This window comes from Larus michahellis, chromosome 12 (genome assembly GCF_964199755.1).
Source record: "Larus michahellis chromosome 12, bLarMic1.1, whole genome shotgun sequence".
Taxonomy (NCBI): domain Eukaryota; kingdom Metazoa; phylum Chordata; class Aves; order Charadriiformes; family Laridae; genus Larus; species Larus michahellis.
In genome coordinates, this window is record NC_133907.1 from 5,075,707 (window position 1) to 5,291,877 (window position 216,171).

General features: G+C 59.0%; 20 protein-coding genes across 52 annotated transcripts in view; 14 read left to right on the forward strand and 6 right to left on the reverse strand.

Annotated features, from left to right (window-relative positions):
- LOC141750434 (sodium-dependent lysophosphatidylcholine symporter 1-A-like) overlaps positions 1-4,619 on the forward strand; it is a 15,270-nt gene extending 10,651 nt beyond the window's left edge. For 3 of the 4 annotated variants that reach the window (XR_012589666.1, XR_012589668.1, XR_012589667.1), the window contains 8 exons: positions 1-58; positions 173-256; positions 425-508; positions 1,448-1,560; positions 2,029-2,172; positions 2,453-2,629; positions 2,866-3,151; positions 4,201-4,619. The exon at positions 1-58 is cut by the window's left edge and continues 64 nt beyond it. Coding sequence is in view for 1 of the 4 variants with exons in the window: in XM_074605482.1 (XP_074461583.1) it covers positions 1-58; positions 173-256; positions 425-508; positions 1,448-1,560; positions 2,029-2,172; positions 2,453-2,629; positions 2,866-2,896 (691 nt within the window). In the remaining 3 variants the exon portion in view is untranslated. The remainder of the gene's footprint in view (positions 59-172; positions 257-424; positions 509-1,447; positions 1,561-2,028; positions 2,173-2,452; positions 2,630-2,865; positions 3,152-4,200) is intronic. The other variant, XM_074605482.1, reaches the window with a different exon arrangement.
- Positions 4,620-6,169: 1,550 nt separating this feature from the next.
- On the forward strand, positions 6,170-15,589 carry FKBP1A (FKBP prolyl isomerase 1A). Its single transcript, XM_074604804.1, has 5 exons — positions 6,170-6,362; positions 6,485-6,532; positions 13,033-13,145; positions 13,886-14,038; positions 14,485-15,589. Exons 1-4 carry the CDS (start codon positions 6,326-6,328, stop codon positions 14,012-14,014), a joined length of 327 nt encoding a protein of 108 aa, XP_074460905.1. The 5' UTR covers positions 6,170-6,325; the 3' UTR covers positions 14,015-14,038; positions 14,485-15,589.
- A 2,815-nt stretch (positions 15,590-18,404) lies between these two features.
- SDCBP2 (syndecan binding protein 2) lies at positions 18,405-21,836 on the forward strand. Of its 3 annotated transcripts, XM_074605057.1 has the most exons (8): positions 18,405-18,595; positions 18,724-18,808; positions 19,061-19,164; positions 19,368-19,529; positions 20,810-20,985; positions 21,052-21,223; positions 21,358-21,449; positions 21,579-21,836. In XM_074605057.1, the coding sequence occupies exons 1-8, from the start codon at positions 18,542-18,544 to the stop codon at positions 21,631-21,633; spliced, it is 900 nt and encodes a 299-aa protein (XP_074461158.1). In that variant the 5' UTR covers positions 18,405-18,541; the 3' UTR covers positions 21,634-21,836. The 3 variants fall into 3 exon arrangements, with proteins under 3 accessions (XP_074461158.1, XP_074461155.1, XP_074461156.1); XM_074605054.1 differs by lacking the exons at positions 20,810-20,985; positions 21,052-21,223; positions 21,358-21,449; positions 21,579-21,836 and having other exon boundaries at positions 19,368-20,794; XM_074605055.1 differs by lacking the exons at positions 18,405-18,595; positions 18,724-18,808; positions 19,061-19,164; positions 19,368-19,529 and having other exon boundaries at positions 20,275-20,985.
- Positions 21,837-23,774: 1,938 nt separating this feature from the next.
- Positions 23,775-36,266, reverse strand: SNPH (syntaphilin). Of its 6 annotated transcripts, none has more exons than XM_074605050.1 (6): positions 36,199-36,266; positions 36,014-36,081; positions 28,226-28,303; positions 27,239-27,340; positions 25,583-25,732; positions 23,775-24,914 (listed from the first exon to the last, which is right to left on the reverse strand). In XM_074605050.1, the coding sequence occupies exons 3-6, from the start codon at positions 28,267-28,269 to the stop codon at positions 23,783-23,785; spliced, it is 1,428 nt and encodes a 475-aa protein (XP_074461151.1). In that variant the 5' UTR covers positions 28,270-28,303; positions 36,014-36,081; positions 36,199-36,266; the 3' UTR covers positions 23,775-23,782. The 6 variants fall into 6 exon arrangements, with proteins under 6 accessions (XP_074461151.1, XP_074461149.1, XP_074461150.1 ...); XM_074605048.1 differs by having other exon boundaries at positions 27,239-27,439; XM_074605049.1 differs by lacking the exon at positions 36,199-36,266 and adding an exon at positions 35,290-35,367 and having other exon boundaries at positions 27,239-27,439; positions 36,014-36,062.
- A 2,226-nt stretch (positions 36,267-38,492) lies between these two features.
- On the reverse strand, positions 38,493-55,275 carry RAD21L1 (RAD21 cohesin complex component like 1). The gene is made up of 14 exons (XM_074605345.1): positions 55,235-55,275; positions 53,275-53,495; positions 51,602-51,731; positions 50,169-50,268; positions 48,579-48,685; positions 48,020-48,205; positions 47,320-47,415; positions 46,272-46,385; positions 45,002-45,231; positions 43,559-43,661; positions 42,636-42,775; positions 41,824-41,913; positions 41,026-41,103; positions 38,493-39,564 (listed from the first exon to the last, which is right to left on the reverse strand). Exons 2-14 carry the CDS (start codon positions 53,416-53,418, stop codon positions 39,355-39,357), a joined length of 1,728 nt encoding a protein of 575 aa, XP_074461446.1. The 5' UTR covers positions 53,419-53,495; positions 55,235-55,275; the 3' UTR covers positions 38,493-39,354.
- Positions 55,276-59,510: 4,235 nt separating this feature from the next.
- TMEM74B (transmembrane protein 74B) lies at positions 59,511-63,170 on the forward strand. Its single transcript, XM_074605344.1, has 2 exons — positions 59,511-59,755; positions 60,488-63,170. The coding sequence occupies exon 2, from the start codon at positions 60,503-60,505 to the stop codon at positions 60,983-60,985; it is 483 nt and encodes a 160-aa protein (XP_074461445.1). The 5' UTR covers positions 59,511-59,755; positions 60,488-60,502; the 3' UTR covers positions 60,986-63,170.
- A 2,715-nt stretch (positions 63,171-65,885) lies between these two features.
- PSMF1 (proteasome inhibitor subunit 1) lies at positions 65,886-73,985 on the reverse strand. 2 transcript variants are annotated; one of them, XR_012589641.1, is made up of 8 exons: positions 73,662-73,953; positions 72,569-72,721; positions 71,902-71,984; positions 71,053-71,238; positions 69,489-69,542; positions 67,271-67,429; positions 66,890-67,139; positions 65,886-66,399 (listed from the first exon to the last, which is right to left on the reverse strand). XR_012589641.1 is itself a non-coding variant. In XM_074605263.1 (7 exons), the coding sequence occupies exons 1-7, from the start codon at positions 73,788-73,790 to the stop codon at positions 67,088-67,090; spliced, it is 816 nt and encodes a 271-aa protein (XP_074461364.1). In that variant the 5' UTR covers positions 73,791-73,985; the 3' UTR covers positions 65,886-67,087. The 2 variants fall into 2 exon arrangements, 1 of the variants encoding a protein (XP_074461364.1); XM_074605263.1 differs by having other exon boundaries at positions 65,886-67,139; positions 73,662-73,985.
- Positions 73,986-91,376: 17,391 nt separating this feature from the next.
- On the forward strand, positions 91,377-99,236 carry RSPO4 (R-spondin 4). 4 transcript variants are annotated; one of them, XM_074605368.1, is made up of 5 exons: positions 91,377-92,116; positions 95,522-95,710; positions 96,029-96,172; positions 96,267-96,452; positions 99,137-99,236. In XM_074605368.1, the coding sequence occupies exons 1-5, from the start codon at positions 92,038-92,040 to the stop codon at positions 99,208-99,210; spliced, it is 672 nt and encodes a 223-aa protein (XP_074461469.1). In that variant the 5' UTR covers positions 91,377-92,037; the 3' UTR covers positions 99,211-99,236. The 4 variants fall into 4 exon arrangements, with proteins under 4 accessions (XP_074461469.1, XP_074461467.1, XP_074461468.1 ...); XM_074605366.1 differs by lacking the exon at positions 99,137-99,236 and having other exon boundaries at positions 96,267-96,617; XM_074605367.1 differs by lacking the exon at positions 91,377-92,116 and having other exon boundaries at positions 95,428-95,710.
- A 2,495-nt stretch (positions 99,237-101,731) lies between these two features.
- ANGPT4 (angiopoietin 4) lies at positions 101,732-112,970 on the forward strand. Of its 2 annotated transcripts, XM_074605361.1 has the most exons (9): positions 101,732-102,568; positions 107,223-107,378; positions 107,610-107,731; positions 108,065-108,297; positions 108,901-109,016; positions 109,515-109,616; positions 109,697-109,863; positions 110,767-110,897; positions 110,984-112,970. In XM_074605361.1, exons 1-9 carry the CDS (start codon positions 102,254-102,256, stop codon positions 111,142-111,144), a joined length of 1,503 nt encoding a protein of 500 aa, XP_074461462.1. In that variant the 5' UTR covers positions 101,732-102,253; the 3' UTR covers positions 111,145-112,970. The 2 variants fall into 2 exon arrangements, with proteins under 2 accessions (XP_074461462.1, XP_074461463.1); XM_074605362.1 differs by lacking the exons at positions 110,767-110,897; positions 110,984-112,970 and adding an exon at positions 110,482-110,745.
- A 2,471-nt stretch (positions 112,971-115,441) lies between these two features.
- On the reverse strand, positions 115,442-118,166 carry FAM110A (family with sequence similarity 110 member A). The gene is made up of 2 exons (XM_074605363.1): positions 118,128-118,166; positions 115,442-117,136 (listed from the first exon to the last, which is right to left on the reverse strand). The coding sequence occupies exons 1-2, from the start codon at positions 118,164-118,166 to the stop codon at positions 116,051-116,053; spliced, it is 1,125 nt and encodes a 374-aa protein (XP_074461464.1). The 3' UTR covers positions 115,442-116,050.
- Positions 118,167-122,860: 4,694 nt separating this feature from the next.
- SLC52A3 (solute carrier family 52 member 3) lies at positions 122,861-126,885 on the forward strand. 6 transcript variants are annotated; one of them, XM_074604926.1, is made up of 6 exons: positions 122,958-123,041; positions 123,614-123,916; positions 124,253-124,437; positions 124,856-125,926; positions 126,190-126,313; positions 126,449-126,884. In XM_074604926.1, exons 4-6 carry the CDS (start codon positions 124,899-124,901, stop codon positions 126,659-126,661), a joined length of 1,365 nt encoding a protein of 454 aa, XP_074461027.1. In that variant the 5' UTR covers positions 122,958-123,041; positions 123,614-123,916; positions 124,253-124,437; positions 124,856-124,898; the 3' UTR covers positions 126,662-126,884. The 6 variants fall into 6 exon arrangements, with proteins under 6 accessions (XP_074461028.1, XP_074461029.1, XP_074461027.1 ...); XM_074604924.1 differs by lacking the exon at positions 124,253-124,437 and having other exon boundaries at positions 122,992-123,041; positions 126,449-126,885; XM_074604927.1 differs by lacking the exons at positions 123,614-123,916; positions 124,253-124,437 and having other exon boundaries at positions 122,861-123,041.
- Positions 126,886-131,013: 4,128 nt separating this feature from the next.
- SCRT2 (scratch family transcriptional repressor 2) lies at positions 131,014-136,738 on the forward strand. Its single transcript, XM_074605464.1, has 2 exons — positions 131,014-131,297; positions 133,605-136,738. The coding sequence occupies exons 1-2, from the start codon at positions 131,174-131,176 to the stop codon at positions 134,309-134,311; spliced, it is 831 nt and encodes a 276-aa protein (XP_074461565.1). The 5' UTR covers positions 131,014-131,173; the 3' UTR covers positions 134,312-136,738.
- Positions 136,739-137,533: 795 nt separating this feature from the next.
- On the forward strand, positions 137,534-139,337 carry SRXN1 (sulfiredoxin 1). Its single transcript, XM_074604967.1, has 2 exons — positions 137,534-137,809; positions 137,954-139,337. Exons 1-2 carry the CDS (start codon positions 137,549-137,551, stop codon positions 138,155-138,157), a joined length of 465 nt encoding a protein of 154 aa, XP_074461068.1. The 5' UTR covers positions 137,534-137,548; the 3' UTR covers positions 138,158-139,337.
- Positions 139,338-145,373: 6,036 nt separating this feature from the next.
- Positions 145,374-148,299, forward strand: TCF15 (transcription factor 15). Its single transcript, XM_074605425.1, has 2 exons — positions 145,374-145,983; positions 147,852-148,299. The coding sequence occupies exons 1-2, from the start codon at positions 145,507-145,509 to the stop codon at positions 147,924-147,926; spliced, it is 552 nt and encodes a 183-aa protein (XP_074461526.1). The 5' UTR covers positions 145,374-145,506; the 3' UTR covers positions 147,927-148,299.
- A 5,984-nt stretch (positions 148,300-154,283) lies between these two features.
- CSNK2A1 (casein kinase 2 alpha 1) lies at positions 154,284-178,207 on the forward strand. Of its 4 annotated transcripts, none has more exons than XM_074605134.1 (13): positions 154,284-154,499; positions 167,704-167,903; positions 168,939-169,050; positions 169,524-169,625; positions 170,052-170,102; positions 170,918-170,977; positions 171,643-171,726; positions 172,131-172,241; positions 173,040-173,141; positions 174,054-174,154; positions 174,852-175,000; positions 176,292-176,378; positions 176,871-178,207. In XM_074605134.1, exons 2-13 carry the CDS (start codon positions 167,803-167,805, stop codon positions 176,984-176,986), a joined length of 1,176 nt encoding a protein of 391 aa, XP_074461235.1. In that variant the 5' UTR covers positions 154,284-154,499; positions 167,704-167,802; the 3' UTR covers positions 176,987-178,207. The 4 variants fall into 4 exon arrangements, with proteins under 4 accessions (XP_074461235.1, XP_074461236.1, XP_074461233.1 ...); XM_074605135.1 differs by lacking the exon at positions 154,284-154,499 and adding an exon at positions 154,669-154,757; XM_074605132.1 differs by lacking the exon at positions 154,284-154,499 and adding an exon at positions 154,960-155,092.
- Positions 178,208-179,367: 1,160 nt separating this feature from the next.
- TBC1D20 (TBC1 domain family member 20) lies at positions 179,368-190,550 on the forward strand. 2 transcript variants are annotated; one of them, XM_074605271.1, is made up of 8 exons: positions 179,368-179,546; positions 181,995-182,180; positions 183,411-183,494; positions 184,961-185,147; positions 185,951-186,052; positions 186,950-187,091; positions 187,760-187,944; positions 188,090-190,550. In XM_074605271.1, exons 1-8 carry the CDS (start codon positions 179,504-179,506, stop codon positions 188,343-188,345), a joined length of 1,185 nt encoding a protein of 394 aa, XP_074461372.1. In that variant the 5' UTR covers positions 179,368-179,503; the 3' UTR covers positions 188,346-190,550. The 2 variants fall into 2 exon arrangements, with proteins under 2 accessions (XP_074461372.1, XP_074461373.1); XM_074605272.1 differs by having other exon boundaries at positions 179,489-179,546; positions 183,414-183,494.
- A 937-nt stretch (positions 190,551-191,487) lies between these two features.
- NRSN2 (neurensin 2) lies at positions 191,488-194,891 on the reverse strand. Of its 2 annotated transcripts, none has more exons than XM_074605045.1 (3): positions 193,864-194,891; positions 192,626-192,807; positions 191,488-192,503 (listed from the first exon to the last, which is right to left on the reverse strand). In XM_074605045.1, the coding sequence occupies exons 2-3, from the start codon at positions 192,800-192,802 to the stop codon at positions 192,120-192,122; spliced, it is 561 nt and encodes a 186-aa protein (XP_074461146.1). In that variant the 5' UTR covers positions 192,803-192,807; positions 193,864-194,891; the 3' UTR covers positions 191,488-192,119. The 2 variants fall into 2 exon arrangements, with proteins under 2 accessions (XP_074461146.1, XP_074461148.1); XM_074605047.1 differs by having other exon boundaries at positions 192,626-192,835; positions 193,864-194,167.
- Positions 194,892-195,209: 318 nt separating this feature from the next.
- On the forward strand, positions 195,210-210,190 carry C12H20orf96 (chromosome 12 C20orf96 homolog). 8 transcript variants are annotated; one of them, XM_074605313.1, is made up of 11 exons: positions 195,210-195,537; positions 202,244-202,307; positions 202,541-202,658; positions 203,010-203,152; positions 203,766-203,924; positions 204,407-204,506; positions 204,936-205,093; positions 205,221-205,322; positions 206,219-206,302; positions 206,599-206,717; positions 209,581-210,190. In XM_074605313.1, the coding sequence occupies exons 2-11, from the start codon at positions 202,287-202,289 to the stop codon at positions 209,639-209,641; spliced, it is 1,065 nt and encodes a 354-aa protein (XP_074461414.1). In that variant the 5' UTR covers positions 195,210-195,537; positions 202,244-202,286; the 3' UTR covers positions 209,642-210,190. The 8 variants fall into 8 exon arrangements, 4 of the variants coding, with proteins under 4 accessions (XP_074461414.1, XP_074461412.1, XP_074461416.1 ...); XR_012589650.1 differs by having other exon boundaries at positions 195,234-195,537; positions 206,219-206,393; positions 209,581-209,809; XM_074605311.1 differs by lacking the exon at positions 195,210-195,537 and adding an exon at positions 201,015-201,368.
- SOX12 (SRY-box transcription factor 12) lies at positions 198,470-200,085 on the reverse strand. The gene has a single exon (XM_074605316.1). The coding sequence runs from the start codon at positions 199,495-199,497 to the stop codon at positions 198,607-198,609; it is 891 nt and encodes a 296-aa protein (XP_074461417.1). The 5' UTR covers positions 199,498-200,085; the 3' UTR covers positions 198,470-198,606.
- A 496-nt stretch (positions 210,191-210,686) lies between the features above and the next one.
- On the forward strand, positions 210,687-213,992 carry REM1 (RRAD and GEM like GTPase 1). Its single transcript, XM_074604752.1, has 4 exons — positions 210,687-211,171; positions 211,397-211,479; positions 212,689-212,893; positions 213,089-213,992. The coding sequence occupies exons 1-4, from the start codon at positions 210,856-210,858 to the stop codon at positions 213,364-213,366; spliced, it is 882 nt and encodes a 293-aa protein (XP_074460853.1). The 5' UTR covers positions 210,687-210,855; the 3' UTR covers positions 213,367-213,992.
- The last annotated feature ends 2,179 nt before the right edge of the window (positions 213,993-216,171 follow it).

Here is a 216,171-nt window from a genome sequence, read left to right on the forward strand (position 1 = left end):
ACACAAGCCCTACACCCAGCTGCTGTGTGGCTTCCTCTTTGCATCCTTGGCCTTCCAGGTGCGCGACCTGCCACAACAGGAGGAGAACTTGGGGGATGAGATGCCTGGGCAAGTTATCCAGACAATGAACTTGGGACGCCCAGCCATGAACATCTCTGCATTGCTTTCCTAGATCACACAGGGGATCTTTGCCTTCTTCTGTACTCATGCCGCGGGGCTGGCTGGGAAGTTCCAGCACTTAGTACTTATTATGTTGGTAAGTGAGCCCCAGGCAGACCTTCCTGGTGCAGGGGTTGATCCCTGGGTCACCCCAGCCCTGGAGCCCATGTGCTGCTGCTTCTGCCCATAAGCAAGGATGTCACCCAGGCAGAGACTGGCAGTCTTGGGGGGCATTGCTAATACTCCCCTTTGGTTCTCTCCTCAGGTCACAGCTTCCCTCTCTATTCCCTTTTGGCAGTGGTTTTTGGGGAGATTTGGAAAGAAAACAGCAGCGTCACTGGGTCTGGCGGTGAGTTTGCCCATGGTTGTGGCTGTGGACTTAGAAGTCCTGCGAAGGGACAGCCTTGCCCCCAGCTGCTTGTGGCGTCTAGGGAAAAGAATTGGCTGGTGGCTAAGGGTGGCCCTGAGCATGGTGTCGTCTGCACTGCAGGTGACCAGGAGTTAAGCCAGTAGTTGATGGCAGCTCTGCACTTCCTTTTGTCTGGCCACTGCTGGTATCAGTAGCCATGGCTTTGCAGAGCTATGCAGTAAGGTGCAGGGAGGCCAAGGGGACTGTCCCTGGGACAGTGGGGAAATGATTTTTTGCAGCATCACCCAAACAAGGGCTCAGGCTTTGAGACTCCGTGGCTGCAGATCTAGCGAGCAACATGTAATCAGATGCTGTACCAACGCACCAGTCTCATGTGCACATGCAAACATCGTCCTGTGGCCTCTCTTCTGCTCCAGGATCTTGCATGCTTGATGCAAGTGATCAGAGTTCTGCCATCCAGCTCCGTGAGAGGCACGGGGAAGGAAGGAAGAGCTGTGCACCCTGCTTGTCAGTGGCTGGGAAACAGCCTGCTCATCAGACACATGTCACGGCTGCTGCCTTGCTCTGCATGTCAACAAGGAAATCCCATTTGGCCTTTTTGCAGAATGAGGTCCTCAAATCCCATTGAGGATCTATCTCCAGCTGCCTTCCTCACAGACACAACAGATCCAGCTTTCCAGTTTAACCACTCAGCTCTATTGCCCTCCATAACCATCCCTTCTTTACCCGTGAGGAAGGTTTTGCTGTCAGTGTCAGCCTGTCCGGGGCGCCATGCTGCACCGCACAGGGGACAGGAGTTGATAAAATGTGTGGGGAAGGGTGGAGCGTGGCCTTTGGTTGGGGCAGACCAGTGCAAGCTGTCTGTCAACAGCAGAAAGGCCCCATGTGCTTTTGTTTCTCTTCCTCTCGCTGCTGCAGCTGATCATCCCAGCCCTGGTGGCCGTCACCCAGGTGATGCACAGCTTCCTGGCCTTCATCTTCCTCGTGATCATGGCAGGCTGCAGCATGGCTGTGCTCTACCTTTTACCATGGTGAGCAGAGGCACCTCTGAGCCGCTTGTCAGGTGGAGAGGAGGGGAAGGTTATCGGGAAAGCACCACCCATGACGTGCCAAGGCTGCTCATTTGCTCAATACAGCAGCTTCTGGGCTGCAGAGGGACCTGTGGAATTGGGACCGGGAAGGGATGTGGATGCGATCCATGGTCCCCCAGCGGCATCATTCAGTCTGTGTTTGGTTTCAGCAGCAAGACGCCAGTCACTGCACAAGGCGCTGTTTTTCTTCTCTTTTTCTGGAGCAGCTGCCGCACCCTCTCTGTAAGACGTTCTCTGCCCTGTTTGCCTAAGGCAGAGGACAGGCACAAAACGGTCTCCAGAGTGGGGTTCTGCAAGGCGTTTCTGTCTCTCTCTGCTACGTGGGGAGGCCTGGGAGCTGCTGCAGCTGAGTTCAGCTGGTGCTGCCGTGGGTGTCACTGACACACCTGTGGGGCTGTCTGTCCCCAGGTCCATGCTGCCAGATACGGTGGATGACTTCATGCTGAGGAACCCCAGCTGCTTCAACCTGGAGGCGCTCTTCTACTCATTTTACGTCTTCTTCAACAAGTTTGCAGGTGGCCTTGCTGTGGGGATATCAACACTGAGTTTACAGTAAGCCCCAAACACTACCTCCCCTATTTTGCTAGCCCAGCACAGGCGCTTCCCGCTGCTGTTTTCTGGAGTGTTGATAGGAGATGCTGGAATGAGTCATGGGGATATCCAAATGTGTCTTCCCAACATCTACTGGGAGCAAGAGGAGCAGAAAGAAGTGGGAATTCCCCAAAACGGGGCCTCTGATACTGGACTCTAGAGGAGAGCAATGGAGGTGCCTGCTTGTCTTTCTGCAGTGGTCCAGTGGGGCTGGGGGAAGGAAAACCATTCTTCTCTTTAGTTTTGCAGGTTACCGTGCTGGAGACTGCGAATACAACCCCTCCGTCATCCTCACCCTGCAGCTTCTCATGGCCCCAGTCCCAATAAGCCTGCTGCTCATTGCCATAGTTATCTTCTGCCTCCATCCCATCAATGAGGAGAGAAGGAAGCAGATAAGGATGGAGATGGAGGCAATGGGGTAAATTCTATCTCCGTGAAGGAGCTGTGTCACCTAGCACTAGTCTGGGTGTCTGTCTCGACCCTAGCCCAACACAGAAACGTTGTACAGGGGAGGGACAGCGTGTGTCCAGTCCAGCTCCCCATCCCCAGGCTATGATCCTCTCTAGGGGTGCATTTCCCGAAGGGCTTTGGGGATATTCTGGAGGACGTTGCCTTCACACCAGATTTCATGAGTGTTCGTGTTCCTTTTAACAGGCATCAGGTACAGCGCGGCAGCCGAGAATAAACCCAGGGCTGAAGTGGGTGAGTTCATCGGGAAGGACACGGCTTTGCTGCGCTGTCAGGATGTGCTGCTGTCAGGGAAAATCGTCGCTTCCTGTTGCTTCCTGTTCCCTGTCCCAATGGCTTGTTTTGTATCCTGACCCCCTCCCTCTGCCGGCTGGCAGGCGCAGGACGGGGAAGGGGTCCTGCTGCACCCCCAGCCCTGCCACCTCACCAGAGCTGCTTTCTCCAGGGCTTGGCCTCACTGGTCCTTTGGCAGGTACTGACAGATCTGGGCAAAGCAGATCCGCGCTCTCCTTCCGGGGAAAGACTGCAGTGCTGGGGAGGAAGGGCCCCCGCCAGCCCCGGAGCAGTGCTCTCACACACTGGGGTGCGGAGGTGTCACTTAACCTTGTGGGAAAGCACGCACAAAGAACACAGGGATTGTTTTTGAGAGGAAACTGCTTTTGACCAGTATTTAGGGAAAATACTGCGGAGATAGTGCATGTCTTTGTGCTTAGACTGCCCTTTCACAGGGAAGGGTTTAGAATTTCTTTGAACAACGGTGAAGTTCAAGCCAGTGGTGGTTTAAAGCATGTGCAGAAACAATGACACCTGGCAGCAGGGTGGTGGAAGCCAGTTCTGTCCATCTGCCTGGGCCCTGTCAGCTGAGACACTTCTGGGAAACCAGGAGCTTCTCGGTGCAAAAGGTTGCGGGAATGGGCTGTGTTGCCTCCGGTCAGGCAGCTGGGGGGGTTTCTGGCAGCTTGTCCTGGTTTTTGCCAGGTTGGCATGTTACAGCAGAAGTGTCAAATGGACGTCAAGAAGAGCTGAGTTGCTTTTAAATCCTAGCCCATAGCTCGATCTCCCACAGCAGCATCTTGCGAGAGCTGCTCAGCACCCCCACGTCTCTCCTGGCAACAGTGAGGGGGCAGCAGGGGAAAGAGAGGAGAAACCAGCCATCTCGTGGCTGGTAGCGCTGAGCTGTGTTCAGCCTTGTGCAGCGGCAGAGCGTGAGGCTGGTTATTTTTAGGGCTAGAGCTGTATCTGACCGTTGGTTGACCTTGCAGCTCTCCAGTCTGGTGCACACTGGCAGGATCTGAGCAAATTACTCCCCAGTTGTGCGCTGAATTAATTTGAAGCCTTAAGTCTTGTGGTGCAACTTCGCGATCAATGGGGGAGATCGTGTTTTAGAGCTGCGTCAGGGCATCTGCAGGATTGTCACAGCAGTCAGAACAATTTCAGTCCAGATTCAGAACAATTTCTCAGAAGCACAAAAAGCCTCCTTTTTTTCCTCTTTTTTCTTTTCTTTTCTTTTTTTTTCTGTAGTTTTGGTTTCTGGAGTGTGAAGGATGTTCCTTGGGATCGCCTGACTACACCTGCGGTCAGGTGTTGGGATGCACTGCCCTCTGCCACTGCACTGCTTTCAGCCTTGCTGCCTGCGGATTTAAGAAAAAGCAAGTGCCTTTGAGTATCAAGGAAGAGAGTTTCAAATCCTGCAGAAAGCGTGAATTATGTCCAAAGGCACTCACCCTTTGGGACAGAGGAGTGGGCTTGATCTGGAGCTCCCAAACTGCAGCACAGTCCACGGGCCACCGCAGGGCAGGACCTGACCCAGCGCAGGGCAGGGAGCTGCTGGTGGTGTGCGTGGTGCCTGCCAGCCCCGCTGCTGCCTGGGGTGGTGCTTCTGTATATCAAATAATGTCCCATTTATTTTTTACACTATTAAATCTGAGCGGTCACGCTTTTCCCTCTTGGTATTTCTTATTTTGTGAGTTCTGCCAGCAGACGATACAGAGGGCAGGGAGTGGCTTAGGCAGAATTCACTTGTTTTCAAGCTTTTGTGATTTCTCCACAGTTTACATACCAGAATCTGACCTGAACCTTCCCTGGGTCTCGACCAGCTGGCCCCTGAGCAGTTGAGGGGTGGTCAAATCTGGCCGAGCTCCTCGTACCTGTCAAAGTACTGGTTGCAGTAGCCTTGCTTGCTGGTAAGATGAGCAGGTTATGCCAGGGAGTAAAAAAAAAAAACACAAAACACCCCAAAACACCCCACCCAGGGTGAGAGCTGCAGTGCCTGACGTGTGCAAGCGTGCCTGCGCCAGCATGGCAAGGGCTCTATCGTGGGCACACAGCGAGCAGCATTTTCCCTTTGCAGATCCTTGTTTATCGCTGTCCCTCGTAGGGAGAGTAGGTCCAGCCCTTCACCGAGATAGCACGAATCAGGAGGGATGAGAGCATGGCCCTTTTTTCCCCCCTGTTATTTTTCACCTTGACTCTGGGCCTCACACATCTGCCCTGCTGAGGGGCTTGTTTGTGGAAAGCCAGGGACCACAGGCAACACCTGTGCGTTGCAGCTCTAACATAAAAATGCTATGGCATCAAAGCAACAAAAAACCACCCCCTTGGTATTTCAGTATTTAAAAGATGCAAGTAAGGAACAGAAGCAATTAAAACTTGCTTCATCCCATTATCTGTTATTTTAAGAGTCTCCTCCTCTTGTGTCCCATTTTATTGCACTTGCTGAAAATACTGGCTTTTTATTAGTCTCTTGGCTGTCCTTGGAACTTCTCTGTTCCCTTGTGGACACTCAAGTTCATCTCCTTGAAGTAAGGAAATAGGACGCTTTGAGGCAAAAATCCTGCGCCTGGAGCGATTCTCTTTTTTTTGACCAAAAAAAGAAAGTAGTTGCTGTTGTTCCCGGAAGAAAGTTCTTTTGAACGTGGGATTGTTCAAACCTGCGTGTCTTTTATTGAACCTGCCCCAGTAACACGGGGCCGGTGCTGACCTCCACCAGCGCTGTGAGGAGCCGTGTGGGGAGCAGTGTGAATATAGATCTATAAAACAGCCACCCTACCTGGTGGCTGGCATTGCATGTGCCCCACGCTCTCAATTTAGGCACAGCCTAGCTTTGGGAATTGTGGAAATAATTATAAATTAGAGTTAGGAACCTCGCGGTTCCCGGGGAGCCCCACTTTGGCAGCCCGGGGCCTCCACAGCGGCCTGTGCTGGGCCACACACACCCGGGGCCGGGCGGGCTCGCTGCTGCCAGGCCCTGCGCTTCTGGGGCCTATAAATGGCGGAGAAATGGGCAAAACCTGCAAGGACCCGAGCCCTGGGGGTTCCCCGGGCGATCCTGCGGAGGGCTAGCCTGGCCCCGGCGGCGGCTCGCCCGGGCCCGCCGCTCCCTCACGGCGGGGGCCCCCGCGTTTCCCCGGCAACCGCGCGGTGCCAAGATGGCGGCCGGGGCCGGGCAGGAAGGAGGCTGGGGCGGTGGGGAGGGGGGAAGAGCGCGGAAGATGGCGGCGGGCGGGGGCGGGGCCGCTCTAGGCGGCGGGCGGGCGGGCTCTATGGCGGCGCGGCGGCCGAGGCTGCGCACACGTGGCCCCTCCTCCCTCGGGCTGCGGGCGCTGCGGGTGCGCGAGCGGCACCGGGCACCGGCACCGGCACCGGCATGGGCGTGCATGTGGAGACCATCGCCCCCGGCGACGGTGAGACGCTGCCTGCCCTCCCCTCTCTCTCTCCTTTCCCCACCGGATCGGTCCCGGTGCCGGTCCCGGTTCCGATGCCGGTCGCGGTTCCGGTGGGCTGACGGTGCGTGTCTCCCCTGCAGGGCGGACGTTCCCCAAACGCGGCCAGACCTGCGTGGTGCACTACACGGGTGAGTGCCGCCCGCCGCGGGGCCTGCAGGGCGGGGCTGCCCCGCCGGCACCGGGGGCGGGGGGGGGGGTTCCCCTCGGCCCGGTCCGAAGGAGGCCGCGGGGGAGCGGGGTCTGTCTGTGTCCCCCCGCGCTCCCCGCACCGGTAGCCTGCGGCGAGCCGGGGCCCGGCCTGTGTGGGCGGCCCGCCTGGGCCGCGGCGCTCCCTGCGGGAACCGGGTGGGGGGGGGGATCCGGACCGCCCGGGGGGGCAGGAGAGGCTTTACCGGGGGTGGGGGGTGCTGAGCCCCGGGGCGGGGGTCTGGCCGTGCCCGGGCGGAGAAGGGGGGTGCTGGCTGTGCCCCGAGGCCGTGGGGAGGTCCCGGGGGTCCCATCGATGGGGGGCGGCTTGGCCACCCGCCTCCAGCCCTCTTTTGGGGGTGCCCCGAGAAACGGCCCGGGGGGTGCTCGGGGTGGGGGGCAGGCAGGGCTCCCCCCCCCGCCCCAGTCAGAGACCAGTGGGTCTCTGGGGGGGTCCCAGACCCCCCCACGCTGGGTGCTCCCGTGAAACACCGGCGTCTCCCCGGCTGGTAGAGAGTTATACAGCCCCCCCCCCCTCTCCGGGAGTTTTGGGGTTCGCTGTGTGGGAGCGGGGTCCCTGCACCCCCGCTGCCCCCAGCCCCTTCTCCCTCGTGGGGGGGACACCCGTGGGGCAGACCTAGACCCACAGCCCACCCCGGGCTGTTTTTAGGGCTGGGAAGTGTGGGGCACCGGTCCTACGGGCGGGGGGGGGGGCATTATGGATAATACAGGGCGCTTTTTGGGGTTCGGGTGTAATATTTCGAGGAGGGGTTGCCCCGACAGCTGGGGAGGGTCACACTCTGCAGGGTCTTCTCCAGCAGCCTTCTGTGAGCTTGGGGGTGGGGTGGGGGGGAAGGAAATCAACCTTGGGACCCCCCCCAAAATGCTTTGGGGGGGCACCCCGGGGGTTCTCCTCTGCCCCTCGGCCGCCCTTCGAACAGCTCCGGCGCATCGGGGTGGAAACGAGTCGACCCTTTCGCGGCCGTTTCTGCTAATAACCGAGTCCCCTTCCCGCCCCAGCACTTTCCGCCCTCCCCTCGCCCACGGTGGCGGTGGGGGGGCCCGAGGGTGCCCCTCTCTGCAGAGAGATTCCCCGGGAGGGTTCGGCGAGCATCCAGCCCATCTGCTTCATCTTCTTCCCTCCGGTTCTTCCCGTTCCCTCCTCAGGAGGGAGAGGAAGCGGCTCTACTCCCCCCCCCCCCGGCCGCCCCGTTTCCTCCGGTGGAAGAACAAAGGGAGGCTGGCAGGCAGTCAAGTGGCTCCCGGTGGGCCAGCCCTTGCCGCCTGCCAGCCCTCCCAGGCTCCCGGCGCCGGCTCTCTTCTCCCGCAGCGCTGCCGGAGCTCCTGCAGGCTCTTCCCGGCTCCGGGGCACCCCCTCGCACCCTGGGCAGAGCTGCTGGTGGGTCACCGGTTTCCCGTCCCCAACGTCCTGACACTTCGGGTAAAGTGCTGCGTGGTGGCTTGCTCCCGACGGACCCTCCCCAGCAGCGCTCATCCGCCGCGCGTGGGAGCGGTTCTCTAATTTCCTCTTTTGTTTTTTTTTTTTGTTTTTTTTTTTTTGTTGTTGTTTGTTTGTTTGTTATTATTGTCTCCCTTTTGGCCTTTATTCCCCCAGTTCCCTCTACAGGCAGCTTCTCCCCCCTCACCCCCCCCCCGCCTCGTCAGGCAGCAGAAATCAAACACCTTCAGGGCCCTGATGCCATTTTTGTTGCTGAACGCTGCCCCTGTGAGAGGCCGGAGCGGGGCTTGGCTCTCGGAAAACCTTAGAAACCTTTGATTCCCTGGCCCCGTTACGGTGCTTGCAGAGCCTGGAGCAGCATCGGGGATGGCAGGAGGTGCCGTGCTCCGAGGCTCCTTCTACACCGCCGCGACAGCTCCGTCCCCGGCTGCCCTTTGCTCCCATCGGAAACCTGCCGGCGCTGGGGAGATCCAGCCCGTGGTGCACCGTGATGGGTGTGCGGCCATTCAGCTCTTGCTCCGCTGGGTTATGGATGTATGGTCGCTTGGTTAAAAAATGTTTTGGAAAACAAACCCCGTAGCCCAAGGGTGAGGGAGCATGGGGAGCCGGCTCGGTTGGCCATCCGGCAGCTGCCGCTGCTTCTGCCAGAGCCCAAGCCCGTGTTCCATAGGGCCTGGCCCCACTGAGAGCAGCCGTTGTGTCCCAGGGGTGAGAGATAGACAGACAGATGGCCCCGGTGTGGGAGGGCTGCGCTGGGGAAGGAGGTGGCCAGCCGAGCATCCTCCAGGCCTCTGATTCGGAGATGCCGGTCGCTTGCGCTGGGGTTGCAGAAGGGGGGGAGCCGGGCAGATTGAACCCTTTTACCCCTCCTTCAGTCCCGGGTCCCCACTCTTTGCGGGGGGTTGTGCCTGCTGCTGGAGAGCTCGCGCAATGGGGCATCCGAGACGGCCTTTGATGTGAAATCTGCTACAAAGGGCTGTTAAAGAAACTAAATCAAGGATAAAGTTCCCTGATATGTTGGGGACTGCTCGCAGCAACTGGCGTGCGGCAGGAGGGCTGGGTAGAAGCGCATCGGTGACAGCGGGGGGTGTGGGTTGGGGTCCAGCAGCCTTGAGCCCCCCTGGGTCTGGCTGCTGGGACGGGAGCCAGGGCAGAGCGGGATGCTGTGCTGGTGCAGTTGGGGCTCCTGTGGTTCCCCAGAGCCCTACTGGGGCTGGGTATCGGGCTCCCCGGGAGTGGGATGGGGGGTGTCGAGAGCTGGTATAACGGGGAGCTGGTGTTTGAGAGCGTGGGGAGACCGTGGCCTCCCCCCCACACGCACACACCATGCTTCTGGAGGGAAAATGGGGGCTCGTGGCCATGCTGGGGAGCACCAGGACAGGAGCAAGTCTGACTTGGCCAAACGGCCTTGCCCGAGCAGCAAAGCGCACCCAGCTTGGTGTGTCTTAGAGGGAGGTGGGCTTGGAGTAGACTGATGGAAATGGGGAGGGCCACTGAAAAAAAAAGAGGCTTTCTCTGGCAGGGTAGCGCAGAGAGGACCACCATCCTTCCCCAGCACCCGTGCATGGCTGCGCAGGCTGGCCACAGCCTCGGCTCCTGGCTCTTTCTGTGGTTTGCACGGCGCCTGACACGGTGATGCTCTCCCCGCTGCGTCTGGGTGCTGCCACGCTCGGGTGGCAGCAGCAAACGCTCTGTGGTTGCGAGACGTTTCCTACCGAGGCGTGTGAGTGCCGATCGGTGGGTTGTGGGAGCTCAGCTCCTTCTTCCGAGGCAGCACATCCCTGGCTGCGCTCGGGTCCTCTCTCCTGCCAGGCCACGGCGAATGATGCGCAGAGCCCTCCGCTGCGTCCAGCTGCGGATGGTGATTGATGGGAAGCGCTGGTGCAGGCAGCTCAGGCCCTGGGATCTGGCAGAGGCTGCTGGTGGAGGTAGGATTTAACCTCAGCTGGGCAGCCCTGTCCTGACGCAGGGCGTTGGAGCGTGCCCTGGTCACTGCCTGGGTATCCCAGGGCGTTCAGGAAGGGTTTTCCATCCTGTCCCTTCCTCCGTCGGGAGCAGAGGTGCCTGCCCCTCTGGTCTCTCCCTGCTTCTTCTTGGGAAGCTGGTTCTGCACAGGGAGCCCCTGGGCAACAGTTGTGCCAGGATCGGCACCCCAGCCCAGCGAGGATGGAGGGATGCGGGTGAGGCTCCGTGCCCCACCGGCAAAACCCGAACCTGCAGGTTTATCTCGGGGGCTGCCTCTGCCTGCTCCAGCGCCGCTCTGCACCGCCTCTGCCCGCCCAGGGGGGACCGGAGCCAAGTCGCACGTTGCAGCCGCCGTCTCCCGGCTGCTGCCTGCCAAGTGTGGCAGAGACCTGGCAGGGCCACGCTGCCTCCCCCTCCAGAGCTGGGGCTGCTCTCCAGAGCCCCCCCACCTGGCTCTGTCCCATGATGGGTGCACCCCTGGCCGCAGGGCTCCGTGCTCTTCCTCGCTCTGGTTCCCCTGAGACCCCCCAGTGTCCGTATCACCCAGCTGAGACCTCCAAGGGAGTCAAATCTTTCACTCGGGGTAGGAGCTGGGGCAAGTGGGTCTCTGCCCTCCTTGTGGGGCCAGTGTTGGTGGTGTGTGAGGGACCTAGCTGGGGGCTACGGCGAGCTGGGATGTGCCGGGGGCTGGCTGCTGCTCCTGGGGCTCTGGCAGGGCAACTGCTTTTGCCAGAGGATGCTTTGCCTCTGTAATAGCTTTAAGATCTCGTTATCTCCTTGCTCAGGGATGGCGGGGATGAGGAAATGGTTGCTCATACTTGTCCAGGGCTGGAGAAATCTCCTGGGAGCCTCGCGGGCAGAGGAAGTGGCTGAGATGTGGATGCTGTCTCCAAAGCATCGGAGCCTCTTTGTTTTCCCCGGTGGTGTGATGGGGAGAGTGTGGCAGCCCCGTGCCGGGGAGCAGCGACAAGCTCCTGTGTGTGATCTTTGCTGTCCTGAGCCAGGGGAAGCCCAAGTGATCGATCTCCCTGGGCTGCTGCAACCAGCTTAATCCATTAATCCCCCTCTCCTGCGGCCAGGGTGCTGCTGGCTCCAGAATGCTTCCTGAGGCTGGATTCGGATAGATGAGCTCGGTGGCGGGGGCAGGCAGTGCCGACTGTCCTGCACGAGGTCTGTAGCATCCCCTGTGCCGCTGATGGCGCCTTTACATTCCCCTGGCTGGGGCATTAAACAGGATGTCCCCCCCCTTTTGCAAGCAGTGGCTGCCCCACAGGCATCCCACAGGTCCCTGTTTGCCGTGACAGGCCTGGGGGGGTTGTGCTGCGTGATGCCCAGGGAGAAGGGCAGCATGCACGAGCTGTCCCCTCTGTCCTTCCGCAGCCACCCCAGCTCGTTGCGACGCCTGAGGGCTGAGAGCTGAGCTCAGGGTCAGCTCGTGTCGCGGCCAAGCGGCGCTGCCTGTGCCAGCCGGCATGGCCTGCCCCGTGTTCCTGCCGCCAGCGTCCCTGCCGGGCGGGAGGAAGGCCAGCGGACGGGCGCGGGGAGCGGTGCCAGACGGGGCTGGAAGCAGGTTCAGCGACAAGAGGTTTATCCTGGAAGGAGGAAATGAGAAAACTCCAGACTTAACTATTCCAAAGTCCAGCGCTGCGGCATGACCGGCTGAGCTGGTGCTGATGCTCAGAGCCCTGGAGGGGAGCGATTTTTCCCTTCTGTGAAATTAGAAGCTTAATTCCGCTCCCTGACTGAAACGTGGGGCTGCTGGCCCCTACCCCCTGCGTCGCCATGCAGCCCAGGGGGTTTGGTGCTCATTGCCCCTGCAAAGGTGATGTATTTTTTCACATTCCCTTCTTTCTGTTCAGTGCCTCCCGTCCCCGTGTCTGCGTGCCATTTGCTCAGGCTGCCGTCGCGGTGCGAGCTGGAGCTGAGATGCCCTGACTCATCTTTAGCACAAATGCATTTTCTCTTGCCCATGGGCAGTGCCCTGGTGAAGGGAAATCACTCTGCCCTGTGTGTTGCTGGATGAGTTTGGTTTTGCAAGGCTATAGAGCTGTTTCCAGCCAAGAAAGCAGGTGTTTGGGCAGCGAAGAAGTGAGGAGCGTTTGCAGGAGGGTTTACTATCACTCTTATTGCATGGGGTGCTGGTTCTGTTAATGTGGAGCCGGGGCTGCCTTATAGGAGCAGCAAATCCACTGGCCAGCAGAGTTGCTGCTCCTATAAGGCAGCTCCAGCTCTGAGATTCCCCAAGAAGGTCAGGCAGGGAGCAAGGGAGGGGAGGAAATTCCTCCTTTGCTCGTGTTGGGGAGTTATATTTAGCCCTGGGGATATCAGCTTCGCTCAGTCCTCCCCGCGCAGCGTGTGCCGGGGGAGCGAGCGCTGCCCTGGGCACGTGTGGCCAGTGCTTGGTGCTGCCTCTCCCTGCCGTCCTCGTTCCTGGGTACAGGAGTGATTTGGCTGAAGACCAGCAGGATGCAGCTGGGCACGGGGAGAGCTGGAGGCCGGCAGCAGCCGAGATGGGGCAGAGAACCCTGACTCTGTTTTGGGTGCCCGAGGATGGAAGCCTGTCCATGGCGAGGAGCGGGAGGTGTGTTCGCTGGTGGGATGGGAAGCGCCGTGGCTGGTCCTGCTGCCTGCAAAACATCTGGCAGCGATGCTGCGAGGTGGGGAAGGTTCCCCCCCACTCTCTCCATCCGTTCCCCTCGTCTGTCCTCGGTCCCAGCCCAGAGGAGCGCTTCTCTCTGGGTCAAAGCAGCCAGGAGCAGAAACAATCCAGGGCTGCTCCTGCCGGGCTGGATGCTGGCCTGGGGGGTGCTGGTGAGGGGTTTCCCCCCGAGGCCGCCCCGTGCAGGTGTTTCTCGAGGGGAAAGGAGGCTGAGCTGAGAAACATCTTTGACTCAAGGCCATGTGAGCTCTCCCAGGGGTGACTGTCACCCTCTCAGGCTGCCAGGTCACAGCCTGTTTCACGCAGGCGTGCGTGGCTCTGTCCCTGTGTCACCATCGTCTCCCTCCATCTCTCCCCAGGTATGCTGGAGGATGGGAAGAAGTTTGATTCCTCCCGCGACAGGAACAAGCCGTTCAAGTTCGTGATGGGCAAGCAGGAGGTGATCCGCGGCTGGGAGGAAGGAGTCGCTCAGGTGCCCGGCCTTTCTCCATCTCGTGGTGTCCCTTGCACTGCCGCGCAGAGCCATGCGCCTGGGGAGCCGCAGCGTGGGCAGAAATCACTGTGTGCCGCTCGTTCTCTATTTTATTTTATTTCTTTTTTATTCCCCTGTGTTTTCCGCCCCTCCGCCCCCTCGGCGCTGGGAGGTGTGGGTGTGAATATCACCTTCTGCATTGCCACCTGCCAGATGGCAGGAATGGAGCAGGGCCGGGTCCCAGGAACACCTACGGCACGTCAGTGACTCAGCGGTGACATTTCTCTACTGAGTCAGCTCTGAACGAACGCGGCGGGGAGTACTTGGGCCTCCCGCTCCGAGCGGAGACGGCTCCCGGGCTGCGAAGCCCACGCGGAGGGAGGGCTGGTGGGCACGGCGCGGCTTCGGCTCCTGCTTCTGTGACTGCAGCCAGCTCCACGTGCTGCTGGGGACGCAGCACAAGGGTGCCGGTGGCTTTAGGGAATGGCCTGGCATTCTCTGCCTTCACTTGTGTGAAGGACATCTCAAGCCCTGCTCCTTTCCCAGCCTGTGCTGCCTGCATTTCCCTCCTGATGTTCTTCCCATGCCTCTTCTGTCCCCTCCCGTTTGTCCAACTTGGGTCGTTGCTCCTGCCCCGTGTAGGGAAAGGTGTGGGGACAGGTCTGTGTCCCCGTTACTGTCACTCCCACGGTGTTTATGCACATCTCCTGACATCCCTGTGTTTCTTTCCCTGCCCTCAGATGAGCGTTGGTCAGCGGGCAAAGATGACCATCTCCCCAGATTACGCCTACGGCTCTACTGGCCACCCAGGGATCATCCCACCAAACGCCACTCTAATTTTTGACGTGGAGCTCATGAAATTGGAATGACCTACCCCAGCACCCTGTCCTCGGGTAAGGAGGGGCAGCTGCTCTCGGGGGGATGTCGTGGCTTGGGGGCAACTCAGAGCCCCCATCTCTTGCCCCGGGATAGCGTGGGGAGGTGGGATGGAGGTGACGGAAGCGGTGGGCTATGAGAGGGAGGGGGCGGGTTTCTGGCTGTGAGTAGAAGTTGCTTTCAGGAGGCTGGTGATCTGGGATCACTACGGTGGTATGAGCGGGTTTGTCCCAGGGAGGCATTGCAGTGCGGGCAGGATGGGGCTGGGCTTGGGGGCACGTGGGCCCTGCGGTGTAGGCAGGATGGGGCTGGGCTCCCCCTCCGTAATCGGGGCTGACTTCTGCTTTGAGGAAAGCGTGCGGTTTGCGATGAGACCGCCGTTTCATGAGCACGTTCCCTCCTCTGCCCGGTTTCCTCCGCGGGCGGGCGGCTTTGTCACGCTGCCTCTCCTCTCTCCCGGCAGGTTTGGCACATGGAGGAATCCAGAATCTCAGCTTCAAGAAGAGTGCACATGACTTTGTACGGAGCTTTTCCTGATAGTCCACTACACTCATTGTATAACCTTACACCTTGATTGAATGCCTTTGGTCACTAAGCTTTGCGTCTGACTCTTCCTCCTTGTATCGTGTTTTTATGTCTTTTTAAACTATACGCCGTAAACCTCAACTCTTTTTGGGTCAAGTTCTTAATCTTATTTTCGTTCCAGGTGTAGACTACGTTTTACCAGTAGCACGCAGATGGGCTGACCTTAGAATAGGAGTCATTTGAACAAAAGGAAACCTGTTAGTTACTGGTTTTGGTGCAGATCTCTATGAAGTTTTCAAACCAGAAATTGCTGCTGCTGCAAAAGCCATAGCAGAGTGAGGCTGTCGAGGCTGAATGGATGCGGAGAGCAAAGTAGCGCTAGGATTGTGTGTAGGTACCCTGCCTGGAACCGGGGCAGCGGGGGAGCAGCGCGTCCTTTCCCCGCACCCTGGGGAGGGCACGGCATCGCTGCAGCCACCGTGGGTTTGCTTCTGGGGAGGGGGGGGCGCTGCTCTGCCCCCGCTTCACTCTGCCATCTCACGGTGGACCTTCCTTCCCCACCTCCTCCCCTCCCCTCCCCTCCAGCCCGCTTTCGGATTTACGGAGATGGGTTTCCATCAGTGCTCCACCACACCCTGAAAATTCAGTAGCTTACATTGAGCTTTCTTTAAAGAAAAAGGCAAACAGCAGACAAACGGAAAGGTGCTGTCTACAGGGGAGGTGGCGGGGCTGGTGGGGAGTCAGCTCAAAGAAAAAGTCTCCCTGTCCCCTCTCTCCCTCCCTGGAAAGGAAACATCAGACCCCCGTTGTCCCTGGTCTGAGCACACCTGACCGTTCTCTCCTGACACCTGATGCTGGTCATCGCCGCTTGTCTGGTCTCATACGATGCATAGCTTCCCCCGCTGCTGTCCCACCTGCCCCCTCCCTCCGCCCTGCCTAGTGATTTGGTAAGAGAAATTGCCGCCGTTCACTTCCTTCTCCACCGCATAAAGGTATCAAGTTTTATTATTGCAATAAAAACGCTTTATGCTGGCTTTTCTCAACCCTGTGTCTTGGAGGTTTTTCCCTCGCCTGCCTGGCGCTCAGCACAGCGGGTGCTGTGATGGGCTCTCGGGGTGCTGCGGGTGCCATGCCGGGCTCTTGGGGTGCTGTGTGGGGCTTGTGGGGTGCTGTGGGTGCCACGCTGGGGTGCTACGGGGTGCTGTGGCAGCAGTAAGGGCCAATCTCTGGCTGTGCTGGCTTGCTTGAGCGTGGAGCTCGGGTGCTTGGCTCTGGGTTCTGTGGGAAGGTGATGGTGGCCGGCTGGAATTCGTTTAATTAATTGCTTTACTATAACCTATTAAGCATCTTGCCATTGTGGCTGTGACTCAGGCTCGACGGGGAATGTGAAGGGCAGATGGCCGTGTGCTCCCAGGGTCCCTCCGGCTCTGGAGAAGCATATTGAGATGGCTGTATGTATTTTATAGAATGGTTTGGGTTGGAAGGGACCTTAAAGATCATCTCGTTCCAACCCCCTTGCCCTGGGCTGGGACACCTCCCAGCAGACCAGGTTGCTCAAAGCCTGGTCTGGATGGGGCTTTTTATTTCGGTCCTCTTTGGAGGCTGGACGTTGCACCATGGCACGTCCAGCAGCTGGCATTTGCAGGCCAGACCACCGTGGACCTGAAAAACCTCTCGGGTTTTTTTTTCCGTGCCTTTCTCAGTGATTCTCCCTGAGCCCTCTGCTTCTGGTCCTTGCGGCGGCACCTCGGCTGTTTGCTGGCGGCGGCCGGTGACGGTTGTGCGGCTCATGGTGTCGGGGCTGCTGGGGCACCGCTGTGTGCCAGCACCCGGCTCCTCCTCAGGCAGCCTTTGCTCCATTTGCCGCGATCCATAATGTGGCTGCGATCGATAACGCAGCGAGTCCCGGCTCCCGAGTGGCTTTGTTGGGAGCAAAGTTTGTGTTTAATGGGAACGCACTGGAGGGAACAGCGGGCACAGGGCAGGAGCAGCGCTGCCACCCGGGCAGCATTCGGGAGCACCGGTGCTCGCACAGGGTCACGGGGAATGGGGGCCACGCTGTGCAGATATTAGCACTACCCTTAATTGCTACTCAATTAAGCGGAACAGGGAGCTGCCGGGGGGGGCCAGCATCATGCTCTGCCCTTTGCTGTGACCACTTCTAGGCGGAAACTGGAGGCGAGCTTGGGTTTTTCCTCTTGCAAAGCTTTTTGTTTTAATTATTAACCGGTGCCAGGCAGTCCTGTGGTTTCTGGCTGGAGATCAGCCAGGGCTGGCGGGGCACTGGGGAGAGCCTGGTGGCCTCTGGGCCGGCGGCTTCTCCCCCTGCCCTGGCCACACAGCCCCCCCACCCCCCGTGGCTCCCGCAGCAGCCACACGTGCAGATGGGGTGCAGGTCCTTCCAGCTCCGGTTTGGTGGGGATAAGAGGCTTGGAACAGGCACGGACTCCCTGGGAACCATCCTTCTCTGGCTGCTGTAGGATGTCTCCTTGCTCCCGGCCGTGTTTATCAGCAGCCGGGCTGGTCTCATCCCGGGCTGGCTGAGGCAGACGGGCACTGTCGGGCTAAAAATAACACCAGTAAATAAAACGCTTCCTCCTGGCCCGGCACACAGGAGCGGAGGCGCGGGGAGCTGGGACGTGCCTGGCTGCTGCTCCATGGCAGGGCTGGCCCCGTGCCTGCGAGGTCCTGGGCTGGTGCCACCATCTCACTGGGTGCCCGCTGGACCCTGCTGCCTGAGAACACGTTGGCCCGTGGCATCCCCGGTGCGGGCAGCGGGATGTCATAGGTGGGTGCTGGAAGGCTGGCTCCCAGGGTGACGTGGCGATGTCCCACGACAGCCCTGTGCCCTGACTCAGTGAGCTCCACGCTCGCTCAGCTCCTCCACCTGCGGCGCGGGACTCCCACGGGGCCATCACGCCTGGCGCGTGCCCCGGGGCCACTGGTGACGGCTGGAAGGGTGCGGGACACAGCATCCCGGTCACGGCCGCGTCAGCCCCACGCGCCCGGGCAACGAGGTGTCAGCCGCCCACGCAGGGCTGCTGACGGTGGGGCACCCCACTTCACCCCCCCGCTCTGGGGCACCGAGCTGCCGTGGGGCCAAGCCGGGTGCTGGTGCCGACAGGAGTCGTGATGGGAAGGGGGGACACCACGGTGGCTGTGGGGGATGCCCGAACCCACAAAAAAACATCCCAATCCCTGTCCCCATCCCTGCAGTGCCAAGGCCCCATGCAGCTTTAGCTTCATCTTCCTCTTCCTCACCTGTGCCCTACCTGGCGGGGGTGGCGTCAGCTGGGGCTGCCTGGCCCCTCCCTGGGTCGGGCACGGCTATAAAAGCCCGGTGCCGGGCAGAGGGTGGCACAGGGAGCCGGGAGCTGTTGGCAGGTGAGTCCAGGGGTGCCAGGGTTGGGCTCTGGGGGTCTCACCCGCCTGGGGATGCTGCTGTGGTCCCCGGGCTGTGTGGGGGATCCTGCCTGGTTCCCGCAGGGCTCGGAGCTGGGTCTGGGTTTGGCCCCTTCGCCCTGAGCTTTGGACGATGCGTTTTGGGGCGCGCAATGTTGTGGGGCAGAGTTGGGTGGCACAACTTTGCCGTGGGCAGGGCACATTGAGGGGCAGTGGGAGCTGATGGGGGGCAGAGGGGACTGCGAGGAGCACTTGGAAGGGCTGTTTCCATGGGACATCCTGCTCCCGTGTCTGAGTGATGTTGGAATGGCCCCTCTGGGCAGATGGACATGGGGAGTGGGACCTGCTGCCAGCTGAGCGGTGCCCGGAGTGCTTGTGCCCGGCACATGGCCGCCCGTGTCCCAGCTGTTGGGAAATGGTGGAGGTGGTGGCAGCCCTGGTGACACGGCCCTGAGTCATGCCAGAGGCCCCAGGTGACAGCCCATCTCCGTCACACGGAGCCAGGCACGTGGGCCGGGAGGGATGCTCTGGGAGAGGCACCCTGTCCCTGAACCGCCCCGTCCCTGTCCCCAGGCACAGTCACGGCAGCAGCGATGGCAACACTCTACCCTTCCCTGGAGGACATGAAGGGCCACCAGATCTTGCAGGTCAGTGTCAGCGCCAGAGCAGCGTTATGGGAGATGAGCAGACCCCAATGGGTCCCTGTGGTGTCCCACCCTCAGAGTGTCCCCAGGGCTGGAGGGCACAGCCTCGAGCAAACCCCATCTCTTGGCAGGCGCAGGCAGCTGCCGGGGTGAGGACCCCTGCCACGACGGTGGTCACGGAGAAGCCAAAGCTCACGTCAGACACCGGCAATGCAGGTTGCGATCGGTTCTGTCTGCGGAGGGGCTGTCTGGGGTTAGGGGAGCGATGCTTACCACGGAGGGGGATCATCTGAGACCCCCCACAGCTCGGTGCATGAGTAGGGGATGGGATTTGGGGATTTCTTTCCCCTGGCCCATCCCCTGCCATGTCCCTTGTGCCAGTCACTGGCCCATGGTCCTGTGGGGGGGGAGGTGATGGCTGTGGGGTGGGACCCCGTGAGCTGAGGCCAGTCTTGGTGTGTCCCGCAGCGCCGCCCATGCTGTACCCCAACCTGGCCGAGCTGGAGAACTACATGGGGCTCGCTCTCTCCAGCGAAGAGATCCAGAAGAACCTGCTCCCGGAAGGCAGCACTGTAGGTGTCTGGGCTGGTGGCTCTCGCCTGCCCTGCGCGGGGCTCCCCCACCCGGTGCCACAGCATCGCTGAGAGGCGGGGGTCCCTCTGGGGCCCCATCCTGCTCGAGGAAGGGATGCAGCATCTGCAGCATCCCCCACAGGGCTGATCTGTGCGGGGTCCTATGCCCCCACTGACCCTGCTGACCCCCAGCTCCATTGCAGGCACTGACCCCCGCTGGGCCCCCCCCGGGCCAGCTGGTCGCCCCCTTGAGCGGGAACAACGCGGGGCTGCGCCGGGCAGAGATCAAGCCGGGCGTGCGGGAGATCCACCTCTGCAAGGACGAGCGGGGCAAGACGGGGCTGCAGCTGAAAAATGTCGACCAGGTGAGGGGGCCGGGCTGGCGTGGGGCCGTGCACGGCGTGGCATGGCACAGCACGGCGTGGTGCACCATGGCATGGCACGTCATGCCATGCTCCCCCCTGCCATGCTATGGTGCACCACACCATGGCGTGGTGCAGCATGGCATGGCACAGGACGGCATGGTGGACGGCCAGCTTAACATGAGCCAGCAGTGTGCCCGGGTGGCCAAGAAGGCCAACAGCATTCTGGCTTGTGTCAGGAATAGCATGGCCAGCAGGAGCAGGGAAGTGATGGTGCCTCTGTACTCGGCACTGGTGAGGCCTCACCTCGAGTGCTGTGTTCAGTTCTGGGCCCCTCTGTACAAGGGGGACATTGAGGTGCTGGAGCGTGTCCAGAGGAGAGCTACCAGGCTGGTGAGGGGTCTGGAGACCAGGGCATATGAGGAGAGGCTGAGGGAGCTGGGCATGTTTAGCTTGGAGAAGAGGAGGCTGAGGGGAGACCTCATTGCCCTCCACAACTACCTGAAAGGAGGGTGTAGAGAGGTGGGTGTTGGCCTCTTCTCCCAGGTGAATAATGACAGGACCAGAGGAAATGGTCTGAAGTTGCGGCAGGGGAGGTTTAGATTAGATATTAGGAAGAATTACTTTACTGAAAGGGTGGTCAGGCACTGAACAGCCTGCCCAGGGAGGGGGTTGAGTCACCATCCCTGGAGGTATTTAAGAAACGTCTAGATTTGGCACTTCAGGGCATGCTCTAGTGGCAGAGATTGTAGGGGTGTGGGGTTCTGTTGGTGTTTTGTTTTTTTTTTGGTGTGTGTATGGTTGGACTCGATGATCTCAAAGGTCCTTTCCAACCATGAGGATTCTATGATTCCATGATTCTATGGCATGGCACAGCACAGGGCGGTGCACCATGGCACGGTACAGTGCGGCATGGTATGGCACGTCATGCCATGCTATTGTGCACCACAGCATGGGGTGGTGCACCATGGCATGGCACGGTGTGGCATGGCATGGCATGGCACGGCATGGCGTGGTGCACCACGGCATGGCACAGCATGGCGCGGGGCACCATGGCGCGGCACGGGGGTGAATGGCATGACGTTACATGGCGAGGCAGGACACAGCACGGCGCAAGCATGACAGTACAACACAGGGTGATGTCACGGTGCGTCACGGCATGGCAATGGGTGGCATTAAGTGGCACAGCATGCCATGGCACAGCACAGCAGGGCGCAGCGTGGCACACTGCGGCATGGCACGGCTGCCCAGGCCCCGTGCCATCGCTCTCCCCGTGTCCCCAGGGCATCTTCGTGCAGCTGGTGAAGGCCAACTCGCCAGCTGCGCTGGTGGGGCTGCGCTTCGGTGACCAGATCCTGCAGATCAACGGCAAGAACTGCACGGGCTGGAGCAGCGACAAGGCACAGCGGGCGCTGAAGAAGGCGTCCCCGGAGAAAATCATCATGGTGGTGCGGGACAGGTCAGTGGGCGGGCGGGCGGGCGATGCCTCTGGTGGTGCCATGGCTGACCCGCCTTTTCCCCACAGGCCTTTCCAGCGCACTGTCACCGTGCACAAGGACAGCACCGGCCACGTTGGCATCGTGGTCAAGAAGGGGAAGATCGTGTCATTGGCCAAGGACAGCTCTGCCGCCCGCAATGGCCTCCTCACCCACCACTACATCTGCGAGGTGAACGGCCAGAATGTCATCGGCATGAAGGTAGGGGCTGTGCACAGCCGGCGGTGCAGAACGTGCCCAGCAGTGCCTAGGATCCAGCCAGGGCAGCCGTATGGAGCTGCCATGGGATGCTGGGATGTTGGCACCCCACGGGACCCACACCCTCTCTCCCGCAGGATAAGCAGCTCATGGAGGTGCTGGCGGGGGCCGGGAATGTGGTGACACTGACCATCATCCCCACCGTGATCTACGAGCACATGGTCAAACGGTGAGACCACGGGGCTGCGGTGCCATCCCCACCCCACCGGGACCCCACGAGGCTCCCTGAGGAACCCCACGGGGCTCCCTGAGGTACCCCCCGGGCTCCCCAACACTGAGCCCCTGTCCCTGTCCCCAGGCTCTCCCCGGGGCTGGTGAAGTCATCCATGGACCACTCCATCCCTGACCTCTGATGTGATCGCTGCCGTCCCAGGGGACCGACGCCGGCATGGGCAGCCCCCGTGGCCAAGCCTGCGCATGCTCCTGGAAGCTTGGAGGGGGCCGCTGAAGGTTCCCCCGCGGTGTCCCCCAAAGAAGCTGTTTTAGCACAAAATCCTTCATCCCTACAGAGGCTGGTGGCTGCAGGGAGGCGCAGGGGGACCGCCAGCCCGTGATGTCCCCCAGGCCCTCTCCTCCCTCTCAGCAGGGATGGGGCACGGGCCCATCCTGGGGTCCCCGTGTCCCCCTGTGTCCCCCCTGGCTCAGGCCAGCCCCCCCTCGGGGCAGACGCCAAAGGCTGGCTCCAGCCAAAGCAGAGACAGACCCAGCGACGTTTATTACATCCACCACAGACAGCGAGTACAGGACAGGGGAAACAAGAAAAGGGGGGTTACAGCTTTTTCAGTTCTGTATTTAAAAAATATATTATATAGATTTGTCTTTCAAATATAATCGTTACATTTATTTCTTGGCAAAGCTTTGGATAGTCTAACAGACGTGTACACAGATCCACAAATACATTGCACAAGAGGCGTATATCCTAGCTCCGCTTACATCCACCGCCCCGGCTGCCTTGCCACCGTTTCTCCCCAAATCCTTCACCCGGCACCCAGTGCTGCGCCAGCGGCTGCCGCTGCCTCTGCCACCCCCCCCAGCGCGGGCACAGCCGCCGGAGGGGGGCTGCGGGGAAGCACGGAGGATGTGGGATGCACCCACATGGGGACCGGTGGATGCCGGCGCGTGGAGCATCACCAGCTCCCAGGGGCGCCCCGCCGGCAGCACCCATGGGTGGTGGAGTGGGGTGGTGGAGGGGGGAAACACCGTTAGTTCAAGTCACGAAGAAGCCACAGACATTCATGGGGGGGCGGGAGCACTGCGCGCCCGGGGAGCCCCAAGTCTCGCGCCTCGCCAGCCCCCGCCGAGCAATCGTTGCTGTCTTTGCTTTTCATTTAAAAAAGGCATTTTTTTTTTTTTTTTATTTTTTTTTTCCGGAGGCCACCAGCAAAATGGGGATTTGGCTGGGCCGGGGCAGGCGATGGCGCTCAGCTCCGCCTGCACAGCCCTGCCCGCCCCCCCGCGCTGCCTCCCAGCAAAGGCATCCTCAAGCTCCAGTACAGGATGGGATCACCGGCATCACCAGCATTGCCGCTGCCAAAAACCACAAACGCCCCCCCCGATCCCACTCCGTCGTAGGCAGAACCAGGGTTGGGGGCTTCTCCCCTGGGCTCGCCGCTGCCTCAGCCCCCCCCCCCAACAACAGGGCTTCAGTCTGTACCGAAAAAAAAAGTGAATATAGTGCAAAGCAAAGGGAGGGAGGGACCGAGGCTTCCCCTGGGGCCGCTCGGCTGTGCAGGAGCCACTGCTCGGTTCTGTCCCAGTTGTGGGGGGGCATCTCCCAAGCGATGGGCGGCTCGAAGAGGGGGTGAGCGGGACCTGGCCAGGGCATCGTCCCACCGGAGGGAGGAGGACAGACACCAAAGCGGCTCAGGAGGCCGGGATGAAGGTGCCCTGTGGGCTCCCACCGCCTCCCGAACTGGTCCAGAGCTGGTCCCTGTGTCCGGGCGGGTTCCCCCCGGTCCTCCCACCGGCAGCCAGACGTTGCTGTCGCGGTGCAACCTGCACCTGGACCAAGACACGCACCCGGGGGGGGTCCCCGCTGTGGCCCCTTGACTCTCCCCGCCATCGCCCACCCGTGGGAGGGCTGGCCCTGGAGCAGGGCAAGGACAACCAAAAAGCAAGTGCAATGAAGGGAGAGCCCACACGGTGGGGTGCAGCAGCCCCCCCCCGCCTCCCACAACCACAGGCACCACGGGCAGGTGGAGTCCATCGGGTGGGGGGGTCGCAGTGTGATGCCCGGTGCCACGTCCCGCATCTTCTCTTCCAGCAACGATCCTGTCCCTCCTCCAGGACAAAGGAGCTGGGGCTGGGAGGGGGGGCAGCATGTCCCCACACACCCACAGACCCCCCTGTCTCCTTCCCACCCCCTGGGGCTGCATAACGAGCCGGAGCTGACGAAGGACCCCAGGAGAGTGGGGACATGCCGGGGCTTTACAATCAGCGGTCGGGTCCGTGGGGGCGAGGAGGGGGGGTGTCGGGTGTTGGGGGGGGGTGGGGGGGGTGGTTTCAGGGCTGGGTGCTGCCCCCGGGGCTGGCGACGGGGCGACAGCCCATCCTGCGGATGGAGTGGAGGGCCACGGTGCAGCAGCCCCGCAGCAGCGAGCTGATGTTGTAGATGGGCTGGCCCTGCCGGCGCTGCGAGCGGCACAGCCAGGCCACCGTGGGCACCGCCGGCACCACCACCGCCAGCAGATCCACAATGAAGTGGCGGCTCCAGTAGCTCTTGGAGGTGGCAGCCTCGCAGCCGGTCGCCTCCGTTGTCTCCTCCTCCGCCACGCAGGCGATGGTCACCGAGGGGCTGGCACTGGGGGGCTGTCGCACCGCCGGGTTGCAGGGGGCACCCCCCTCAGCACTGGCACCGGCCGTTGCGGCATCGGGCTCGGCCGCCAGCAGGTCCGTGGCCCCGGTGGGGTTAGAGGGCTCGGGGCCGGGCATCACGTCTTCCATTTCGGAGACCCAGGCGGAGGTGGGGCTGCCTAAGCTGCAAGCCTGGGACTTCATGACCTTCTCCAGGATGGTGTCCAGGTCGGGCTGGCAGGGCATGAAGTCCGTCTGGATGGCCCGCTCCTGCATGCAGCTGGCCTGCACCCCGGCCTCCACGCTGCCCCGCAGCCCCAGCAGCTTCTCGTAGGTGGAGCTGGGGGGCAGGCGGGTGACAGGTTCGCCCCCCACCTCCAGCGGGTCCGTGTGGCCGGGAGCCTCCTCCGCCCCCGCGAAGCCGCTGTCAGCCCCCTCGTCCAGCGAGATGGTCTGCGAGCCCCCCACGTTGCGGTCCCCGGCCCCCTGGTCGCTCAGCTTGGTGTAAGTGGAGCTGCGGGTGAGGGATCGGGCTGGGGACCCCCCCGCCGACTCGCCGGCCCCCTCCTCCTTCAGCGCCCCGTTCTGCGCCACCTCCATGCTGTGCAGCAGCGTCTCCAGCTTCTTGTTCTGGATGTTGATGTCCACGAAATACTTCTGGAGCCCCTTGTCCTTCTCCAGCAGGTTGTTCTTCACCGTGTCGATGACCTGCTTCAGCTGCTTGATCTCCTTGCGGGCCTCCTTCAGTGCCAGCTGGGCTTCCACGCGGTGGCACTCCTCCTCGATCCAGTCCTCCTGCATCCGCGACAGCTGCGTCTTCAGGTCCTCGATCTCAGCATCCCTGTGAGAGACGGGGAGGGCACCGCCATGGCGCTGAGGGGGCTGCGGGGACAGCCCTGTCCTCACATGCCCGGCACCGAGTTGGAGCCAGATCACCCAGTACCATTCATGGCTGGGACTCAGGGATGGATCCAGGGGTTCGGGGACCCTCGGGAGTGATGCTCAGGGACCCTCTGGAGGGATGCTCAGCCCTCTCCCGGAGGGGACACAGAGCCCAGGGCTCCCCAGGGCTGCGTGGGGACGGGCAGGTGCCCCGGGCGGGTGCGTGGCAGCTGGCACGCCGGCGAGGACGTGCCTAAGCCCGAGAGGAGCAGATGGGGATTAGCCACTCTCTGACGCTGAAATTCAGAAAAAGCGTGGCAGGGACTTAACCGAGGGCACAGGGAAGAGCACAGCCACCGCAGGTGGGACGCACGGGCTCCGCAGCCCCCAAATCCGCGGCTGGATGGGCAGCAATGCTAGATGCCCACGTGCCTGCAACGCCGCTGCAAAGCTGGGAACCGGGTGTCTGGGCACGAGCCCGAGGACAAGATGCAGTGCCGGGAACCGAAAGCCCCCAGAAGTCCCATACGGGAGTTGCTGCTGCGGGTGGCAGTTCCTGGTGCCGGGACCCTTCCCGGTGGCTCCCATGCCAGGGGGGGGGTCTGTGCCCGCGGCCCCCGTGCTCACCTATCCTGCAGCCGCTCCTGCGTGTCCTTCAGGCGAGCTTTCAGGTGCCTGATGCAGACCTCCTTCTGCTGCAGGGGGGTCAGGTATTGCTCCGGCGTCGGCGGCTTTATCCCATGGTTGTCGCTGCAGAGGTTGTACTTGGCCGAGCGCCTGCAGGGACACAGACGTCACCCACCTGCCGGTGCTGGTGCCGGCACGGGCTCAGCAGAGGGGCCCCAGGGGAGATGCCTCCTCTTGGGGCGCAGCCTCATAGTGCACCCCAAAGGAGCCCCGCGGGCAGGAGGGGCAGGGTGGGTGTCTCAGGGTGCTGTGCTGCTGGCAGGAGGGTGGGTGCAGCTCCCAGACCCGCTGGTGCTGCCCATGGCCGCTGAGCCCTCTGCAGAGCTGCAGGCTTCGCCGGAGCAGCGGGTGCAGGAGCGGAGGTGGGAGCAGGCAGGCACCGAGGTCTCTGCATGCCTAGAGAGAGCTTTACGGGGAATGAGAGATGCAGATGGGGAACCCGGGGTGGGATCAGCCCCGTCAGAGATGGAGCTGGAAGATGGGTAATGGGAAGGTTCAGGATGGAGAATGTCTGGAGCTGGCGGCTGTCTTGCCCATGGAGACCAAGCTGGGACGTCCGGCATCTGCTCCGGGATGGGACAGTGGCGTGGCACCACTGTGGCAGATGAGGGGATGTCTCCGGCTCAAAGCCCGGGGCAGAAGGGAGAGCAGGGGCTGGCCAGGGACGGGGCTGCATGTCAGGGCTGGGAAGCACCCGGAGAGCTGTGCGCAGCACGAGACGCTCCTGCATTGCAGCAGGGTGTCCCAAACCCCCTGCGCATCGCAGCAGGGTAGTGGGTAACCCTCTGTGCATGGCAGGGCAGCCCCAAACCCCTCTGCGTGGTGGCAGGCAGCCCAGCAGCCTTCGGCCAGAGACATTAAGCATCACGTTAGGAGCAGCCAGGTGGGACCGTGGCCTTGCAACACCCCGCGGCAGCGGGATGGCCACCTGCTCCCTGCTGTGGTGGGCTCCCTGCACAGGCTCTGGTCCCATGTCACCCTCGGGCCGTCATATCCTTCCAGATTTGATGCCACCTCTGGGAGCTGGAAGGCGGTTGGGGACAGGTGGGATGAGCTCAGCCCAGGGACAGCCCAAAATGCCGGCACAGGGCTGGGGCCGATGCCTGACCCACAGCTCAATGCCCGGGAGCTCCCCGCTGAGAAGCCAGGCTGCCACCCGCTGCCACCGGACCTCCGCAGGGCAGCAATGAGGGGATGGAAATGAAGCTCTCGTCCACTGTGCCCTTGGTCCCGCAGGACGCGGGGTGCCCTTCGGGGTGCAGGAGCGGAGGGAGGGAGACGTGCAGCGCGCAAGCCACAGCCACGGCAGGAGGGAGGGAAGGGGACAGGGTGCCAGGCTGGCAGGCGGGGGGACGGGGAGGGAGAAGACACGACAACAGCGGCGGAGAGGTTTGGCGGCAGATGGTGGGGGGGTCTTCGGGAGACACAGCAGCGTCTCCGCCGGCTCCGGCTTCCCCAGCCGCCAAGCGCACAGCCTCGCTCCACCGGCCCCTCTGCTCCTGTCCCCGCCGGGCACCGGCACCGGCAGCACGGGTGCTGCTCCCCCCTGCCCGGGGGCACCCAGCAGCCGCCCTGGGGCCATGGGTGATGGGTTACCTTGGGGTGGGGCTGCTGTCGCTGCCCTTGCAGGAGCCAGAATTGCTGCTGCTGCTCAGCGAGGAGGTGCCGTAGGTGTCCCTCCCGGGGGGCGAGGGGCGCCTGGAGGCAGGGAGAAGAGGCTGTGTCTCAGGCCGAGTGGCTGAGGGCGCTGAAGACTTAAAGAAGGAGGCAAAGCCACTCCGTCCATAAACCCCGCGACTGCCAACCACCACACCGAAGAACACACAAGACAAAAGGACAAAACAAACAGCAGGGATCAAAATGGCACGGACACGGCGACAGGCGCAAAGGCAGGGCTGGGGCAGGGGGGGCTGCCCACCCGCTCCCCTTCCCCAGCGTGGCATCCCCCGGACGCCGGCACGGCATCCCTGCACCCCGAGGACCAGGAGCCCCTTGGGAGCCCCCGGGGAGCATGGCCCCAGCAGAGCTCGAGTCACCCCGCTGCTGCCACCGGGTTGGCACCTACACGTGGGCAGATCTGCCTTTTCTCTCTGCCCGTGCTGCTGGTGGCAGCCAGTCCCTAAATAACGGCAGCCCAGGTCATGGAGACATGTGGAGGGGAATAAACGCTTTTTTTCCCCTCTTGCTCTTTACCACTGCAGCTCAGGGAGAGGTTTCTCAAGGGCTAACGCACCTCCCAGCTTCACCGCCCCAACCCAGGGGCCCTTGCACCGCTGCCGGGGCCCTCCACCACCACCTGCCTTTGCCCGGACGGACAGAGGGGTTGGTGCCGGCTGTGGCAGAGACGGACAGAGAGGGACGGAGGGTTGTGCAGCGCTCAGGGGGCTGCATGCACGGACGGGGAAGTGCTGTGCGGTGGGCAGCGACATGCAACCCCCCCCAAAGCCGGGCTGGGGGGTTGGTGCTGCAAAGTGGCAGCTCGTGGTGTAGGTGGGGAGCGTTCCCTGCCTGCTGCCAGCCGGGAGAAGTGCTGGGCAGGCGCCGGTGCCCGGTGCCAGGGGCCAGAGGCCAAAGCATATTCACCTTCGCGATCCGGTGGACGAGCGTCTGCTCCCCGGCAGAGACATTGCCGCGGTGCCACGGGTCCTGGGCGCGGGGGAACTGCGGGTTAAACGCAACAGAGAGAGGAGGTGAAGGCAAGGAAACGGCCCCGGTGAGATGGGACCCACGCAAAGTGCCGGCACAGGGATGAGCCCCTGCAGCAGGGCAGCAGTTTAACCCCCAGGGCCACCTGTACAGGGACAGATGTGGGCTGTGCTCCCTGCCTGACCCCATGGCCCAGGAATGCCGGGATGTTGCGGATGAACGCCCAGGGTCTTGCCCCGGCAGGGCATGCTGCAGGCACAGGGCAAGGGCTTTCTTCATTTATAAGGCAAACCAGAAGCACAGCAGGTACCTGCCCATGGTCTAAAGCCCCTTTCCCACCAGTCTCCGGGCATGGGACAAGGTTTCCCCTGCGTTACCCCAGGTCCCCATCCCTGCTGGGGAAGGGATGTCTGCCACAGGGACACAGGGTGCCTGCAGTGGTGGCATTACTCGGAGCAGAGATGGGACGAGGGCTCTGACACCCAGCCCTGGACCTCCTGCATTTCCACCCGGGCAGGCGGCTGTCCCCACAGCAGGCTGGGCGCCTGCTTGTCCTTAATTAAGTCAGAATCACCCGTTCACCAGTGAAATCGGGTAAGGAAGCACAGATCCCTGCATGATGCAGAAGCAGCAGCAGCTAATCCCTTGGGAAACGCAGTGCCTGTTTTCCTGTAAATAAATAGGCCAGATCCAGAGGCTTGTAGCAACCAACAGGAGCTGCTCGAGGAGGCAGCAGCTCGGGCAGGCACAGGGATGTGAACTGCTATGGAAAGCATCCACTCAGCACATCCACCCCGGCAAGCATCCCATGGCACCGCTGTGATGCCCCACTGCGCTCCCGGGGCCAAGGACAGCTGGGCCGGGGACACCGTGTGGGCTCCGCCGCGCTCCCCCCATCCCCAATCCCATTCACAATACTTGTATTTGTCCCAGATTTTGGCAGCTCCAGCCCAGAGCAACGCGAGTGATGGGTCTGGCCAGCTGATAATCGATGGGCGATTGGAAACGCTAAGTGCTGCTCGGCCCCAATCCAGGGGAGCGAGGAGCGAGAACAGAGGGGGAGGCAGGAGAGGAGGAGAGAGCGTGACCAGCCCATCCCAATGCAGCCTTTTCCATTTGCCACCCTATGGCTGTTTTTTCCAGGCTGCCTCCTGCCTAATGCTGAAAGCCCACAATGGCCAGCCCAAGTCTGTCCTCCGCCCAGGATGCGCCGCTCCCTGATCCCCAACCCAGGGCACCGCAGAGCGGAGAAGCTGGCGACATGCAGCTGCGGTGAGCCCCCAAGCCCCAGCAGGCATGGTGACCCATGCCAGGAGGGTGCCAGCACCCCTGGGACATGGTGACCAGGATTCAGGGGTCCTGCTGGGGATGGACACACTGGGGAGGACCTGGGCAGGGGGAGGCAGCGCTGGATAACTGGCGGATAACTGCTCCTGGCTTGACAGCGTGCGCGGCCGGGCGGCTGCGGGCTTTGCTAATGCAGCAGCAGCGTGAATCAGCATCCAGCGCCAGAGCCGAGCGCGGCCCCAGCACCAGTGGGAGCATCCTCCGGCAGCGCCATGCGGGGCTGCGGCACAGCCCAGGCTCCAGCCATGAGACCCCCCAGGGGTGGGCAGCGAGGACAGCCCATCCCTTGCTTTTCACCTCCCCGAGCAGCCCTCCGGCAGGGCTTCAGGGAGATTTGCGGCCACAGGGATTAACTCCTCGCCCTCTCGCAGCCCCAAGCCCCGTGCCCTGGCCCAACGCAGCCCAGCATCCCCGCTCTTCCCCGTTCACAGCCGATTTACCCGCACGCAAAGCTGCTCTGCTGGGGGGGGTCCCTCTGCTCTCCCCGCCAGCGCTGGGGGTTTAATGAAGCCACCAGGCGAGTGCCAGCACCGCAGATGGCATGCCTGCGCCCTGCACACAGGCTGGTACCGCGTCGGGCGCTCCTGCGAGCACCCCATGCTGCACCCTGGGTGCCTGCCCCAGCATCCGCAGTCAGGAAGGGCTCTGTGGGGAAGCTGGGATTCGGCCCTCATGCCTGGCGAGCTCAGTTCCTCCTCCTCCTCCTCCTTCCACTGCTGCAGACTCGCCTGGCGCCCACGCCAAGGCTCGACGCCTCTCGCGGCGCCGGCAGCTTTAGGGGGGTGAGAAACTCAAGAGCAGCCCCGTGGTGCTGCCGCAGGGAGCCCGGCCAAGGTCTGCCAGCGGGCACCGAAACCCCGCGGAGCCGGGGGAAGCACCATCCTGCTCCCTGCCCGGGTCCCCGTCTCACGAACACGAGGGGCTGCGCATCCCCTCCCGGCTGGGTACCAGCTCTGCCTCGCCAGCCTGCCCCAGGGCGGCTTGGGCAAGCCAGCTTGAATTTAATCGCTGGTAATAAATTGGCACCGTCTTTATTCCCACGGAATCAATGGGATGTTTCAGGCTCCCCAAGAGCCTCACCGTGCCCACGGGCTGGGCAGAGTTAGCACCAGAGCTGAAAACACACCTTTGCACATGGTCCATGGCTACTTCGCCTCTAAAGGTGGAGGGAAAGACTTAATTGCACTGAGAGTTACCACCACGGCAGGGAGCAGGACGAGCAGCTCTAGCGCCAAGGGAGCCTCGCCAGGAAAGCGAGAGGAAATCCAAGATTATCTTATCACATTCAAAATGCAAGGCAGGGGGAGGCAGTGAAGCCCCCTGCTTTAGCAGTGATGCGCAGAGGGGTCTGCTCCCCCCGAGGGGATGCCCCTGCCCCCCCGAGGGAGCCGCGCCAGCCCGGCCCCCCCCTCCCTGCAATGCCTGGCACTTCTGCCAGCTCCGGCTCGCTGCCGTGGCCCCTCATCGATTAGGCATTAGGAAAAACACACGGGAGAGGAAATGGCAAACATTCCAAGATGAATAACCATGTCCCCGAGCACACCGCACGCTCCCCAGCGAGGAAGACGACGGCAGCCGCAAGGGCCGGGAAACACAAGGAAGTAACCAAGAGCAGGTCACTAAAATCTAAAAACCATCTAAAAGATGGGGCTCGGGGCAGGACTCAGAGCAAAGCTGCCAGGGCAAGCGGAAAAGAAGAAATCCCATAAAAACATGGGGGTGGAAAGCAGCCCAAGGCCAGGGTGGAGGACAGGCAGGTTCGTTGCTCCATGTCAGAAGCATCGGAAGGCAGCTCCCGCTCAGCACGGGGGCAAAACCCCCAAAAATGAACATCGGGAGCCTCGGCAGCGGGAGAGGAACCCCGGGAGCCTGGAGGGCAGCGTGCCAGTGCCAGCCACGCCGGGTCTGCAAACCCCACGTCAGCTGGATGAGAGAAAGCCAGGTCTGAGACACCCAACTGAAAGCCAGTATGGGGAATGGATTTATTCCACCTTATTTTCATCTTCGCAGAATGAGGAACATGGGGAACGGCTTGCAGGACACAGAATGAATGCGGCGGCACCCCTTAGTTTGTGGGTTGATCCTTACAGAGCTGAGGAAAACAGCTCGTGCCCCAGGAGTGGGGATGTGTCTGTGGCACAGGCTCCGGAGAGACCCCGAGCAGCTCTGACCCGGCATCGGACACCGGCGCTGAGCCCAGTGACACCAACCGCAAATGCTGATCCCCGCAGCCAAAGAGTGCGTCTCCGCGCACACAGCCCCGGCTCCACAGCGCAGGCCAGGCTTGTAATCATACACCGGGGCAAGGTTAGGGCGATTCGGGGAGTGCCAGCTTGTCCCCGTGCTGAGGTTGGGGGACCAGCAGGACCCTGCTCAGTGCAGCACCTCTGCAGATGCTCCTGCTCCCCGGAGATGGCGGGGTCCAGGGTCTGGTGGTCCAACTTAACGTCGCGTCATGCTGCAAACCACCCATATTTGTTCCAGCATCTTGCGAATCACCCCCAAAATGCGGTTCGGGGGAAGGGCAGGACGAACGCTGCCCATTGCAAGGTCTAACGCTCTCTCCTGGAGCCACCGACAGCAAAACTTCCCAGGAATCTGCCGGCCCATAGCGGAACAGAAAGGCGCTCTTTCAAAAGCAACAGCACGAAATAGTGCTTACCCTCTGCAACAGAATTAGCCTGGGGAATTCATGCGAAATAACGGCAGTGATCCTTGATAAGGAAACAGCCGGAGTTCCAGCACGAAAAGCTGACACCCCACGCAGGGTGGGATGGAGCACGGCTGGGCACAGGAGCCTCTCGCTGCCGGGAATGGGAGAACCCCCTCGCCGGCAGGTTTTGCCGTAACCGCTGAGCGCTTTCTGTGGGTGCTGCACTCGGCAGCACCCAGCCCCGGGCAGGGCTCAGGCTGCCCCCCACGCTGGCACCGGTGTCCAGCACCGGCACCCCCAGGCACGGCACGTGCCCCATCCCCACCACGACAGGTCGCTCAGCCAGGTCCCTGCAAGCACCTTGGCATGTCCCCTGCAGCTGAGAGTCCCACATGCCACCACCATCCTGGGGTGGCTGACACCCCACGATGCTCCCGAGCTGCATCCCCTGGTGGGTCCCCAAGCGCCCGCCAGCCGCAGAGGGGATCCGGAGCACCGCTGCCCCCCAGATCACCCCACCATGGCAACGCAAAGCCAGATGGGTGGCAGAGCAGTGACAGAGAGCCAGCAGAGCACCTGGAAACTCAACCTGGCGCCCTAGAGAAGGACGTCCCCAAGAATTGTGGCTCAGCCATCACTTTGGGATTGCTGCCCCGCGGAGATGCCTCTGTGGCTTGAATGCAGCTGCTTCCCCACCCCACGCTGGATCCCCCGGCCGTGCCAGCGACAGACAGACAGGGCTGGGCAACCATCGCTCCTCCTAGGAGCTTCCTACATGGGACGGGGCCACGGGACACCCGGAAAGACCCTCACCATCAGCTCGGTGAAGCCTCAGCCTGTTCCTCCGGAGGTTTTGCCACCATGTGCTCTTTGCTGCTGAGGCGTCTCACTTCGCCCGACTTCTGCAGGGTTCGGTAGCAACCAGCTGCTGCGCTGGCCCGAGCTGCCCCACCAGCTCCTCCCGTCCCCGCGGGGAACGCTCCGAGGAGGTGCAAGAGCAGGCGGGCCCGTCTGGCAGCCCCAGCCCTCGGCACGCAGCCGCCCGGGGCCCAGCCGCCGCTGCGTTTCCACGGATTTCTCCCTCACCGCTCCTTTTGTCAGGGCTCCTGTCGCCCTGCCCGCTTGCCGGATTCCCTCGTTTCCCTTGACGCCATCCTGCCTTAAGAGCGTTTTGCGACGGTGGCACCAAGCCCAAGCGTCTCAGAGCAGCTTTAGCGATTCTGCAGAAACCTTGGGAGAAAAAGCCATGCCCGGCACACGCCGGCGGGCGCCTTCCCTGCGGGTCCCTCCCTGTGGGTCCCTCCCTGTATCTTCAGCCTTCCAGTACTAATGAAGATTAAAAGCAGAGAGCAACAGGGGGAGGGAAATCACAGCTTTGTTTTTTTCGGGGAAGAAAAAGGGCTCACGAGGAGGAGACCTCCCTGCCTTTCCAGCACGGGCTCTGCTTTTCCTTTGCACTCAAAAATAAGCAAAGCGCTGAAGGTGGCAAACAACCAGCAACCTGGTTTGGGACAGAGCGCTGCGTCCCCGCAATCAGCGGCGGCGCCAGGATCGGTTTGGTGCTTGAAGAGGGACTGGGAGGCATTGAGGGGTGGTGGGAAGGAGCAGGATCTGGCAGCCGGGGCCAAGGCTGGCAGAAGTCCGGCCAAGGAGAGGATCAGCATTGCGGGCACCATCCCAGCTGCCGGAGGCAAACACGGGCTGCCTGGTGCACAGCGGTGACCGTGTCTGTGCTCCTCCTTCTGCCATGGGGGATTTTTTGAGAGAGAGGGGCTACTTTGCTCCTGTTTGGGAGTTTCCAAGGGAGCCGCGATATCTCCAGGGGCTGGGAGACTCTTCTCCAGCAGAAACGGGCTCATCCCAAAGCAGGCAGAGCTTCACCTGGGTCCCACACAGAAGGAGATGCTCCAGGTCAGGCCAGAGCACAGGGCTCGGGGCAAAAGCAGCAACAAAACGCACAGGATGTTTATGCAACACCACCAGAAAAAAAAAATCAATTTTGCTAAGAGTTGTCGTATGGCGTAACGAAGCACAGGAGCATCTCCTTTTATTCTCTTATTTGTTATAAAATGCTGAGTCGACACCCAGAGATTACAGGAAAACAGAGAGCTTTTGAAAAGATGGGGTTATGCGGCTCATCACTTTTCCAGCTGACCTGGCCGCAGCGCCCAGTGGGGAGGTGGCAATTCCTGGCCCTCATTAGCTAAAAATCAGGTGCCTGACCAGAGGGACCAGGCTGGTCTCTTACTGGGGCCTCTGGAGGTAGAGAGCTCTGTGCCAAATGCTGTAGTAGCAGCCATTGCCATGAGAATAGGAGTAGGTTACCTGGGATGAATGCAGGGTATCTGGAAGGGATGCAGGATACCCGGGATGGATGTAGGATACCCAGGATGGATGCAGGGCCTACAGTCTTGCCCAGGGCTGGGAAGGTTGGCAGGTTGGGAATAGACATGAGGTTACACCCCACAGCCCATCCTGCGCCAGGGTTCTGCTGGGGAGCCCAGCTGAGGACGGCTAAGCAGAAGGGAGAGCCCACTCCTGCGGAATATGCAGGCAAAAAGATGGGAGAGAAATCCAGCTTCCAGTGCGAACAGCTACTCCTCCCCTCCGCACCCCCGCGCAGCATCAGTGCGGTGGAAGCAGGTCTCCCCTGAACCACCATCCGCCTTGAACCGGGGCCAGGAAAGACGGTGGTCACGGAGGATTCGCCCCGGGTTCCCGCACCTCTGGAATGGCCTACTTTAACAACACGCCCCGTCTCCCGTCTCAGCCTGCTGCAACGCTGCCGAGGCACTAGCACAGACATTACCCCCCTCCGGACCCCCCCCCAGCTCCCCTGGCCAGGGACCTCTGCAGCCCTGGAAACCAGGATTGGCACCTTCTTGCACAAAGTCAGGGCACCACGCGCCCATCGCCCAGGGAGGGTGGGGACGCCAGTAATTTTATAAGCACCGCAAACGCGCAGCGGCGGGTTCCTGTGTGACAACCAGGCGGCACTGACCTTGCGGGGAGGAGAGAAAAGGAGCACCCGGCTCATCAGTCAGCTCCTGTATTTGCCGTATCCCTTCGGAGATGGAGCCTTAAGCCATTAAATAATAAAAATCTCAATTGCACAGCAGCTCCTGCAGTCCCCCATGGTGCCTTTGGATGCTGTACGAGCAGACGTGGGTCTGGTGCATGGAGGGAGGATGTGGGTCTGGTGCATGTGATGTGGGTCTGGTGCGTGCAGGGAGGGTCTGGTGCATGCAGCGAGTGCACTGCAGGTCTGGTGAGAATGATGCATGTCCGATGCATGCCCTGTGGGTGCAGTGCATGCAATATGGGTCCGGTGCTTGTGAAGCAGGTCTGCTGTGGGTCCAGGTGTGTGTAACGTGGGTCTGACAGACAAGGTGTGGGTCTGGTGAGCGTGACATGGGCCCGGCGCATGCCGTGGGGGTCTGGTGCATGCAATGCAGGTCCAGCGCCTGCGCTGCGGGGCCGGCGGGTGCGATGCGGGTCCGGTGCGTGCATTGCGGGTGTGCTGCGGGCCCGACGCGTGACCTGCCCCAAGCACCCTCTTGCCCGCGGACAACCCCCCCCCCCCCCGCCATCGCCCCCCAGTGCGGAGCGGCGCTGCCAGCCCCGTGTTGCGGGCCCCCCCCACCCCGAGTCTGCAGCCAGAAAGGGATGAGTCACGGCGGCCGCCGGGCCCCGCCGCCCCCCGCCCCGCACCGCGCCCCGCTCACCTGCGCGGGGCCCCGCCGATGTCCGGGGCGGGGGGAGGGCCGGGGGAGGGGGGGCCGGAATCAGCGACCTGGCGGGGAAGGGAGAGAGCGGGCGGTGAGCGGCCGCTGCGCGGGGCGCGGTGAGGGACCATCCGCCCCCCCCCACCCCGCAACACACCCCCCACCCCCCCCGCGCCCTCCATCACCTGCGCCGGCTTCCATGGGTGCGGCGGGGCGGCCGGGGAGCGCGGGATGGAGGGATGGAGGGAGGGAGGGATGGAGGCAGGGACGGGGATGGAGGGAGGGAGGGAGGGAGGGATGAGCTTCGCAGCTGCGTAATTTGCCTCCCTCCCCTGCGCTCTTAAAGCGACGGCGGCGCCGGTCCCCCCCCCACCTCACACCCCCCGCCGGGTTTTCCCCCGTTTCTATGGCAACTCCTCTCCGCCGGGGCGCAGCGCCTCACAAAATAACAAAAAAAAAAAAAAAAAAAGAAAAGCCGGTTTTTGAGGTCCTTCCCCGGCGGCGGAGCCCCCGCGGGCAGGGTGCTCCCGGCGCCCCGGGGCCGGCAGGTCGCGCTCGGCTCCTCTCCCCGCGTAACCCCGGCGGAGGAGGAGGAGGATGGGGGGGAGCGGGAGCACCCCCGTGCTGCAGCCACCCGGCCCTTGGAGTTCCCCCCGCCCCAGCATCGTAATTTTCATCTAACTAGTCCAATTCCAAGGACGTCTGTACACCTAATTAATGACGCACTTCCATCAGCACCTGCCCTGCTCCTTTGGTGGGCAATGGATGGATTTTGGTGGATGCCAGTCATCGCCGGCACAGCACGGCTCATCTCTCAACCACGGTCTGGATAGTTATGGTTCTCCCTACACGTTTCCTACTGTAGCGATTGAGCTTAATCTTTCCACGTTATTTAATGAACAAACGTCTAGGGCAAGGCTGCTCGGCCCTTACTGGGAGCCACCAAGCGGCTGGTTGTGGCCCACGTGGCAAGCAGAGGGGCTTCGGCTCCAGCTCTGCTCTGGCAACGACGGCCGAGGCCGGCTGCAGAGACTGGGAGAATGGTGAGACGCACATACAGATATACCTGCATTACATACGTACACCTAACATCCTACGTGTGTGCATCCACATTTGGAGTTATGGAGGGAAACCCTTCACCCCACGGCAATATCGGCCCAGACCCTGCTCCCAGTTTGGATCTAGATCCCAGTCCAACAGCTGGTTGGGATTAAAACCCCATCTGATGCCACGCACCGGGACACGGTGCTCACCAACGCAGGGCCCTTCCCCGGCCCTCGCTGGCTCCCTTTGCAACTCCCCCGTCATTTCGGAGTTCTGACAAACCTGTTCTGTAAATCCGCACGACTCTTTCCTCCAGGACTATTTCCTGCAAGATTTGTGCCTCATTTATTCCGACACACAGACTGTTTTCAGTGTATATCTATCCCGCCTCTCATTTATTCCTGCCTGCCGCCTGCTCGCCTCCAGCTTCCTTTTGTTTCCCTCTTTCCTGGTGAATCCAATGCACAGCGTCTCTCCTTGAAAGGCAAATTAATGAGTTATCGCGTCTGCTGCCACTGGAGCTGCTCCTACCATGTGGCAGTGGCAGATGTGGTGCAGGCAGGAGCTCTGGTGCAGGATGCAGAGTCATTTCGGATTGCTTTTCGGGGAGAAAAATGGTTTCTCCTTCTCTCCTGAGCCTGCTCAGTTTCCTTGGAAGCCCTGGTCCACAGAGCAGGTGGCTCATCGGGAGACGTACGGTGCTGGCGGGGATTGGGTCTGCCGCAGGGAATGGGGGAGAGGTTCTCACTCCTCCTGTCATGGGCTCACTCCCAGGACACTGAGCGTGAGATTTGGAGAATCAAACCCTTTCCTCACCCCGGGTCGGCATTGACTCCTGAACAAAACTGCCCGGCCTCTAACAGCAACGAGCCGCTGTCGATTGCAGTCTCGGCCTGGGCTATGCCTGGACAGCGCTGCTCCTGTTCGCATCGGAAAAAGAAAATAATGTTTCTTTTGCAGAGAACAAAAAGGCTTTTACCAAACAGGATCACTTTTCCCTCTGTTATACCCAGAAATGGAACCCCTCAGAGAACAGCAGCAAAGGTTTCCTATTGCTTATTTTATCAAATATTCCTACATGGGAAAAAGAAAACCAACTGGAACAACCCGCAGCCCACCCCTTCCCGCCCAGCACAGGGCTGTCAGCCGTTTTAAAGCCTTTTTACTCCTCTAACAGAGCTCTCGCCATCGATTCCTCACCTTCCCTAAACTCCGCGCACACACAAATAAATCAGCGTGTGACAGAACAGCATGTGTTAGCAGGACCCAGAAAGCCAGGATGACAATATCATCCACCCTTTCAATTTTTAAGAAAATCACCCAAAACACTGACTCTGAGAAGGCGAACCCAAGGGACAGCTTAGGCAGCTGCCAGTTTTGATCCTTCAGAACAAACGCTGACGAGCGAAGGAAACATCTTCTTCTGATTTTTATTGATTTCGTATTAAGAGACGTCAGCACCCCCACAGCACTGTAACACTCTGGAGCGCTGAACACACAGAGCCATCCCCTGCATCGCAGGTTTGATGCGACTGAAAAACACCGCCTTTACAAAATGACAGTAAAAGTGTTAAAACATATCCTAAACTAGGTCAAAATGCAAAGAAGCAGCAATGTTTCAGTTTAACATCCATTTTTAAATAGGTCTCCACATAAATAAAAGTGTTAGTCTTTAAGTAAACGTACTCCATGAAATCTAAAACTGCAGGATTTCTAGGAAAAAGGATTTCTTCCTGAAGCTTAGGTGACTCTTCTAGAGGTAGTGTAACTTCTCTCTGCCTGAACGCACGAAAGTGATGCTGGAAACAGTAACTTGCTAGACCTTAAAATACCAAATACTGAACATTTTTTGAAAGGAGTAATTTCAAATAGACTAAAGTTTTTTATAAAGAGAGCTGAACAGACTTCTCTTACTGATGGTGTTAGATAATAGACACATACAAGTCCCATTAAAAAGAATTTTACATCCAAAGCTGGTCTCCGAGAAAGGTTTTTAAGGATTTTCATTAAATCCCTCACAATGTAAATCTCTTATGTAAAATATGTATTTTAGTGGTATTAATTTATTAACAGAATAAGGAACTGCTCATCGTACAAACATATATATTAAAAATAAACATCCCAGCAAAGACCTTGGTAACCAATACCGAGGCAGCACACCTGCACGAGGCAGCTACTTGGCAGGTGAGAAAACGAAACAGGAGAGAGCTCTGCACACTTACCACGGTTTGACAAGATTTTCAACCATTTTCCAGGAATTTTCTGGAAAATTTAGAGTAAGACTGATTTTTATCAGCTTATCCGAATAGGACATGATTGCAGTGAGCGTTGAACATTGGGCCGAGGGTGGCTGTAATGTCAGCGAAGGGCGTGCTCTGACTGAGCTCAATAACCCACTGTTTCTTTAGAGCAAGAAAGATGTAAAACTTGGCCGCAGCTTCTTTCCGGTTGTTTTTCCGACAGAGCTCCCGAAAACTGAAAGCACGCACGCCTGATCGCTTCAGGTGCTGTGTAAGGGGGGAAAAAAAAAGAATCAGTCAGGTCAGCTTCACCGCCAGTAAAACCAGATGCCATCAAGTCTGAACTGGAGAGTGCTGCACAGAGTGAATATTTTCTGCTTGAACGCCTTGAATAGGTTCCCGTCTTGGCATTTGCATTTATATAAGTGGCTCTTGACATTTTATTGCCACAACATTGCAAGCACCTACATATGTTACTAAAAATCTACATAGGCCCGCAGTTCCAGCGAATTCCATGAAATTGTACTGAGGCATGTGGTGAAGCGCATCTGTAATGGTTTTCATGATTCAAAACAGTAAAAATCATTGTGTACCCTGTTCTTTGGATGCAGAGCCCCAGCTATATCATACTTAATTTCACTCACAGCGAACTTAGTGTTATTATTGCTTGTTTCTTAATGGCTACACTTATATCTAAGTATTTATTTATGGGTGTTGTGCAGAACCTTTGAAATACGTTCACATAAAATAATTTTTAAAAACAACAAGACGACTGTGAAGTCAGACTCCATCCCTAAGGAACAGCCTGGCTTGGAACAAAGTTTGGTGTGTTTTGCAGACAAAACCCTCTCCCCACGCCCTCTTGCCCACGCTCGGATTTCTCCATCGCCTCCATTCTCTGTTCAGCCATGTGGCCCTTTGGATTAGAGAGGTGACCTAAAGAAAATTAACTTTTTACCATGTTTTTTCCACTCCCCCCAACCAGACCAATGCTGGAGCACCAAAACCCTCGTCCAAGCAAAAAGGAAGAACAGCACCGAGCTGTTAGGCCAAGAGTTTGGACATTCAGCATCAGGGCAGCCCGTGCTGGCTCCTGTTACAGTCCTGTCGATACAACATACGATATCGGATGTTACAGCTTCATCAGTTTTACAAGGATTTCTGCAAGAAAAGCAGAATAAGCCTTCCCGATGCAAAGGCTAAATCAGGAAATTTAGCTCCCTGATAAATTTCAAGCACCCTGAAAACACTGGAGCATTAAAAACCTCTTAAAGAAGGGGTTTCCAGCTTTCTTGTTAACATCACCCTTGCTCATTTCCCTCGCCTTCATCTCAGAAACAGCTCAAGCAGATGAATAGCTAAATGATGGCACCCTGCAGTGCTCAGCTGAGATCTGGCAACCTGTAAGCAGCTAGGAATCAGGTTTTGTAGAGATACGCCAGAGCATACTCATAGAAGGAAGAGAGCAAGGCCTTAGCGTTACAGCAAACACTGCTGTGGGAGCAAACGTTAAGAAAATTGTAGCAATTCTAGCAGCTGTGGGAGAGGACACCATGTCAGGCACTGAGAATCCTGATTTCCTACATAAATACCCAATAAAACGCAGTTGAACACTGCATATGAGAGGCAGCAATATGATCATCAGTGTAAGGAGGAGATTTTCTGACGTGGTTCAACTGAAATCAACACCTGGTTTTGGCATCTAATTACAAAATCCAGCACTGGTACCTGTAAAGTTTTTAATAACTGAAGAGTTCTTTTGCTCCATCTTATTTCTTCACTGTCGTTGCCATTCCTCATTAGCTCCTTGAGAGGAAACAGAACAGAAGGTTAGACAGCATGTGTAAAAAGTCATACCCCATGATGATAAAAAGGACAGGAGTTCCAACCCAATTGAAAATCCAACTGTAGCTGGGCATTTTGATGGCCATACTCAGGGACTTCTGACACCTCTGTGTTCATACTAGGCTTTGTGAAGCAGAGAAAAGAATGCTAACTACGTTCTTTTTGCCACAAAGAGACGGATCAGGTGTAACAGCATGTTAGGTACTATGGAAGTGGTCCTGGTGAGCCTTGGGGAGGCATCTTCACAAGAAGATACTGTTCTGCATGACTAGGATTCTGACAGCGGTTGTACTGGTCAGGGGCCAAAAAGCATGTTCAAAGATCTGGTTTTAGATTTTGGGCTCAACCTCTGCAGTCGACAGGAGAAGGCTGCCCTTGTTTCAGAGTGTCTGAGTATCCTCGTAGCCAGTAAGTTCAGAAACTTTTTCCTTCTTACAGGACGCACGATCCCTAAATATGGAGCTTTTTCCCTCACAGACTGTAACCTTTGAATGTTGGAATACACGTATCCCTGATGATCAAGCTATAAAGGTTTTGACTGGGAAAACATGTACTAAGGATGATGTTAGTACACCAAAATTCACTGTAAGTTCATGCTGCCGTCACTTTTTTTCTTTAATATTTCTGAGAAAGAACACAGTTCTGAAATAAGTCAGAGCTGTCAGCTTTGAGTAGACATACATTTGCTAACTCAGCTTGCTGTGTTTCAGCTTCTTGGCCCAGTGAATTGTTCACCAGCGAGGAGCTCTCTGAGAAAGCCGTGCCATCCTGCTGTTAGAACAGAAAGGACGATCAATAGGCATTAAAATTATGCATACTATGTAATTCTCAATTACATAACTCTGCTGAAATAATTTATTATAATAAATGTTTTCCAAAATTTTTTTCATAGTTGCTATTTCCACTGTGTTTTTTCTCACACAGGAAAGGACCTTGCTGTGGTATTTATCCCACAGCGGGATGAATAGCCAAATGATGGCACCCTGGGCTCAGTTCAGACACAGACCCTACTTTTCCTGCTGCCATTAGGTCTAATTTTGTCATTATTTTTCAACTTTAATAAGCCTCATATTCTCTAAAGAATGCCCTTTCATGTTAGCCTAAATAAAGAATGGCAGAAACAAATAATTTGTTATTAAGTATTTCCTTGATATGAGACACAAAAGGTAAGTTTTATCCTTTATAAAGGTTATTATATTTGTCTCTTCAGTACAAAGAGGCTATATTTCATGTTAAGGTTTCCTTTATGCTTAGTGATTAGACTGTAATCTATACTGATTAATAGATATTTTAATTAATCATTCATTCATTGTGAGAGTCTACCAATGTGTTTATAAATAAACTTTCACGACACAAGCTACTTAATGCTGTATCGCCTGTCTCTAGCATCCTTTTCTATTAGGTAATTTCTCAACATGTTCCAAATGGAACCCTTGCATAAAATGAAAGCAACAAATACGATTCGGTTTCTATAATTTATGGAAACTGCTCACTATAGTTTCACCACAGTTATCATCAGTTTCATTTCTGTTATTCTGTGATGTCAACATAAACGAATCATTTCTAATTTTTCTCTCAGTCTCTGAATGAGCTGACTCCTGCAGGTAACTTGGCTCTTCTACTGTCAGCATCTCTGTATTAATAAAAAAACAAGGTTTAAGAGGAAGTTACCGTGAATCTCTGTTCTTAAAAAAAAAAAGAAAAAAACTGAAAAAGAAAAATCACACTCTAGTCTAGCACTCTTTGAGAGTAAGAGCCAGAATGAGTAAATACAGAATAAATATCATTCCTAATAGGACCGTGGAAGAATGTTTCAAGCGAGTTTTTCCTGGAAGCATCTAAAAGTTGACCTTTATGGACTTGCAGGAGGTGGTTTTGTTGATTAACTTCTGAAGCAGATGTACAGATTATATTTCTAGCAGAGCAAAGGAGTGAAAGCGGATACATCACCTCCTCAGCAGATCTATAACGTAACATTTCTTCTGGTTTGATATTAACCACAACACAATCTTCAAGATGCAAAGAGAAGTTATTTATATGAATTAGGAAATTCAGAGAGTGGTTTGATTAAACTCAGAATACATGGAAAGCTTTTTTTAAAAAAAAAAAAAATAAATCTGCAGTTTGGTAGCCAATTAGAGAAACCAAAGGTGAAACTAAAAATACCTCCTTATGCCACAAGGAAGAAAAAGACTTGCATTTCATTTCTGATCTAAGGAACAAAAGGACAGCAAAGTACTTATAAAAACAAAAAAATATATTTTTTTAATAATTAACAGTAAATTTCCTTAACATTTAACTTTCTTGGCCTTTGATTTGTGGAATACTGCACACAAACACTATACACATGTATCTCAAACATAATGTAAAATATTTTCTAACTGCTAATTCTGCCACAACAGAATTAAAATATTACCTGTGGTATCTTGCTTTTTTATTGTTCCTTCCATTTCAGACTTCGTCTGCATTCCATTTCTTCTCATCTTAAATCCGTGACTCTTGAAGCATTTTGCAAACAACTGAAAATAATTATTTTTATTTGTTTGCTTTCAGAATATCACGTCTGATTACTTGCAAACATCAATTACAAAGGTATGATTATGAGCTGTATATTAATTACTGCAACCTAGATTTTAGAGATTTGAATTAGGTCATTTTGAAAACCTGCAATTTTTTAAAAAAGTAATTTCCTTCTGCAGCTGCAATTTTGGCATTGAACTCCGTGAAGAAACGTCTTAGGAACAGCTTGGATCGTTTTTCCTTGAAGCCAGCCAGTAAGGAGGGATGAAAGAAAAAAACCCATCTGCAGTTATCTCTGTGTGGATTTCTCTCCCCATGTACCAGTGTGTGGGTATTTTTCATCCTCATAAAGAGCAAGTTGTAATTCTGCATGTCGACTCTAAGTGGTGAAGCTGTGCTGCTGTAACGAACCTGCAGAGCTGTTTGCCTGCAGACCCTGCGTCCCAGATCTCTCAAAGCTACACGACAGAAGAAATACAGTGCAATTAACATAAGGCTGCTGCACAGAGTTTACACCGTATCTTTCCATATCACCTTGTAGACACGTTGATCTCTTCCTTATCACCAGCTCTAAAATTACAGCTTCTTTGAATGATCTGTCAGATACTACATGGGGACACAAGAGGCTTTGCTAGATCATATTTCCATGAAACAAGTACATCTTTCTTATGCAAAAAGAGCAGCAAGGTCCACAGCCACAGGAAAGGGTGGTCTGGCCCACCCTTCTAGCCAAAGTGAGAGAGTGATCAAAAACCTCTTGGTCCTCTGTAAGGCAACTCCCTGACTGCTTTCCAGCTGGAAGCTTAATATCCAATTGAGAAAGTACAAATGCCATTAGCATACCTTGTTTCCAAAACCATTAACCATATAATAATAATAATAAAAAACCCCAATGTTTAAGCCTCATGTACCTTTGAAGTAAATACAGAAGAAAGATGTGGTCTCATATCGCTTACAGAACAGAAACAAAACAGAAAAGAAAAAAAAAAGGCAAAGTAGAAAAGAAATCATCAGAAATCTAAAAAGTTGTGTATTAGTGTACCATCAGTCAGGCGACAGTATGTGAACTGAAACATCAGCTCTCAAGTTTCTTTGTCATTTTTTACTTGTTGGAGTGCTGGAGATTAAAGCTGCGAGCTCTAGAGATGGTCTTTCTGATGAAGCAATTAGTAGTGAGTACGCAAATAATCATCAGGTATCCACCTGAACTGTACTGCAAAACAATGCTGCTACAGGAGTTCACATAAAACCAAGTCTGCAAAATCTCTCTCAGTCAGATTCTAGATGTGCAACAGTCCTATAATCTATACATAAAAACCTACAAGGAATTGATCTTTACCATTTGCAGCTCGGCATGAAACACAGGCAGTGTAGCGCTGGACAGGAGTTTATCCACACCTCCCGATTTCTTCCACATCATTGTTTTTTTCGTTGGGGGTGCGAGGTCTAACGTAGCAAGGGTGTCTGTGCAGTTGTTAAGTTGGTTATATATAGCGTTGCAGTCAAGTTCCTTGTTTACATCCACAAGCAACTTCCTCTTTCTTTTATTTTTTTTCCTCTGGGTGACAGCTATTTAGAGCAAGCATTAATAAAAAAAAAAGTCAGTCTAATAAGCTCGATTCACAGAACACTTAAACACACAAAAAAAGCACTGTGAATCAAACGGACAGGCTGCTGACCTCCTGAAACACTGCACAGAGTTGAAAATCAAAGTACAAGCACACGGGCCACTTCTCCAAAAGTTTTCATAAAGTATACTCTTTGTATTCTTGTACAGGAAATTGACGTGTGTTTAAGTACGGAAGACATATGACTATTGTACTAAAGAACCAGGAAAATGAAGACTTAATGAGGACCCATGATACACCAACAAGGCTGAATAAGCTAATCAGGAATAATCCATCAGGAAGTTAATTGTTCCAAGAATTGCTGATGTACTCAACAAGTTGCATTACCTCATAATTAATATCTGTATTTGTCAGTTTAATCCTTTAGCAATTTAATTAAGAAGTACACAGTAAATGCAGAAGAGACACATAGTTTGGTTATATAGCCATAACTTCCTGAATATTATTTTGTCAGGCTGGAAAATTCCAGTGTTTTGTATTAGCGTCAACATGAACTTATCTATTTGCTAACAGCCATCAACATGATAGATGTCATTTAGATTTATTCATAGAAGAAATGTAACATTTTTCTTTTTGGATCTTATTAAAGTTAAAAGTTCAAAAAACAAACTTTCACAAAGGCCTGAAAGTTTTAAGATTGTTATTTTACACATAAAAATCACTGACGTGTCACTAGCAATAAAAGTTCTTCAGCTGAAATTTCAGTAACACTCATGAACAGGCCGGGCTTGCAGTGCTCACAGAACTGCAGAGCAACAAAACTTGATTTGGTACGTGGAAAAAACTGTAAGCAGAGATTTGGGCAGATCAGATGAACGACCTGATACCGCTTTTGTATAATAGTTACCATAAAATAGAACTCTGACAGCAGGAGCAGATGAAATCTAAAGTGGGAATATTCTGTTTTGCAAATATTTTCACTAACAAGAAGAAAAACAAACGTAGTTAACACAAACAGCAAGAAACTGGTCAAGTTCTGACCTGTATCATCAACTGGCTCAAGCACAAATCCTTCTTCTTCTTTTGACACCAGCGTTGTTTCATTCATTAGATGACTTACTTTCTTAACAGGGCTGTCTGTGCCTTTGGACTCAACTATAAAAAAACCCAGCAAATAACCCAAAGAAAAAAAAGTTTACAAGATGGAATAATGTCTCAATCTCATGACACGGAACGATATCAGACAAAAAAGATCAGAATTAGAAAACTATGATTTTGTCTACAATCTCACAATCTCTTAAACCAGTAATAACTGGCACTGCTGCTGCTCACATTCTGCACTGCACACTTCCCTTTGCTGACATCGGAATCCATATGACCGGGTGGCGGAACAGACTGAAGAACTGATGTGGAGGAAAACCCACCTGATGAAAAGTGTTTAGGGGAAAAAGCATTTCTTTTCAATACCTATCTGTCTCCAGTTCCAGGCAACTGCATGGCAGTGTGGATATTTCTGTCAATGTAAAAGGAACAGGCAGTACCAGCACTAGCACAAGGAGGGGCAAGTGCCATTGTTTCCCTTTAAAGCTGTTCCATAATTCTCAGTTTTAAAGTAACAGTGTGCTGGGGGTATAAGGGTTTAAGATATAAAAAAATTTCCAAATTTAAAAATTAATTTCATCTATATAAAATCAAAAAAGGCTAACAACACCTTTATGAACTACTAAGGTGTCATTTGGTGACGAAATATGAAGCCAGAAATACTCATAGGTAAAGTTCAAAGTTACAGCATACCCTTTTTCAGCTTCCTTTCCCTTACAAAATTGATATACTGTCTAAGCAGGGTGGATCAACAGCATATCCAACGGGATGTCATATAAAAGCATTTCAAAGCAATGTCAAGTTACAAATCTGGAATCCCTAGGTCAAATGAAATTATACCTGAAATGGTGGATGAAGCATATTAGAAAAAAAAGCAAAAGACATGAACAAAGGAAAAAGGCACGGGATATTATAGAAAGCTGAATGTGAGTAACTTTAGGCAGGCACAGAGGGTTTGTGTGAGATGGAGCAGACGCTGCAAACTCACTGGCTGTGCTGTTCTCTGGCAGATCTTGTGACAAAGGACGTTCTTCCTCCATATCAAGAACATCTGGGCCATTTTGCTCATCCCTCAACAGGATTTCTTAAATATAAAGTGCATAGTTTTAATCATTCTAATCCTTAGTAGTCATGAAGTAGCTCGATACAGCCTGACGTTACTTATATAAAGGTTAATTCTGTGCAAACAAAAAAGCTCAGCTTCCACAGATGGTGTAAATGATACGGCTGTCTTCAGCAGTATAAAAAGAACATCAGTCTTAATTTTGAGATTTCCACCTTTTCTTTGAAAAGTATGATATTGGTACCGTTTAAAAGGTATAATTTATAAAGGGTTACATAAATACTCTAAATCATGTAGAAGCTATTTTGCTGCCTTTGTTATTACAACAATAAAGGTAAAAGTGTTGCATGATTTCACCTTTGAAAATATAAATTAAATTGGTAAACATAAAGTATAAATGAATGCCTTTAATTCTAAAAAACTGAAATATGTTCTTTAATGCAATTCTATTTGGCAGTGTCTAAGCAATTGTAGATTTTAGTGACAAGAAGGAAAAAAAAGGAAGTATGAAAACAAAAAAAAAGATAGAATTTATGTTGGAAAACAATCCATTTCATGCTTTTTTACTGTAAAAATAAAAATATTTGGAAAGAAACTAATTCTGTTTATCTGTGGCAAACCCTACCAATCATATCTACAGCTTCCTCCTCATCTCCAAAACAGTCATTCTCAAAAGAGTAAGTATCTTTATGCAGGGCAAAGTTGTCTCCATTCATGCTCGCGGAGTTGTGATCAGCCACAAAACTGTTACTGCTCGTTAAGATGCTGCCGTCAGAGAAGCTCTGTTTTCTTACTGCATCTGGTTCTTCATCTGAATAAACACAGAATTTCTGATGTTTCCTCTGCATGAATTTTTGAAACGTGCATTTATCCATTTCCTAATTTTTCAAATATTTTTTAAAAGATTGTAAGACAGCCCATACCTCAAACAGAGTAAACAGTTTTAGCTAATTCAGTAAAAAGCAGAAAATGTTGGGTTTGATTCTCAGTCTCCAATATGAGATTACTTAGGCAGAGTACTTACACAAAAATTTAAGCATAAGACACTATGACAGCACAAATATGAAACAAATGCACTTTTAATGACAGCTTTTTCACATGTGGAATGGACTCAGACTGTACAAAATGTTGCATAAACCACACTTTTCTTTATGTAATATTTCTAATTTCTCAACTTCTCTCACCAAAGTTTCTATCACAGAGAAGTATATTGCTTTCGTAATCCTCTCTAAGTGTGATGTCTTCAGCTCTGCTCTGATTCAAGGTAAAGTGTTCAGCAACATCAATGGCACTGATAAAAAAAAAAGTTATACAAAATATAGTGTGAACTGAAACCCATTTAGCTGGAATGTGAAAACTTGTTTCTAAAGAGTCTTCAATCCTGACATTTTATTGTAAACCCCCGAAAGATAGCTTCTGCTTTGTACAGCTTTGGAAGTACCCGGGCTGATCCTCACTTCTGTGGAGAGAGAACAACTGTTTCCCAAAGCTATTTGCATTCAAGCCATTTAAAGTTTTATTGATAAAATTCACTGCTTTGGATTTCCTCTAAAAGCTAAAAATAAGCCTATGGAAAACAGGTGCTATGTGTTTATTAAAACGGATACCTCTAAGTAAGTAGGCAGCTGCCTTCTTTGCTACCCAAAGCTCCTAGGCAATCCCCAATATACACTGTACAGTGAAGACTGAATCTGCAATAGCCATAACAGAACATAGCTGGGGAGAGGCCCACGAGGAAGGGAAAACATTTAATTAACTCAGCTTTGAAATACCCACACACACACCTGCAACTCCATGAACAAATGATCCAGACGTATGCTCAGAAACAACCCCCTCTAGAAAGAGCAGGCATATTTATAAGGACAAAGGAAGCACCCATACTCCTCTCCATATTTCTCGTTTCTCCACTCTCTTCTGCCAGTAAACTTGGGCTTGTGTAAGCCCTGTTATCTACCGGACACTTGTCACATAGAAGGCATCTAATTAGTGTAACACCATCATCTGCAAATCAAACCACACGGACTCTTCGGGTAGGTAGAAAAGGCACGCTTTCACGCTTTACAGAGTTAGCACACTGAGGTGCTTGAATAAATAGTAGTATACCACAGCTGTGCTTACTAAATACTAAACACTTAAAGATCCCATCAAACTGTATTTATGACGAGGTACAGAGGAAGCCTCAGTGGAAGTCTGTTATCCTGGACCTTTGGGGGCATCAGAGCCACCAGAAACACGTCTTGGCCTCCTGCTTTTTATCAGTTTTTCTACATTAATGCTGATTTGTGTCAGAAAAGCCAAAGAAATATGCTGGCTTTTCATCAGGAGCCAAGCTGACTACTGCTGATAAAATACCCAGACGCAAAGAGCAATGGAGCAGAAATTAAATGCAATTGCACAATGGAGCAGTACAACATTGCGAGGTTACTAGCCAAAGCTTCCTTGGTCTTACAACAGGATTTATGCTAACTTTTATATCTGCTCTTGATGTCAGAAAGTTGTTTACAGGCTTCACTCAGACAATTTAAAATTAGAAAACCCTGAAGTTTAAGTTCAATACGTTGTCTCATTGTAAAGGTCTGTTAATTAAAAGGATTTCAAGGAACTCTACAATAGCACAACTCCCATGACTACCCTTGTAAAGCTGACTTGGAATTTAGGAGAATTCAGTTACCAAATCCAAACAATTCCATCTGAGTTTTGATCAGATAACAGCAAGGATATATTTTACTTCTGAAAATACTAAAATAATGAAAAAAAACGAGGGAAGCATTTACTTCAAATCAGGTAGTGGTGTTTCAAAATCATGAAATTCTTCAGGTAATGTAATGGACTGATAAGCAGCCTCAAAGGTCTCTTCTGGAAGGTCAAGAAGTCCTAAAAGAAACAGACAACATAACAAAATAAGCATCAATAAAATAAAAGTAATGTTCTCCCAAGCACGTATAATAAGACTATAAACCTGTCAGGAAGGTCTGCTGCAATTCTAAATAGCAAAAAGCTTAGGCACTTTGTCAACAGGAGTCCAAAGTGGAATTAAAATCCTTAATTTACATGTACTGTAGAAGCCATATTTTTAGAGACAGATACAGAAGAGTATGCTGCTACAGGACCTGAAATACTGTAAATACATCGGGTTTATGAACAGCTGCTTTAAGTCCCTGAAAGATTCTCACAGCTGACATTTAGCCTAGAGTCTTTCACACCACTTCAAATGAATTATTGCATCTTCTCTTTCTCTCCAGTGTCTGTATAAGGCTATTCCCTAGCATCAAATAATTATGAAGTCAGACTGCAAATACTTGGTAAACAGAGAATCCTGGAACAATTCAAGTGCGAAGGGATTTCTGAAGGTCATCTAATCCAACCTTTTGCTCAAAACAGGGTTAATTTCTAAGTCAGATCACTTTTGACTATTTCTGATGATGGAGATTCCACAGCATCCCTGAACAGCCTGTTTCAGCGTTTTATCATTTCCACTGTGAATTTTTCCCCCTTTATAGCTAGCTGGAATTTCCCTTGCTGCAGTTGTGACCATTGTCTCTTGTTCTTGTGCTGTGCAGCAGCTACTATAGTATCTATTAAAAACAGATAGTACAATGCACTTATCTTAAGTGTTTCTTCTGGAGCTTTCCAAATGTTTACAAATACTAACTAGCTAATCGCAATCACATCCTTGAGAATAATGTGGAGTAGGTATTCACTATTCTGCAAACAGACCAGGTCACAAAGCACGTTAAGGCTGGCAATAGATCCTGGTGTCCTGTTCTTTGCCCTTTTTTTAGACAACAGTGCCTCCTCGTTTGGTGCCTAAGTACGACAAACATTCAGGCGTCGGAAAAGGATCCAGCCATCTCTGCTCCCTTCTTGCTGGCTACATGGCTAGAGCTCAAAACACGCTGTCAGATCTGGCACTAACACACTGTTAGACATGTTGTTGGTGTCATCAGAAATTAAAATTAATTATCTAGCAATGGAGGCTAAATTCAAGCTTCTTCTCATAAGACCACTTAAGATACTGCTTCTTTTAAAGGAGTTAAAGACCTGAAATGGCATTAAATTAAGCCAGACTAAACATCAGCAGTAGGCACTAGCATGTTCAATTTCCTTTGGGATCAATAATGTATATTTAACAGAAATATCCAAAATTAACTTTTAAAATGAGAGATGTAAAAGACACAGATGGAAAAATGCAGAATTCTGTACATACCTGGGCGAAAGGCTGTCTTCATTTTTGTCAAAGCTTCACTACAGTCTGCCAAGAGGTACTTTGCTTTCCTGTGGTAAATTCGCACAACTCCCAGGAGTAAGTGTCCAGAGGTTCGCAGAGCTATTGTAAACTTTGATGATTTAAGAAAGTTGTGCAGGAGTTAATATTTTTTGCAAAAATATTAAAATGAAAATATTACACAGTAGTGACAGAGTGCCAGTAACATACACCAGTACAGAGCCCTACAAAATTCAACAGGGCTTTGTACTGATACAGAGGATTGGAAACAGAAATAAATTTTCAGAGCCAGGAACTTCTGGTTGCTTCTGTTCCTAAACGTTGCCATGCCAAAGTACGAGTCCTGAACTGATGCTCATTCTTTATCTAAAACATCTCAGTTGACTGCCAACAGTGTAACACATCTGAAACAGAAAGTAGCTGTGCATATCCGAGTATTTGACACTTTGGTTATTTAAGTGAGCAGACACCATAACTATGCCCTTATTTATGCAAAGTCTTCCTGCACCAAGCACATTCAACGTGGTCATGGCGATGCTAGGCAGGACAGCATGCAAGGGGAAGTAGGAGGTACTTAGCTAGTACCTTTTGGAAGACACTTCCAAATAATATCAGGATCATTTTAACAACGTTATTAATCACAACCCATGCGAGACAGACAATGAAATTCAGGCTAACAAATATCAAGCAGGTATTTTTATGGAGAAAATAAAAAAATCTGCTTGCACCAGCTGAAAGCCTTGGATCTCCTGAGCCATCAATTAGTGACAGTGCAAAGCGTTCCTCGCTGTTCCCTTGGATGCAATTGCAATGGCGAGGCCAAGGACTGACTCACAGGTACTTGACTGCCTGCATCTGCGCTTGCTTGAGTCATACCTTCTCTGCGATACGCAGAGGACTCCAGCCTCCGGGATTGTTCATACAGAGTCTCTCATAAGCACTATGTATGCTTAATTATATATTTAATGGTTTATAATGAGGGACCTGGAAGAATTCCACTGAAAGTGGAAGTATGGTTACAATCTATCAAAAGTTATTTATTATAACATCAGCAAATGCATTCTCCTCAAATGGTCTGTGTACAATTCCACAGCAGTTTTCTTAGTCCCTTGACTTCAGTTAAGCAGCTGAATTTTCAATCTTTTTGAGACAATTTCCTCAAATACCAGCATTTCCCAAATTATGTTGAACAATACCCACAGTTGTTACTCAAAAAGTCTCCAAAGAAAGTCCAGTACTACCACACCACTCTGCACTAATGGGCTCCTGTTGCCTCATGAGCAGCTCAAACCCATGTCCCATGATCCCTCGGCCAGCGATGCCCACACAATGCTCCCTGGAGCTCTATCAGCATGCGGAAAAATACATTTGAATATATTGTGGTCACATTTTCTTATGCTGCACATAAATGTATCTCCAGGAGTAAAATAGCAAGTGAAATATTTATATAACTGCCATTTAACGGGATGGAGATTTTATCCGAGTGAGAAGTGAATAAAATCAGAGTAGGAGTTTACCTCACACTGGTTTTGAAATAGCCACGAATTTGTCCTACTAATTCAATATCCACGATAGCAATAGTCCCATTCCCTACAGAAGATATACACCTCTACCCCAGGACTCACCAGAAGACACCTCATCGTTTAATAGCGTACCTTCGGCGAGATGATCTTTTCAACGGTAGTCTCTAAATTGCACTCAAATATATGAGCTTTGGTGAGCTTCTTCTCCCAGTGGGCAGCAAGCCATATTTTGGCCAACGGCCCACGCTTGTTGATGAGAAAATGCATGTAGAACATGGTGCTGGGGCCAAGGCTCACAGGCCAACCCTGCTGCCACCTCCTTGGGACGTTCCCCTTCCAACAGGAGAGGGATCCTGGGGCACAAAGCGGGAAGGGAGATTTAGCGGGACCTGAGGGGATGGAGAGACCCTGCTGGGTGCTGAGGGGACGGGGGGATTTAGCAGGGTCTGAGGGGATGAGGGGACCCAGCTGGGCACTGAGGGGACAGGGGAGATTTGGCGGGACCCTGAGGGGACGGGGGGATCCAGCCAGGCCCTGAGAGGATGGGAGGATTTATCAGGACCTGAGGGGACACGGGGGATTTAGCGGGATCTGAGGGGACAAGAGGGATCCAGGCGGGTGCTGAGGCAATGGCGGGGAGGGGGAATTTAGCAGGATTCTGAGGGGATGAGGGGAGCCAGCCAGGCACTCAGGGGATTAGAGGATTTAACAAGACCCTGAGGGGACAGGGCAGGGGGGGGTGTGTGGATTTGGCAGGACCCTGAAGGGATGGGGCAAGAGGATTTAGTGGGGCCTGAGAGGATGGGAGGATCCAGCCAGGCCCTGAGGGGACAGGGGGGATTTATTGGGACCTGAGGGGACGGGGTGACACAGCTGGGTGCTGAGAGGACAAGGGGGAATTTAGTGGGATCTGACGGGATGGGGGACCCAGGCGGGTGCTGAGGCAATGCCGGGGGAGATTTAATGGGATGCTGAAGGGATGGAGGGACCTAGCCAGGCGCTGAGGGAACAGAGGGAGCTTTAGTGGGGCCCTGAGAGGATGAGGGGACCCAGCGAGGCACTGAGGGGATTGGAGGGGGATTTAGCGGGGCCTCAGGGATGGGGGGGGGGGGGGGGGGAACCAGCCGGGCGCTGAGGGGACGGGGCGGGCGGATTTAGCGGGCCCCGAGGGTCAGTCACCGCCGGGCTCCCCTCAGGCTCGGCGGCGGCGCGCGTCTGGCGGCGGCTCCCTGCGCGCTCCCGACGTGGGGGGGGGGACGGGGGCGCGCGGCGGCGGGAGCGCGCGGCGGCCCCCTCTCTGCAGCCGTCCCGGTGCTCCGGGGGGCTCCCGGCCCCGCTCCGGGCGGGCTCCCTGCTCTCAGAACCTCGGGGTCCGCCGGAGAAGCCCCCCACTGCCTTTGCGGGGGGGCAGCCATGGCCTCTGGCTTCTGCACTGGTCCGCAGAGCCCGGCCTGTGTGCAGCTGCGCAGGTGACTCACAGACTGGTTCGAGTTGGAAAGGACCTTAAAGACCATCCCGTCGCACCCCCCTGCCCTGGGCAGGGACACCTCCCACCAGCCCAGGTTGCTCCAAGTCCCATCCAACCTGGCCTTGAACCCCTCCAGGGATGGGGCAGCCACAGCTTCTCTGGGCAACCTGGGCCAGGGGCTCACCACCCTCACAGCAAAGAATTTCTTCCTCAGATCTCATCTAAATCTCCCCTCTTCCAGTTTAAAACCATTACCCCTCGTCCTATGGCTCCCCTCCCTGATCCAGAGTCCCTCCCCATCTCTCCTGGAGCCCCTTTAGGGACTGGAAGGGGCTCTAAGGTCTCCCCGGAGCCTTCTCTTCTCCAGGCTGAACCCCCCCGGCTCTCCCAGCCTGTCCTCACAGCAGAGGGGCTCCAGCCCTTGGAGCATCTCTGTGGCCTCCTCTGGCCCTGCTCCAACAGCTCCTTGTCTTTCTTGTGCTGGGGGCTCCAGAGGTGGATGCAGCACCGCAGATTCCCAGAGGCCTCCCAGGCAGGGACCTACTGGTATAACTAAACCCCCATTGCCTTCCAGGGGGGTAACAGGGAGCACACACGCATCTCCAGGAGCGCAACGCCACTCACCTCATTTTCGGTTCCTGTGAATGGAGAGCCCCTCCCTGGCACTCTCCTCCTCCCAACCTCTTTCCCCCTTGACATTTTAAAAGCCCGCTTGGGAGGCACCACCCCATCTCTTTCTCCGCAGGTCCTGCGTAGCTCCAGGTGCGTTTGATAAAACTGTGTTGGAGAAGGAAATTTGCAGAGGGGGGCGGGAAAAGAGCTTCAGATCTGATCTCTGTGCAGAGGGATAAGGCTAAAGGTGTGTGCAGCCACCCACCTGCATCACCCGCAGCCACCACCGAGGAAAGGGCAGCGTGTTTGCACACTTATATGTCACCAGCCACACAAAAATTAGTTTGTCAGCCCTCTGTTTCATGCTTTCCCTGCTTTGCTTTATATTCAGGCAGAGCACAGTGTGTCTGCTGGTGCTCCTGAGCCACAGCCCAGCGCATCAGCTGTTGCCATATCACAAGGCACCTGTGGTTCCCCCTCCTCCCCTCCCCCATCTCCCCTGCGGCCTGGTGTTAGCTAAAGATAATTAGATCTCAATTATCACCAGGAAAGTTTTGAGCCTCTTCCCAGTGCGGCTCTGCAGCTGGTCTTAGTGGAAGGCAGGGCTCTGTCCCTCCAGCTGCTTTTGGGCAGAGCTGGTTCCCTGGGCTGGGATGTCGCAGTTTGGGGAGGGAGAGGAGGTTTTGCTATAGAACACCCTTGGTTGCTATAGAACACCCTTGGAGCGATGCATCCCCAATGGGGACCTGGAGGAGCCCCCCCGTGAGCCCTGAAGCAGGCGTCCGCTGCCCTTGCAAGGGCACCAAGCCTGCCCTGGCACCCAGCACCCTGCGAGAGGGAAATGACCCATGCCGGTGCCCAGCTGTGCCAGATCCAGCCCTCCACGGTGCCAAGGCCGGTTTCCAGCCCTGGGATACAGAGCCAGCCCTGCCTGCCTTGCTGGTGGCAGCAGCTCCCGGGGGTAGCTTGCAGGATCAGAAACCCCACGGGCACCTGGCACTGTGCGTGTGTCCTCATGTGCATGGGGAGCACGGGGGTGCCGCATCAGTGTCCTGCAGGGACCGGCGCGCCAGGAGGGGAGGCCACGATGTTCCAGGCACCTCCGGTTCTCACAAACCACTGGATCTCCCCGCCGGTGCGGAGCCAGCGGTTGCCTCCCAAATTGCCTGGCTGCTTTTTCCCTGACCTCCCAGTCACCTTGAGCTGTGCCGGCAGCGGGCGTTTGCTCTGCCACGGGCGCTGTGAATACTAAGGAGGCAAGAATGAAACTTCCCCTCCGCGGTGGGGCTGGATGGGGGTCAGCACGGCCAGCGGGCACCGGGCGGCTGCAGCCACCGTGCACACCGCAAAACTGGGCTGTGCTGCACCAGGGTGTGCTGGAGGGGTCCATGGGGACAGGGACGTGTCCATAGCCCTCCCAGCTCCCTCCTGTTCCTCCTCCCTCCTCTTCTGGCTTGGGGCTGCTCCCATTTGCTGTCCCTCTCATCCCCATTTTGGCCAAGCAGCAGCATGTCCCCTTTCCCAGCAGCCCCGTCCCGCTCCCTCACCCTGCTCTGTCTCCCAGGCTCCCTCCTTCCCTCCCTCCCTTCTCTTTCCATTTCTTTCCAAGCCCTCAGTCTCTCTCCTCCAGTGCTCCTGCAGATTCATTGTGAATTTTGGCAGCACTGTCTCTGACCTTGGCTGTCTCCCTCCTCTCTTCGCCCCTGCGCTGGCAGCATAAATTGTGGCTGTCTCCATCTCTCCTCCCCTTCCCTCAGTGCCAGCACCCTGGGGACGGAGTGGCCCTTGCCAGCCCCCAGCCCCACACTCGGCCGGCTTGGGATCAGGCTGGGGAAGGCTTTTGGGCTGCCCACCCCACACCCTCCAGCCCTTCAAGGACCTGAGGCCATCTCCCAGCTCCCACCCAGCAAAGGCAGTGGGACGCAGGGGCAGCCCGGGGAAAGCAGCGACGCGTGCAGGATGCCTCCCTCCACCCCATCCATTCCAGGTGTCCTCTCGAGCATCTCTGCGGGTTTGGGGTGCAGGAGCAGCTCCCCTGGGTGGCACAGAACCCTGACCCCATGGCAGAGCATGGCAAGGACCCAACCACCCCATCGGCTGCCTCCACGGGCTCATCCCTGTCCGTGTATGAAGGCAGGCAGGAGCCACGGCACAGGCAGCTCTGCTTCCCCCCCCAACCCCCCAGCCCCGCGGGGGTCCCAGCCTCCACACCCTGAGCATCTCTGGGTGCATCATCACCCAGCAGGGATTGGGTGCTCCGAAACAGAGGGCTGGACCATGGCTCTGCTCAGGAGCAGACCAGCAGCGTTTCTGTTTTTCCCAGGAAATTTGGCCATGCGACAGGCAGCGGTCCCTGGTGCTGGTGTGTTTTCCTCCCAGCCCCGCTCCTGCCTGCCCGTCTGTTTGCAGGGATGTGCCCGCCTGCTCCAGATCCATCTTTTCCTGCTGATTCGGGACAATCTGTGTCCCGTGACCTACTTGTCTCCAAGCATCTTCTGCCTTCCCGCGGAGTGGGTTGGTACTAAAGCCTCTCTAAATGTGGTTAACATGTCAGGATGCACTTACATTTATTTTTAATTCTGCTTCTTTTTCGGCCCACTTCTGGATGCGTCCCCGGGGATGCTGTGCTGGGAAGCCTCTGTGTTTCGACACAGCGCAACGAAAGGAGACAGGAGCAGCGAGCGGGTGGGTCGCAGCACGCGCAACCTCCACTGCAAACTTAAAAAATAATAACATCACGTGCATTCCCACCCCTGACGCGGCAAAAGGTGGTGGGAGACCCCAGCCCACCCTGCGACCTTCAGCCCTGCTGCAGTTCGGGGACCGGAGGTGTGGTGGGTCAGTCCCTTTTCGAGTAGTGCCACATGACCCACGAGGGTCCCGGTCAGCATCGGCCGCAACGTGAGTGCATCGCAGTGGGCAACCTGCAAACCCATTTTGCTGAGCTAAACGAGTAATTAAAATAGACAGAAAACCTTCCCAGGGCACCTTGGAGGAAAATTTTCTTTAAAAAGTGAGAAAATGGCTAAAAAATATGCAGAGGTGAATTTTTAGTAGAAACTGGAGAGTTTAATGAGAGAGAGGTCCAAGGAAGGATAATGTCACCCATCATTAACCTGCTGAGCAGCAGTGGCACGAGCCAAGCTGTCCCTGCCGGGACGCTGCCAGTGCCTGGGTGGGTGCTGAGCCTGCCCAGCCCTCAGCCTGCCTCCCTCCGAAAATACAAATGCACCTTCCGATCAGTTTTGACACTTTCTGCTCAGTTTTAGCTGTATTTGACAAAGACTTCAAAGAACGTCCCTGCCTGTGTCATGAAACGGGTGGTAGGAGACGCCCATCTGCTGTCCCCACGCAGGAAAATGCCCTGGCACCGTGGGTCGCGTGGAGCCCAGCGCAGCTGCAGAAGGACTTTGCTGGGGCAGGGGGACAAGGATGCAGGGTAGTGGGGGGGCTCAGGGCACCGGCCACGCATCCCTGCAGCCCTGGGGCTGCGGGCTCAGCCAGCACCGGCATCGGCGCATCATCTAGCACAATCACGGGTGAGGCTTGTGAAGATGCTGGAGGCATGTGAATGTGCTGAAGGGAATGTCAATGTGACGGACAAATCTTCCCGGCAGCTTTCAGCAGCCCACCCGCTATCGCTCAGGATTTACGTCCGCAACCCCATCTCCAGGCACCGCTCCAAATGCGGAAATAGCACACGTCTCATTAACAAACGAGCTAAAAGCGTGCTGCTGCCAGCAGGTCACTGCTGGGGCTCAGGCCTGGATCCAGTTTCAGGTCAGCGAGAAGCGGAGCGCGGGCACTAACACAAGTGCTCTGTGAAAAATGGAATAAATAGCACGGCGAGAGGCGGGGGTGCAGGGGGGGAGCTCTGTGGGACCGTGGTGGGACTGTGGGGACCAGCTCAGCTGGGGGAATGGCAGCAGGCAGCGAGCACTGCCATGGGCTCTTCTGTCCCAGGCTGGAGCATCTCGTGTCTGACCCAAACCCAGGTCAAGCCCGGAATGTTTCCCTGGGGATCTGGGGGCAGGATTGGCCCTCGCAGGGCTCTCGGCAGGCAGCCGGCGGGGATGGAGCTCTCCCTGCTGCCTTCAGGGCTGGGGGGGTGCAGGGATGTCCCCAGCCCCCAATGGGGACAGCCGGTCGTGGGGTGCCCAGCCACCCGGCCATGACCCACGCTCTCCCCTCTGCAAAACCCACCGTGCCGCTCTGTCCTCTCCACCTGCGCCCCTCCCCACGCAGCCCCCCCCCGGGGTCCCCACAGAGGGTCCCGGTGCTCCCGGGGGATGCACGGGGCGGGGGTCCCTATTGCAGGCGGGGCGTGCACAGACGGTGCCGGTGTGCAACCGGGCGCGCGTGTGTGTGTGTGTGTGTGCCCCCCGGGACAGCCCGGTGTGTGTGTGTACGTGTGTACGTGTGCGTGCAGCGGCTGTGTGCGCCCGCGGGGCCGGCAGCTCGGGGCACCCACCGCCCGCCCCGCCCGCCGCACCGGCACCGGCCCCGGCCCGGGGAGCCGGGGACGCGGCGCGGGTAGGCATCCCGGCGCGGGGGGCACCTCGGTGGGGCGGGCACCGGCGGGGCGGGCAGACAGAGGAGAGAGCGGAGAAGCGGGAGCAGAACCCGGTGTGGGGACCGGGGCCCCAGCCCGGTGCGGAGACCGGGGGCAGCGGGCGGGGAGCGGCTGGGTGCGGGAAACGGGGAGGCGGGGTGCGCCCCGGGGGGGGGACGGGAGCGCAGAGCCCGGCGGGGGAAGCGGGTCCGGGAGGGACAGTCCGGCGGGGTCACAGGGACACGGGACCCCGGGGCGGGGGGGGGCGGGTTCAGCCCGGTTCGGGGAGGTAGGTCGCACGGTGGGAGCCCGGTTCGGGGAGGGGGAGAGCCGCGGGCGGGGGGGTCAGCGCGGTTCGGGGAGGCAGGTGCCGGGTGCAGGGAAGGGAAGCAGCCCGGTGCGGCCACCCGGGTCCGGAGGCCAGCCCGGTTCTGGGACCCGGCTCCGGGGAGGTGGGGGACAGCCCGGTGCGGGAACCCGGTTCCGGGGGCAGCCCGGTTCGGGTAAGCGGGATCCCGGGGGGAGGAGCAATCCGGTTCGGGGACCTGGGGAGTGGGCTTGGCATCCCGGTGCGGGGGGTCGGCTGCGGGGAGGGGGAGCATCCCGGTGCGGGGGGTCTGATCCGTGGAGGGGGAGCATCCCGGTGCGGGGGGTCGGCTGCGGGGGAAGGTAGCATCCCGGTGCGGTTCCGCCGCTCACCTCTGGCCGCGCAGGGCGGCGGCGGCTCCATGGCGTCCCCGCGGGCGGCGGAGCTGCGGAGCCCGGACGAGGCGGCGGCGGCGGCGGCGGGCGGGGGCGGCCCGGCGGGTCCCGGCGCTGGCCCGGGGCTGGCGCTGGCGCTGGGCTGTGCTCTGAGCGGCGCGGCGCTGGTGGTGCTGGCGGGGGCCGTGCCGCGGGCGGCGCGTCCCGACCCGGCGGTACCGGCGCGGCAGATGGAGCGGCTGGAGGCTCGGGCGGCTCGGCTCCGCGCCCGCCTCGACCGCTGCACCGTGGCCGGGTTGGCGTTGCTGGCCCTGGGGGGGCTGCTTCTCGCCGCCCTGTTGCTGGCCGCCGCCGCCGCCCGTCGCCGCGCCCGGGCCGCCCGCCGCACCGGCGGCACCTACGGCTCGGTGAGGCTGAGGATGAGGAGGGTGTCGGCCGAGGGGACGCGGGCGCTGCTGGAGAGCCAGCTCAGCCCCCCGCCCCAGCCCCCCGAGGCGTCAGGCTCCTAGCCCCGCATGCCCCGAGGACCCCGTGCTGCCTTGGGGACCCCTCACCGCCGGCAGAAGCGGGGCTCCTCTCACCACACCCCGACACCGATGCCATCTGGTGAGGCTTCACCCGCACCAACCCAATAGACTTCAGCCACCTTCTTCGTCTCCCGGGACCTTTCTTGGATGGGGGTCCGTCCAGCACCGCAGCAATGTGGTTTAGGGATGCCCTGCTGGACTGCATGGGCTCTGCCAGGCTGTTTCCCACCACCAGCACCAGGGCTGGGTGGCCTTCGGATGCTCCGTTCGCCTCCCTGGCTCCTTCCTGGACGGGGTCCTGCCTGCCAGCATCACGGCAACAGCTCCTGCGGGACACCCATGGGATTTCCATGCCATGGCCTGTTGCAGCCTGGGTTGGACACAAGGCCAAGGTCCCCACTGCATCCGGCTCCTTCCCGGCAGCTGGGACCGGCTGCTCCTCTTTGGGATAGAGCTTCTCATTTTCTGCCATCAGTGACCTTTTTTAGCAATAGTTTCTTGTAGAACTCTGTGGCGTAGAGTTGGCGCTTGCACTGCTCTGGGCAGAAGAGGAGACAGCGACCACGACCACCGTCTGTACGGCGGGGTCCAGCCCCCCGCCACCCCCCAGCCCTTGCACCCCACCAGCCCCACTCTGGAGAGCGGGATGAAGGCTGGGACACACACCCACACCGTGCCAAGCATCCCGCTCCCACCAGCAACCCTGGAACCGCCTCCTCAAAAATCATGGTGCTCTGTCCGGAGGAAAGAGGACAATTCCCAATGCCATGGAATGATGTGGTTCTTCTGTTCCCGTGTTAGACAAGCAGCTCTGCCTGCCAGGGTGCCCGCGCGTGAGCCTCTGTGCCGATCGCGAGGGCCATTGTCTGCGGCGTGAAGGTAAAATTGCATCTTGGGAATTAAACATGAAGCATCATTAAAGCACAATGTTCTGTGGAAAGAAAAATTGGTCTGAGCAGGATGCTGAGAAAGGGAAATAATTATCCCATAGGAAAATACAGACCCACAAAAGGTGGTGTTTGTCATAAACTGCCACCAGTTTTTAATCCATCCCATAAACTACTCACTTCAAATGTTTGCAAGTGGAGGCAAATCTCTCCAGACAGCCTGAAACAAGAGGAAAGTAATTTTTACACACGATGTGGTTGCCTGGGTCGGGTTTTATTTCAGGGCTTCCAGTGTCCCCCTTGGATGCTGGGGACGGCATCCTCCACCCAGCGTTTTCTAACGCTTCGGAGCTGATTCCTTCTGTTGCTGCAAAGGGCCACGTGTCTCTCCCTCTGTCACCGCATCATCCATCCGCACTCCGTATTTATTGTAGGGTCCTGGGAAATAACCTCAAATGGCCTCACAGACACAGCCCAGGCATCTTTCCCTGGGATGAAAACACACTTGGGGCGAAATGGGTGTCTGTGCTCCGCTGTACCCCGAACAGGCATCGTCTCTCCCCACGGCCCTGGGGCAAACGGCCGTGAGCAGAACCTGTGGGGCCAAATGAAGGGCCCAAGCAGGGCAGGGGGGGCAAGTGCCATCGCGGCTGTCACTGAGGGGCTTATCCCAGGGGCAGGGGCAGCCCCAGCGTGGGAGGAAGGGGAGGAAGGCTCTCTGCCAGAGGAGCTGTAGGTGTTCACAAGACAACCGCCCTGGGGAAGGCAGAAGTCCCTCCTGCAACTCTCAGTGCTGGCCCTGCAAGCCTGAATTAGAAAATAGGCCCATTAGAGGGAGAAATCATCCTCATTCATTTTTTTTTTTTTGCTAAATACGGTGGAAGGGGTCTTTCTAGGATGAAAGGCTGAGCCTGTTGGGAGGTTACTGCTGCTGAGCACCTGCTTTGTGTGAGCATGAGAAATGCTCCCATGGATTAGAGCATGCGGATGCTCGAGAGGCTCTACGAGAAGGGGCCATCATTGCTATGTCAGCGTGTTGCTGGGCTGTCCCTTGAGGACCTGCAGGACTGGGGGGAAAGCCTCTCAATTGAAATATATATATATTTAAGGTGAATGAATTGCATCAAGGAAGCCATTAAAGAAGGTTCCCCACCAAGAGCTCCAGGACTGGGAAGTGATTTCATACAGAGACCCCTTGGGCTGAGGTGGAGGGGGGCTGCAGCGGGGGGACATGGAGCTACCAGTAGCCCCAGAGCCATGCTGCCCCCTGCCACAGCCAGCTGCCCCACGCTTCCTCCCTGCATTGGCCTGGCCGTTCATCGCTGACGATGGTGTATTTAGGAAGGAATCGAAAATATTCCAGGCTGGTGAGAAAAATCTGGCTGGGAAAGGGGGGGCTGATGCTGTGCAGCCTGGGCAGGATGACGGTCGATGCCCACCCATGGCAATTAGGTGCTGGTGGGTGGGCCAGAGGCGGCTTTGAGGTACCCCAGAAGAAGTTCCCCCTGTCCCCTGGAGGTGCAGAAAAAACAGCTGGATGGGAGAGCATTTCACCCCTACGTGCCATTTCTGGCTCCTTTACAGAGTCTGTGGGAGAAGCCAGTTGTGCTGGAGGAGGTGGGAGGTGCGGGATGGGCACTGGGAGGAGCGGGTGATGCCATGCGCAGCGACGAGGGGAGGGGTCCTGCCGCAGGGGCCACCGAGGGCCGCTCAGCAGGCAGCAGACACCAGCCCTGGCCTCGCTGCCTTCCTGCAAAGCCAAGGACAACGGCAGCTGCCTCGTGCTTTGCATGGCTGCACCCCAGGCAGGTCGCCCCGACACCACGGGGATGGGCAGTGCGGCTGCAGCAAGAGTCACTGGGCAGGGCACGAGGCTGGTTCCCCTCCGGCAATGCCACCACACCAGGCGATGGAGTAGGGTGCAAGGGCAGGCAGGTGGCAGGCAGCACATCCTTGTCTCCTCGCTCAGCACAGACACCTCCGCTCCCCCAGCTCCAGGGCTTTGGGGGTGTCTCCGTTTGTGCCAGGGGTGAGCAAAGGGAACAGCCCAGCACGCCTTTCCCAGTCCCATATAACAGGAGCTGCTTTGTTTTCCCGTCTGTGCCATATACACCGGTTCCTCCCTCGCGCCGTGCACGGGACACGTGGGATCCCAGGGACGGAGCATCGTCTGCAGGGTAATTAGCTGCCTTTGGGAGCGCGTGGGGCAGGTGCCGCTGGGCTGGGCGGGCTGGCAGATGGCCTGAAGGACTCTCCGGGGATCTCAAGCCATTACCAATAATCCAACGTCTTTCTTCAAACGTGATGTGGATGCGCCTCACTATTGCTGCGGGAGGAGGGAGGGCCGTGCCTGTGCCAAGACCGCACACGCCAGCCCCAGCCGCTCTTCACGGCTTCCCCATAAAATTAACTCGAGGTGCGTGGCTTGATGTGCTCCCTTGCATGGTAATGCTTTCCATCACCTACATTAGCAGCAGCCGTGCCAGGGATGGGGACACGCAGATGGGGACCTGGACTGTCCCTCCTGCTGGTGGGAGACCCGGCCCTTGCAGCCACGATGCTCAGCATAGTATGAGACCACAGCAGGGACGGGCTCGGGGAATGGGGTCTGTGCCCGGCCCCCAGCCCTGCGGATGGAGTGAAGAATGCGCTCAGGATCGCTGGTCCCCGGAGCCACCTCTGCCACACTCTGGGCAGCTCCACAGCCGCCCTTTGGAGAGAGCTGAGCCAGTCACCGGGACGGTTTCCTGCCCTCCCGGAGAGGAGCATCCTCACCTCCTTTTACCCATCCTCTCCGCAGAGCAGACGGCACATCCCCAGGAGCCCCCAGGCTCAGGCACGGGCCTGCAGTGAGCAAGGCTCAATGCCGGCCACTTGCCCTCTTTGAAACCCCTCTCCTTTCCCACCTGCTCCCCCAGCTGCACAGCACGATGGACTCGCTGGGGTTGAATGCTGCAGACAAAAGATTGTTTATCAGGACCCGCCGCAGCCTCTCCCGGCGCTGGCTTGCTTTAATTAGCCCCATCAAAGCCGGCTGCGTCTCTCCCTCCTGAAAGGTTGCAGAACATGATTAATTCAGGCACAGAAAGCAGCCGCCTCCCGCAGAGAGGGGCCTCTCTGATAAGGGCAAAGCTGTTTCCTCTCCCCATGGCACCCTCAACCCCACGCAGCGAGGTCTGGGGCTCCTTTCTCCTGCAGCAAAGCTGTGGATGGGCTCAGGCTGCCCCAGGAGCCGGAGGGGACAAGCGGGAGCGATGGCCTCATGGAGCGCTTGGTCTCTCCCCATCCCACCCATGCTGCAAGCACAGCCGCTGCCTGCTCCGGCCACTGCATGGCCCACTGCCCTTCTGTGCGCCTGCGGGTGGGACTGCCCACCAAAGGCCTCAGGGACGTGCAGCAGGCACATTCCCACCAGGTCCGGGCTCACATCAGCTCTTGCCAACACGCGAGTCCACACAAGAGCCCTGCGGAGATGCCAGGGATGCTCCAGCTACCCCCAGTGTTGAATTTCTATGGCCGGTCCTCCCCGCTCCCACCTCCGTGCAGCCCTGGGGTTGCACATGCTGTAACTCAGCTTTATTAGCTGCGTTTGTAGGCAAAGGGGTTTTAAAAGGAAAAAGCCTTTGGGGAAAGGAGATAGACAGGGGGGATCACTTCCCCCTTTTTATTTATGCCAGCAAGGCTGCATGCAGCGTACCGACAGCATTCAATACCCCGGAGAGCCAATTACCACAAGGAGCGCAGCCAGAGCCAAGGCCAGGCTGTTCTCCACTTAATTTTCTTAATACAGTCACATCATCTCGTAAAAGCGCTGCTGCTCAAGGCAAGGTACAAAGCGGGTTCCCAGCGTGAATCCTCTGCCCCTGGGAGCCCAGGCAGAGCTCCCGTCAAGGGAGCCCAAGGGCACCTTTGGGGCTTCCCTTCTCATGGTGGGGAGAAGGGGGCTGCGGCTGCGGAGCAGCGGGGGCCACCCCCAGCAAGAACCAACGCAACACTGTTGTCAGGTTTTTATTTCAATCTCATGAACGTCCTTCCAAGAAATCAAACCATGAGAAGAAAAAATAGTATGAACCCCTGAGAGGACAGCCCAAAAATTAACTGACATGGGGGGAGCTGCAGGGAAGGGAGGGGGTTTCCAGAAAGCTCCGGAGGCTGAGCCACACAGACCTCACGCGTCCTCCCCGAGCCATTTGGCAGCGTTCAGCCAGGCAGAGCCACACCAGCCTTGTGCAAGAGGACTGACAGTAGGGAAACATGTTCCTATAAACCCCTTCTGCAAAGCAAATCCCACACCCGAGCAAGCCCCCCATGCACATCTCCAGAAGGCTCCCAGTTCAGTGCTGGACTCAGCTCCGTCGTGCCTGGAGAGCCAACGCTAGACTTGGCTGGTCCAGGAGGTCCAGGAGGAGCACCCTCCCTCCTACCCCAGCCCCGCGTGGTGCCCAGTGGGCAGCCTTCGCCATGCTGCCTGTGGCGCTTCACGTGTACCCCAGGAATGAAGGACAACAGCTGTGGGGAAGAGAGGGGGCAAGGTGAGGCCAGGAATTCAATATATTTCTCTTCTCATGCACGCTAAAAGGCATTGCTGTTAGTGCTCTTGGAAGCCAGTGGGCACGGCCATGCGGAAGCCCATCTCAACCACTGCCGGGGGGTCTGCCCATGGACACCCCGTGGGATGGGCCTTCTAGCCCTTCACGTTGATCAACTCTTCACTTGGATAAAGAGCAAGAGCATCTCTCCATGGGGAGCCTGCTCCGGCTGCTGCCTTCGGCCAGGCTATTGCAGCTCCCCAGCACAGGAGTGGCAAGAAGCCAGCTCCCTCCTCAGCATCGACTGCTTGTGTAACCCCAGCAGTGAAAGCGGTGCCACCCCAGAGAAGCAGAGGAAACCCCACGGCACCTGGGCTTTTCTTGGAGCACCAGGACGCACCCCGGACAGGACCACTTCAGCTGGGTCCAAATGGCCAGGCACCCTCAGAGGAGCACGGAAAGAAACGGACCTACTGCCTCCTCTTCTGTTCTGCACACAGGGAAACCTTTATAGCTGGTCTGACACAGGAAGGTGGCCCCGAGCGAGGAGAAAAAAAACACTGCTGAAAAGATCGAAGTCCACCGAATGGGGTGTGAAGAGGGGAAAGCGCCCCTCCTTCCCAGGAGACTGCTCTGGCCTCAGCCGTGAGAAGCCATGTGGTGACTCCTCACATGAACATGTCATCATAGCCTGGAGGGGGAAGGTGGTCAGGATCTGGCCTGGAAAGAAATTCAGAGCAGAGTCAAAACCAGGAGTGAGAGATCAGTCCCACAGCAACAGGGACCAGCCAGGAGATTCAAGGGCAGCCCGGAGAGCAGGGTGGGGATACCAGGCACAGCCAAATACCTACCCAGGTCTGCCAGCCCCTAATGGGCCAAAGGGGTCGAATCTAGCGCCTGGTGGAACTGCTCCTGGGGGAAGCCGGCCTGGGATACCTGACGACGGGTCAATGCCAGGCTGTGGGAAGCCAGACCGGAGAGGATCCACGATCATTCCCCCACTCCGACCTCTGGGGAGTGGAAAGACAGAGAAGGAGATGAGACTGGCACTGGTGAGAGAGGAGTAAAGCGCGTCCCTGTGCCAGACCTCTGCTGCAGGAATGCTGAGCACGGGAATGTGGGATTAAGTTGTCACACAGCCTGTGGGAGGGCAAGCACCCCTAACCCAACCCTAACCTAACCTATCTGCAACACTGGCCTTGACAAGCCAGGGAGGTGAGCCCATGGCAGTAAGAGAGTGCTTCATGCGTGTACGTGTGCATGTATAAGAGTGCTGAGGCGCATCTGATTCTCGTCCCATGGAGGCTGCTGTCTGCAACAGGAGGGAACCCGAATGCATCACACCCTGCTCCTGCCCGGGGTTATCACGGCCTGCAGACCTGCCTGCACTACGCCACAACACAAGGTCAGGAGCAGGATGCGAATCACGGCTCATCATCATGCTAAGGTGGGAGTCTCACTGCTGCAAAGCACATGCCCAAGCCAGGGCACCAGCAAACACCTAGGCACGGGGCACCATCATGCCAGTGTACCCCAAAGCCTATCTGGAGACATGCACAGGGAAGAAACAGCCCTCGCCCGCCTGCCTTCCCCAGAGGCAATGCCAAAAGAGACACAGAATAACGGAGAGGCAGCTTCCCTCTTCCCCCAGTTCCTGCAAGGAGCCATTTAGGGCATCAGCAATGGCTGCTAAGTCCCGGTGGGCCGCTGACTGTCCCTGGGGGAAGCGATGGACCCGCTAGCCCTCGCTGACGGTTTGTATTCCCACCCCTGCTCTCTGCTCTCCTGGGCGAGCAGCACATCCTGCCCTGCACAGTGTTGCAAGAGCTCACGGATGCAGCCGGGGCTCCCGCCAGCCTTTCCAAAGAACTGCCTGGAAGTCATTTGCTGACCACGGCGGCTCCTCGGAGCTGCCCCACGCTGTGAGTGCCATTCCTCATGGTCGGCTTTGTGCAAACTCGGCTGGAGCCTCTGGACACCGCTGCCATCATACAAGTCATTAACAACAGCGCTAATGAGTTCCATTACGCCAGGCCGGCTGCCCAAAGTGCCCCAGGACAGCCAGGCCCCACGAGCATATGCCTGGGAGTCTGGGTCTCCAGCCCCAGCACTGGCAGGTGTCAGCATACAAATATGCTTCCATTTACAATCTTCTTTTTTTCGTTTACAGAGAAACTTCTGATGAAGGACTGGAGGTAGCAAGAGAAACGGGGTCCCCCCACCAAATGAACCCCCTCTCCTCGTGATATCAAGTTTCCTTCCAGCCACCCAGGCTCCAGGCCTCTCCTTCCAGCCAGGCAGGATGTTTTTAGTGGGCCCTTTTCTAGCCAAACCCATGGAGAACTAAGTCTTGCAAGAGGGGAAAAAATGTGATCCCCACAGGAGAGTGGTTCCAAAGAGGACTCCCATGGGCCACAGGACGCTCTGCAATGACTCCAAGAGCTGTCTTTTGTCTGACTATGTGCTTTTAACTGGAATGTAAAATGACAGGTTCTCCTTGCCCAACCAAACCAAAGACTCAGAGACATATCTGTGAAGATCAGTCCCCCAGACAGCCCTGCTTTTACCCAGGCTTTCTCTCAAGTCCTTCAGACAGCCGGGAGGCTCACAACTGGGCCTCCAGAATCTGTGGACTCGGCTTTAAGCCTTCCCTTCTCCAGACTGCTAGGCTGTAGACACGGCAGCTGGTAACATTTTAAATTAGAGGCTTACATTCACTTAACGATGTATTCAGCTTTGATTTACTGAAGGAATTACTGCATGTTAAATGAATACAAGCTGATTATTAAACAGACGCAGATTGCAACCTATCATCTATGCAAGAGACGGGATCTTATTACGATATTAGAACCATATTGAGGATTAGCAACTGTCAATGGGTCCCTTGCAATTTGCACTGCGCAACTGTCCCATTGCCGTCCGCACTTAGAGACACTTTGCTGGACGCCTGAGCCAGGCGGACTCCAGCTGTTCCAGAGAAGGTCCCCAGCCACCCTCCACACATCCCAAGGGCAGAGCAGGGGATGGTCCCCGGGCAAGCAAAGCACAACCTCTCACAGCCATACTCACCCAAACGGGTCCAGGTCTTCCCCACCAACAGCGAAGGGACTCAAGGGGGAAGGCCTGAAACACAGAGTACAGAGAGACATTCAGTGAAGCGGAGCGTGGCTGTGTGGAGTGAACAGAAGCAAGCAAGCAGGCAGGACAGTGCCGACAGCCGTGCTCATGGGTGCTGTCCCACAGCAAGCCCTGCAGCACCCAAAGGGCCCTGGAGCCTGCAGGACCCTGTGTGAGCAGGCTGGTGTCGGGAATCACCCCATGCCCAGGATGCAGCATTCCCTGCTTCAGGGTGCAGCTGGTTGTGGACGCACCGGTGTGCGTGGCAGGCTTGCGGGAAGCTCGCTGAGATGAAGGGGTCCCCGCTGTTCCCGCTGCTCCAGGCTGGAGCTGTCTGTGGACACTGGGAGTTCCATGCCAGGGGCTCCCTGAACAGTGTCAGGTAATGCCAGGCTCTTCAGTGTGTCTCAGTTGGAGACACAATGACAGTCTTGCTTCCAGGAGTGCGAGGACAGTCGGGCAGTGAGCCTGCAGCCAGCCGTCACATCTCCTTGCCAATAGTATGTGCCAATAACATGGTTTCAAAGCTGTGCCCAGCTCCAGCCTGTCTGACCAGGCCTCCCCGAGGAGCATCGCGCACCCTGAGCACCAGCAGACAGCAGTGAGGTTAAAGAAGCAAGAGGTGACACGCAAGGCAGAAGCCACGGCCAGTTCCCAAGAGAAGGCAGAGCCACTATAGCGTCTCTGACTTCCAGTCAAAGGGGATTACAACTTGTGTGGGGACAGAGGGGGGAGCCCACCCGCCGCATATAAGGGATGGCTGAGCGCGAGGGGGCCAGGGAGGGACAGTGAAGTGGGTGCCATGTGTCCTCTCTCCCCTGCTTTGCCAGCAAAGGGTTTCAAAGGGAAAGCAGGGTCAGTAGAGCAAGGAGAAGAGGTCTCTGTTCCCCTCCACCAAGCCTGCACCTCCTGGGCTGGCCCCAAGCCCTGGCTGGGTGCACCGTCCTGGGAGGGCAGCTCTACTGGCCACAGCAGGCAGGAGGTTTAGAGGCAGCCACAGCTCTGTGCCAAGGTGCACCCACCACACGCTCTCTCCCCTGAACACAGACCCCACAGCTCAATCTGACACCCAGCGCTCTGACGTCCCTCCCGGAGGCTGCTTGGTCCCACACCGGCACCATCCTTCCCACTGCTGTCCCTGCTCTGCCAGACACGGAGCCCTGATGGTCCTTCAACCAGCACAGAGCAGGGTCTCCCTCCTTCCACCCTTCACCCTTCCCCCAGCCCTGCATGCTTGCCCTCTCCCTCCTGGCTCTGCAGGTCTCCAGCTACACCCCCAGGCAATGCCAAAGGAGGGTCATACCAACACACAGCTCCAGAACAGGCCATCCCTCAGCAGGCAACTTAAATCAAACCCAAGCACGTGGCCAACGAGGCTGAGACTGGCTGAGAAGGGTTTGGATGCCCTTTGCTCCCCATAGCACAGACAGGGACCAGAGGTGAAGTTGAGAGAGCTGTGCCAGGACCACATTCCTTCTAACGGACGACCGTCAGCAGCCACCCACTCTTTACTCACCAGGATGGTGCTCTTGTGCCTGCTGGCTGCCGGGGAGGGACCCTGAGGGGGTCGTAATCCCGGGGCAAGTCAGCATCCTTCTTCTCAGCCTCGGGCTCCTTTTTGGCCTTTTCTGTGGGGCCACCGAGTGGAGCGATGATGCCTGAAGCAATCCTTGTCCTCAGCTCCTCAGTGTTCTTGTACACCCTGCAGGGAGGAGAGGCAAGGTGGTGGGCTGGGGAGGCCAGAACATCTGAGTGCGAGTGCTGGACAGGCTGCGAGAGGAGTGGTGAGGGGACGGACAAGTCCAAAGCATCCCTGGCACAAAACATGCCCCCAGAAGGCAGCACAGAGGGGACAGGAAAGGGTAACAGCACTCAGTGGCACCAAAGCCTTGACCCTGTTTGAGAGGGCAGAGGTGCCACCCAACCCAGGGAAATCCCTTGTGCCGTGGCCACAACCCGACCAGTTTGCAATGGAGGAAACCACAGCACATGGCACTGGTCTTTAGCAAGGCTACAGGGTGTCCAGTCCACAGCTGAAGCTGTAGCACCGCTGGGTGGTGTCCACCCAACAGAGACAGGCAAGCAGTGCTCTGGAAAGAAAAGTGCTGGGCTGCCCCAGCCCGTTCCCAGGTGGGTGGCTCTCCCTTGGGCTCTGACCCATGGTCCCACTATCCCTTAAATCTCTCTTGCCTGCCAGCAGTGCAGAGGAAGGAGCTCTGGCTGCATTTCAGGGCTGGCTGGCTGCCCTTGGGGTTTGTACTGGGGAGGAAAGTCCCCCAGTCTCCTCCTAACTTGGTCTCTGCCCCACTTCCCCATGCCAGTGGGACATTTTCTCCCACAGAAAGTGCCAGGAGACTGAGATTACATGTGGAAATCGTCCAGGTGCTCCGGGTTGATATAGTCGGCCACCGCCAAGGTCACATCTGCCACCTTCTTAGAACTGCGATCCTGGCAAAAGACAGGTGAGACACAGAGTGAGTAGCCTGGCAGCGCAGGGAATGAGAGAAGGAGCAAGTGCAATCACAGCCAGGGGCCTGGAGGCTTGGGACACAAGAAACGGGATCACTTGTCCCTCTGCTGTGCCCGAATCCCCAGGAAAAACAAACTCCAGTGTACAGCGAGGTTCTCCCTGCCCATTCTCCCAATCCAGGCTGCAAAGGTTGAGAGACTGAGCAAAACCAGTCTGGCCAGGTGCTTGTGGAGAACAGAAGAGATCTACAGATAAATCCTAAGCTGGGAAGGGCACACAAAAGAGGCAGCTCCTGGGCCAGAGTGTGCAAGGCAAACTGCATCGCTGCTCCAATGCAGCTGGTGTTTGACGAGCTTCACGCTGGGTCATATCTGTTGCGCAGGCAGGTCTGCAGCCCCTAACACCCCCTGCCCCATCCCAAGGGACAAACATCCCTGCAAGGTAGAACAAGTAACAGCAAAAATTTAAGAAATGGGCCCTGCTGTTCTCTGCACATTTTGTGTGGCAGCAGCCGCCGCACCTGAAGGACCCCAAACTCGCAGGGACCAGCCTGGGTGCTCACCATGACGTTGAGGATCATACTGTCTTCCACCATGATGGCCTTCAGCAGCAGCTCACGGGCATCATCTGTGGACTTGTAGCGCAGCGTATACACCTCCTTGTTGGCTTCCCAGCCGGTGGGCAGCAGCTCCGACTTCCTTTCATCAGGACCTGGCTACAGTAGGACAGAGATGCTGCTGAGACCTGCCCATGAACCCAGCATGCCACAGAATATGTCTGCGCAGAGACCTGGGAGGGGATCTAGGTCTCCTAGTGAGGATCTCTCAGTGCCTTCCACGTTTCAACTGCAGGAGGAGGGGGTTATTTTCTACGGGCAGGCCCTGCCTGCCTGACAGTCTCTCACAAGGTCCCTGCGCTGGAACAGGAGGAACGCAACCACCCTTTACTTAGATGGAGAAGGCAACAAAGACCCAGACTGAGGGATGATGCTCTTCCCTGCCTGGCACCTCAGCTCCCCAGCACAGGACAGAGCTGTCTGCGGCAGGACGGAAGGCTATCGTCCTGTTTCTCCCAGCCCCACAGTGGTGCTGCCAGGGGGGACTGTCCCACACTGTCCCCTCCTCTAGTACTGGGGGGTTTCTCTCCCAAGACAGTGCCCTGGCACCCCCACCATTGCCCCCCAGCCCCACACCAGGCATCCTCACAACAGACCCCAGCACCACACCAGGCTCCCAGCACGGGGACTCCCTGGCACCACATTTCCCCCCAACACTACACTGGACACCCACCTTTTGGGAAGGTATCCCCCCTCCCCAGCACCAGGATCCCCCCAGCACTGCACCGGCCCCATTCCTGCTATCACACTGACCCCAAGCACTGACACCCCCCCAACCCCAGCACCGGGTCCCCTGCAGACCCACCACCGCAGATCCCTGCTCCGGACCCCCCCAGCAGCACTGAGACTCCTCAGACACCGCACTGCCCCGGGTGCCTCCGAAACCCCTGGCGCCACATGGCTCCCCCACCCCACGGCAGCGGGCCTCGGGCTCGGCCGAGCGGCGGCGGCGAGCGGCGCTAGGAAAGGCCGGGGCTTGGCCGCGGCCTATACGGCCTCCGCGGCGGCGGAGCCCAGCGGGGCCCAGCCCGGCCCGTACCTGGTCGCCAGCGCCGAGGCAGCGGTAGCCGTGCCGGACCAGCTCCCAGTGGACGCCGCAGATCAGCGCGTCCTGCGGGCGGGAGATGGCTGCTCGCGCCCAGGCGTAGAGCGGCTCCAGCCCCGCCATGGCCGCCGCAGCACCGAGCAGGCGCGGCCGGGCCGGGCCTGGCCCACGGAGGTGCCGCCCCGGGCAAGGCCCCAAAGGCCGGGCCGGGCCCGCTGTGCGGAGCTGGGCGCCGTGCTGGGCAGGCTGGGGCGGGATCGGGCCGCCCCTCACTAGAGGGCCCCCGATCCCCGCGCTGGGCCTGGGCCCGCCTCCTTCGAGGGCCTGGCCGGGGGCTCAGGCCGCCGCGGGGGGTGAATGGGGGGGTTCCTCCACGGAGGAATTTAATGTTTATTCACACAGCGGGAGGGACCGGCCTCGCCGAGGGGTCTCTGCCCGCCGACACCGTGCGGCAGACTGCGGGTTGGGATCTGCCCGACCCTCCCTTCTTCATCCCCTTCTTTTTCTTTTTCCCCTTCTCCTTCCCGTTCTCCATCCCCCTCTCCTTCATCCCCTTCCCCATCCCCATGTCCTCCTTCATCCCCATCCCCTTCCCTTGCCTTTCCCCTGCCCCTGGTTCTTCCTCAATGCTTGTTAGAAAAGCATTAAGCTCCGTGTCCACTGCCATAGCAAGCCTTTTCCCTGTGACCAAAGGGACGGAAGCACCCAGTGGCCATCAGCAGGGTTATTTCATTCCTCCCGCAGCTCCTTTTCTCTGGGCCACAGTATTTGTAACACCTAAATTCTGTTAAAGTTGCCACTGAAAGGTATTCAGGGGCTTTTTTTTCCTGCTGGTGTCCTCGGTGCAGCTGGCAGGAGGCTGTGGCTTGGGGTGAAGCAGCCCCATGTCGGGGAACACCATTGTGTGCTGCTTTCCCAACCCAAGCTCCAGCTCCTTGGGGACGCTCATCTTGACTTCATTATGCATCAATTAATTAACTCGCACTGTCCGCTCTTTCCGTTTCCCCCTCAAGAAGTCACTGAAGCTGAACAATTGACTGCAGACTGGGGGGCCTGCCATTTCCACGAATCATTGCCGCGCTGGCCGGGGAGCACCTCTCCCCGTTTCCCCCGCCAGTCCCGGCTCCGTGTAAGATGGCCACGGCTTGAAAACCGAGTGAGCCGCGCTGGTGTGCTGGACTCAGCAGGAAAGCTACCGCTGATTTTCCACAGGGCCAGGATTTCAGCGCTGGAGCCTCGCAAGGGAGGGAGGCATCGGATGGGGATGCGATGAGAACAGCAGGAAATGTCTCAGCCGGAGCTTTTCCAGCGCTGGGCTTGTGATTCACAGCAGCAGGCAGTGTTTCCGCCCCACGGGCAGCAGCCGCGGTTGCAGGCTTTGACGGCATCCACATTTCACTTTCCCGGCACAGCCCGTCCCTGGGTGGGTGAGGCGGGTACCCCGGTAGCTTCATTCGAATGCTCCCTCCTGAGGCAGAATTTGAAATCCTGGGTCTCCTTCTAGAAACCCGATCCCAAATCCTGTATCCCAGCGTCACTGATGAGCTTCCCGCCCTGCCTGTGGACCTGCTGCAGGTGCAGGAGCGTGTGGGTGTTTGGGAGCGGCGATGGCGGGAGCTGGCGGTGCGTCAGTGGGGCGAGAGGCGGCAGGAATGGCACAGAAGCCATGTCGAGTGCTTACCAAGCTTTTGTTTTTCCATCCAACTTGCTGCCACCTCCGTTCACCCACTGTCTGCTGCCCACCCTCTCACCCATCACTGCGCGCTCCTGTCCAGCCATCAGCTTGTCCTCCTGTGGGATCACCTCCGTATCCATCCTTAATTTATTTTCCCCTCCCCATGTTGTGCTGGCTGCCCCGGACCACACACGAGGGGTGACTTTTGGTGCTGAGACCCACCGCCTGGCCTGAGCAGCCCCTCCGTGGGCACAGCATGGGGTACAGCGGCATGTCTCCATGCGTCCCCTCACCACGGGACCCTCCTCGTAGCCGGGCCCCCGCCATACCTGAGCCCCGGGGCTGGTGGCCACTACATCAAAGCTGCCTTTCCAGTGCCCACGGTGCCTCGCCACGCCGGCCCGCGCCGCCTGGCTCCCCATCAGCTCCTTCCTCCGCTCCATCGTCTCACTCGTTCTGTGGCTCGTTGATGATGAAAACCACTGGCCACATGAAAGCAGCTCCCCTAATGCGAGTTAGGGGCCTGCAAGCTATGTGGGAGGTAGCGGACAGCACAGCCCTGGCTGGGACGCAGCAGCCAAGTCATTAATGAGGTGACGAGGATTGCAGAGCCGGCTCGTTAGTGCTGCAAGGCAAGTGCGTCACGTTGGCAGACGGGCCATGCCGGTGCCGTCATCAGAGCAGTCAGAGCAAAGCTGGGAATGGGAGCGATGCTGCGAGAGCTGAGCGAAGCCCCTGGAGCAGCTGATGCCCCAAACGCCTGCATGCGTTCGTGAGGATCCGTGCCTGGCTCTTGTACCACCCTCCTGCCCGTGGAAATGCAGGGCAAGCTGCATGTGGCCCTTTTCCTTCCCCTTTTACCTGGGAATTGGATCCATGGGGCCCTGTGGCTCATGGAGAGCTGGCTCCTGGCAGGAGTGGGGCCGGAGGTGATGTCCCGGGGGAGGCGGTGGCTGGAGCCGCCCCGGCAGAGCGGTGGTGCTCGGAGCAGGTAGAGGGATGCATCAGCCGGGGTCACCTCCGTCACACAAACCACAGCCTCCCCTGACCTTCATACTTTTCCACTGCCTCACTGCTCCCGGTGGATGCGCTCACTGCGGTGTCGTAACGAGCAGAAGAAGAAACAGATTTCCCAATCGCCCGCCCCGTTGGCAGTTCTTGAGCCCTCCATGCTGGGAACGTCAGCCGGCACAGCCGGGGCAACTGGCTCACCCCCGTGCCATGCTGTGTGTACCAGGTATGGCTCGGCGCCCCGTGGGAGAAGGCAGAGAGGGGCTGTGGATAATCCCTGGCTGATGTTCAGGTGTCACGGGCTGCCGTTGTTTGAGGGCATCATCCCTCCCTCAGGATCATCTCACTGTTGCTCCTTTTCCATGGATGGGAAAGCCCGTGTGCATCACATCAGCTGGGGCGAGCAGTGCTGGGCACCGGGGGACAACACCGCCGTGTTTCCTACCGGGCTGCCCACACTGCGCTGTACTGGCAGCAGTTCCCAGCTCACAGCCAGAGGGAAGGAAAGAAGGAAGGGATCCCCCTCTGCAGAGCAGGGCGAGCCAGCAGTGCTGGGGCCGCCTCCTCCATGCTCTGCTCAACCACCCGAGGTTTACTGGCATATGAGGAGCCACCTGAAGATGACCAAAATCTCCGTGCCAAGGGATATCAGGAAGGACCAGGCATTGGTGGCTCCTGGGACAAGGTTCACCCCTCGCTTTCGTGGGGATCCCCTCATCGCCTTGAAAGGGGAGGTAGTCACTCCGTGAAAATTTGGCCTCCTCTTCCTTTCCCCCAAACTCAATTCCAGGGAAAGATGACACTGAGGCAGGAGAAAGGGGGTTTTTCTCCGGGGAAGAAATTCAAACCACATGCGGGCAGGCTCGCCGCAGTAGCAGGAGGAGGCACCGGGGCTGCGAGAGAGCAGGCTCTCAGCAGCGAGGCCAAACGTAAAGTCAATTAGCACTTTCAGGACTCCGAACATGCTGGAGTGCTGTGCTTCGAGCAGGCATAATCCCCATCGGAGGGATGCTGCCAATAGGGTTTGAAAATAATTAGGAAGCCCAGAGCCCCACTGCTTCCCAGAAAAGCCTGTTAGCTCTGCGGTGGAAACCTTGCTTGCAGGGAGCGCGATGCACAAACACAGTTGTGACTCATCAACTGGATGGAGCTAAACTCAATTTTTTGGAGGTCAACACGCTCGAGTCCTAATGAGCTTTACCCTTGGTGGGGCTCCTGCTGCTCTCTTTGCCTGCCTTAATCCAGGGGATGCCTGACACGCCTGGGAGTAACAGGGACGGTTTCATGGGACGTGCGTCATTCAGAGACACCAACACCTTCCAAAGGGACAATGGTGATGGGGAAACTGAGGCACAGACGGCTCAAAACACCTGAGCAAGCAGCCCAGAGGGCAGCAGCAACCCCGGTCCCCCAACCCGCTGCCCTCGGCCGGAGCCTGCACCCCACCATCCCCATCCCTGCAGCCCGGGTGGACGCTGCCATCCCCCCTCTGCTCTCGAGGGACCTCGGACGTGAATCCGAATGGCCCGGGACAGCCTTGGAGGAACAAAACAAGACCATCAATCACCCTTGCTTCACTCCCGCCCCAGTCTGCAGGCTGAGCCGGGTTGCATTGTGAGGAGCCGGAGGGACCCCACATCAAAGCGGGGACCAGCTGGCTGCCGGGCCCCCCCAGCGCCCAGACGGGCAGCGCCCTGCCCACGAGCTGCCTGTCTGCGCTGCCTGCGCGGGCTCTGCCTCCGCTCGCTGCCCGGGGCCCGGCGGCAAAGCCGGGATGCAAAACTGCTCCCTGCTCCGGGTACGGCGGGGGAATGCCCCAGGCCACGTCGGCTGCGGAGAGCATCAAAGGCTGGAGCGAGCAGATGCCGCCCCGAGGCTGGGACCCCATCCCAGAGCCGGCAACACCTTCCCTCCACAGCGGGGGCGAGGAGGAGGAGGAGGCACCGCATGCGGAGGAAGAGCTGGTCCCATCCTGAGCTCGTCCCGGAGCACTTCAGAGGCTGCACGAAGCCCACGGAGCCGCAGGGACGGCACAGCCTGCTCCCGCGGTGCAGCTCCCGCTATCCTCACAAGACCCTTTCCTTTGCAGTTCCTTCCATGACACATGGCGGTCGCTTCCCCCCAGGCTGCTGCCCCGGCGCTGCTGCAGACAGTACATTCATTTTTGGATGTCGTTCGCAGCTCCCCGGCGTTTCTCCCCATCCCAGGCACGCACGGATGGTATGAGGCAATGTTCTCGGGGAGTATCAGCTTCCCGGCGCAGTGCTGTTGGGTAAGCGCTCGCCTTTCTTCTGAGGAGCTGGTGGCGAATATCCCCCTGACGAAACCGGCCTGACGTGCTGCCCGGTGGGGCTGGGGACGGCGAGGGGGGAGCAGGGCGGCTGGTCACGATGGTCTGGGCTGGCCCATGGTGAGCCAGCAAGGGTAGCCATTTGGGATGGGGGCTCTGAGCCAGGGAGAGCACCCAGATCCCCCCAGAGCAGCGCCCGTGTGCGAGTGCAGCAGTGCAACAGCAATTTGGGTGCAAACCCCCAAACATCCCCTATTTCCCCACTGGCAAAGGGTCGGGGTGGCTCTGCCCTGTGACCCACAGTGCAGGACAGAGCGGGGAGGACCACGTCTCTGCATGCAGGGTGAGCCCCAGCTCCTGCATCAACCGGCCCCACCATGCACAGCCCCCTCCTACACCCCAAAATGGGTCTGTGCCCTGCTCCAGCCCTGCCGCGGTGCTGGCTGCCAGGCTACTGATGCCACAGCATCACGGATGCAGCTGGGAAAGAGCCACCTGGGCACCTGGAGAGCAGCGACCTGCCAGTAGTACTGGCAGCCTGGAGACCCTGAGCACTGTCGGGGAGGGGATGGAGGCAGCAAAATTCCATCACGGGGTGGGTTTCGTTGTCTGGCTTGAGGGCAGGGTGATGGTGCAGCCTGTGCCACTGGCATTCACCCTCCCCGAGGGCACGCAGAGTTGTGTGCGCAGCGCCGGGGGAGCACCTCCTGCCGTTGCAGCCTGCGGTACCTGTGTGCCCATGGTAGGTAACAATTGATGTTTTTTCCAGTACTCTAATTAAGACATGGAATAAAAGTCACTAAAATGCGAGGCTGGGTGTTTAAAGGGAAAATTCTACTCCAGATGCCAGGTTTATTAAAAAGAAGGGGGAAAAAATGAAGGGGGAGAAGCAGGGCCACAAGCTGGACAAAGAACGTGCGGGGAAGGAGGTGCCTTTGTGGGGTTGGATGGTGTTGGGTGCGCGTGGGGGAGCGGTGAGGGTGGGGGCTGCAGTAAGCCCCCATGTCCTCGTGCCACCGAGACACCAAGGTGCCGGGTGGCCCCCGGGAAGCCATGCCCTGAGCATCGCTGTGAGGTGGGAGGTCCCCGGCTCACCCCGTGTGCCCAGAGCATCCTCCAGCGGGTCTGACACCCTGGCAGGGCTGATCTGGATCCTTCAAAGGTTTCCCCATTAACTGGTAGGAAACTGCCCCAAACTGGGCTGCTACAGTGGGATGCGCTCTCAGCGCTGCTGCTGGAGCTGCCAGGCCAGGAGGAGGACGTGCTTAGCCAAGGGCCATGGTTTGATGTGATGTTTGGGGCAGCAAAACCCCCCTGGCTCCTGCCAGCCACCCGCGGGGGGACAGGGACCCCCGGCAGTGCCGTCCGGCCAGGCTGGGGGTGGCAGAGCCGTGGCCCCCGGCCACCGTGCCACCCACCTCCGCCGGGTGCCTGCGCACAGGCGTGGCATTTGCACTTACACATGTAAAGCATTAGGATTTGTTTAGAAGCCCTTTATTGTCATATTTTGTTCTTTATTTCCTACAAATTAAATTTGCTGAGGGATATGTGCGGATTGTGAAATTATTTTGAGAATAGTTCCTCTGGGTTTTTTAATTTCCTTTGTATTAAATTTTTACAGGGTTTAAAAGACTATGAAAAATCTTAAATAAAAAAAAAAAAAGTAGGACAAAATCCCAGGGAAGAAAGGAAAAGAGCCCGAGAAGGTGACCAGCCACGGGCTGGCGCTGGGACCAGCCACTGCTGCCTCTGTTATCGCGGGAGCTGGGGACAGTCTGGCACAGATGCCACCCTCCTGCTCCCCCCCGTCCTGGCGCTGCCATGCACCGGGCGCTGGGATAGATGTGTCCGGCTCCCCTGAAGCTGGCCGGAGCAGGATCTGCCATTTGCCAAGTACTGGGTGGCTGTGGCTGTTCCCACCAGACGCGTGGCTCACCCTTTCCCTTTCCTTCGCTCCCGGTGCCGGATCGGGGCAGGGATCCCTCGCACGAGGCCACGGGGCTCCACCGACCCCCCGCCTGCGGTTCCAACCCAGAACAATTGTTTGCTGCAGACATGAAAGCCCGCGGCCGGGCTATCTGAATCCACCCTCCCCTGCGAGCGATTTCCAACGCGATAATCTTCCCAATTATTCCCCTGAGCTGCGACTGCTGCAGAAAGCCGAGCTGCCCCCCGTGAAGGGCTCCACATCTTGGAAGCATTAGGGACCCCTTTCGCTGCCGGGGCATGCAGCGTCGTGGCGATGGCCGGCCGGGAGCCGCCCTCCCGCCCCTCCGTCCCCTGTGCTGGGTGTTTCCAGCTCATTAAAATCGCAGACACATTTTTCATCTCTTTATTTCTACCACTGTCATCGTCATTGTTTCAGGCTGGTGCAAACTGGGAACTGGCCGTGCACTGACGCTGCTGCTCCGCTCCACCCGGCAGCCACCCTTGCCCCCAGGATGCGCAGGAGGGCCCCGCTCCGGGGATGGGGACAGGGACCAGGATGGCACCGGCCTCCTGGCACCATCTCCCTGGAGGCTTTTGCACCCATGTGGAAAATAATTATGCAACAGGATTTCTCCATTAATAACAAGGAAAAGGAAGAATTCAGTGAATGCCTAACTTTGAATGAGAGCAAGAAGATGCCAGGGCTGCGTACTGGGATGCCCAGTGCAGTAGGATGCTGCTGGAGAACCAACAGCATCATCCAACTGGGAAGAATGACAGAGGGTGTTTGAATAAAATGGGAACAGCACAGCCTTCAAGGGAGGCAGGGATGTGGGGATGCAGGGATGCCAGAGATGTGGGGGTGCAAGGGTTTTTGGGATGCAGGGATGCAAGGATGCAGGGAGGCAGAGATGCAGAGACGCAGGGATGTGGGGATGCAGAGATGCAGGGATGCAGAGCTGTGGAGTTGCAAGGGTTTTGGGATGCAGGGAGGCAGGGGTGCGGGGATGCAGAGATGCAAGTGCCAACCCGATGGTCCCTCTGTGCACCACATCCCTCTGCCCATGCAGAACCTCTCCCAAGCCCCAGGATGCTGAAGCCTCCTCAGCACAGCTCCGCTCCTCCGGCCCCGCTGGGGAACTTGGCAAAAAGAAGCGAGAGGATTTCTGAGCAGAGCAGAGCCCAGCTCTTGATCTGTTCTAGGAAAATAGAGGCCACACCAAGAACTTTCTGAAATTCCTTCCCGAAGCCTTGGCTGAAAGCTGCTGCCTCTTTGCCGAGCATTTACACCCTGGCAGCGCTGGGGCTTGAGCCCCGGCCGTGCCGTGCTGTCCTGCCCCTTCCCAATATCCTGGTTTAGGGAGCTGCAGCCTTTACAAGGGCTCGGTCTCCCCGGCCTGTACACCTCGGCAGGTGTCCAGGTATGAAGATGCCCCCGCCAGGCACCTTCCGGCCCCTCTTTGTCACCGGAGACACAGGGTGGTGGCTTCTCCGGGCCAAGGGACCCTCAGCATCGCTTTCTCCCCCGCGCACTGGCAAATTCCTTTCACATGAATGGGAAATATGAGTTTTCCTCTTCTCTTTGTTTTTTTGGGTTTTTTTTTCAGGAAAAAAATACGCTTTAAAAAAAAAATCAAATCAAATCCTATTTGTTTGTGGTCTCACTGGCCTCCAGTTGTTTGGATGAGTCTGGAACTCAATGCGATGCTGTTGGGACGGCCACGGACCCGGCACACCCCAAACCCGCTGCAAACCTGGGCGCACCCAGCCCCGCCATCAGCTACACAGACCGGGGCTCGTCCCCACGTGGGGACAGAGGGATGTCCCCGTGTCCCCAGTGAAACTGGGAGTGGATTGGGCTCAGGGAGTGGCTGCTGGCCCCGCTGCGGACGGTTTGGCCGGGAGAGGCTCGGGGGGAGGCAGGAGGTGCGGTGGGCATCTGCTGGGAGCTCAGGGTTTGCTGTGTGGTCTTCCAGGGAGGCGGGGGGGGGGCTCAAATTAGCAAACCAGCATTGTTAAAGATCCGAGAACATCAGTAACCTCTAATTATCCCCTTTCCCCACGGGAGGAGGCATTTTGCACCCGGGGGAGGCCGTGCCACACATCACTCTTTCATCACAATATTTTGGTATTTTTCCCCAATGCTGATGATTGGAACCAGCCGAGCTCCCGCGGTGCGGTCCTGCTCCTGGCCCTCAGTGGGCAAGCGCCGCCAGGCCGGGACCCCGGAGACCCCCACCCACGGGGAGCACCTCCACCACCCTCACAGGACCCCCCATTCTTGGGGAGGTCTGTGAAAGTCATACCAAAGGAGAGGCCTGGGCATAGAAGCATCTCTCCTTCTGCAAAGAGGTGACCTGGGTTTAGTCCCCGTCCCCGAGGGGCTGTGCCTGCCCTGAGCAGCATCAGGTCCCTTGGTTCACCCTCTGCATCCCGGAGCACCCCCGGGCCAGGACTGGGGGCACGGCAGGAGGTTCCTTCTGCCTGCAGGAAGGTGCTGGAGCTTCACCATCGCGATGGGTGGCCAACTCTGCGCTGTAGGACAAACAGCCAGGGAAGAGCGAGGATGGATGGATGGATGGATGGATGGATGGATGGATGGATGGATGGAGTGGTCGAGATGAGGGCACCGGGTCACAGCCTCCCTCCCTGCTGCGGTTCCCTCTGAGCTGGGACAGAGCTGTCCCCCCGGGTGGGGAGCTGTAAATACCGGAGCCTTGGGGAGGAGAGATGGCACGCTGAGAGCTCCCGGAGTGCGTGCAGGGCTGGGAGGAGGCTTGGGATATTTGGAAATGTATTTTTTTCCTGCTTTCACAGCATACATTTTGCCTTCATTTAATCTTTTTTTTTTTTTTTTTTGCTCAAATTCCCAAGTGAAGAATTCTTTCCATGAGCCGGAGCCCGCCACAGCGGCTCTCTGCGCCCGGCGGTGGGCATTGGGAACCGGCCGGGGACCATGCCCCCCACATCCCTCCTCCAGCCCCAGCAGTGACGATGCTCAGGGGACCAGTGTGAGAGTCGGGGCAACCTCGGCCCCTCTGGCACCCTTCCTGGCCATGCTTCAGCTCCACTCGCCCACCCAGACCCCCTTTTCCTCCCGCTCCTGCGGTTCGGTGCTTTTCGGGATGATGGCGAAGCTGAACCTCCTCTGTGTGCGTCGAGAGGGAGGAAGCCGCCTGCAACCCAACAGCGTTTTAAACAGCTCAGGCTTTGTCTTTATTCCAGCTCCTGAAAATTTAATTTGTTAGTGGCATAAACAGGATATAAAAGGCTGAAAAAAAAAACCAGAAAAAGGAGAGAGGAACGTTTTTCTCCATGGCTTTGCCTGTAGTGGAGGAAGTGACCTGTGGGGACCACATCCCCTGGCACTCCTGTCCATTAGCAAAAGTCCCCTCCTAATGGCAAACAGACCTCAGGGACCAGCTTTGTCCAGCATCCCGGGATGGCTCCTGACCCTCGGGGTTTTGTTAACACAAAGGTCTGCCCTTCACAATTTCTGCTTTTTCCCTTCTGTTTTTTTTTTTCTTTTCATGGTGTTCTCCAAAATTCACGGTGGTTTATGCTGCTCTTTGACACCGCCCGCCTGCCAGGTGGTAATAATTTTCCTGAATGTTGGCTAAATACAATTATCACTCTATTTTCACTTCAGAATATTAAAATTTTTTGCTCCTCCTGTTATGAATTCTGAGAAAAACCTTTATAAGTTACAGTGACACATGGCTGCCAGACCCTTGGCGGTGATGGGCTCGTGTCCCCGTGTCCCTGGAGCACTGGCCACCACTGCAGGGCCAGTGACCATGGTCTGGGCTGGCCTCGGGTGTGCCACATCCCCAGGCTGTGCCGGAGGGATGGGATGGGATGGAATGGGATGGGATGGGATGGGAGGCTTTGCCCAGGGGACGTGGGGACCATGGCCAGGAGGTGGGATGTGAGCGGGGTGAGGATGGAGCCTTGGGCTGGGGGGACGAGGAGGGACACGTGTCCTCATAGGAGACCCAAAGCCCCGGTTCCCATGGATGGAGCAGGATGCACTGGGAATACGCAGGGCGGTTCTGTTGCTGATGAAGAATCCAAGGGCTGGGGCTTCATTTACGGTGATAGTGGAGAAGGTGCTGGTCACTTTTTCACTTGGCTGCCTGAAATCAAGCTTTACCCACAGCTTTCTGTGCCTGGGGACATTCGCCCGGCTGTTTCCCATCCCTGCACCAGTGCAGCGCGGTCCATCAAAGGACTAACTTGTAGACAGCCCTTAGGACACGCTGTTTCCTGCTGGCTTGCTGTCCAAAGCCTGAGCACATCCGTGCAGTTTTGGCCAGGGCAGGCAGGAGCAGAGGAGCCATCGGCTTCGGTCACGGTACAAATCCTATCCTGCCGCCAGCGGGACTGCGAGGGTCAGGTTTGCTGTGAAGGGTCCAATTTCAGCTGCAGCCAGCCAGCAGGACCCGCGGCGGTGACCAGAGCTGACACAAAGAGGTTGGATTTCAAGCAAACTGGCTTAAAACTAAGCTCTGGCACAGACACATGCCGTCACAGCCTTCAGCAGCCCAGTCCCAGCCGGGCAGCGGGGCAGTGCTAACAGCGGGTTCTCAGCCCTGGCGTGTGTTGGCGTGCAGGTCCAGCCGCACGCCAGGTGTTTCCCTTCCCTGTGGCCACCCGGGTGGGCACCCCACTTGCCCCTGGCTGCCCAAGGGCAACCTCTGCACCGGGAGCCGCAGCTGCGGTGGGGCATGTGCAGGGCTGGCCTGGTGAGGGCAAGCGATAGCCGTGGGCACCAGAGCCACGAGCGCGGCAGCTGCCTCCCCAGCCCTCCCCAGGTCGTGCGGCTGCCAGGGGGAATTTCCCCATCCAGGACCAGGAGCCTGCCCAAAGCCTTTGTCTTCTGCTGAATTCCAACTGGTGAGAGTCATCCACTGGAGTCAGAGGTTTTACCCTCCTGGGGGATTATGTGCAAGAGGGAACCATGTAGTCACATTAAAATTATTTGAGAAAGGATGGGACTTCTGAGTGCTGTCTCACGTGGAGCCAGGAACATCCATCTGACTGATGCTTCCATCTGTCTTTCTCAATAGTTTCCTTAAATAGCACAAATATTAGAAGAAATACAATCGGAATTTGGCATAAATGATTCTTAGGAGAATAGAAAAGGGCCAGCTACTAAAATACCACTGGCTTGCACCCTTCCAGTAACAGACACATGGTTTTCACTGCTAGTTAAGCCAGAGGCAGCTGATAGCTGTGCCCGGTGGAGAGGAGGATGCTCTGTGGTCACCGATGCTTTGGCTTCGCTGGGAGAGCGGTGCCAGCTGTGCCCGGGGCGAGGGACACAGTGGGCATGGCCACCGCATCCATCTCCCCTGGGGAATACCGGACCCCCAGCAGTAAAATAATCTGCAGAAATGCTGCAATTTCAGATTTCCAGGCTCTCCGACAGCCCTGTTCCACTGCTCCAAGCCCCACATTCCCGACCCTGCACCATGCAGCCCAACTCCCTCCCTATTCTCGGAGAAAACTTCCCTGAGCCCCCGCCATGCACAGCCCGGGGGGGGATCACTGCAATGGCAGGAAGAGATTTCCAAGCAATTTTTACGCTGTGTCTCAGTTCCCCAAAGACCTCCCCTGCCTTTTGCTTTTAGTTTCACCTCCCGCCAGCTCTCCCCGGGACACCCATGGTGCTGCGGAGCGGGAAGTTGAGTTTATGGCCTGGTTCAACATGGGGGACTTCTCACCATCGTGCTTGCTCTTGTTTTGTCTGTCCGGCTCAGCTGCTCCTCAGTGGACAAATAAAGTGGACAAATAAGATTTCAGTGGCATATAGAATCACAGAATGGTTTGGGTTGGAAGGGACCTTAAAGACCATCGAGTCCCACTCCCCTGCCCTGGGCAGGGACACCTCCCACCAGACCAGGTTGCTCCCAGCCCCGTCCAGCCTGGCCTTGAACCCCTCCAGGGATGGGGCAGCCACAGCTTCTCTGGGCAACCTGGGCCAGGGGCTCACCACCCTCACAGCAAAGAATTTCTTCCTAAATATGAAGGATGGAGATTGATGTTGGCTGTGAGGACAGCACTCGGTGCGAGCCCTGGCCCACAGGGATGCTGGGGCTGGGGGGACTTTCTGCAGAGACCCTGCCCCAATGCCAGGCCGCTGCTGGGAAGAAGTTGAGTAAAACCTTCAACAACCCCCAACCTTCATGTCCATCTCCTCCTTTCACCTTCTCTGGCCAATACCGAGGTCTAGGCATGATGGTTCACACAACGAGCGAGAGCATCCTCCCTCCTCCCAGGGCTCTCCCTGTTCCACCATCCCCATCTCCCAGCTACCTGCGAGCGGTGCCCAAATGCCACCTCTCCTTGTGAAATCCCAGCTCAGCCATAACCACTGGCCCTGTTACAGCAGATGAGCCCCCGTGCCAGGGCGATGCCCTTCCCGCAGCCCATCAACGAGCCCATCGGTGCGGGCCGGCGCCGAGCCCGTCCCGTGCGAGCCGCCGTGGCGTTTTTCCCGCCCTGACAGCTGTACGGAAATTGGAAGGCGATGCTGACATGTGTCAACAATAACCAGCGAACAAGCGCCGACGGCGGCGGCTGTCCCCACCACCTAGAGGAGGCTGGCCACTCTTGGCTGAAATCACGACAAATTGCGGCTGGGAAGCAGGAGTATTGTTTCAATTATTTTCATTATATAAAGTCAAGCCATTTAATATATTCTGCCTCAAAGGGGCTCAACTAAAGAGATAAAATAAACACTGGAAATCTGCTCCACTGGCACGGACCAGGAATTCGGTTTCGACACCAAACCTTCCCTCCCACCTCCCACCTCGCCGCTCGCCTTCCCTTTCCTCCTTCCGGCTCCCTCTCCTCCTCCCGCCGTCCCTCGGCCTTCGGCGCTGCTCAACACCAATTCCGTCTTTGGGATTTGCTTCTGTTTTGGCAGCCGGAGCTCTCGGAGGCTGCGCAGCCGCAACGGTGGCTGGGGCCGGAGTGGAGTCGGAGGAGCCATGCTGATGGGAGGGGAGCGGGAGCTCCGCACTCTCTCTGGGATGAAGGATTTGATTTAAGGCAAACGTTACACCTCTCGGGGTGTTGCACCCCCTCGAGAGGAGGGGGACCGATGGGCAGCGCAGACCCAGGAGGAGGAGGAGAGCAAGCATGCCGCAGGCAGCTCCGCGTGCTTGGCTGATGCCAGCGCTGAAGTCAGCCACCTTCACACCGTCCACCCTGCCTGGGAGAGCCGACAGTGTCCCGGCATCACCGTCTCTGTGTGCCAGTACGGGAGGCCGCCAGAGGGGCTGCTGGGCAGGATGGAGCTGCCTCCCACCACGCACAGCCCAGTTGCTCCCACCAGCTCCAGCCAAGAGGGAGCTGCTTCCCATTACGGCTCCCGGTGGCACTGGCCTCGCCGGGGCTCTCCTCCCTTGCAGGGCTGTGCTGGGTCAGGTGTTCCCAATATGCTGGCGCAGGGAGCAGTGCCCGACTGCACCAGGCTCCTGCCCAGACAGTAAATCTGCGGTTTGGCCTTTCCCAGTGAGTTTCCCTGTGCATCTGCTGAGCTCTGAGCCCTGCCTCCCCCGGAGCGGGGCGTCACAGGCAGTGTCACCGCTGGGGACCTGGGTGATGGAGGCGGCCGTGCTGCGGGATGCCCTGTGAGGGCCACGGTGCGCTGTTAGGTGGAGCCGGCATTTCGTAAACGCGGGGGAAAGGGCCTCTGCCGAGCTGGCGCGGGGAGCGGCTGTGACTTTCCATTCCTGTGGGAAGTGGGCTGCCACCGTCCAAGCATCTGGGCTTGTTATGATGGGAGAGGAATGCCAAATATTTTTCTTCCTTATCCACTACCATCCGCTCAAACCCTCCCCTGATCAAACCCACATTCATCGCCTGGGATGCACAAGGCCCCCTGCTCTGGAGAAGATATCCCTCCCGGCGGCCACTCCAGCCCTCGCGGCTGTAGGGAGCTCATTGCACCTGGGGAGAAACCCCTGCCTTCATCCTGGGGTTCCCTCGATCCCGCTGCCCCTGCTGTCTCCTTCCCCCCGCTGCCAGCCAGCTCCAACTCGTCCATTTTCACTTTGTTGCCTTGGCCAGGAGCATCCCTGGTGCCAGCATCCCTGGTGCCTGCATCCCTGTGCCAGCATCCTTTGTGCCAGCATTCCTGGCTGACCTGCGACCCCCGCAGGACCACGCTATCCCCAAAACAGGCACCCAAAAAACCCCAGGCACCCCAAAAACAGCCCCTGGGGTGGTGCCACGGCCGCGTGCCCCGGGGCGCTGGCCGTGCTGGGAAGCAGGCGGTGCTGCCTTGGAGAGTCACCAAGATATTTCCAAAGATGAAAGCGTGCTCAAGTGTCAAGCAAACTTTCCAAATTATCTTCCTGGAGACTTTCTCCCTGGTGCTTTGGAAGGCGGAGGAGGAACATTTCATTCCCTCTGCGCTGGCGTGGAGCGGGGCTGCGTGAGGGAGCCGGGAGCTGCCAGCAGCGCCCGCGGGCTCAGCCCTGCTTCCCCCCGCCATCCCCCGTGAGTCACCGCTGGCCGAGCTCCCCGCCCCCCGCAGCCCCCCAAAACAGAGAGGTAACAGACGCCTGATTAATCAGTGGACAACACATCATCCCTTCCCACTGCAATTTTCAGAGGACTAGTCATAAATAGCCAAATTAAGGCAAATGGGAGGATTTCTCTGCTCCTTCAGGGACACCCGGCACCCACCGGGACCGGTAGCTCTGCTGGCCTTGGCAAAGCCTCCGCACTATTGCACAGCCCAGCGATGAGCTGAGCAAATTGCCACGTGCCTTCCCCGAGGACCCAGTGCTAATGAGAGCCACCTAATTAGCACGCTCCTCCTGCGAGGGGGCTCACCCTGGCAGGGCTTGCTCTGACATCCGCTCGCTCGCGCCAGCAGCCGGAGAGCGTGACCGGGGACGAGGAGCTTCCCTGGCCCTTGCACAGCATTTTCCTTCCAGGTCCAGACAATGAAAATTCCCAACCAGCTCCTGGGGAGCTGGGCTGGCCCCGCCATGGGGCGAGGAGCTGCCACCAGCCCTGCCAGGGTGACAGCCCAGCTGGTCACCCATGGCCGTGACCATCCATCGTCGGCAGCGCCCATGAGCACCGGTGCAGCCGTCTGCAGCCGTGCTTCGGAGATACTCAAGGATCTCCACTACCATTGCCATATCCATATTTTTCTCAGCTCCCGTGCCGGGATGGCACCCCCATGCCTGTGCCCACACGGTCCCCCCCAGCCCACAGAGACCTGCCATGGGGTGGGGTTGCCGTGTTGCGGGTTTGGTTGTTTATGGAAAGTAAAGGCTGAAGCCAGATGCTGAAAACCTGCATTTTATGGGTAATTTTTCAATTTATTTCACACTGGCATTAGAAAAAAAACCACTAAAGCAGCCCCAACCATTATTACTCCTGGTGGCGAGGGGAGTCTGAAATGGCTCCTTTGTTGTCTGAATCATTAACTCTTCAGGAATGAAACATGGTGATGGGAGCAGCGGGGAGAGGTGTTCAGGGAGGCTCAGGGGGGAGAAGGAGCAGGAGGTGGAAATCTGGGGGGGCAGAGGGGACAGTAACCCCCATGTGCTTTCCCTGGGCAGGGTTGGATGCCCAAGGACACTGATGGACGCATCCACTGCAGCTCCGTGGGTGGCCCTCCCCAGTGCAATGAGTTTGCCCGTGCTCGGTGGTCCCCCAACCCATTCCCGGGTAAAGCAGACCCAAAGCATCCCAGGTGGGAACAATCCTGCTCCGGCTGGCCTCAGCCTTGCCTGCAGGAGCATTTCCCAGGAAAATCAGCACACCCTGCAAGAGCGAAGCAGACAGAAACTATCCCTGGGTTGACTGGAAGCCATCAGGACTGAGGTCTGAAGCCAGACCTCACCGTGGAGCGAGCGGGATGCAGTGTGCTGGCAGAGTCACCTGAGAGCAGCTCAAGAAACGCTGGGTTTTCCCCAAAAAGGTAGGAGCAAACTCTTGGCCCTTTTCCTTCCCTGTGCCTGACGCTGCCTGGGGTGTGGGACGAGCAGGCGGGTCAGCATCCATGCCCAGGGTGCTTGGGGGGCATGGGGAGTATCCTCTGTGCCCAAGAAGCCCCCTCTGTGCCCTCTGTCAGGGGGAGGAGAGTGGCACAATGTGCTGGTTTGCACTTGCCGATGCCGGGGGGGGGTGTGCTGCTGGGGACAAACCATCAGGGCTGTCACCGGTGGCCAGTGGACTGGAAGCCCCGGCCAGGGACACCCCAGCCAGGGACACCCCCAGGCTGCTCCAGGGCATGGGCGTGGGACGAGCACATGCCAGCACCATGGGGAGCATGGAGCTCCAGCGTTCATGGAGCTCCCAGAACGGGGACCTGCAGCGCTGGCACCCATGGCTCACCCGCGGGTACCTGGCGAGCGAGGTTTCGCAGCGGAGCCCCTTTGCCTTCCTGTCCAGCACCCCCCTCCTGACCCTCTGGGCACGCCGAGAGCCACCGGGGTGCGTTTTGGGGAGCACCGTATGGGGCGAGGGGTGTGGATGGCTGCGTGGGAGAGCCGTGAACTCCTCAGCTCAGCTCAGCTCAGCTCGGCTTGGCACAGTTCACCTTGGCACAGCACGGCACAGCTCAGCTTGGCACAGCGTGACACAGCTCGGCTCAGCTCAGCACAGCTCAGCTCGGCACAGCTCGGCTCGGCTCAGCGTAGCTCCCGCAGCTTGGAGGGAAGCGAGTTACAAAGCGCTTGGAAAAATCAGAGTCAGATGCAATCCTGGGAACAGCACAGGCAGATTCGCAGCCACCGCTGGAGCTGCCGGAGACCCACCACGGCTCCCAGCCGGCCGGCCTGCCCCAGGGCTCGGTCCCGCACAGGGGCTGCCATAGCCCCCCAGCCCTGCCAGGGCTACCCGGGCTGCTGGGGCCGGGAGCAGGGGGCTGAGCCGGGGGGGGGCTGGCGGAGGCAGCGTCACCAGCCTGGCTCCACCCCTCCCCCCAAATCACAGGGGGCTTCGCCGTGACCCCGGCGCTAGGATGGCAGTGGGACAGTCGGACCGCGGCGGGACAGCGGGACGGTTCCCAGCCGAGGTGGCGGCTGGAGCGCTCCGGCTGGGGGGACTCCAGCCAATTTGTTTGCGAGTCGCTTTGTTGCTGCTAGGGGATTTTTTTTTTTTTTATTATTATTATTTTGAAGAGGGGCGGTGAGGAGAGAGGAGGGGGGGGCTGGCACCGGCTATAAAGGCAGAGCTCCCCGGAGCAGTCGGCACTTCCCAGCCACCATGAGCGGTCCCCTGGCCTGACAGCCCCTGCGTCCCCAGGGCTCCCCGGCTTATGCCACCTTAAAGCTCGGCTGCGTGCCTGCGGCAGCGCCGGGGTGGGATGGTGTGAGCCCAGAGCCGCTCTCCTCCCTCCCGCCGCCCCTCGGCTGGCTCTGGCAGGAGGCGAGCCCGCCAGCCGCTTGGATGATTTGATTTCTTCCTTGCCCGAAATTACTCCTGCCCAGATGCTGTGGATAATATTCATGTTGCTGTTATTCATCAGCTCCATGGAAATGCTCACGCAGAACCGATGGAAGAAGCAAGGTATGGTGTGTGCGGCCGGCTTGTCCCGCTCAGGTACCGTGGGGACACGGGGCTGACGGCTCCTGCCTCCCCTGCCAGCACCAGAGCCACTGGGGCCGCTTGCGTGGCGTGGGCAGGAGGTGTGAAACGCGGCTGATCTATGCCCGGGGCTGGAAGGAGACGGGAACCAGCATCCTCCCAACCCGGTCCCTCGGGCCCCATTGGAGACCGTCTGCGTTCCCCTCTCAGCGCATGGCACGGGGCTGGCTCGGGGTGGGTGCGTGGAGAAGGCAATGCCCGGCTCTGTGGCATTACCTGCCCAATGCCAGCCCTGCCCTCGGGGCTGGCAGGGGACAGGAGTATGTTGGCTGGCACGGGAACCAGCTTTGCAAACCCCAGAAGAGCCAGGCGCAGTGGGGATAGTGCAGAATGGGCTGATTTTCCAATATTTCCCTTCCCTGCTTAACTCATTAAGTGCAGGGGGAGTAAAACCTCCTGGAAGGATGCTCAAGAGCCGCTGCGGGCACTGTCTGTCCCCCTGCCCCGTCCTTCCCCCGAGCAGAGGCACCAGCCGAGCCACTGCCTGGGACAGGGCACAGGGCAGGGTGTGTGCCGGGGCTGTGACGAGGTACGTGCACCCCTTCATTGGGCACCAGCTCGTGTCCCCTTGCCAGGCAGTGCTGGGCAGTGCCACCCGGCCGCGGGGGGTGGGACCACGGCTGCTGCTCAGGTCTGCACTGGAAGCAGGTCGGTTTTGGAACCCGTGTGTGATGGGGTAGGGACAGGACCTGGCAGGACCAGGGCTCTTGGGGGTCCAGGCTGGAGCCAGGACAGCTTTCCCTGCAGCTTTTGGATGGTAAAGATGTACGGAATCAGAGGGTGCATGTGATTATGTGGGTGGCCAGGTTGGAAACAGCCTGGCACCGAGAGGGGCTTGGGGTGCCATGGGGTCAGTGCTCGGGCTGCTGGTGTTTGATGTGGAGCAGCCCCATGCTACGGGATGCACGGGGGCCTCAGGTCCTGGCAGAAGGGCCAACCATGGTCTCTGGAGGGCAGGAGCCGAGAGGGATGCTGCAGCACCCCACAGCCACCCCGCTGCCGCCGGGAGTTGCCTCCAGCCGTGCTCTGCTGCTGTGGAGGGACGGTCTGGGCAGCCCAGTGCCCAGGAGCCTCCTGGTGCCTGCAGAGCCCACAGCGGCAGAACTGGGCTCGGGGAGGGCAGCGGTGGGTGATGCTGCACTGCTGTCAGCACAGCCCAAGCAGGGAGTACCCATAAGGTACCCTGTGTGCCCCCTGCCCAGTGCCCTGCTCAGCCCTGCACCCCGGCTCTGCAGTCACCGCTGGGCTGGGGGGATGTGAACACACCAGGTGTCTCTGATTTCCCCACAGTCCCACGGTTTCGGCATGAGCCACGTCCCGTCGTGCGGCACAGCCCTCTGCCGGCTCCCCGGCGGCTCCCCGGCATTGCTCCCGGCAGCAGAGGTGCGTGCCATTCCGGTAGCCCCGAGGCTCACGGGGCAGAGGAGCGGGATCCAGACAGCCGAGCCTTCCCCTGGCTCCGCACCACGGGGCTGTTTTTAAAGCCGGTGCCGGTAACGAGGCCCCGGAGCCTGTGCCGGGCTCCCCACCTCTCCTGCCCCAGCTGGGGGTTGGAGGGAAAGCGGCAAAACCAAAAAAAAAAGTCATCAAAAGAATTAGGGAAGGGAAAGAGGCTCGTAAATCCCCGGGTCTCCAGGGAAGCCGCTCCAGCTGCAGCCAGGAACACAAATGTTGTCAGCATTTGGTAAATATGTAACGGAGACCATAACAACTTAATGGATCCAAGGTGCTTCGTTAGCGTGCTCCCAGCAGACGCAGCCCTAACGAAGCCTCCCATCCGCGCCGTACCACGCTGCCGTCCAAGCCCCCGTGCCCCGCCAAGGGGACCGGGATGAGCCAGCCTGGGGTCAGCTACATGGCACCGCTGCGCCAGGGACTGGCTTGTAGCGGGGAAAGTTGTGCCAGGGACCGGCACACATGCTGCAAGGCACCGTCTGCCAGCATCTCCCCCGGCTTCCCCAGCATCGACCTCTGCTTTCCACCAGCCCCTCTGCCCTGGCCACCACACCCATGGGGACCTTCTGCTGTCAGCTCCTGGGGGTCAGAGAGGACCAGTGCCAGGCATCGCCCCCCGGGGCTGAAACCTGTGTCCCTGCTGGGCAGCACCCAGCGCAGAGGCTCGTCTGGCTCGCCCTCGCCCACTCAGCTCCGCGGGGGGCCGGAGCTGCTCTGGGGCAGGTCCTTCCCGGTGCCTGCCAGGGCTCGGATCCGGGGGTTCCGCATCAGCCCCCACCTGTCCCAACCGCAGGCGCTGGGCTCTGTCCAGGTCAGCTGCCTCCTTAGGCCTTCGCTACATGCTAAAAAAGCATCTTAATGCTCTAAGATCTGCTGGCAGATGGAGTTCGGGCCCCGAGCATGTAGCGCGGGTGCTGCCGGCACTGTCACCGCTGCACAACACGAGCCTTTGCTCAGGAAAGTTCAGGGGAGCCTGCGGTGCCAGAGCCGAGCAAGGGCTTCCCGACGCAGCCGGGCACAGCAGAGGCATCGGCTGCCTGCTCCCAGGAGCTTGGTGGCCCCTTATGGAGATGCCCAGCCAGTCTGGGGGTGCAAAAAGACACCATGCGCGGGTACCCCCTCAGCGACCTGGCTTCTGAAGCACCCTGACGCTGGGAGCATCTCTTTGGGCTGCATTTCTTCTCTGGGCACAAGGAGCCGGCTCGGGGAGGAGGAGCGGTTGGCAGGGTCCTGCTGGGGGCTGAGGGGTGGTGGGGGCTGGCAACCTGTCCTTGTCCCTGGGAGCAGAGCCCGCCTTGGGGCTGGTCACCATCACACAGGTCAGAAGCACAGCAGACAGGGAGGTGACAGAGGCTCTTAAGCAACCAGACCGATCCTTGTCTCTGCTCCTCTTAGTCGTTTCCAAAATGCTCTTTGTGCCCTGACACTTAACAGGCATCAACTAATTAATCCAGGTCAGAGCGTATTTCTACCTGTTGACCAAGCCGTTGTTTAGCTCACGTTAGGACGCTTCCCACAGGATGGGCACCGCTGGCGCAGGGACAGGGATCAGGCTGGCACCCTCGGGCAGAGCTGGGTGTGGGGCAAACCCTCAGCCCTGGACCGTGGGGTGATGGAGGTGGTGATGCCTGAGCCGACTGCAGCGGGGAGTGAGGGCTCTGTGTGTCCCCGTGCTGCCAGCCGGGGGAGAGGGGGGGATTTGGGGAGCGGAGGGAGGTGGGGAGGCGTTTGCAGGGAGACAGGACAGTGCTGTGACCCCGGAGGCTCAGAGAGGGGCTGTCACAGGGATGGGACCCTCCCCAGCACCTCAGCCGTGCCGTGCACATGTGCCGCAGCCGTGCCTCAGCCCCTGTCCTCCATTTGTCCCCGCAGCGAGCGCCGGCCTGCTGGAGAACTGCACGGGCTGCGTCCTGTGCTCGGAGGACAATGGCTGCATCACTTGCCACCACCGGCTCTTCCTGCTCATCTGGAGGGACGGCATCCGCCAGTACGGGATGTGCGTCCACACCTGTCCCCCCGGCTACTTCGGCGTGCGGGGGCTGGAGGTCAACAGATGCACAAGTACGTCCCGCACCAGCCGGGATCCGCCCAATCCTCCCAGTGCCCCCGTGTCCCCTTGACGTCCTGTGGGTCCCAGCATCCTGGGGAGGGCGACGGCTGCGTTTCTTGCAGCATCCCCGGCATCACAGAGCCAGGGGCAGCGGCGAGAGCCGGGGGCAGCCAGGCCGTGGGGCTTCCTCCCCTTTTCCCCCGCCCAGAGCTGCAGCCCAGACCCCGCAGGTTTGCAAAGGGCTTTGGGTCCCCGGTGGATTCCGGGGCTGACGGCTCCGGGCTCGCCGTATGCCAGCCCTCGGGCTGACCAGCCCTCCTTCCCGGCAGAGTGCAGGTCGCCCAGCTGCGAGAGCTGCTTCAGCAGGGACTTCTGCATGAAGTGCAAAGACAAGTTTTACTTGCACAAGGGCCAGTGCTTTCGGCAGTGCCCCCCCAGCACCACGGCGCAGCCCGGCACCCGCGAGTGCCAAGGTAAGTGTCACCCGCACCCCATGCCCCCGGTCCCTGGGGACGTGCCCGGTGCTGCGTGGTCACTGTCCCCATTCTGCACCCCTGTCCCCTGCAGAGACGTGCGAGCCGGGGCCGTGGAGCGAGTGGAGCGCCTGCACCCACGAGGGCCGGACCTGCGGCTGCAAGTGGGGCTTGGAGACGCGGGTCCGGGAGGTGGCGGGGGCTGCCAAGGAGGAGGGGGCCGTCTGCCCCGCGCTGCTGGAGACGAGGAGGTGCCGCATGAGGAAGCACTGCCCGGGAGGTGAGCATCGCACCGCCTGCCGCCCTTCGCACCCCTCCAAAGCGAGCCCCGAGGTACACTGCGGGAGGGGGGCGGTGGCCACGGTCTGGCGGTGGCCGGCAAGCCTGGCTGTCATCTCCCAAGCATTTTGAGGCCAGTGGCTGTAACCGTGCAGTTCTGGAGAAAGCCGCCGTCTCAGGCACATGTGCTGAGCAGCTCCGGCGCTGGCACTGACTGCAGGGCTGGCGGGGACCCCCATGGGCAGCGTGCCGGGCTGGCTGCTCCTACACGGCAGCCCCTGAGACTGCCTGGGACCAGCCGTTGTCCCCTTCCACCACTGGGCTGGGACAGGCGCTGGCATGAGCCGCCGTGGTGGGATGAGGCTGCCGAGTTCCAGTTGCCGTCCTGCCGCACTTGCGAAGGGAAAGGCACGGCCGGGGCTCTCTCCACTCCAGTTGTGAATAAGGAGGGTCGAGACCCACAGGGGAGGTTCCTGCAAAAACCTCTGAGCTCCCAAAATACCCAGAGCACCGGTGGAGCTGGAGGGCATCACCCAGGGGATTTCTGGTGGCCAAAGCTTTAGGAAACCCCCCAGAGCAGGGTCCTCCTCCATGACTCACCTGCTCAGATGTTTGCCCCTGCTCCTGCACCTCCTCCCACAATGGCAGCACCGTGTCCTTCGGGCTCGGGGGTCCCCGGCATGGGGCTCCCCACCACCCCTCCCAGCGCCCAGATCTGGCACAGGGTCCGACCGGGCAGGGCAGGCGCGTGGCCGGTGATGGGAACCAGGAGGCGGCTGATGTCATTTTTGGATGCAACCGGCTGGACCGAAGCTGTTCTAATAAATCTCCACTTAATAACTGGCAGAAAGGGGGATTGCATGAGATACAGATCTGTAGGGCCTGGAAGGGGATCTGAGCCGCCGGCCCCAGCGGTGCAGAGGTTTGCGGTTCGGAGCTGCAGGCTTGCTGTGTGCCATGGGACGTGCCAGCCAGCACCGCCAGCGCGGCAGGGGCCAAAGGCAGTGGAGAAAAGGACTGCGAGGGAAGAGAAAAAGGATGGAGGAAGGGGGGCAATAACAGAAGATGTGCGTGCTGGGGCTGTAGCCATGGAGCCAGGAGAGTGGCTTCATCTCAGCGCCATCAATCATAAATAATGTTTTCCTGCTGACAGCAAGGAGGAGCCGATTTCCTTCCCCGCCCGGGCCCCGACTCACAGCTTCGGGGCTCCAGGTGGCATCGATTTTGGGGATGTTCCCCTCCCTGCCAGGCTGCGCCGGCTCTGGACCCGGAGAGCTGGTGACAGTTTGATGTGGCAAGTTTGGCGTGGGAGGACAGGCTGCTCCGGAGCACGGTGTCCTGCGGCGTGGTGCCGAGCGGGTGCCTGCGGCGCCGTGCCCGTGCCCAGCCCTGCCTGGCACACAGCGGGTCCCAGCAGCGGGGACTGCAGTGCCGGCACTTTGGAGGTGTCCCGTCTCTCGGGGTGACCAGGAAGGCAATGACACCCCAGAAAAGCGCTTGGCCTCCCATGATACCCCAGAAAAGCGCTTGGCCTCCCTGCTCTGCCTGGGCAGCCGGGAGCCCTGAGGCCATGCTGATGGACTCAAGGAATGGTGGAGCTCCTGGAGCTCCTCTCTCCATGTCGCTATATGGGATCGGCTCCGGAGACAGGTCTGGCCCCAAGAAGGCAAAAGGGAAATCCCTTCAGTGCCCCACGAGCAGCCCCCACTGCCTGCTGCCCCGGCCAGGTGGGCAGGAGAGGGCAGCCCCTCCGTGTCTGGCAGCCTGTCCCAGCCGCCAGCTCCCAGGCCGGCTGCTCGGCGTCCCCACCGCGGCGAAGCGTGCGTCTGCCCTCGCTCCCAGGCTCCTGCCCGCCAGGCCATGCACTGGGTTATGGGATCCAGATGCTGGAGGAGGACGGCGAGTTCACTTGATGCAGCTGAGACATCCCCAGCCCGGCCGAGCCAGGGAAGGCAGCGAGACCCGACCGTGTGATGAGAGATTTGTGCCACCACTTCTGAGCCCTCCCCGGGCAGCTGGAAGGGAGAAGCATCCACGCTTGGCCGAGGCACAAAACCCCCTCACGCCGCTGTAAATCTGCCTTGTGTGTCTGCCGCGCTCTCCAGACGCTTGGTGTTCGTGCTGTGCCCTCTCCTTTGTGGGTGGCAACTGTCTGGGAGATCAGAGCCGAAAAACAGGGAAGGAAAAGAGCTGGAGCCTTCGGAAAGCATCGGCGACAACAGCACTGGTGCACGCAGCACCGGCTGGTCGTGGTCCCCGTGCCCCTCGCGTAGGGAAGCAACACCAGAACCCCCCCCATGTCGGCCAGCTCGGGGTCAGGAGAGCACATGGTGGGTGCAGGAGGGGAAGGGGAGATGAAGCTGCCTGGTTTTGGGCATCTCTTTCGCTGCCCAGCATGGACTCCCCTTCCCGTCGGAGCCCGTGACACGGCGGGGCTTATCCTGCATCCCTGTTGGCTTTGGTGTCTCGGCACCGACTCCTTATCCGGCTGGAGGGTGCTTGGGGCGGCTCCTCGGGACACACGGAAATTTGGGTCCCAACAACCTGCCCGCTGCTCTTTGGCGTCTTGGAAGAGGGATCCCTCAGATCGGGAAGAGGGTGCTAACACCCGAGGGAGGATGCGGGATCCCGCTGCCTGGCCGCCAGGCAAGCCTTCCTTTTCTCCTCCTTCTTTTTCTCTTCCAGACAAAACCGAACCCAAAAATAAAGGCAAAAAGCGACAGAAGAAGCCGAAGACAGAACCGCACGCGGGTACCTAGCGGCACCCGGCATGGGAACCGGGGTGACACGGCGGGAGCCGGTTGGGAGCTCTCCGTGCCGCCGGCCGGCGGCACGGAGAGCTCCCAACCGGCTCCCGCCGTGCCGCCCCGGCCACGTTGCCCCTATTTTTCCATCCACAAAAAAATTGCACAATTTTCTTCTTTCCCCCCCCACCCCCCCGCCCCGGCCCTCCCACCTCCTCCCATTTTCTTTTGAGACAATTTATGGCCTGTAAAACATTTCCTTTTCAGAAAAAAAATCTAATTTGCAGTGTCCAAAGCGATGCCCTGGGGCTCGGGGAAGGGGGTGGCTCCTTTATTTTTTCTGTGTTTTTTTCCCTCTCCCCCTCATCCCCCCCACCCCCTCCCAGCCTGCTCGGTCCTTTCCCTTGCTCCACGCCGGGTGGGATGGGGTTGATCCCGGGGTTGGACCCCCCACCTGCCTGGGTACCGTTCCCCGGGGCTGGGAGATGCTCTGTCCCCACGGTGTCCCCATTGCACAGGGGTTTTGGGGTCCACAGCATGCCACCGAGCTGCTCCGGGTGCCGGAGAGGGTTTCCCATCCTCAGCCACCACCACAGAAGGCAGCAGGACCCCTGCTGAGGACCGTATCATCGCTGACAGCAGCCTCAGCATCCCCAGCGGCACAACCAAGGGCCAAATCCTGCCGTCCTCGGGCTCAGAAGGCAACGGGTGCCCCAGGCTGGGAACGCTGCTGGGGAAAATGCCAGCCCGGTGCTCAGCATCCCCACCAGGCACAACCTTTGGCTAAATCCTGCCGTCCTCAGGCTCACAGAAAGGCTGGAGGAGCATCTTTCCCCAGATGGATGTGGGGGCAGGAATTTGGGGTGGCTCTGGCCACATTCGGTCCAGGACAGAGGGTGCACACCCTGCAACTGCGGCTGCCGGAGCGAGTCCAGGCAGGGGATGCTGCTGCCTCCTGCATCCCTCAGCTGGGATGTGCTGGGAGCCACCACCGCAGCCCCCTCCCAAATGTCACCTGGGGTATGACCTGGGGGCGCTGAGCCCGGCCGTGCCAGTCTATCCTGCCGAGCTGGCTGCCTGCAGAAATAAATGGTGGACGTCCAGGAGGCAGAGAGGGCTGTATCAGCATATTTTACGCGTGTTTTGCTCAAAATTGCTGCCCCAGCCACAGGCGTCTCTGTATTTGGGGGTTTCCTGGGGTCAGAGCCCCCCGTCCCTGCTCCAAGCATTGGCAGGGGGAGGCCAGGTCTGTCAGCGGGGTGTCGGGGCTGCGGGGGCTACACAGACCCTTCAGGGCGAGAGCGCTGGGTGTCAGCATCGAGCCGGCCCCAGGAGCTGGCACGAAGCTGCCGCAGCAGCTCCTCCGTTTGCTTAATGTCAAATAAACGTATTAAACCTCCGGCATCTCTCTCGCCTCCTTGTTTTCCTCATTTCCACGAGGCGCTGCCGGGGAGGGACAGGGATGATGGCCGTGGCGTTACCCCTGCATCGCCCAGCCCCGCCGCGGGAAATGCAGCCACCGGCATCAGACACCTCGGTCCTGCAGGCTGTGTCCCCAGCGTGGCACCCTGCCCTGGCCCCCAGGCACCAGAGGGATCTGGGGCAAGATTTTATTTTAAAATTTTCATTTAAAGCATCACCGGCACCAGCCAATGCCCAGGCCAGCAGCAAGCAGCATCACCGGGACTGCTGCCCTGCGGGTATCTCGGGCTCAGCTCAGCCCCTTGGGAAGCACCGAGGGGCTCGTCCGGCCAGTTGCTGATTGAGTGGGAGCACCCGGGGGGCCCCACTCACAACGTAATCCCAGCCCGGCCGCATAATCCGGTTACTGTGAAGGCACAACCGCAGCACGCCGTCCCCATGGCGGCTCTGGCCTTTTTCTCGGGGGGCCGGGAGCGCCCCGCTCAGCAGGCAGCACAGCTCCGTGCTGCAGACGGTGATCCCTCCAGCTGCTCCAGCATCCCCAGCCATCCCAGGGTGACCGGGACAGCAGCAGGGTCCCTTCCCCAGCCCCACGGCTGTGTGAGAGCAGCCCGGCATGTGGGGACACCCGTGTGCCCCCTGTGCTGGGATAAAATCACCCTCCCCTGAGACGTGTGGGCATTCCCATGCCCAGGGAAGCCCGCTGTCCCATGCCATCCTGTCCCCACCGCTGTGATTGTCCCCTCCTGGGGGACCCAGCCTAGATCCAGCCCAGCATGTCGGCTGGCAGCTGCCATGACCCCCAGCTGCTGGCACGCTCTTCCAAGCCCCCAGCAGACCCCCAGCCCAGGAACTGGGCACCCCGAGCCCTGTGCAGGGTCCAGCTGGGTCCTGCCAAGCTCCGCCTGGGACACAGCCCTCGTCCTGGTCCCCACGGGCTCGTCCCATGGCCGGAGCAGCCAAATCCAGGCCTGGCTCCCTCCAGCGTTATAAATAGCCGGGACATGGGGAGGGAGTTCTGCTCCCCGGGATGGGGGTGTCCTGGGGGCGGTGGGTCGCAGCGGGTGCTGTCTGGGGGGGGACTTGCTGGGTGCTGGGGTTGGAGGGTGGGAGGGCTGGGTGCTGGCACGGTGCTGGCAGTGCTGCCGCGGCGCTGCCTGCCCTGGGAGGTGCAATGAGCTGCGCAGAGACCAGCCCGGGGGGGGCTGGCGGGTGCGTGTAACCGGGGGAGGGATGGGGGCTGCTTGTACGAGTGTGTGCGTGTGTGTGTGTGTGTGCGCGAGACATTTATAGATCACGTGTGAAACTTGATCTCCCCACAGTGGGCTAGAAGGAGAGAAAAAAGATAGAAGTATTGTTTTTAAACAGATTTTTTCCTTTGTTTTTCTTTTTCTTTTTTTTTTTTCCCCTCTCCCCCTGCGAGGGCTGCGGCCGCCTGGCGATAAAAGGCCGGGGCGGCCAGAGCCGGCTCAGAGGGAGGAAATGCCGAAATCACAGCGTTTCGCCTCAGCGGCGAGCGCCCACTGACCCATCCCGGCAAAGAGCGGCGTCGCATCCACTCGGGAAGTGCCGGCGCGTCCCTGGCCACGGCACCCCGCCCTCACTGTCTCCCCGGCACCGTGGGGACCCCCGTGCCATGCGGGTGCTCAGCCTTGGCCTCGTGGCCCTGACCTGCGCCACGACGGCGTTGTGCGCGGCCGGAGCCCAGCCCCGGGCGCTGGAGGGGGGTGGCCGCCGGCGTTACCACCGGGTGCAGCACGGCCACTGCAGCTACACCTTCGTGCTGCCCGAGGCCGACCCGCCGCCGTGCCCGCTTGCCCCTGCTGTCCCTGCCAACGTGCTGCTGCAGCGGGACTCGCCGGCCGGCACCGCGCACGCCGGCCACGGGGCCGCCCAGCGCCTGCGGCACCTCGAGAGGATCCTGGAGAACAGCACCCAGTGGCTGCTGAAGGTAGGGTGCGGGGCAGCGGGGTGGTGGGCAGCGGGGTGTTGCGGGCAGGGGTCTGCCTCCAGCACCCAAACGTGCAGCATCCCCGTACCGGCTGCCCGCTCCAGCTCCCTGCTGGCCCCCCACAGAGCTGGGTGCAGGGGGGGGTTCATGCCCCGCCAAGCAGCGGCGCTGCGGCCAGGTCAGCATCTCCCCTGCGGGTTTGCAACCTGGGATGGATCCTGGCACTGCCTCCTCAGAGGGGATGGGTGCTGCGGGTGCTGCAGCTCGTGGGTGCTGCAGGTCACCGGTGCTTGCCGCTGCGGCTGCATCCCCCTGGCATCCTTGCCGCAACTCCTCGTGGTCCCAGCTGGGCTGGCTGTGCCAGGCATCTCTCGGGGCTCCGCGCTCCCCATTCCGGGTCAGGATGCAGCCCTGCTGGAAAGCTCTTGGGAATGGTTTTGGTAGGCAGCGGAGTGAGGCCACCAAAACCTCTCCAGCTCCACTGTTTTGCTGCTTATGGGACTTGCAAAAGCTTCTGGCGCTTGGTGAGGTTTTGAGTGGGACCCACAGCTCCCGGGCAGTCCCACGGCACAAAGGCGAGTGGGGGGGTGCAGGGCAGGGGGCAGTGGGGTGCTGCACCAGGAGGGCTGCGTGCCCATGGGGGTGCCCCCCACCCTGGCTCACCCCATTCCCGCCGCCCACGGCAGGAAGCAGCATTTCCTTCCCAAGGGCTCGCAAAGATGGAGCCCCCATCTGTGGTCCAGCGCAGCCGCCTGCGTCAGACCCAGGAATAGCTCCTGGCCGGCTCGTCCCGGGGGATACCTCCCTAGGGGGCCATAAACCCCGGGTGCCTTTGCTGATAAGAGGGTGACCGGCTTGTCCCCGGCCATCACTGGCCCTCCAGCTGCGCGGCATCGCCACAACAGCATCCAGGTCCTGGTGGTGTCCCCACTGGGGTCCAATGGGATCTGCGTCCCTCTGCACCCTGATTTCCCGCATGATGCCCCCAGCCGAGCAGGGACAGCAGCGCTGCGAGATGGTACGTGCCGAGCCCCAACAGCGCTTGGGGCTGGAGCTGGGGCCAAATGCTCCGAGTGGGGTTCCCAGGGGTGACCTGTGCCAGCCACGCTGCTCAGGGAGCCTCTCCTGGCCGTGGGGAACAGGGCGGGCAGCAGGGATGTGCAGGGCTGTCCCCTGTCCCCTCAGCCATCCTAGATGACAAATTCCTCAAAAGCTGGGAAAATGCTGAGCCATGGCTCTGCTGAAAGCCAGCCCGGTGTGGTGCAGAGGGACCGGCAGAGCCAGCCGCCACCTGGCTGGTGGCAGAGAATCTCCATCACTGGGTGACCTGCTGCGTCTGCTGTGCATGCACAGCCCTGGGGTCCCTGCATCCTGGGGTCCCTTCATCCTGGGGTCCCTGCATCCTGGGGTCCCTGTGCCCTGAGGTCCCCACGCCCTGAGTTGTCTGCCTTGGGGGTCCCTGCATCCTGGGGTCCCTGTGCCCCGGGGTCCCTGCCTTGGAGTCCCTGCATCCTGGGGTCTCCGCACCCTCGTATCCCTGTGCCCTTGGAGTCCCTGTGCTCTGGGGTCCCTGCCTTGACATTCCTGCACGCTGGGGTCCCTGTCCTGGGGTCCCTGTGCCCTGAGGTCCCTGTGCCCTGGGTGCCCAGGCCAGCTCTAAGCTGCTCTCGGGGTTGAGGGCAGCCTTTGGGCATGGCCGAGCAAGGCGGGGGGCCGGGGGTCCCACCGCAGGTGCACGTCTCTGTCCCGGAACAGGCAGCCGTGGGCAAACTGTGGCTGCACATCTGGGCAGCTGTGGGCAGCAATGCCCCACACCGCAGCCCCAAGGAGCACGAGGCAGTGGGGCACTGGGCATCTGGTACCCCATCCCATCCTGCAGCACGGCCCCTCTGGTGAAGGCAGCTTTTAGCTTTTCTTTTTTTTTTTTTTCCTTTCTTTTTTTTTTCCCTGTTGTTCCTTGCCTTTCCTAATTTAACCAGAGCTGCCCAGGGAGGCTTGTTTTGGTCGGACTCCAGGCCTGAACAAACAAACCGGGGCTCGAAGGAGGCATCGGGTTCAGGGACGGATTGTAAACAACATCACATCCCCGTCTGCTCTGCTCTGGCCTGGGGAGCCCGGCCGGGTGCCAGGGGGTAGGGGCCCTGCTGGCAGGTTCCTCAGCACCCAGCAGGCTCGCCGTGCCCCCTGGGGTGCCCCCAGCACCCACCTTCCCCCAGGGACCCAATCTGGAGCTCTGGGTTGCCCCCATGTGCAGACCCCATGGCCAGGAGAGACAGGGACACGGCAAGGACCTGGCGCATGGGGACAGATGGATTCTGCTCACCATCCTGTTGGCTGTTCCTGTCTCAGGAGGAATTAATTTTAGTTCAAACACAGACATTTGATGGTCGGAGGGGGGTCTCAGGGCGGGATGGGGTACCCAGCTTGGCAGTGGCAGGTTGGCAGCTCTGGGGCTCCCATGGCACAGGGGCTGGTGCTGCTCATCCTGGCAGGGGTGCAGGGGTGCAGGCAGGGGGTGGGGGGCTTCCCCCCACCTTTGGCCCATGAACCCCCCCAGCCAGTGCTTGCAGGATGCTTAGAAATGCCAGGGCAGGATAGGGACAGGGACAGGGGAGGGTTGCGGCTGCAAGGAGGCAGCACAGGATCATCCAGCCATGGGCAACGGGTCCCCAGCACTGGGACAGCAGGGTGGCCAGGGTTTCTCCTGCTCCAGGGCAGCATTTTGGGGCGACCTGCAGCACCATGGTCCCCTGCCTTGTCTCGGGGAGCAACAAGGTTTGTGGGACCCCTCCGAGAACAGGAACGCCCGGCTCACCTCAGCACTCATGGGGTGAAGGGACGGTGACTCCAGTTTCCCTGTCCCACTTGGGTCCCCTCTGCCACCCAAGGCTGGGGACACTGTGCCCCTCTCCAGCCCCAGCTGCTCCCAGGGCGCTGCTGGGGCCGGGAGCTGGGGGTCCATCTCCGGCTGTGCTCAGCCCTCCCCGTGCCAGCCTGACCTTTTCCACGGGTATGTACTGCCCTCGGGCTCGGAGATGTGTTTATTTAAAAAAAAAAAAAAAAAAAAAAAAAAAAAAAAAGAAGCAAGAAAGCAAGATTGAGAGGGAGAAAAGGCCTCCCCGAGCCCTGTGAAGCAACAAGATTAACGACGTGGTTAAAGGGAAACTCTCCAGCAATCACTCAGCTCAGGGAAATGTTTTCCAGACGCCGCTCTCCGACCTTTCCCCGCTTCCTCCCCGTGAGCACGTTCCTGCGAGGGAAAATCCCTGGGGAAGCGGGCTGCAGGCAACCGGGGTGCCCAGCCCTGGGACCCTCCTGCCCTCCATGGGTGCACCATATGGTGGGGTGATGGTTTCACCGCTGCCCGGTTCTGGGGAGGAGGGAACAGGGACCCGCCGCTGCCAGCGAGATTTCATCATGCGCAAACAAGTGCAGAGCCCTGCGCCCTGGCCTGCTGCCGGCCCCACTCCCGTGCTGAGCATGCCCGTACTGCTGCCTGCCCGCCATGGGGCTGAGCACCTTGGTACCACCACCTGCCCACCACGGTGCTGAGCATCCTGGTACCACCGCCTGCCCATCACGGCGCTGAGCATCCTGGTACCACTGCCTGCCCACCTTGGTACCAAGCATCCCGATGCCACTGCCTCACCACCACGGTGCTGAGCATCCCAGCACCACTGCCTGCCCATCACAGTGCTGAGCATCCTGGTACCGATGCCTGCCCACCACGGTGCCGAGCACCCTGGCACCGCTGCCTGCCCACAATGCCTCCCGGAGAGCACCACTCAGCCCCTGCCAGTCCGGCCGGGTCCACAACCCCACGAGATGCCCGAGGATGTGGGGCTCTCCCTGCACCATCTGGGAGGCCATCCTGCCATCCGGGTGCTGTGGGGACAGTGGGATCTGTGGGGTGGAAGGAGCTGGGCAGCCCCCGTCCCTTCTTGCTTCCCAGCGTGGGCGGCAGCACGGCCCCTTCCGCTCCCCGCGGCCCCTGCTGAGGGAACGTGCCCCCGACGAGGCCGTCGCCCCGGGGAGGGGCCGAATGGGAACCTCATGGCGAGGCCGCCAGAAATAGAAAAGCCTTTGGGAAAGGCGGCTCCCCCGCGGGCTGGGAAAGCGGAAGCGACAGCTCGGCGGTGTCCGCAGCCGGCTTCTTCCCAGCCCCAAGCACTTCCCTGTGGTGGGGCAGCACTAGGCGCCGGACACCCACCATCCCCAGCCGATGGTGGCCCCCCACCCTCCATGTCCCCAACCATGGGAAACTGATGGCTGGAGGCTGGCGGCTGATGCCGATGCCGGACGCTCCCTGCCCGGCTGGTCGGCACAGACCACCCCGGATGGGCAGCAGCCCCAGTTTGCCAGCAGACCTGGGCACACACAAGCCCGTGCCAGGTCCCAGCTGGCATCGCAGCCCAAGAATCTTGGCCACCGCTGCCCGAGGCGGGGGCTCCCCTGCTGCAGCGCAGCCCGCGGGCAGCTCGCTCTGTCCTCCCGATAAGCTTCAAAGGGCCCCGAGATGGGTCGTGCCATGCTGAAATGCTCCCAGGGATGCGCCTGGGGGCTGTGCCGAGCAGTGCCAGGCTCGGCTGGGGTGCTGAGGGAGGATGCAGCGAGCTCCCCGAATGACCCACCACATCCCCGCTCCCCTCCGCAGCTGGAGAGCTACATCCAGACCAGCGTGAAGCCGGAGATGGCGCAGCTGCGGCAGACCGCGGTGCAGAACCAGACAGCCACCATGCTGGAGATCGGCAGCACCCTCCTCAACCAGAGCGCTGAGCAGAGCCGCAAGCTCACCGACGTGGAGGCCCAGGTAGTGTCCCCGCATGTGTCCCCACGTCCCCACCACCCCCAGGACTGTGACGGGTGACATAGCTTCTCTGTTGCTAGAAGTGAGGTGATTCCCTGCGGTGATGCATGGTTTAATGTGCTGGTGGGCAGAGGCACCAGGGTTGTGCCCCGGGCAGCCACGAGCCTGGTGACACCGAGGACACGGTGTAGCCCCGGCTGCTCACGCCAACGCTCCCCTCCGCTCCCGGGGCAGGTGCTGAACCAGACGTCGCGCATCGAGATGCAGCTGCAGGAGAACTCCCTGTCCACCACCAAGCTGGAGAAGCAGCTGCTGCTGCAGACGAACGAGATCCACAAGCTGCAGAACAGGAACAAGTAGGACCTGGGGTGACCTGGGGACCCCCACAACCCCCCAGACGCTGGGGGGAGGCTGGTGTCTCCCACCCCAGGAGTGCGGATGCACTTTGAGGGGGCTTGAACCCCTCCAGGGGCTGGCTGGGGTCCCTGGGGGATCGCACAGCCCCAGTACAGCCCCTTGGGCCTTGATTGCCCCTGGCTAAGCACGTCCCAGGGTGCGATTCAGTGGGTACAGCAGGGGATGGAGACAGCTCTGGGTCTCTCTGGATGTTCCGGGACACCGCAGCCAGGGCCTGCCCGGCTGCTCGGCAAAAGTACAGCCCCCCCATCACCACCGCCTCCCCCTTTCAGCATCCTGGAGGTGCGGGTGCTGGAGATGGAGACGAAGCACCAGGCGGAGCTGGCGGGGGCCCGCTCGGAGAAGGAGAAGCTGCAGCGCCTGGTGAGCCGGCAGAGCGGCACCATCGAGGAGCTGGAGAAGTCGCTGCTGGCCGCCAGCGCCAACACCAGCCTGCTCCAGCGTCAGCAGCTCCAGCTCCTGGAGTCGGTGCAGAGCCTGGTGCGCCTCGTCTCGCAGGGCAGAGGTGAGCCGGGACCCCGCGCAGGCAGGGTGCAGGCAGCGGGATCACTCCGGGACCCCGCGCAGGCAGGGTGCAGGCAGCGGGATCACTCCGGGACCCCGTGCAGGCACAGTGCAGGTAGCGGGATTGCGCCGGGGCCCCTGCGCAGGAAGGGTGCAGGCAGCGGGATCTCTCTGGGACCCCGTGCAGGCAGGGTGCACGCAGCGGGATCACTCCAAGGCCCCCGAGCAGGCAGGGTGCAGGCAGCGGGATCGCTCCGAGCCCCCCCGAGAGGGTGCCAGGGCGCTGCGCCAGCCCCTGTGCTCAGCTCAGGCATGGGTGACTTCACCCCAAAAATGAGCCCTGCATTGCATCCGAGGAGCGGCTCCGAGTCCCCAGGGCAGGGTCTGTGACCCCAGCCACAGCCACAGCAAATCCCCAGGCTTAGGCTGGCGGCAGCTCTGGTGCATCGCAACCGCCTCACCCAGCCCCAGGGACGCGCTTTAGAAGAAAGAAAAATAATCCGTGGGCACAAAAGCATCCAAATGAGAGGGGAAGAGCAACAAAACCAGGCAGGGCTGCGGGACCGGCAGGGTTTCTGCCGTCTCACCGTCCCCTCTGCCACAGCCCCGCTGCCCGGGCAGGAGCAGCTCTTCCAGGACTGCGCCGAGGTGCGCCGGGCGGGCATCCACGCCAGCGGGGTCTACACCCTCCACATCGCCAACCTCAGCGAGCCCAAAAAGGTGAGCAGGACCCCGAGAGGGCTCCCACCTCAGCACCCTGGGGTGCTGCCCACCCCAGTGCCACCCAGTGCACACCAGACCCATCCCACAGTGGGCATCCCCATGGGACGGGCACATCCCAACCCCTCTTGCTGGGGCAGTGCCCCCCACCCCATGTGGCCGTGGGGGCTGAGGCGCCTTGGGGTGCAGAGGGGGCAAAGGCAGCAGTTGGCGGGTGAAGGGGCTTGCACAGCCTTGCAGATGGGGCGATAAAATTGATTTTAAAGGCATCCCCACAAGCTCACCCATGAGAACATGCCCCAGCCCCTGCCCATGGCCACGGAGGGAGGAGAGACCCCCTAGCCAGGCACTGGGAATGGCACATGCTCGCCAGCCCCCTGGCAAGCTCTAGCACCTATGCAGAGCTGCCCAGCCATGGGGGGGACGCAGCCGGCTGCCCACCCCGAGCCAGCCCTCGTCACCCCGCTCTGCAGCTCGTCCCGGCTCTCCCTGCTGCAGGCGTACTGCGACATGGAGACGGACCGAGGGGGCTGGACCGTCATCCAGCTCCGCACCAACGGCAGCCTCAGCTTCCAGAGGAACTGGAGGGAGTACAAGCAGGTCTGCACCCACCTGGGGAGCGGGGAGACCCTGGGGGCACCCAGGGCACCCCATGCTAACCCACCCCACTGCTTCCCCAGGGCTTCGGGGACGCGGCGGGCGAGTACTGGCTGGGTAACGAGGCCGTGCACCTCCTGACGAGCCAGGCACCCTACGCCCTGCGCATCGAGCTGCGGGACTGGGAGGGCGGCCAGGTCTATGCCCACTATGGGAAATTCCAACTGGGGAGCGAGCGGCAGCTTTACAGGTAGGAGAGAGGCACTGCAGGGGTGGCAACCCAGCCCTCCCCATCTCTAGCTGTCCCCGAGCCCCGCTGGCAGCGGTGGCCACGGGCAAGGGCTGGCTGCGGTGCCCCGAGGAGGCACATGGCCCCAGGGGGGTGCAGGATCACCCCGGGCTTTGCTGGGATTTCCCAGCGGGATTACATCTCGGCAGAGCTCCTCCCCAGGTGCCGGGGGACATTGCTGTGCTACCCACTCCTTCCTCTCTCCGCGGGTTCCTGAGAACCCAAAGCAGATTTTAATGCATGAAGTTGCATCAAGGCAGTGGGATTTCCCACCCCAGCCGGCAGCCGGGCACGGTGCCAGCAGGCAGCTGGGGCACTCACGCCACAGCTTGACGCTCGGGCAAATGGGGGTGACACAGCCGCAGCCAGCGGGCATTCCGGGGGGTGCTGGGCATCCCCAGGCTGCTACACCCGTGTCCGGGCAGGGATGCTGGTCTCCTGCCACCGGACTTATGGGGATGGCACATGCTCCCAGGAAGCTCAGCAGGAGGAGTGGTGGGCAGTGGGGTGCCTTGGTGCTGGGCTGGAGATGGGACCAGACCCTGGAGATCACCTGCACCATACATCCCGTGCCTGCAGAGAGCCAGTCCCCGGCAAAGAGGACCAGAGGAACCTTGGGGGGGATCAACCTCCACCTTTGGGGACCCCCAGGACAGGTGCTCCAAGCTGGCAGACCCAAGTCAAGCTGGCGCTGCAGTATCTCTACCTGCATCCCTCCGTGCCAGCCCTTGCTCAGCTCATGGGCATCCCATGTTTGACAGCCCCGAGTAGGGCTGCGGGGCTTTGTGATCCCCCCTCCCGCCCGGCAGCAGCCAGCCAGCACTGATGGTGGCGGTGGCCGTGCCGTGCTGGGCCGGGCGGCAGGCTCTCGCTGCAGGACTACAGCGGCACGGCCGGGCAGCAGAGCGGCATGGCGCTGCAGGGCACCCGTTTCAGCACCCGCGACGCCGACAATGACAACTGCCTCTGCAAGTGCGCCCAGATGCTGTCGGGAGGTGAGCGAGCCGGGGGGGGACACCCGCGCAGCACCCATGGGTGCCCACCCAGGATGCCACCCTCCCGCCCTGCTCCCTCCTCGCAGGTTGGTGGTTCGACGCCTGCGGCCTCTCCAACCTGAACGGCATCTACTACCCGGCCCGGCACAACATCCGCAAGCTCAACGGCATCCGCTGGCACCACTTCCAGGGGCCCAGCTACTCCCTGAAGGGCACCCGCATGCTGATACGACCCGCCAGCTTCTAGCACGCCGGCGGCCAGCGCGGCACCACAACCGGTGCCAGCCTGGCATGGAGGGAGGGGGGCAGGAGCGGGCCCGGAGAAGGGATGGCTGGGGGAGACTGAGCCCTCCCGGCTGCTGCAGGGAAGTTTTTCCCCCAGTTGCTATTTTTTTTACTACTTTTTATCCCACCCTCCAAGATCCTGCAGAGAAGGGCTGTGCCTCCAACTCCTCATGTCACCTTCTTCACCCAGAGGTCCAAGACCCCCCCAGGACCACCTGCATGCCCAGCCTGGCTCCGAGTGGGGGCTTTGCCTTTTCTGTGTGTTTTAGGGCATTGCAAATCCCCCACCATCCTGCTTTCCCCGCAGGATTAGGGGAGCTGGCGGGGACGGGGGTCCCTGTGAGTGCGAGGGGCCGGTGCCATCCTTCCATCCCATCCTGCCTGGGCACGGCCATGCAGGGGGACACGGGCTGTCCCCTCCCACTTGCAGGGTCCAGGCCACCGTCCCCATGCATGGCAGCAGAGGCACTGCTCCTTGCAGGACCAGGCTGGGCATTTCCAGCCCCTGGCGGGGGGAGGCAGGTGGGAGGAGCCCGAGGGGAGTCTTTGGGGACTTTGGGGGGCCGTCCCCAGGCTGGGATGGCCAGCGGCCCCATGCCGGGGGGACAGTGCTGGGAGGCGGCTGTCAGAGCCCCAGGATGGGCTGGACGGGGCTGAGGGGTTGCGGGTGGGGAGGGGGCTGTGGTTTGAGATGGGGCTGGGAGGTGGGAGGTGGTGGGAAGGGTCCTGCGGCGGGGGGTGTGTGTGTGTGGTTCAGGGGGTGTCTGAGCTGGGGCTGTGGAGGGAGGAGATGGGGGTGCAGGAGGGGAGAGTGGGGCACAGGGCTGAGACCCCTCACCCACGGTTGCATTGAGACAGCAAACCCCCAGTGAGGGCACTGTTGGGAGCAGCCTGGGATGAGCAGGGCACGGAGCAGCTGGGTCCCCAGCCGGCAGCTCTGGGCTCTGTGGCCACCCCCCCTGGAGCTGCCACAGTTTGAGCCGGAGGCGCTTTTATTTTTGTATTAAGAGGTATTTATTTTCCAAGCATCAATGGGGCGGGAGCGGGTGTGGGGGTCTCTGCACTCCACCACCCCAGGGCAGGCACCCGTCCCCCGCTTCAGCAACTGGGACAAAAGGAAGGGCAGGACAGGGCAGGACAGAAGGACACCAGGCATTCCCAGGGGACCCTGAGCCCCGGGCAGCTCAGTGCACGGGTGAGCTCACAGGACTCGCAGGGACTCACTGCCTGTCCCTGTCACCCTTCTGCAGGTGTCCCTGTCCCCCTCTAGTCTCTGTCCCCGTCCCCCTCAGTCCCACTGCCACGTGTGGTCCTCTGCAGCCTGGTAGCCCCACGCAGCACCCTCACCCCTGGGGGACAGGGGTGTCCCACTGGGTCCCCAGGTCACCTGTCCCACTCATACCCAAGCCCTGGGGACCGGTGACAGCGGTGGCAGCTGCCAGGGACCCACTGCCTCCATGACACCCAAGCACCCCCATGCCTCCCTCCCCAAAACACGTCCCTCACCCCAAGCAGTGGTTCATGGGGTGGGTGACAGCAGAGACCCTGCAGAGCAGAGGCGCTGGGGGACCCTCTGCTGCCACCCAATGCCAGCCCCCGCTGCAGCTCCCAGGGGACAGAGACAGTACCCCAGAGCGGGGCAAGGGACAGAGGGACAGTGGGACCCACTGGCAGGATGCTGGCACCGGCACCGACTGCGCACGCGGCAGCGAGGGGGCTCCCGGCACCCTGCCCTCAACGCTGTCCTGAGGCATTCGCTAATTAACAGTGATTAAAGCACGTGACGTAGTTGGCACTTCCAGAAGATGCTCATTAGTGGGGCTGCGCGGAATAATTAAGAAAATGGAAAATACAGGGTGTGGGGGCCGCCCGGGAGCCTCACCCCGCTCCCAGCGAGCGGCACTCCAGGCAGCAACCGTGCCGGCGCGGCCGCGGGCCCCGGGCCCCCCTGGTCCCCCCCCAGCCGCCCGCGTCCTGCCGGCGGCTGGCACAGCACGGCTGCACCTGGGCCGGGGGCTGTGTGCCAAGCCGGGGGGGGTGGCCCCCACCCCGGCGTGCTGGGCCTGGCTCCCCAGACTGGGGTGCTGCTGGTTTTCTTTCTCTGCCGGCTGCCTGTCTGCAGCTCCTGGCTGCGCATGGGGCACCCATGGGAGGCCCCGGCATGATGGGGGGTTGCGAGGGCAATGGACACCCTCCGCGGCTGTCCCTCCTCCCTAGGAATAACAGACGGGGTCAGCTGTGGCTCCCCGCCGAAACCGGAGCCACCAAGAGGCAGCTGCCAGGGAAAATGATAGGGAGCGCTGGGGCCGTCCTGCTGTCCCCAGCAGGGACATGCAAAGCGGGGGCATTCCCGGGGGGGACACGCATCACCTCGCCGCGGCTCTACGAGGGTTTCATGCAGGCAGTCCCACGGGTGCAGGGTCAGATGAAGACTCCTGCCTCGGGAACACGGCTGCTCCTGTGACACGCGTGCACACGGATGGACACACACACACACGCGCACATGGACACGTGTGCACATGGGCACGCATGCACACACGGACATGCATGCACACGATCACGCAGGGGTTTGGATGGCTGCGCAGCCCTGGCAGGTGTCAGCCACGCAGGCCGCGGGATGCCAGGCTCAAGCCGAGGGCCAGCAGTGCCTGGAGGGGCACGCCGCTGCTCAGCCCCATGCCTGGCGGGGGGGGGAAGGTGGGGCCCCCTCTCTCCTTGGCAATAGCAGCAAATTTAGACCAAGCCTTGGACACGCCAGGCTGAGGAATCTGGCGGCACAGCCGGTCCCAGCCACAGGCAGGGATCCTGTTCCCGCAGAGCTTTCCCCGAGGGCGAAGCCTGTCCCCTCTCGGGGTCCCCATCGCTCCGGGGTTTCCGGCTCCTCCGGGAGTCACCCAGCACCCCACGTGCTGTCATTACAGATCCCTTGGGTGTGTGCTTCCTCCCCAGCCCTCTTTGTCAGCTTGACTCATAGGCCAGAAGCCATCCCCGTGTCCTGCCCACCACGTCCTGCCTGCCGCAACCCAGACAGCCGGACCTGCCTGTACCCCAGCAGGAGCTGGACGGATCCTGCACCCTGGGCAGTGGCTCTGGGCGGACACACACAGTGCAAGAGCCAGGCTGGGGTGGGAAATACATCATCCCCAAGGGCTTTTTTGGGGACCCCAACTGCTGGATGGAAGCCCTGGTCTAGGTGGTGGATGTTGAACAGGGGCTGAGCCAGGGGGAAGCGCTGGCTGGCGCGGGATGGGGCGGCAGCCGCTCTGGGCCCTTCAAAAATGAAACCTGCAGCCCTGGGGTGTGTGGCCGGACCTTGTCCCCTGCCCTGTCACCACCGCCACGCACATGGCGTTTGCAGACCAGGGCTCGTGCCAGGCAGGATGGCTCCCTGCACGTGTGGAGCCATTTGCAGCCACGGCTTCACCACCTCGGCTGGAGCCAGAGGGAGGCAGCGACGGGGCCGGTGTCCAGGTAGGGTTCCCCGGCTCCAGGTGCTGGTGGCCTTGGTTCCACCATGCCCAGCAGCCACCTGCCTGTGTGGGACACACCAGCATCGCAAGGAGCAGGGGGACCTCACTGGCGCAGGCAGCGCCCACGGTGCCGGGGGCCATGGTGCTGTGCAAGGCTGCCTGCGGATAACATACAGGTGTTTTTCATCTTCAAAGCGCTCCTCGCCCTGACTTTCATCCTTGCGCCTCCCCAGCCCGCCTGGGAGGTCTCTGCTATCACCGCCCCATCTCACAGCCCCGGAGGAGCCGGGACTCGGCCAAGCTCAGCGGCGCGTTGCCGGAGCTGGGCGAGGAGGGAAGGGAGGGCTGCATGGCTGGCATGGTGCTGGCTGCGGCACAGAGGGGAATCCCGCCGGCCGGGGCTCTGCCGGGACCTGCCGGACCCGAGCGCCGCCCCCGCTGTGCCCGCCGGGCCCCGCGCTGACACGCCACGGCACGGCACCCATGGCTCCCACTGGCACCCAGTCGCTTGGCACCACCAGCGCCTGCTGAGCTGCCGGCACCCAAGGGTCCCTGCCCCATCCCGACCTCCACCGCCTCGAGAGACAGCAACGCACACAGCCTCCAAAGCACAGAGATTTAATAAAACTGGCTGCGTTACTGTTATTATTTACAGATCCAACATCAAAAAAAACAGTAAAAATGAGGAAAAGACCAACAACTGTCGTCTTCATAAATACCAGGGCCCAGCGTGCCCGGGGCTTTGCGCCTACTGGCACCCAGGAGGGGACACAAGCGCTCGCAGACACTCGCACACACACGCAGCCCTGGGCTGCTCAAAGCAGGGGGTCGGGTTCGCCCCCCCTTGCCACAAACTAGCCAGCGTCTCCCAGACCGTCAGCATTAAGACAGGGGACACCAGGATACGCCCCCGCCCTGGGCAGCGTGGCCCCCTCGGTGGCGGCTGCAGGGGGACAGCTGTCTCTTTCCCTGGGGCTGTGTCCCTGCTCCCTGCAGGGGGGAACCAGCCCCTTCCCCCCCCACCCATGGGTGCTGGCGAGGAGCAGGGCAGGCAGGCTGATTACACACAGGGTCCTGCAGGAGCAGGTAAGGGGAGGGTGTTGGGGACCAGTCACACACCCGGAGACACAAGTGTCCTCTGCCCTCCTGCAGGCTCACGGTGACCTGGCTCTCCAGTGCTGATGGAGCCAGTGGGAAGGATGCCCAGCCGCTGCACTGGGCTCTGCCAGTGCCGCTGTGGCACAGGGGGCAAGGAAGCAAGGGCTGGGGGGGCTCAGTTCAAGGGTTCTGTCACCGCCGAGAGGTCCCCACGCCTCCCAGGGCACAGCCAGCGCTCCCTCCCCATCTGGCATCACCCGCTCATGAGCAACACGTCCCTGGCGCCCACCACCACCGCTGCTACACGTCGGAGACCTGCTGGGGCTCCCTGGCCTGGCGCAGCCCGTACAGCCACTTGATGACGCGGGCGTTGCGCTCGATGACGGAGATGCCATAGGGGACGCGCTCGGCCGGCCGCCCCTCTGGCGTGGCGACGCTGGGCGGCGAGCGGCCGCCCTCCGAGCTGGCCGTGCTCACGCTGTGAAACTTGAGGGACACGATGTCGGAGCTGGCGCGGGCAAAGCGCTCGGCGCCCATGTCCTGCACCTCCTCGGGGTCGAGGCCGCAGTAGTTGAAGAAGCGTTCCAGGTCAGCGGTGGCCCGCGAGAGCCGGTCGCTCAGGTCCGACTTGGAGCGGTGCAGCAGGGGCTGCCGGCGGGCGCTGTCGGGGCGGGAGGGAGAGATCCGCGCCGGGGTCGCGGGCAGCCCTCCTGGGATGGGGGACGCAGGCACCGGTGTCACCTGGCCCTGCGGAGCCCCGCAGGGATGGACATCCACCCTCCGCACGGCCACGCTGCCGGGGAGCTTGGTGGCAGCGGGGCTCTCTGGTGGCTTGCTGGCACCCTCCGTCCCACCGCCCAGTGCCACGGGTGTCTCCACCCTCCACTTGCACTCCCGGCCCAGCGGGCTCTCCGCCTTGGGGAACGGGCTGTCGCAGAGGTTGATGAGGTTGTTGAGGATCTCCAGGTCGAGGGAGGTCTTTGGGCCACCAGCCTCGGTGCGTCGTGGCCCCGGGGGTGCCCTGCGGCTGGGGGTGAGCGCAGCCCGGCGCACCCCTGGGGTGAAGAGGGGCTGCTTGAGTAGCGGCGGCTTCACCGGCTCCTGCCTGGTGCTGGCAACCTGCTGGCTCTTCACGTACTTGGCCTTGTCAGCCTCCAACCTTTCCACAGCGCTGGGCTTCCCGGCGCCCGGCTCGACGTGCCGGCGGAAATACGCGGGACCCTTGCGGAGGATGCGGATGGGCATGGCCGAGGTGAAGGGTGCCGTCACTGTCACCCCCTTCATGGCGTCGCCGGCTTGCAGAGCCTCGATGGGCATCCTCCGCGCCGGCAGCGGGGCGCGGGGTGGGCGACGGCCACGGGCAGCGAGGGGCTCACAGGCTGTCGGCTGCAAAGAGGGGCCGGAGTGAGGGGTGGTGGCGGGGGCTGGCGGGCAGACAAAGGCTGCGCAGGAGCTGTGCGGTGCCGCACTGTCTGCACCGCCTGAGCCGGGCTCCCTATTTGAAGGCAAACACCACGCCTCCGCCTGCCGCCGAGGCCTCCCCGAACTCTTCCCCGGCCAATCCGCGGAGCAAGCCTGCTTCAAACCGCTCCCGGGCCAATGGGACCAGCGGGGAGGGCGCCCCGGCCCTGGCGAGGGGCACCCCAGGGAGCGAGGCCGGGGAGGAGAGGGGCGGCGGGGGTCTGGCAGCCCCTCACCGATGCTCTGCCCACATCGCCCGTGCCCCGGGGTGCATACCCTGCACCCAGGGGTGCATCACCTGCTCCCAGGGGAGCGTTGCCCCCATCCAGGACTGCGTTGCCCACACCAGGGGGTGCATCCCCTGTGCATCCCCTGCATCACCCGCCCCACTCACCCACCACCCCACAGGCTGGGGGATTTGGGGCTCCGTTCCCTTGGCTCTCCGCACCCTCTCAGGTTCTGGGGTTGCTCCCGGGCTCCCCACTCCCACCTTTGAGCCCCTTGGAAAGCGCCGGCGGGGGTTTCCACCCGTGCTTCCCCATCCGAGGTGTGCCGGGAGCCAGGCTGGGGCCCCGCGCACCCCGTGTCCTTGGGCCCCCGCCAACCCCAACAAGCACCGCCGCCCGCCCCAACGGTCGCGCAGAGGCACCGGCCCGCCCACGGCGAGGAGAAGGCGGGGGGGCAAACCAGCCCTGCACCCTTCTGCAGCCCCCTGCCGGGGGGTGGGCACAGTCAGAGGGACCCTAACACACAGAGGGGCTCAGGCAGTGAAGGGGCACAGGGGGGGACACACAGGGTGGGACCTGCCTATTCCTCCCCCTTCCGCCCCACCGCCCTTCCCGAGCCGCTCTGAAAACCCCCCTGGGGGTCCCAATTTGGGGGCAAAGAAGAGGTAATAGCAAACCCCAGCACTCACCAGGTGCGGCAGTGGGCATGGCGGGGACCAGCGTGCCATGGCCCTGCTCCCTCCTGCGGTGGCCCGGAGCTGGCTGCCGGTTCCGTCAGCCACTCACCTGCGGGCAACTTCCTGGGTGCAACCCAGGGCCCATCCCAGCGTCAGCCGCCGGCAGCAGGAGCCAGCCCCGGCACCCACAGCACCACGCCATGGCCACGTCGAGCCACGGCTGCACCCCCTGCATGCGCTCATGTGCCAGTGTGTCCGCCCTGGCCCCCCCAGGGTCTGCACCCCAACGCAGTCCCCATGCAGCAGCCGCCCCACGGCACACGGTGCGTCTGTCTGATGCGCTGTGACGGGCAAGTGGCCTGGGGGAGGCTGGCTGTCCTTGTCCCCTGCCCCGGGGGGATACGCTGCCTTCTGACCTGGAAAGTGTCTGCAGGGGGCCAGCCAAGCGTGGGGACAGCTGGGGAGGGTCCCAGTGCCAACACAGACCTTCCTGCCTCCTCCCCGGGGGCAGCTTTCTGCACCCCCCCATGGGGAGCCCAGCGCAGGGGCGACCTAGGGACAGAGCCAGCAGTGCAGGGCACCAATGTCCTTGCTGGGCAGGGACAGGGACAGGCAGGGCAGGCAGGGCCCCCCCACCAGAGCCCTGCTTACCGCCCCCACGGGACGCAGGGTCGGGATGTGCTCAGTGCTGTACAGATGCACAGACAGAGCTGGGTCCCACAGCCCAGCGGATCAGCAGAGACCTGGGGTGGTGGGGAGCACAGGCTGCTAGCCGGGTGCCCCCCAGCACCACCCTGCCGATGGCTGGCCCCACTGCCCTGGTACCCTGTGCCAGGCTCAGGGGGGGCTCCGCAGCTCGTCACAGGGGTGCAAACATGCCCCCCCAGCCCTGGGCAAGGAGAAGTGGGGACACATCGCAGCATCGGGCTCTGGAGCTCAGCACAGTAACAGAGGCTCAGCCCCGGAGCCAAGCCATGGAGGGGATGGCTGTTGGGGTGCAGGGAGGGGAACACATGGCCCCCCAGCATGGCCACCTGTGGCCAGTGTGGGCTCCCTGGCAAGGACAGCCCAGCCGGGCACAACCTGCTGCTCCACATTCCTGCGGTGCTGAGCCGTCTGCCCTGGCATGGCTTCGCTGAGCTGGGCTACACCGAGCCGAGCTGAGCCACCCTCCGAACAGCCCCAAAAACAGAGCGATATTATCCCATGCCCAAAGCCTGGCCGGAGCATGGGGATCCGAGTGCCAGGGCTGACATCCGCACTCATGGTGGGCAATGGCTGACCGTGCTCATGGCTCCTCTCCCTCCTGGTGTGGGTAGCCCAGCCAGGCTCGCTTGGCACCCTGGATCACCTCCTGCCTGGAGGCACCCCCTCCCCAGCTGACCCAGCCCCACGCTGCTGGCACAGGACCGGCACAGGACCGGCACCATCTCTGCCACTCACCTGGATCGGCCCAGCGACGTGGGAGCCTCCTCGGCACGGCTCAGCCGCCACGCTGCTTCTGCCAGGGGTGTCCCGGTGTCCCCACGCCTCCTCCTGCCCAGCCACGTCCTCCCCTGCTCCTCGCGGAACGATGGCTGGCGGGGTGGGCTGCGTGCCCCGTGGCCACCGAGCCCGCGTGGGGTGCAGGCAGCCGGCTGCAAGCAGCTGCCCGGGCACGTCTGGGCAGCCGGGTGTTTTTGGAGCGGGGCGTTGGAGCCAGGCAGCGCCCCGGAGCCTCGCCCTCCCTGGGAGCATCCCAGGACAGGTTTCAGGAGGGCAATCCGCCACGGGAGCACTCCCCCAGCACCCGGCTCAGAACCTCTGCCACTACCCCGGGGACACAGGGACAGGACGGAGGAATGGGATTTGGGAACAGAGGGACAGTGGGGTGTTGGCACTGGCTCCACTCCCACCTCCCACAGAAGCTCAGGGCTGGGCCCCTCCTTGCGCTGCTTCAAGGACCCCCCAGGAGCTAAATGCAGCCGTCAATGAGCGAAAAACAAGCTCAGAGGCTAAATCCTCCCTGGAAGAGCTGGGTGGAGGCGGTTGCAGGTGCCCTGCAGCGCCCGAGGAGCAGTGGGGCTGGGGCTCGGCACGGCTCAGGCAGCCCCAGGCAGAGCCCCCCCCAACACCCTCATCTTGGTAGGTGCTAATTCCTGGCATTTAATTACAGCCCCTTGCCATGCCAAGGCTGTGCCCAGCTTTGCAACGGGGGAATTGACCCAGCACTGACCCCGCGCTACCCTGCAGTCACCGCCTGCTCCTGCCTCAGTTTCCCCAGCTGCGGGCTCTGCAGAGCAGCTCTGCTGGGTGGGGACACCTTTCCAAGGGACCTGGGGGCTCGGGGACTCGATGGGGAAGCTCTCGCTGGGCCAGGCATCACCTTGCTCCCCGCTGCCCATGGGCAGAGGGAAGGATGCTGCCCACACCCGGCTCTCCCCACAAGTCTCCGCAGGCGGCAGCTCGGGGCCAGGAGCCGGGGAGGTGACAGATGGGGACATGCCGAGTGCGAGGCCTTTGTCTGCACGGTGGCGGACGGACCCGCAGATGGCGGCTGCCAGCAGGGCCAGGGCCACAGCCCGTGGCCAGGCAAGCACCGGGCCCTGGGGATCCGGCCCTTTTGTCGGGGTCTCACCTCCGGCAGCGGCCCCTTCCCTGGCCGCCCCCCACCAGCCTTTCAACTTTCAACTTGACCTGCTCCTTTCACATGGAAATGGGATGCAAATGGAGCCGGGGGGGCTGCCAGGGGCCATCGGCTGCAACCTGCCAGCAGGTCCCCCCACTGAAATCTGGGGTATCATAACCACTGACGTGGGGCGGACAGTGGTCCCTGGGGTGAGGGGTCCCCCTTGTCCCCCAGCAATGGAGCAGCAGACCAAGAAGACCGTCCCCACTGCTCTCAGCTGAAAGCAGATATTAGGGGATGGCTCTTGCCGGGGCTGAGCTGGAGAATGGACCCCTGCTCTCCTGGGATGCTGATCCCCCCCTGTGCCCTTCCACCACCTGGCCATCCCCACAGCACAGGCAGCGCACCCACCCCAGGGACCCCCGCTGCCCCCCCTGCCCTGTGCTGGCTGCGGTTGGAGGTAGGTCCCCAGCCCTGGCCAGGTGGGGAGGGGGCTTCCCGGGCGGCCGGTCGCCGGACCCTGGCGAAGTCCCGCAGCCGGGGACCGCTCAGCTACCAAATGTTGCCATCTGCCTCTGGGACCTTCGCTCGCATCTGCCGGGGGTGCGGAGGGCCGAGGGGCCAGGGGGGCCGGGGGCTCAGCTGCAGCACGGGGAGGGGGCAGAGGAGGCACAGCCATCTCACACCGCGCAGGCAGCACATGTCGGGCGGATTTGGGTGAGGAGCGTGAAGGGGCGGCGTGGGGGTCCCGCACCCAGCACCCCCTCGGGATCCCCTGCACCGCAGCCATTCGTGCTTGGGAAGGGTCTCACCGCCGGCTGCGCTGCTCCTTTGTGCTGCCAAATTAAACACGGGGAAATCGCCATCTCCTCCCCATCCTCTCCCTGTCCCCAACCCCATAGACCCACAAGGACCTCAGCTGCCCCAGAGCCAGCCCAAGCCCCCCACAACTGGTTTCTCCCAGCCTCTTGGACCTGCTCCCCACCTCCCAGGTACCCTTGAGTACCTGTACTGGTTTGAGCTGGGATAGAGTCAATTTTCTCCATAGGAACTGGTATGGGATTTGTGGATTTGTGCTGAAAACAGTGTTGGTAACCCAGGGATGTTTTAGTTATCGCCGAGTAGTGCTTACACAGTGTCAAGGCCTTTTCTGCTCCTCACACCACCGTCCCCCAGTGAGTGGGCTGAGGGGGCACAAGGAGATAGGAGGGGACACGAATGGGACCCCACTGACCAAGGGATATCCCATCCATAGGGCGTCCTGCTCAGCGATAAAGGCTGGGGAAGAAGAAGGAAGGGGGAACATTCAGAGTGGTGGCATTTGCCTTCCCGAGTCACCGTTACGCGTGGTGGAGCCCTGCTGCCCTAGGGATGGCACAATTCCTGCCTGCCATGGGCAGCACTGAAGGAATGCCCAGTTTTGCTCTGCTCACGCAGACAGCTTTTGCTTTCCCTATGAAACTGTCTTTATCTCAACCCACCAGTTTTCTCCCTTTTACTCTTCCCATTCTCTCCCTCATTCCAGGAGTGGGATGTCTGGGGGGTGGTGTCCCTGCCCATGGCCAGGGGGTTGGAACTAGATGATCTTTAAGATCCCTTCCAACTCTGATATTCTATGATTTTGTGATAGTCCCCGCTGCAACTCCGTGGGGGCAAGGTGCAGGGGCCGGCTGTAGCCCCCGGAGGTGTGGGGCACAGGCAGGCAGGGCAGGCAGGGCAGGCAGGCAGGCCACTGGAGAAGGCAGCCCCAGGTTTTGCACAGCCGCAGCTTGCTCTCCCAGCGACACCCTCTGGGTGCTGTGGGAAGAGCCGCTGTGAGGCTTCCTGGGGCGGTGGGTGCTGGGACGGGACGGGGGTGTGGGGGGGTGTGCTGCTGGGGGTGACCTGGCCTCTGTCCCCTCACCCGCGTCACCTCCCAGCCAGTGCAAGGGGCTCATGCGCTGGCTCATGGCTTGGCTGATCGCCCAGTCCCGTCTCACTTGGGCGTCAGAGGTTCCCGGGCAGTGCACCCGAGGTGGGACAGCCACCACAGTCAGGGGCCCCTGAGGTCCCTGTCCCAGACCGTGACCCTGCAGAGATTCCCCGGTGGGGACAGGCACTGTCACCGCGTGACATTCACATCTGCAAGCAGCAGCCTGAAATAGGTGGGATGCAGTTCAGCTGCATCAGGGGACAAGTGCAAAGCACAGGACACTGCTAAGAATAATCCCCGGCATCCAGCCAAGCCGGGGTGCACCGGGATAGCGGTGAGACTGCGGCCAGCACCCCGTGCCTCCGCCGTGCAGGCAGCAGGCATGGGGCTGTCCCTGGCGCCAGCGGTAAGCGGGGACGAAGGGCAGCGGTGGCCCCTGGGGTAGGGCAGGGACCGGGCTGTCCCCGGGCTGGCAGGGATAGGACAGGAGGGGGTCGGAAACTGGAGATGGCACAGTTGGACTTTGGCCACTGACACAGAGTGTGGAGCTGAAGGACCTCACCCGGCGCCCAGGGTCAGGCTGCACGGGATGAGCTGGGCTCGGTGGCAGGGAGAGGGGAGCGGGACCCCACGGCCGGTCCTGCACCCACCCGGGGATGGGGTCTGCGCTGGCGAAAACCGGGGACCCACTGGGAGGGGAAGCACGAGTGGGGGGTGGTCCTGAGCCTCTGCCCCCTCTGGCCATGCCCCCGTGCCCTAGCTGACCCCAGCCCTCAACCTGCCCTGTGACGGGGGGGGGACAGCTGGGACCGGAGCTGGTCCCTCTGACCCCCAAGCACTTGTCCCTCTGGCCACAAGGGTCCCCTTGGGAGTGAGACACACACCCTCCCCCCCCACCCGGCTCATCCCTCCAAGGACTTCAAAGCTTTTCACTATGCTTTCTTATCGCTTTTATCTCATCATACCCTGTGCCGGCAGCCAACCATCCCTGCAGCTCATGTGTCCCCCCCGGGACCTGCTGGGACCCGCCCACCCAGGACAGGAGCCCTGAAACGCAGCCTTGGACCCCACTGCTGAGCACGTGGCAGGAGGGTGCAGGGTCCCCCCCCGGCCACCCCCCGACCCGGGGACTCTGCCAGCTGGGACCAGGACCCGGAGCAGAGCAGGGCCAGGCCGTCTCCCGTCTGCATCCGGAGGTGGTGACGTGCCTGCCTCACGTCACTGCCCGGGCAGCCAGGACTCGCTCCCGCCCGCGTGCTGCTGCCGGTTCCCCAAAGCGCAGTGAGTTCCCCCTTGGGAGATTGCCGAGGAACCGGTCAGACCGGGAGCCCGCTTCCTTCCTGGCTCCTGCTCCCTACCGGAGTGCCCAACGCCTCCCTACGGGGCCGGAGCCATGGGTGGGTTGTTGCACCCGCCAGGCTCAGCCCCGGGAGACGTGGGTTTCCTCCGCCGGGCTCCATGCTGCGGCAGAGGGCCGGAGCCGGTCTCTGCGGGGACACGGGGATGCGGGGATACGGGCCGTGGGGGTCCTCCTTCCCAGGAGCGGGAAGGGAGCAGGTGCCCGGGGTGGGCAGGGGATGTGGCCGGATCCCAGCTGACTCATCTCGCTGGTACGAGCCGAGGCTCGTTTGCAGGTGGGGCTGCTGGGGCCCTTCTCCCAGTGGCCACCGGCGCCTGCTGGGATCGCACTGGACCCGGCTGGGAGGAAACGGGGAGCTGCTTTGCCCTGTCTTGCGGACGTGGCGGGGGGTCCGGGGCCTGCATTCCCAGCAGAGCAGCTGCCCAAGCCTGTCAGCCCCCAGGTGAGAGCCATCTTCACCCCGTGCCTGGCTGCGCCGTGCCAGGCCGCGCCATGGCGCTGGGGCAGGTTCAATGACCTGCCGGGTCCCGTCCCGGCTCCGTGCCTGGAGCCGCCGAGCCCCGGCTCTGCGGGGACAGGGCCCAGGTGGAGACGAGCAGGTCCCGCACCCAGTGCAAGGAGGGCACAGCGTTATTGCCCGTGGGGAGCAGGGGGCAAAGGAGGGGCCGGGCTGGGCTGGGCCGTGGGGAAGACATGCTGCTCCGCGAGTCCCGCACTGCTGTGACGTGTGGGAGAGGAGCCGCTCCGCCTGCCCACCTGCCTTCAAGAGGGGGAACGCAGGCGGCAGTCACGGGACACCGGAGTCGGGGTTCGAGGGAGTCAGGTCCCACCCCGCCGCTAATCGAAGCCTCTCCCCACAGCGCAGCGGAGTCGCCGCCGGGCCCAGGCACTGCAGCCTGAGCCATGGGGCTGCTCACCCATCTCCTCGCCTGCACCTTCGGCATGGGCTCCTGGGTGGCCATCAACGGGCTGTGGGTCGAGCTGCCGCTGCTGGTGACGGTGCTGCCGGAGCAGTGGGACCTGCCCTCCTACATCACCATCATCATCCAGATGGCCAACGTGGGGCCGCTCTTCGTCACCCTCATGCACCACTTTCGGCCCGGCTTGCTGAAGGAGGTGGCTGTTATCTACGTGGTCGTGTCCATCGGTGTCGTGGCCTGCGGGCTCCTGGCTTTCCTTTGGAGCCACACGTCCCACATCGCCGGGAGGTCTCACAGCACTGCCTTCCTGGTCCTCACCTTCTTCCTGGCCCTGGTGGACTGCACCTCCTCCGTCACCTTCCTGCCCTTCATGATGCAGCTGCAGCCCCAGTACCTGACCACCTTCTTCATAGGCGAAGGGCTCAGTGGGCTGATCCCCGCTCTCATCACCCTGGGCCAGGGCTCTGGCATCTCCAGCTGCTTCAACGTCTCCCACATCGTCAACATCACCACTGGCAATGAGACTGTGGAGACCACCATCTACCAGCTGGAGACACGTTACCTCCCAGCCAACTTCTCCACCCTTGTCTTCTTCCTCCTCATGACTCTGATGATGCTGGCCTGCTTGCTGTCCTTCTTCTTCCTCGCCAGGAAGCCCAAGGTGTGGGAGCTTTCCCAGCGGCAGCTGTTTCCCAGCAGCATCGTGTTAAGCTCATTTGACCAGCTCCCTGATGAGGGAGCTGGCTCGCGGCTGAGCAGAGGATGCCCATGCCCAAAGGATGCTAAGGAGCCTGGGGATATCCTGCCGAAGAAGGTCTCCTACCCCCTGGCCAAGCTCATCTTCATCTACTTCCTCATCACTTGGGTGAGCGCTCTGACGAATGGGGTCCTGCCATCTGTGCAGTCCTACTCCTGTCTGCCCTATGGCAACACCGCCTACCACCTCGCGGCCACGCTCAGCTCCATGGCCAACCCCCTCGCCTGCATCGTGGCCATGGTCCTGCCCAACAGGTGGGTAGCGGGGCGCTGGGGGCTGTGGCGGGGTGTGCCCCGGGGACTTCTGTTCCAGGAACGGCCCCTGCTTTGCAATTGGGTGGGGGTAGAAGGCACCGGGTGGGAGAGGGGCTGCAGGGTGCCAGTGCCCTGGCAGCAGAACACCCCAGGAAAGGATGATGGGGTCAGCACAGAGCCCATCAGCCTGTGTCACAGGTCTGTGCTGCATGCCGCGGCTGGGCTGGCAGCATTCTCTGGTGTCACTTGCATGTCCCTTGCAGGTCCCTGACCCTCCTGGGCATCCTCACCATAGTGGGGACAGGCTTTGGTGCCTACAACATGGCCATCGCGGTGATGAGCCCCTGCCCGCTCCTCCAGCAGTCCGAGTGGGGCGATGCCACCATTGTAAGTCATGGGGTCCCTCTTGCCTGGGGAGGTCTCCAGGGCCACCCCTGGCTCCATCCTTGACATAATGTCCCCTGTCCCCACGGTGGGGAACCCCCAAACCCTGCTGACCGCTCTCCCACCCTGTGCCACCAGGTCCTCTCCTGGGTGCTCTTCACCGGGACGCTCTCCTACGTGAAGGTGATGGCCGGGGTGATCCTGCGGGGCCGCAGCCACAGCGCGCTGGTGTTGTACGGGGTGGTGGAGCAGCTGGGCTCCCTCCTCGGAGCCCTGATCATGTTCCCCCTTGTCAACATCTACGGGTTCTTCAAATCCGCCGACTACTGCAGCCTTCAGTGCCCAGCATGAGGGGGACAGGTACCCCTGGACAGACCCTCTTGCCAGCACGCACCCCCAAAACCAGTGAGAGCTGGGGGGGCTGGGAAGCAGCACTGGGACCGGGGCGGCTGCAGGCACGTCTCCCCACTGGGCTCTGCCAGGTCCCTGGGCGGGTGCAGCTCCATGGCTTTGTCCCCAGCGCGGGCACGGAGCGTCCCTGTTGTGTTCAAAGGAATAGAAAGTCTTTGCTCAGCCCTCGGCTTCCTGCTGCCTGCGCTTCCACCTCCAGGGAGGGGCTGCCTGTGCCGGTGCCCCCCGCCTGGGTACTGCTCGGCTGGGGCCACGTCCCATCCTGTTTCCCTGGGGGGTCTGGCGCCATTTGGCATCATGCCCCAAGACCCCCTCCAGGACCCCACGGATGTGCCCAACAGCACCGGCGGTGTTCCCGGCAGCTGCCCCCCGGACGGTGGGTTTGCAGCCAGCTGCAGGGAGTGGGGACAAAGGTTGCTCAGGCAGGGCTGTGCCGGAGCCTGCCGTGCCCTGGCCACAGGGAGAGGGACCACGGGGGGGGGACACGGACAGGGGGCTTTCACAAGGGCCCCAGTAGCAGATGGGGAAACTGAGGCACGGTGGTACTGGGGGGACCTGCCTGGCATTTGCCATCCCCTGCGGTGGCCCCATGCACTCTTTCTGCTCCCTCCCCATAGCCCTGTGCCCCCCTGCAGCCCATCCCAGTCCTGCTGCACCCCAAGACAGGCAGCACTGGGGGTGCAGAGCCGGAGAGGGGCCACAGAACAGCCCCACACCCCGAGCGGTGCTGGGCACAGCGCTGGTTTGCGGGGGTGGCATGGGACTGGTGCCAGGGCTGTGCCACTTGGTACCCAACTGCACCTTGGCCGTGCCAGCCAGGGTGGGGGCCAGGTGGGGACTGGGGCATGGTGGGGACAGGGGGTTGGGGGACAGCCACAGCCCCCAGGAACCCGCGCCCTGCACGCGCCTGCGCCCCTTCCCCGGGGCACGAGGCAGCCGGGCCTTTGTCCCCGGCCCTTTGTCTGGCAATCTGCTCCCCGAGCCGGCGGCAGCGCCAGCCCCGCGCCTGGCGTGCCTCAAAGCCACGGATTGGAGCCACTTCGGGGCTCCGGCTGCGGCCCGGCTGCCTCCGGGAAGGACGCGGCTGGAATAGCTAATGGCCGGCAGCCCCCCGAGCCGGCGGCACTGATGGGGGTCCCGCGGCAGCAGAGAGGGCAGGAGTGAGGGCAGTGGGCTTTGCCCCCCAGCACCACCGGGCATCGCCCCCTGGCAGCTCCTGGCTGGCCCCACAGCAGCACATGTCCACCATTGGGCCCTGGGGGGGGACACAAGGGGCAGGAGGGGGTTGCTGAGGACCAGTGGGAGATGTGGGGGCACCGCGGGACAGCTTGTCTCGCCCCAGGAGCAGGATGTGTCCCATGGCCCTTGCCGGGATTCGGGGAGCTGAAGCGGGGACACAGCCCCTCTCGCCCTGCACCCCGAGAGGATGCTCGTGCCCTTGGAAGCCCCCAGAGACCCTCGCTCACCAGAGACCCGCCGCCCCCTCCCTCTCGCCGGGCAAACAATCACTTCCAATGGGAATTATTTCCATACAGCTGCTCAGGAAGGCACGAATTCAGCCTTCGCCCGGCCGCAGCGGAGGAGAAAGGCTGAGCCTTTCTTCTGGCGCTCCCCTCCCTCCCCACCGCGGCGGGGGCAGGTTTTGGAAGGGGGGGGGGGTGGGGGGGTGGTGCCCAGCCGCTGCAGTCAGCAGTATTAGCACAGCTCGGCAGGACTGATTGCAGGTTATTAACATACATTATCTCAGTCCCCTGCCTCTGAAAGGGGCCGGGTTCCTATCCCCCCTCTCCCAGCCCTCCCTCCCCCTGTCTTTTACACTTAATTACCTCCCTTATTACACCACAGCCTGGAGAGAGACAAAATCCCCGGGCAGCGGGCAGGCAGGCAGGCAGGCAGGCCCGGCCCAACTAGGGCGTAAGTAATCGCCCGTTTCTGCAAACGTGCCTTCAAGGAGAGAAACAGCACACGCGCGGATAAATAAATCAGGGAGCGGAGGCCGGGAGTCCAGTGCGTGGGGTCGGAGCGGGGGACACACGCTGGGAGCAGCCCAGCAGGCGACGTTCCCCCCTCCCTGTCTCCCGGGGCCGCGGCCCTCCGGGAGAGGTGACCTTGAACTTGGCAAAGCCCTGACGTCAGGGCCGCGCTGCGGGGCCAGATGGGACTCGTGTCGCTGCTTGGGAGCCCCAGCCAAGGGCTGCAGGAGAGGGGAGGAGAGACCCCAGCCCACGTGGGGAGCAGCCCCGGGACCCCCAGCCCCGGGAGCGGGCCTGGAGGGGTGGGGGGGTGGGCTGTGGGGTGCCATGGGCTGTGGGATGCCGTGGGATGTGGGATGCCCTGGGGTCTAGGATGCTGTGGGATGGGGGATGCTGTGGGAGGTGGGATGCGGTGTGCTGCGGGGTGCTGTGGGATGTTGGACGCTGTGAGTTATGCGGTACTCAGGGCTGTGGGATACTGTGGGCTGTGGGATGTCCTGGGGTCTGGGGTGCTGTGGGATGTGGGATGCCATGGGATGTGGGATACTGTGTGTTGTGGGATGCTGTGGGATGTCAGATGCTGTGGGATGTGGGATACAGGGAGCTATGGGGTACTCAGGGCTGTGGGATACTGTGGGCTGTGGGATGCCCTGGGGTCTGGGATGCTGTGGGATGACGTGGGATGTGGGATGCCCTAGACTATGGGTTGCTGTGGGGCGTGGGATGCTGTGCGATGTGGGATGCTGTGCGATGTGGGGTGTGGGATTCTGTGGGATGTTGTGGGCTGTGGGATGTCCTGCACTGTGGGATTCTTGGGATGTGGGATTCTGTGGGATGTGGAATATCCTAGGCTGTGGGCTGTGGGAAGCTGTGGGCTGTGGGATGTCCTGGGCTGTGGGATGTGGGGTGCTGCGGGCTGTGGGATGTCCTGGGCTGTGGGATGCCCTGGGCTATGGGGTACCACATAAAGCAGTGAGTCAGGGCACACTGGCCTGATGCGATGCAGGGATGGCCCCAGCCCTGGCTCCGCGCACGACTGAAGAAGCAGACATCGCTGTGAGCAGGCAGGCCCAGGGTGCTGGTTGCAGGGGTGCTGTATTTGACCCCCAGGCCCAATGCCACATGCCCGGCCAAAGGGGCTGGTGCCTCCCGAGACCAGGGATGCCCAGGGCTGCCCTGTGCCGGTTGTGACAGCGCTCTGCCTGCAGTGACAGATGAGGGACTGTCCTTATTTAAGTGCTGCAACACTCTTGGCATAGCACAGGGCTCTGGGAGAGCAGGGCCCGCTGCCAGCCAAGTCCTGCTGTCACCCACCAGCCCCCGGCCAGCACAGCCCCGGGAGAGCCAGCCCCGTGGCCACTGCCTGCCTACAGGACCAGGGCCTCATCCTGCTCCGGGGAGGGCAGCAGCAGAGTGCCGGCGATGGGAGGCGGGGGAGTGGGGGCTCCAGGAGGGAACAATGCACCGCCACGAGCCCAGCTATTGTTGTGGGCTGCGAAGGTCACAGAGCTCCCCTGGGGACAGGGATGGGGACAGGGACATGGGAAAAAGGGAGAAGGTGGGAAAAGAGACAAGGAAGAGGAAGCGGGGGGTGGGGGCAGGAAGGGACAGTGGGCAGGAATGGGGACAGGACAGAGGTGGGACAGGGATGACGGCAGGGAAGAGGGGACAGAGATGGAGACAGAGAACAAGGGACTGGCGAAGGGACAAGGGAAAGGGGTCAGTGGGAAGGGACAGGGGACAGAGATGAAGACAGGGAAAAGGGACAGGTATGGGGAGAGGGAACAAGGATAGGAACAGGGAGCAAAGACAGGGACAGGAGAAAGGGGCAAGAAACAGGGACAGGGACAGGGATGGAGACAGGGACACAGGGGCGAGGGATGGGGACAGGAACAGGGACAGAGAAGGGGACCCTCGCCCCTCAGCCCCATCCTTCGCAGGCCCTGGGGGCTGGTGGAGGGAGACAAAGGCGGTGGGAGGCAACAGCGTGTCCCACCCCCACCCCCTCGTCCCCGCATGTCCCCATTGTCCGTGGCCGGGGGGGCGGGGGGGGACACGGTGGGAGGGACCGAGGACCCCACACTGCCGTGATGCCCGGGGCGCCCGGCGCTGCCGGCGGCTCGGGGGGCTCCGGGGGGGCTCCGGGCGCGGCCGGGTGGAGCGGCCCCCTCCCCCCCGCAACCGCCTGCCTTCCTCCCCCTCCTCCTCCTCCTCCTCCTCCTCCTCCTCCTCCCCCCCCTCCCCTCCTTCTTCCACCACCTCCTCCTCCTCCTCCTCCTCGCCGCCCTGCTGCCTGCCTGCCTCCCCGCCCCTTGCACTCGGCTCCCCGCTCCTCGCCGCCCGCACAGCCGGGGCCGGAGCGCCGGGAGCAGCGCGGGGCCGGGGCGGGGCGGGGCGGGGGGGGGGGGCCGGTGCCGGGGCCGGTGGCGGTGCCGGTACCGGAGCTGTCCAGTGCTGAGGGCGCCGGCCCGGCCCCGCCATGCCCCGCTCCTTCCTGGTGAAGAAGCTGAAGGCGGAGGCGTTCCCGGCCACCGGGGCCCCCGCGCCCCCCTACGCCCCCCTGGAACCCCCCTACGCGCTGCCTGGCCCCGCCGCCGGCGATGGTGAGTGCGGGGCCGGGGGCTCCGGGGGCGGGGGAGGGGGGGCGCCCTCCGCCGCTATTGTCTGTGTGCGCCCGGGCCGGGCACCGGGGGAGACCGGGGGGAGGGGGACGACGGGGGATGCGGGGCAGGGGTCCCGCAGCCGGGCGTCGTGCGGAGGGTGCAGCGGGTGGGGGGGTCATCCCTCCTCGCCTTGTCCCCCTGCTCCGAAGCCTGCCGAAGTTGGTCCTTGGGGAAACATCCCCTGCGTGACAGCGGCAGCCCCCGTGGGCAGCCCACTCTGCCCCGGCCCCGCTCCCCTCACGACCGGGCTGCAGGGGGGCCGGCTCCTTCCCTCGACAAGTTTTGGGGGGGGGGGGGATGCGAAGCAGCCGGGCTGCGGGGGCAGGCAGGGGGACGGCGGGGGGGGTGGGAGCCTCGCCGTGCCTGCGGGTTTCATTGTTCGCAGCGGTGCCCCGAGCCCCCCCCTCCCCCGGGAGCGCGGCGAGGGCTGTCGCCTGCCCGGGGCACAGGGAGTAGGGGGGGCAGCCCCCTCCCCTCAATGCTGGGAGAGGTGGGAAGAGCTGGACTGGGGGGTGGCCGGGATCTCTGGAGCCCCGTCCTGCCAGGGGACACTGGGGGGGAATCTGGGAGTCACCCGGCTCAGCAGAGACCCCCGATGGGGTAGCCCAAGGATCTGCCAGGGAAGAGGGGGGTTGGAAGCACTGGGTGGGGGGTCTGTCCCGGGCTGTGGGATGGCCAGTCCTGGCTGCTCGGGGACCGGGAGGCTGAGCTGGGTGCAGGGATGGGCCTGATCCAGCCACGCACAAGCCAAGATTGCCCGACCACTGCATTGCTTGTCCCCCCCTTTTCTACTGCTCGCTGCTCCCCAGCCTTTGGTGGGCTTTCTTTTCTTGGGGCAGGGGTACGAAGCCTGGGGGATCCTCTGCTTTCCCACCCCGCCATTGAGAGCCAAGAGCTGGTGGGGGAGGGATGTGCTGCAGCTGGGCAGAAGCTGCCGACGCTGCTCTCCTGGAAATAACCTTGCTGCATGCTCGGAGGCAGCGTGAGAAATTGCTGAGCAGAGCGCTTTCTGCACAGCCCGTGCGACCGCGCTGTCAGCACAGTGCGGGGGGACGGGGGGGGCCGAGCTCTGCCCCCACCACACAGCCCCCTCCCCACCACAGTCACCCCCAGCCTCCACGGGACAAACAGCAGCAACTGCTCCCCCTGGGCAGGGGGTCCCATGGGGCAGGGGGGGCACCCTGGATTTAGGGGATGCTCAGCTGCAGCTAGGGTGGGGTGTCCACGCTGCTCCACTGGCATGCACAGGTCACACTGGCCATGCACTGACACCGGGCCCCTGATAGCCCCCACTGTCACCAACAGCAGGGACGTATCCTCTGAAGCAGCTGGCAAGGGTCAGCGTGCACGAGGTAGGAGACCACTGGGACCAGTATGGGGGACCTGGGGTGGCAGCGTGTCCCACAGGGTCTCTGACCTGGCAAGGAGAGGGCTGCGCTGCTCCTCCCGTGGTGAGCTTTGTGTGTCAGCACGGGGGGATGGGGATGCTCACATGGTGCCCACTGTGCCATGGGTCAGGAGTCCCTTACCCGCAGCCAGGCCATGAGCAGACCTGCACCAATGTCACACGGGGGTGACACCACTGCAGTGGCACCCAAGCCCCACTCCCTGCCTGGGGGGCTGTGGGTCTCTCTCCTTGGCAGGAGCACAGGGCCCCAGTGCTGCTGGCCTCCAGGTGCTGCCCCATGCCCGGGGAATAGCCCCTGCGGGGGACGGGGGGAAGATGGGGGGGCCTTTCCCAGCCCTTTTGCTGGAGAAGGGAGACCCGGGGCAGCCCCTTCCCCTCGCCCTGTCTGCCCCAGGTTTCGAGAGGCGAGGAGGTGGATGGAGCAGAGCTCATTACCAGCGCCTGCCCCGGTGAACAATGAGACTCTCGGCACCGACAGCTGTCTGGCGGCTAATGGCCCCCGGGGGCTGCCTGCAGCCAGGGCAGTGAGGCGGCACCCGGACAGGCACAGCTGGATGTCCCACAGCCCCATCCCCGGCTCCCACCCAGGGCAGCCCTGTGGGATGAGACCCATCCTGCTGGCAGATGCAGACAGGAGCCGGGGCAGACTCGGCCCCTGTACAGACTCAGCAGCACCAGTGCTCAGGGGCAGACCCCGGGGCTGAGTGGGGACAGGGATCGGTGTCGGGGGGACAGCCCTGGTTCTGCACCCCCAGTGGGTATTTTTGGCTTGTGGCTTTCCCTCGTCCCCAGTGGGGCTGGCCCGGAGGGATGGTGACCCTGCTGTGTCGTCCCTGCAGGGTACCTCCAGCACTGCCTGGCACCCGGTGGCTACGACACCGAGAAGAAGCAGGGTCTGCCACCGCCGCCACCGGACCCAGCCTATGCCCCCGGCCACGAGGAGTACAGTGACCCTGAGAGTCCCCAGTCCAGCTTTTCTGCCCACTACTTCAACGGGGAGGCGGCGGTGACGGACAGCTACTCCATGGACGCCTTCTTCATCACAGACGGGCGGTCACGCCGGCGCAGCGAGAGCCAGCGCCGTGGCAGCCACCGTCACTCCTGTCCCGAGTGTGGCAAGACCTATGCCACCTCCTCCAACCTCAGCCGGCACAAGCAGACCCACCGCAGCCTGGACAGCAAGATGGCGAGGAAATGCCCCACCTGCGGCAAGGCTTACGTCTCCATGCCCGCCCTGGCCATGCACGTCCTCACCCACAACCTCAAGCACAAGTGCGACGTGTGCGGCAAAGCCTTCAGCCGTCCCTGGCTGCTGCAGGGCCACATGCGGTCGCACACCGGGGAGAAGCCCTTCGGCTGCTCCCACTGCGGGAAAGCTTTCGCTGACCGCTCCAACCTGCGTGCCCACATGCAGACCCACTCCGCCTTCAAGCACTACAAGTGCAAGCAGTGCGAGAAGACCTTCGCTCTCAAGTCGTACCTCAACAAGCACTATGAGTCCGCCTGCTTCAAGGGCTCCGAACACAGCTGTGCAATAGGGAACTAGCCCGCCAGCCCCCTGTGGCGCATCCCCCCCTCGGTCCCTGTCCACATCCCTGTTGCCATCCATGTCCTCATTCCCATCCTCATCCCTGTCCCCATCACCATTCCCATCCCTATTGCCATGCCTGTCCCCATTCCCATCCCCATCCCTATTGCCCTCCCTGTCCCCATCCCTGTCCCTGTCCCCATCCCAGTCCTGGTCCCCGCGCCAGCTCTCCTGCAGCTGCAGCCAGCCGGTTTGTGGCTGCGCCGTGGCTGGAGGACACATCCCCACAGACTCACTCCCCACCCGGGAGGAGGGTGCCCCAGCGCTCCCTGGGAAGGGCTGGATCCAGCCGGACCCACAGCAGGACCCGGTTCCTTGCCCGCGGGTCCCCGAGCCCCCCCGCAGCCAGGCAGGTCTCTCTGCGGGGGACTCACCCGGGGACCTCTTCCAGACCCAGGAGAGACTTTCCCCCCCCACCTCGTGATGTTCACCTCTATTTATTTAATTTATTACTATTATTTATTTAGAGCTGCTGCTTCTCCTCCCGGGGGATCCCGGGAGAGAAAAGACACTTTTCTGCTCCCCCCAGGAGCAAAACCTCACCTTGACCCTGACACTGATGGGACCATGGGCTGGTGCTACTGATGGCTCAGCAGGACTGACAGACGGTGCGGCTGATGGGAGGGCAGGGCTGTCAGTCACCCTTGGAGGCTGGGGTCCCTGCAGCCCACCGCCCAGGCCCTGGGGCACCCTGATGCCCCCCTGCCCAGCACGGTCCCATGGGACATGGCCTCATGGCACGGTGCTCACCCTGGCACTGCGGCTGCACAGCCCCGGAGTCAGGGGAAGAGTGAGGGGCTCCCAGCAGAGACCCGCGGGACACGTCCCCCGCCAGCTCCGGGCTCTGCCGGGCGTGACTGGCCCCTGCCATGGTGATGGGCTGGGGAACAGCCCCCCCCGGGCAGGTGCAGCCCCCTTCACCCTGCAAACGGCCAGGCTGGTGGCTGGGCTGGAGACCCAGCCCTGGGGCAGCACCGAGACCCCAACCACCCGCCACGCACCCCCAGCCTCTGCCCAGCCCCCTCCCCAGCCGGCTCCCGGCCCCCTCGCCATCGTCCTCCGCCTGCGGTCAGGATGAGGGGGGTCAGTGTAGCCGTATAGTTTGGGTGAGTCTATTTAAATGTTCTTATTTATATTATTTATAACTTATGCTTTTCACTATTTATTTGCCAAGACTGGCAGGGCCGTGCCAGTGCCGGCTTGCAGGAGGTGGCAGAGCTGCAGCAGAGCCACCGTGCCCAGGACACAGCCGCGGTGACAAGGATGGGGACAGGACCCCGAGAGCGGGCCGGGCACAGAGGCAGGAGGGGACGAGCTGGCCCAGCAGCCCAGGCTCTGCACCCTGCAAGCCTCCCCCAAAGGCAAAGCCCTTCTCCTTCGTCTTCCTCGCTGCCACAGGCTCCTGCTCTGCTCCCTGCCCCACACCAGCCCGGTGGGGACAAACCAGCCATTCTATGCAACCTCCCGGCAGAGCATCCCCGCACCGGCCCCGGCGCGAGCGCCGTGCGCACGGCATCCCGGAGCGGGGCCCGACCCACGCCTCCGCTTCCTACCTCGGGCCGCGAGCTGCCACGGCCCCATCACCCAGTGCCGGTCCCTGACACCTTCGGGGTTCAGCCCGGCACCCCACGGGGATGCATTCGCGTACCCCCACACTGTCTTCCTGCGCCGTCTTCCTCCCTGCACCGTCTTCCTCCCGCCACCTCGGTGCCTGCATTGCCACGGTCGCGGCTCACGGGCTCAACGCTCCCAGGGACATCCTTGTCACGGTCCTCGCTGCCGTGGCATGGTGGTCACGCACCCGCACCCCGGCCACGCAGGCACTCCACCAGCGAGGACGCAGCGGTTCAGGCTCTCCCCGCGATGCCAGCGCCTTTCCGTGGCAGCACCGCGTCCCTTGGCCGGGCAGGCATGGAGCGCCGCGCCTCTGCCCCTGTCTATACTGTAAATAGCAGATACTACAGCAATAATTTTCCGTGCATGATAGATTTTTTCTGCCAGGTTTTGTACTCGCCAGCCCCCAGTAAGATAAGTCTACTGAGAACCGGCCGCCCGCAGTATTACTTGTAATGCAATTCAGGGATATAAAAGGGATTTCTGCCACTAACTGTGTGTCTCGGGGGATTTGTACAGGCGGTGGTGGGTGGTGGCACGCGAGCTGCTGGCTTGCCCATTTCTCAGTGCCCTGTGCCCACACCCAAGGGCAGCCCTGGGCAAGACTATCGTGGAGAAAACATCTGCCCCAAAACTCACCCCCTCCTGCCTCGGCTCCTGCCACCCACCCCTCTCACTGCCTCCTTTCCCCACAAATGGGTGCCAAAGGGGGAGGAGGGCAAATTATTTTCAACCTCCAGCTCATCGGCAAAGCCTTCGCTGAGCCCTGCGCTCCCGGTGACATCGGTGCTGCCCTGCAGGCGGGAGCACAATAATTCACCTGCAAAGTCATCACCAGATTTATCCTGCAAAAAGCTCTTCCTGGAGCCTCATGAGCCCATCCCCGACCATCACTGTCACCAACCCTCGCACAGGGCGGTGAGTCACCCGGCATATTTCTGAGTCAGCGCTGGGGGTGGGGACCCTCCGTACCCCCCGGGAGCCAGGGCAAGGGGGCTGGGAGCAGCCGTCTGCCAGTGCCACGGCCCTGCTATGGATCCAGGCTTTCCTGGTTCCAGCAGGCGGTGAGGTGGGAGACCCAGTTCTCCCTGGAAGCCTCTCCACCGTTTGGGACACTGGTGTGGAGAAATGACCTAGAAAGATTCAGGGCTGGAGCACTGCGGTGTCTGCCCGACTGCAGAGCATCCCTGCTCAGCTCTGGGGCTGTTTCATGCCACCTCTTCCTCGCCAAGGACCTGGCACAGCCGGGCAAGCGGGGGACACATCCCAGCTCCCAGCTGAAATGCCACAGGCTGATCCTTAGTGCCCTGGCATGGCCAGGCGGGAGCAGAGACCCCCCTGCAGCCCCAGGATGGGGACCCCCAGCACACCGAGCAGCCTTGGTGGGGAGCTCAGCCCCTGCGTGCCAAGGGGTGCCCCACTCGGACAGGGAGCCAAAGGCAGCCCCGACCGCAGCCTCGCCAGAGCGAGGAGGAGTAGGCAACAGGCCAGCCGGCATTGGCATCAGTCCCAGCGGCAAGGCCCTGCCTGTCCTGCCCCTTCACTGTGACTCTGCAAAACAGCGGGGCGGTGGCGGTGACGATGGCGATGGCCAGGACAGGAGGAAGCAGAGGGGCTCGGCTGGGCGCTGTGCTGCTCGGGGCGGAGCGGCAGGCTCAGCCGTCCGGGCAGGAGGAAGGACGAGGCCAGCTCCTGGTAGCAGCAATGGCGGAGGACGGAGACCAGAGCATCCACACGCAGCACATCTTGGCTGTGCACAACGTGCCCATGAGTGTCCTCATCCGGCCCATTCCCGCGGAGCTGGAGCCGGGCAAGGTGCAGAGCCTGATGGAGACCCTGCAGGTGAGCGCAGCCCCGATCCCCCCAGGGTGTTGGGGACACTGACCCCTGCCACCCCGGGGGGCACTGCCAGGGAATCTCGCAGCACTGGGGCATGCCGGGGGTGCCGGGGTGTGCGTTGCTCTCGGGGGTGTCTCCCTTTTCCAGAAGGATCCCGAGCGGGTGCCCCCCATTGATGTGCTCTGGATCAAGGGCAGACAGGGCGGGGATTACTTCTATTCCTTCGGGGGCTGCCACCGCTTCGCCGCCCACCGGGCGCTCAACCGGGAGACCATCCCTGCCAAGATCATCCCGTCCACCCTCAGCGACCTCCGCACATACCTGGGCTCCTCCACGCCCCACCTGCGCTAGCCCGGTGCCCCGTGGGCTGAGCCGGGCCTGATCCTGGCTCCCCGTGACCCTCCGGTGGGGTCATGGTCCCCCCGGTCCTGGGTGGGGTCCCTGCTGGGATGGGGTCCCCCCCGCGCCCCTCCAGCCGGGATGGGATAAGATCTCGCCGGCGCCGGGAGGCTCCCGGGGCGGTGCTGCGCGGCGGGGCCGGCAGGTGGCGCCATTGTGCCGCGCTGCGCCGCCCCGAGCGGCCGCGGGGACCGGGACGGGACGGAGCGGAGCGGGTCAACCGGGGCGGGACGGGACGAACCGGGGCGGGATGGGACGAAGCGGGACGGGATGGATCGGGACGGGACGAACCGGGATGGGACGAAGCGGGACGGGATGGGACAAACCGGGACGGGATAGACCGGGACGGGATGAACCAGGGCGGGACAGGACGAACCGGGACAGGATGGACCGGGACGGAGCAGGGTGAACCGGGGCGGGATGGGACGAACCAGAACACGATGGACCGGGATGGGACGAACCTGGACGGGATGAACCGGGATGGGACGGGATGGACTGCATGGGATGGGAGGGGACGCAACAGGACGAACCGGGACAGGATGAACTGGGACGGAATGAGAGGGGACGGGACGAACCTGGACAGAACGAACCGGAATGGGCTGGGATGGGATGAACCGGGACATGGTTCAACCGGGACGGGATGGGCTCAACCAGGTCACAGCTCAGCCGGAACAGGCTGAACCGGGACTTGAGGGGCTGAACTGGGACACGACTCAATCGGAACAGACTGAATCGGGACGGGATGGGCTGAACCGGGGCATGGCTCAACCGGGACTGGCTGAATTGGAACGGGCTGGAGCGGGGCACGCCGGAACTGGGCCAGGTCACAGCCCATGCAGGGCACAGCCGAACCGGGAAGGGATACAGGCAAACCGGGACACAGTGGAATCGGGACACAGCCATACCAGGAGGAGGCACAGCCGAACCAGGCACAGCGAGTCCCCAGACCCCACCAGTGACTCTGGGCTCCCCCTGTGCCTGGGCTGGGAGGACCCTGAGCTGTGCCTGCACTGAATCCGCCTGGCCCCATCCCTAGACACATCCTGTGGTTCCCTTGTCCATGGGGGAGGTCTCTGGAATGGGGTGGGGGGGCATTGATTACTGCAGCTGGAATAAAGGCAATGAGACCCCCGCGGCTATGGGGCCTGGTACCGGGGGAGGATGGGGTCAGGAGCAGAATGCAGTGGCACAGCCTGGCACGGTGTGGAGGCCTGGCACCTGCGACAACGGGTGGCTGTGGGCACAAGGGACAGGGATGGATGCTATGTTGGGGACCATGCTCTGCAAGGGGACAGCTGCTTTGCTGGGGGATGGAGGGTCTCTGGGGGGATGGAAGATCTCTGAGGGCATGGATGCTGTATTCGGGATGGATGCTGTGCTGGGGCACAGATGCTGTGCTGGGGCACGGATGCTGTGCTGGGGACGGATGGTCTACCAGACCACACTGGCATGCAGCTGAAGCCAGAGTCAGCTCTGGCCTGGCTGTGGGAGCACATGCATGCTGGGATGCTCTCATTTCTGCAAACGCCACGTCTTCACCCTATGTGCGGGCTGCAAAAACCACCCGGAGCATCCCATGGGCGTCTCGGCATCCCTTCTGAGCCAGGAAGCTCAGTCCAGGGAGGGGAAAGGCCACTGACTCACCCCACCGTGCTGTGAGTCAGCAGCAGGACTGGGACAGGAACCGTGGCTGGACACTTCTGTCCTCGCTCTGCCCCCTCGGCCACGCTCCTCCCCAGATGGATCCTGTCCTCCCAGGGCAGAAACGGGCTGGGGAGAGGGGTTGGGAGGAGGCCATGCAGCTCTGCGGGGCAGCGTGCACGGTGGGAGCTGGCAACACCGCCCGCTGGACGGGGCACGCTTTGCCACCGCCTGCCAGCACGGCGTTTCCGCAGGAACCACTTGGGGAGGAAAAGCAGGGTGGGCTGGGGGCTGCTGTTGTGCCAGAGCCTCCCTCCGGCCCCTTCCCTCACCTCCACGAAGGAAGGGGCCGGAGGGAGACTCCGGCGCGGCAGAGCTGCATGTGCCGCATCAAAGCCGCTCTCCGCCGGGAGGAAGCCCTGCAAGCATTCACCGAGAGAGCAGCCCTGGCCCGCGGCTCCCTGATGGGCCATAAATTTCTCGGAAGAATTGTGGCGTGCTAAAAAGTTTCCTCTTGTTAGAGAGCTGGGGCGGCGGGGGAGGGAGGAGGTGGCAGCTCCTGTAGCAGAACGGGACATCCCCTTCAAATGGGTGGCCCATGGCAGGGACTTGTTTTTGCCCAGGCCCCAGGCTGTGCCCCAAGTGCTGGGCATCTCCTGTGGGCTCTGCTTGCCCCCTTCTCCCGGGGTTTGTGCCCCTTACAAAGGGAGCTGGGTGTGAGGCAACTCAGCAGAGCTGGCACCACACGAGGGGGGATGAACCGAGGCTGCCTGAATCCTACAACCCCCTCTCCCACGTGCCTGCACCTCACGGAGGCTTCTTCCAGCTGGGAGACTCGCTGCAGGGTCCACTCTTCCAGCTTCCATCCCCTGCGAAAGTGTGCCAGGCCATCCCTGCCAGCCCAGCCCCGCGGGTGCCCCGTGACACTGCTCCTGGGGCTTGGTGGCACCGGCACATCCCGGGGATGGCACGGTGCAGGCAGTGTGACCTGACTCCCAGCCTGTGCTGCCGGTGCCGCAAACCCCTGGCTGGCACAGGAGCGGGTCTTGCCAGAGCTGGCGATATCTGCATCGGCTCTGTCCGTCCGTCCCTCCATCCCTCCACCTGTCCCCCTTCCCTCTGCCTGACCCGTGGGGTCTCCGGTGTCGCCGGCTGACAGCCGATCCTGGCTGCCTCCAATCCATTCGTTCCAGGGCAGGAACAAAGGCGCTTTGTGGGCTCCCCCCCGGCCTGGGGCAGGGGTGGGGGGGGGTCCCGGCTCCGGAACTGGGACAGACTTCCCCGCGCGACAGGCGTGTAATGCCTTCCAGACCAGCAGCCCCGGCCCGCAGGTACAGCCCTGCAGGCAGAGGGGGCCTGGGGCTCCCACGCTGCCCCGGGGACACACTGGGACACCCTGACGCAGCCCCGACCCCGGGGGGGGTGGTGTCAGGCAGGGACCTCTCCCAGGTCAGGGGCTGCTCTCGTAGAGAAATGCGCCTGCTCCCCAAAAGGTTTCACGACACCCCATCCCCTTGAGCCCGTTTCGCTGCTCCTCCCCACCCAAGGGGGCTCCCAGGTTTGGCGGCTCTGGTCTCCCTGACTGGGCAAGCAGGGACAGCCACCCTTTGGATGAGACCCCGTCCCAGTGGGAAGCAGCTGGACTCGGATGCTGCATGAGCCCGGCCGGCCAGGGCAGAGCTGCCCGAGCTCATCTGCAACAGGGCAGCACCGCGGGGCTCACCTGAACTGCCCCAAATCCGGGGAGCTGCAGGTAGAAGGGCAAGTTCTGGCCATCCCCCTGTGCTGGGGGGCTGACTGGGGGCTGTGGGTGAGCAGGGCCAGGCAGCGCCCTCAGGGGTCTTGCTGGGATGGGATGGGATTGGATATGATGGGATGGGATGGGTCAGGTCAGTCCAGCACTGCTTCACCAGGGCCCGGCAGGGTCAGGTCCGGCGTCCTGGCAGCCACATGTGCCGGCGTTGCCGTGGGTCTGGAATCCATTTGCCTCGCCGGCAGCAGTGTTTTCCCAGCAGGGCCGGAGCGGCCCCGTGGGGCTGGGGGCAGCCCTGGCCTCCTGGCCCATCTGCTCCCTGTTTATTTTCTTACACTTAAGTATCACCTCGCAGATAAACACTCCCCGGAGCGGGGGGCAGGGGACATTTCCCCAGCAGCGGAGGCAGGACCCGGCCCTCGGGGCATCCAGCACCCCAACGCCAGGGATGCCCTCCTGCAGTGGCCAGCCTGCACCTGGGGGGTGCCTGTTGGGTTGGGCTGGGGCCATGGCTGCGATCCCATGCTCAAGCCATGTCCCTTCCGTGCCACGTGTCCCATGCAGGGTCCCATCCAGCCCCTGCCCACCGCACATGCCCGACCCACGTCCTGCTCCACGCCCAGGGCTGTCAGCCCTCAGCCCGGTGGCCAGTTTGTTTGGCCGGATCATCTGGGAGAGCCATGATGCCAAACACAACCGCATCTTGGCACCCGCTCAATCCGGCTGCGCGGCGCAGCGACTGGCGGGATGTTTGCGATGCTGCGGCCCCCGGCTGCGCCTCGTGCCGCCCGGCTGAGTCAGACCCGAGGTGCTCAGGGCCGGGGGATGGACTGGGAGGGGGGTGTCCAGGCACCGGGACGCACGTCCTGTCCCGCGCGCCTGCCGGGCAGCACAGGAAAACCCGGCTGCTGCCGCCGCGCGTCCTCCCGTCCCAGCGGCAGCAGCATCCGCAGGCAGCTGCCAGCTGGACAGGCAGCGTTTGCTGCTTCCCCTGGCTCCCGTTCCTCTCCTGGCCAGGACTGCCGGCTCCTTCTGTCCGTCTGTCCTGCCGTCTGCAGGACCCGGTGGGGCAGTGGTGACACACACACACGTGTGTGCCGGGCTGGGGAGGTCTCTGCGGCAGGAAGCGGTGGCAGTCGGGGTGTACACGGACACGCTGCGCGCACCAGCGCACACATGCATGCACACGCGTGCACAGGCACATACTCACACGCGTGTGTAACTGCATCCACACGTGCACGCCCCCCCGTACTCACATATATCCAGGCACAGACATGCATGGATACGCACGTCGGTGCCCACACGCCCACACATACATGTGTACAGCTGCACCTCCATGCCAACGCACGCAGATCCATGCACACACCTTCTTCATGCACACGCATGCACATGTATGCACTGCTGCCCCCACCCCACACCGAGCCGTCTCCAAAACCTGCTGCTCCTTCCCTGCCCATGTCCCCAAGTGCCCCGTCCTCCACCACAACAGCACAAGCCACCAGCACCCCACGCGTGCCCGTACCCCCCAGAAACACCCCAGGGCAGCTCGGCTGGGCCCCGGGCCCAGGCTCTCCCCCCCCAGCCTGCCCCCGTCAGCTGGTGGCCATGTGTGGGGCGGCCACAGCTGAGTACACAGCCCCTGCCATCAGTCTTGCCGCCTGTCAGGGCCGGGGGCTGCTGTGGCCCCCCAGCCACAGCCCAGCGGGACGCCGGGACGAGAATGGGGCGAGAGCAGGGGCTCCCCTCTCCGTGCAGGCACCTGCCTGCTCCCTGCCTGCTGCGCCAAGGGCTTCCCCATCCCCATCCCTGCCTCGGGCATCTCTGCAGGGGGAGAAACAGCCCCTGGGCAGGGGCTGTTGCCAGGGTCAGGAGAGGGCCGGGTTCCCTCGAAGGCATGGATGCACAGCGAGGGGTGGCAGGGGATGGAGCCAGCAAGGGCCACATCCCCATGGCAGTGCGGACACCTGGCACAGACATGCACACCCCCAGCCCCAGCAGGACCTCCGGCCCCCGGCGCGGCCCTCTGCCCCCCGCCGTGTGATTTACGGGCTCTGAGCACGCAGACAAATGGCGAAGGAAAACAGGGCAGGGGGTCCCGCAGGCAAGGGGCTGCCTGCGCCCCACGGAGGGGAGAGGGGCCGTTTGCTCACAGCTGGGCTGGCAGGCAGCGACCCAGTGGTGGTGCCAGCGCCAGGGAGCATGGCTGCCCCTGCCACAGTCCCAACAGTGACAAGCTTAGGCACACGTGAGGCGAGACCCAGGGGGACCCACCGACCCAGGAACCACCTCGCAAGCTCCGGTTCCACAGCCATGGGGGCCACGGGGCATAGTGGGACGTGAAGCCACCCTGTCCTGTTGCCCCCAGACCCCCCCCACCAGCCACCTCCCTCTGGGGGTTGCAACATGCCCACTGCATTCCACCACTGCCATCCCAGCCCCTGGCAAGCCCCCCAGCTGGCCCTTTTTGCCTCATTAGCTGGAGATTTCCCCCAGCATCCCCCTCTGGCTGTGGGACTGCCAGCCAGATGGGGACCACAGCCAGAATGGGTTGTCACCTTGGCCACCACCAGGCCTTGAGGCCATGTCCCCACCAGCCCCAGGACCATCCGCTGGGAGCCGGGTCCTGCCCTCCATTTGCCTTTGCCGCTTGACCTGCCTTGCCCGGAGCATCCTCGAGCTGCCGACCTCTGCTCAGCCACAGGCTGGGGAGGAAGGCAGGCAGGAAGCCTCCTGCCTGCTCCGCTCAGCTGGCCATCCCCCTGCCTGCTCTCAGCGGTGCCGGGCTTGGGCCGGGGGGGTGAAGTCAGAGTAGGACCACAAAGACCTCCCCAGTGAGGAGGAGCAGGGGGTGGCCATCGCCTGCGGTAGCGGGTGCCCAGGAAGGACCGAAAGCTGACTGCAGGCTGGGGGGCACTTCCAGCCCTCCCCAGGACACCGGTGGCTCCCGCTGCTGCCAGCTCAGCTCTCCCCTCACAGGAAAAGGCTCCGTGTTTCCACTGCCAGCACACACCTTCCTCCTGAGCGGGAGGAAACGCTCCTGGCTGCCTGGCAGTGCTGCCTGCAACGCTCTCTGTGCCCCTGTCCCCTCCCGCAGCGGGCAGGCAGGGTGCCAGGCTCCGGGAACAGAGGGGCGAGGGGTGCAGAGCATCCTCACAGGGCTGCCTGCCCTCACTGCTCCCTGCCCACCCTGGGCATCCTCCTGGGCACAGGTCCCATCCCAGTGGGACACGGTGGGTGCGGGAAGCAGCGTATCCCCTGGCCAGGCACTGGCATCCCATCCGATAAATGCCCTGGGGACCACACTGGTGCCACCCGCTCCCCGGGTACGTCCCCCATCCCGGGTTCTGCACCCCTTCTTCACCCCATGCTGCCCTGCGTGGGACCCGGGGCTGGCAGGGGACAGCCGGGCAGGGGCTGGGAACACTCTGCCCACGGGCTGGCACTGCTCTGCAGGTGCTGGTGGCCGAGGGCTGCAGCACAGGGAGGTGGCCATGTGGTGGCCCTGGCACTGTCTGTGGCACCGCCAGAGTCTGTTACCACCATGGGCACGACCTGGAGCCCAGCCCTGGGTGCAAGGTGCCTGTGGCCAGGGCCAGCGTGACGGAGCAGGGCCAGGCCCGTGGCCGGAGCCAGCACTGGCTCCCGCGGGCTGGGGCGAGGACGCTGGCCTCTGGCCGGCGGCTCGGGGGGCCGGCTGGGGGTGGGCTCCGGCGCCAGCCCCTCCCCGGCCGTATAAATCCCAATTCCCCCCGCAGACAGCCATCCCAGCCCCGCTTGGCCGCTGGAGCAGAGCAGCAGCGGGAAGGCGTCCGGAGCCGGCTGTCGCAGCCGTGTCGACAGGGAAAGGCTCCCCGCAGCCTGGGGGGGTCCCCCCGGCAGGGCCGGGGGCACGGGCGGGCACCCCGTCATGGCTTTCACCATGCTGCGTCCCGTGGCCGCCCGCGTGCTCTACCCCGACCTCAGCATCCTCTCGGAGGACGAGGAGAACCGGAGCGAGAGCGACACGTCGGACCAGTCGTTCGGCTGCTGCGAGGGTGCCGAGGCTCGCCGCAAGCTGCCGCGGAAGCCGGGGCCGATGGTGATGGTGAAGCAGAGGCAGGCGGCCAACGCGCGGGAGCGGGACCGGACCCAAAGCGTCAACACGGCCTTCACCGCCCTGCGGACCCTCATCCCCACTGAGCCGGTGGATCGGAAGCTGTCCAAGATCGAGACCCTCCGCCTGGCTTCCAGCTACATCTCCCACCTGGCCAACGTCCTGCTGCTGGGCGAGGGCTGCGAGGACGGGCAACCCTGCTTCAGTGCCATCTACGGGGCCAAGGGCGACCTGGACAGCAAGCAGCCCCGCAGCATCTGCACCTTCTGCCTCAGCAACCAGCGGAAAGGGGTGAGCGGGGTGGTGGGACGGGGGCAGGAGGGTCAGCACGTCCCCGTGGGGTGGAGGGCAGCAGCCCCTGCCCAGGCTGAGGGGGGCAGGAGGCTCGGCACTTCTCAGCGAGAACCGCAGGCTCTGCCTCCAGCCCCCGCCGGAGGTTTTGGCTGCTCCCGGACAAATCCTGCTCGTAGCCGCACGCCCACAGCTCCTGCTCGCGTCAGAGGGCCGGGCTGCTCCCCCACGTCCGTCCGGGATGGGAGGTCTCGGGGGGGTTAAACAGTCACCCCAGTGCTGGGGGCACTCGGCCGCCCCAGGAGGCAGAATTCAGAGCTGGAAGGCTGACCCTGTCCCCTTTTCCCTACCCCACCAGCCCCTCCGGCTGCCCCAGGCAGCACCCTGACATGATGGAGACAGGCAGGGCACAGCAGACGTGGGGCAGCCACACAGGGCTCCCTGACCCGTGGCCGCTCAGGGTCTGTTGCTGGTGCCAGCACGAATCCCACCCAGGGCAGGGGGCTGAGCTGGGCACCCCTACCCTGTCTTGCCCTGCCCTGACAGGCTGACTCCCCCCTGTGGCTAGGGGGGCACCTAGGGGGGCTGCCGCTGCCCACGCCAGTGTCCTGGGTGCCTCTGCCCCTGGGATGGGCCATGCAGGATGCGGGATGAGGGGTTGGGCGGGCCCCTGCCCACAGCAGTACCTGGAGGTACCACGAGCACCTCCAGGTACTGCTGTGGGCAGGGGCTGCCGGACTTGTCACCATCCCCACAAGACCCCCCAGCTGTCCCATGCGTGACCCTGAGCAGTGTGGCCACGGGGCCCCGCACCAGTCCTTGGGGCTCTTTCGGTTTCTGCTGCTCCATTTTTAATTGCTCCTCCTGCTCCCTCCCCCCCCCTGCTCCAACTTCGCTGGCCAGACTCTGCTGCCTCCCCAGCTCTCCCCGGGGGACCCTCAGCCCCGGTCCTTGGCAGAGCTGTCCCCAGCTGGGACACTGCAGCCAGGGCTGAGCTGCGACCCTGGGCTGCTACCCAGGGCCGGAGCTGGGGGGCTGGCACGGTGCTGGACCCCCCAGGGGACCGTGCAGAGGCACTGGGGCTGGGGACCTCCTGTGGCACCTGAGACCCTGGGGGCAATGGCAGGAGCTGGGCTGGGACCCGACTCTGCACCTCCCAGCTCTGGGGCTGAGCTGGAAACGTGCTGGGCTGGAAGGGTGCCATACTGGGCTGGAAATGGGCTGTACTGGGCCATGCCAAGCTGTGCTAGGCTGGAAATGGGTTGGGCTGGGCTGGAAATGGAGTGGGTTGGAACTGGGCTGTGCTGGGCCATGCTGAGTGGTGCTGGTCTGGGTTGTGGGGGCAGTACTGGGCTCTGCTGAGCTGTGCTGCGTTATACTGGGCTGAAGCTGTGCTGGGAGGTGGGGCTGAGCCTCCTCTTCCCTGCAGGGCCATGGGTCTGTCCAGGGCTTTGGGTCTGTCCTGGGGATGTGGGTCTGTCTGGGGGCCATGGGTCTGTCCAGGGCTGTGGGTCTGTCCGGGGGCTGTGGGTCTGTCCAGGGCTGCAGGTCTGCCCTGGAGCAGCGCCAGCCCTGCCCATGGTGGCACTGAGCAGCCATGGAGACCGTGTCCCTGCAGGGTGACACAGCCACAGGTGGTCCCCCCGCAGCAGCCACCCCACAGCCGTCTACCCAGCCGCTCGCTGGGCACAGCCCCATCTGTCTGTCCATCCTGGGCAGCTCTGAGCAGCCTCAGGACCGGGGCACCAGCCCTTTCGGAGCAGCTCATCCGTGCGGAGCCGGCGCAGGGCAGCGGTGGGCAGGAGTGGGGCACCTCCAGCCAGGACCCCCCCCCTGGCGCCTGCAGCTTTCTCCTCCTCTCTCCACAGGGCGGCCGGAGGGACCTCGGGGGCAACTGCCTGAAGGTTCGGGGGGTGACCCCCCTGCGAGTGTCACGGAGATGAGCCGGGGTCCGGCAGCACCCGCCTGACACAGCGGCAGAGCCGGCCGGAGCCCGCGCACGCCAGCCCCAGAGACCGGAGCGGGGAGGGAGGGAGCTGCTCGCCCAAGGTGGCGGCAGCCGAGCCCTGGGCCACAGACTGGGACAGCACTGACACCGGCCCCGGAGCCGGCAGCGGGGTGGGAGGATGCTCCCGTGGCCGAGGCTGCCCGTGCGGGGCAGGGCTGGGGAGGGGGGTCCCCGCGCCCCGGGGCTGGACTAGAAGGGGGCCCGTGTGCGGCCAGCGTGGAGGCGCTCCGGGGGGGGACGGTGTCGCGGCCCCGCGGGCGCTGGTTGTGCACATGCAGCCGCTTGGAAAATAAACCTTATTTTTCTGATGGGACAGTGCCTGCCTGCTGCCCCGGCGTGGGGCAAGGTGGGGGACACATGGGGTCCCCAAGATGGCCCCGACCCCCCAGGCCTGCGCCTGTGGCTGCTCTGCGTCACTGGAGCCAGTGCAACCATCCTGGCTCTTCCCATGGTTGCACACGTGGGCCCCAATGGGACCTATGTGGGGCGAGACCCCCGGGCACACACTGTCCCCGTGTCCCTAGGCCCTGCTGACAGCTTTGGCCCTGCAAGAGCTACGGGAGCCCCAACGCGGTCTGTGCTGTGCTGTGCTGTGCCGCGGGATGCGGATGGCACTGCCAGCCCCGTGCCGCAGCCTTGAGTGCCTGGGCAGTGAGTCAGGGCTGGTGTCGCTGATTTGTGCCTTCCCCTCCACCTGGTACACCATGACTGCTGCCACGGCCACCACGGCTGCCACCATCACTGTGACTGCCACTGTCACCACGACTGTCACCATCACTACAACTGCCACCGATACCATGACGGCCACCAGCACCACGGTCGTCCTCCCCGCCGTGACCGCCACCGCTGCCGTGATTGCCACCACCACCATGACTGCCACCATCACCACGACGGCTGCCCAGGGCCATGCACGGCGTGGCTGCAGGCAGCAGCACCTGCGTGGGGTCAGGTGGGGACACAAGGGGTTCCCAGGCTGGGTCCCCCCTTGGGACCTTGCTCGGGGGGACTGGGGACTGGGCTGGGATGGGCAGCGGGGACCACTGAGCCTGGGAAAGGTGCCGTACCGGGGCCGGCGGCTCCCAGGGGCCAGTGCATCCCACGGAGCAGAGGCAGCTGCGGATGGGGCAGCCGGGGGCTCCCGGGGCAGCCCCCCAAGGGCTGCAGGGCCGGACCTGCCCCATCTCCCCGGGGTGCTGGAGCCAGCAGGGAGCGGGGGGAACACCCCGGGGGTCCCACAGGAGCCTCCCCCAGCCTGCCCCGGGGAGGGGGCGAAAGTGGGAGCCCACCGGCACCTTTTGGCCCCCTGCTCGGCTGAGGCGAGCCTGCCCCGGGCTCCCTCCCCCCCGGGTTTGATTTATGGAGCTGACAGCGCGGCGCAGCTGTGAGAGCTGGTCCCAGGCAGGGACCGGGGTGGGTGGGAGAGGTTTGTTCTCAGCGTGGCTAATGTGTCCCAGACCCCAATAAACAGCCGTGAGATTCTCCAAACAGCCCAGGACACAGAATCCCTGCCCCCGGGTTTATCGGGGGGCAGGGGCAGAGGGGAGGGGGGTTGCTCTCTGCAAACAGCCCAACCCGCAGATGAAAGGGGATCGGCCCCATGAAGCGGCGGCTCCGGAGCCCCCGGGGGGGGCCAGCGAGGGCTGGTGGTCCCAGTGCTGGGGGCACAGCAGGTCTCAGCACTGAGAGCACAGGTCCCAGTGCGTCCTAACCACCGGGTCGTGGGTCCCAAGTGTGTCCCAGGGCTGTGCATGAGTGTCCCAGCATGTCCCAGTGCCAGCGACTAGGGCCCCAGTGAGCTCCGATATGAAGGCCATGAGTCCCAGTAAGACCCAGTGCGGGAGCTGTGCACCCAGTACATCCCAGCGCCAGGGACTAGGGCCCTAGAAAGCCCCAGTGTAAAGACCATGGATCCCAGTACATCCCAGTGCAGGAGCTGTGGAATCCAGCACATCCCAGTGCTGGGGCCATGGGTCCCAGCACGACCCCGTGCCAGGGACTTGGGCCCCAGCAAGCTCCGACATAACGGACATGGGTCCCAGTATGTCCCAGTGCTGGGACTGTGGAATCTGGCATATCCCACTGCTGGGGCTGTGCATCCCAGCATGTCCCAGTGCTAAGCCTGCTGCTCCTAGCACATCCCAGTGACAGGGACTAGGGCCCCAGCAAGCCCCAGTGTAACAGCCATGGGTCCCAGTTAAGTCCCAGTGCTGGGGCTGTGCACCCAGTGCTGGGGATGAGGATTCCAGCATGTCCCAGTGCTGAGGCTACAGATCCCAGCATGTCCCAGCACTGGGACCATGGGTCCCAGCTCATCCCAGTGCCAACCCCATGGGTCCCAGCACGTGCCGGTGCCAAGCCCAGGGATCCCAGTACATTCCAACCCCTCCCAACACGGCGAGAGGGAAACGGTGACTCAGAGGTGCCAAAGGCTGCTGGGCCGGTGGGAGCCAGGCGCCCCTTTGCCCTGTGCGGGACGATTACCGCGGCTGCCCTAGCCGATCGCCCGCGGATGCTCCCGGCTCCCCGGCAGCCGCAGCCCCGCGCCGAGCCCAGCCACACCGCCTCTCTCCCGCTCCCCTCCCATCCTCTCCCCTTCCTGCGCGTGGACACCCTTGGAAAGGCTCTTGGCCGCTTTCTCTGAGACAGGAAGGTGTCCCCGAGTCTCAGGAAGGAAAAACACTCAGTGCTGAACCCACAAAGACCGTCTCCGAGGGGCCGGGGCTGGAGAGGCTCCAGGCCTGACATCACCTGGGAACTGGAACCAGAACCGCAGCTGCACTCCGCGCCTGGTATTTTTTTCTTTAACTTGTGTTTTTAAACTTTCTTTTTATAGACTTTTTTTTTTCCCCTTTCCCTTCTCCATTCCCCTCCCAAATATTTCAGCCTCTCCGCAGTTTAACCTTGCCGGGCCAGCGAGGCTGGAATGCAGCAGGGCTGCACCCACGGCCAGAGCCCGGCGGTGCCGAGAGCCACCACGCTGGTGGGACAGACGAGGTCGGGTCCGGCCGGGCAGGAGCTGCCGGAGCCACGGGCAGGGGGCTGGGCAGGGCCTCACTCCCTGGTGATGGGAGGACCAGCATCCCACAGCCCCTGGCACCGCTGTGCACCAGGGCTGGTGGAAAGGGACTTGTGGCCTTGTGGGGACCCAGGAGGGTCTGGCAAGGGACAGGGGTGTGGGAGGATGGAGCTGCCACAGCGGAGGGGTCTGGCAGTGCCTGCGGTCAGTGGGCAGCACTGCTCTCCTGACCCACGGTCCCCAGGATGGGGTAGTAGGGTCAAGCCATGTTGGAGCCCGAGACAGAGCCTGATCCTGATCCTGTTCCAGCCGAGCAAGCAGAGCCAGCCAGGGATGTGGGACACAAAGGCAGGTTTCAACCCCAGGATCCAGCCCTCCTCATGCCTTGTCCTTTGGCAACACCTTTGGGCGCTGCATGGCCCTCCCTGGGCTCCTCCCGGAGCAGAGGCTCAGGACAAACACCCCAACATGTCCTGCACCTGCATCGGCACTGGAGCAAAGCTCAGCCCCTCGCTCCTCGGGGGATCCTCCCTGTTGCAGTGACCACAGTGATCAACTGAGCATCACAGGTCACCCCCAGTCCTGTCGGACCTGGGGTCAAAGGACTGTGAAATGATCCCCAGCGTCTAGATGGTAGCTGGTGGGGACAGGGGGACAGAGGGACAAAGGGACAGAAGGATAGAGGGTATGGGTACAGGACAGGACTCTGCTGCCCAGGGAAGGGTGGGGGAAAGGACCAGAGAGGCATGGGCAGACAGGGCTGAGATTGGATGGACACACCATGAATCATGCTGTGATGGGCACAATGGGATGGGATGGGATGGGATGGGATGGGCTCAGTGTGATGGCCTCCAGGCTGGCGTGCTGGGCAGTCCCTGCCTCCCCATGCCAGCAGACAGACCATACTGACCCACCAGCACCCTGCTGGGGTCCCTGGGGAAGGAACAGGGCAAAGGGTCTGCTTGAGACCCCCAGGACACCCACCAGCTCCTCACCACTCTCGCCAACCCCTCTGTGGGCACCCGTGCTTCCAGGCACCCCCGGTGCCACCACCCTGCTGTGTGTCCCCGTGCACCAGACCCCTTGGAGCTGCTCGCCCCTCCGGGACCCCGTGCCGGCCACGGTCCCCAGGGACGTGGGCCCCGCAGGCAGGGACAGGGTGTGAAGCCGCAGCACGGGGTGAACGCCAGGTTAATCTCCCGCTGGAGCTTCCCTCTGCAAACAATAAGACAATGCCCGGCCGGGGGCCGCCTGCGTAACCAGCGGTGCGGAGGGGAAGTTGTAATATTTGGATTTAGCACTCAGTAAATTAAGGAAGAAAAAGGAAAAAGCGCTGGGGGTAATCAGAGTGGGGCTGGCCCCGTGCCCTGCCCCACGGCCAGTGGCCCCAGGGGGCTCAGCCCGACCTGAGGATGGCTGCTGAGTGGGGCCAGCGTCCTTGAGAGCCAGCGCGGCTGGGCATGGCTGGGAGGGGGAGACGTCCCCAAGGGCTGGGCAGGGGACAAGCATGTCCTCACCATGGGGACATGCAGCCCAAAGGGTCGAGGCTCGGGCACTCAGCAGGGCTGCGGGCAGCACTCACAGCAAACACAGCATCTCCTGCGACACCAGAAAAGGGATCTGGGCCAGGAGTTTATTTTAATCCAGACCTGCTCATACTCATGGGAAATAAAATCCTGTTTCTGCAGCTGGGGTGGCCAAGCAGGAGAGGGCCCCAGGGGGACAGTCACCTCCAGCTGCCAGCGGTCGGGGTGGCAGGGGGTGACAAGTGAGGGGGCTTTCCCTGGGGTGCCTCCCCTGTGTGGGGCTGTGCTGGGGCTGTGCGGTGCGAGGGACCCCACAGAGTAGGTACAGGGGGCTGTGGGCACCTCAGCTCCGAGGAGCCATTTGGGATCGGCACTGGGGAAGGGGTGTCTGGGGCGGCGTTTGAGCCCCATCCTGCCACAGCACAGCCCCTTCCCCAGAGCGAGCCCTGTGGGGGCTCCTCAACCAAACAGGCACCATCAGCAGAGATGGGGATGTGTTAGCGGGGCTCTCGTTGGGGGCCAGGGAAGGGCCACGTTGCAGCTCGCCCCTGCGGGTGTCCAGGCAGGGACGGCTCTGCAGGGCTGGGCTTAACCCCTCCAAAACCTGGTGGGGGTCCGGGCTGCCTTCCCACCCACTGGTAACCCCGTTTCCTCCAGGACAGACCCCTGCCTGCCCTGGCCCCACTGGGGTGAGCAGGGCAGGGGGTATGTGGGGAGCCCCGGGGTGACAGTTAGGAGGTGCAAGGCTGGACCCCACACTTTGGGGTCTGAGCGAGGGGCTCAGGAGGGCTCCATCCCCTCCGTGTGCCATGGGCAGAGGCCTCTCCCCATCTGGAGACGCCAGGGTGGGGGTCTGGTGCAGAGCTGGCAAAAGGGCTGGGGCAGGTGGGGGAGAGGTGACTGTCGGGCAGCAGCGGGCAGCGGCATGGGAAGGCCCTCGGCACGCAGCCGTGCGCCGGGAGCCCATTTCCCCACAACAGGGGCTGTTATCAGCGGCGAATACTCGGAGCGGTCCCAGGGGGGACCTCCAGCCCTTCCCCTCCACCTACCCCACCGCTCTCCCGCTCCGGCCCACGTCAATGCCGCCGCGAAGGTGTCGGAACAATCGCCTGACAAAGAGCTATTTTTAGGGGCCGGAGCTCGGAGCGAGGATACGGCCCGGCCGCTGACAATGGGGGGAAGGGGGCCGGGCTTCCCCCGTGACCACTCGGCAGCAGAAGGACCTGTAAGATTTCCTCGATGACCCAGGCCCGTACAATACAAGGAAAGCGCGAGAGGGAGATACCCCCGCCAAGACGAGCTGCTCCTTTACCTAATGGGAGTGACCCGGGGTGAGGGGCTGTGAGATTCGGGCCAGCGGCACCTCCCGTGGGGGAGACTCCCACACCGGGAGGGAAGCTGGGTAAAGCGTGGCCGTGCTCAGCTTTCCATGGGGAAAGGAAAGCTTTCTCTTCGGGGGCGTTGTGTGTGCGAGCTGGCTCCTGTCTGCATGTGCCACACACCCACGTGCTGAAGGGCACCGGGCTCCGAGCATGGGGCCTCCAAGGGGCAGAGGGGTGCAGATGTGGCTGAGCACAGACCCCTCTCCCCTCCGGGCTGGCTCTCAGCTCCGGGCAGGCTGCAGCACTTGGCCAGAGCCTGTCTGTGGTGACAGGGCTGCGACCAGCCGGGGCTCCATGTCCCCAGCCAGCCCTGCTCTGAGGGTGCCATGAGCCAGGATGCATTCCTGCCGCGCCCGGGGGGGCTCGGTGCGGCTCCAGAGGAAGCAGCAGAGGGGCCAGGCTGCACCCCAAAGCATTTCGTCCTCCCCGGGGTCTCCGCCGGCCCAGCCTGCGATAGAGGGATAGGAGGATGATCTGCTTTGGCCAACCCTTGTGGGTACAGCTGATCTCCCTGGCTGCACCACTGGAAATCGGGGCTAAAAACGTGGAAGGCAGCGAGCGAAGGTCACCGGGCCGTGGAAAAGGTCAGGGCTCAGCCCAGCTTCGGGCCTGGCGCTGCCACCGCTGCGGGGGGAAGAGCCCCTCCATCAGCCCCTGCAGCCGCACGGCTCGGGGATGCCCCGCCGCCCTGCCGCGGCCCCAGGCCGCGGGGCCCAGAGGGCGGGCGGGCGAGCCGGGGGAAGGGCCGCCCCCGCCGCGGGCCCGGCTCGCCTCCGCAGGCCGCAGTTGCCACCTGGCGGTGGGCCCCGCAGGTTGCCAGCTGGCGAGGGAGGCCGAGGCGGGTGAGTCGCGCTGGGCTAAGGGCCCCACCGCCTCGACTCGCCTCAGCCTCACGGGGGCGGAGCGGGGACAGGGGATAAGGCCCAAGGCCCCCCCGGGCCTCCCCGCGCGACCGGGATCGCCACCGCCGCTGGCCGCGGCGCGGACTACAACCCCCAGAGCCCCCTGCGGCGCCCTTCCACCTCCGCTGCGCATGCGCGCCCCGCCAGCAGGTGGTGGGATTTCCGCTTCCGGCGCGCCTCGCTCTGGTCCCTGCGGCTGGCGGCCGAGCCTTGTGCCTCCGCCATATTGTCTGTGTGCGGCCGGCGGGCGGGCGGCGAGCGGGCGGCCGCGGCAGGTACCGGCGGGCCGCGGCGGCTCCGGCGCTTCTCCTGGGGCCCCGAGGCGGGGGCAGACGGAGGGGGCGATGGGGGGGAGGCGCCACCGTGTCTCCTGCACCGTTCCCCCTTCCCCTCCCCCCAGTCGCCCCGCTGCGGGCACGGTGTGGGCTGAGGGGCCGGGGACCCCCTCAGGAGAGCTGGGTCGCGGCGGGGGGCTTGGTCCGGCGCCGCTGAGGGGGAACGGGCGGTGGCGGGGGGAAACGGGCGGGCCTGGCGCGGCGGGGAGGGCAGGGCCCGCCGCCTCCTGCCTGCGGAGGGGGCCTCTGTGCCCCCGGGTGGGGGAAGCCGGGCAGGGCGCGGCGGGGGGGGGCCGCCAAGGCCACCCGCAGCCTGGTCTGGCACCAGCGCTAGGGCCGCCCGCTGCCCCCGGCCACGCAGGAAGGGCAGGGCCCCATGGAAGGGTAGCCTTCCCCTCCCCCCAGCTCTCCGGGTTCGCACGTTTAGGCGGTGTAGGTGTTATTTACTTAAGAGGTTCTGTCTTGCTTTTTTCCCGCCCTGCCCAAAAAAGCAGGGGGATGCAATGTGTGCAGAGGGGCAAGGAGAGGCCTGTTTCTTCTTGCTCCCACCCCCAGCTGCGCAGGGACTCTGTTCTGGGCCTTTCTGGGTGGAAGGGAAGGTGGATTTCACAGATTTCTCCACCAGTCGCTCTCCTCTTCTGAAAGCAGTGGTGGTCAGTCTCACCCCTGCTGTAATTTAGTTAATTGTGCCTTGGGGCAACAGGCTGTGTGGCTGCTGGTAAAATACGCTTTGCAAACGAAAGGGGAGATAAGATTATGAAACCCCACAAGTGTTGTTTGTCAGATTACTTTATTCTTTCTTACTAAGGGCTTTGGGTACAACCAATAAAGTTTGGATTATAAACACTCGGTCATCGGTATATTTTCTGCTGACAGCAGTGGTTGATCTATGTAGAGACTCATGAGGGCACGTGTCTCACTTCTGCAAGCTAAATTTATGGATCCTGAGCCTGTGTTGTTCAGTGTTTTGGTCCTTCATACTTGTGCCAAGCCCCAGTACCTGTGTGAGAGGTCGGCAGTGGTGCAGGGTTTGTGCTGTTCAAACTTTCCACCGGGTTGGGGCCGTGGAGGGCTGCTCTTGGACTGACCATTGATGCCAGGCTGCAAAACTGGGTGCTGCGCGTGTCTCTGGAGGTGGCTGTGCTGTGTGCTCCACGTGCGCTCACCTGGCTCCTGCAAGTTCTGTCCTCCGTGTGCTCTGTAAACTGCTCAGGAGGAGCAGATCCTGCTGCATCTGAGGGTCAGCACCCATTGGAGGTGACTGGGGTCAACATCATCTTTTTAGAGAGAAGCACACAGAGACAGCAGCTTTTCTGCGGGGGGCAGGTAGTGATTTAGTTTGTTCTTAGAACACTCTCTTTTCAAAAACATAATAGTTGCTCAAAATATTCAAGCTCAAACTGAGTTAGTGTTCTCGCCGTATTGCCAGTCAACCTGGGTTTTGGATGGGATTCTGCCAGCACAGATTCCAGATGTAGCATAGGTAGGTGCACAGAAATAGCTCGTCTTGTGTGTCGTTCGTGTTGGCATAATGTAGAAAAGGGAAAAGCTTGTGCTAGGAGAAGGAAGAATGAGCTTGAGAAGACTTTAGGCAGGATTTGGGGAAAGTGTGAAGCTTGTTCAGTTCCTTAATTTGTCCTAAAACTAGGATTAGGGTAATGTTCCAGTTCTTCAAACAAATGCCGTGCCTGGGTAAAACACACCAACAATGGTACGTCCTCTGTGGAGACACACTCTGTGTCCATAGCTGGAAAAAGAAAACTGGAATAGGATGTGTCTCCCACCGGCAGAAGAGTGTCCGATTCTGTGTACAGGGCAGTCTGCTTTCCACCCTCAGGAGAAGATCTGCCCATGTCTTGGGGCTGGAATTCTGGCTCTTTGGATGCCTCCTGTCAGAGAAGGGTTTTAGGTAAAGGTTCAGACCTTTGCTTGAGTATGAAGTATGTAGATCATTGGTGGTAGGCAGTGAACCTTCCCTTTCATCTTGGCAATGGAGGGACATTTCCTTTTTTTCCCCTTTCTCTGTTACCTGATCATATAATTTCTATTATTTATGCATTGCTAGTGAAACCTCACTGTCTTCTAGTTCCCAGTGTGGGTGGTAGCAGAGAGTTCAGTCCTGCAGCTCATAGCAGTGAGTTAGCCAAGTCTACTGCTACCCATGAGGAGCTGAAACAGGGTTGAGGAAGGTAACACCAACCCTGGAGTGAGGAAGGTAACACCATCTCAGCCTTGGCTGTAGCAAAGGAGAGGAAGCTAATATAGCTGAATAGCCAGGTAACGTGCTGTGGTGGGGATAAACCACAGAGTATGGAAAAATGTGGTGAGAGACGGATGCTGGAGGAGAAAGCAGAGAATTCCAAGTGGGAGATTCAGAACAGGTTCCACGGGTTTGGTGGGGCACCTGGGTTCATGGGTTGAGGAGAAATGGGTTCTGTTGGGACTATGGCTGTTTGGAAGAGGGACAGTAAAATATGCAGAAGGTTCTAGCAAATGTGGAAGAAATTGGATCATGGAATGTTTAATGAAATTAAGTGGAGTTTAGTTTTGTGCAGGGGCGGTTAATGGTACTCATTTACTTGAAAAAAACTTTGGTATTTGGGATTTGGGGCATTTTCAAGTAGCGCAGGTTGGGTACATAGGCATGAAATGGGTTTGTGGTAGGAATCTTGAGAAAACAGGGTGTCAAAAGGTGGTTATGGATTTGTGGAGTTGTAGAGAAAGAAACTGCATTTCTAATGTGATAAAAGGGACAGGGATGTAACTTTTCCCAATTTTATTAAATGGCGGATGTCCTTATACCTTCCACTTGAATTCTTTTTATGCATTTTCTCCTTGCAGAACTAATTTTCTCTTTTTGTCTTTCCTCACGTCCTCTGAGGAATAAGGGAAAGGAAGACAGGAGAAGCAAATGGGTGACATTGTCGTGGTGTGATTAATTTCATGTCACATTTCTGAAGAGGCAGGGATTCATTTCTGGGTTACCAGACCTGTCACCTCCACTGTTCCTCCATTATTGAATTGCTTACATTAAGGTGTCTGTTTTATAAACTATCTGGGTGAGATTGATTCCATCTCACATTTTATTGTCCCATAAGGGTCTTGAGAGAATAAACCCCACAGATTTTAAGATCAGGAAGGGCTGCTGTGACTCAGTCTGGCTACAAACATTATCTGGTTTTGATTGCAAGAAAACTCTTGGATAATTTTTCTGAGCTTGGATATCTCCTTTCAGGGGCTTCCAAGAGATGACTTTCCTGGAATTTACAGAACCTAGTTGGAGAAAAGGAGTTCTCTTTTGGACCTAGAAGAGCTGCTTTGAAGAGGAGACTGCAGCTTTGCAAACTGGTGTTAGGGCTGCTGCTGAAAGCAGAGTATTTTTACAAGGTGGTTTTTGGACGCCGTTTGCCATCAAGGTGCCAAACCTATCTGTCAGTATGAAGGATTGATAAGAAATGGGATTGTTGATGTGGTCATAGGATCAGTGGTTCACGGATATCTTCTGTTGCTCAGGCATCAGCAGCAGAGGAGCAACAACGTGAGCCTGACACGAGTCTTACCTGCTCCTTTGTTCAGACTGTTCTGGTCTGGACAGTTTTATTCAAACAAATGATTTTATTATGCGTTTTGTGCTGCTGCTTTGGGAAGCTGAAGAGCAGAAAGGGAGACCTTGGAGTTCTTTGCGGACTCAAGACAATACCACCACAGACTCATATTTGGAAGGTTAAAATTTCAATAATTTTAATTTTCCACAGTTTATTTCTGAGAGTTAGGCTATGTCCTTCTTATGACCGATTTCTAAATTTTAGGGAATATTATGGTTTGCAGGGAGGCTCTTTATAAAGCAGGCTGTCCAGTTGCTTAATCTAAAGGCCGGATTATATTATGGCAATTTACTTGAAGTGAGTGGCAAATAAAATGTGTACTAGGTGGAAGTGGAAGATGATTTTGGGTCCAGGTGGAATTTGGCTGCAGGTTGCCAATTGGATAGTCGTGTCTTCGAGTGTTAACAGCAGTCCTAGAAAAATGAAGTTATTCTGTCTGGTTTTGCAGAGAAGTAAGCCTCTGCCCTTGCACCTTCTGGAACAGCCAGAGGGTAAAGCAGTCTCTTTTGTTTCTTTTTCTTTTTTAATTAAGCTAAGTGTAGGGAGCATCCAGCATGTTCTGTGGTGTTAACACAATTGTGTGCCAGAACTTGCTTTCGCTGGGTGGCAGAGGTCTCGCCGTGTTGTGAAGAAGTGCCCCCAAAGTCCTCTTGCATGTCCAGGGAGGTGAAATGGTGCCTCTCCCATGTTCTTGCCAAAGCCCTCGGAGGAGGCAGTTTCTCAGCACATCTTTGCACACGTGTGCATGAGTTGTCAGTAAATCTTTATTTTTAGTGTTCTGAAAATGGATGAGCGTGGATGCGCACAACAGATTAATTTCCAGTATAGAAAAGCAAGAGCTCCTGCAATGTTCCTTCTCTTACAAGTTTTGTCACGGATTTCTCTGTTACCAGTGTGCTGTTAAATTCCAGCCTTGCCTTCTGCAGATTAAGCAACACTTTGATTGTACTCCAGAAGGAAAAAGAGGACTTTTCGCTCACTGAGGAAGTTGTGCAGCATCGAGATTTGTTTCAACTGAGTTTACAAACTAAAAGTTACAGGTTTGGGTATTTTGGAATGTCTGGCATCCAGGCATATGTCTGACATACACATCTTACCAGGCATGTAAATATATACTCGTCCTAAGCTGTGACTTAATGCTGTGCAGTGGCTTTAATCGGTCATTGCAAAGTGTGAAAAAAAGATGCTGTGGAGATGGACAAATGTGTCTTTATATGTGGCCGACAGTGGTGTGGGTTTGTTTGGCATGGCGAGGGTGGGTTCAGGATTCATGTCCCTTCTGGGTTACACTGAGCGATGAATGGTGTGGTCACCAGACTTCAGTTAATCTCCAAAACACTGGTGTGAAATATTAAAATTTTAGGCAATGCGTCTGCATCACCTAGAATGTCTGGGAGAGCTGCCTGTCTCTACAGTAGCTGTATAAACCCAGAACTTAGTGTGTTGTGTTAGGGTACCTAGTGCATAATAGATAATGTTTTCTGGAGCTTAATGGCTGGGGTTTTTTTGCATTTGATTTTTGGAACAGTTGTAGCTAGGCTCATTTTGTGTTAATAATGATGAATTTTTAGAAAATTTCGTTACAACTTCTACTTTCTACTAGGGGGTTGCACCTCGTGTTTCTTGCTGAGCCTTCTGGATGCCAGCTGAACCGTGAAGATGGTTTGCAGTGCATTGCCTGCTTGATGGGATCACGGGGATTTCCTGAAGAAATAGTTACATGCCACGTACACTGGCTTATCCTTTGGCTCTGGTAACTGTTCCTGCCTCTAGGAATTGCATGATCAGATCAATTAAAAACATATAACTTTTACAGATGGTAGGTACAGTTCAGTTGTCTGAGCTCCAGCTATATCACTCTCTGTACATGAGCCATAGGAGTCAAATCAGCTGAATGATTGGCCTGTCAGTACCCTGTGCGTACTAATTAATGAGGAAAACAACTGTGTCATGTAGCAGTAATTAGGAAGGTAGAACTTTCCAGAGGATGCTGCCAGTTGACCTGATGTCAGCTGTGAAGCGCATGTGGTGGTGCTGAAACATTCCCCTTCGTGAGCCTTCAGGAAGTTACCTGGTGTTGCCGGGATCTCAGAAGTGGTAGTTTTGGTAATTGATTTCTTGCAAAGTACCGTCCAAAGCTCCAGCAGTAGGAGCTTTGGTTTTAGTAACACTCTTAGAAGAAAAAGAATCACTTCACGTTGAAGTCCTTGCAAGTGCTCTTGCTTTGGCATGGTCAGACCATGGTCATGTGCCTCCAAAAAAACCCCAGCACCTTTCCTGCACTCCCTGCTCGGCCTGACCTTTTGGGGCAGGGAGGAGATGCCAGCAGAAGAGTATTGTCGCCAGTTTCTGTTTGGTATGTGTGTGCTGACAGGTTAGTTTGGCAATTCCTGGTTATGTTTGTAGCCGGTTTCATTTGATTGTGTCGAGGGTCTTCAGTGCTGGTGGTAAGGATATCTGCTGTGATTTCTGGGAGGCTGGGAACGGTGGCGGGAGAAGTGGTGGATGTGGGAAAGCAGCAGAGCCTGCATGCGGCTGCCGGGGCTTGTGTGTCTTGCTGGTGTCACTGCCTGCTGTGGCTACACAGCCTCACCCAAGAGCAGTCTTGGCGTTTCTGTGTTAGGAAAAGCTTTCCCTTTGCTCTAGATGCTGTTGCCTAGCTTAGCTCTGAAAATACAAGGGAGAGTCCATGATTTTGGGGGAGAAGTGAGAAGAGAAGAGCTTCAAAGTTGACTGCTCTATATAAAATCCCTTAGGAGATGGAGTGAGGAGCGTTCCCGTCACTGGCAGCTTCCTGCTGCTGGAGAAAATCCTGGCTGTTCTGCCCTAGGTACACGTGCTGTTGCCAACACTGGAGTTTTGCAAAGGACAGTTGTCCAACTAGTCTGGGATGCTGGAGGCTCATAGAGGGGTCTGTGTAAGCTCCACTAAAATTTAGTTGTTACAGGTCTGAACAAAAATGAAGACTGTGACAGAACTTCTGCTCGGAGAGCATGTGGGCAGCAGTGATCCTGCCAGGGCAACCTGGAGTGTGTCAGACATGATAGACGCTGCTTTCTATGTTTGGGAAGTGGGAGAGTTAAGTTTTCCCCAAGGCTGTGGAGGTTATCATAAAAATACAGAGTTACAGTAAAACCATTTTGTGGTCGGTCCTGTGACTTCCATATAGATTGTGATCCTCATTACAAGGGATGACTTCTTCATTGACAGGAATTGTGAGGAATTCAGGGGAGGAATCAGTGAAGATGATGAAGGACTAGTCTCAATTTTAAGACGTTGCTATTACAGAATTACTCCAAGATGTTTCTTCCAGTTTAACTAAACCTGTCAACTGTTTTCCGTAGTGACTGGTCATGTCCTATTTTGAATTAAATCACAACTGTTCCTGGTTTTTTTTATTTGAGGTCGTTATATATTATGATTTGTTATTTTTCCACAGCCGGATACAACCAGCTATTTAAAAGAAATCTGGAAAATAATTTTGGTGGAAAAATGTAGTTAGAGCAGACTGTTCTGTTCCAAAAAATTAACAAGAGAAAAGATTTATTTCAAACCTAACCTTTTTTTAAAACTCAATGAGATTTTAAAATCTGCTTTTCTATTGATGTTGTCCCTTTAGTAGGTAAATGGTCTTCAGGAAAGGATGTAAAATGTCAGTTTTGTTAATCGAGGCTTGTTTCTATTTCAGCTATAAAATCATAGAAAAATATAGGTTGCAAGGGACTTCTGGAGGTCATGTGTTCCATATTTGTATTGCTGCAGTTCCAGCATCATGAAAAAACGCAAATCAGATTTCTTTTGTGAGATAGAACATATTTTTTATGAAGTTGGTTACTATTATTTCTTCTTTTAAAAAGGTAAGATGGGTTTTGATTAATGTTGGCTGCCAGTAGGCTGTACTGTAGTATTTAAGCATGCCTTGATCTTTTCATTTCAGTGGTTATCCCGTACTAGATATTCTCCACACTCTAAATAAGCGAGTGCTCCTTCCCTGGGAGGCTTACAGGCAAGGGATAAATGGGCTATGTAAAGGAAATCATGATCAATTTTATCTGATAATTGTAATGCTTCTTTTAACGAATAAAGCACACTCATGATTTCAGAGGTTGGGTTTGAGCCATTTACTATGAAAGGTAATGCCTCACTTGCAGATTTGGATAAAGGAAAGGAATAACCTTTTGATTCCAGGCTACTTGCTGTAATTCTCCTCTTCTCAGCTGACAGAGAGCTTTTCTCTTTTCAAAAGGAACCGGCTGCTGTCTGTCTTAGCCTGTTTACAGTCTTAATCTGTCACAATCGCAGCTGGTAATGAGCTTATGTGGGGAAAGTAGAAGTGAGAGGAAACTCCCTAGACCTGTTCGACCAATCTGTATGTCTCGCTTTCTCCTTGAGAGGACGATGAGGTTGTCTGGGATGGTTTATCTAGAACTGATAAAGTGTCGGAAATATTTTCTTGGCTCTTTGAGTTTGGCTTGGTGCAATTTGGAGCCTGTCTTACCCCTTTGGGACTGCTCTCTACTAACTGAGTCTGAGTTGAGGTGGGTCCTGGGTAATAATCGTGTTTACGGTGTTGAACATAGTTCACTGGGTTCACTCTGCTCTGTCTGGATGAACTTGGAACTATGCGGTAATATACGGTTCACGCTGCGGACAGCAATCCGTGGGGAGGCCGGTGTCAAGCAGTGCCTGTGTTCTTGGGTGCATTATTTATACTCAGACCTTATCCATAAAGGTCATCGCTTGGATGGCACTTGCGGGTTCCTTGGGACACCAGGCTTCTGGGAATCTCTTGGCTTCCAGCTCCTTGGTAGTCTGTATGTGCACTGTGTCGTACTGGTGCAACTTCTTAGGTTTAAAGTTCTGAGTAACTGTGCTTGAGAGAAGCTCCATGCCAAAAACATTTCCATTTAAAAGGAGGGGAGGGGAGAAATTCCAGTATCTCAGTTATCCTTGACTAAAAAAAAAAAACCATAGGTCAGTTTTACTAAAGGCTAAGTAGGTGTGTTTCTCAGAAACTAATTTGCATAAATTTCTTAGCTATGTTTTGTTGCTGCTTGCTGTAAGTGGAAACATCTGGAAGGACAGAGGGCGTAGGAAATTCCTATACTAATTGGGTATAGGTGCTGTAAGTATGGATACTTCACAAGAAATCAAGTCCTCCATGGGGATGGGGGTTGCCTTTTGAGATTAGACTGCATTGTAAGGATGATAAAATCTCTTTTTAAAAAGGAGGGGGCTAGTAACAGTGGTTTAAATTAAAATGTTTTAAGAATAAAATTCAAAGTAAACATTGAGAGGCTTTTTACTATTTTATTCAACTTTAGGCACAAAAAATCTAGCTTACTGAGCTGCTCGGACAATAGGCTAGTGTTAGAATAATTCAAACTTTTAAGAACTGATCTCTTTTAGTTAATAGACCTTCCAATTAAAAAAATGCCTATATGGTGGCAGCACAGTTTTTTCTGTTTTTTGACTCAGGCTCTGGGGCACTCCTGCAGAGTAATTATCAGTAGAACATGCAGTGCTGTATTTGGCTGTGTTCTTGTGATATTTTTTTTGTACACAGGATGAACAGGGTCCTGTGGGGTGCTCTCGGTAAGGATTCTGTGTAAGAGATGAGCTAATTGGCAGTTTGCTAATAGTTAAATGGCATTTTTAAGGGCAGGCCTAGGTGGGAAAACCAAGCACTGAAACTTGTGCCTGGTGCTCATTTGGTATAGCTACCATGTGAGCACTGGTCGGTAATGTCTTCCCAAGGGCTGTCACCGCAAGTGCTAAAACAGAAGAGCTGTTTTCTGTCCTTGCTCTGGCAAGCCTTAGTGTTGAACAGCGTGTGTCAGACAGTAACTGGAAGCTTTGTCTTTGTCTCTCTGTGACCTCTGGTATATTGCCTAAAAGCTCGTGGTTATGTTTCCTAGTTAAGTACTTCTCTACCAGAGAAATTAAAATTTTCAGAGATGCGTTGTGTTTTTTGGAGGTGCCCAAGAGTACACTGGACATGGCAACCTGATTTAGTTAGATCTACTTTGACTAGATTACTTTTAGCAGTCCTAATATAAATTATTACATGATTCTGTCATTAATGCAGGAATTAATAAATCACATGTTCTGTTGGGATTCTGCAGAAAGAGAACTCATCCTTTAAAACAAGCTCAGGATGCTCATCTTGTCTAGGTGTAATCACGGCTCCTTCTGTAGATTTTCTGCCTTAAAATTGCAAGCTAAACTGCCATTTGCACGACCGTCCCTATCCCCATTATTTATCCCTATTTGTGTCGGTTCCTCTTCCAGAGCTTGGATCCACTGCAAAATTATCCCTCTCTAGGGGCAGTGAAAGCAACATAGATACAAATTCCTTAGCAGTTTTGAATAGAGACAGTGAGAAGCTTTCAGGCAGGGTAAGTTTGTATGTGTGCAGAACTTCGCTTTAAAACCAAATTATCTGTGCAGACTCTCTCCTCTTCCTGTATAAAGAATGCTAGACAATAATACCTACCTTCATAAATAGGCATTGTGTGCCATTCTTAGAACCTACAGTCAATGATTTCCTGAAAAAGCCTTTCTCTGAGCAGCCTGTTAAAACATACAGCTCCTGCTAGTCTAGAGCTACGTGACAAAAAAGTATCCACTGTGAAATTTGATCTATCTTTAGATAATGTGATTGATTTTTCTTTTATTATTTTTTCCTATGCTGAAACTGAACTTGCGAAGCTGGATGAGGTGGAGCAGTCATGTATTCTTTATTCATACAGAGTTGTGCTTAAAAATTAAAATTGCTAAGTCATCTTAGACATACACAGTTTCAGTTAATTCCTACACAAGGAGTATTGGGCAGAGGAAATTAGCCAGTGCGTCTCCTGCCAGAAGCACATGGAATGAGGAGAAACAAAAACACAGTAATTAAACTTCGAAATCTAATAAATTTCACTGTACTAAAAGTGTTCTAGTAAACTTGCAAGCTCTGTTAATGCCCAAGTACATTTTTGGAATATACATCTAATTTCTAAGTGTCTGAGTCATGCCACATAAATGGTTTGAGGTCTTAGATGATTGCTGCCTAATCGTCTGAAAGTGTATTTTGTTAGAGGACTAACATTTTGTCCAGGAATAGACTGGGTTTTTTTAGTAATGCTTCATATTCTTCCGTTAGCTGAACACCTGGCTGAAGTGCCTCGTCCCTCCTTTATTGGGCTGAGGCCTCCATCACACCTCTGTTGTGGACTTTGGAACAGTGCCATGTCCCTCTTTAACCTCCGGGCTGGATTACTGCAACCCCGTCTACCTGGAGCTGCCTTCAACAGTGTTTGTGTGTCAGTAGGTCAAAAAATAACCCCCACTGCCAAGGTCCATACCACCTGAGGAGGCTTGGTCCACACCAGCAAGAGGCTTTGCGTATGTTTCTGCCTCCATTTCTACAGAACCAGCTGCTGATCCAGTTGTGTGACATGGTGGAGGACATCAGACCTATGTCCCTCAGGTCCTCCACCATCGTTGTAACTGGTGGTTCTTGCTGTGGTCTTTGCAGCAGAATGAAGTACTGCAGATACCTCCAATAAATGACAGGACACAGCTGATAGAGCAGATACCATGTAGGTGGTATCTGTGGTGAGATGATGGGATGGGATGTCTGTGCAGGAGGGCATGAGTAGCAAAGGCCTTCTTCAGAAAATATGGAAATTGGGGAAAAACATTGTATTATGAAAATTCCCAGAGTGATGTTCAGACTTCAGCAATTTTACCCACTTTGGATAATGTTTTGGTGCTGATGCTGCTTTCAGGTGAATACATTTGAATTTTTACTTAGTGGGGAAAGCATCATGGGTGAATGAGTTGAAATGTCGTTAGAGCTGTTAAAGTTATGTATGGCTCTGATACAGTGTCCAGATTTCTCTGCTCTCCTCCAGAAACCTGCTCCTGAGCTGACCAGCGTTGCTTTGTGCATAAATGCTTCGGTTAGTACCTGCATTTTCCAGGGGCTGGAAAAGGCAGAATAGTGGTGGATCAGTTCAGGGTTGTTGGTTTGTTTGGTTTTTTTTCCTTTCCGCAGAATGAATTAACATAGTCACATAAACCTTGGTGTGTGAGCACGTGTAAGGCTTCAATTTATTCCTAGTATAAAACACATTGAAACACTCTGCCCAATACTAAACTTCAAAATCTTTGCAATTTTGTTGCACATATTAAATAAAACGGCTTGATTATCTGAAAACAAAATAATTTGAGGATTAGGTTGAAGCTGAATGGAAGCTGTTGGCTGAGTCTTAATAAATATTAAGGATAGGAACAACTGGGAATCAAAAATCAGTGGTTTTGAAGCTGTTTGTAGCGTTTGTGAGAGTGATAAAATCAATCCGCTGAGATCCTTTCAAGAATTGCAAGTAAAACCTGAAGTTCTGATATAAATTAAAATTGGTGTTTCTAGAAGTTGAAACTTCAGAAAGTACTTAATTTAGGTTGTCCAGGTGACCTTGTTGATCTGTCAGCTCTTTCCAGAATCATTTATTAGTGCATTGCAAGAGGTGAGAGCTGTGCAGCCTCAAGTGAATGAAGTGTTTCGGTTGCATGGGACGGCACAAGATTTCTCCCAGGATGGGGGAGAGATTGCAGCCGGTAGCTGTTGCTTTCACTCTGGAGCTGAAAGGAAGGAGTCTGTCAGCAAATATTGAGGATGTTGCATTTCTTCCCTCTTGGAAAATTGTCTTTGCAACCATTAGTTGGAAACTACGTACTGTAAGTTGTGAGGCGGGGGGCGTCACTTTTGCTAGTGGGGCCAACTGGTCCCATCCTATGTGAGGGAGAGCAGGCAAATTGTTTTCAAGCTCTGACAAATGATCCCAGGCCTGTGGCTGGGTTCCAGCCTCTGTTTTTCAGCAGCTTTTACTGATTAACTTAAATATTTTTATAGTATCTTGAGATTTTAACCTCTCATTTATTTTCTCTCTGCAGTTGGAAGAATCTGAGGCCTTTATCTTCTGTCCAGCTTTGCAGTTCGGGTAGCCTCTCATTTCAGACATCTCATCATTTCCGCCTGCCAACCTGTCTGATATGTCGGGACCCGTGCCGAGCAGGGCCAGAGTTTACACGGATGTGAACACACACAGACCGCGGGAATACTGGGACTATGAGTCGCATGTTGTTGAGTGGGGGTAAGTCTCTGGGCTGCTTATGGATGTCCCTGGACCATGATCAATCCCTGTAGCATCTGGTGCATGGGGAGTTCAGGCACCTGTGCTGCGTTAGGCTTTTTCATGCTCATGTGTAGTGTGCATGGGAAGTGTTAGGGTCACAACTTTTTCTTGGAAAAGTGTTTCTTATCAAAATTTAAAATTCCCAGCAGTGCAAGAACATTTTTGGCAGCTCCCTTAAGGGTTTGGTTTGAAGAATTTTTGTCAGGTAGTCAGGAAACATCCCCTTTCAGAGGGAGGAAAATCTTTTTCTGAAACAAATCTAAACAGGCTTGGCTGCAGGGCTGAACAGAAGTGAAAAGACATTTGAAGTTGCTTCTGACTTGGATGAGTGAAGAGACTCGGCAGACTTAAATAGGTACATGCTATTTTGTGACTTGTTGCTCAGCTCTCTGCAAGTGACTGGAAAAGACATGTCTGCTGCTTTTTGAAGGAAGGGGGTGTCTAAATTGAGCTCATGACTAAACTGTCCAAGAATCAGACAGCAGTAATGTCAACTTCGTAGCTCTGCGTTCCTGCTTTTGTATAGCAGGGCCCAGACTAAGTTCTGCCCTCAGCTTTGTTGCAGTTTCTGGTTTCTGAAATATACACAGTCTTCTGAGCATAAGTGGCGAGTCTATTTTTAAACAGGATAGCACTTAAATTTTTGGTCTTCCTGGCTTTGATTTTTAACATTATACAAGGAAAAATGTAGCTTCCAAATATAGAGAGATGGGTGGAAGGGATAGCTCAAGTTTGCTGATGCTGAAATGCATAGTTGGGCTTATGTTACCTACTGCAGAAGAAATAAGTTCTGGAACGAATTTAACTTGGACACATAGAAGCTCCCTGTTTGCTCCTAATTCTTAATCATCGTGTTCAGGAGATGTAAGACACTACTTAATTCACCTTGTATGAAAGGTGAGGCAGTGATTTAATGTTAAGGAGAGGTTTGTAAATTGTGATAGAAATTTAGGAATTGATAGAAACTGAAACTTTAACTTTTTATCTCCACAGAAATCAAGATGACTACCAGCTAGTTCGAAAACTAGGCCGAGGCAAATACAGTGAAGTATTTGAAGCCATCAACATTACAAATAATGAAAAAGTAGTTGTTAAAATTCTCAAGGTGAGATGGGGATTGGGCAAAAGATAAAATCTGTCTTGATGGTCCATTTCACTGAATGACGCTCCAAAGCCAGGCTTTAAGGATTTCACTTTTAGAACATCAAACATTTTAGACCAAATGCTGCACTTTCCCACCTCAGGTAGCTCGTGGACTCATCATAGCTATACATTTACCACATGCCAGTTAAGAAGTTTTGGACTATCAGGTCATGTTCAGACAGCTTTTAAAAAAAAAAAAAAGCCATCTTCCTAATGTTTGTAGCTGTCAGGGTTCTATGGTTAGAAAGGAGACTGGAGATATTTGAGCCCTTACTGGAATGATGCAGTCAGGTAATAACAAGATGTAGCTGTTTGAACTTAACTTGCAACGTCTCCGATGTATTTTGCTGACCTTTGTCATCTGGATGTTGAGCTGTCTATTAGCCTCACTTATCTGGACCGCTTTGTCTTACACTTTGGGTTTTTATTCTTCAGCCTGTTAAAAAGAAGAAAATCAAGCGTGAAATCAAGATCTTAGAGAACTTGCGAGGCGGTCCCAATATAATCACTCTTGCAGATATAGTAAAAGATCCTGTGGTGAGTATGGAAGGAACTTAACGGGTACACTGGGGTTATGGGTGAAATCACTGTGTTTGACTTCAGCTCTGATCTGGCTTTTTGTTTTCCCCTGCTCTTAAATCCTGCTTTTGAACGGCTTAATCAGATCAGCTCTTAATCTGATTAACTTCCTTTAGAGGGCCCTTCCCCCACAGGTCCCTTCAGCCCCTCACTCTGTAAGGATGAGATACCAGGGAACTGAGACAAGTTAATTCATTCTACAAACAGTGCTGCCAGGGGCTGCAGGCTTTGTCTCCGCTTTCTCTGTCTGAGGGGAATCACAATTATGTCTGAGGCAAAGGGGCTTCTAGAAATTTTAGGGGTAAAAATGGTTTAATTCGTTATCCTAAATGAAAACGTATTATCTCAACTTAACATGGCTGAAGACTTTTCTCTCTGTTTTAGTCTCGGACACCCGCTTTGGTTTTTGAACACGTAAACAACACAGACTTTAAGGTACAGTGTGGGACGTGAACTTTTAATGTTTTCCATTTGACAGCCACTTGTAATGTTTTTCTGGGGAAAGGCAAGTATGTAGGGGGCAGGCAGGTGATTTAACCATTTCCTTCCAACATAGTAACTGTCTTTAAAGGTAAATCTGCTCGGGACAGAAGTTTATAATTAGTCCTTTAGTACCAGTTTGCTACATAAATTACAAGATGAGAATACAGATTCCAAGTGGTGTTCTAACCTTCGGAGCAAATTAATCTGTTATCTTGTGGACCATCAGTGCCTGTCTTTTTGAAACATACTGCTTTTATGTTCAGTGTATAACTATTTATCGGAATCACTTTAAATGTGGACAGCTGTTTTTGTGGCTTTCCATACCATACTTCTGGGACAAGGGATTTAAATGTTTCTTTGTCCGCTTCACTACTGACCTGCTTCAGGAGAATGGCTGTGTAGTGCCATCTGGAATAGCTGCTTAATGTCGCAAGGGCACCCGCGGTCTTTTTGAGACCCCATCTGCAGGCAGAATGCATCATGCTGGTGGTGGGCGAGTGCAACCTGAGGGAGTTAGTGACAGCAACCGAAATGTACTGTCTGAGCAGAGCTGGAAGTAAACTATGTATGTGATATGTAAGGGGAGAGGAACAGGCTGATCAGAGTCAAGTGTGGGATCAGAGTAACTTGGGGAACTTCTACTGTCCCTTCTAATGGGTTTGGAGAACCACAGCAGCAGAGAATAGGGCTGGGTTGTTCTGGATTGGCAGGGATGTGATGTTTTTCTTGGGTGTTGAACACTGATACGATGTGTTTGTGTCCCACAGCAATTATACCAGACATTAACAGATTATGATATTCGATTCTACATGTATGAGATTTTGAAGGTAAGTTGATGTTTTGACGGTTTATCAGTTTATTTCTAGGATTTGCACTCAGCTAATCCTATAGAGATGGTTATCGTGTCACTAATGGGGGTGAAGAGAAGAGAAAGCCTATGGAAGAATTGGATTGGGAAGTAGTATATCAAGTCAGTATCAATTGTTCAGCTTTGCAACGAATTCTAGTCCCTTTTTTTTTTTTAAGGATAGCGGAGCCTTTGGGTACAGTGAGAATAACTTAAGATCCTAGATCAAAAATGCACGTAGCCTCTGAAAACAGAAAATTGTAAACTGTTCCTGTCTGGTTTTGGACCCTAATGTAATCTGAGTGAAATGTATTTGTCTATTCTTATGAAACAGGAGTCTGGAGAAGGGAAGACTTGTTTGATCAGTAGTGCCTAGTAACTCTGCTCTTAGGAACTCTGAAATTCTATTTTTATCAGGAAGTATATGAGGTGTAGTCAAAACACTTCTGTTGCTGGGACCTCCCTTTGAGAAGGGGCTTCTAGAGGCGTTTTCTGTGGTCTGCGAGTCTAGTCCAGGATATAACACTAGACAGTAAAGTCTTGCTGTCTACTTAGACTTGGTATATGTGGAAATACTTGTGAATATGGTTGAACTTGGAAGATTCTTGTGACTCCAGCATCTGTTTCTTTGTATGTCACCTACAGGCTCTAGATTACTGCCATAGCATGGGAATCATGCACAGAGATGTCAAACCTCACAACGTCATGATTGACCATGAGCACAGAAAGGTAATAACGTGGGGCAGGCTGGAGGGCAGGGAGAGGTCCTACTTCTCTCTTGGCAAACGAGGATCCTTTTTGGGTACTCCTCTGTGCTGGTATTAGTAGACAACTTTAAGGGGGGCTGCACTTCCATCATGTGGAGAAATGTAAAATGAAATTTTACATGCTGCTTTTCTTAATTTTTTTATGGGTTATATGTAACCGATAAGCCGGGTTGGTAAGGAGAGTTATTTTATTTAGACTGGTTGGTGATACGGGTGTGGGGAGAACATCTAAAAAGATACTCTGGTCAACTTCAAATTAATTGAAAATAGAAGACTTGTAAATGAAGCTTCAAACTAGCGTGGTTCAGCCAGTGGAGAGCTGGAGCATCCCTTGAGCCTTTTTTCTTTGTTTTCTACCATTTCTAGCTTAGACTAATAGACTGGGGTTTGGCTGAATTCTATCATCCTGGCCAAGAGTACAATGTCAGAGTGGCTTCCAGATATTTCAAAGGACCTGAGCTCCTTGTAGATTATCAGGTAAGAATTCCGGAGGTTTATCACTGACTTTTATGTGGAAAGTCTGGGCCATTTCAAGGTATCAGCTGAGAAATTGAGGTATCTAGAGACCTGAAGCTAAAGACAGTCCATTCTAAATTGTGTTCCAGAAAGCAGTGGCTGTAAAGCCACTGAATTAAAGAAACTAACGAGTAGTCTCAGGACCTGAGGAAGAGCCTCAGAACTATCATGGAATACAAATGTTGAATTTTATTAGGTTTTTTTTTTTAGCAAGGCTGCTTTTGCAGTAAGGCACAGGAATGAAACAAAGCCCTTATGGGAATTGCTGGGACTGCATGACCTTGTAAATTAAGCTATAAAAACATCCACATATCTGATGGCAGTTTGCATTATGGAAAAGCTGTTGGGTGGAAGTAGTAGTGTTACTGGTGACTTTTGGATTGTGCTGGTTCTGAATGAAGGCACTTCCTCACCTGCCCGTATACCTTGTGGAGTCCACTCCTTTTGTTGCTTGTGATGCTTCCCTTCTCAACACGTGTTTCTCAATGATTCATAACACTGAAGTCTGCAGTGAAAAAGCCACTGGTCTTTAATATCCTTATGGACAAGGATGGAAATGGGATACCTGCTGTTCTGTATCCTGGGTTGAGTAACTGGAACACTGAGCTGAACAGTGATCTGGTGAGGAAGATCCATGAAGATATTTCAGTCTGTTCCCAGTGTAACTTGGCCACTGGTGGGAGGGGGGGACCCTGTTCGTACTGAGAGTCTGTTGTGCTTAATTCATTAGAATTGAATTGTCCTTCTGGTTTTGTACAGATGTATGATTACAGTCTGGATATGTGGAGCTTGGGTTGCATGTTGGCTAGTATGATATTCCGAAAGGAGCCATTTTTCCATGGCCATGACAACTATGATCAGGTGAGAGCTGGTCATGTACAATCTCTGTTCTCTTAGCACAGTGAAGGTTTCCTGCTCACACTTCTATCGAGGGATCTGAAGAAGAATTTAAGCATTTCTCTAATAGCTTCTTTGCTCTGTTTGAGGCCACTTTCCTCTTCTCAAGCGTGCAAGATTTTCTAACAAATTAAATAGAAATAGATTTATAGTGCTTTGTATATATGAGCTCCTCAGTAGCTATCTGGAAAAACTGTAGCAATAGTTATATTAAGGCTGGTGTGTTCTGGTACGTAGAGTGACTATACCTGAGTTAATGTTCCGTGTAAAGACCCTGCCACTGTCCACCCTCCCTCCCCTCTGTATACGATCTGTGAATTTGGTACAGTTTTACATAGATTCTGAGGTCTTTGATGTGTTGCCTTTAGGCCAAAATTTTTATACTTAAACCTTTAACTTGCGCACTGCATTTGAACTAATGTGCAGACATTAAGAACAGTGACCTTCTGTTCTCAGACCTTCATTCTGGAGCCCTCCAGGGTGGTGCTTCACCCTTCACATGCAAGATACAGAGTTTCTGGTTTTTTGACTGGGTATTCTTGCTTTCCCACCCTGTTGGTTTTGAATAGTTTCTTGCTACAAAGGGAGTTAGTGTTGCAAGACCTCAGCTTTTAGTGATACAGGTGTATGTAGCTCCCTCCTGGCTGCCTTGCATTGCTAAATTCCGACTGTGGGCAGAGGCACGTTCACGTGTTCATGATGCCTGTGATTGTAGGTGGCCGGGGAAGTGAGAGTCATGGGATGACCCTGGGGCTGCTGGTTCAGATCGCTGAGGTCAAGTTCAAGTTCCCAAGGGAATGTGCTGCTGTATCTTCATGCTGGCTCTGGCATTATCATCCCTTCACAGTAGTGACTGACTTTTCTGTTTGTTCCCAGCTGGTGAGGATAGCCAAGGTGCTGGGAACAGAAGACCTGTATGACTACATTGACAAATACAACATTGAACTGGATCCACGTTTCAATGACATCTTGGGCAGGTGAGCCAAGATCCGGAATAGCTCATAATCTCTTGGTAGACCCAGACAGCTACTGCTTTGTCAACAGACCTTGAAGTAAACAAAAACTTATGCTTATGGGAGAAACCAGAGCCAAGATTCTTGAGAACTGTCACTTTGTGCTTTTGATCCCTTTTGACAGCGCTTCCCATGGTCCTTTCTCTGCAAATGGACTTGAGGAAAGGTTTTTAAATGTCATCTAGGCAATAAATGATCTGCTGGAGCATAAAGCATGAAGGGCAAAATCTCTCTCCAGTATTCGGGGGCGGGGGGGAACAAAACTGTGTTTCTCAGCATTACAGTGCAGAAAATCAGTTGCTGCTTAAGATGGCATTTACATATTTTTTCCCCTCATAGAAATATTTTGTGTGGCATGTACCAAAAGTACAAGGGACTATTGCTGGGGGCATAAGAGAAGAGGAGAAGCTGGGGTTTTACGCCTGTAAATCTGTTCTGAACCTGAGTCCTTGTGCTGCCCAGGGCTGTGGTGGCTGTGCCGCCGCGTGGAGACACGGTGTACTGCTGCTTCGTGCTCTGCTACGGCTCAGCCCCATTGTTGCTGCATCAGGCAGCAGCCCTGCTCGGAGATGGACATCTGTCATAGTTCTTGCTCTTTAAAAAAGTGAGTTTTGGCATTGATGTCCTCTGCCTAGCCTGATTTGTGTATCTTTTTCTGCAGACACTCCCGTAAGCGATGGGAGCGCTTTGTTCACAGTGAGAACCAACATCTGGTGAGTCCAGAAGCTCTGGATTTCTTAGACAAGCTGTTGCGGTATGATCACCAGTCACGACTCACAGCGAGAGAAGCCATGGAACACCCCTACTTCTGTAAGTATCAGCCGCCGTCGTCATCTGCTGTCCAAAGAGTTCTTCCTCTGCCTCTGGGAAATCTCCGTTCTAGTAGGTTGTGCAGATAGGAGCTAAGAACAGCAACATAATAAGCCTGGTCTTTGCAAATAATTGCGCTGGAGCCGAGGCTGCTGTCTGTGTGGTGGATAAATTAGGCCACTGCCACCTACACCAGCCGAGGAAACAAAGTGTTATATGCCTGTGTCAGGCCAGTGAATCAGCACTGTGTTAAAGGCTTGGCGCTAAACCAGTGCTAATTTCAGCAGGTGTCTGGGTACGTGAGTTTCTGTGTTTTGATAAAACCAGGTAACTGTTTTGTTGAGAAACAGGCCCTTTTAACACCTTTTGTTGCTAAATGTCTGCCTTTGCAAATGGTATATTCAGGTCTTGATTTTGCAAGCAAAAAATGTAACTTTCACTAGTAAATGTGTTTAAACCCTTGGTCATTTTCACAACTCTTGATATTTAGATTTTTGAAACAGCTGCAATAATGTGAAATATGAGTATTTGCTCAGTTGGGTTTTTTTTCTTGCTGCTGAACAGGCTTGTATAATTAACAGTGTAGATCTCAATTATATCTGTGGCAAATGTTTAAGTGAAATGTTCTGCAAGTATGAGCATTACTAAAGGTGGAAGCTTTGAATGTGAGAGTTAGACGAACAGCTAAATTAACTGGTGCTTGAGTATAGATACAGGTGGTATTAAATTCAGCCTGAGGAAAGGCAAAATTTAAAATTCCCTTCTCTGATGCAGTAGGCTTGGGAGGCAGGAAGGGATGGGAGTGTTATTTACCTGCAGCTGAAAATAAAGTGTTAGTGAGTAAATTGGGATGTATTACAGAAGACAAACTCCAATGACACTCATGACAACTCACAGGCTGCAGTGGGATGTGTGTAGAGATGTGACATATGATTGTAATTAGCGATAATCTTTCTGCTTGGTACACCCATTTTCTGGGTTTGGCTTTATGCAATTGCTTAGCATAGAAAAGAGATCAACTTCATTTTCTTCACCTTTTGCTGTCAAGCAGTCCTGCTGACCTCCAAAATGCATCATTTAGGTGACTTTTCACTGATCACATTACCTTGGTACCTTCTTGGGTACTTCCCACTGAAGTTGGTGGAAACTTCTGTGTTGCGGTAGATGGTGGTTGATGTTATTTGACGTAGGTAGCTCGCCAGGACTGGCTGAGCGCAGAGGTGGCAGGCAGTCAGCGTGCTTCAGCTGCCGTCTGGCAACACGGCACCTAAAGGTACTGTGCTCTTCCTAGATCCCATCGTGAAAGACCAGGCCCGGATGGGCTCGTCCAACATGCCGGGTGGCAGCACTCCTGTCAGCAGTGCGAGTATGATGTCAGGTCAGTTCTGTCTTTGACTCTTCTTGGTACATGGCCTTTGAAAGCATTTCCACACGCTGTGTGGATGTGAGGATCCAGGAGGGTGAGTCCTGCAGGTGGGGCATTAGGTCATCTCTTGGGACCAATGACAAGGGCAAGGAGGGCTACGACAAAGTGGGTGGGAGAGTGCGATAAATAAGGCCTCGCTGCAGCCTGACCTGCTTTTCTGGTCTCGTTTTAAAAAGTGCTTTGCAGTTGACTTTTTTGGCAGCAGTTTGAAGGACAGTGATCCTGCCATACATCTGCTCTTCAGTGACACTTGTATGTGCACAAATCTGCGCTCTGCAGAGAACAGTAACAGATCTTTAACCTCACTTTTATTTTGGCAGCTCTGAAAATGTAACAGAGCAACCGCAAACTGACCTGCAAAGAGACCATTTAAGAAGCTGAGCTGTCCTGGATAGCAATACACTGGTTTCGCTCTAATTCCTGCCTTACCTGTCTCTCTTCCAGGGATTTCTTCAGTGCCAACACCTTCACCCCTTGGACCTCTAGCAGGCTCACCCGTCATTTCTGCCACCACCACTCTGGGGATGCCCGTTCCAGCTGCTGCAGGCGCTCAGCAGTAGTGATGGGCTCTGTCTCCTGCTGCCTGAGCTGAGTCAGGTGGGGAAGAGGTTTCCCCCTCCACCTCTCCTCAGGACGCAGCTCGTGCCTGGCAGGGGAAGGGAGGGGATGAACGCTTTGGAGGCACCGTGTCTGAACTGTTGCTTGTGGATTTATAGTAGTTCAGTCATTATATACAAAATTATTATAGGCTGATTTTTCTTTTTTTACTTGAACTTTTCGTAACTCAGGGGATTCCCTGAAAATACCTACAGATGGAATATTTCTCGGACAGTTCCCTCCCCACCCCCCCATCCCACCCCCCCCCCCCCAAAAAAAAAGTACTCTTCATTTAAGAACAAAGAGGAATCAACAGCATTTCCAAGCTCTTGCATCCTGCTGGAAATCTCTTCTCTTCATGTTCCCACCATTACTCCTCCACGAGCCTACACCTTGGGGGATTGTGCTGGTCTCCAGAGGCTACAAACCAAGTCTTCATGAGGCAGGGGAGGGGGATTCTTAAAGTACCACTCACTTTAACCCCACGTCCTGCATATGATTCAGCCGGGGTACACTGAGGAGACAATTCCAGTATGGAGAGGTGGTATAAGTTTAAAAGGAGTTAAGTGCGGATGATGTCTGAAACCCTAATTGGATTGCATCATGTCTCCTTAGGAGCCAACCAGAATGCCAACTCGCCCCCTTGCATGTAATTTTAGTCTTAAAAGATGAAGTTACTGATCCAATTGGAGTCCTTGCCACCGCCTGAGAAAGGTGCTCCTGTAGAGTAAGCCGTACTCTAATGGGCCCCTTCCTCATGGAGGGTTCTTCCTGCCATTGCTTGGCTTGGATCTCTGGAAATAGTTTGTTATTGGGTATATTGTTTTTAAATTGTTTATATAGGTTTCAAGCTGGTGGCTACTTAAAGCTGAAAAAATCAGACTGCGCCAAGTCGGATATCACATCTTCACCCACCATCCCCTCCCTCACGTGCCATGTGGTGAGAATACCAGTTACCTCACAGTCTTGTAAATATGCACTGAGAGGAAGGAGTGAGCAGACGTTAACTTAAACTGAAATGGTAGATCAGTAATTGTGGACAAATATTATCATTGACAACGGAAAAGCACCCTTGTTACAGCCCTGCTACCCCTTGCTGTGTATATATACTTTGTCCTTCATATGTGAAAGATCCAGTGTTGGAATTCTTTGGTGTAAATAAACATTTGGTTTTATTTATCGAGGTTAGATTGAAGTTCCCTGTGTAGAGGCCTCCCAGGGGTGGCCCACAGCCCCACCCTTGTTACAGCCCTGCTACCCCTTGCTGTGTATATATACTTTCTCCTGGGAGGCTACATCCCCCTTCACATGCAGTTTGTATGGTGAGCAGTGCAGAGAAGCTGTACGCACACATCTCAAGCCAAAGCTTCTCCTGGGAGAAGGACCTGTTGCCATAAAAACAGAAAACCCTCGTCTTCTGTCTCAGCTCTGATGGATGAAGACTTGTGATGCTGAACCAATTCTTAGGGTTTTTTTGTGTGTGGTGCTATTCATTGGATTTCAATGACTTGTTTTCAGTCATGTAACATTTGTGGGGCTCGGCTGGAGTGGCCATAAGCACAGTGGCAGCTGTCTCTCTTGGTGAGCGACGGCTAAAGCCATTGCAGCCATTGCTGGTCCTGGGCATTGAGTGTCCTTCCCCTTACTCAGCAAGTGCCTGCTTCTTCTCTGGGGGCAAAGGCCGTGTTCTTCCATGTCAGTTAATTTTGCAAGGTAGGGTGGAGCGAGTGGGCTGGGTCAAACCAACTGCAGAGAGAGGGGGCAGGAGAACATGAAACAGCCCCCTTTTTGCGGACTGCTGGCACAGAAGAGGAGGTTTTTCACGTGCACGTGGGGAGCCTTGTCCTCCGTGACTTCATCCAGTGGGAGCACATTGTACTACATCCCAGAACGATGTGAAAGTAGGACTGTGTTGAGCCTTACCTCGATGTGCTGTGATGTAAAAGCACCCATTACGGCAAAAAACGCAGCTCTTGGTCGTTGGCGCTGGGCCGTGAGCTGTAGGGGCTGTTCCCGCCCCTTTCCGTTCCCTTATTTCTGGGGAGGGAGGTTTGCGCCGGCTGCTCCCTCCCGGACCACAGACACGGATGAGCCCTATGAATGAGGGGACGGCGGGCGGCGCCAACGCCCCTCAGCCCTCGCACAAAGAGACGCGAAAACCTGCGCGCGGAGGGACGTTTTTTAGTAAAAAAAGAAACTTAAAACGAAGTTCCCAGGGCGGAGGGGCGGCCACGTGCCGCGCGCTGCCCTCTGCGCACGCGCAACCGCGCCCCGCCCCTTCTGCCCACGTGGCCCGCGCCCGTGGCGCTGCGCCTGCGCCTTGAGGCGCCGTGACGTCCCGCCCGCGCGCCAGCGGAGGGGCGGGGGGAGCGGGCGGGGGCGGGACGGGACCGGAGGGCGCGGGGAGCGCGGAGCCCCAGCCCGGCCCGGCCCTGTCCGGTCCGGTCTCCGGCCCGGTATGCGCCGCAGCGCTTGGGAACATGGCCCGGCGGAGCCCGCCGCGCAACGGTGTCGGCGGCCACGGTACGGGCTGGGCCGGGCCTGGAGGGCGGGGGGAACCGATTCCTGTGAGGCGGGTGGAAGCTGGAGCGCCCCCTGCGGGCGCGGCGGCGCCCCCTAGCGGCGGGGCGGGGCTCGGCGCTGTGCTCGGAGCCGCCCCGCCGGGGGCCGTCCTGGGGGGTCTCGGGGGGTCCCCGGGGCCCGAGCGGAGGGTTCGGGCCCACCCCCCCGCCGCTGTGGCACCGTCCCTCGTCTGTGCCCCGCCAGGCCGCGGGCACAGACCGGGCTGCCGTTTGGCCCCTGCCTGATTCAAGACCGGGCCCTTGCGCCGTCGGGGCTTCGCTTTTCCGGGCCGCACATCACGGCAGTAACCGGGGGCGGGGGGGGGCGCTCTGCAGCAGCGCCGGGGCTGGCTCGGCCTTGCCGAGCGTTGTGTAAGTGCCGGTGCCCGGTGTCTGCGCCTTGTTTTGCCCATTGGGGTCGCAGAGCAGCTTCCCTCTGTGGGACCCCACTCCTGCCCGGGCAGTCATCCCCCTTCAGCGCGTGGAGATCATCTGCGTTCTCCGCACATGGGTGGGTGCTGTGCTCGGGTGCTCGTCAGTGAGAGCTGTTACAGGCACTGTTTTTAGCCATGGAAGTAAATAAAAATCCACTCGCGGCCAGGCAGGTGGACCTTCCATGACAGTACGGTTTGAAGTATGGTTTGGTAAGCCCCTGTGCTCTGAGCTTGTGTTTCTGCCCTTCAAAGTGTAACTGATGCTGCGAGTTAATGTTTTTTGGTTTTGAAAATAGAGTTTTCTTGTAATACTTGCAGCTATTGTCCACTGTACATTTGAACAGTGTAAATATTGGGGTATTTGCCAGTAAATCTTAGAAGAGAAGCCTGTAATATGTGCTGCTTCCTTCATTCTACTCCTTAAGTTCTCTGTGTGTGAACAGGAGTTTTTTTTCTTCCATAGGCTTTGTCTCCTCCTTCCCAAGGCTTCGGTATTTGACAGCCCAGTGTCTGTGTGTCGCAGGGGTTAGGGAACTGCCAGCTGAGTGGAGCTGGTTTCTGTTCATGTGCAAATAACTTTGCTTGCACAAGGGGTGGGAAAGGAAAAAAAGGAAATTGTGGTCACCGTGTGAGCATTAGAAGCTTTAACATTACCAGGAACTTGGTGTTTACAGGGGAGTCGGAGATCTGTTGTAAGCTGTTACAGCTTGTTTTCATCCAAAAAGTGTTTCAAAAGGGTACTTTGAGAAGGGACAGCACCCACCCCTTGACCTACTTACCGTCTGTGTGTGAGCAGCCTGCCATCCTGCCGTCTTCCATTCAGATGCTGCAGAAAGCGGTGCTTCCAGCCAGGCTCTCACGCGCAGCAGGGAGCGGGGAGAGGGCTGGGGCTGTGCCGAGACGCTGGAGGTGCCACGTGGGCAGAGAAACGCGCTCCCCGAGTTGCTGCCGGGAGAGCGTGGCGTTGAGAAACAGCTGTTTCTCCATCAGGATGCTTTTAATTCCTCGCACCTCAAATCCTATTCGGACACGTCGCTTATCGAGTGAATCCCGTTCGGATCCCAAAAGTAGTTGGATCTGTTGGAAATGCCTTTAGGTAAAGGCAGTGTTTGTGGCCTCATCTTGCACTCCAACCGTGTGGCTGCTCAGCAAAGCCTCCTTAGTGGAAACTTCTCCGATGTGGGATATCAGATGGCTCTCAGCCTCCTCTCTTCTTCCTCGCATGAGGCAGTGGTGACAAATACCACGATGCAGTGTGACATAGTGTCCCTTCTAGGCTCCCCAGGAAGCGCTCTCATGTCCTGTAAGTGCAATTAACCCATCTGAAACCAGAGCACAGTGCTCTTTGTGCGTTATTCCCTTCCCTACCTGTCCCCAAGTTCATGTGCTCCATAAAACAATGGTATTTATTTAATACTGGCTAACCTGTGCATATACTAATAGCTGGCAAGTTTGTGTTTGTTGGGAGAGGAGTCGATATGCTCGTGATTTGTTAACTCTGGTATAATTATGTCCTTTGTTGTGACTGTTGCTGTTGGTGGAAATGCTCACACTTTTCCTGAGGACGGCTGCATCCAGGAGCCGCTGCCTAGCTGGGAGTTGGTAGGAACATGAAGTCCTGGTCTTAGGAAACACTTGACACCTGAGCTGGCAGCTGCGTCAGAGAGCAAACAGTTGCAGCATGGCTTTGCACGACCGTCACGGTCCTGAATGGAGCCGTGATCTGTTGGGGAGTATGAGAGCTGAGGACGAGGGATCTGCTCGGGCAGCGGTGGTGGCTCCAGTGTCAGGAGGAGATGCAGTTGTCTCCCAGGGTGGGAGAGATGCGTGGCAGGACATGTGCCAACTGCCCCATGTCATCTCCCTCATTGCGTTTGTGACACCGCTTGAGTGGATTTTTCCCTTCTTGATCTGAGTTGCTGCCCCTCCGTGTGCTGGCGTTGCCTATCATCTTGTCTCTTTGTGGTTTCTTACAGACTTTGATTCTAAGAAGAAAAGAAAAGTGGCAGAAATTTATCAGGCTCTGAACAGCGACCCCATCGACGTGGCTGCGCTCAGGCGGATGGCCATCAGCGAGGGAGGGCTCCTGACAGATGAGATTCGTTGCAAAGTGTGGCCGAAGCTGCTAAGTGTTAATACAGATGACCTACCCCCTCTTCCAGGTATGGAACAGCCTGGGCTTGGGTGCTTTGGAAGAACAGCTCAGTGATCTCTGTGCACATTAGAGGAAGGATCCCAGAGGTTGAATCACGTGCTTTCTGGCCTACCTTCTCCCTGTGTACGTGGGTGTGTTTCCCACCAAGCTCGTGTGCAAAGGGGACTCTCGCTGTAACATGAACGCTGTAGCTTCGTGTGCTGTATTGTACGTAAATGGCAGATTTGGAAGTACACGGCTTCCTAAAAACAACGCTTCCATTGTGCTGCAAGGGTGTTGTTATCTTTAGTGACAGTGGTGGAAAGTAGTTCTCTTTGGATGCGGTTGGTGTGGCCCGGAGCAGTGTAATGGCATGCTGGCATGTGTAAGTTCATCTGCAGCAGAAAGTATCAAAATTTTTGTTGCTGCCATGGAGAGGTGGCTGTGCTGAGCCCTGGCTTGGCCGAAATTCTTCCAAGGTGTCTCTGCCAGGTGTAGATGAAGCAGTTTGTTGCGTGAAGCATATGCAGTGGTTAGTTAGAGCAGAAGCAGGGAAAATGACCTTCCTGATGAGATACCTGCATGGTTTTTCAACCTTAGCAATGCAGAAGTTCCAAGTCCTGTAGCTTTTGCAGTCACTGTCCCCCACACAGATTTTATTGTTGTTCCTGACTCTGTGGCCATTCAGAAGTGTGCATCCCCCAACGTCAGTCAAGGGCTGGATTACGTGAGGTGATCGGAGCTGCTGGAAGACAACACTTAATTTCACGTGATCACATAGATAGCACAGTGTGCCAGCAAATTCTTTTCTCTTCTGTTTTAACTATCTTAGCTAGCTGTGGGTGGGGTTTTCTTCTGAATTATTTCCAGTTAATAAACTACTCTTTGTGGCCTCCACAGCGTATCATGCCTTACTGCTGCTGAGTATGCTTTCAATTGCCCAGCAAAATTGTGGAGCAAAGATGCTTCCGGGAATGCTGGGAGTGGTGTCAGTTTAAGCATTTTAACGTATGTTGTTTAAAGAAATAAGTCTTGTTTCCTCACACAGAAGTGTTGTTAGTGTCAGAATGTGCAGCAGTGCAAGTGAGGGGACAGGGTTGGTGTGTGACATACAAAAAGGGGACGTACGACGGAGTCGTGTGTCTCTGTGTGCAGCCTCATCCTTCTGCCTTCAGCAGGGTTTCTCCTAGCTCCCTCGCCCAGCTCTTCCCGGTACCTTTGTGCTACTCAGTGTTAATCATATTCCTCTTTTTCCCAGCAGGAAAGGAGCTGCGAGAGGACAATAAAGATTACCAGCAAGTGTTACTGGACGTGCGGCGATCCCTGCGCCGTTTCCCACCAGGTGAGAGGGGATTCTCCTCTTCCCACTCTGCAGGGGGGAAGGTCTGTGCCGTGGGGCTCCTCCTGGCTCAGACCTTACTCGGGGGGTTGCAATAGGTGACGCTCCGTTGATCTGAGAGCCTGACTTCTAGAAAGCTTTTTCCTTGTGAGCTTAACAGCTGCTTCTTCATTCAGTGGAGCCATTCTGCAGCTATCAGTTTCCTTCAGCTGCCCGTGCTACAGCTGGGTTTTGATGTGGTTCTTCCAAGGCTACTCTTCCCCCTGCGCTGCTGAGTCCCTCTGCCAGCAGGCTGGTACTGCTGGAACAGTCGAGCACAGAGAGGCCCAGATCCTGTGGGATCCTCACCTGTTGTGAACAGGGTGAGATTAGGATAGATGGAGCGCTTGAGAAATGCACCGTTTGCTTCAGTTTATTTTAGACTGTGGTCTAGCTCGGGGGCGTGGTTTGTCAGTGGTTAGAACAAATTCTGGTGTAAAACTGTCGCAAAGTCGGGTTCGTGCACCAAATCTAAGAGAACTCTGAACCTTTAGAAGCAAAATGTTTTTGCAGTTGTTTTGTTCTGATGGGTGGCTGGTGCCTTGTGCTATTTATAAAACGTTTAAGCCAGCAGCTATCTAACTCTGCAGAGCAGTCGTCATTTCTGGCCAGAATCTGTTCTGCTGCTTTTATTTTGTGTAAACAGTTGATTCACTCTGATTCTTTTTCGAGTGTGGATACTGTGTGCAAGCCTGATTCCTGAAGGGTCTGCTAGTACGGACTTTTTTGCCCTTGAATGGCAGCCTCCTGCCTATTTTTAGATGCATTAGTGAAGCTGGGGAAAAAGAGAACTTTGTCATTGCAGGATCTCTGCTGGGACTTTCTACTCGGCCTTTGGGCATTTTATCTGTTGACAAGGACTGCCAGAAACTGGCTGCAGCTGTGCATGGCAGGAACAATGTTTTTCCGGTGACATCCTGTCCCTAAACACATGTTGTTAGCAGGAGACCGATACAAAGTTTTGGCGATGGTGGCCTCACAGTCTGATGCAGTTGGCGCAGTTTCTGTGAAAAGGGGTCCTGTTTAATTTTTTCTAGAACCCCTGGGAAATTAAAAATGATTAAAATGTCCTTAGCAGTGCTGGTTGTGCAGTGCAATTCATTCTTCGCGGCACTGTACAAACCTCAGTAAACCCTGCTCCCCTCCTCCACGGTGACTTCCTCACAGGTAGGGGCACTGCAGCTCCAAAGATTAAACAGCCTAACGACTGGCCGGCTTCCCCTGGGCCATCAGAGTTCTGGGGGACAGGATTAGGGTTTAGGATATTTTTTTCTGCTGGTTTTATCTCCCTCCCCTTTGCACCACATCCCTTGGGATCAGGCGGGTTGGTAAATGCACAGGTCCTCTCCTTGCATACCGTGCTCGCTCCTGCTGCAGGCACCAGTAGGTGACACAGCCCATCCCACCGCTGCCTGGTGCTGTCCCCACAGGGATGCCGGATGACCAGAGGGAAGGCTTGCAGGAGGAGCTCATCGATATTATCCTCCACGTCCTCAAGCGCAACCCCCAGCTGCACTACTACCAGGGCTACCATGACATCGTGGTCACCTTCCTGCTGGTGGTGGGGGACAGGTTGGCCACGGCTCTGGTGGAAAAGCTCTCCACACATCATCTCAGGTACTCAGTGGGCTCAGCTGGGAGGGAGAAGCTGCCTGCATGTCCTCAGGCTGTGGGGACACCTGTGCAGATGGGGCTAGCCTGGAAGGCAGAGCCTTGGGTTAAGGTCGGCTGCCTGTTGTGTCCATACCCAGAGGGCTGCTGTGAGAGAGCAGCGTGACCACACGATAGCACGTGGCTTTGCAGGGAGTTGTGCTCTGGGGAAGGGATAATTGAAGGCTGTCAGTTAATTTGTAGCATCTCTTGAAGTTGAAAAAGCCGATGCACGTGCATTATTCATGGTTCTCTGGCCGTCTCTGCTGTCAGGGCCTCTGTGGCTCCTGGGGGCTGGCTCAGCACAGTGCCTCCCACTTAGCCTCACACAGCCCTGGGCAGCGTGGTCTGTACCACCTGTGTCCTGAGCCCCAAGTCAAATGACTCTCCTGTTTGTGCACTGAAGTGAGAATAAGCCTTCAGCTGGGGAGTGGTTTGGAGATATTCCCCCTCCTCTCCCAGGCGGGGAGTTAGGTTTTGGGTGCTGGGAAGGCTTTACGGTTCATTCATGAACTACAGCAAAATAAGAAGTGTCAGCTGACAGCAGCGTGATTGTCTGGGTCCGGGTTTTCTGTGCAGATCAGCCCTGTGTGTCCCAAATAAGTAGGAAGGGGGCTATCCCAAATAGAGATAATTCCTTGGGGCTGGGAGCCACCCTGTCAGCAAAGCTGTTAATTGCAAGTATGTTTGTTTACCTTCTGGTTGCCTCCCTGGAGGGATTGCTCACTGACGTGACTGCTTGACAGAGCTTCTTTTAAATCTTTCCTCAGGGATTTTATGGACCCAACGATGGATAATACCAAGCACATTTTAAATTATCTGATGCCCATCATAGACCAGGTGAACCCTGAGGTGCATGACTTCATGCAGAGGTACGCAGATGTTCCCTCGGAGCCTCATAGCTCTCCGCTGCCAGTCTCATGTTACTGTTCATGGGGCCGTTTGCACCAGCATGTCCCTAGCACCACAGTGGCTTTTTCAGAGTGAGTCAACACAGCCCACAGCTAACGGTGACAGTCCAAAGCCATGCGGGACTCTGCTTCCGAGCAGACCCAAACCTATGTTGCCTGTCTTGAGGGGTTTTAAATGGTGTCATCTTCACCCCAGTGGTCTGCAGCCCATATTGGAAAGGCTGGGGGATTATAGTCGGTGTCATGCAAAGCTGCCGCAACTGCTTCACCTGCCCAGTTTTGTGGCTGCTGTTGCCTTGCTGTAATTTGTTGCCAGTTCTGGGGATAATTCCCAGGTTGTGCAATAGGGACACAGAAGTGTAGTACGGGCAGAATAAAGCGGAATCAGGAAGGTAAGTGGGAAGGTTCAGTCCAGAGCCCTTTTCTGGGAAGTGTGTCTGTTAGGTTTCATGGCCGGGGTGTCTTCGGATGCCAATCTTGATTGCAAACTTCCAGAAGTTAATAAGCCTTTACGGTTGAAAAGGAATCTGAAAAGTTAAATGTGCTGCAGGACTTCAGGTGTCCTCAGGTCCGCGTGCCGGTGACGTGGTACATCATGCATTCAGGTTCTCCTGAAAGCAGACCACTTGGACCTCTGTTGTGGATCCTAGTGGATGGAGAGGAGTAGTACTTTGCCTTGGGGTTGTAGGAGAGGTGCGGTTCATGGATCTGGACTGAGCTCTGAATGCTCTGCCAATAGCCAGTTCTATCTCCCCTCCCAGGCGTGGCGGTGTGTCTCAGGGATCGCCCAGGAGCATTTCAGCGCTGTTTCCAAGCTGCTGGCAGCAGCTGACCTAACAGCACTTTCTCTCTGTGCAGTGCGGAGGTGGGAACCATCTTTGCTCTCAGCTGGCTGATCACCTGGTTCGGGCATGTTTTGTCTGACTTCAGGCACGTTGTGCGATTATATGACTTCTTCCTGGCTTGCCATCCACTGATGCCCATTTATTTTGCTGCTGTGGTAGGTATTGGCCAGAGTGGTAGGGGGATTAACTGAACCATTGCGAGGTGGCAGTAGTTTGGGGCTGCAGAGGGGAGCTGGCAAGCCCAGTGCTGCTGGGCTTGGCTGCACCCCACTGTACACAAGGCCAGCGATCCTGGGATCCAGGATTGCTTGGGGCAGCGTAAGGGTGTCCAGATCTGCAGGTTGTTCCAGTTCAGTGCTGTGGAAGCAGTGTGACCTGGTGGGTTTTTTTTGCTTTCATGTGCTGGCCCTACTGCTGGGCACTTGCTTGGAGCCTGGCGGGGGACATCTGCATGTCCATCTGCCCTTTCTTCTATGGGGGGGGGGGTCCAACAAATCTCTTTTGTTTGAGGGCAAGCTGCGGAGTCAAGCCCTGCTGAGGTTCTGCCCGTGTCTCCGACCTGCCAGTGGCAGGCTCTGCTCAGAAGACAGACGTAACTACCCAGGAAGGGGCTTTATGTGGCCGCAGAGTCTCAGGAAGGGTTTGGCTTTTCTCTTCCCAGATAGGGAATGCTCCACTGCAGTGTGTCCCCTTGAGGAAAGGCAGGTCTTTCAGCCAGAAACGAAATGTTTTTCTCTTCTGCCTCTGAAGTGAGTGCTAGTGAGTGACAAGGAGTTGTCCCCACTTCCCCAGCTGTCCTCAGTGCTCTTGCTCCTCTCTGCAGATCGTGCTGTATCGGGAGCAGGAAGTTCTGGACTGCGAGTGCGACATGGCGTCTGTCCACCACCTCCTGTCCCAGATCCCACAGGACCTTCCTTACGAGACTCTGATCAGCAGAGCTGGGGACCTTTTTGTCCAGTTCCCGCCATCCGAACTTGCCAGGGAGGCAGCACAGCAGCAGGCTGAACGGTGAGTGCAGGGCAGCCCATGTGCGCACGTGTTCTGTACGTCCCCTTGCCAGGTCTCGTTTTGTCGCGAATATCTTCCTCCCTGGCAGGAGACTGGTCCCAAAGGCGAGCCAGGGATACTCCTTGACCAGTTTCTTCTCTTGCAGAACTGCGGCTTCCACTTTTAAGGACTTTGAGTTGGTGTCAGTGCAGCAGAGACCAGACACTGTGTTGAGGCAGCGCTTCAGGGAGCGGCTCCGAGGGGAGGAGCGGACAAAATCCATCTTGACAAAGCCAAGGACCAACCGCTTTGTCAAGCTGGCGGTGATGGGGCTGACGGTCGCGCTGGGAGCAGCTGCCCTGGCCGTGGTGAAGAGTGCGCTGGAGTGGGCACCCAAGTTTGAACTGCAGATTTTTCCCTGAAACCAGAGGAGGGGCCTTCCCTGTCACCACGTCCTTCCCTGGCGGGAAGGGTGATTTTTGATGAAAGGACATGTCTGGAAACAATCTCTCTGAAGATTATTTTTTATTCTTGCTGCGTCCTGTGACGCCTTTGGCCTTTGCGACAGAGACTAATAGGAACCAGCCCAGCAGGATTGTTCCCCACACCAACGCTCACCTTGTTCTCTCCTCCCCGTGCAGGGGTGAGCAAACAGGCCGCTATCTCGTGAGGAACTGGAGGTATGGACGAGTCAGGCTCCCCAGGCTGCGCGCAGGTGACTGTACGAGTGGAGAGCCATGCATGGGCTATGCTGAAACGATCTCGTGTTCTCTGTTAGGGATAATTAGTGTGAGCGAGGGCAAATCCTCACCTGGAGGAGAGCGTCACGGCAGGTTTTGGCCTGGGTGCGTGTGTGTGTGTGTGGGCGAGGGGCTGTTACACTCCTGAGGAGCGGGGGAGCCCTCTGGCTCTGCACTGCTCCTGTCTGCAGGCTGCCAGCACACCCTGCCGTCTGCTTTCAGCTTCGCCGGTGGTCCAACCCTTCCCTTTCCTATGGGCAACCTCTGGGTAGAGCCAGATCTTTCACAAACCTCCGCCAGCGCCCTGCCGTGAGGTTGTCTTCAGCATGTAACACTCCCTGGCTCCTTTTGCTTCCTCATCCTTGCAGCCTGATCTGTTCATGGGAGAAGGGCAGGGGACAGGAGCAGACCCACGGGACTGCCAGAGGGAGCTTAGCTCTTGGTTGCTGGGTCTCCTTCGCTGTCAGTAGCACAATCGTATCTTGGGTAAGTGAGGTGAGAGACGAGTGTGGCTCGCCCTGCCTGAGGTATGTGCTGTTGTGTGCCAGATCACATCACCTCAAGAGTTAGTGGCACCAGAAACACGCGTTGCAGACTTCTACAGCTCCGGAAGCAGGCTCTAAAGCAGAGAAGGGCTTTTTCCACCTTGTGAAACAGTTTGCACAGGACAGAAGTCATTGCGGTAGGAAGTCTGTCTTAAATCTCCCCCATGAGCTGATCAGGCTTCAGTGTCATTCCTTGGAGTAATGCAAGTGTGGGATTTTTCTGGAAAGGCCACCCCCGACCCCTGCATAGCTCCCATTTTCTCATCCAGTCCCATTACCAGTCCTAATGCTCCCTGTCCTCCAAGCCAAGCAGCAAATCCTTCTAGACAACTCGGTGTCCCACTGAGACAAAGCCAATAGACACTATATGCCTCTACCTCTCCCCTGAGCTGCTAAACCTCCCGCAAGTGCCCTTACCTGTCCCTTACAGCTCCCACCCAGCTTCCCCTGCTGTTGCTGTGTTGTGCCCAAAGCCATCTGTGCCGTGCCCAGGGGCTGCACACCTGAAAATTAGGTGTTGGTTGAAGAGTTATGGATTTTGGGATAGAGAAGAAAACTCGTGCCCTGCAAAGTTCAGCCCACTCCTGTCCCAACCCCCTGCCTGGCAGTTCCTAAGCGCCTCCTGGGTAGGTTTTAGGTTGCCCCATGGGCCCTCGATCTTGGAGGAGCCATGCCTTTCTGACCACCGGACAGGCCAGAGGGCATGTGGGCAGTCGTCATGCCTGACCCATGTTTCCATAATGCTCTGAGCAGAGGAGTTTCCTTTGCCTCTGCAGGCTGAAAGCCAGAGCGTGTGAATCTGCTCTCGCAGAGGCAGGGCCGTGAGACCTTTTCCCTCTGCTGCTCACTGGTGCCAGCGGCTGCCGTGTGCCAGGGCTGTCCATGCCGCTGGTGAGAACCGGGGGCTGCTCAGGGGTCTCCTCTCCCAGCGTGGTTAAAGGCAGAACCGGTTTCTGGGCCCTCGGCGCCTCCCCAGGGCAGCAGCAGCGTGGGACGAAAGGCTGGGTGACTTAGCACTTTAGAAACTTGTGGTGCAGGAGAGTCTGTGGTGAATGTGGTCACCTGTGGCTGCTGCCGGAGGTCCTGGAACGCTCTGTACACTCCCCCACTGCCCCGAAGGAGGGGATGGCTGGAGCCCCCTGCTGGGGGAAGCCCCTGTGGCCCCCTAACTCTCTGGCCATGATGCACTTTAGTTCTTGCGTGTTCCCAGGGGGAGGAAGTGCCTGGGAGGAGACGATTGCTGCGGGTGCTTCAGTTACTCTGTACAAAGACTTATACATACCCGTGTAAATGCAGATTTGTACAAACCCTATAACTGTAAAATAAACAGTTACTTAACACATTTCCTTCCCCTGTGCCGGCAGGGGTTGTGGCGTGGGGCTGGGGATGCCAGATCTGCTCTCGTGGCACGCCATGGCCTGGCACTGGCACATCCCTGCAGCAGCCAAGCCGGCTCTGTGGTCACTGACCTGCGTGGCCTCATCCCTGGCAGCCCCGTGGGAAGAGGAGCAGGAGCGGAGCCAAACGGCGCTTGCGTGCCCCGGTTGCTGTTCTTCCATCTGCCCGCCTTTGGTTAAACGCCAGGACTTGCGTGTGCTGTCGGTTCTCCATGGCGTTCCCCCTCCCCATCAGCAGCACAGTGGGCAGAGCGGGGCTGTAAATAGCCTGACCTCCCGGCCCCTTTTGCACCCCGGGCCGGGTGCTCGGCTACGGCAGGAGATCACAGGCCCAGCCAGGGCATGGTGCCCATCGGCGGAGGCCTGGCTGTCACCGCTTCCCCCGTGCAGCCTCCAGTGGCCGGGCACGCTCTGCTGAGCCGGATTGATGCGGCCGCTTTCCCCGGCCTGGGAACGGGCTTTGCTTGGCAGCATGGGGCTGGCGGCTGTGTTTACCAGTTTGGGCCAGGGCTATTTTTAGTTTCCTGTGGCTTCCTCACTGGGAGCGATTTGCTCAAAGCCCTTTGGGAGGAACACGCAGGCACAGGCCTGCAGGGTGTATGGGGCTGCTGGGGGCTCAGGGGGCGGAGGGTGGGCAGGGCTGGGGTCTTACAGTGAAAGGAAGCCCAGAGAGCTGGCACTGCGCCGTTCCTTGCAGTATGTGCTTTGTGATGACACGATGCCCAGCTCCGGCAGCTGCTGGGACGTGTGCCCTGCCCGGAGCCTGGACAGTGAGTCCAGCGCCAGCCCAGGGGTTACACCACCCATCAGAGTCCCTCATCTGCTGGCACAGAGACATGGCCAGACCCGCTTGGGATTCTGCAGAGACAACAGCCCCCAGGGAAATGTCACACGTCTTTTATTTACCCCAAAAGAGGAAAAACAGGGAAATGGTGGTGTGTGCAAATACCCAGGTCCCTCCCAGGTGCTGCAGTGTGGGTGCAGCCGGGCACGCGGTGCATGTGCAGGCTGGGCACGGCTTGGCATAGCTCAGCGCCAGGCCGTGCACGGCTCCAGCAGGACATACAGCCCGGTCCACCGTGGCCAACAGGCCGGGGTCACCGCGCACGGGGATGGCACATGGGGCTGGTGGCATAGGGGCTTCGGCCTCGCCAGCTAAGGGCTGTCCTGGGGCTCTTCCAGGTGCTTCCTCTGGGCTGGATCCAGGCAGGGAATTGAATGAGGTGCTACCGGCGGCGGGGGCTGGCGATGTAAAACCTGGCGCTCCTGGGGTTTCTGACACAGGCACAGAAACAGGCACCGAGCCACCAGCGAAGGGATCTCTCAGCATCTTTACTGAGTGGTGGAAGCGGGGCTGTGGGGGACAGTGGGACACGGTGGCCGTGCTGGGGCTGAGCTGGATGCTCCGCAGTGCTCGCCCCAAACCAGCTCCAGGTGATCCGTCTGGCTCCCAGGGTACGACATGGCTTGGCCCCTTGGCCCTGTGCCAGGCGTCACCCATCACCTCCCCGGCCTCAAGTGTCCCACCGGGGCTGGACGCCGTGAACGTGGGAGATGCCGAAGGGCACCACCGTCCCCGCCGTGGTGAAGGCGGCGGGGGGCCGCAGTGGGGGGCTGACACGCAGGATGGGCGAGAGCTGCTGTTCCTCCTCCGGGGGGTGGCGCAGGGCCAGTGCGCAGGAGAGGAGCCCAATGGCACCCAGTGCCCCGGCTGCCACGCACAGTGCCAAGCCCACCAGGCGGCATGTCCCCAGCGCGTGGTTGTACCGCACCGCCTGCACGTCCAGCACCATGAATTCCTCCTCCCCGATCCCCTCCAGCTTCGGGGGCACCAGGGAGCCGGTGGCCAGTGCCGCGGCCCCCACAAGCAAGAACAGCATGCCCGTGGAGAGGCTCACCTGGGGACAGGGGTGCAGGGCTCAAGGTCAGCACCAGCCCCTCTGTGTCCCCCAAATGCCATGGTGGGACACAGGTGGGAGGGTGCATCTCCAGGGGAAGCAGGGGTTTTGGAGTCTCTTACCTTCCAGATAAGGGGGGCCCAGGCTCCATGCGGTGAGGACCCATCCCTGTCCCCGTCAGGGCTCGCCCCAGTGCAGTCCTCGTAGAAGAGGTGGAGGTAGGAGCGGACCCCGTACCACTTCCCCTGCGCCATGCTAGGCCCACGGCCACAGCTGCAATCCGGCTGACGGGCGGGCATCGGGCCTGGGGGGCACAGGGGGGCCAGGATGGGCTGTGGGGAGGGCGACAAGACCCACAGCAAGCCCCTCCTGCAGCTGCAGCGCCCATGGGGCTGAGCCAGCTCCTGCCCCAGGGTGCAGGGCAGGGGATGGGGCACTGGTGCTGGCTGCGCCCCTCCATGCCTGCTTTGGGGATCACCGAGAGGGACCCCAAGAGCTTCCCCCCCTCAACCCAGCCAGGGTGACAAGGCTGAGGCCACATCCTCAGGGTGACCGAGGGTGTCGCTGCCCTCATCCTGGTGGTGCATCCAAATGGGATGGAGGAAAAGACACCCCACTCCCCCACCCCCCCACCCCACCCCTGCATCGCAGGGACCTGCCCGTCCTGGGCTGGATCCAGACCCGGCACAGCCCCCGCACGGCCCCGCCGCCATGCTGGCAGGATCAGGCCCGACATCAGGCCATTCGCAGCCACCCAATCGCCGGCGATGGGGAAGGAGGGGCGGTGGCGGGGAGGGATGCGGGGCCGCTGGCTTGTGGGGACACTGGGACACGGCCACCACATTGCAGGGACCGGGCCACCGTGTCCCCTCCCAGCCGCCTGCCCAGGGATGGGGCATTGCCATGGGAACTGCCTGTTCAGCCCTGGCCAGGGCAGCCCCGCAGCCTGGCGGATGCAAGGGGGGGCGGGTGGGATGCGTGTGGAAATGTCAGCCTGGAGCAGGGCGAGGCGGGGGGGGGGGACAAGGACCCTTTCGGTGCCGGCCCTGGCACTGAACAAAGCCCTGCACCGGAGAGGCCTCACCGGGGTATGCACTGCCCACGGGATCGGTTGGGATTGGGGACATGTTTGTCCCTCCATCCTGTCTTGCATGCCGGGGGCTGGGGGGAGGGAGGGAACAGCCTGGTGCTGCCGGGGTTTGAGAGGAGGATCACACTGGGGACCACCCCGGTGCACCCCTGGTGGCCATCACTCTGCTCCCCCTGGGCTGCCCTCATCCTGCATCCCCCCGCCGTGTCCCCCCATAGGCTCACCCCTGCCCACACCCCTGCCTCCCAGCCCTGCCTGCTCCCCACTTACCTCTGGGGGGGCAGAGGCCTTAGAACATCCTTCCCCAACTTGGCGGCGTCACCAGCAGCTGTTCCTCTGCTGTCCCCGTGTCCGGGAGGGATCCCACGGCACCGTCCACAGCTGGGCAGCCAGCCCCCCAGCTTCACCGCAGCCCCGGCACCGTCCTCCTCCCTGGGACGTGGGATGGGGAGGGCAGGGGGGGGCCGTGCTGGGGTGGAGGGGAGCGGGCAGAGCAGGTCCCTGCTGCGAGGCCGGGAGCCGCTGCTGCCTGCGGAGCTGGCGCGACGCTGCGTGCAGCCGCCGCGTGTGACTCAGAGCCGGGCCAGTGGTGTGTGCACGTGCCTGCGTGGGCAGCGCCGGACACCGGGCACCGGGCACTTGGCTCTGTGTGGCCCTGGCCCATGGCGAGGTCAGGAGGGCAGCGGCGATGGGTGGTTTGCTGGGACCATGGCAGACCCACGGGGCTCCCCATTCCCGGCCGAGCCAGGCGTCAGCCTTGGGCAGGAGCCTGGTCCCACGGCCGGGGGCTGCTGTGCCACCCTGCTGGGACATCGCTGTCCCCACGGCTTCCAGACCGCAGCCAGGGCCCCGGTGCTGGGTTCTGCCCCCGCTTCAGGACTTCGGTGCTGGGTGCTGCCCCAGAGCAAGTGAAGCCCTGTGCTCCCATGGGGCTGGGGGGGGTGTCACCCAGCACGGCTACCACCCCCCCGGACACCCCCACCCCCCGGGGACAGCCCGGTCCCCAGCACTGCCTGGGTCTCAGGGCAGGGGCCGGTGCAGCGGGAGGGGCCGGTGGTACCCAGGGATGCTCCAGGCTCCCCTTGTTGCCGTGGCAACAACTGCGGGCGGGGGGGAGGGGGGGAGTGACGCAAGCAGTGCGTTCCCCCCGTGGTTTCCCCCCCTCCAAGCCCTCCTGCGGGGCCGGATTAGTGCCCTGGCCTCCCCCCCACCAGGTCCTGTCGGGCCTGATTTCCCCCCACGGGTGGTGGGGACAGTGCCGTGGGGCTGCGTGTGCACGGAGGAGGCACAGCACATGCGTGCAGGGAGCACACGCGTGCGCTGAACATGCATGTGCACACACAGACCCCCCCACGCTGGGGACATCCAGCCCGCTTGGGCTGACGCAGGTGCGGGGCCCCACGGGAACTGGGGCTCAGGGTGGGATCCTGTGGACTGGTGCGGGAGCAGAGGGTCCAGGTGGGAGCGGAGGGTCAGGGTGGGAGCAGACACGCCTGGGAGGTGGGTGCTGGCCGCTGGGAACCCCACATCCCCTTGGGAGGGAGCCCCATGTTCCCTGGGGGACCCCACATCCCACCGGGAGCCCCGCGCCCCCCTGGGAGGAGCGAGGCGGCGCAGGAGGAGCCGGAGCCGTGGGCAGCAGACCAACACACTTTATTCCATAGTCACAACAGTCAGGATAACCATTAGCCGAGCTCCCGCAGAGCCGGAGCCGGCCACATCGCATCCCCCCGCCTCCCCCCGGGATGGGACGGGGACCAGGGCTGCCCCTCGGCTAAAAGCCTATTTCTCCAAGACAACAGATACAGGAACCCTTCACTAACACGACACTACAAAGGTGACCCCGAGCGCTGGCGCCCGTCCGCAGGCTGCGCCGGGGCCCCACCGGCTCCGGGGCCCCCCGGCCCATTCGGCCACCGCCGGGGCGGCTTCTTCCTGAGAGAGGTTTGGTTTATTTTTATTATTAATTTATTATTATTATTATTATTATTTATTATTATTATTATTATTATTATTCGCTTTGTCTCTAGTGATGACGGGATGTCGCACGCGCACGCACACACGCTCGCACACGCATGCCAGCCAGCACCGGGCAGCGGGGAGGCGGGGGGCGCAGCGGGAGGGGGCCGCACGCTGGGGGGGTCTCTAAGCACTACAACCACACAGCACAGAAAAATCCACCACTGTCCACAACGGTTCTTCCCCCAACAAACACACCCAGCGAGTCTCGAGGAGGGGGACAGGGGACTGGGGAGGGGGCGGGGAGGGGGACAGGGACGAAGCGGATGGTGTTGTGCTTGTGGCCGGGGCAAGGTGGGGGCGGGGGGGGGGCCCCGGCTCTGGCTCCGGTTCTGGCGCTGACCCAGAACCTGCTCCTGAGGAAATGTTTCGCCTGACAGTCCGTGGAGGGAGCACCTCGGCCCACGGGTGATGCGCGGCACGCAGGGGACCGCGGGGACCCCGGGCCACCCGTGTCCCCACTGGGAACAGGAGATGCAGCCCCGCGAGCTGCAGGACTGGCAAAGCACATGTATGACGCGAGACCCTCACCATGGCCTCAGGCCAGTGCCTGGGGGCTTTGGCTTCCCCGTGGACGAGGATGGAGGGTGGGCGGCCGGCAGCCTCGGCACCTTTGCCAAGCGCTTCTGGCCACGGCGCGAGGCGGCCGCGCAGCCCGAGAAGGCACCGAGGTGCTGGGTGAGATCTGTGCGCGTTGGAGAGCCCCGGGGCCACAGGACCCCACGGGAACCCCAAACCCGGCTCACGCGTGGGAGGGGGCTTGGGGTGCTCCTGGCGTGGGAAGGCAGAGCCTCCCCAGGAGGGCGGCGAGGCGGGAGCAGGCTGCCGGCGTCGCGGCTGGCCCGGCGCTTATTTGGCTTGTTTGGGTCTGGTGGGGAACGGCCTGGGGGGAGCAGGGACGGGGACGCGCTCTATACGGGGAACACGTGTCTGATGCGTGACACCCGCCTGCCTCGGCAGGCTGGCACCCGCACCGGGGCTACTGAAACACCGCGGCTAACGCAATGCCGACACACACACGCACAGCTACCGCTACACACCGACACATCTACAATGCTGATGGCTGGCCGTCAGGGAGGCGCCTTGAGGGGACCCCGAGGCCACCCGGGATGGGGCTGGGGGACACCGAGCATCCCTGCGAAGGGGACGGGGACACACCTCTCCCTGCGCCGTGGTGCCTGTCCCCACGGCTGAGCCAGGGCCACTGGCACCTCTGGCAGTGGGACCAGGCAGGTCCCCCCCTCCAAGGCACCCTGGGGGGATGCCAGGGCCCAGGGTGGGGGGGGAAATACCCTTCCCCTGGTGGCAACTCGGTCCAGCCCCATAGCAGTGGGCAGGCACGGGGCAGCCTGAGACCGGAGGAACCCGCAGCCCCAAAACGGGGAGGCAGAGCCCCAGGGAGCAGGTGCCCCACTGTCCCCAGCACCCCACTGCCTGGGAAGGGCCAGAGGGGCTCCCACACACCCAGAGCCCCTGGGGAATCAGGGACATGGGGGACCTCAGTGGCTGCTTCAAGCTGTAGTCCCTGCTGAGCCCAGTAGAGCTCCTCCGGGTGCCGCCAGCCCCTGCCATGGCCACATCCCCAGGGCCCGCAGCTCGGGGTGGTCGGGGTCCCCGCCACCACCCGACACAGCACAGCCGTACCTGAGCGCAGCCCCTAACCCAAAAACGCAGCCTGCGGCGGCCACCGAGCCGACACTACAGCCACGTGCTCCCCGGCAGCAGGAGACAGCTCGTTGCAGGAAGGAGCCATTAAGAAAAGCAAAGAAAAACCTGGCTGGAGGAGACGCTGCGGCAGGACCTTCCCTGCCGGGAAGCTCCTTGGCAGCGCTCCGCTGGGAAGCCCCTGCTCTTGGCGGAGCCGGCAGCGGGGCACGGCGTGGAGGAGCACCGCGCCAGAGCATCGCCCACACGCCGTGCGCCCACCGGCATCAGCTGCCGCTGCTCTCAGCTCCGTTTGGGTGGTTGCTTAAGGCAGATTTCCCTCAGCATCCCTTCCCAGCCACCCAGCACGCTCCCCACCACCCCGGCAGAATCGCCCACCGCGGCCGGGCACGGTGGGACCCGGCTCCAGCGGCCAAGATGAGCCGGATGGGACCGAGTCCCACGTGGGCACGGGGTCCAAGGCTGAAATGGGGGCTGGCTGCTCCGGGAAGGGCTCGTTCCCGCCGGGTTTCGGGGTGCACAGCTGCCCGGCAAGAGGAACAACACAGCCTCCCGCGGCCACGTGCGGATCACGTGCGCGCAACTTCGCTCTTCCCAAAGTCAGCGGCGGCGAGCGCACACCGCAGGGAAAGAGCCTGTCCCGTGGGACACTGAACCCCCAAAGCCGGGGATCCCCATGAAACGGGGTGTCGAGCAGGGAGGGCTCCACACGGCTCTGTCACCCCCGCACGTGGCACAGCCAGGGATCCCTCCCCAAGGGCTGCCACAAGGAAAAGGAGAAAACTGAAGACGTGCTTTAAATGCAGTCAAAAATCAAAAGGAATTGGCCATTCCCCAAGGAATGGGGAGGGCAGGATTGGCACCGGGAGCCGGGGCTGGCATGGGCGCTCCCAGAGAGCAGGAAGGAACACGGGGCAGTGGCTGGCGGGGAAGGGAGCGGCCAGGAGCAGCCATGGCCGGCAGCGCCGCGGTGGCCAGAGCCACAGGGGGAAGGGGCCGGGCGCTGACAATGAAAACCCGATTAGACACTCGCATTTCACGGGTAAATAACCGCGGCGGCCGGCCACGCGTCCTGCAGTCGCGAGGCGAGGGCCCGACAGACGGACGGACGAGGAGTGGGTGTGTGCCGGGGGGATGGGGTGAGCAGGGAGCTCTGCCTTCCAGCGGCTTCAAGGCAAAATACCTGATTCCTGCATGTAAACAGCTGGTTTTGATTTTTTTTTTTTTCTGTTTTTTTTCGGTTTGGTTTTTTTTCTTTTTTTTTTTTTTTTTTTTTATATATGACCTGATTGTGGGAAAAGAAAGAGCATTACCTGCAGAGCGTGGGACTCAGTAGGTAAAGACCAAGTCCGAGATGCTGGACATGAGCCAGTCCCCTGCTATCATCTCCGTCACCTCGGGCGTGCAATAGTCCGGGAACTCGAAGTGCGAGGAGCCTCCCCGCGGGAAGAGGTCGTGGTCCTTGTCGAAGACGGACCAGTCCAGGGCACCGCAGGCGGCACCGGCGGGGGCCCGCCCGGGCAGGACCCCCAGCAGCTCTTCCTCCAGCTCCTCATCAGAGGAGCTGAAGGAAGAGGGAGGGGACCCGGCTGACATGGGAGAGGGGGACCCGCTCTCTGGGGATCTCCCCGGCTCGGGGCAGGCAGCAGCAGGGCTTGGGGGCGCGGGGGGCTCCTGGGGGCTGCTCTCCCCGGTGGGTGCCATGTGCCAGGCGGCCATGCCAGGTGCCGCGGGGCAGTCCTCGGTGGGCACCTCCGGTGCGGGTTCCTGCGGGGCGTCGGGTGGCTTGGCGGGCTGCCTGCGGCTGGAGGAGACGCGGCCCAGCACGGAGGGCTTGATCTTCACGGGGAGGCGTGGGCGGGACACGCCGGCGCCCACCTTGCCCTTTTTTCGAGGCCGGTACTTGTAGTCGGGGTAGTCGGCCATGTGCTTGAGGCGCAGGCGCTCGGCCTCCTTGACAAAGGGGATCTTCTCGGAGTCGTGGAGGAGCTGCCAGCGCCGGCCCAGGCGCTTGGAGATCTCGGCGTTGTGCATGTCAGGCCACTGGTCCATGATCTTGCGACGCTCGTGTTGCGACCACACCATGAAGGCGTTCATGGGGCGCTTGATGTGCCCGCTCGGCGTCTTGCACCAGGCGGGTTCGGCGTCACGGGTGGGCAGCGGGGCGCAGGGCTCCCGACGAGCCTCCGCGCCCCGGCCCCGTGCCCCACGCTGCACCATGACGGGGACCGGGACCCCCCCGGCGCCGCCGCCGCCGCCGCCTCCTCCTCCTCCTCCTCTTCCCCCCCCCCGCCCGCCGCCTCCCCGCCCGCCGCTACGCGCCGCACCGCGCCGCCCCCATTGTGCGGAGCGGGCGGCGGCGGCGGGGCGGGGCGCAGGGGGCCGCGCCGGGGCCCGGGGGCGCACGGCGGGGGCGGCTCCGCCGGGGCGGCGGCCGCTGAGATGCTCCGGAGGGGTCCCGGGATCGGCCCGGTCGTCTCCGAGCTCGGGGATGCTCCGCAGCGATCCGGTCCGGGGATGCTCGGAGATGCTTCGTACGGACCCGGGGATGCTCCGTACGGACCCGGGGATGCTCCGGGATGCTCCGCACCGCCCCGAGGATGCTCCGGGATGCTCCGCGCCGCCCCGAGGATGGTCCGGACCGGCTCGGTGATGCTCCGGGATGCTCTGTATCGGCCCGGGGATGCTCCGCGCCGCCCCGAGGATGCTCCGGGGTTTCTTCCCCGATTGAATCGGCGGATACTCCGTTCGGGTGCGGTGCGGGGACGCTGCGGCGGGTGCGGGTCGGGGGTGCGCGGGGGCGGTGCGGACAGCCCGGGAGCCGCACGCCCCCCGGTGCCGCTCTTATAGCCGCCGCCGCCCCGCCCCCGGTAAACACCGCCGCGCCGGTTCTGTCAATGGGAGGCACCGCCCCCCCCGGCCCATTGGCCGCGGGGCGGGGGGGAATATCCCGCTCCGCCAATGGGAGCCCTCCGGTGAGGGGTTGCTGGAGAGAATGGCAGGGCGGCACGCCCCAGTACCCCCCGGTACCCCCGTCACGGCACCCCGGTGCCCCCACCTGAGCAGCACAGCACCCCCGGTACCTTCACACGAGCGCCGCGGTACCGCGGTTTGGGCACCCCGTGACCTCCGGTACCCACCCGGGGATGCTCCAACTACTGCCAGTATCCGCTGCTCCCCCGGTCTGCGCACCTCGGTGTCCCCGGTGCCCCCCCCCTACCCGCACGTGGGTACCCCCGGGAGCCCCTACACCCCTCATAGACCCCTGGGAGCTGCACTCCGGACTGGACACGGCTCTCCGGTGCCCCGGGCAGAGCCATGGCCCGGGACAGCCCCCAGGCCGTCCCGCTGGGGCTTGCAGCTCTCGCCCCACCCGCGGCGTGGGAAGGCCGGTGCCTTCGTGGACGCGTCCCCGCCCCGGCGGCGTCCCCCCGGGGCTCGGTTGCCCGACGGGGAGCGCGGGTCGCCGGGCGGGGGATGCGCTGCCCACGGTGGGGGGTACCCACGCCGCTGCCCCCGGTGACACGAGTAGGGTCTTGTCCCCCCGCCGCGGCCCGGCCCGGCCCGGCCCCGCCAGGCCCCGCCCCCTCCGCGGGCGGCACCAATGGGGCGGCGGCGGCGGCCCCTGTTACCCCGGAGACCGCCGGCTGCCCGCCAGGGGCCGCGCCCATTGGCTGCCGCCGCGGCGCGCGGGCCCGCCGCAAGGCGCGCCCCCATTGGCTGCGCCGCCCGCCGCCAGTTGCTGTGGTAACAGGGGGCCCGAGTGGGGCCCGGGACCGGGCCGCCGCCCGCGGCCTACCCCGGGCACTGCGGCCTGCCCCGGGCCCTGCACTGAACTCCCGGGCCCTGCCCGCTGTCCCCCGGAGCCCCACTACCCGGAGAACACCACACAACCCCCCTCGCACCTGGGCCTCACACTAGGCCTGGTAGCATGGGGCCTGCCCGAGTTGTTCCCGCCCGGTGTGGCTGGAGGCCGTGCCCGGCACCGGGCACTTGCCACACAGTTCCTGTATGACCCTGGCACCAAGCACCTGCCTGGCCATTCCCCCCGACCCACAAGGCTTCGCACCCCTTCCCGCGGGCGGGACCGGGTGAGTGCCCATTAGCACAGCGGGGCCCTGAGGCGGCTCCTCCGTGCCCGTTGGCGTCGTGCACCGGGGCTGCCTTGCACCGGGGCTGCCTTGCTCCGGGCTCTCCCGGTCGGCCAGCCCTCACCCCACACTACCGCCGCGGACTCTGCTCCCTCCCAGTCCACAGCGGCCCCACAGGCAGCTGAGTCCCCGTCCCACGGGGCCCGTGCCGCAGGGCTTTCCGGTCCGGCCCGCATCCCGGCTCGGTGGATCCCGTCCCGGTGGATCCCAGACCGGTGGATCCCGCCCCTCTGCCCCCAGGGCTCCTGCCGTGCGGCGCCGGGGCGGAGCCGGCAGGGGGCGCCCTCCCCCGCCCCTTCCCGTGAGCCCGTGCCCCGCCCGGCCTCCGTACCCGCCTGGCGTCGCCATGGGGACCGGCCCGGAGCCGGGAGACGGGGACGCGGGGTACGGGGGGTCCCCGGGGGGCAGGAGGGTGGCAGAGGGCCATGGAGAATCCCCGGAGGGCAGGAGGATGGCGGAAGGCCATGGGGTATGAGGAATCCTCGGGGTGCAGGGGGGCTCCCAACGGGACAAAGGAGCAGGTCGGGGGGTGTCCCCATAGGGGACAGGCAGGAGGACTCCCCATGGGGCATGGGGTGGGGAGGGGAGCTCCCCATGGGGGGTGGGCAGGGGGCTCCCCATTTGGCAGGGAGGAGGGGTAGGGTGCTCCCCGTGGGCAGGGAAGGTAGGCGATGGTGGGGTTCACTAAGGATACCGTAGTCCAGGGGGTGTCGCTGCCTCTCAGCTCTGACTTTGGACCTACAGAGGCTTGTCCGTGGGGACAGGCAGAGCTGCGGGGCTCAGCTCCTCGCTGGGGTTACGCTTTTTCCTTCCAGAGCCTGCACGGAGGTGGATGCACAGGGCCCGGTTCCAAGTATCATGGAGGGGTTCAAGAGACTGGTAAGTCTCTCGTTCCAGTGGGATTTATGGCACTTACACTACTGTGGTTATAAACGCAGCATCTCTCAAACACGCCTGAGACTTGCTGCTGGTAAAGGGCACAAAGGGAGACCTGGAAGCCCCAGAGGAGATTCAGAGGGGAGTCGGAACTGTGGGTCACGTCAGAGCGGTCCTTGCTCACACACTGCCTCTGACTCCCGATCTTTTTTGTGCTACTGTCATGCTGAGTTTAGGATTACAGCAAATGGCAGAAGACAGAAGCAGAGGAGAGGAAGTCTCCACCCCGCAGGATGACTTTGCCACCGCTCACCAATGAAGACAAGAAGAAGAAAGGGGAGAAGAACAAGCCAGGTTGGGAGAGATTCCCTTATACAGTGCCCTGCTGCCCCTGCCCACTGGTGCTGCTTTTGCATTAACTCCGTGCTTTCTGCTGGGACACATTCAGCAAAAGCCACAAGAAAATTACCCAAGGGGGAATGCTGAGAATAAAAGGGGAGAACTAGAAAAGCCCAGGCAGTGCTTTGCAGGCTCAGCTCCTGGGCTGTAACTGCAAGCCACTCTCGCTGGGGCCACAGAAGATTTGAATTCAATCTCTCAGTTGTTCTTTATATTTTCCTCAGCCACATATGACAGGAGAGAGTAGATGTAAGGCGTTGAAATCGGACTGTGAAATAAGCACAGGCCTCTTTTTTGTTTCACCAGTTGCATTTATGCTGAGTAAAAAACCACCCTTGCCTTCAGAGACATCATCATCCCCAGAGAAATACAGAAGTTTTGCTCAGAGGAAATTAGCACTTAAGAAGGCTGAATTAGCTAAAACCATGGAAGAGATCAAAATTATCACGGTACGTGCCACAAATATCCAGTGCTGGGATGCAGGCAGCAAATCCATACAGTTACCCCAGCTGCCTTTATGGAGGAAATTCTAGCAGCCTGACTCACTCTTGCAAAATGGCATGTGTTTATTTATTAATACACTGGAGGTAATTATGCTGCTTTGCTTAATGCTGGTGTAATCTAACCTTGATATTGTCTATCAAGAAAAATTAAGAGAAACCCAGAGAGAGTCCAGACTGTAGCAGTAGGAGGGATGAGATTTAGGAAATGTGACCTGTTAGAAAAGACTGTTGGTATCAGATTTTCTCAGTCTAGCAAAGAGAAGGTTGAGGTGAAGGACATGACCACAGCTTTTTAGTAGATGAAAGATGGTTATAGAAGAGACAGTGATCCTCCAGCTGGTAGGAAGGAACGTGGGAGCAGGGGTATGCTGCACGGGGGAAGTCAGAGAGCCTCGGAACTGAGGCTGAGGTTTGCTGTTTGATGTTGGGATGGCCAGGGTCGTGTTGGTGCTGTTACCATGGGGCAGGAATGTCCCAGAGATGGCAGAAGGTGGTAAGAAAACTTGGGGCAGATGGTACTGCTGGAGTCCCCAGCACGTTAATTCACAAATTCTCATAGGATCTGACCAATCTGAAGAAAAATGCCATCGAGGAGATGAAGCAGCACAGTGCCCACCTGGCAGAGACCAACAACCGGCTGATTAAGGACATCCAGCACACTGATGACAGCACTGCCAAGCAAGCAAGGGTGTTGCTGCAGCAGTACGAAGTATTTCAGGTGAGGCTTTAGCATTGACCAACAGGGCCATTTAAGCAGAATGCAGAACTTCCCATTACTCGTTAATACTAGAGAAGGGCCAGGTGCTGCTCAGACCCCTCAACTGCACTGAGTGTGACTGGAGCATCCCCAGTCCTGGGGGGAGCTCCTTGATGCCCAAAGATCCTGCGAGGTGCTCTTGTTTTGTGCCTGTGTTTTAAAGCCATGAGAGCACCCTGACTGTAACTGTCCTAAGCAACAGCAGTCACCCCTGTAACAACCCAAATACATCCCTTCATAACATCCTTGGCTCCATCTGACTCTTGAAGCACCACTCTGCTCCCCAGAGCAGCTCCTGTGCACGAGCTGGCACCAGCCACACCGACAGATTCCTCTGTGCTGCTAATGCAAGCAACAGCACATGAGAGAAACATCAGGGATGGTGTAAGGGAATGTTTCAGAGCTTTGCGGAATGAGCAGTGACTGGATTTCTCCCTGTGCAGAGGGTGAAGGCAATGGTGCAGACCTTCAATCAAAACCAGCTGGACACAGCAAGGGCAGAGCTCCAGGAAATGGAAAAAACAATGGAAAAGAATCTGGGAAGTGAGTTGCTCCCATTACTATGAAACGCAGTCTATACAACCGTGTTACCTTTGCTTTCCATCTTAGTAGGTTAAAGACACTGTGTTGATCTTATAAATGTCAAACAATTCCATTTCTGAAAATGAATCCCGTTGGCTCTGTGGGTCTGATCTTCCCGTCAGCCTGTCAGGAGGGGGAGAGCCCTGTGACACCTGGCAGCCTGTGCTCAGGCGGGTTGGAAGAATCTCCTCCTTGGCAGCTGTTTGCACCACCCTCCTGGGGCAGAGTATTGTCAAGGCGGTCTGACTGTAGGTGTCTGTTCCCACTCCCCACAGGGTGTGTAATCTCTGTAGAGAGAAGGGCTCAGGCAAACGCAGGATGGAATCCTTCGTGAAGAAACGAAGGTCTGGAACCCCTGGGTTGAGATTTTCTCTTTTGACTTTCAATCAGAGCTACAGCAGCAGCTGGAGGAAGCCACATCAAAGGTACAGGTTCTCCAGGATGAGCTCGGTGTCCTGCGGACCTACATCAATGGGCACTATCCGGAACAAGATGTCCAGATAGTTCTTCTGCAGCACAGCATCCAGAGCCTGAAGGAGCAACACCAGGTGCTGAGACCTCTCCTTTCCTGCAGCATTGCCAGGGAGGAAAGAGAGGGCAGGGGAGGAAGGAACGCAATGGTGATCTTGCCTAAGGCTCCTGTTGTTTTTGTGCACTGCTTCCTGCTGTTCTCAGGAGGAGAAAGACAAGACAGAAAAAATGGGGAAGGCCATCTTGGAGAAACTAGAAGAGAAGGCACAAGCAGAACAAGAGGCAATGTTACAGAAAGTCGTGGAGGTTTGTGGAGTTCATGTGACGTCCCAGCAAGGGGCATCAGTTTCTGGGAGATGGCAGACAAGGCAGGGGCTTCCACACGTTGCCCATTAGCAATAGCACGGTGCGGCCAGCACCCAAAGAGTAACAGCATTGCTGCTCCCTTCCTGATGCCATAGAGGAGCTGTTTGTCAGGCTGGGAGGGTACAGGAGAAGCACCTCTGAGTTGCTGCTGTAGTCTGATGTGTTGAAATATTCTCACTCCTGACAGTTTGCTGTGTGGAGGTGAGTGCAGTGTGACCCAGCATTCACCCTGCTTTTACGGTCCCTGTTTTATTACATTATTTAGGTAGCTGCTGTGCTAATTGGCTGTGGCACCGCTGTGGCAACGCACATACATATGTTTGTAATAAATTCATGAGGAAATTAAACTATATGCAGCACTAGAGAGCAGGGGCTTCTGTTGTTCTTCCCAAAATAGGAGGAACTCCTGTTGCACAGTTCCTGCTCGCGTGATGTTCTTAGCACTTTTCCTGGGTTAGCAGCTTGAGAGCACTAAGAAAATATTAATTACTGACTCCGTTTACAGCCTGCTCTGATGCAGAACTGCTGTACTCTTTTACAGGTGAATTTGTAAGCACAGGTGATAAAAGTTACCCAAGCAATATTAATAAGCTTTCCCTGGGAAATTGAACTGGATCTCTTGAGTTCCTTAGTCTTTTTCCATTATCAGCACAATGTGATCTCAACAACAGTCTCTTTCTAGAGCTGGAACCCAAATCTTGTTTGGGCAGAAATAATTTTCCTGAAGAGTGACACATCCGGATACGGCCAGCACTGGCACCCAGCAGTGGCAGGGTTTCATGCTGGTGGTTACTGGGGAGTTTCTGCAGCTGGTTTTCTTCTCTTCACCCACACAGGAGAAGTTGCTGCACCAGGATGGCCTGAAACAGATGGTGATAAACAATCACATTCTGCGATGTGGAATACTGAGGCAAAGGGAGGTGAGCGAGCTGGGGAAGAACCAGCGCAGTGCAGCAGAGCCAGCCACCCTCAGCCCTTGCCCTTCGTGAGGCTTTTGTCTGCCTTAGTGGGGTACGTTGCCTTCCATTTCCAGTGGAGTCAGGGGGCTGTTAGGACATCCTGAGGGTGAAGCAGTCCATCAGGTGTTTCAGGAAGCCTGGTAGGGGCTTACTTGCACAAGGGATATTTTCTAGCTCTGCTGTTTGCAAAATCTCTAAAACTTTAATTCCTGCTCCTATTACAAACTAAAGAACTCTTAGAAATGTCATTCATGCAGATTGTTAAGGACCTGGAGGAAGAGATTCGTGAACTGAAGAGAAGCATCCAGACACTCCGTCAGAGTGCAAGAGACCCAAGAGAGCTGATCTTTGCCGATGTCCTTCTCCACAGACCCAAGTAAGGCTGGTCAGTGGGTGTGCACAGCCCTTTCTCTGTGCCCTTGGGCTGCAGATTCTTTGTCACTGAGTGCTAATAACCTTACCCCATCATTTCTGCAGATGTCACTGTTAAAGCTATGCCCAGCCCGGGGTATAAACCCACAGTTACATTGGGTTCTGCTGGGGAAAACAGCAGCAAGGTCTCGTGGTCTTGCCTAAGAGCAGCTAGGGACTAGCCACAGCTCTAATACTGATCTTTGGTCACATCACATCTCTCTTCTGGGCTTCCCTTTGCGCAGCCTGCACGTGGAGATTATTAGTGGCTGCAGCCAGGGACAGTCAGGACCAGCAGAGCTTTTCAAGGCCCTTGTGCCTGCACTGACTCTTACTTTATTGTTGTTTTCGCTTTGTGGTTGGGAAACAAAACTGAGGGAAGGCATCAGGCCCACAAGGAGCATCCCTGTTGGGGCAGGTCTTGCCCATCTAGAGCCACCTTGCTGGTTGTGTCAAATGGCACCTGTGCTCTGTGAGAACAAAGATGGGCAGCCATTTCCCTAATATGTAAAAAATTGTGTTGGTGGCATTGGCTGGCAACAAAAAAGCAAAACTGTTATCTTTCTCACTCCTCTTTCCCTGTCCCGGTTCTCTGGTAGCTAATTACATCCTGAGTGGAGGTTGTGGGTAGTCCCCACTCCTGCTTGCCAGTGTGTGCTGTGCTGATACTGGATTTAAGAATTACAAAGCGTAAGGTGAATCCTCACTTAGCATTGATGGGGAAAAGGCCCTGCCAGCTCGATCACAGGAATACTGGGCTCTCCTCTCCAGGGACAGACCCAGACGGGCCAAGTCTGTGGGCTTAAACATAACAACAGCCGGCTGTGACAAGCTATTGTCCACCATACCTACAGCAGGCTGAAGGTGTAACGCTGCCCCTTGTCCCGTGACAGCAGGGTCCTGCCCAGGGCAGAAAAAATCACAAAAATCAGCAATGATTTAGAGCTGCTGAGGTGCCTCGGCTTTCTGTGCTGTCTGATGACCAGGGGTACAAACCTGAGAGAAAAATGGGTCAAATGTGCTTAAATCTCAAGTATGTTGTAGCCCAAAACCCGTAAGTTGTGTGCAGAACAGCGTGCGTATGCACGTTTATTTACGCAACTGCCTATACAAGTTGTTCTTGGCACAGATGTGTCTGTTATCGGCGTCATTCCTTTCCAGCGGGTCCTGGCGCTGCAGGTGCAGGCCCTCGGCTCCTCCGCACCTCGTGTACACACAGGGGTTATTTTGCGTGAAAATATCATCCCTTGGGATGAGCAGACGCTCACCCAGCAAACCGATGGTGGTGCAGATGACAAGAGGGGCTAGATCTCCCGTTCCAGGGCTTGGGTTTTAGCTGGAAGCCAGGTATGGCTGCAGCACTGCAGAGGCACGAGCCGAAGCGGGAGGAAAGCCTGGAACGTGTCAGGAGACTGCGGGGGAAAGCGAGCGGCTGAGTGATGGATTAGTGCAACTTAATTTTTTTCCGATAGAAAAATGATAAAAAGAAGGAATTAATTAGCCTCGACAGCTGGTGGGGCTGGAGTTACTGAGGGTGGCTGGGAGAAGAGTTAAAAATAGCAGGAAGGCCCAAGTGGAAAGTTTCTGTAACATCACAAGTCAGGCATTTGGTGCTTACCCGCCCTGACAGGCGGGAGCCTGTGCCAGAGCCCTCTCCGCCATCCCTCAGCCCTTTCCCACTGACCTCCCTGCAACTTTTCACACGACTTCACCAGCCCGTCGGTTTTTCTGATTAACCCTTTGGTTCCAGACACTGGATTTGCTTCCTGAAAGAGCAAAATCAGACCTGAGCTGCGCTCAGCCTAGAAGTGTAAGGGTGTGTAGGAACACAAGACCCTTGCGGGCCCTCCTTGGGTCCCTGCACGCGGAGCCCGGAGGAGCTGTAACCCTCTGTGTATCCGTTCCCATCAGTTTCTCCTCTTTAAAAACCCTTTTGCTTCAAGGAACTCCAGCTGGATTTCACCAGCAGCTTCAAGCCCTGTGCTGGGGACACTCTGGATGCACAGTTTGTCCTGGACTGAGACGGAGATGGATGAGCGCAGCTCTGAGCAAGCCCAGCTCACTGTGCTTGTCCTCTCTCTGCGAGAAAGCAGATGTACCTGGCTGCTCCGGCGGGCTTTCTCCGCTTTTGTTTGTCTTTCAGGATTGACAGCGAGGAGTGGCTAATTTCATTCCTTCTCCCTCTCAGAGCCCCAGGGGCTACATCTGGCTCTGCCTCTCTGGGAAGGCCAGCGAGCATGGAGCCTGCCTCGCAGAGGGCTCAGTTGCAAGCACGGTGTAAGGCAGGGCTGCGGAGCAGGGCTCAGGCTTGGAGCTGATTTCTGTCATAGGCAGAGTGGTCAGTGGCCGGGGTGGATCGTGAAGGGTGAACTGAAAAGTGAATTAGTGCTGGGGTGAGCGGGAAGATGGGCCGGGCTCTGGTTCGTGCTGAACAGGGGCTGTGCAAAACAACGCTCATCTGTTTTTAAAGGGTTTTTCCTGCTCCTGTCTCAGCTGCTTGCTTTGTCCTGAGTCCCAGAACAAGTGTCTGGGCCCTCGCCACTAAAAACCAGTCCTGGACCCCAGGGACACGGAGAAGGTTGCACAGCAGACACAAGGAGGCTTCCCTCCACCTGTCCTGTGCCCTCTGATGATGGAGCTTCCATGCAGGGGACAGGACACCTCCTGGCTCTGGGTGGGCTGCACAGAGCATCCAAGCAGCCACTCACCTCCCACCCTGGCCACACAGGAGCTTCTCCTCCTCCTCTTCCTCACACCGAATCGTCCGAAGCACGGCAGCTTATTCCTGCTCTTTGGTTTGTCCATCCTAACTCTCATTTCTCTCTCAGGTGCACACCAGATACCGAGGTGGTCCTCAGCATCCCCGCCGAGGAGACGCCGCTCATCTGACGCTCGGCCAGGCTCCGCTCGCAGGCCCGAGGGATCGCATGGTGCAGATGAGGTGCCAAGCTGCAAAGCCCCTCTTTTCCCCATCAGCACTTCTCCATCCCAGCCCTGCTCAGCTGCCCTGGGGACTCACTGATGTGGTTCTATGGTGCAGTAAAGGTGTTACCGTCATTCCTGGTCCGTGTGGCCTGTGCTGTTTTCACAGCCACGAGGCTGCAGTCCCTTGGAAGGAGCGCGGGGTGAGCCCCGCGACCACAGCTCCTGGGGAGCCATCGCCAGCCCTCCTGCACTTACAGGCTGACCCGTCCCCTTCATACCATTGCGGTAACGCCGGATGGATTGAAGCCAAAAGGTCACTGTGACCGTGACTGTGAGAGGTGTCCTGGGACTGGGTCTGGTGCCGTGATTCCCTACCAGCGCATCCCAGTGTGGGCTGGACTGGTGTCCCAGCGCGGGGTGCCGGTGCTGGGGCAGTTTGGTGCCACAGCACCTGCGTGGCTCAGGGCCAACTGAGGGGTTCAAATAAAACCATCTCCCGTTCTCGCCCGTGCCAAGCGAGCCTCCAGCTGCGCTTCCCATCACCGGCTCTTGGTGATGGCACTGGGGCAGGGGCCGAGCAGGGCTCTGAGGTCCCAGCACAGCACAGCCCCTCCGGGCATCGGGCAGGACCGGCCCGGGCTCGCCTCGCTCCTTACTCGGGGAAGCGGTGGAGCCGTGCCCTGCCCCGCACCGCCTGAGATGGAGCGGGGCCGATGCCGCGGGGAGCGGGGCCGGGGGATTCGGGGGACTGGGGGGACCCTGCCCCACGCGGGAGCGTAGCGGAGCCCCCGCCCGCGGCAGCGCATCCCGCAGCCTCCCGGTGCGACCACCGTCCCCCGCGCTGCTCCCCGGCACCGATCGGACGCGCCCCGGGGGAAGTCGCCGTTCACCCGGCACCGGGAGCCCCGCGGGGACCTCGGGGACCGGACGGGGCCGGGGCCGGGACCGGTGCGGGCGGGGGTGTGTCCGGCGGGGGAGGGACCGGGCGCGGCGAGGGGCTCCGCCTCCCGGGGTTTAAAGCCCGGGCCGGGCGGCGGCCAGCCTGTCCCGGGGAAAGTTGCGCCCGAGCTACCGGCGGCTCGAAGGGGCACCGGGATTGACGCGGTTGGGGGGGGGCTGCAGGGAGCCGGGGCCCCTCGGGGCAGCCTCTCCCAGCCCCGCTGCCCTCGGTGCCGCAGATGACCCTGAACACGCAGCGTGGGAGCAAGAGCCCGCTGCGGAGAAGGGCCAGCACCCCTCTCCCGCGGCCCGGGGTACCGGGTGCCACCTCCCGGGCCGAGCCCTGCCATCCCCAGCTCGGTCACTCCGCATCCGAGCCGGGTGGCAGGGCCGCGGCCCCCCGGGGCAGCTGGTCCTCCGAGTCCTCAGGCTCTTCCAGCTCTTGGGAGCCCCTGTACCGCGTGGTGCTGCTGGGTGACCCCGGTGTGGGCAAGACCAGCCTGGTCAACGTCTTCGCCGGCGTCCAGGAGCGGGACCTGCTGGAACAGCACGGAGGTGGGTGCCTGGTACAGAGGTGGTTGGGGCCCCTTTGCAGCAGGGTCGCCTACTGCGGGGCCCAGAGGAGGTGGCATGGAGGTAACGTGTGTCTGAGCTGCGTGCATGGCCCCGTGATGGGAAAAACCCGTGTGCAAGATGGAGGGGAGCTCAGTGCTGGGGCCAGGATCAGGTCTCGGTGCCTGGGCAGTGCCGTGCCAACCGGGCTCTCCCGGTGTCTCGTAGGGGCTGCGTACGAGCGCACACTGTCTGTGGATGGCGAGGAGACCACACTGCTGGTGATGGACACCTGGGAGCCAGAGCAGCGGGTATGGCAGTGCCAGGGCTGGGTGCTGTGGGAAGCCTGTGTTGCTGGTGGGGCCAAGTGAGCTGGCATGTGCCCAGGGGACATTGTACGGGCACAGCCACTGCTTCAAGTCCTCTGAGCTCCATGAAGCTCCCTGGGGCTTTCCCAGCCATGTCCAGGGCTTGCCGCTGCCCTCACCGCAGAGCAGGACAGAGACACTGGGCAAGGCAGGGGCTGGGGTCACATCTCTGATGGCTCTTTGCCCACCTTTCACTGGCGTGAGAGGCTGCCTGCTGTCTTCTGGCCAGTGGGGGCTCTCGTGATGGGGCATCACAAGCACAGGAGCAGTGGTGTGGGTGCAGGGTGCCCCTCGCACGAGATGGGAGCGGGGGCGGGGGTGGGAAAGAAGGGGCTGTGGGGAAGAAGCATGGTGCCAGCCTGCTGAGAAATGCACGGGAATGGTTTGGGAATGGGGCTGACGGAGCCAACTGAGCAAATCCATGTGAGACAATGCTGCCAGCCAGGGCACGTGCTTCAACAGGCAGAGCGGTGGCCCTGGGAGCCTGTCATGGGGCATTCCTTCTGCCCAGCGCTCAGAGGCATCTCCTGGGAAGAAATGCCAGCACCGCTGTCATCACCTCCCTCAAAACACCCCTTTGCCTCCCTCGATGCCGGGACTCGGCGTTCCTATGGGTACCACCGGGCAGCAACCAGTCCCTGGGAGTGGGGATGGAGCCAGTGCCAGAGCTGTGAACGTGGGCACAGCACCCGCGTGGGCTGGGGCTGCATTTCCTGTGTGTGGCTGCACTCTAAGGAGATACCCCAGTACCGTAACACCCTGACAACGGCCTTTTATTTCCATTATTGCTTAATCCCACCCTGCCCGGCAGGGACAGCTGGTTCACGCAGGGTGCTGCACCCACAACATGGGCGTTGTGTGACCAAGGGTGATTCCAGAAGGCGCAGCCTCAGCCCCCCAAGCTGAGCTGAGCCCACAGCTCCACTTTGTTGCCAATAGAAGAGGAAACTCTCAAACACCCCCCAAAATCAGGAACTTTTAATCTGCACTTTATTAATGGGGCCCACGTGTCTGCTGCCCACGATGTGGGGGCTGGTGGCGTGTGCTGGCAGGTCCCATCAGTGTTGGGGTGCTCTGCTGTCACCCAGCAGCGGTTGGGGCTGCCAGCAGCCCCTGCAGGGCAGTGACATTTTGTTCCCTGTGTGGTGGCAGGGTGAGGAGAACTGGCGCCGCAGCCAGTGCCTGCAGGTGGGGAACGCCTACGTCATCGTCTACTCCATCACTGACCGGGGCAGCTTTGAGAGCGCCTCGGAGCTGCGCATCCAGCTGCGCCGCGCGCGGCAGGCCGAGGACATCCCCATCATCCTGGTGGGGAACAAAACCGACCTGGTGCGGTGTCGCGAGGTCTCCGTCGAAGGTGAGTGGTGGTGGTGGGGTGGTCTGGCCGGAGGAGATGCCCAGGGGGGACCCTATGCCCGGCCTCCCTGCCCAGCTGCTTCCCCCACATCTCTCCCCTTGTCCCTGGAGGTGCAGCCACTGCCCCGCTTGTGGCTGTGCCCATCCCCTGGGGTGCCAGCGGGGCCGTGACCCCCTCCCTGCCCTTCCCTTGCAGAGGGCCGTGCCTGCGCCGTGGTGTTTGACTGCAAGTTCATCGAGACGTCGGCGGCTCTGCAGCACAACGTGGCGGAGCTCTTCGAGGGGGTGGTACGGCAGATCCGCCTGCGCCGTGGGGGCAAGGAGGCCCGCGCACGCCCCGCGCCTGGCCAGAAGCGCAAGGAGAGCCTCACCAAGAGAGCCCGGCGCTTCCTCGACAGGCTGGTGGCCAGGAACAACAGCAAGGTGGCCCTCAAAGTCCGCTCCAAGTCCTGCCACGACCTGTCTGTGCTCTGAGAGCCGCCGCCTTCCCGTCCCTCCGCACACCCGGGCTGGGGACTCCTCTCTGCCAGCAGCGTGGCTGGCAGCTCTGTGGGTGCAAGGAGAGCCGAGACGGGGCCAGAGCGATGCTGAGGACGTGGAGCTGTTTTAACTGGTGCTGAGGGGTGGCTGGGGTGCTCTGAATCCGGCCACTTCCCCTCCAGGAGAGGGGAAAAGTGGGGCTGTGTCCTCTGGGCTGCACCTATGGAACAGAGGGTGGGATGGGCATCTGTGCCTGCGGTGGTGGGCTCCTGGATTACAGATGTTCCTGGAGAGCCAGAGGTGAGGGGTGGCCATGCCCCGGTGCAGAGCTGGAGCAGCTCTGGAGGCTGCTGGGAGCGTGGCTGGTCCCACTCATGGTGCCCGTCCTTCACAAGGTGGCAGGGACCGGTGAGGGCACTATAGCAGTGTCCACCTTGAGGACAGTCCTGGCTGGGGAGTGGGGCTGGGGGAGCATGGACAGCATCGCCTGGCACCCCCAGCCTCCCCATGCCAGGGCTTTATGCCACATCTCCCTGGCACCAGCGCTTCTGGGACTGAGGTTTTCCTGTACTGGCACAATGGGGAAAACCCTCGATCTGCAGAATAAACCTCATCAGGGAGGTGCTGGTCTCCGCTGAGTCCCTGTCACGGGGAGCTGTGCACTGGGGCTGCACGGTCAGCTTCAAGCTCAATTCATCACTCACAGCTGTGGCAGGGGACATGCCTCCTGCTCCTGCTTCACCAGACAAAACAACTCAAGGCAGGAAAAGCCTCCATCCACGCTCAACAGAAGTGTCTGTTCCTCACCCAGCGGTCACAGCATTGTCCCCTGTGTTGGCAGAAGCCCCCGACCCCCCTGCACCTCCCAGGTCCCATCTGGCTCTGGAAAAGCCTCTGGGAAGGGCTGAGCTCTGCCAAGTTGCTGGTCTCAAATGCCCAGGCACCATGGGAGCTGCAGCCTGGGCAAGGAGCTGGATGCTCGGTGGCTCCTGGTGCCCTGGGAAGGGGCAGGGAGGCAGGATCCGGGCAGCACGGCACTGCCTGCAGTGTGGCACAGCCGGGAAGGGACGTGCTTGGCTGCAGCAAGCAGCAAGTGACCCTGGGCACCCGGGGAGGTGATGCTGGAGCTGCGTGGGTTCTGCCGGTTGTTTTTAGGCTGCGCTGCCGGCGAGCAGCCGGGACACTGGGGGGTAGCCTGCTCAGTGGCCCCGGGCCCGGCGCCAGGGAGGATCAGCGGTGCCCTCCCTCCCTCCCTGGGTCAGGTCGGGAGTTTCCGCTCGCTCTGCGGCTCGAGCGTGGGGAGCCGCTGGCCGTGGCCGGCGCAGTGCAGCTGGAGAGGGGGTCACCAGCGTAAAGGGGACACTGCGATGGGGCAGCGCCCTGCCCCTGTGGGAGAACACTCTCTCCACAGGTGCAAATCCCATCGAGGGCTTCTCCCTGTGGGCTCCGTCCCCAGGACAAGGGAAGCCTGCTCAGGCTTTTCTCTGTGCTGCTTTGTGCCTCCCCAAAACGGTAACTGTGGCATTGCTGCTCTCTCCTTGCTGCTGCTCCGGCTCCGGCTGCTGATCCAGGGCCCTGGATCTCCCCGCATCCTGGTTCTGGTGCAGCCGGATGCAATGCTGCGGTTCACGCAGCATCAGCCACACCAGGGACGGGGGCTGCACACCGAGGTCAGGAGCTCCTTGCTGCTGCTGGTCCCTCCCGCAGCTGCAGCCGGCATTTTCCTGCGGCAGGAGGCGGGGGGGGGGAGGCGGGGGCAGCCACGGGATGGAAAGTTGGCAGCCGGCAGAGAGGGGAGTGGAAAGAATGAGCTCAAACCCAGAAAAATGCGGCCGCGCTGGAGGGTGGGAGGAGAGGCCAAGGGGGGCCACGGCGAGGCGCTGGGAAACGAAGGGAGGAAGGAAGGAGGAGAGCCCGGAGCATCGGTGCCGAGCCAGCTCCTGGCCCCAGGGCAACGCTGATGAGTGCCACGGCTGGACCCCAGGACGTGCAGAGATGGATGGTGACCACTGCCCCCTCCTCCTCCAGCCCCCTCGCCCATCTCTCATGATCTCCCATTCCTCCCAGTCTGCTGCCAGCCCCGAGAGGACAATCCCTGCAGCCTGCAGCGCCGCAGCAGCCACCCTGACATGTGGGGGTTCATCTTATGGAGAGTGGCTAAGAAAAGCAGAGGGGTGGAAGGTGGCCACTGCCCTGCCATGGGTAGCTCAAGCCCTTGGTCCCCGCAGGATGACAGCAGCCGGGGGCTGTTTTTGGTTCTGGTTTAACAATGCAAGGAGCAGCTCAGCCCCTGCCAGCCTTCGCTTCGGGCTCCCCCCAGCTCAGGATGACACTCCTGCCCTGGTTAACCCGGGTTTGGTGCTGAGCAGCGGGGGGGAGGCGGGGAGGGGAACCGTCACCCTTTGTCAAGGGTTCCCAAGCCAAGCTGGGGTTTAGGGGGCAGGTGGGTACCCGAAAGGGTCCATAAGGGGCTGGATGGGGGGGTCAGTAAGGGGGTCAGTAGCTGCGCTGTGCTGTGCCGTGCCACGCCGTGGCAGGCAGCAGGGTGGGAAGCAGTGGGGTGTGTGCGGGCACGCTGCCTGTGTGGCTGCCCGCTGCTGCCCTCGGTGACCGTCCTTCTCCTTTGTGGGAGAATTGGTGGCAGTGAGAGGACAGCACCCCGAGCAGGAGGCCAGCCCTGCAGAGAGGGGCTCCCGGGGGGCCTTTCCATCTGCCCTCTGCCTGAAACGCGAAACTATGAATCACCCCCGGTCCTGAAATAGATTCCTTTTTTTTAAAAAAAAAAAAAAAAAAAAAGAG

Excerpts from the sequence above, each read along its gene's own strand:
- RSPO4 (XM_074605364.1), top strand. The coding sequence starts at position 95,437 with ATGGGACCCTCCCCAGCACCTCAGCCGTGCCGTGCACATGTGCCGCAG. Across the intron at positions 95,711-96,028 it reads GGAGGTCAACAGATGCACAA|AGTGCAGGTCGCCCAGCTGC; the intron begins GTACGTCCCGCA and ends CCTTCCCGGCAG. Across the intron at positions 96,173-96,266 it reads CGGCACCCGCGAGTGCCAAG|AGACGTGCGAGCCGGGGCCG; the intron begins GTAAGTGTCACC and ends TGTCCCCTGCAG.
- SOX12 (XM_074605316.1), bottom strand. The coding sequence starts at position 199,497 with ATGGTGCAGCGTGGGGCACGGGGCCGGGGCGCGGAGGCTCGTCGGGAG.
- ANGPT4 (XM_074605361.1), top strand. The coding sequence starts at position 102,254 with ATGCGGGTGCTCAGCCTTGGCCTCGTGGCCCTGACCTGCGCCACGACG. Across the intron at positions 107,732-108,064 it reads AAGCTGCAGAACAGGAACAA|CATCCTGGAGGTGCGGGTGC; the intron begins GTAGGACCTGGG and ends TCCCCCTTTCAG. Across the intron at positions 108,298-108,900 it reads CCTCGTCTCGCAGGGCAGAG|CCCCGCTGCCCGGGCAGGAG; the intron begins GTGAGCCGGGAC and ends CCTCTGCCACAG.
- CSNK2A1 (XM_074605134.1), top strand. The coding sequence starts at position 167,803 with ATGTCGGGACCCGTGCCGAGCAGGGCCAGAGTTTACACGGATGTGAAC. Across the intron at positions 170,103-170,917 it reads TAAACAACACAGACTTTAAG|CAATTATACCAGACATTAAC; the intron begins GTACAGTGTGGG and ends TGTGTCCCACAG. Across the intron at positions 170,978-171,642 it reads ACATGTATGAGATTTTGAAG|GCTCTAGATTACTGCCATAG; the intron begins GTAAGTTGATGT and ends TGTCACCTACAG.
- NRSN2 (XM_074605045.1), bottom strand. The coding sequence starts at position 192,802 with ATGCCCGCCCGTCAGCCGGATTGCAGCTGTGGCCGTGGGCCTAGCATG. Across the intron at positions 192,504-192,625 it reads GGGCCCCCCTTATCTGGAAG|GTGAGCCTCTCCACGGGCAT; the intron begins GTAAGAGACTCC and ends CCCTGTCCCCAG.
- TBC1D20 (XM_074605271.1), top strand. The coding sequence starts at position 179,504 with ATGGCCCGGCGGAGCCCGCCGCGCAACGGTGTCGGCGGCCACG. Across the intron at positions 182,181-183,410 it reads TGACCTACCCCCTCTTCCAG|CAGGAAAGGAGCTGCGAGAG; the intron begins GTATGGAACAGC and ends TCTTTTTCCCAG. Across the intron at positions 187,945-188,089 it reads GCACAGCAGCAGGCTGAACG|AACTGCGGCTTCCACTTTTA; the intron begins GTGAGTGCAGGG and ends CTTCTCTTGCAG.
- TMEM74B (XM_074605344.1), top strand. The coding sequence starts at position 60,503 with ATGGCGTCCCCGCGGGCGGCGGAGCTGCGGAGCCCGGACGAGGCGGCG.
- RAD21L1 (XM_074605345.1), bottom strand. The coding sequence starts at position 53,418 with ATGTTCTACATGCATTTTCTCATCAACAAGCGTGGGCCGTTGGCCAAA. Across the intron at positions 50,269-51,601 it reads GAAGACAGCCTTTCGCCCAG|GACTTCTTGACCTTCCAGAA; the intron begins GTATGTACAGAA and ends TGTTTCTTTTAG. Across the intron at positions 48,206-48,578 it reads TCTCTGTGATAGAAACTTTG|ATGAAGAACCAGATGCAGTA; the intron begins GTGAGAGAAGTT and ends GTGTTTATTCAG.
- SCRT2 (XM_074605464.1), top strand. The coding sequence starts at position 131,174 with ATGCCCCGCTCCTTCCTGGTGAAGAAGCTGAAGGCGGAGGCGTTCCCG. Across the intron at positions 131,298-133,604 it reads TGGCCCCGCCGCCGGCGATG|GGTACCTCCAGCACTGCCTG; the intron begins GTGAGTGCGGGG and ends TCGTCCCTGCAG.
- SLC52A3 (XM_074604927.1), top strand. The coding sequence starts at position 124,899 with ATGGGGCTGCTCACCCATCTCCTCGCCTGCACCTTCGGCATGGGCTCC. Across the intron at positions 125,927-126,189 it reads GCCATGGTCCTGCCCAACAG|GTCCCTGACCCTCCTGGGCA; the intron begins GTGGGTAGCGGG and ends TGTCCCTTGCAG. Across the intron at positions 126,314-126,448 it reads AGTGGGGCGATGCCACCATT|GTCCTCTCCTGGGTGCTCTT; the intron begins GTAAGTCATGGG and ends CTGTGCCACCAG.
- FAM110A (XM_074605363.1), bottom strand. The coding sequence starts at position 118,166 with ATGGCACGCTGGTCCCCGCCATGCCCACTGCCGCACCTG. Across the intron at positions 117,137-118,127 it reads CATGCCCACTGCCGCACCTG|CCGACAGCCTGTGAGCCCCT; the intron begins GTGAGTGCTGGG and ends CCCTCTTTGCAG.
- FKBP1A (XM_074604804.1), top strand. The coding sequence starts at position 6,326 with ATGGGCGTGCATGTGGAGACCATCGCCCCCGGCGACG. Across the intron at positions 6,363-6,484 it reads GACCATCGCCCCCGGCGACG|GGCGGACGTTCCCCAAACGC; the intron begins GTGAGACGCTGC and ends TCTCCCCTGCAG. Across the intron at positions 13,146-13,885 it reads GGGAGGAAGGAGTCGCTCAG|ATGAGCGTTGGTCAGCGGGC; the intron begins GTGCCCGGCCTT and ends CCCTGCCCTCAG.
- SRXN1 (XM_074604967.1), top strand. The coding sequence starts at position 137,549 with ATGGCGATGGCCAGGACAGGAGGAAGCAGAGGGGCTCGGCTGGGCGCT. Across the intron at positions 137,810-137,953 it reads GCCTGATGGAGACCCTGCAG|AAGGATCCCGAGCGGGTGCC; the intron begins GTGAGCGCAGCC and ends TCCCTTTTCCAG.
- PSMF1 (XM_074605263.1), bottom strand. The coding sequence starts at position 73,790 with ATGGCGGGGCTGGAGCCGCTCTACGCCTGGGCGCGAGCAGCCATCTCC. Across the intron at positions 71,985-72,568 it reads GTATGATCCTCAACGTCATG|GATCGCAGTTCTAAGAAGGT; the intron begins GTGAGCACCCAG and ends GTCTTTTGCCAG. Across the intron at positions 71,239-71,901 it reads CACCTGGACGATTTCCACAT|GGTGTACAAGAACACTGAGG; the intron begins GTAATCTCAGTC and ends TCCTCCCTGCAG.
- REM1 (XM_074604752.1), top strand. The coding sequence starts at position 210,856 with ATGACCCTGAACACGCAGCGTGGGAGCAAGAGCCCGCTGCGGAGAAGG. Across the intron at positions 211,172-211,396 it reads CCTGCTGGAACAGCACGGAG|GGGCTGCGTACGAGCGCACA; the intron begins GTGGGTGCCTGG and ends GGTGTCTCGTAG. Across the intron at positions 212,894-213,088 it reads TCGCGAGGTCTCCGTCGAAG|AGGGCCGTGCCTGCGCCGTG; the intron begins GTGAGTGGTGGT and ends CTTCCCTTGCAG.
- SDCBP2 (XM_074605054.1), top strand. The coding sequence starts at position 18,542 with ATGGCAACACTCTACCCTTCCCTGGAGGACATGAAGGGCCACCAGATC. Across the intron at positions 18,596-18,723 it reads AGGGCCACCAGATCTTGCAG|GCGCAGGCAGCTGCCGGGGT; the intron begins GTCAGTGTCAGC and ends ATCTCTTGGCAG. Across the intron at positions 19,165-19,367 it reads TGCTCCCGGAAGGCAGCACT|GCACTGACCCCCGCTGGGCC; the intron begins GTAGGTGTCTGG and ends GCTCCATTGCAG.
- SNPH (XM_074605048.1), bottom strand. The coding sequence starts at position 28,269 with ATGTCTCTGCCGGGGAGCAGACGCTCGTCCACCGGATCGCGAAG. Across the intron at positions 25,733-27,238 it reads GACAGCAGCCCCACCCCAAG|GCGCTCGGCCAAGTACAACC; the intron begins GTAACCCATCAC and ends GTGTCCCTGCAG. Across the intron at positions 24,915-25,582 it reads CAGGAGCGGCTGCAGGATAG|GGATGCTGAGATCGAGGACC; the intron begins GTGAGCACGGGG and ends CGTCTCTCACAG.
- TCF15 (XM_074605425.1), top strand. The coding sequence starts at position 145,507 with ATGGCTTTCACCATGCTGCGTCCCGTGGCCGCCCGCGTGCTCTACCCC. Across the intron at positions 145,984-147,851 it reads TCAGCAACCAGCGGAAAGGG|GGCGGCCGGAGGGACCTCGG; the intron begins GTGAGCGGGGTG and ends CTCTCTCCACAG.
- C12H20orf96 (XM_074605311.1), top strand. The coding sequence starts at position 201,289 with ATGACCCTGGCACCAAGCACCTGCCTGGCCATTCCCCCCGACCCACAA. Across the intron at positions 204,507-204,935 it reads AATGGAAAAGAATCTGGGAA|AGCTACAGCAGCAGCTGGAG; the intron begins GTGAGTTGCTCC and ends ACTTTCAATCAG. Across the intron at positions 205,094-205,220 it reads GCCTGAAGGAGCAACACCAG|GAGGAGAAAGACAAGACAGA; the intron begins GTGCTGAGACCT and ends TGCTGTTCTCAG.